We start from the raw sequence: 267,107 nt of genomic DNA on the forward strand, positions 1-267,107 counted from the left end.
GTGTCAGTTGAAGGCACTAAGCGTGTAGTCATTTATTTTGCAGCAATCGGAAAATAATACAGTATCCAATTGGAGATAGTGAACAAGCAATTGGATGTTTGGATCTGGACCACAAGACCGAGGTTAAGCCTGGAGATACACATTTGGCAATTATTAACGTATAGATAGTAGCCAAAGCCATGGGAGAGTGTGCAGTAACAAGGAGAAAGTCCAGGACAGAAACTTGAGGATCCACCAACACAGATGATAAGTAGATGAGCAGGGGTCTCAAAGGGTTCTGAGAAAGGGTGCTCAGCACGGCAGGAGAAAACTAAGAATACGGCCGTATGAATCACAGCTAACATTTATTAAGAACTTACCACGTGCCAGGTACTGTTCTAAGTGGATAGCAAGTATTAATCTATTTAACTCTTACAACCCTCTATGAGGCATTATCACGTTAGTTTAGTACCCTTATATTACAGATGAGGCAACTGAGGTACAGACAGAAGAAGGAGCTTGCCCAAGGTCACACTGCAGAACAAGGGTTCTAACTCAGGGGGCTGCCCCCAGAGACCATGTTCTCTGTCCACCCTCTTACGCCAAATTGACTCTTCCTGTTCTGAGGAACAGAAACTGAATGCAAACTGACTTAACCATGGGATTTACCAGTTCACTGTAACTAAAAAGATGAGGGGGTAGAACATGGGACATATTTCACGCACACCTGAGGGGACAGAGGCAATGTCATCACTCCTCTCTCCCTCTCTCTCTCTCTCTCTCTCTCCCCTCCCTTCCACCCCTTCCTTTCTCTGTCTCTCAGCGCAGCTTCCCTTGTGTTGGCTTTATTCTCAGACACGCTCTATTGACTCCATGTCAAAGAGAGCTCCAGGCAGATCCTGGCTGATGTTAATCTCCACAGAAGAGTTTTTCTGCCATCACTTGCCAACCCTGAACCAATTACAGGGTCCAGGGCGATGAGTTCCCCCTCCAAATTTAGAATCAATTGAGAGATGAATGCAAGAGCCAGACAAGTAGAACCCACACGTCAGATTTAAAGCTGGGGAGCTGGGGGGACAGCGGCATGGGGAGGAGAGAGACATGACTTAGGCGTTCGGCAAAAATGGGCTTTCTAATGTGGCACCTGAGAAAAAAGTTACCACCAGGCATAGGCAAAACTGGACCAGTGGGAGATGTCCCAGCAGGGGCAGAGCCTGGGACCACAGCCTGCGCAGCCAGGCCGGCCACGTGCATCATCGTGCACCTTCTCTCGGGCATAGGAGAGAAGGGAGCTGAATCTCGCAGGCCCTCTCCCAAGCTCACCTGTCAGATGATTCACCTCTCCACCCACCTGCCCATCTCTCCGTCCCGCAGGGAATAATGGAAAAGGAAAAAAAAAATTCAAGCACAGACCTATCAGAATGGCTAAAATTTAGAAACCTGACAAAACCAAGTGCTGATGAGGACATGGAGCAACTGGAAGAATCGTCCATTACTGATGAGAGTGCAAAATAGTACAGCCACATTGGAAGACAGTTTCTTATGCAGCTAAATGAACTTTTAGCATATGACCCAGCAATCCCACTCCCAAATATTTAGCCAAGAGAAAGGAAAATGTACGTCCACATGAAGATCTGTACATGAATGTTTATAGAAGTTTTATTCATAGTCACCAGAAGCTTGAGACCATCCAAATGTCCCATCAACTGGTGAATGACTGCATAAACTCTAGTATCTGCACAATGGATACTATTCAGCAATTAAAAAGACCATGCCGCTGATAACACACAACAAGGTGGAAAAATCTCAAAGGCATTGCACTAAGTGAAAGAAGCTAGTAGTATTTCATCTACGTGATATTCTGAAAATGGCAAAATTATAGGAACAAAAATAAGATCACTTGTTGCCAGGTGCAGGGGGTGGAGGGAGGGATTAAATACAAAGGGGGATAAGGGAACTTTTTGGGGTGATGGAAGTATTCAATACCTTATTAATGATAGAGATTACATGACTATATACGTTTTTTTTTTTAATTCCTCGAACTGTGTGTGTAAAAAGAGTGACTACTACTGCATGTAAATTAAACTCCAACAAACCTAAAACAGAACAAGAACAAACAACAAAAAACAGGGGTGTTATGCTAGTTCTCAAATTTTAACGAGTGTCAGAATCGTTTGGAGAGCTTGTAAAACACAGATTGCCGAGTCCCACCCAGAGTTTCTGATCCAGTGACTCTGGGGTGGGGAATGAGAACCTGCATTCTTAACACGTTCCCAAGGGATGCTGATACCCCTGGTCCAGGGACCACACTTTGGGAACCGCTATTTGTGAAAATCCCTCCATGTGGAAACAAGGAGCAGGAGACAAGGCTTCTTTCCTAACCAGCTATTTGAGCAGCTCGGGGCAGGCGGTGGGGTCGCTGAGGGAGACCAGCCTTTTCATAGACAGCCCCACGGTAAGACAGGGGATCTTCCAAGAGGAAAAGAGGGGGTTGTTTTTCCAAAGGTGGAGGATCAGAAGGTAAGTAGCCCGAAACAAAGTCTACTTTGGAGATGTACCAGAGAAGCCAAAGGAAGCATTTCTACAAGAAAGGAGTGGGAAGCACCGTCAGATGCCCAGATGGGTCAAGGAGGTAAGGACTAGGGGATCGTGCCAGAGTTAGCAGCACGGAGGCCACCGTGACCTTGGACAGACCTCCTCCAAACGGGTGCTGATGGTGGAGCCGGAATGCAGAGGGATGCTGAGGCCAGGTGGGACAATCACTGCAGGAACTGACACAACCATCCGGTGAGTGGGGAGCCATGGGGACCTGTGGGGTGGGGAGGGGAGGCAGCAAGGGGCCAGGGCGTCACATTTCTTTCTTCCCACGGGAGATACTTAAGTGAGGAAAGGAGTCCGTGAATGACAAGAGGCTGAAAGTAAAGGTGGAAGAGAATGGTCATGGAGTGAAGTCCTTAAGGAGGCAGGCCAGGGAGGGACCCCGAGCGCAGAGGGGACAAGTGGCTGCGGAGAGGTCCAAGCAGACAGGCACCGGCAAGGAAGACGGTGCAGATGTAGGGATGCTTGTGAGTTCAGTGGAGGGAAACTCAGCGTCTTCCCATCTGATGGCTTCGATTTGCTCTGAGGAGGAGATAACGTCAGTCAAGGGAGGCCCTAAAGCACTGGGTTGAGAATTCAGTCTCCAAAGTCAGAGTTCAAACCTGCTGCATAACATTGGGCGGAGGACTCCAGGGCTTAACCAACATCTATAAAACGGGGATAGCGGTGGGACCTTCCTCAAGGTAAAGGTGCCTAGAACTGGGCCCGAAACGTAGCAAATGCTCAGCGAGCGTTTGCTTCGTTTGAGTGAAGGTCTTGAGGAATGAAGCAGAGACTTAACCGTAGGACTGCTAAGAGGTCACAGCTATTAAAGTTTAACTTCTACCAAAGAAGTAAAACCCTGGTGAAGCCAGTGGGCTGCGGGTCCAGGCGATCTGCAGATCGTCATCCGTGACCCTGCTCAACCTCTAACAGACGTTCAACCTTGTTTGGAAAACTCTGAGAGCCAGTGTGCACACGGGAGAGTGATTCAGAAGTCCTGGATTCTGCTGCCACCTCAGCCACCCCCAGCTGTGGGAACATGAGCGTTTCGGAGGCAAGGCCACTGTTAAGGTCATCTCTGAAGTTCCATCAAGACCCAACAAGTTGGTGTTTCAGAGGCTCAGAATTGAGTCACTCGCCTACAGTTGGCACCTTCAGATGGATCCATTGTGTAAGAAACCCAGGGGGAGGGGGGGAAGGGAGCTGGACCTGGTTAACCTGTGGAGTCCAAGGTGACTCTTCTCCCCGCTCAGACCACCAGCCACTAGCCGCAGCCATAGGTCAAGGACACTGCTTCCATCTCATACAACAGAAAAACGGAGAGCATTTTTCCCCCAGAGCATTCCTTCTCCCACTCTATGTGCCAGAGCTGAGCCTGCATTTCCAACGACGTTTTTTCTCCTTGAATTCCTTGAGCATGATCCAGGTGTGAGTCCCAAATTAATCACAGGAAAAGCAGAACTACTCCAGTTCCTTTGTTCCTTTTCCAAAAGGTGAGGTTTTTCTGAGCTTCTGGTTTGTGTTTTTTCTTCCTTTTTTTCCTTTATGACCTTTTGCTTAGGGACTCGCCGAAAGGCGGTTACCGTATTTCATCAGTCCTATGATGCACATTTTCCTTACATTCAACATCTGGGAAATGGAGATGCATTTTACAGTCCATGGCACCTTAGCTTTGTGTAGTAGTTAAATTGCCCATCTGACAATCAGTGTCTTTGTTTGGATGAACTATGGAAATTGTTCTTCATTGAGTGCCTCAGCGCTGGGACTTTACGTAAATGTTTTCCATGGGTCTAACCACAGCCCTGTACGCTCGATGTGATGCCCCATATTATGATGGAACTCGAGGAGTAGCCAGATTCAGTGACCTGCTTGAAGCCACCCGGTGCATAAACAGCAGAGTGGGATGATGCCAAGTCACCCTGCTTCCTGGAATATTCGAGCTGGATCCGAATCATCAACCAACCACAGCCATGAACAGTGCAGAGATGAACAAGGTTCACAGGAAGATTTCAACTTACACTATACTGTAATGTGTGGACATATCAAGAGAGCCAGGTACACAGAAATTTAGAACCAGCCATGGGAAGAAGCAACCAGAGGACTATTATCTTCCCTGGGTCTCTCAGTCTTGTAAACATGGTCACAGTGACGACAACATCTACCACTCATCAAGGAGCTGCCCATCACTGGATATATGCCAAGCATTTTACCACGTTGTCTTATTTATTTTCTCACAACAGCCCCAAGAAGTAGGTAGCATTTTCCTCATTAGAAACTGTTGCTTAGAGTGTTTAAGTTAGTCACCCAACATTACAGATCTAGCAAGTATCAGAACTGGAATTCAACTCTGCCTGGTTGGCCCTGGGGAGCACAGAACCCCTGGGCCCTTCAGCCCCATGGTCAAAGGAAGTAGACAGGATGACCTCTGAGGTCCTGTCCCTAAGAGGCAGTGGTCCTGCTTTTACAAATAAGTACACAATGGCACTATGCTTAGTGATTTGGGGTTGACGGTTCCTCGGGAAGTTAAACATAGAATGACCATATCATCCAGCAAATCCACTGCCAAGTATATACCCAAAAGAACTGAAAGAAGGGACTCAGACGTTTGTACACTAATGTTAGCAGCATTATTCACAATAGCCAGAAAGACGGAGGCAAGCCAAATACCCACCAACAGAGAAATGCTTAAACAAAATGTGATATATGTGTAGATATATATATATATATATATATATATATATATATATATATATATATATATAAAGGAATATTTTTCAGCCTTAAAAAGGAATGTCGTTTGAATATATGCTACAACATGAATGAATCTTGGACACTCTGCTAAGTGAAGTAAGCCAGACAAATACTGTATGATTCCATGTATATGAGGTACCTAGAATAGGCACGTTCACAAATCCAGAAAATAGAATCGAGATTAGCTCGGGCTGGAGGGAAGGGAGGGTGGGGAGTGACTGTTTAACAGGCACAGACCTTCTGTTTGGGATGACGGGGAAGCCCTGGTGATGGGCTGTGTGGCAGGCTGCCCGACACTGTGAATGTACCTGATGCCCCTGAACTGTGCTCTTGGAAATGGTTAAAATGGTAGGTTTTATGTGGTGTAAACTCTATCACCATTTTTTTAAATCACCAAAAAAATGTATTGGTGACTAATCATGCTACTCCAAATCCAGAACAGGAAAACTTTTGAGACCTGTGCTCAGAGAGAAGTGACGAACCTCGTCCCCACACTGTGTCAGGGGGAGCAGCGAGGGCGAGAGGGGAAAGGGGCACGTCTGGGAGGGGAAGATGCACAGGCAGAGGATGTGGGTTCTGCCAGGCAACCCCGGGCACACACACACCCAGAGCATCTCAGAGCAGATGGCAAGTGCTGCCACGCCAGCAAGGAACAGCGAGGGATCTCATGTCATTGAGAAATAAACCATCCTCCTCAGGTCTCTGGGGAATCACCTTAAAAACAACACACGCCCGCCTTCTCACAGATCAGACAATACTGTATCCTTCCTGGAACCTGTAAATAACATCCGTGCATCCTAATTTTCACTGCAATAAGGAAGCAGTCGACTTATGAAGTCGCGTCTCGGCCTTCAGGGGACGTTGGCGGGATCTAAAGTGTTTCCTCACGTCAGATCCCCAGTGTCTCGATTACAGAGTGCTGCGCAGCCCCTGATAAATGTGCTCTGACGCGTGCTTCCTGCCAGGGGGTCGGCGGACAGGCTTTCCCGGGGGGCTCCGAGAAGCTCTGTCCCCCGCAGCTAGGCTGAGGCCCCGCTCCCGGTCTCTCTGGACGCGCGCCTGCCTCCTGTTGAAACAAGCGGCACCCCGATGGGATGCTTGCACGCTGTTTTTACAGAGAAAGGAATCAAGTCCCCCGTTGAAAAGAATCTGGAAGGACTCTAGGGCTCACCCGTCTTGGCTCCTGTTTGCGTGGGTGTCGTGGGCGGAGACGAGAAGGCCATTGAGACCCGGCCTGTCTCATCTGGGGAGCGCGGGGGCCGAGGAAGAGCCGGCAGTGGTTTCAAGATTTATCAGAAACACAAACAAAGGAAAGTATTCTCTGAAAACGTAGCAAAAGTCCCAACTCAGGATCAGAGGCTCATTTAATACCTCCATTCCACTTCCGTGGGCCTGCGGAAATCTAAGAACCGCCCAGCTACCTCGGTGCAAAGTTTTACCTGCGCGCCGGCCTGGGGACCGTGCGCGCTGGGAAGTTGGCAGCGGCTCCCCCTGTGTGCCCAGGCTTCCTTGCTCCAAACAGAAGACATGGACACAGGTGCTTTCCAAGGGTGATATATGTGCCATGTCGCCACTCATTTTGCATTTATAATTTTTAATGAGAAAGGTAATATATAACAATAAAATTTATGAAATGGAGACAAAGTTAATTACCTCTAATCCTATTGTCCTAACAAAGGTCGCTTAGTTTTATAGTTAAGTGTTTTAAATCTTGCAGCATAACTGGTTCTGGAAAACACTAAAATGTTTCAGCTGTTTTTTCAGAACAAAAAATCTTACCAGTACATTTGATTTTTTTTTTCATGGTTAAGCCCTTATACTTTCTAAACTCCAAGGCCCTGTTCTGTGTCATGATGAATCTTGTGTCCTCCATAATTCATATGCTGAAGTACTAATTCCCAATACCTCAGAAAACTGAGTATATTTGAGGAAGAGTTTTTAAAAGAGGTAATTATGGGTTTTTTTAAATTACTTTATATTGGAGTATAGTTGCTTTACAATATTGCGTTAGTTTCTGCTGTACAGCAAAGTGAATCAGCTATACCCATACATATATCCCCTCTTTTTTGGATTTCCTTCCCATTTAGGTCACCACAGAGCACTGAGCAGAGTTCCCTGTGCTCTACAGTAGGTTCTCATTAGTTATCTATCTTATACACAGTAGTGTATATATGTCAATCCCAAAGAGGTAATTAAGTTTTAAATGAGGTCATTAGGTTGGGATCTAATGGTGGGTGACTTTATATAAGAAGAGGCGATTTGGACACACATGCACAGAGGGAAGACCGGAGGAGGACACAGAGAGAAGACGGCCATCTGCAGACAAAGGAGGGAGCCCTCAGAAGGAACCAACCCTGCGGACATCTTGATCTCAAACTTCCAGCCTCCAGAACTGTGAGAAAATAAACGTCTGTTGTTTAAGCCCCCGAGTCTGTGGTGTTTGTTCTAGCAGCCCTAACAAAGTAATACAATGAGATATGACTCTTGGTAAACTACTGATCACACTAAATGGTCTTTGACCACAAGGTCCACATAATAATACCCAGGAAAACACACACACAATTTTAATAGCTACAGGTCTGTTACATTGTAACATGAGTGTGTTTTGCAACAATTTTTTTTGTTTTGATCCTGGAGCAGAACAGGGTCTTGCAAAGTAACCACATCCTCTCCCCCAGCTGCTTCTCCCTTCCTGCCAGCCAGCTCCACTCACATAGGTGCTTTGAGAGTGAGCCCAGCACAAGGGGTTGGGTGGGAGATCTCCCTCCATCCTGGCCTGCCTCTCCAGTCCTTTCTGAGAAGGTCTGGTGAACAGTCTACTCATTCTGCCAAAAGGGAGACAAGAGACAGCCCCCAAACCCCGCGTGCCCGCAGTGCCTTCAGAGTGGCTGTGAGCGAGAAGCCTTCTCCGGGGCTCAGACCCCCCGATCAAGCCTCCAGTGACTCGCCAGCAGCAGGAAGAGCAGCTCCCTTGGCCTGTGGGACCGGCTTCCCAGCGGCACTACTGTTTGCTTTGGGGTGGAAAGCTTCGGCTTCTCCTGTCCAGACCTGATTGTGGGGACGGCAGCCACACAGAGACCCGTTTATGTTGTCACCAGTACCGCTATAAACAACAATAACAAAGAGAACAGAGAGGGTTGGGCTGTTTTTCTTCAGGGGAGCAGGCCGCTTGGCCCTGCAATTTTGAGTCGGTATAACTGGGAACCGCCAAGAGTTGAATCGGTAAACAATCTACCCTTTCCTCATTCCTGCAACATTCTAAAGAGACAGTGAAGGTCAAAAGGGACACAGTTATCTCTGCACCAAACTGCATGAGTTTCTGAAAACAGCTGCAGCCCAGCACCTGGATGACCTCAAGGGGTAGGAAGAGTGAATAAACGTTAGACATCGAGGTGCAGAAAAGCACCTATTATGCACAGAAGAGGATGGGGCCTGCACATCCCTGAGAATGTCTCGTCTATCAAACAACCAGGCACAGCACCAGGAAATTGCTAAAAGGCGCAGCAGCCTGAAGGAGCATCAGCACCGACGCTGCAGTTACAACCTAGTTTCAGCTTTTGCCTCAACCAGACGGTTCCTCTTCTTTCTCATGGGGAACTCTCCCATGACTACTGTCACCTCCTCTCATTAAAGATCAGCCTCTGCATTATCACTTCCTTTGCGTTGTCACCGAGGCCACGAAAACTAAGGGAGAGAGTGACACCCATGTGGCCCTGCCCTTGGGTGCTTCCTCCAGCCTCCCCAGGGATGTCATTTTTTTGCAGGGAGTTGATGGAGGGACTAGCCAGGCTTCCCACAGAGGCGCCCCTCTGGACCAGCGCTGCCCTAAGGAAGCAGGTAACAGGGGAGGCGGTCACCAAAGCCATCAAAGGGGCTCTAACCTTGGACCTGTTCAGAGTAGGTTTTAAGGACCGCAATTTTAGGAGAAGGCATTGACCGGACAAAGGCAAGGGCTCTGTCTCTGTGGGCAACGCGTTCCACACACATCACCCCACCTACTCCTCACAAGTCTGTAAAATATTCATACCCCCATTCTGCAGATGACCCGCCTTCCTTCAGGCCTTGGTTGATGCCAGTTTCTCAGTGAAGCCTTTCCTGGCCACGCTCCCTGAAATATCAACACCAGCCCCTCCTGGAACATTTCTGATTACTCTTCCTGCTTCGCTTTTTCACCGTAGGACTTTATCACTCTCTAACATGCATCAAAGTATATATTTGAGTCTCCCCGACTCAAATTATATATTTGAGTCTCCCCGACTCAAATTATATATTTGAGTCTCCCCGCCTCAAATATATAATTTCTATATAATCATACATTATAAAAGCGCCATGAAGGCAGGACCACGTCTGTTGTGTTCACGGCTGTATCCCCAGCACCCAGCACAGCACTCAGCACACAGTGCAGGCTCATTCATGTCTATTGAATGAATGAATGAATGAATAAGGCAACTGAAGTTCCGAAGTTGAACCCAGCAATACAAGCTATTAAAAGGCAGAACCAGTACTGGATCTCAAATCTTGCCCCAGCACCAGGCCTCCCTTCCTGGGAGAACGGCTAAAACTGCTACATCAGCTGCGGCCTGGGAGATGGACGACCAGACAAAAACGAGGCACAATAGGACCCAAAGGGGAGCAAACACATGCTGTTCGCATTTTCTTTGAGAAAGGCTAGAAAAGCAAAGGCAAGTTGAAGGACCCGGGAGACAACAGAAAAGTGACAGCTGATTCCAGGCGGGCAAAAGAAGAAAAACATAGGAAGATAAGGTAAAATGAAAACAGATACAGAGCTTGGGGTAGAGAAGCCTCCTCCATCCCTGGGGCTTTCTTTAGCAGCAGATGGAGAAAGGAAAAATTCATACAGCTTCCTGGAGAGTCAGGAGAAGAGAAAAAGAAAGAACCACCAACATGTAAGAGAGTGAACTTTGCGAACAGCTTAAGGAAGCTCTCAGGGCTGGGGTCGGGTAGGACTGCCAGGCGTTGGGGTGAGAAAGTCGTGGTGGGGGAGGAGGAATCCTAAATTGGGGGGTTCTCTTGGAGTGGCCTAGAGGGGGTCGAGAAGCTTCACACTGAGAAAGAGCCAAGCGGAACATAAGAGGGAGCTCAGCACCTCTGAACAAAATCAAGCTGCACAGCCCGACTGCACAGGCCCCACCAATGAAGGGAGGTTAAACTGGGCTTCAGTGATGGGCATTTCCAGAAACTGCAGGCTAGAATCTCCCCCTGTCCAACACCAGTGATTATAAGAAGCGGCAGACATAGCAGCTTCCCTTGGGGGATGAGCCCAGGATTCTTAAAGGAGGAGGCAACGGATTCAAAATATCATCGTGGGTGGGCCTGCACTGTTATGGGTACCACCTCAACCCCGGGGGTTCAGAGCTTGGTCCTGGGGGAAGGTGCCTTGTTAGGAAAACACCTAACAAGGGTAAATGATGGTCACGGGAGTACATGAGGACAGACGGGATAATGACCCGAAACTGAGAGCTGGGGACCAGGTGACAGCCCAGACCAGGCCAGCTTGCTGGAAAAATCCAGCAGCGTTCCAGGGACCTGACAAGTTTTGCTGGCAAGGAACTCCTGAAGGGTGGTCTCAGAACCAAGATGCAGGCGTGGGTTTTACAGAGAGAGGCTCTAGACTAGGCCCCAGGGCGAAATGACCAGAAGGGAGGTTGAACTTCCTGGAATCACGTAAAGGCTTTTCCAAGTACCTCTCAAGAGTGTTTACTACTCTTGGCTGGAGTAACTACTGAATTAAAAATCATCCATATGGGTGAAATGACATGATGTCTGGGATTTGCTTTAAAAAGTCTCCAGGGGACTTCCCTAGCGGTCCTGTGGTTAAGACTCCGCACTCCCAATGCAGGGGACACGGGTTCGATCCCTGGTTGGGGAACTGAGATCCCGCATGCCACACGGCACAGCCAAAAATAAATGAAATGAAATAAAATAATAAAATAAAATAAAAGTCTCCAGCCACCTGAAAGATGGGGGAGGGAATGGAAGAAACGTGATGGACAAAATGTTATACAGTTTACATATTGAAGCTGGGTGAGGGTTACAAGGGAGTTTACTATACCAGTGGCTCTCATAGCGCCCTTTCGAGACCAGCAGCAGAATCACCTGGAAACTTGCAAATTCTCAGGCGGCTGCAGGAGACCCCAGATCTACTAAATAAAAACCTCTGGGGGTGGGCCCAGCAATCTGGAGTTTTCACCAAACCTCCCAAGGCCGCTTCTCCTGTGATTCTGATGCTTGCTCAAATTTGAGACCCGCTGCATTATACTATTTTCTCTCCCTCAGTGTTTGTGCAATTATTTCCATAATAAAGGCTTAAAAAAAAAAAAACCAACCCTATGGGCATTTTTGTTGTTTATTTCTTACATCACTTGTCTTCAATTGCCATTTAACTATTGTTTTGATCTTTTCCTGGAGCCAGAACTAAAAGCCAGGAAGCAGATGCGACTACCCCTCTCTCCCTCTCCTCCCTCCGCAGTTTGCAAATGTAAACTTCCTGTAAGAGACGCCCAGGCTGGGTACACAGCACTCACACCTGAAGAACTGGGTCTCCGAAGGGGCCCAGGAACAGCCCTCCCCCAGCCCCGCGCAGCGGGGCGAGATGCGGGGCGAGGAGACAAGGCGCCTTCCAGGGGTCACCCTGCAGGAGTCCGGGGCCCGGAGGAACTGCCACCCGTTGATCCTGGGGGTCAGCCGGGGCTCCCAAGAAACGTTCCCCTGGCCTGCCTCTCAAAACTGCAGCCCCTTGATCTCCGTTCTCCCTTTAGGAAGTTCTTTAGAAAGAAGACCGAGAAGGGAGTGGCGGGAGCCGGGGCCGGGTCACGGGGCCGCCCCCTCCAGCATCGTCCTCTCCTCCCTCCTGTTTCTGCTCCTGGGAGCACGGGCGAGGATGGGGAGGCCTGAGTGGCCGCGGGAGGGAAAGGGTTAACAGGCCGGGGCCACCTTCCCCTCCCGGCCAGCCGGCCCCCCTCCCCCCCCCACGTGCTGTAAAACAATCCCAGGGTTTCCTCTTTAAGCTGTTAGCCTCAGGGGCCATTATGGGAAAGAAAGGTAGCCGGGCTCTTTTATCTGCAAGAATCCATTAAGCTTGGCCTCGGTGCCGCGGGCCGCTGTTTACGGGCAGCTTCACTAGGGCACCCTAGGGGGACCTCTCCCCAGCCAGGACGCAGGCGCACCTGTACCCCATCTCACCACCCCCCTCTCCCCCGCCAGGAACTGGAACTCGGGGGGGGGGGGGAGTGGAGAGCAAGAAGCCCCCAAACCAAACCAGAGTTCCGAGCAGTGGAGCTCCCGGTTCACACCTTCCTGCACGCCGGGGGAGGGGGCACATGTGCGACGGCGAGATGCGAACTGAGCCCCTCGCGGTCTTCGACTCTCCACGCAAGTCTGCGCGCCGCCCCTCGGGTGCTGAACGCGGGCGGGAAGGCGGGCGCGGCAAGATGCGCACGTGTGCCCGTCGGTCCGCGTGTCGGTCGGTCGCCACGAGCCGCGGAGCGTGTGCGCCTGGCACCATCCCCCAGCCCGGGCGCTCAGACGGCCACCGCTCCCCCCACACCCGCGCCACCGCCCGCGGTGGAAGGTGGCGCTTCGGGCTGCGAAAGTGTTTCCACTGCGGGCCTAGCAGTCAGCCCTTTACCTCTCTCAAGGAAGCTGTGGCGCAAAACGCCGGCTGGAGAGCCCTGGAGAGGACACTAGAGGTTTCCGGTGTCTCATCAGAGCGCAGTCTAACACCGATTAATTATTTATATCTTCCCCCGAGAATCATTTGCCCAAATGCCCACTTTGTGCCGGCCTCCCAATCAAAACGAGGGAAGAAACTCCGACAGGCCCGAGGCATAGGACCAGAGAAAGTTGGCTTTGAATTCTGGTCTTGGGGGAGGGGAGGCAGGGGTTGGGGAGGCGGGGAGAGCAGGGCCCTGGGAAGGTCCAGTGCGATACTTTCTTGGAGCTTCGGGGGCGAGGGATATTCCCTTTTTCAAATTGCCAACAATGCAGATTGTTAAGAGGAGCAAAGGTGGCAGGGAAAGCAACAAAACAAAACAAAACTCTTTCTTTCAATTCTCTGTTGTGTCCAGCCAGAGACAGAATATCAAGTCTGTGCGTCTCCTGCTTGAAATCTCTGTGCAGTGACCTTCTTTGGATCTTCTCCTGCTCTTTCCCCATGAATATAAATATTTTCTCCACTTGCCATATGTTACCCACGCACTTCCACAGACCCCACTGCCACTGCCCCGCTGGGCTCCTTGCAAAAAGAGTCTGCCTGCCGCTCAACCGGGAGGGCTGGGGGGGAGGAGGGGGCAGTGTTGTTCCAGGGACAATGTCACTTTCCAAGATTCTTTGTCAATTGCTGGGGAAATAATTGACCTCAAGCTACTTCAGTCACAACCAATAGAAAAATGGAATGGTGATGTGTCCAGCTGTTAAGGGGAGGCACGCATGCAGGCTGGGAAACAAAGGTGGCTGGGAACAGAGCTGACATGAAAAATATGTAAAGCTTCATGTTGGAATTCCTGGGAAACAGTGGAATTTCACTTAAAAAAAAAAACACCCTAGTATTCTGTTCATTTGCCACATCTTCTAGTTTGTGGTCCTTAATTTATGCCTTTGGATAGCTTAAAAGAATCCCAACCCAGAACAGCCCTTTAATACAGCTGCCATCTTTTAAGTTCTCTGACCCTTTCCTTAACTTGCACAATGGTACTTTTTTCCAACACCCTCCACTCCATCAGCAGCCAGAATGACACAGTTCTGTCGGATTGAGGGGCCCAGGGAATGATTTGAGAGTTCAGTGAGTATTGTTTGGGGGTTTTTGTTTGCAGGCAGTGGGAGAAAGAGGCAAGAGAATACTAGGCAGGGCACACTAGGAGTGAGACGAGCCCCCAGAGAGGCCACCAAGAAGAAATTCGTAACTTGCCTTTGCTTCGTTCCCTGGGACAGATGATGGTTAAAGAGTGGTTTGTTAAAACAAATCTCCTATTTCAAACCACAAGATGTCCCACCTACGAAGCCAATCCTGTTCCAGGTTGGACCAATCGGGAACAAACCAGTAAGGACATCTGATGCCAGCGATGCGGTAACAAGCAAGCACAATATCAAACAGCAGCTCAACTAGGCCTCCAACACAAGCTCTGAGCCCAAACTGTGTGGTTGGCTTGCAAAGAGGAGAAAAGAAGCCTCTGGAGGAAAAAAATCCAGATGCTACCAAAGCAGCCCAAGAGCTTCGGTGGTTGAAATTTTCTGCTCTCCTGTGTGACTCAACCCACGTGGCAGACGTCTGAGTGTTGACGAACAGCCATCACACAGAAGAACTAAGGTCCCTGCCCTCTCCAGGCTTACAACTGAAACACGAAGGGTGGGGTGTCATATCAACATGGCGCAAACTCCTGTCACCAGGGGGGAAGAGGCCACCAGAGCCCACGCATGAATTTCTCGACAGCCTGCTTCTTCTCCATGGAGTTGCAGGGAGTGCAGGTATGTGTACAAGTCATCTTGAAAAGAAAGCACATGCAGTGAACAGAAAGTGCATCATGGTAGAGGTAAGGCTGGTAAAACTCCACGCAGACGTTCAGTGACATATATTTAGCGTCACTGTAGAACATTCCCCAATTGCATGATGCAGCATTCTCAAATGGAATTTTTGAAATTTGTGTGTCTGCTCTAAAATGACCTCAGGTAAACAGGTTAATGGGCATATTTTCAAATTTCTCCAACCAGTAACTACACTTTACTTTTCTCAGAATTACTAACTCTAACCAGTGGGGTGGTATTAAAGAAAAAGAACCTGCTGAAGGAATTCTCTGGTTTCCATCATTGTTTGAAGCTGCTGACCGCCATTTCATTTGAAACTAGAGAGATTTTTTTCACGTACCATCCTTGAAAAGAGATGGATCTGGACTGGTTTTATTCTAGCTGGATCTGGAACTTTCATTCTAGAATCCAACAATTGTCCAACATGAAATATTCTAATTGTGCCTATTAAGCATTACCCCCCGCCAAGTTCACCTAATGGTTCAAAAAAGAATCCTTTAGGTTGGCTGTCTAGTAATGGATTTGCATTGAACTTTCCGTGGTTCTCTTTCAATCTCCCTGGTTGACCCCTGCCATTCATTTGCAAGGTGGGAAACCAAGAGGGGGGTGAAATTTGTGGCCAGAGTAGTTAGTAAGGCTAATTGACTCTTGTGAGGATGAAACCTCTGGTGTGGCCTCATTAGCCCTGCATTAAATCTAACATCTCAGAGTACAGTTGAATGGACATAGCTCTTGCCTGGAATATATTTGTAATTTGGTAGAAATAAATATGGTTCTAACTAAACACTGCCCCATCTGTGAGATGTTCTGGACCAAACAGAAGAAATTACAGTGAGATGCCAATCAGGATTCTAGATTTATGAAAAGTAAACAGTTTTAAAGTATATGTTTTTCATTCTGCATATAATTTATGTTTAAACATCTTAAAACACTGCATTTTATTGTGCATAAGTTGTGATTCCATGTGTGTAACAAAGATGCCTAGGAGAAAAGCTGAGAAGAAATAAGTCAAGTAGTTTATGTGTTTTTATTTAGATGGCAGGATTACGGGTAAATGATTTTTTTCTGGTTCAATTTTCCAAAATGTTATTGAGTGGTTACAACTACTTTTTTTTTTAAAGATTGATTGATTGCTATGTTGGGTCTTTGTTTCTGTGCTAGGGCTTTCTCTAGTTGCGGCAAGTGGGGGCCACTCTTACAACTACTTTTTAATGGAGTAAAATATATGATCATTCTATAAACATTTGTTCATACTCATGCAGAGAAATCACTACAAAAAAGTGACGTAAGTACTGTTCCTGTTTTCTGGGAAAAAAAGGTGATTTGAACAAGCATAAAGGTGGGAAGGACAGCCACTGAGTGCTTTCCTCCCACTGCCAACCGTCCACGGCGTCACCTCATTTCAGTCCCTCTCTTGGGCAGCACATGGGGTGGCTGATTTTACAGAGCAGGAACTAAGTCTGTAGGAGGATACACGCCGCCCAAGACCGCGCTGGGATAGGAGGCGTTCAGACTCAGTCTGTCTGGCCAGGCTCTTTCCTTCTGCTGCACAGGACACAGAGGACACGCAGGATCAACATTCGATGGCTTAGACAAGCAAATAAATAACGTACCAACATCTCTCCAACCTAAAGTCCCCTACTTGACGGGACAGCTGGCCTGCCCACTCCCCTCACACAAAATCATCCCTACACGTACACATATACACACACAGACACACACACACACACACGCATATACATACAGACACATACATACACACATATACACGCATATATGTACATACACAGAGATGCATACGTATACACACATGCATATACAGAGACACATACATACATATACACGCATGCATGTACATACAGACACATACATATATACACACATGCATATACACAGACATAGGCATACACACATGCACACATATATACACACAGACATACACACGCACGTTGCTGTCACTGCCTGCACCAAGGATGATCACCTGACCCAAAGCCACCATGCCATTAACTTCTGAGTGCCAATCAGATCCTCTCTTCTCAAGAATCTGAATAAAAGAGACGTATAAATTACGGTAAAGTGTAACGATAATGAGCTTTTCAGCTCAGATGCTGGTCTGTGGGGCAAGAGCAGGCGTCAGCTCCATAGAGAGCACGGATGTGGAGGACGGAGGCCTCTCAGATGAGCGGAGAAGGCTGGTCCACCGGTGGGAAGCGAGGCAGCAACGAAGGCACCAGTGGCCACGCTGCCCTGTGCTGCCCAGCAGAGCTATGCCCACCCTCACAGCTGCCCCGTGAGCCACGCGCCCCAGGAAGCTCGTTGTATGCTAACACTTCCACGTTTTATTTGAGCTAGCTTGACTAAATTTCTTCCCTTACAACCAAAAGGTCTCAGACTACAACAGAAATAAACACACAAATTATCCAAATGATTGTCTCAATTTGCTAACGATGACCAGTGTCCCCAGGCTCAGGTCCCTGTGGATGTCTCTCAGGAATCTCAAACCCAGCATGCACACAAGCAAACACATCCACTTTCCGCCTGCATTTCCCCACGTGTTCCCAGACTCAGCGTCACTAATACCCTCCCAGTTGTTCAAGTAGAAACCTAGGCGTTACCTCGACCTTCCCCTCTCCTTCGCCTCCCGTATTCACCCTACTACAAGTCCTCTCAAGTATCGCTCAGATCCACCCATTTCTCTGCCCCTCCACTGCCCTGCCCTAGTCCAGGCTCCATCGCCTGCTGGTGGTATCTGCAGCAACCTCCTATACCCGTACTTCTAATGCTGAAGTCTGATTGTTGCGCGCGCACGCACGCGCGGGCACACACACACACACACACACACACACGAGCATTTTAAACACTCTCGTGGCTTTCCTTTCCCTTGTAGGGTAAAATCAAAACTCCCGAGCTCAGCCTACGAGGCCCTGGCCGTGCACCCTCTCCTGTCCTGCCTCTCAGCATCCCGCCCACGCTCTGCCCGGGCTGAATCTCTTTCAGTTCCTCAAAAATGCTGTGCTTCTCTGCCCGAGGGACTTTCGTGCACCCGTTCCCCTTCGCACGGAACTCCTCCTCTACCTGGCTGACTCCGAGTCTCCTGTGGCGTCTCGGCTTAGACCCCGTGTCCTCCACAGAGCCTCATGTGACTCTAAACTCAAGGCGGAGGAACCCCAATATGTGGTCAGCTTAGACCCCGTGTCCTCCACAGAGCCTCATGTGACTCTAAACTCAAGGCGGAGGAACCCCAATATGTGGTCAGCTTAGACCCCGTGTCCTCCACAGAGCCTCATGTGACTCTAAACTCAAGGCGGAGGAACCCCAATATGTGGTCAGCTTAGACCCCGTGTCCTCCACAGAGCCTCATGTGACTCTAAACTCAAGGCGAAGGAACCCCAACATGTGCTCCTGAGACCTTCTGACCACTCAGACCGCGTACCAGCCTTCTTGGTCGTTCCTCATTTGTATTATCTGTCTCCCCTGCTTGACTGTAAGCTCCATGAGGGCGTATCCCCAGTGCTGAACCCACAGCGCATGCTCAGGAAGGGCTGGAGGAATGAAACGGATTAGGTTCATAACAACATATTGTTGGATATTTTAGGGAACCAGCTCTTCCACTCAGTTTTGTTGTAGCTTACACCTTTTAAAGATCTGATACAAGTCCTGAAAGGGAAGGTGCAAGATGAGGCCAGAGAACAACATGAATAATAATGATTACTGTTACTAGTATTAACTCACCTGAAATTTCTCCTCCCTTTTTGCACTAGGCTGTAGCTTATAGTCTCATTCCTCTGATTACACTTTGACTCTCTTTGCCCTTATGGTGAGTCCTTACCCAGGACCATCTTGGATCTTCATGCAAATCAACCTCACAGCCCTTTCCAGAAGTCTCTCCTAACATCAAACTTACGGTGGACATAAACCAAAACATCTCCACTACACATGTGCAGGAGCATATCATTTGGATGAGGAAACTGAGTCCTCGCACAGAGACGGCTGATGTAACAGATCAGACTGTTCTTTCTCTCCCACAGGCTGCCTTGGGGACCAAACAGTCTATGGAAGGATGGATCAGACAGGAGAGCTTGGAGGCTGGGGGCAGGGAAGTAGTGACCAGAACATCACAGACACAAAGGGCTCAGGAGCTAGATATGTGTGGTGGTCTTGGAAAGGAAATAAGAGAGATTATCAGCCGGAGTCACTGTGGATGAAGATGCCTCAGACCCAGAGCCTCAGAGAAGCAGACAGCAGCCGGGAGGAAGGGTGTTCCAGGAGAAGGTGGAACCAGAATGGTTCCAAGGGTGGAGTCATACATTCTGGGGCAGGGAGAGGATTTCTGTTGGAGAGGGAAGATGATCACTTGGGTGTTAGGCAGTCTGGGTTTGTGATGCCACAAGCAGTCCAAGTGGAACTTGGAGTCACAGGAAGTCATCTGCAGAGAGGGCTGGGGATGCCAATTCGGAGGTGACCAGTGTAGAGTCGGTAGTTGCAGGATGGATGCGGGAGATTCAACAGTGTGAGACAAATACAGGGCCAGCAGGTACTGCCCAAGTGACATCAAGACGACCAGGGAAGACTGGGAGAAGAACTTCAAGGAGCCAGAGCAGGCCGAGATCAGAGGCATCCAGAACGTAGTGTGAGGTGACAAAGCCAAGGGAGGAGAGACTTTAAGCAGGAGTTGGTTTGCGACCTTCCGCGCTTATCATGTATCTGAGCCCTGGCCACGGGCTAGGCATGTTCCAAGGAGATCTTCACCGATGGGCTCATTTAATTCTTGCAGCAACTCTCTGGGAGGGGTGCCATCATTATCCTCATTTTACAAGTGAGCTGAGACGCCGAGCAATCGTACAATTCATCAAGGTCAGGTGGACAGAAAAAGGCAGAGGTAAGATTCAAACCCGTCATCGTGGGACCCAGAGCTGGATCTTGAAAGAGGAAGGGAAATATGGAACAGAGGATATGCCAGTGTTCTGTGATGCTAAGTCACTTGACAGAACAAAACAGAAGTTTCTATTCTGCATGAGCATTGAAATTGAAAGAGACAGAAATCTAGACACTCTTCTGATTAAGTGAGGCGAGGACAGGGAGGGAATCAGAGAGGTCTGAGAAGGGCCACAGCCCTGCTGGGCTGCCTGCTGCCTCTGCCTGGGGGCTTCTCTGCAGCCCCCTTCCCTCCCCCTCCCCTACCGGAAACGCAGCCCCAGGGCTGCCATGAGGGGTGCTTTCCAGTGGCCGCGGAGCCAGTGAGGGCCGAGACGGGGAGCAACTCATCCACTTGCCAGAGCCCTGGGGGCAAAAGGCCCTGCAACCCAGGAGCGAGGCGGAGGCCCTGGGAGGGACTTGCCTGAGGCCAGCAGCTGGGGGTGGGGGAGGGAGGTGACCATAGAAAAAGAAAAAGTCAATTGTAGGAGCGTCTGCGTTTGCTTACAAGTGAACTGAGAGCCCTAGGGGTAAGGCAAAGGGGCTGTCCCACCTCGTCCCTCAGCTCCGTGCTTGCTGCTGCCTCACTTAATATTCTTTTATCTCTTCCTCTCCTCCACATTCCACCCAAGAACTGGAAAAGCCTTGCCCACCATTCAAAAATCTAAATTTAGGAATGAGAAAAGCAGGAAAGGAAGGAAAGAGATGGGCCCTTTTTCCAGGGAACTCAGAGGTGACTTGATGCTTTTATGGGAGAAAAGAACCAAATCTGCCCTTGGCTGCTGGGACAGACCGGAGAGTGAGGAGGGACACCCCAGGCCTCCTGGAGGAAACGGGAAGCAGACCTGGGGGGCTGGATGGCAGGCGCCTGAGAGGAGGCCCACACCCAGGTCTGAGGGGACTGCTTCTGGGGGCACAAATCTCTCCCGAGGGGAAATACTGGTCCTGGGTCACGGGTCACGGGTCTCTCCCCTCAGAACTGCGTGACCCAAGCCTGTCCCCACCAGTTGGCCAACTCCTCAAGATGTACCCTCTACACCTTCCGCCCGCACTGCATACAATGGATTTTTGCTCTGCAATAGCCGTGTCTTCTGCTTTCAATCAATATTGCTGGCTTTCAAGGCAAGGCAAGGAAGATTCACAGGTAAAGAGGGCAGCGTCTGAGCTCTCAGCCGGCCTGCTGGTTTGCGTGTGGAAGTGAATCAGGGCAGACGCCGGTTGCAGGCAGGCTGCAGGTCAGGACAGCGCCCCCTGGAGTTGTGCATGCGGCCATTGAAGGAACTCTGGGCCTCCCCTCCGCCCCGCTTCTCCCCAGCCCTGTGACCTGTGCCTTCCCTGTCTCTGCAGCTGAAGCAGCGCCTCCCAGCCTTCCTGCATCTCTCTGCCTGGACTGTTTCTCCCAAGTGGCACCATGGCTGCCTCCCTTTTGTTTCTTGATCTTAGCTCAAATGTCAGCTCCTCAGAGAGGCCGTTTCTCTGTCCGGTGGTATTATTTTCAAAGCTCTCATCCCTATCCAAAAGTCATTTAAAAATTTACCTGTTAGCTCTCTCTCCCCCATAGGATGTAAGTTCCGTGAGAGCACGGCCTCGGCCTGCCTTGCCCTTCCTTGCCTTTCCTAGGTGTCCTGGGCACCTAGGAAAGCACCTGGCTGGGATCAAGGCTGCTCAGTAAAAGGATATCAAACTGAATTCATTTGAACTGAAGCTTCCACCCACAACAAGAGGCCAAATGTTACAAATGATTTGTTTCTAAGCAATTACAATTTAGCTACAAATAATTATTTTTGCCCATCCCTCAAAAGGATGGTCCATCTTCTCCCTCCTCCTTTGCCTCTTTCATCTCACCAGATACTACATTCGGAATGTCGGGAACATCTGTAAACTCCCCTTGGTTAAAGGGAACCTATGACTTTAAAAAGACAGTCATCACTGAAGTTGGTATAAAACACACGGTAAAAGGAAAATCTCCCAAGGAGATAAAGGGCATCAGGAGTGGGGCGGCACCTTTTTATGAAGAGTTCCTAGGTGGTGCCTGGCTGGCTGCTCCACCCCGTAAAATAGGGCAGCAGGGAAACCTGCCTGTGGCCTGGTTTAACCCTTCCCTGGCCCTCAGCTCACTAAGATGCTGGGGAAGATCAAAAGAATTCGAGCACTCCTCGCTGACTGGAAGAAAACAGCAAACGAAAAAAAAAAAGACTGATTCCAGTATTGCTCCCCAGCCCCAAGCTTTCTTCTCCCAAAGAGCCTTCTGTTCAGAGAAATTAAAGGACTCTGATAGCAGATCACAAATTCAGGACAGAAAAGCTTCACTATGCAGCCAGAGACTGTATTGTGGGTAACCAGACATCGGACACTGTTTTTTGCTTATGAACTTTTGGAGACCATTCGAATAAAAGACTGTTTGTTCCTGGACAAACACTCACCAAGCCTTTAGGAGGAGGGGGAATTTTTGTTTTGCATTTTCCCTTTGTAAAAAAAAGAGAGAGAGAGAGAGGAGAGACTGAGACAGAGAGACACTTGCTCTATTTACTTTTCAGATGGAAGAACCTAGACTAATTTGTTTACTGTTGCTGGGGATTTGTGTTTACAAGTTCCTATGCCGTTGTTGCAGTAAAAAGAAATGCTATTTTTAAAAAGCAAAACCCCACACAAGCCTCCATATGCAGGGCTTTTCTTCCTCTTCCTGTCTCCCCACCTTCATCTGACAGGTGGTCAGGAACCTATAAGGCAAGTCAGCACTCAGGAGCTAACTCGGAGGCACTTTTCTCTCCCTGCCTCCCTTTACAGAAGGCCATACCTGACCTGGAAAGCACTCTCTCGTCAAAGTTCAGTGAAATTCTACTTGCCCTAAAAGTCACACCCCAGATCTGCTGCTTTTCAGAAAACCCAACTCCTGGCCTGTAGGAGGAACCTACACCCTAGGTTTCAATTCCCCATCCCTTGCAGTCTTCATCCTCCTTGTATCCATGGACCGTGTCTGCGATCAAGCTAGCAAGATGTGGACTGATGTCCTTTTAAAAGAGGGTGTGCCGTAACTGGGTCACTCACTGTGTGACTAATCGTGGTTGCCTGGAACCACAGTGACTGTGGCTTCAACCTGACTTGGTTGTTTGTAAACCACAAAATGACCCAGCCATCTGCAGGCTCTGGAGCTTGCAGCTCTTCCTAGGCCCGTTCCTCCCTCAGCCGCGGAAGGGATGGGAGCAGCCCTGGGCTTGGGGCCTCTGGGCATGTGCAGCAATCCAGACGGGTGGTTCTGACCTCCTCAGACTTGCTCTCACTCAAGTCTTTGCAGGCTCCAGCCTCAGCAAAAGCACTGGCAACAGCTGCTCTCTGGTCCCCAGTCCACTTAGCCGCACTGAGTCCAAATGAGAAAAAGAAGGGGCCCAGAATAAATTTCTTTTCAAGAAAAAAAAAAAGAAAGAAAAAAGACTTCCCCCAACTTACTGTGGGGTCCTTTGTTGTCCCTATCTTTTACTCATTTGTTGCACTTAAAATGTGATAAAATCCATACATCTTTCCCCAATCACTACAGCAATTTAAGGAATTTTCAGGACAGAAGCATCCTTTGCCAAAGGGTCCCCCAATGCATCCTAAGTTAGGAGCACCCGAGGTTGCTTTGCTGTAATGCTGGCCCCCGGCAGTGTCAGGGATCAGTCTGGTCCGGGTGCAGGGGGGAGCAATTAACCCCTTCCCTTCCTGCCACCCGACATCATTTTTTGCAGGCCTGCAGTGCTTAAAAAAAAAAAAAAAAAAAAAATCACTCAGGGCCAAAAGGTATAGTTATAAATGAGGAGAACGATTGGTGGTAGGGAAGGGGAAGGATCTGTCCTCACTGCCTCTCGGCACAAACGCCTCACCCCACCTCGCTGGAAACAGGGTGTTTTCCTACATAGTTGGGGTAAAAGTAGTCGAAGGTCAGCAGTGGACTCAGCCGCTCCTGCGGCCCCGCCCCCTTACCTGCGTTCCTCTCACCCCCTCTGAGCAATCCCTCAGGGAGACACTCACTTTTTGCTTTCTTATCACATTAAGTCTGTAAGGTAACTACCGTCTTGGGGAGGGGAGGGGGGAGGCGTTTTCTCCAAAAGGACGGACGGAAGCAACAACTGGGAAAGAAAACAGGCAACGCCTGTGAAACCCCAAACCGGATTGGTAAGAGCAACGTCATAAATTGTGGATCCCTCGAGCCGCCTCCGGCCTGTCACCGCGCGGTCCGTCTCCAGGGACTCGCCGGGCGCGGGCGACACCGTGGTCCGGGCGCGCGGGTCGCCGGGGCCTGCGATGCCCCGCGGGGCCCTGGGGGCAAGGCGCCCCCGAGCCGGCCGAGGCCAGGCTCGCCTTTGTTCGCCGGGACCCCCGGAGCGCGGGCCGGGCCGGGGGACCGCAGGGGCGCACGGGGCAAGTGCGGGGCCGGGACTGCGGCGTCACGCGCGGGACGCCCATCTGGCCCGGCCTTCCTCCAGCGCCCGCGGCGGGGCGGGGGGAGAAGTCAAGGTCAGCGGCGGCGGCGGCGGCGGCGGGGCCTCGGTGGGCGCAGAGCCCCGGCCCCTGGGCCCGCGCCGCGCCCCGCCGCCAGGCCGCGTGCGCCCCTGCTCGCCCTTCGTCCTTCCTGCGGGGCAGCTGTGCCGTGACCCCGGGAGCCTCCGGGCTGGCAGGATTAAAGGAGCCTCCGCCCTGCGTAGGAACTGCAAGCCGGGTCCCCCGACTCTCACCAACCCCACCTATTGTTTTGTTTTTGTTTTGTTTTTTGGCAGCATTTCAACCACTCTTCATAAGGTGGGCAAGCCCCCCCCCCCACGGTTCACATTTAAATTTGTTTGTGTGCCAAATCGGCCTGCTGTTACAGCCTTTCAGCCCTGCCACCCGCACCGCAGACACAGGGAACTGGGAGATTAAAGTCACCGAAAAACGACTCCTCCTGCAGATGTTGCCTGCGGAAGGCTGCTCTATTGACGAATGTGTAAAGGGGCTTTGTGTGTGTGTGTGTGTGTGAGAGAGAGAGAGAAGGAGGGAGAGAGAGAAGCCTCACATTTGTTCTTCGGTAATTTGTCTTCAGTATGCTTTTTTTTTTTTTTTTTTTTTTTTGATGATGATGATGAAAGGTCAACTAGGAGACTCAAAAATAAGCAACCTTCTCTAGCAAGCCCCTACTCCCAGAAATGAATGGCAGAGTTGGGGGTTCTCCTGGGGCAGAAAAAAGGGAACTCCAAATCAAACTGAGTCGGGTGTGAGTTAGGCCCTGGAGAAAATTGTGCGGAGAGGAAACGTGGGGGGCGGCTTCCTGGATTTCTGCTGCAGGAAGAAACCACCAGTGGGAGGGAGGGCAGCGAGGGGAAGGGCGAAAGAGGGGCGGGGGAGGGGAGAGGGCTGGGAGGAGGGACCGGGCCTCCTTAAGGCCGAGGGAGGAGGGCGGGGTGGACGGGGGAAGGTCGGGCTGCCTTTGTTTGGCTCGGGCCGGCAGGGGCTGGGCCCCGGGCACTCGCCTGAGAGCGCCCAGGCGGTCAGCTGCCCGACGAGGTACCAGCTGGCACCTGTGCCTGAGAATGCCACGTGCATTAGCAGCATCATTATTGAGCATTAGAGCACTGCAAAGATAATTACTGCCAGTTAGAAAAAAGGAGGACGGGGGACTCGAAACCCCAGACCCCTTGGCTTATGAAACTCCCGGTTTACACGTGTAATTTCCAGCAGGGCTGGGAGGCCACCACCTCTAGCAAAGCTGCCAGTCTGTGACTCTAGATTCGACAGCTGGAACCAGTTCCCCAGGGGCTTCTTTCCAGCTCTCCTCCTAGCTCAAAGGTCAAATTAGGGTCAGAGATAAAATGTCAAAGGTCATCACTCTAAAATATTCTGATAACCAAAGCAGTTCTACCTGGAATACCAGAACTATCCTTTTTATCTGGAATTACATAGGTCAAATAAGGGGGAGTGGGTACTTTGGTCTTCAAATAACAATAATCACCTCGACAGCTAATTGCTGAGCTCTTTTCATGTGTCAGACACTCTGGAAGCACTTACCACCACCATTTGACAGATGAGAAAACTGAGGCTTAGAGAAGCCCTGGGGGGTACACGGAGTTACTCAGCGCCCAGCAGTCCTGTCCCACTGCCTGGAAGATGAGGAGATGGCAGTAGGAGCTAAAAGCCCACCAGAGAGCAAGCAGAATGAGAACGTATATTCTGATTTTCTGTAGCCAGCAAAGACCCTTTCTCAAAGCTTGAGATCTGGCACAGAAATGCTCGTTCTCCAAAGACACATCCTCTCCACACATGTCCTGGTTCGGGTCAGAAGTAAACCTCACAGAAGTTAATGTTAGGGTTTCTGGAAAACCAACTGTTTTCACGAAGTGCCTTCTTTTTATAGGTTGGTATAGTAATTTAATTAGTGAAAAATGTTTCACAAACTTTCTTCTTAAAAAGTTTGCCTTCAACACATGCAGCTCATTATATGGGCAATAATAAACTGTTTAGGGATCAAAATGGGCTTTACGTTCGAGACCCAGCTAGGCTAGTAAACTCACCGCCCAACTCCTGACCTAATTTTTTTGACGTTGTAGTGACTGAAATTAGAGAAGACGTTTAATTTCAGGTGTACATATGTTGAATTTATAGCATCAGATTATGATGCCAAACTGAAGCATTATTGCTATTAATACTGATAATAATGACTAACAGCAATCACGTAAACTGGGCAGTTATTATGTGTCAAGTATTGCACCAACTGCTAAGCATTCATTATCTCATTTAATCCTTACAAAGAAAACCCTGACTTCCACTCCTTCCCCAGTCTCCACTCCACACAGCAGTAGCCAGAAAGCTCTTTTTAAAATGTAAATGAGGTCAAGTGCTGCTCTCGAGTGAAGTCCTCCAATGGCCTCCCAAAGTGCTCAGGAACTGAGCTCCAACTGCTTCCCTTGGCCCACAAGCCGGCACCACCTGGACCCGCCTGTTGCCTATTTCCCCTCGCAGCCCCACAGCACTGTTCTCCAACCAAGAGTCCAGTGTTCTCTTTCTTCAGCCTTCAAAGACATTTGCACCTCAGGGCCTTTGCACATGCTTCTCCCTCTGCCTGAAATATCCAGCCTTTGCCTGGCTAATTTTGTTCATTCTTCAATTTAAACGTCTCCACCTCATAGAGACCTTCCTTCAAACCAATCAAATCACCCTATTTTCCTTCATAACACTTAACATCATGTAAAATTGCTTATTTTTTGTTTGCTTACTTGTTCATTTCCCTCCCTGAGCAACAAAAGCCAGAAGGACAGGGACACACATTCAGTGTTGCTCTCCGACGTATCCTCCACACCTGGTGTTTTGGGGACACGCAGTGGTATTTGTTAAATTAATCAACAGAGATGCACTCTCACAGGAGGATACTATTATTACCCTCACTTTATAAATGAAGAAACTGAGGCGCAGGGGTGTTGAATAACTTGCCAGAAGTCCTACAGCTGAAATGGGGCAATGACTGTTTCAGGTCGCTAGCTTTGACTGAGGCCAAAAACAAAATGACAAACACACGTGATCGTGAAGAAATGTTAAGACCAAACTGGATAGAAAAGGGACTCTGAACAATTTGAATTTACAGAAGGGCGCTATTTCCAAATACATCAGAGATGAATACATCATCTTGCACACTTATTCCAGCCATACAGGTTAACATTAAGTATTCTGTGGCTTCAGATGCAATGTTTCCTACTAGTTCTGACTTTTTTTTAAGGTTTCAAAGTACTTGAGGATTCAGACAAGGTCTCTTCAAATAGCATGGGCTGACGGGCGTTCCATCCAGTCATTTCTGCTCTTACCTAAGGAAACCAGCAGAACATGGTTTTATTTCACAATAGTAGGAGCCAGATGTAGCCACAAACCCAGTGACCTATTCTTCTAGTACAGTCGGCCCTCCCTATGTACGGGTTCTGCATCCTCAGAGTCAACCAACCTCAAATCAAAAATATTTGGGGAAAAAAAGAATTCCAGAAAGTCCCCAAAAGCAAAACTTGAATTTGTTCCATGCAGGAAACTATTTACATAGCATTTACACTGTATTAGGTATTATAACTAATCTAGAGATGATTTAAAGTTTAAAGGAGGATGTGCATGTGTGTGTGCCATTTTATATAAAGGACTTGAAGATCTGCAGATACCCTGGGATCAATCCCCCTTGGATACCGAGGGACAACTGTACTTCTGAATCTTTGAATAAATCATAAGAAGCCCTCACCCAAGAGAAAGGCAAAATTCAAAAAGAGGAGGGGCTGATTTATCCCTAAATTGCTGGAGTGCCTTTAAAATTAAGGATTTGCTGTTTCTCCAGACAGTAAGCAAATGGCTTTTTTGTAAGGAGGAAAATGTCCTTAGTCTTCTCTTTCTGTTGCTTTCACAGCTGAGATAAACCTGCAAGTCCTACTGAGGAAGTGCGGCCGGGTTCCAGCAAAGCCCTGTAGCTGCACATGCGGTAGCTTCCCTTCCGAGAACTGAAGTTTTCTGTTTCCTTCCGGCAGGAACCATAGATGATCCACAGGAAAATACAGGAATTCGATTCACATGGAACAAAACACAACAAGCCCAGGGGGAGGGAGAGATTTTCCTGAAATATATGAATTTCCCTGGTTTCACATGACACTGTGTATGGTTTATAATTCACGTACCACAGGAGGCTGAAAATTGTCATTTCCTGGCCCCTCCAATGGTGGTTTTCCAGTGAGGGGAGCGTTTTGACTAACCAGAGCTGTTTTTTTTACTTTGAGCCTTCATGTTTGTGAAAGAGAGCCGACCTGTACTTGCAGGGGGAGGGGATGAGAAGGTGGGCTGCAGAGGAACAACCTAGAGTTGGTCTTATTATCAATCATCTCTGCCTGTTGTCGGAGTTTAAACAAGAAAAACCTACCCACACAGACCGGCACTGATATGCATTTCAGCATGTTACTTAGAGCATAAGTGAGACATCATCTAACTTTCTATCAGATGGGTTTTTTAAATATAAATATCCAGACCAAATTGAGATTTTCAGGAGAATTTTGTAACATCCAAACTTGATCGTGAAAACATAGGCGAGAGAGGTTATATGCACTCTCAGTGTTTTTTAGTACACAATTTTGGTTTCACTGGTTCACTCTGTGTGTGTGTCTGTGTGTGTGTGTGTGTGTGTGTGTGTGTTGAGGGGGGAGTTTTCGAATCTTGAGCTTCTGTGTAACGTGCATTTGCTGTTATACTTCAATGACGCTGAAGTTCAGCAGAGGCAGGCAAAGTGAACCTTCAGTTTGCTCTGGTTTCATCAGTGATTTCTCTTGTGTGGTGGATGTGAAAATTGTCTTTTCATGAAAGCAACATCGGGGCTCATTCAGCCCTTCAGGAAGGCCTTCTGTGACATGGGGAAACTTGGTGTATGAGGTATGATCAGCTGTCTGTAGAAATGACAGGCTCTCGGGGGGAGCCAGTGAATGTGCGGCTTGCAGAAAATTAAGAAGCCTGGTCCCGCGGAGGGACGAACCCACATTCTCAGGAAGGTAACATCAAGTCACCAAAGAAGACCTCGGGCCCATCACAGTGAGGGAACGAAGGGACCCAATCTCAACTTGAAATGTTCAGCACGGGGATCTTTAGATCCAGAAATTGTCACTCTCTCCCCAGGGTTGTCGGGGGGAAGGGGGAAGAGGACGACTTGACCAATGTGTAATATTATGCTCTCTGGGACAGACTCCCGACCCCAGAGATGGAGGCAAGAAGGACAGACATCGGCGGCCTCGTGTTGTAGGTATTCTTGACCATGTGGTTGGTATATTTTGCATTACATATGAATTAGCTGGACTTAGGGTTGACATGTCAGTTTCGTGTTGGTTTTGGTTAAGCAAGAAGCAGTTCTAAGCCAACCACTCCAGTGACCTAACTAATCATTTCTTGCCCTGAGAAGCCTGGGACCAGACTGGGGATTTCGCCAGGCAGTGCCCCCTGGGAACCCAGCCTCCCAGCCAGCTAGCCCCCTGGTAACGCATCCAGCAACTCTCTGTGGCAAAACCCCAGGGCCTGGAGAAACCCTGAGAGGGAAAGTGCCCATCTCTTCACAACACCTCAGCCCACAGCTGCAATCCCGACATTTGATACTTTTCACATGATTCACAACTATTAATCAAAAAGCAGTTATTTTTCAACAATCTTGAAAATAGACACCACAAAGTCAGAGTTTCTAGGGATTTTCCCTCCGGGAATAAAGGTATGAAGAAGAATCTTCCTGAATGGACATAACTATTTCTAGTGGGGCAAGAAGGCTGGAATAATTTCCTAGAAAATGAAAAGAAATCATGCTTACAATTATGAGGTATGCTCAACTCAGAAAGTAAGGCCTCTTAGGAAGTAGAAGAGTGAATGAATGAATGAATAAGTGAATGAATACGGTGCCACTCAGTGAGAAAATGAGGGGTAATGCAGTCTCACTGTCTTCTGGGGGAAACACTTGTTCACAGGACTTTTTTTTTTTTTTACTGCTGGAGGAAAGCCACACGTGATGCATTCTGTGGAGCAGCCTAGAGACAATTAAGCCAGGTTTCCAGAGAACATCCTGGCCCCGAATGTAGGTGGGTCCGTGCTGGCCTCAAAGCCTTCCTCATCAGCCTCAGGTTACTCAGGTGGTCCTTCAATTTACTTGAAGGCATTAGAGGAATAATGTAAAAATCTAGAAGAATTGAGCTCATAACGTGATAAGTAACACAATTCTGCGAGCCTATTAGAGGGGAAAATTGAAAAGGTTGCAGCCAATTATTAATAAGACAGGTGAACATGAGCTGTCTGGAGATGTGCTCAGACCACAGGAAACAGATGACCGGTGTGAACGTGCTTGGAGTGGATCACCTGGCAGCCCTGGGGATGGATCCAGCCAGGAGAGGAGGTGTTTTGATAGTCCACAGGGATTTAAAAAAAAAAAGGGAGCCAACATAAAATCAAGACTCTTTTCTACATGTAGTAGAATCTGCATTTTTACCTTCTCTATCTCACACACTTACAAACAAAATTCTTCATTTTGTAGTTTGGGGGCACTAACCCGTATCAGAAAGAGCAGGATAAAGTGACTGATCTCATCTAAACCACCAAAAAAATTCGCTTTTAGGAAAATGAAACCACCATACTTCCTTGAAGAGGGCCGGGACTCTTATAAGACAGGCAGGAGCCCAGGGCACAAAATTTAAGGAGGCACTTACTGTCAGGCCAGCGCAGGCAAGTGCAGGGCTGGCACCTGAGAGGCAGACGGAGGGCCTCCTTAAACTGGGGGCTTGTGCCTCCCTCTGGTTCTGGCCCACTAGGAATTACAGTGGGGTGGAAGGAAGAGAGAACGGTAGAAAGCATGAAGGCTCTTTCACTAAAATAAAATCAGAGAAGTATTGGGCTTCCCATTTCTATTATATTTTAGAACTCAAACTATAAAACTCTAAATTATAATCCCCCTGACTCCATCACCTCATCAAAGAACACGCTTTTAGAAGCTTTTCTCAGGACTGCACTCTGGTTTAATAAGGTTGTTTCTTGCTGCTATTGAGACCCATCCACGAAGCTCTGCGCTCCCTGTACATATGGAATAGCTGAGCAATGTCTTTTTTAACCTTTATTTTCCTAAAAACATCACCTTTTAGCCCCTCTCAACCCCTTTTACCTTTTCTTATCAAACCCATTTTCCTTTAGTCATTGAGATGGTAGGTTTCCAGTTTCCATTTCGTCACATATACTCTAGTGGTATCACCTAGGGTTTCAAAAAAAAAAAAAAAAAAAAAACCACTCTCTACAAAGATCTTTCTTTCAGCCAGTGTTGTTTTAGGTTTGTACAGCGTACACTAGAAATAATGGTGGGGGAAAATACTGAATGTAATCTTTAGGCCACAAAGATTGCTGATTGCTGTGCCGAGCAAAAAAGCCAGACTGGAGCTTCTCCATAGGTCCCTTGATCTATAACACAGCACAGCTCTATCATCCTGGCTGACTATTCCAGGGAAAGGGGTCTGACCTGAAGGAAACGAGCTGTAGGCTGGTTGGTGGCTATGAGGTGTCCTGACATGACCACACTGCTTCGTACAGATGCTCTGGACCAGACGCTAACAAACCCAAGCAGGTAACTTTCAGGGAACTGCAGTGTGAGTTGTTAAAAGAGACACAGCTACAGTGGAGTGAGAAGGGATGGAAAGAGAGTCAGAGAAGAACGTAAGCAGGAGGCATGAAGGTGTGGAAGTTGGAAGGCAGCAAGGCCCTGGGTTACGAGAGTCCGGGAGGCAGGGGGGAGGGGGAGGGGGCAGGGAGGCCGGCGGTAGTGGCAGGAGGGGGGGACCAGGAGGCGCTGGCCTGGGCTGTGCTTGCGGTGAGCACCCCTGGTCCTTCCTTCAGCGGCAGGGGCGTGACCATCCCTGGGGCACCTCCCCAACCCCCATTCCGGGGCTTTGTTTTCAGGGCGTGGACGCACCCCAGCTCCAGCTCCAGGACTGGCCAGTCAGAGCACCCCATTCACCTGGCTGCAGGGACTGGTGTGAGGATGGGCCTGTGACCCAGACCAGGTGAGCGAAGCCAATGCAACTGGCTTCCAGAAGTGTTACTGAAGCTGCAGAGAGAAGCTCTTTTTGCTGCGGTTGTGAAGCTAACCTTGCCCCGAGCCACCATATGGAGAAAGTCGGCCCCAGGGTGAAGTCAGCCCAGAGACAGGCAGAGCCAAGGGGTCGAGGGGGGAAGCCTGGGCCATGAAGGTGAGGCCCACCTCTCTCTGACACAGAAGGAGGCACCGTGATGGGGCCAGGCGCTTGCTTCAGGGGGCAGTGGCATAGCTGGGCCAGCTTGGAAGGACCGGCCCTCATTCTCTCTAGTATGTACCATATAAACCTAACACCATACTTGCTGGAAGAAAGAAGCTCAGAACACAATGGCTTCTTAGCCGGTGACAGTTATCGTTACCAGGACACGACACACCCTTATCAGCCGGTGGGGTCCCATCTCTTGACTCTCAGGGCAAAGTCACAAATTTTCAAAAGGACCCTTGAAAGTCCCTTAGGAAGCTGCCACATTGGAGAGAATTTCTCCAAGGTCCAATACGTCCAGATTCTCCTCACTTCTGGACAGATCATTGCTTCCTCGGTGTTTACGTGTGAGCACTTGTGGAGAATCCATCTCTTTAAATGCCAGAGTGACAGAGAGCAGGCCACAAAGGCGTGTGGCAGCTGAGGCCCCCTAGGAGAAGGACAGACTTCTGATGCCCATCTCAGCCTGCGAGGGGTGTAGCTCATTGAGTGGACAGACAACATTGCCTGCACTGTCATACTGTTATTCTGCACTCCCCACACCACCTTTTTTTTTTCTTTTGGACCTTTATTGCCAAATTCACTAAGGCAAATATGCATGTGGCAATTATGCTCTAATATTACGGTCTGTTCCCGGCTAAGTTATCACCATCAAATCACATACTATGTGGATCAGCACCCAGATATCAACTGCCAGGTCAGTCTATCTGGAAAATACTTTGACATTTAGATTATCTTTTCCCCAGCATATGCCTAGAGCTGAAGAGGGCATTTTTGGAAAGTAAACTTTGTGGTAATTCTGAAATAGTCCTTGGAAAACAGTATGGAGATTCCTCAAAAACTTAAAAACAGAACTATCATATGATCCAGTAATTTCACTCCTGGGTATTTATCCAAAGAAAAAGAAAACACTAATTGGAAAAGATATCTGCAACCCTATTTTCATTGCAGCATTATTTACAATAGCCAAGATATGGATACAACCTAAGTGCCCATCAATAGATGATGTGGTATACATATATGTATGTATATGTGTATATATATACACATATATAAAATGGAATATTACTCAGCCTTACTCAGCCATAAAAAAGAATGAAATCTTGCCATTTGTGCACAACATGGATGGACCTAGAGGGTATTATGCTAAGTGAAATAAGTCAGACAGAAAGACAAATACTATATGATTTCACTTATATGTGGAATCTAAAAAAAAAAAAAGCAAATGAAAAGAAAACATAGCTAAACAGAAACAGAGTCATAGATACAGACAACAAACAGGTGATTGCCAGGGGCGGGAGGCGGGGAGGTGAGTGTAGGAGAGAAGAAAGTAAGGGATATTAAGAGGTACAAACTTTCAGTTACAAAATAAATGAGTATTGGTATGAAATGTACAGTATGGGGAATTAGTCAGTAATTATATCTTTGTATGGTGACATAACAGCTAGACTTATCATGGGGTTCATTTTGAAATGCAGAGAAATATTGAATCACTATGTTGTGCACCAGGAAGTAACGTGGTGTTGCAGGTCAAGTACACTTCAAAAACAAAGAAACAAACTCATAGGAAAAGAGATGAGATTTGTGGTTACCAGAGGTGGGGGAGGGAACACTGGATGAAGGCCATCAAAAGGTACAGACTCCCAGTCGTAAGATAAGTTCTAGCGATGGAAGGCACAACATGATGAAGATAACAAGCACGGCTGTAGGTTACAGATGAAAGTTGCTAAGACAGTCAATCCCAAGAGATCTCATCACAAGGGAGAAAAACATGTTTTTTTCCTACTTCTTCCATGTTGTATCAATCTGCGATGACGGATGTTCCCTACTGTGGTCATCCCTTCATGATGTGTGTAAGGTAAATCATTATGTTGTACACCTTAAACTTACACAGGGCTGCATGTCAATTATCTCGATAAAACTGGAAGAAAACTAAAACAAAATCGTTCTTGGGTACTTCCCAGCGTCCGAGGTTAGCAACGCAAAGGTTTGGCCTTCCCAAGAAAGCTGTAATCATGGATGCTCAGAGCAGCCCAAGCCCCATTTCCTCCCTGACACTGACCTCACAGAGCGGGCGCTTCTGTGGGAGCCCTGCCCGGGGGAAAACAGTGCAGCCACAATGCCCACCACCAAGACACGCGAGGGGAAGTAAAGTTCTCCTGTCCTCAGAGGGCTACAGTAACCTTAAAGGAGGAAACCTGATTCACTTAGCACTCACTTTATACACTGGACCGAGATGGAACGGAGACTTGATGCGATTTGCGAGGATGCAGAAGGACCTAGAAACACTGAGACCAGAGAGTAGGGGCAGGGGATGGGGGTGGAAGGAAGGAGCGTGGACTAAGCAGTGAGAGTCATGGAAGGCAAATATTCCCATCAACTCTCCACCACCACCCCTGCCACCTGGGAGATTAGGGGGTGCGGTGGTGAGTGGAGCCAAGATCAGAAACAATCTGTCACAAGGCAGGGGACCCCATTAACTCTCGGTTCTGGGTCTCTCTCTACTCCTCTTTCCTTCAAAAGAGAGCAGACTAATAGAAGGGTTAAGAGTTCAGGGTCTGAGCCAGATAAATCTATTGATAGATTCATACGTTGACCATCACCTGGTTGCTTTCTGCCCTGGAGCAAGTCACTTCTTTTTGCCTCAATTCCCTCATCAATGAAGATGATAATAAAACTATCTATCGCAAAGGGCTGTAAGAGATAATGGTTGAAAAGTGCCCGGCACATAGAAAACGTTCGGTAAATATTAGTTGCTGCTATAATATCTTCTCCCCCATCCTTAACTATTTATGCAGTGCCTGTGACAACTGATGTGTGTATAGATCATTGACAAAGCGCCATCCTCCTCTGGGCATCCCGAGGCTGGAGAGAACGCTAGGGATGTCACTTTGATCTCGTGTGTGTTTACAGTCAGCAGAAATTAATCCACGCACTAGATTTGTCAGTTGCCATAGGCTTCAGGTCCCACTTAGGAAAGACCTTGAACAAAAGAAAGAAACATTCAATGTCAGTAAGTGAATTTGGAACTTCACCAAAGTGGGCTCTTACTCAAATGAAGTCGCATAAAACGTGAAAGTTCTCAGAATGGTCTCCCTTGATAACCAGGTGGAAGCTTCAGTCTTTACATTCCAAAAGCAAAGCTGTAAGAAATGGGCCTTTCAAAAACCCCAAATTCACACCAGAAAAAAAAAAACATCTGGAATATCTCTATACCAGGCTCCGTCACACACAAACTTGTTGAGAAGACTGTACTGATCTTTGCAATTTCATGTTTCCACTTGAGGGTGGTTTTCCCAATGTTTGCCCCAACAGGGGACTTAAACTGTGTTGGTCATTTTAGGACAAAGAGACATCCTTGACAATGAGACTCTCACATACATTTTCTGCATTTTCTGCTGAATTACCCAATTTATTGTGGTTTGCCATCTTCTGCCCTTTCGTAAGGCTTGAGATTCAAGAAATCCTCTACTCATCTTTGGAAAGTAAACTGGTTATGAAAGTAGCTCTGGTAATATTCATTACAGTTTTAAATGACTCTTTTTTTTTTTTTCCATCTCATCATAGTCAAAATTAATTTCGTGGCTCAGGTACACGAAGAGATTTAAAGCGATGTTTATAAAATGAATTAGGCTCTCCCTCATCTTATTTAGAGTTCTCTATTCTATAGATATTCAAATTGTAATGGAGAGGCAATTTATGAGAGAGCTCTCTGGTGTCCTTGATTCTGGATCCTCTGGAGGATTTATTAGTTAGTTCTCCTCCTCCCTGGGGGCCAGAAGACAGACCATGTGGCTGAAAGACAGTGGCTTTGACACTTTTTGTAACAATAAATTGTTCTTCAAACATCCCATTTGGGATATTTTGATGAGGTTCAACAGTAGGGGCTGGGGTGGGGCAAGGTGGGAAGGGAGGAGTGGAGTGGAGTGGGGCACCCACTGGCATGGATGCAGCTTTAGCGTGAATGAGGTGGCAAATGTCATCTTTAGTTCTAGGTGTGTGAGGCCGCCTGCGAGCGTGCACAGCCCCAGAACGGGTCTGGGGGGACCTGGTTCTGATCCTGCCTTTGCCCTTATCTCACCCTTGAGCCTAGAAAAATCATATAGATCCCTGTGGTCTCCACCTTTGTCAGCAGTTAAGATGAGGCTGTTGGAACAGACAAGCTCTAAGGTCTCTTCTAGCTATGAAATTCCATGATTTAGCAATTTACCAATTGTAAAACTGTTCATTCGGCTAGTTCTTATTTCAGTATGTCTTCAGGGTTCTGGTAGTTGATTACACACATACATACACATCTTTAAAATTATATCTCTTTGCCTATATTGAGCCATATCATGATCAACTGAAAAAAAAAGACTTAAGCTAGTTCGTTACTAGAGCTGCCCCATCCAACACGGGAGCCGTTAGTCGCCATGGCTGTCTACCTGGAAACGAGTTCCTCCATTACATGAGCCACATTTCAAGTGCTCCATGGCCACACATGGCTAGTGGCAACAGTATAGGACAGCACAGATACGGAACATTTCCACCATCACTGAAATTTCTATTGGACCAGAGCTGTCATTAGAAGGAAAATTGTTTCTAAATAAGAGACTAGGGACTTCCCTGGTAGCCCAGTGGTTAAGAATCCGCCTGCTCATGCAGGAGACACGGGTTCGAGCCCTGGTCCAGGAAGATCCCACATGCCGCGGAGCAACTAAGCCCGTGCGCCACAACTACTGAGCCCGCGTGCCACAACTACTGAAGCCTGCGCACCTAGAGCCTGTGCTCCGCAACAAGGGAAGCCACTGCAATGAGAAGCCCGCGCACCGCAATGAAGAGTAGCCCCCGCTCGCCACAACTAGAGAAAGTCCGTGTGCAGCAACGAAGACCCAGTGCAGCCAAAAACAAATAAATTAATAAATTTATTAAAAAAAAATAAGACACTAGCTTGGGTGCCCAAGACTGGTTACTATTTTCCAAGGAGTATTCTTCCTCCTAATCCCAGATTGATAAATCATGACCTCCAAAGCCAGTCCCATAAACCAATAGTCATTTTTTGGCAGAATTTAAGGCATCTCAAATGTCTGCTTAAAAATACCTTCCCCACGAGTTTGTCATGGGGTTTCCCCACCCACTCTTGCCCACTTCTCCCTCCTGCCCACCCCTGCCAACCTCCTCCTCTCTCTGCTTATCCCTGGTGTCTAGTCACCCTGATGTAATAACTCAGGGAAACAGCAGCTAAAGAGGAGAAAATAGAGCATTTTCCCTCCATTCAAACATGCCATTGATTACAGGGCATAATATTGTTTGTTTTTTGGTTTTAACTTTTGACGTTGAGATGATTTTAGACGGCCTACAGGTGAGTTGCCAAAATAATAGAGAGTTCCTGTATGCACCTCATACAGCTTCCTCATGTTAACACCTTACATAATCATAACACAATGATCAAATCTGAGAAACCAATGTCAGTATAATTCTACTAGCTAAGTTGCAGATTTTATTTGGATTTCACCAGTTTTTTCACTGATGTCCTTTTTCTGTTAGGCGACCCAGTCCAGCATCCCATGCTGCATTTATTTGTCACATCTCCTTATCTCCTCCGATTGGTGGCAGTTCCTCAGTCTTTTCTTGTCTTCCATGACCTTGACACTTCTGAAGAGTGCTGGTCAGTTATTTTGTAGAATGGTCCTCAATTTGGCTCTGCCTGATGTTTCCTCATGACTAGACTGAGGTCCCGCATCACTGGGAAGGAATCTTCAGAGGTAACGTATCCTCCGTGGTGCCTCATATCAGGAGGCACAGACTGCTCTCTGGCACAGGGATCATTGTAGCGAGTGAAGTTCCTGAGAAAGCAGATCCAGCAGTGCTGACTCTTATGTCTCATGACTGTGCCCAGTGGTGTCAGGGGTGGCAGCCATGACAGATGGTACTAGGAGATGAGAACCACAGGGTCTTCATTTGATAGATCCTGTGATGTAATCTGCTGGTGTTATTCCTTCTCTCACCCCGCTAGATTCTCTGGGATTCCCAATATCTTTTTTAATGAGTTTCTTTTCTGCTTAAATCAAACCCAGTAAGTTTCTGCTGCTTACCTCTAAGAATGCTCAAGGATGGAGAAATTGGAACCAGAGGTGGTTATAGGAAACAGACTTCGAGGTAATGAGGGAAATCCGGGATTGGTTATCAGACCGAGTTGCGGCAGATAGCAGAAAAAAAGTTCAGGTAAGACTCTGATTCTGGGACTCCCCTGGCGGCGCAGTGGTTAACAATCCGCCTGCCAATGCAGGGGACAGGAGTTCGAGCCCTGGTCCGGGAAGATCCCACATGCCGCGGAGCAACTAAGCCCGTGTGCCACAACTACTGAGCCTGTGCTCTAAAGCCCGCGAGCCACAACTACTGAGCCCGTGTACCCCAACTACTGAAGCCCGCATGCTTAGAGCCCATGCTCCGCAACAAGATAAGCCACCACAGTAAGAAGCCCGCGCACCACAACTGGAGGAAGCCCTCACCCAGCAACGAAAACCCACCGCAGGCAAAAGTAAATAAATAAATAAATAAATAAATTTATTTAAAAAAAAAGAATCTGATTCTGTCAGGTCCAATGCATGGTGGCAAAATGGTTATTCGTGACCTGTGGTCCTCTGAATTAAGTGCCCATTCAGGGCAGGCTTCAGGGGGACAGGTGACTCCTGCCAAACAATGGTACAAAGGCCACAAGGAACTAAAGATCTAAGGGTGGAGCTCAAATATGTAAACTCTTGGCGCAAAGCAGAGTCAGAAAAACATGGGACTTGTATGACAGTTAAGATAATCTCACTTTTTGCAGATAAGCCTGAGGGAGACAACAGCCAGACTCACAGTTGGATCCTGAAGTCCGAAGAACTCCGTTGCCAATTGAATTCACAGCCTTAGTAGGTATTTTATGCAAAATTTAGGGCATTGATCAGGAAAGAGTAAAAGCCTGGGAGTTGAAATGGGGATCTGGGGAGGATCCACTAGAATCCTCTGGCTCCCCGTGAACCTTCCACAAAGATCCACACCAAGGAGATAAGTACATATTTGTAGATCAAACTGAATTTAGTTGATATAGGAGAGTCTGGGTTCACTGAGTTAGCTCAGGCGGCTGGGAACAGTTTCACTTATTTATTTGTTTAGTCAACTGAAGTCTGACTCATCGAGAGTCCCTGCTGAATGAGACAGCGATACCCAAAATTAGTTGATGTAGTTGAAAAAATCAATCCAAAGACTTCAAGTTTGGAGGGACAGGACTGTTACAAGCAGATTTATCATAAGTGAATAAGTGAAATATATTCCCCCAAATGTACCATGTCTCCAAAGAAGGCCCCAAGAAAACACTCCCTTCGTCAAAGCACTGAGAAGTGCATGGGTTAAGTGAAGGCCAGTGTATTTGTATGGTGCTAGGGTTGCCATTTTCTATAGGCTGGGCTGCTGGTGGTCTTAGAAAACACCCACTTCTGGAGACCCGGAACACCACTCTAGTCCTCTAGTCAGAGAGGGAGATTTGGGAGAGTGAGGTAAGAAATAGTGTTTTGACCTTTGACCAAAGTCCTCTCCCGGGAGATTCAGTAAAATCTTATCTTATCCCCCTGCTCCCCGCCCCTGTCCCCCTCCCCCACCCCACCCTTTACTAAGTGTGTCATCTCAACAATTCATAGAATCCTCACTTTGGCTCTCTCTTAGAAAAGGAGCAAAGGCTACTATGGTCAATGAATTGGATGGAAATCCCTGAAGCATACTGACTGCCCCTGGCAAACAGTAAATCCAAAACTATGCTTTATCTCTGGGAGAATTGCAGAGATAAGTTCTTTCACCAAAGATGTAGGGGGTTGTAAAGTACGTACATCAGCCAGAGTCAGTTTCTGTTGCTTCTGACTGAGGATGATCATGGGTAAAGGAAATGGAACCAGAAGTGGTTACAGACCTCAGGGCAATGCTGAGGATAGACAGGTTTTGGAGAATGAATGACAGCGGATTATCATAAGGTTAATAAAGTGGTTGTTCTAATTGCCACTACTCTTCCAGAAGTGGTCTCTCTCTACTGAAATAAGTCAACAGAGCCTCTGGTACTTTCTATGTGGGTAATAATCTAAAAACAAAAAAACCAAAACAAAAAAACAATGCTTTTTTCTCTACTTCAATAAGTAGAGAACATCAGAAGTTTGGTTTTTGCCTGGTCGGCCAGCAATACACTTTATCACCTTGCTCCAAGGCTCTATGCCAAAGGGCCACTGATCCTCTCTCTTTCCCAAAAGGCATCACACTGGTCTACTCCATTGAGAACACCATAGTAACAGAACTTGGAGAGCAGTAAACAGCAGGTGCCAAGATATCTTCGTAAGTTATATAGAAGCCAAAGATATCAGATACACCTCATGACAATAAAGGCCATATCAGCACAGTTTCTGTGGGAGGCATGAAGGGATATCTTCTCAAAGTGAAGAACTAACTGTTGCACCTTGCAGTCCCGAAGAAAGAAGCACAATGCCTCGTGAACTTCTTTGGTGTTTGGAGGCAACCTCTACAACATTTGGTGGTCCTGTTCCCCTCAGGTACCAGGTAACGTGAGACGCGACCAGCTTTAAGTCGGGGTCAACCATTCTCCACCAGCATGAGCGTGCGGCAGACACTGCCCTTCCGCGTGAGCCTTATGACGGCAGATCCAACGGTTCCAGTGCGTCTGTAGCAGAGGAGGACACCGTATGAAACCTCTGCCAGGCTCCACCTTGTCTCATGGCAGAGGTCTCCAGGTTTGAGAAGCAGAGCCACAATCGTTCGGCAGGAATGATTTTTCTTCTGAGAAATAGGCATTGCTACTGGACTCTGATGGGTGTTGAAAAATCTCAGCCTAGAACACCAGGTAAACCTGAAAGGCATATCACGAAGTGGGTTTTATCTCATCCTCCTGGCCAGAAATTCAGGCATTCCCAGACGCACCCATCATTCAGGCTGAACAGATCCCGAAGGCACAAGGAAATTGTATGTGCAGACGGCTCACGCTCCTGGTCTGAATCCTCCTCCTATATTATGACCCTTCCCTCAACCTACAACTGGGCCTCCTGGAGAATTCGCCTCACTATATGCTGGTGTCAGCCAGAGATAGAGGGCTGAAGAGTTACACCTGACTCAGGGGTGGCTTTGAAGGATGGCTAAGAAATCTTCCCAGTCACTATAACTTTGACTTTTTTTCATCCTCTATCTCACCTGGAAGGCGACTGGAGCTGATCAGTCTATATAGGCAGTGGTTAATTGTTTAGCCATATGGTAAGGAAATGAGAAAGAGTAAAATTTAAGAGCTGGTGACCAGATTAGGGAAAGAATATGGACTGGCTTCTAAGAACAGGCACAGAGAGTGCCATGTAAATACTCACCAAAAGTCCCTTGTGATGGAGGAGGCTTTCTTTACTAAGGTGGATGTGATGACCTATTTTCTGAATATCAGTCAACAGCTGGGCTCACTCAATAGGTTCATGAAGTAAGTGGCCATGAAGGGTGCCAGCGAAGCTAAGCATGGGCTCAAAACCATGGGCATGTCCTCACCTGGCTGAGTATCCAGCTTGTCAGCAGCAGCGACTAACCCTAAGTGTCAATACGGTGCCATCCCCAGGAGGAGCAGCCAGCCTCCTGGTGGCTGGTTAATTACACTGGATCTTTTCCATAATTCAAGAGGTAGCGATTCATCCTTACTGGGATAAACACTTATTCTGGATCTGGAGTACATGTGCCTTTCTTCCTACCATGGCTCTTCCTCCATGACCTGCACAGTCTTATGGATGTCTTATTAGTGATGGTATCTTATTAATGATTAATGATGGTATCTCACATTCACACACAATTACGTCTCGCCAAAGCACTTACTTCTGAGGGAAAGAAGACAGTCAATGGGCTGGTGTCCATGAGACTCACTGATTTTACCCTGTGGCCCATTTTGCAGAAGCAGATGCCCTGATAGAACAGCAGAATAACCTATGGAAGACTTAGTTCTAGTGACAGGAACAGTAGAAAAAAGAAATCTTGCCCTTAAATTGAACCAAATGATCTTGCCATTACACAACCATTTTTGACCTACAAAAATGGTGCGTTTAGGCCATTCAACCTACTTATTTAGGGTATACAGAATGTGTTGAGCCAGCAATCAACACGTGGTGCCTCCACCGGTGAATAGGGTGGATGTGGGAATGGTATGACCTCATGATCACTTGGAACCATTCTGTTTTCTGATCCCACAGCACTGGGCTTTGTTTAGAAGTCTTAATAAACAAGGAGAGAATGCTTCCTCCAGGTGGGGTGGCACTGGTTCCACTGTACTTGAAGCTGAGACTCACACCTGGACATTTTATGACCCTCCTCCATTGGATGAAGAAACAAACAAACAAAAAAGTGTGTGTGTGTGTGTGTGTGTGTGTGTGTGTGTGTGTGTGTGGTGATGGGGGTGTTAGGGATTGGGGCTGAAGTAATTAATCTGCTTATAAAGAGGAAATGGAGTTACTGCTCCACAGTGGGACAGAGGGGACAATGGACAGGCTCCAGGAAGCTCCCTGGAGAGCCTCTGGATGCAGTGTTCTTGGAACCTGGAGTCATGAGTTTTGATAAGTTTTCTCTTCCTACTTAAATGAGCCAAAATCGGTTGCTGTAAGTTGTAACTAAGAACTCTGCCACACTGGGCTGGACCTCAGGTCCATAGCTGTAAAATGGAGGTAAGAAAATTGCCCACTGTAGGGTAATGGTTAAGCACACAGACTTATGATTCCTTAATTCAAGTCCTTGCTCTGCCACTTTCCAGTTGTGGCATCTTCGGCAAGTTACTTGACGTTACTGTCCTGTTTTCTCATCTATAAAATAGAAATGACAATTAAAGCACCCGTATCTTAGGGCTTTTGTAGGGATTAAATGAGATAATCTGCATAAAATGCATATAGCAAGGATTCATGATGTTAAATATCATTATCTGTGTCTATTATTGATGTGAATCTTAAAGAAAATTACCTAAAATTATAGAGTGTTAGTTATTATTTAGGATATATCTGCCCTTTCCTTCTCCCTCTGTGTCGTCCTCGGTAACCACTTGTTTAAGGTATAAGGCAGACCATTTTGGGTGCTGCTGGAAGGAGTTCTGGGGTGAGAGTTAGTGCACCTGAGTGTTGATACCCGCCTCTCGCTGTGTGGGCTGGAGACAGTTTCCTCATCTGTAACTTGAGAGGCTTGGGCTTGACTTCCTCCAGTTGGATCCAGCTCCGACAAGCTCAGGATGTTAGGGGAAGGGCCACAGGCTGCACTTCTCCTGGAACTCCTGTCTCTGGGGTATGTCTCGCAATGGAGTGTTGGATAGGTGTTGCATAAAAGAGAAATTCATTCACATTCCAATTTTTCCCAGCACCGGACCTAATGACAAGTTCCGCTCAAATATTTCAGTCAAAGGAATCAGAACTTTCAAATGAGTTAAGACATAGCAAATACTTAGAACAACTTTGGGACAACCATGCAAGTATAAACCACGATACCACACACCTCCTAGATGTGTGGACTGCGAAATAATGTTCCAAGTTATTTGCTCCCTATAAAAAATAGAATGTGAAATTGACTTGGAAAAAATGACCCAACCTTTATAGAACAGGTTAGATTTGAGTAGTTTACTGACTATATTAAACAAAAAACTTGAAAAGCAAGGAAAAGATTTAGTAATCCCCAGAATGTTGAAAGAGGGATAATTAATGGGGATGTGATGTCATTACTGTAAGTGTTTCATCTTTAGTTCTGAAAGTTTTCTGAATTTTAGTCTTCTCATTATATTTCTTAACTAAATTTTAAAGTGTTGACTAAACAAAGAATCCTAAAGAGAAAGGCCAGCAGGCAGTGTATATTTAATAATGTTGAGTAATTACATCTTTGTAAATTACAACTCTTCCATTCTTGTCTTGCTCACAGGTATACTGAAATGACAGTAAGAGAGTGGTCGTTAAGTATACTTCAAATGTTATTATACTAAGTAAGAAAAGGAGAGATGTCCTGCATGAGGACTCCCTAATTTAGGCAAGGAAGCTTTCATAGGATTCTGGAGGGAAATGTTTTCTGAAGTGATAAATTAGCATTGTTTGCAGATAACAGAATCACCCACCTGGGGCGGAAGTGCTGAACGAATCAACAACCAACCCTTAGAACTAACCAAGAGTTTTGCCAGGTTTAGTCAGTGTGATCAACCTACTAAAGAGCAGAAACCAACCAACTAGAAATTTTAATGAAAAATAAAATAAAATCCTTCATTCATAATAGCAACAAAATCTATGAAGCGTCTAAGAATCCTGAAGTCTTTTGTGGAGAAAACTAAATTTGAGGAGGAACATAGAAGATGACCTGAAAATCAACAGGGAAAACAGTCCACGCTCTTGGATGATTTAATAGTTTGTGTCAATGTCTCTAAAATTAACCCGTGATTGCAATGCAGTCATAATCATGATTAGAAATTGAATTTTTGAGGAACTTAAACTTATATTAACATGTATATGGAAGAATAAAACATCTAAATCCATCTTGAAAATAAAAGAGAGAGGATTTTCCACACTAGATAATAAAGTATATTATAAAGCCACAGGGGAAAAAAACGTGATATTGGTACAAGAACAAAGAGGCTAATGGAATATTACACACACACATACACATGAAGTTAACATATGATCATGGTGGCACTATAAACCAATGGAGAGAGTACGGAATTTTTAGTAGCTGGTAATGGGGAAACTGGTTCACTCTAAGGAGAAAAATACCACTGCACCCTTACATAATAGCACGTACAAAGATGACATCCGGATAGATAAAATTCTCAATGTGAAAAGTAAAACTACCAAGTCAAGAAAGCCTAGGATAAGATCTTTCTGATATAGGTTTGGAGACTGACTTTCTAAGTAAAATTAAATTCACCAGAAAATAAAGCAATCCCAATAGAAAAATAGGCAAAGAAGCTAAACAGGCAATTTACAAAATGAAACCAAAAACGCTGATAAACATGAAGGGATGCTCAAACTCATTGGTAAATAGAGAAATGAAAATAAAACCATAGGACATAAATTTACAGCTGGCCACAGTTAGAAAGATAGACAATGGCACAGGCTGGGGCGGATGTGGAGATAGGGCAACACTGGTTCTGGGGTGGCGGAGGGTAGACGGGCGCAGCACTTCTGCGGAGCAGCCCGTCACTGCTCAGGCACAGTGACACGGATGTAGGCACGCATCGGTGACCCTGCAACCTCATTTCTGAGTGCACATCGTAAGGAAGTTTGCATGGAAGTCCATAAGAAGACATGAATGCAGATGCTCTTTGCAGCATTCTCTGTAGTGATGGAGAGTAGGGGCCAACCTGGTGTCCATCACTGGGAAAGTGTGTACCTAAAATGCGGTGGATGCATGTGGCACGGGGTAGGCTGGATAATGCCTCCCAAAGATGTCCCTGTCCTAATCCCTGGAACCTGTGACTATTACTTTGCAGATGTGATAAAGTTAAGGATCTTGAGGTGAGGAGATTATTCTGGATTATCTGGGTGGGCCTGATGTGATCACAACATCCTTATAAGAGGAAGGCAGGAGGGTCAGAATGAGAGAAAGAGATGTGAGGACAAAGCAGAGGCGGGAGTGATGCACTCTGAAGACAGAGGAAGGGCCACAGCCGAAGGATACAAGCAGCCATTAGAATCTGAAAAAAAGGCGGCAAAATAGGTTCTCCCTCAGAGCTTCCAGAAGGGACCAGTCTGGCCAACACCTTGACTTTAGCCCAGTGAAACTGACTTCAGACTTCTGACCTCCAGAACTGTAAGAGAATACTTTCGTGATGTTATAAGCCTTTAGGTGTGTGTAACTTGTTACAGCTGTAATAGGAAACTAATACTCTTGCTGAAATTAAGCAAGAGTTAGAAGCAATGCAGTAAATATACACATAGGAATATAAATTAAGCTTAAATTTTTCAATGTTAAGAGAAAAGGGTTTTTAAAAAATATCATGTACATGGATTGGAAAATTCAATACTGTTAAGATGTCTTTCTGCTCAAATTGGTAGGTAGACTCAATGCAACCCTAATCAAATTCCCAGCAGGCTTTTTTTTTTTTTCCTAAAAATTGACAAGTGAATACTAAAATTTATATGGAAATACAAGGGAACTAGAATAGCTAAAACAACTTTGAAAAAGAAGAATTAAGTTGGAGGACTTAGATTACTTGACTTCAAGACTTATTATAGAGCTACAGTAATCAAGACAGTGTGGTTTTGGCATCAAGATAGACAAACAGATTAATGGGACAGAATAGAGTCCATATACAACCCCAAAAGTATGATCCAGAAGAAAAACAAATTGATACACTGAACTTCGTCCAGACTAAAAATTTCTGCTCTTCCAAAGGCTCTATTAAGAGAATGAAAAAAAGCCACAAATTCACAAATTATACAGTGTATGATAAGGCACTTGTATCCAGATTATAAAAATAACTTTCAAAACTCTATAATAAGAAAACAAACAACCTCCTCCACAAATGGGCAGAAGATGTGAACAGACACCACACCAAAGGAGATACACAGATGGCAAATAAGCACATAAATGGTCCTTAACTTCGTTAGTCACTAGGGAAATGCAAATTAAAACCATAATGATACACCACTATGCACCTATTAAAATGTCTAAAATTCAGAGGACTGTCTACACCAAGTGTTGGCAAGCGTGTGGAGGAACTGGAACACTTCTGGCAGGAAAATGAAACACTGCAACTGCTTTGGAAAGAAGTTTGGCAGTTATAAAAAGTTAAACTTATACCTACCACGTAATCCAGGTGTTCCATTTCTATGCATTTAACCAAAAGTAACAGAAGTGTCTCTCTATTAAAAAACGCATAGCAGCTTTACTTGTAACAGCCAGAAATTGGAAAAAACCAAAATGTCCATCAGCAGGTGACTAGGTACATAAATTGATATATCCATATAATGGAATACTACTTACGCTACCACAGAAAGGAATGAACTATTGATACACACAACATGAATGAATCTCAAAAACAGTTATGCTTTGCAAAAGAGGGCAGACCAAAAAAAAAAAAAAAAAAGAGTACATACCATAGAACCCCATTTATGGAAAATTCTAGAAAATGCAAGCTAATCTATAGTGATAGAAAGCAGATCAGTGGTTGCCTGGAGATGATGGGTGGGAAGGGGCAGGAATAGAGGGGTTACAAAGAAACAAGAGGAAACCTGAGGGATGATGGACCTGTCGTTATCTTGATTTTGGTGATGGTTTCACAGGTGTCCAAACTTATCTAAACATGTTCAGTATAACGTTTGCCAATGATACCTCAATAAAGCTGTTAAAAATAAGATAAACTCACATGATTAAAAAGTAGAATGAGATACACAAACTACCCTTTACATAATTAAATATATGTGTGCACGCAAAACAACACACATTTTGAAAAAAATATAAGCAAAACTAAAGCATATATCTGTGATAAACACATTAGAAAGTGTCTCCTAGGTGAGTGGGAGCTGAGAGACCAGAACTGGGGTAAAAGAGAATAAAAAAAGAAGTGAAAGAAGAGAGAGACTTTTATAGACCAATGATGATTAATGAGGAACACAATGAACTCAACCCTCTGCGGAAAAAAATTTTTTCTCATTATTTATTATAAAAAAAAAGTTTCCTAGGATAAGATAAATTTTTGTCTCAATTCAAAATGGGAATATTTTCGAGATTTTTAGGAAACTGATGCAATAATTTTGTCTCCAAAGGGAGACAAGTCACATCTTAGTGCTTCTGGATATGGACTTGTGGCTGGTATGTGTCACATCTCTGAAAATCCTGCTAGAAATCCTGCCAGCAGCAAAATGCTGCCATTCCAAAGGGCAAAATTACCTTGATGTTTACAAAACTCCATCATACCCTTTACGTGGGCCCATTGCACAGATGTTTAAGTACCTTCAAGCTGTGTTTTCATATGTACAGCTAATAACTCCTAGCGGTCGTTTCCCTTTAAATAAGGCCAACAGTAACCAGAAGATACACTTGGCAGAAAGGGTTCCCTATGTAAAACATCATTTATTTTTAGTTTATTGCAGAGAAATGAGGTAGGGGGAGGGTGGTTAGAAAATAATTAAAAGTGTGTGCTTCCTTATAACATGCTATCTCCACTAACTGAACTTCTAACCTGACATAAATACATTGCATACTGTAACCTGTTTCTCCTTATTATTAACCTTGAGCGTGGCAACCTATAAATCATCCCCGAAACAGCTGGCGCTCAGCATTGCCCCAAAGGTACATGATTACGATCATTTTATATACGTCTTGGTAGGCAGACATGAAAAATTCATTGAAGAGGTTGGTATTGTAAGACTCATTGTAATGAATTTTCTCAAAAACATAGATCATGCTTAAAATAGGTGTCTGCTTATTATAATGCAGCCATTTATATCTTCTTGAATTACTTTGCCCATAGCTCAGCCATTTTCTTAAAGTCAAACACGATGATACCTAAACAGATTTACTGCAGTCACTTTGCACTGCTTAAAAGTAGAAGTTTTTTTTTTTCCCCTCCTTTCTGTGTTAATGCGTACAGAATCCAAGGGTACAGATTTTTTTTAAGGGAATCATTTGGAAGGTCATTCCTTAAAGGCACCCCATTTACTTGGGTTTCTCAACCATGAACACATATAGAAACCCCCAAAATTGTTATGCTTCTCACAACTCGCTAAGCTTTTTCACTGCTCCTGCAGAATGGTTCATATCAACATTTATTAGAATAATAAAACGTTAGTGCTGAAAGAGTCCTCAAGTGCCACCAGGCCTTCACTGTGTAGATGAAGTGTCCCTAGGGGGTGGTGACCTCCTCAAGGCCACACATCTGGGAAGGAGGAGGTTCCAGACTTGGAGCCAGGCGTCAGGTTTGTAATAGTAACAAAATAATCACTCAGATAGTACTTCTAGGTACAGGTTCAGGGCTAGGTGCTGGACACATGGTAAACTGCTGAATCCTTCCGGCAGGCTTGTGAAGTGGGCGCTACCACCATCATCACTACCATCATTATCATCATCATCACCATCGCATTTAAGCAAACAGCCCCAGCGAGGTAGAGCAGCTTGCCCTGGGCATGGACTTGTAACTGGCTGAGTAAGATTCAAGCAGACTCACTCCAGCCCAAGTCGGTATGCCTCACCACTGCTTTTTACTTCTCTGTGATGGTTTCTTATTTTTTCCTTTTCTCATGTGGCTGGCCAGACTTGTAAACTGTTACTATATGAATTCATAAAGCACACAGGGTGTTAGTCTGCTGGGGCCGCTGTAACAAAGTACCACGGATGGGGTGGCCGAAACAACAAATTTATTGTCTCACTGTTCTAGAAGCCATAAGACCAAGATCAAGATGTCCGCAGCGTTGGTTCCTTCTGAGGCCTCTTTCCTTGGCTCGTGGATGGTCGTCTTCTCTCCGTGTCTTCACATGGTCTTCCCTTGGTCTGTGTCCTGATCTCCCCTTTCTATAAGGACACCAGCCACACTGGATTAGGGCCAACTGATAGGACCTTATTTTATCTTAATTACCCTTGAAAGACCCTGTCTCCAAATATAGTCACATTCTGAAGCACTGGCGGGGGAGGGGGGGCGTCAGGGCTTCAACGTATCAACTGGATGGGGTTGGGGGGGAACTCAAGTCAGCCTATAGCACAGCATGCCTTTTCCCAGTGGAAAACACCTGATTTAAAACAAATAGGCCTAGGGCTTCCCTGGTGGTGCAGTGGTTCAGAGTCCGCCTGCCAATGCAGGGGACACGGGTTCGAGCCCTGGTCCAGGAAGATCCCACATGCCACGGAGCAACTAAGCCCGTGCACTCTAGAGCCCACGTGCCACAACTACTGAAGCCTGCACGCCTAGAGCCCGTGCTCCGCAACAAGAGAAGCCACTGCAATGAGAAGCCCGCCCACCACAACAGAGTAGCCCCCACTCGCCGCAACTAGAGAAGGCCCGCGTGCAGCAACAAAGACCCAGTGCAGCCAAAAATAAATAAATTTATAAAAAAATAAATAAATAAAACAAATAGGCCTGATTCTTGTAGGTATGTCCATCTTCATTCGTTCCCAGGTATGAGCTGTTAAAACCAGCGAAAGCTTTGGTCTCTGTGTCCTTCGAAGCCAAGCTCCAGAAAGAAGAGCTGGTTCTGGCAGAGGACTTGTTTGCTTGCATCTCAGCCCCTCCTGGGAGCAGCACCCGACCTCACGGTCCATCTGTGTCCAGCGCAGCCTGAGCTGCCGCACTGCCTACTGCTGTGTCCAGCAGAGCCACTGCTGTGTGGAGCCAGGCGTCATGACTGAGCAGCGTGACAGCAGACAGTGTGGAGGGCTTCGCAGATAAAAAGGCAGAAGTCCAGCCTCCCCCAAAGGCAAGCAACGCACACACAGACGCATCTTCCTTCTCAACTCACATTCTTCTTCACAAGGATGGAAAGTGGAGGGCAACTCTCTCGGGCCTATTTTGTTTTCTTCTGATTTGATTTTTATACCGAAGGGTGAGTAGGGCCCGAGTGCAGGTCCTGGGCGTTGTCTGCCAGCTGGCAAGCAAGGCACATGGGCGCCCAGGAACCTGGGGTAGCCTGGCCGGCATGCCATTCAGGCCCCGGGGCCGGCTTCCAGAAGCCAGAGAGGGAGGAAAGGACTCGTTTCTATCCTCTAGCTTTGTATGAGGACCGTGCGGAGAGGCCCAGACGTATATTTGATTGCCCTGAATTTCTAACTATCAGCCTCGATCCTAATGAATGAGGGAAATCATTCATTCTACTAAAAACAACACACACACTCATACAAGAACGGAGCGGATACAATGGGGACAACCTTCCCTGTGGTACCACCATCACGCAGGGTCCGTGTGCACAATAGTCGACATTGTGAGTGTGTTTATCTTCTGCCCGTTCTGCTCATTGTTCTATATGCATTATCTCATCCAGTCTTCAAAACAGGCCTATATGGTGGGTGCTCTTTCCATCCCGACTTGGTGCAGGAGAAAAGTGGGGCAGTCATGACCGCTGGCCGTGACACAACGGAGAGAGGCGTCCTCTATCCGGGAGACGTGCGGAGGACCCTCAGTGTAACTGTGAACTGGGTTCTCCTCTTCAGGGACTGCTCTTTCATCAGTTCTCCATTTCTAAGTGGCATTAAAGGCAATTCCCAATCAATGCAAACTTAATTTTCTGGTTCTCTTTCTCACTACCCTCTCAAAGAGGGAGTCAGATGCTTTGAGGACTAGATGAGACTCAGGGACCCTCTTTCCAGAAAAACGCATACACACACAATTGTGCATCCAACTCCAGGAAATCTGAGGCCACCTTCACCTCCCTCCCACAAAGCCCATCCACAGGCCCAAGTTAAAAGTCCTTGTCTTAAAGCACAATTTTCCAAAAAGCAGGTAATTATAGATTTCAATTTATTGAAACAATTGAAATTTCAATTCATTCAAATAATTTTCCAATAACCATCCATTATTGAATCCTGAAATCAACTTAGAGGGGCGTGAACATTTATTTTTTTAATGGAATAGGACACAACAGAGAAGAGCGCATTAGAGGAAGTAAGGATATGTTGTACTGCGTGAAGTTTTGAAGAAGATTCATATGCAAATGTGAACATGTACCAGGTCCCAGTGCCACTCGCATTTCTCTGTGGCGCTTGAGAGCCAGCGCCCCGGAAGCCTCGCCGCCACCCGGACTCCCTCCCCCAGGCTCTGCGCTGCTCTTGCCCGCCAGCATTCAGGACGAGCATCAGCCTCCTTTCTGTGGGACCTTCCTTGCAGACCCGTCACCCCAGCCCCTCCCTCAGTGCTTTCGACTGCACCTCCTACGCCGCCTGGCTAACTCGACAGATGAGGATGGTTTCATTTAATTTTGTTAAGACTTTTTCTTATTGGAGTATAACCGCTTTACAGTGCTCTGTTAGTTTCAGGATGGTTTTAAAGTCATCCTTTACTGCGTGTCAATTCAGTGCCAGGCGGTAAGGACTTTGCACAGTCACAATTTCTAATCTTCCCACAACACTACAAGGAAGGCATGCTCGGTGTTATTATTATTTTTATTCCAAGTTTACAAATGAGGGCGGTGAGGCTCAGAGGAGAGCCGAACTCTGGCGGTGCAGGGCTGCTCCGCTGTGCACAGTGGAGTCGCCCGCTGGCTGTCGTAACGTCGTAGAAAGATCTCTGGGTTTACAGTCCAAACACCTGCCTGCAAGACCCAACTAGGCCCCTTGCTACTCTGGGATGGCTGAGCCTTAATATCTTCCATCTCTAAACTCACAACTAACTTGCGGTTTCAAAGTTCTATCAGCTGAGATAATGCCTGCATTCGTGCTTTGAAATCTCGAAATCGCAGGCAGGTATATATTATTTACACGCACTACGTCAGCAACACGCGAAGGGCCCAGAGAGCAAGGACCCTGACTACACCCTTTGTCCCGCGTCCCCACCCCTTGGCACACCCTCTAGCTGCACATTAAATATTTGCCAACTGATGGCTGCTTAAGAACAAGAATGATGCCTATTATTCCCTTTCCCTAGTGAGCTTTAAAAAAAGTGTTCTTCATACACAAAAAGACTCCATGACATTTGTCCTTGAGAGAGAAGAGGCTTCTTGTAGGAAGCCCCGAGCACAGAATGGCTGCCTGAATCCACCAAGCAAGGGTGTCCAGGTCCAGGAGGAAACTGGCCGTGGGCACGGGCCGTGGGGATGCCGTCCTCGGCCCTGCTGCCGTCATTTTCAGATCACCGCTGGTGCACCAACAAGAAAAGAGGCATCACGACCACGTTCACGCAGGAGGGGCTGATGTGTGAGCCGTGCAACTGATGTTTCTAAACTTTTTTTGGGGGGGAGTGGCAATGATTCAGAAGCCTAGATGGCCTCGCCTTTGAGTTAATCGAGATCAGTTCAAGCTGTTGGTGCTCTGGAAATGAGGCTGTCAGGTGCAGGGAGCCAAAATTACCTGGAGCCGAGGACAACCCATCGTGTCATCCCCCTCCTCCAGGATCTGTGGGCTCAGGCCCTCCTTAAGTATTCAATACATTTAGACACAGCTGACAATCAACTGGCCAGGATATTGTGTACCTGGAACGGCTATTAAAACTGTAAGTCTGCCTAAACCCTCCAGTTACGGTGGATTTCCGTGTTTCCTTGAGGGCAGGGAGAGGCACCAGACTCCCGTCACCCATGAGGATACACGTGCCACGTCAGCAGCATTTTAGACAGTGGGAGCGCTGCGATCAGTTCTCCCTTTTCCCTGTGCCTTAATGCTATACCACGTGCAAAGTAAAATCGTGCGCTGTCCGACGCACACGAACGTACACAGAGAAGTAAGTTCAAGCGTGTTGCGAACATGTGGACTGGAGATGAGTTTTTGGCCATTTAGTCATTTGAGATCCAAATACAAGGAGGAACACCAGAGGATTCGCAAAACTGCTCTTCTTCCTGCGTCTATTTTCCACCTTGGTCGCTCAGTCCCCTCTCCCCTTTCACAGGTCAGAGCTGCTCCCAAACCACATTGAAAACAACAACAACAACAACATAAACACAAAAGCTTTTGTTTCTCTGACATTACAAACGGCGTTTGGGTTTTCGCAGTGACTGTCCCCCACGGGAGGATTTTAATGGTAATAAACATTTGATACCCGAGCATCTCCTAGCAAGGGACAGCTTTCTGGTTGAAACGTAAAGGGACACTTTCAGCTTTAATTGCATCCTGCCCTCCCCCCGCAGGTTGTCCTGATGGCCAATGGTGTTTTTTTCCTCAAGAGCCGTCTGGAGGCTGAGGGGCAGAGCTGAGCCCCTTGTCCTTGAGTTGCCATTGCTGTGTTACTCTCTCTGTTTTCTCTCGGAACACACAGGCTCTGCACAAGAGGAGGCTCGAAAGAAAAGGGGGTTTGGGGTTTGTTTGTAACTTTACGTTTTGGAGAGCGAGGGGGAAAGGGAGAATTTTAAACGGTTTCATGTAACTCTTTAGGCCACTGAGTCAGTCCAGCGGCTCCTCAGAGCGGGCCAGGCTGAGGCAGCAGAAACCCAGGGGCTGAGAAGCAGGCCAGCTTCGTCCAGCAAGAACAATGCCTCCGCAGTCAGACACAGTGGCTGCTCTCATTTTCCAGGGACACTTACAATCAGATGGAAAGGATCCCAGAGGCGCCTCGCAGGGCTTCCAGCCTCGTGAGAGAACGGGAGCTCTGCAGCTACAGATATGCAAATCCGTCCTGAGAGCCGCAACTGCCCAGAAAAGCCCTGGAGGGGTGGAGGCTGCCAAGGCCGTGTCCCATCCCTGCAGGGACTTCAAGTCCCAGACTTAGCTGGGGCCGCCTGCTAGGGCCATTCAGATACGCGATTCACTATCCCAAAATTCTAAGGAATAAGCTTCAAGAATGTGCAAAGATATTTAGACTATCGGTTGCGCAGCTTCTATCATAAAATCAGCATGGATGTAAATAAAGCAAGCTCGTAATTGTATACACTTTTTTTTTTTTTTTTAACTTGAACATCTTTCAGTCATCCTGTCCTGGGGTACTTTGGTCTTGCAGCATGAGAGACTGCAACCTTCTGGCTTGTTCTTCAGATCACAACATCAGTTGTTATTAAAAGAGTGTGTAGCTTATTCTATTTTAGGTTGGGAGTTTTTGTTTAAGCTCACGGACTTGAATTAACAAGAATGGCAGGTTTATACTTCACACAGACAGCCCACTGCTGGACACGGCTTACACTGGAGAAGTCTAAATACTAGTTCTCGCCACCACACCTGTCTCAGCACTCAGACTCGGGCAAGAGATCCTGCCTCACCAGGTAAACGGCTAGTGGCAAGAACTCCGAGCTAACTCGCCAGGCTGTGCTGTGGGTTAACTCACAAGTGCCTATTACCAAACAAAAATGCTGAATTCTAAAATGTTAAGAGCTTCCTGACTCCCAAGGAAACATGGTGAAACATGTTGAACAGGATGAATTTTCCGTTCCAAAACGTGACGTGTGCTCCCCAAACTACTGAATTTACAGCCCGCTTAGGTTTCAGTCACCCAGCCTACATCCAAGTTGAAGTTGCTTTAGCTGCAGCTGACAATTAGGAGATGGTTTTGGGTTGCAAAGGATGTGAAGCTACTGCAGTACCTGGTTTAAGTCACGGAAAAGAATCAGGTTCCTCTCATTTGTAATTTTGAAATCAATCAAAATTCCTGTAATTTTCAGATCAAAATGCAGAGGCGGGCAAGGGACGATGGAGGAAACCACCAAGAGTAGAGTATTAAGTGATTCCTAAACAATATTTTGACTTAGTGTTTCTCTTTATTATACCTTAGAAATAAATCTATTATGCTGTCCTTCAGCTGTAACTCAGATTCACCATGACAGATTTATCTTGCAGCCCAGTAAAGACCTCGCGAGTGAGAAAGGTTCACAGGAAGAAACCTACTGGGAGACACCACTACACTTAAATACCATGTCTGTATTGCGTTGGAGATGGGTTCTGCCACCTTTGTTCACTTGATGAAAATTTCAACTAGTTTAGGAGCTACACATATGATAAGAGTCAATCGTTCTGGAGCTAGGAGCTAAAGATGTCAGATGAAAGAATATTTGAAATTTTAATTGTCATTACCCTATTCTTCAATTTCATTTAAATTACATGGTAAACATTCAACAAGGAGATGCAAATTAAAAATCAACTCTACATTGGTAGATCCAAAATAAGATCTACAGACCAACAGGCCCATTAGGACAGTGGACCTACATTGCCAACACATACATACAGGGAGTTTTTTAGTTTTGGTTTAGAGCATTAGGAAAGTTCAGCAAAAACCTTAGACATAGAAATGATTTATATAGCTCAAAATACTTTGAAAATCACCATTCTAACTCCTACAAGAAAAAAAATCTCCAAATTAGGTGACTCTCCCAACAAAAAATTCAATGATGAAATACTTTCACTGAAGGAGTCTTACGTTAGATTAAATATTCCGGGTGGTAATTTATACATCTATTTTGCCAAATATAGTTTACTTTACTATAAAGTGTCTATAAAACGGTGGTAAATCTTACCTGTGCTAAGAAAACACATAAAATTGCTCATTAGAGAGCCAAGTTGAATGAATACGGTATATTCTAACTTTTAAGTGCTTGCTAGTAGAGGTCATTTACATTGTTTTGCTTCCTAATTTAAATTTCTTGATGGCTCTGGAGGCGCACTGATGTTCACTGCACACACATCATTTCAACGATGCACACACCTTCTTACCTCCGCTATCTATTAGAAATAATTGCTAAAAACTCTTCCCAAAGATAATTAACAAATAATTTTCTTTGAACTTAAAAGATAACTTTGTAACAGGACATGGACAGAAAGATTTCTGTTCCTAGCGTCTTTTCTATTAACACTAATCATGGAATTAAAAGAAAAAAACAGTGTATGTTCTTCATCTGTTGGTTTTACCTTTGGGTATATTTCAGTAGGAGTAATCCTGAAAAGTTAATTCAAATTATTCACTTAATGTAAACTGGAGGCTCTACTTCTTTAAAACATATCCCAAATCCATTTACTGCTTTCCGTCTCCACTGCTACTTACTGCCTTGATCCAAGGCTGCTACAACAGTCTCCCAAATGGGGTTCCTGATTCCTCTTTACAAGCCATTTTTTTCACATTGCAGCCATAGGGATTATTTTTTTAGAAAGATGAATATGATATCACTTCTCTGCATAAAACCTTCCAAGAAACTTTCTATGGCACTTAGAAAAGAAATCCAAATCCACCAGGACCAGTTTGGTCCCTACCCCCCAAATCTTCTAGGCAAACAGGCTCCCTGCCCCTGCTTCTTCTTCCAAGCTCACTGTCAACACAGGACCTTTGCATTGGCTCTTCCATTTGCCTGGAACATTCTCCAACCAGCTTTGTCTGGCCACTGCTTCTCATCACTCAGGTGTAAGCAGAGTTGGCCCCTCCACAGAGAGCTCCTCCCTGACCACCCCATCACCATATTTAATAGTATTCCTCCATCTACAAAAATTGTATTTGTATCTGTGTATCACCTATCTCTTCCTATCAGCATATAAGCCCAATGACAGCAGGGCCCTAGCCTATTTTTGGTTTTCGCTATATTCTTGCCACTAAAACAGTACCTAGCACATAGCACCCAGTAAATGTTTGTTGATGAATGTTCATCACCCCAGCACAGTGGTTAAGTGCCTAGGGTTGAAATACCCCAGAAGTTAGATCAATCTGAGTTGAAATACCAGGTTTGCAATTTGCTAGCTCTGAGGCTTAAATTAATCTTTTCCAAAGACTTGACTTCTTCATAAAATAGAAACATTCATGGAGCAAGATAAATCCAAATTTAAATGAGGTAACTGAGACTCAAGTTTCCCTAGTCAGAGCTCACACTCTTCCAGGTTCTGCCTCGTATAGACAGCCCCTTAATTCCCAACCTGAGATTTAAGGTCCGTTATGGAGGGGTAAGGGGGGGGAAACGTAAAAATACAAAAGCCCTAGACACTTCAAATCATCACTAAATAACTATTTTACTTCAGAGACCAGAGTGCAGTATTTCAGGAACCTATAAGGAAGCTCCAATGTTAGACTGCCTGCGTTCAGGTCCAGCTCCTGTACTTACTGCTGGCCAGTTACTTAAAGTCTCCAAGTCTCTCTGTTTCCTCCTGGAAAACAGCACTTTCCTCACAGAAGAGAAGTGACGGTGAAATAGCAACGCCATGGAAAGCACTGAGCACCTCAGTGCTGAATTTATACAAGCACGCGACGAACACCGGTTATGAAGGATCAGACTGAATTTAAAATATTTCTTACTTAGGCAAATTCGAGATCTCACGTCAAGAATTAATTCCATTAGAAAAAAAAAAAAAAAACCCGCATTTTTTGCGTTTGGAAACTTGCATGACTTTAAGGCCACCTTCACAGGTAAATCCCAGATGACTCAGGGCCAGCTGCTGACCTACCTATCATGTCAGGGTTCCTTCTGGCCACAAGCAAGTGATGCCTCTGCTTTGAAGATCGTCATTGTTCTCAGCGTCTTCCTTTAACAGGGACAGTCACATCGTGTGCTCTATTTACAGAAGGTCGTAGGAAAACTTCCAACGCTATAAAGAATTTCAGAAGAAGCCCCTTTAAGACTCACTTTATGAAACATATTCTCCCTAAGGTCCCATTTTAATGCTTAAAAAGCCTTTCAGTTATTTAAATATTTACTTTGTGGAAGTCTAGTCTTATTCTCCACGTTTGAAGAATTCTGTTCCAGAAGCTATTTTTAAAAAAAAATTTTTTTTAAATTTATTATTGTTTTTATTGAAGTATAGTTGATTTACAAAAGGCACTTTGCTGCCCGCGCACTACCCAGGCCCTCCCTTTCAGGAGAGAAGAGTCACGGTGACGTGACCGGTGAAGCCACCACGGGGCGTCTAAGGTGGAGGCTTCACGGAGCTCCTTTTCCAGAATCATCACGGGTATATTTTCATCTTGCGAGGCGAATTCACGGAACCTCATTATCTAAAAGGAACCCGGACTGCCTGTCTCGTGCCACGTCGGGCGGGGGACGGGTTGGGCGCGTCCCGGGGGCGGTGTGGAGGGAGCCACCGCAGGTCACCCTCACCCTCTCTTCCCCTCCTTTTTAACTGCAGGGACATGGGGCTTTGTGTTTGGTCAGGTGACATTACAAGCTGAGAACAGAGCATCTCAAATTCTAGTTTACCTCAAACATCAGCGGTCAGAAAGAAGGGCACGAACCAGCGGCTCCCATCCCGTGCGTGCGCGTACCTGCACGTGCGCGTGTGCGTGCCTGCCTGTGCGCGTGTGCGTGCGCATGCGCATGCTCGCGCTCGCCTGCGCATGCTCGCGCTCGCCTGCGCTTGCTGCGGCGGGTCCCTGCTCGTTCCACGTGGGGTTCCGTGGCGCTGGCACCGAGCCCGGGTCCTCAGGACACCAGAGTGCCTTTGCGTCCCTTGCTGACACCACGGCATTGTGTTTTTCTACCCATTAACCGAGGATAAATGACCCAGATATTGTGCCTATTAAAGCCTCATTTTTCTTTTGACCTTTTGTTCCTCGGTGTACCACATTATCAGACGCTGCACACGTTTTTTTAAGTAGTCTCAGCCTCGGATGCCCTTTTGAGCGAGTAATGGGAGGTTTCTGCGTGTGGTTCTGTCGAGATATCTGGAGTGGAATTATGTCAAGGTAATGTGAGGTTTTTCTTCCAGTCTAGTCGGAAGACAATCAGTTTAGCATATTACCAACAGCTAATCTGGTATAGGAGGATATATCAAGAAACTGTACAAAGGCCAGAATGCTGTATTTGCATCTATTGCGAATACAAAAAATAGAGTGAAACCAGTTCCCCTACCCTACTACATTCTATAATTACATCTCTGCATATCATGGGTCACTTTTATTAAAAGCATCATTACTACAGTTGGCAGCAATTTACATTTTATCTTACATGATAGCAGTTTTCAAAGGAAAAAAAATAAAAGGACATCACAACAAAGAAAAACAATACATTTACAAAGTCATGTCTGTAAACTTCAAGGCTAGTTTAGAGCTGAGGTAATGCTGTTTTAGCTTGTGGCTAAAGTAACAAAGTCCTTTAATTTAAAAAAGGTACCTGATTCTCTCTTCTCTCACTCTTTATTTATTCATCTATTTATTTTGTTTATACCAGTGCATTACAAGACCACGAGACAATGGAACTGCAGTTCTGTCTGGCAAGAACCCTCCCAGTAGGTTAATTTCCAAAGGGACCCTTCACATTCAACAGCTGCCTTATTATTGCTGCGCCTCGGGACAGAGACGTTCACACTAAGGTGGAGATTGTCAGAGTGTATGGATGTGTGTGATGCGCAAGTGTGGGAACCCCCGTGTAGTCAAAAAGGGAAACAAATGAGCAAGGATGATATGTATGGTAAATTTCATCTTGACCTTCACAGCAAAAAAATTAAAATTAAAAAATTAAATATATAACTTCATACTTCCTTTGAGCAGCACTTCCTTCCATTCGTGCCACTTGGTTACAAATTGCTCTTTATTATAATACCAATGGTACCAAAAGAAAAGGAAAGGGAAAAAAAAAAAAAAAAAAAAAAGCAGAGCATTATGTAAGTTTCCTTAAAAAGACATGATCATCTCTCAAATTTCATCTCTCCTAGGGATAATAAATAATGCACTGCACAATACTTAATGACCAAGATACCTTTTGACACACCTGTATAACATGACTTGGACTTTTTTTTTTTTTCTTTTGCTACACTATGTTACAGAACAGCTTATAAAACTAGGTATGAACATTAACTGTGAGTGTAAACAGTAGGACTACCACTTGTCAAAAGTTTTAAACACTTTAACTGGAACTGGTACTGGTTATCCATCATTTTCATTGTTTTCTATTTCGTCCCCCCCGTCGAGTGAGTCTAGCTCTTCGCCCTGTGCTATCTCGTCTTCTAAGACTGAGGACTCCGCCGTCTTGTCCAGGCTCTCCTCGGCGTCGCTGCCCTCGAGGGTCTCCTCTTCCGGAAAGGCGCCCCCCTCGGCCTTGTCGGGAGCCTTGTCGTCGCCGGAGCCCACGGCGTTCTGCAGCCCCGCCAAGGCGGGGAAGCCCGGCAGCGTCAATCCCCCCAGTCCCGGAGGTAGAAACATGGACGGGTAGAAGAGGCCCGGGGCCATGGTGGACAGCAGGAAGGGGTTGAAGGCGAGCGGGCTGGAGGGCAGGCCGGCCGGGGCAGTAGCAGCACCAACAGAGCCATTCGCGGAGTCCGGGCCCGGAGCGGCGTCTGTGCTTTTCTCCGAGTCCTTGTTCTCGTCCTCGTCCTCGTTGCCCTTCTCCTCCGCTTTGCACGCGCCGTCTTCCGGCTCCGCGGGGCCGGCCGCGGCCGCGGTGTTGCCGGCGGCGGCGGCGGCGGCGGCGGCGGCGGCGGCGGCGGCCGACAGCGGGGTGTTGAGCAGCCCGCCCAGCCCGAACATGCTGGGCAGGCCGGCCACGCCCGGCAGCACCAGGGGCAGCACGGCGGCCGGGTTCTTGGCGTCGCCTCCGGCGGCGGCGGCGGCGGCGGCCGTGGCCGTGGCCGTGGCCAGTCCCGGAGGGAAGCCCATGAGGCCGGCCAGCTGCAGAGACTGGAGGTTCTGGAGGCTCTGCAGGCTCGTCAGGTCCATCCCAGCGAACAGGCTGTTCACCAACAGGGGGTTGATGCCCGACGTGGAGGCCACGGCCGCGGCCGCGGCCGCGGCGCGAGCGATTTCACTTTTGGGCCTCCGTCCCCGCCGGCTCGCCCCCTCTCCCCGCACCACGGGTCCAGTGAGAAGACGGTCAAACATCGACTCAGGAACGAAACCCTGAAAGGAAAGAAGGGGCAAACAGGGGCTATCAAAGCTGCGGAAGAAAACCTCATTTCCACGCGGGCCTTTGTGATGGACTGAACACTGACACTCGGAATGGAAGTACACAAGCAATTATTTCCATTCTAAAAGCTCAAGGATCAGACCTCAGAAAGCAAAACTTCTCGTTTTTAGCATTACATAGCTCACGGAATTATGCTGAATTGCAGAAAAAAAATGTTAAAGGCTGCTCTATCGGTGACGTAAATGTCAAGATATCTGCATCCATAGCTAACTCGAGAAATAGCACACCAGAAGGAAGTCGAAAACTATGGAACATTTAATTAAAGTTATATTTTAGGATCTACCCTGGAGAAACAAAAACTCATGTTCACACAAAAACCTGTACATGAATGTTTATAGCAGTTCTACTCATAATTGTCAAAGTCTGAAAACAGCCCAGGTGTCCTTCCATGGGTGATGCGTAACCACACCCAGGGGTACATCCACACACAGAAGCCAGATCGGCAGCGAAACTTGTGACACATGGAACCACTTGGGTGAATCTCAATCTGAGCGAAGAAAGCCGTCTCAAAAAGGGTACGTAATTTATGCTTCTGTTTAGGCGACATCCTCAAAAAGACAAAGCTCTAGGGATGGAGAACAGATCAGTGAGCGGTTGCCCTGGGCTAGGGGTGGGGACAGAGAATAATACAAAGGAATTTGGGCGAGTCACAGAACTGTCTGTATTCTGATTATGGTGGCCGTTCAAGAAACCATCCATGTGTGAAGACTGATAGAACTGTGTACCAAAAGAAAAATAAGCACTTTTACTGTATACTTTAAACAGACAAACAATAAGAAATCAAGACTTTTAAACAAATTAATTTTAAAAAGAAATAGTGAAATTAATGCTTAGGCAGAATTGCTGTATTTTTTCGTTTATTTTAAAATCAGAAATCACAGTTAATCTTAAGGATCTCAACCACCATAAATTCCATTCCACAGATGCTGTTAACCAGGTTTACCTGGGGCATTCCTCCCTGGAGCAAGTCTGCCTCTAAGACTGTGAATGCATATTTCTATACAATCCCTTTAAATCAGAGCTGTCAAATTAATCCACTTTGGTGGATTAATGACATATTGATACAAGGAATGATGATGTATTAATGATGTATGAAAATGATGCATTATGTCAACTCTTTTAAGCCAAGAATAAGTTATCATTGAATAATTAATGGCCCACAGAAAATAAAGAAAAATTCAGGAAAACAGTTTTGTACAGATACCTTTCTGGACAGAAAGGCAGAGTCTGTACTTACAGACTGCTTGACTATATCGGTCCAGTCTGGGGCAACTGCAAACTCGGGGTTTTCTTCCAGCCACCGGGGTAGATCCTTCATCGGAGGCGCCATAGCTCCACCCATCTAGGGAGAGGCATTCGGAAAATGATTTAGAAACAGACAAATTCTTCCCTCTCCCCCTCCCATCTGTATATCTACACATATACATACACAGATCATATAAATATACATGTATTCTGGAAGAAACATGATTCTTTTCCCCTATAAAAGATGTCAGAATAAAACACTTCTTTCTGGGAAAAGAAATCACATAGAGATCAATTCCCTTTCCCAATGTTTACCTTCTTCCCATTTCGTTTATTGACAACAGGCACCCTTTCTTCTCCTGTCAAAGTGTTTATATCCAATTTATTAGGGTTTCGACATCTGTGTCGTTTCTGTTTCGGTTTCTGAAATGAGGAAAACAGCACATCTGCATTCTTCTGCAAAAAAACAAAAACAAACAACATACTTAGTAAAATTGTACTTAGTACTTATTCTTTCCTATATAAATGACAAACAGAACAGTCAAGCCATTTTCAATTACTATGGAAGTTTCAAGAATCATTTTAATTACTAGAAACCATAGTTTCCTTTGAAAGGAAAGACTATTCTCTTTTTCCTTTACTTAAGGAACAAACTTAGAAGCGGAGAATACGGTTTTCCTTTTATCTCTCAATAACTTGCTTAAAATCTTTTCTTCAAATGTTTAACCAAGTCATGGTATTTGAAAAGGAAACTATGTCTGGTACCTCTGCTAATCTCTACTCAGAGACTTGAGTGGATACAGAGGTGATCTCACATCTACGACATGCGACTGTACATGAGAAGAAACAACCCAAGGGATAAAAGAGCCTTTGCAGGAGGGTGCATTCTGAGTGGCAGGAACTCAACAAGATAAAATGTAAACACTTAAGTTTTTAAAATTCAATCACATAAGTTATAGGACGTAAAACATGTGCACAACTAGCTAGCAAGCAGTTTAAGGGACAAATCATCTGGAGATCCTGTCTCATGTTTAATAAATGGCATTGAGTGTTAGTTGTTTAAGAAAGAAGCTAATAAAGTTTTGGGCTGTGTTAGGGGCTCAGATCTCTGCAGTAACAGCTTCCTAATAGTCTGTGCTGGGCAGACCCAATCCAGAGACCAATTAGAGCACGTTGGGGAGTGTTTTCCCAATAACGAGACCCCCCTGGAAACCACACCATGTGAAGAGTAACAGAAAAAAAATCACATCTATTTGGTGGGAGAAGGAAAAAGCAAGGAAATGCATACTAGGCGTCTTCAAATAACTACAAGGCTGCCCCCTTCACGTAGGACAGACCTGAAGCTAGTTTCTCTAACATAGAATATACAGTGACAAAAACTGGGAAACGTCCGAGATGACGAGACAGTCAAGCGAAAGGCAGAGGGACCAGGGATTTCTCCGTCGCGTGGGAGAAGGAAATGGACTGACTGAGCAAGAACCCTCCCAACTCTACACTCCGTGATACTCACTGGTACGTAACTTGGCATATCAACAGTGTAAGCGGGATGCAGCTTCAGCCATTCAACTAAGTCCTTATTTTTAGGGGCTTCTTCCCCCACCAGCCTAGTCCCATCTTCGAGATTTATAACAGGGATCCGCGTGTCTGGGTCCAGCTGTCCAGGAGAAGGAATGTTTCTTGTAGGTGGGGTCTCTATATCTTCTTCAAAAGCTTTGGTCACCTCAGCATCCTCCTGCAGAAAGTTGACAGTGGTCGGAATTCTCACGTGAAGAGAGAGATCCTGACAACATCCTAGCCCGAGGAGACGCTAGCCTAGCATAATGGATCTCTGCTCATAAAGGGGAAGAAAGTTACTTGAAACAATGGCAGTTTGGGAACAGCTATTCAATGAGAAGATGGAACGCGTATCATTCTTCACATTGTAGAATTAGTGATGGGGTAGAAAATTGACAGTCCATCACCGCTCCACGTTTGAGATCTTAGGCAAGCCACTAGGGGCATGACACAGGCAGTGGAGTCTGAGCCCGATATGCATGAAAGGTAGCCTCTCAATCTCTTTTGGGGATCCCTGGATAGCATCATTCAAGAAATTATAATTAGAGGAATGTTCCAAAAGCCAGTTTATACCTAGCTTTTTGGCACTCTGTGATCAGTACACTTTTGTCGGTAGTACAATAGTTCATATTAGGCGTGTGTGGCAACACTGGGAAGATCAACTCTAACTGAAGTTGAGTTGGAGTTGAGACTCTACCATCGCCCAGCCACTGGTCCTCAAACTCTGTTATTTCAACCTGCAGACATCTTCAGTGAGGCCCATCTGTCCTTCCCTACTGTTCCCGCTTTGGCTCAGGTCTCCGTCACTGACCACCCGTATCACTGCATTACTCCTAAACGGTCTACCTGATTCTAGTCCCACCCTTCTTTAATGCAACCTCCACTCTGCTCAAAAGTCATGTTACACCACTCCCCTGTTTAAGCTATTTTGATAGCTGAATCTGCATCACTTTCAGGATAAAATCCAAGTTCTTTAGCATAGCAATCACAGCCCTCTGTGATGTGCATCCTACCTTGTCGCCAAGGTCATCTCTGCTGAAGCTGCCTCCTCACCAAATTCCCTGGCCAGTAACTTTCAGTTCACCAGACATGATAGGCTCTCTCTGGCCTCAGTCCCTTTGCACATGCTCTCCCCACCCCCTCTTTTCAAATGACTTACCCCCATACAACCTTCAAAATTTCACCGAGGTATGACCAACTCCAGGGAAACTTCCCCATATGTTTCTCCCCATATCCTCCTCCTCCAGTCCCATGCTTCCTTTGGGTTTTCAAAGTACCCCAGGGACTTCTCAAAACAGTGATATGTTGTTATTTGTCACCCATCTTCTACACTGAGTTCTCTGGTGCAAGCACCCGTTGGGCCTTTATTCTTCGCATCCCCGTGCCTGGCACAGGGCGGGGTTGGCTCTCACAACTTACTTACTTTTCACGGCTGCACAGTGGTCTCCAGTTTGAATGCTAACACAACACAAGATTTTGGGATCTGTCTTGTTCCACACAAGTAACCTTGCCGACCTCTATACCTCTTCACTACTCAGTTTATTTACAGACCAATCAGCATTCTCCTTGTATTTTATGTGCACGCACATAACCCTCTATAATACCAAATGAGGAATTCCCAAATTCCAACAGATAGGAATTAAAAAAAAATTAAAAAAATAAAGATAAAAATACATTTTCTTAACATCTGTTAGGAGTTTTGAGCCAGGTTGCTAAATATGACTTTAGGGGAAAAAACAATAAATTCCTAGGGACAGCTTAAAATATGTGAATGAATAAAGTCAGCCATAAGTTTAATACAGGGTGTATAACTACAATAGGAAACAGCACTTGGTCGCACTGACTGTTAACCCCTGACGCTGGGTCCACAGACAAACGTGAGATTCAAATTGAAAGACAGTAAATGAACCCGTGTGTGAGCTGCAGAAACTCCCAATTTGTTGATGTTTGTTCAGTGAACAAAACCTATCAAAGCATCATGGTGGTTCCCAGCAGGAAGCTAATGGCTGGCGATGCCACTTTGGGGACCACACACCTAGAAATGGCGTTTTAACTTAGGGAAAAAACAATCACAGCTGATCCACTGTGAGGTGTATTTTTCAAGATTCTAGAAGCAGTCAGATGATCAACAAAAATGACCATTACTACCACTGGTACATTCGTAATGAGTTTTGAAAATTACCTTTTAACCACCCGGATGCTTCTGGTTTAATCAGACCCCACTAGGGGGCAAGTTTCAGTGAAGGCTATTTTGCCACTTCGAGACTCTAACTTGACCACGCCTTCCCTACTCTTTTATTAAGTTTCCTCTAAATTCAAGAAGTAAAAAATGGGGAAATAATAATAGGAATGAAGTAAGGAAAAACATATTGAAACAAACGTCTCCCCTCGGTGTTTCCCAAACTGTGTCCCGCCGCCCAGGGGATGGGCCTGCCGCGGGCATCCCATCTCCTTGGGCATGAGCTCCAGCACCTCTGTGCTGATTCGGGTTTCACATCCAAAGGCTTACAGTATCTTGTACCAATTTTAGTGCTTTAAAAAGACTTCGTGTAATCAGGTTCTCTGGGGTAAAACCTCATCGTTAGTTGGGCGGCACTTTTTTAGGTGAGTGGTTGAAGCGGATTAAGGAAGAGAGTTATTTTGATTACACTGCACTCATTTCCTTTGAATTGAAGAAGAAAATGACAAAATCCACTGACACACATATTTCTTGCAAACCTAAACTAGCACAGACCTCAATTCAGTTGAGATTTTTTAAATATCTGCTTCCGGAGGCAAGAGGATTTGCAATCGCTAGCTTTGCATGCGAACACAAATCTTAAGTCTGAAACTGAACAAATCTAATAAACGCCAGGCCCCAAACAGATGGATACTTTTAAGAGCAGAAGCTTTTTCCACCTCGAGGGTTCAGAGGTAACGATCACAGGCTCAGAAGAACATGTTTTTGTTTTTGGGCTAGTCTTCCGAGAGTGATCAATATATTAGGATCTTGGGAAGAGTAAATCCTCAAGCTACCCATGGTTCAGGCCGAGTGATCTGCGTCAACGCTCAACACAGTTTACCGGCTCAGAACCACGACTCTGTCCGTCGCGACTCCTTCTTTAGCGGAAGGGGCCGGCTTTCGCGCCCCGGAGTGGGCAGCAGAGCCGGGACCCGGGCCGCCAGCGCGGGCACGCGGGGGGAGCCAGCCCTGGACTTACTGCACTCAATGACGTCCGTTTGTGGCTCATGAACAGCAGGTCGAGGCCCTCCACGTTTTTCCTCCTTCCCCGCCTCCTCTTCACGGGAGGCTCTCCGTCCGCGAGGGAGCCGTTGAGCAGATGCCGGGCGGGCGTGCGGGACAGGCCCGCCTGGAGCAGCTCCATCTGGGTCTTAAAGGCATCAGACATGGGCGCCGAGACATTAGGCAAGATAAACTTTGAAGTCAGAGATGAAAAACTTGAGGTAGAGCTTGCTGCCTCTCTCGAGGCCTTTGATAAATCGACAACTTTCTCTTGTCCGTTTTCCGAGACCACCTGATTCTCCCGCAGCTGGGCAACCATCTCCATGAGGTTTCGCCGCTTGGCAGCTCTTTCGGCCTCGATTTCGATCTTTCTCCTCCTCCTCCTCCGCTGGCGCGGGACAGAGAGGTTGAGGGCGTCTTCCTGTTGAGAAATCCCAACACAAGAGTGAGCCAAAACCGCACCTGCTGCACGGGCTGGCTCGCGGAAAGCAGGCACGAGAAGCTTAAGGAATTAAACATCCGAGGCTGCTGAACGGAGCTGAGGAGACAGCAGCCTTCTCATTGCTCAGTAGGACCAGTGAACACGAGCTTCCACACTGAGTCAAGGGAGCTCATCTTTAAGCGGCACCAGCAAAGCGCCCTAACTGACCTTGGACAACTGAGGGGAAGTGGTGAGGTCCTCGCTGCCACTGACGCTCGCCTGACCCACCATGGAGAGCTCGGCCAGGCTCCTCTTCTGCAGGGGACTGTCGGCGGTGGGGGGCGTGTAGCCGGGGATGAGGCCCTGGAAATCAAACATCTGGCGCCTATTTACCGGCCATTTGCCTTTCAACACTGCTTCACAGATGTTGTCTAATCGGTTTATCATTACTCGATCCTGGAGGGAGAAGAAAAGTCACACGAAACTGTAACAAAGACCTGGTGAAAATTACGAGATAAATACATCCACTGAGACGCTGAAGAGCAGAAAAGGCTTAAAAGCAGACGGGGCGGGCGAAAAGCAAAAGTAAACAAAAAGCAAACAAGCATGGAAATAAACCAAACCCACCAGAACCACTTTACTCTGGTGTGAGGTCTGAAGGTGGCCGCAACACATAAGACTCAGCATTTTTCAATTATGAACAATGAATCACATAAACGAGAGAACGTTACATAACCACCACCTCTAAGATGTCCCCATGTTTTACAAGTAACTGTTGTGTAGGCTAAAGATTGTTGGTGCACGTCAGCAGGTGACAATGGAAGCCTGCAGTCAGCTTCTCGACGCTCTGCTGCTTCAGTCCCCAGGCTGGACCGCAGCCTGTCCCAGGAAGTGGGACATCATTAGCGTCACTATTAATAAAGTTCAGCATTACGAATGGGCACCAACCTAGGAACACCTAATGAGTGTCAATTTGCATCTCCCACCTATTATCACTTCGAGTTTCATTGAAGCGTGTACTTTAAAAATTTCTAATTATAGCTCTTAGACCCAGTTTCCATAGATTAAAAGCCTGCTACTATAGGCCTTTCGGCTTACCTGGGAAGCTGCCTTCTCAACTCAATAAGGGAGACTAGCAAAACGGGGGAAATACGGGAGCATACAGAGGAAAAAAAAATGTCTCCGATGGTACACTCTTCAGTTAAAAATTTCACATTGTTTCTTTCACAATTAACACTATGGGAGAGCAGCCTGGGGATGAGTCGACGGAAGCCTTTTTTGTGTTGTTTGTTTTAAACCAGACAGCGCTGTTAGGGTGATTAGGATGATTATCTCCCCACCCTGAGAAACAGACCCAAATTACATAGGAATTCATTATAAAATTATGCCAGTTAGCCAAAAAAGTAATTTCTACTTTGCTTTTGGTTATAGATAACTACATTTGGAATTATCTCATAATGTATTCGAGCAAATGGGTCAACGCCCACCCTCTCCCCAGTTCAGAAGATTACAGGGTTCCAAATGTATAAAGTTGTCTTAAATCTGAAAGTTCTGCTTCAGGATTTTAAAAAAAACCAAAACACACAGTTTTAAAGACCACACAGGTTCCCTCGGGCATTGTTGTCGGGATTACAAAATGGGACAATGGCTATGGAAAACAGTACAGATGTTCCCCCCAAAATTAAAAATAGAACCATCACATGATCCAGCAATACTACTTATGGGTATGTTTCCAAAAGAAATGAAAGCAGGGTCTCAAAGAGATATTAGTACATTCACATTTACAGTAGCACCATAATAAGCCAAGAGGAGGAAGGTACCCAAATGTCCCAATGATGGATGAATGGATAAAGAAAATGTGGTATATACACACGATAGAATATTATTCAGCCTTAAAGCAGAAGGAAATCCTGTTACATGCTTTGACACAGAGGGACCTTGAGGACATTATACTAAGTGAAATAAGCCAGTCACAAAAGAACTAGTACTGTATGATTCCACTTATATGAGATATCTAAGCTAAAGTAGTCAAGTTCACAGAAACAGAAAGTAGAATAGTAGTTGTCTAGAGGCAGTGGGGCAGGGGAGTTGATCTACAGGGAAGGAGTTTCAGTCTTGCAAGATAAAAAAGTCCTGGGGGTCTCTTTTACAACAACCTGAAAATATTTAACTCTACCCAACTACACACTTAAAAACAGTCAAGATTGTAAATTTCATGGTATGTGTTTTTGACCACAACAAAAAATTCTTTTTAAAAAAGATACACACATTTTATTTTGTCAGATGGGTGAGTCTTTTGAAACAATAATCCATAGACTGTACTAGACAAATAATCTAAAAAACCGCGAGGAACCAAAGATCCTTATAAACAGTTCTTTTTTCTTATTAGCTTTGCTTCCTGGCACCTTTCCTATCCTATTTAAAAAGTATTCCACAGAATTTTTTCTTTGGGCTTCCCCAGATCATTCTTTTAAAAATACAAGAAAAATCTACAATCTTCATACACTGTGTCAGAGTTTACCTTAAAATTAGTTGAAAAATCAAAGCTAGAATGATTTCCTCCACCCTAATCTTTTTTGGTCACCAAAACAACAACAACAACAAAACCCCACCAACCTTAGGCCAAAATGAGAAGGCAAACGTTCTTTCATGAAGGAGCTGAGCTACGGACGGATCTCCATCCTCCATGTAGAATCCGTCTCGGGTCTCATCCCTAGCAGTGCTCATGGAAGCATTGCTCTCTTCATCAAAATTCTTCCCTCTCGAGACAGTTCCTGCTGAGAAATGAGTTAATGTGCATCACTCACAACCAGCATATCGCTGAAAAGGGAGTGTAGAAAAGACATGATTTAATATCTGAATGCTGATGAGCTCCATTTTATCGAGTACCTACTACGGCTACAGTGGTATTAGGCATGTTACAAATCTTGTCGCTTAAAGCTTGCAAGGGCCCTTTCACATAGATGGTGTTATTCCTGTTTTACAGATGAGGAAGTAGAGGCTTAGGGACGTTACGTCACTAGTCGTCAGGCATCCTGCGAACAAGTCTCGCAGGAGGCTGAATGACAGCCAAGCCTCTGAGCCGGCAGGACCTCTGTTCCTCCACCAGGAAAAGGTCTAATGCGTTGGCCACAGTTCCGAGCCGCAGCTCCGGCAGAAAAGTACAACGCGGCACTGCATTTCTCCTTCGTGGCAGGTACGGCAACCTACCTGGGACTCAGGAAGAGAACTGGTTCTTCCCAGATTCTACTCCCACCCTTTACTTCGGAATGAAAAATAAAGCATCATTTGTTTTAAAATTGTTAGTGTCTGTAAAACCCTCCTGGGAAGTTAAGTCGTTCGAAATAGCATACTTACACATTGTATCAGAGCAAAACGTACATCTAGGCATAACCTGACACTATTCCTTCACAGAAGGAAATGTACACTCATCACCTTTAAAACGACCCCCCCCAAAAAAAGAGCACTGGTCACATGACAGGAAGACCAGGAAGACACCTGCGGGGATGGGGTCAGGAGAGGCCGGAAGGGCCAGGAGTTACCTTCGGGCTGGGAAGACTCTTCCGACTTGTCATCGTCCTCCAGCTTTTCCTCTTCGTCCTCCTCGGAACCCTTTTCTGAAATGGACTTGGGCCCCGTGTCCGCACCGACCTCCACCCCTCTCGGCTCGCTCTTCCCGGCGCCGGGCTCGGCCTCGCGGTCCTGCTTCCGGTCCTTCCCGCCGCCCTCGGCCTCCTCCTCCTCCTCCTTCACCTCGGCCTCCCCCGCCTCCCCGGCCTTGGCCTCGGCCCCTCCCGCCTTCTCCTCCTGGCCCGGGGCGGCGGCGGGGGCAGCGGCGGCGGCGGCGGGCGTCTGGCCAAAGCCCAGGGCCAGCGCGCTCAGGGCCGGGGCGCCGGCCGCCCCTCGAGTCTGGGCGAAGGTTTTGTGCGCGTCCAGGAAGGAGAGCTCGGGGTCGTTGAGGATGTGGTAGTCCGTGCGGCTGACCCCGTGCTTGGCGGCGCCCACCAGCAGGTCCCGGTCGTGCCTGCCGCACTCCCACCACTCGGGCAGGTCCAGGCTGGGCTGGCAGAGCCGGAGCCGCTCGGCCAGCTGCGGGTGGCGCAGCACCTGCTCGCGGATCTTCCGCAGCAGCTCGATGCGGTACAGGGTGCGTGAGGCCCGCTCCTCCGTGATGGGCTCGATCGCCGAGGGCAGGTCGGGCGGCTCTGCGGCAGGGGGAGCGCGTGTCACCCGAGGGCGCCCGCCCCGCCCCCGCCCCGCTGTTCCGTGCCCGGCGAACCTACCGCCATCTGGCTTGGCGGGCACGCGACACACCCGCCGGCACATGGCCACGAAGCAGCTGAAGTACTTCTCCAGACTCTCATCGGACTTCTTGTCAAGCCTGGCAAAGGCTCGGAATTGGTTCCAGTCGAACTGCTGTTTCGCCGGGTCAAAAATAACCCCAAACGTGGACACCACGCGGTAAAAGTCCGCCTCTTCCCGTCTCGTCCACCTGTCAGAAAGGAGACGTTAGCCGGACTCGGGCTGCGTAAAAAGGCTTCACGTTTATTACTGCTTTTTCTCGTTTGCCCTGAACTTAATTCACAGGGCTTGTCTCTTTCTGGGGGGGCCGCTTTGACGGCGGTTATCTTGCCTGCGATGCCTGCCTCCCGCGGGTGGAGAAGAGCGGAGGAGAGGGCAGGGTACCAGGCGATGGTAAACCCTCGGAAACTCACTTCTGCCGTTTCTCCGATATGATAGCCTCCCTTTCAGCTTCCAGGGCCCGCACTTCCTCCCGGGGCCGCCGTCTCCGCCGGTCGGTCTTCATCAGGGCCTCCTGCCTCATCTGCTGCCTTTTATAGCTGCGCTGATAGGCGGTAATGAGCCTGCGCAGACGGGTGGTCAGGGTCGAGGTATTGGGCCAGTAGAGCTGGCCTAACTCAGCGCTGCCCTCGCTGTGCTTGCCTGGGGAATCGAAGAGAAGGTGTCTGAACGTGTAGCCATAACCTCGCCATACACGGGGTTTCCCAGCAAAACGAGATGACTCGCTAACGTTCAAATGGCAGCGTGGGAAAGGGCATCGTAGTGCTCTCGTTTTTAAAATATAAATAAGGAGTGATGTTAGTGTGGAACTTGTAAACCATTTCTTTCTCAGCTCCTTAGGGGGAAAAAACCCAAGGTCATACGTCAGTCCTACATAAAGAAACATACTTTGTGCCGCAAACTACAGGATAAGGGTGCTCTCCTGTAATGTGATAATCTTGAACGTAAAAAACAATCACATAATTGTTAGCTAACGATCTTACATTAGGAAAAAAGGGTAGTAGTGTCTCAATAAACTGCCAATATTTCAGATACTTAACAAATGCCCTGTTTTTAAGAGCTGTATTTCTAAAGATGCTTAAAAGTTTTTACTACCTGATTTGAAACATAAATATGTCAATTATCTTAATCCAAAAAATAGTTATTTTATCAAAGAAATCCAACAGAATGAAAAACCGAGAATAAACAGGCATTAGAATCCTTCACAAAAGAGATGAGTCAGCACAGATGAAGCGGCACTTGAAGACACCGCCGTGGTGAAGCGGCAGCAGGTCCAGCCGCAAGGCAAGGCCTGCACCCCACTCTTCAGCCCTGCTCCCCCCGGCTTTCAGGGAGTCATACCTGGGCCGCGTATTTCCATGGGTTCTTCCTTATCTTCTGGAGGAGAATTTGCAAATTCCTCAAAAGCAAAGCGAGAAAGAGAAATTATTTTAATTTGGGGTTTTATTTTGCTTTTATCTTTTAAAGGAAAGGCCATTATCTATAAAGTTTAACAAGTCTTATATGAGCATATAATATTTTACTGGTGCCGTAAAAGTCCATGTACTCAAGTTCTTACATCTATTTCATCCTTGAACGGCGTTCTGGTTGGTTTATATTCTGGGTCTTCATCTTCTCTATCAAATTCTCCCCTATATAAAATTTTAAAAAATGTTTAAATCACACTGATTAGCAAGAGACTGAAGGAAAGAGTAACAACCCGCCTGATGCTACTTTGAATTCTGAGTCTGACATCCAAAGCGACTCTGTCGGTATTCAAAGCGTGCAGCCATGAGGGGCAGGGTGTGTGTGTGTGTGTGCGTGCGCGTGTGTGCGCGCGTATGTGTGTGTGTGTGCGTGTGTTGGGGGGCGGGGGGTTGTCATCATTTGGAAAAGACAGACAAGTTGCAGATTATCTAGATCATATATTGTGTTTAAATAGTCATTATGATATATAAACAGACTACACTGGTAAACATCACTTAAGTCCAAATCAGATGCAATGTAATGCACAGTGCCGTGTAAGAACTGAACCCTGCCAGTAGATGTGACACTGACATAAAGTTTATTAAAATTTTAAAATGTCCTTCTTACCCGTCACCGCCATCTGCTAGCATGTCTGTTCCTCTCTGCTCGGCAGCGATGGCCTTGGCATCGGGCATACCAACTCGTTCCAGGAAGCACAGCGCGGGGTCAGCTCGCATGGAATTGTACTTCTCGTACCCTGTGCCGTCCCACCGGCCCACAGAGGACACACAAGGAAACAACGAAGGCCCATCACTCACAGAATCACGAGCACGGCCGCCTCACCCGTGGCTCTCGAGTGAGATGACATTTTATGTTGTATTTAAACGAACCGGGCTGTATGTAGTAGCCTATTCTATGGAACACTTATCCCGGGGCAGATTTGGAGGGGGAGGAGGGGGCCAGGTTACATCAGGGATGTTATCAGAATGACTGCAAATGCTAACGGAAAAACAGGTTCAGAATAACTGCAAGATGCCTGGGAAGATGTCTGACCCTATTGTCCCCAAGATCTAATTTTGCTTGGCATTAAAAGGCTTCGTAATGTTCTTCTGTGACCTCTGCAGTGGTCCACCCCACCCTCCCTGGGAACAGCTTCAGTCCTGCAGGAACATGCACCGCCGGCTGAAACACCCCTGTCTACGTCAGGCCAGCGAACCTGTCTTATTAGGTTTAGGATGATGCGTGTCAGTAAGATGGCACTGTTCCCTCTATGGTTTTCAGACTGCAGCTTGCTTTCTGACTGCCCAAGCTGACTAGATGGAAGGTGGCAGATCCCAACAATGCACTGCGGGAAGATGACTTTTAGGCTGAGCTCACAGAACACGGCTGTGGTACGGAGGCAGAACAGCACAATTCAATTAGGATGTGTACTACCACACCCCGCTCCTAACTGCTGTAGAGCCGCAAGCCAAACTGTAATCATGAAAGGTTTTATAAGCCATCATTCTCCCCTTTAGTCAGGCTGGGCTGCTGAGGATAGCTCCACGACCTCCAGAGACTCGGGATTATAATCAGGAGTCGTTCACCGTATACATCATGCCCGTTCTGCATCCCCAGCCTTTCAAAGTTAACAAGGCCGCATCCCACCCAGGGGAGCCACGAGTTCTCGGCACTGACATTTGTGAAATATTGCTTGGAACAAAGCCCAGGAGGCACTTGTACAGATTAATAGCAGAGGTTAAGCCCACCGTCCACTTTGACACGGGCTGGCAGAGCTCGCAAGGGGAGCCACGCTGGAAGCAAAGTTTAGGGAGAGCTATAGGACAACTTGGCTATTATTAAAACAAATATGGCTTGGGTTTTATTTACAGCCAAGAAAGAAATGTTTTCTTCTCAAATACTCAACAAACATTCAAAAACAGCATCTGATATTTACAGTTCATATTAGATTTTTAGTACAGGAAATGGGAGACGCCAAGAGTCCTTTGGAACTATCCTCATTAATATTATGACTTTGGAAAGAGAATGCAAAGAGCTCTAAATAAAGACAAAGCCACACGGTCAAGATGTGGTCCAACAGAGACGCCCCTTACCGTGCTTGAACACTCCAATCAGGAGGGACTTATCAGCTTCCTTATCCCACCAATCTGTGGGGACTTCCGCGTGGAAAGGCTCAGGTATCCACACATCAGCTTCACTACAAAGACAACCGTTTACGTGATACTTAAAACAAATCCCAGTATTAAAAAAGAATGCCAAGGGACGAACACAGCCCGCGCCCCCTTCCCACAAGCACCTGAGCACCGTGGGGTGGGGTGGGGTGGGGCTGGGGGCAGCATGAGCAAAGGTTAAAAGAAAGGGCAGAAGTCGGCCGCGTCCTACCAGGACCAGAGGTGAACTTTACCACGCAGGGCCCCATTCTAAAGGTCAGCTCAGAACACCGGTCATTTAGTTCACACCTTTTCGTACGTCCACACATACATACGAACAGGCTTTTCCCGATTCTCATCACGTCCCCAGGCTGGTAGGGCAAACAACTGCTCTCGAGACGCAAAACGGGAGAGGAGCCACCGATGGTTGACGGAGGTTCGAGGCGCGCTCCGACCGCCCGGATCATCGCCGAGGGGAACGGGGTGAACGTGGGCTCATACCAACCTTGAGTCGGCGCCCTCTAGGATCTTCTCCGCCTGGTCTCCTATCACTTCTTGTCTCAGGTAGTACAGCATGCGGACACGCAGCAGGACCCTGGAGAGGAAGACAGAGGGGGGGAGAAGTTCTTAACTTCAGGACTGTTTGCCAACAGTGGCTTCTGGCAGCTGCGGCTGTTCATCCATCATCCTGCCAAGGCTGATTAGCCATGCTGTATGGTAGGCTTGAAGCGTGACAGATGGTGGCACATAATCACCTCTGTGTGGTGCTTTCTGCTAGCTTCCAGCAGGCCTGCCTGGCAACCACCGCCCCCTGCACAGAGAGGGCCGGAGCTCAGCTCAGCCCGGCCCGGGCACACTTCATGGGGTCTACCTAGTGCAGCTTGGGAAGTTTAGACACGTCGCCCACCACTGCCTCTGAAGTATCGAAGCGAGTTTGTAAACAACAGAGCAGATGGCTTTCAGTAACTGTTCTGCTTCATTATCTCATAAAATTTCCTCAGCTGCTGCCTTCATGCCATTTTTGGAAGCACATCAGAAGTTGTAGGAATAAACGAGATATAAAATCTGGTTTTACTACCTTACGATAAACCCTCAATATGGAATGTCAGGTTTTTCAGATTATACAACTTTGCTTCCGAGAAAGGAAGATGGTGGTGGCAGTGGATCCTTACGTTTCCCCCTTAAGGAACAGCAACCGTTTTTTATTCCTTCTAGCTTATATTACCTGGAAGCCTAAGTTGTAGCTTAACAAATAATAATAAAACATCACAAAGGAGATTAAAATGTGTCCAATTCACTGGAGTTCCTAGTCATTTTCAAGGAATCAGTTTTTAAAAAGTCATGGAATTCTAGGAACCAGAGTTTTGATCTCACGTGGATTTCCTCAATGGCGTAAACCTAATTCTTTCAATAATGCCCACCTGGTAAATCCCCAAGGGCCTGTCTACTCCAAGTCTAGCATCTCCTGCTGGACAGCCCCCAGTGTGCATCCAGGACTCACATTTGAAGACTACCTCCTTGGCCATGAGTAGATAACACCAAGGGCTATTCCCCTAGCTGGATAATCCCATCATACACTTGCAGAACACTTTACAACCCACGTATCACATTGACTAACACGAGCTCATTTGATCTTTACAATAACTCTATGACAAAGTGGAGCGAGTTACAATTTCCATTTTCACAAACGTGAAAACTGAGGCCAACAGAAGACAAGTGACATATCCAAGGTCACAGGGTCACCTTGAGCATGGACCACTCAGAATTAGGCCTTCTGACTCCATCACTTCATAATGCCTCTAGGGACGTGGCACTTGTCGTTGCAAATATCAAAATGACAGCTAGGGGCGGCTTCACCACGACAGACCACTCCTGATCATACAGATACCCCGTGACCCGCCTTCCTCTCCACCAACAGGCTGCTCCTGGCCCACCTGGGTTCTTAGCGGGCAAAGCGTGAGGCTGTAAATACCTGAATGCACTCCAAAGTAAGCGATCTTTCTGGATAATTCTTTTTTTTTTTTTAAGATTTCTTTCTTTTGATAAGATTAAATATTGGCTGTGCCACACTGAACCAGCAGAAGAAAAGCGACAGTGCGGGCCCCCATGGCTGGCACAAGAAGAGCCTGCAGACCAGATCTCCTTACAGAGGATGCTTGGCAAGGGGATGCACCCCACCTTTAGCTGGATCCTCCTTTATTCACCAAAACTCGGTGCAGCAGCAGTGATCCTAACGGTTTCTCTCCCTTCGGTAGAAGACAAAGTTTTCCACCTCATGAGGAATTTTAGTTTTGTGGAGACTTTTACGAACTAACTGTGAATGTCACCTTTCTTCTAGAGGAAAAAATTCAAACCAATGCACTGGCAAGCTGAGTGGCCTGGCAGGATAACGGGGTGATGGGAGGTGGCCTCTGACCCCTAAGGAGCTTGCACGTGGTGAGTCAGACAGACAGGACTCCTAACAAGTCCCCAGACCTCATTCTCATTTCAGCGGCTACCCCACTGGTGCCCGTTTTCTGGACCAGCATCCGGGCCGGGAGCACGTGCGCACTGAACTGTCCTACCCCTTTCGTCTCCTTCAACTCGAGACAGTTCCTGTCTTTGTCTCTTGAAACTTTTGAAGAGGACTGGCCAGCTATTTTCCAGGAGGTCCCTCAATTTGGGTCTCATTTTCTCTCTGACTGCTCACCCCAGAGAGGAGATGGAAGAGGCACTGCCGGTTCTTCTCCTGAGACCCAGGGGAAGATGTGAAGAACACTAGTTACATCTCACGTACTAATTGGGCCGCGTACCCTACAGAAGTCTGTTACTGACATCAGAGTGGGAAATTAAAAACCGCCACCATCACACTGGGGTCCGGGAACAGGAGCCGTTGTTCCCACACTAAACCCCTTCACTTACAGTTTGTCTGAATCCAGAATTCGGAAGGTTATGGACCCCAAGTTCACATAAGCCACAAAGAAACAGAAGTTTTCTAATAGCTGTAAGCGGGACAGGACTTTAGGGAGAACCGTTATGCTACGGTAGTAACAGCAGTTTCTGAGGTGCCAAAAGGGTTTGAGGTAATGGTTTTGAAGACTCAGAAAGGAAAAATTTTGTCAGTCAAAATCCAGCAATGATGATCAAAGGTAGTCCCTGAAAGCACCACTGCATTTAAAAAGGGACGAGAACCACGAGTCAGTGCAACCCAGGAGTAGCAGATGTTCTCCAGGAATTATTTCACTGAGGTTTTCGACAACCCTGAGGGGAGGCAGGCTTCCGAGATGGGCAGGGCTGCTCGAAAGCAAGGGCGCTCGCTGCCCCTTAACTAGCTGAGGGACCTTAAGCACCCGAGACTTGGTCTCCCTGCCAGGTAAATGGGGATGAAAGAGCACAACTTATCTTAGACAACTCAAAACACATAATCCATAGGAAGCGCTTGGCGTGCTGCCAGTATTAGGTGCTCAGACTTTTGTTGCTATGATTTAAAAGACAGATAGACATTTATTTAAGCTCTGTTTGACGAATACAGAAAGTGGGTCTTTGAGAGGTCAAGGAGCTTGCCCCAGGTCGCCCAAAGCCAGGAAGGGGAGAGCTGTGCAGTGGTAGTGCTGCCTGAGCCCGGATACCGAACACGCACGCTCAGAGGACGGAAGGAATCAACACATGTGGATGCTGGTGTAATGTGTCGGCAGCTCACAGAGCTCCAAGCGATGAAATGAATTCAGATCTAGTATCCTTCAATTATATACAATCAGGTTCTGGAAATAAAGATAAGGAACATGATTCTAAGCTCAGACGTAAGAAGAAAGGACCCAGTAACTGAGGCATTATGAAGCAAAAAATACCATGTGAACTCCGCAGTCCCTCGACTGAAAGCAGTCAGTTGAAGGCGGGATCATATAAAGTTAACCATAATTCTCTAATACACATTGGTTAAAACTTAGTTATCCACAACGTCTATAGCAGCATCATTCACAACAGTCAAAAGGTATCAGCCAACCCAAGTGCCCACTGATGGACGGACGGATGGATAAACAAATGTGGTCTATACATACAATGGAACATGGCTCAGCCATAGAAAGGAACAAAAATCTGGCACAAGCTACAACACGGATGAATCTTGAAAACATTAGGCTAAGTAAAATAAACCAGATACAGCAAGGCAAATATTATATGATTCCACTTATGAGGTACCTAGAATAGGCAAATTCACAGAGACAGAAGGTAGAATGGTGGTTGTCAGGGGCTCCAGGGGGAGAAATCATTTAATAGGTACAGAGTTCATATTAAGGTCAACAAAAAGATTTTGGGTACAGACAGTGGTGATGAGGCCGCAGCAATCTGAGTATAATCATTCCCAGTGAGTTGTTCACTTACAAATGGTTAAAATAGTAAAACTGTATCATGCATCTTTTACCACCCAAAAAAAAAAAAAAAAAATCAGTTGCTTTTTAAAGGCAGGCTGCCACGTGACTTGGCATCATGTTTCAAGAAAAACAGTAAAGTTGTACCAACACAGTAAATACGGTATAATAGTCTTACTGATATTTATCTAGTATATACATATAGTTAAATACATGCACGTTTAAGAGAAGAAGGGTCGCCAGCTCCCCACGGCCGCCCTCCCTGACGTACTTGTTGCAGTGGTGCTTCAGGTGCTTCTTGTAGCTGTCCTCCTGGAACAGGGCATCTGGGTTGCAGCCGGCCAGCCAGTCGGCGTCCTGCACCACCGGGTGCGAGCTCTGGGCTTTCACCTTTTTGCCTTTCCGCCCCCTGGGCACCGGGGCTGATAAACCTACAAGCAGAGTAGTCATGATAACCATAACAATAGAAGCTCTCCACGACCCCGGTTATGGCGTCAGGGTCAGGAATCTCCGCGCAAGGCAGGGACATATGGGGTCTGGGACACGTCCCGAGCGTCCCCAGCAGCTCCCTGGGACCCCGCCGCACGAGGCGCGACGCTGACCCACCGGAATGGTTGACCAGGGCTCGCGTCTGGCCATCGGCCGTGGGCGTGATCAGATCCCAGATGAAGCTCTTGATGTTCTCGTCCCCCCTGTAGTGGTTGAGGCAGTACACGAGGATGGTCCTGCAGATGGTTTCCACGTCTTGCTCGCTGAGCGGACGCTTGTAGCGGCCATGGGAGAGGATGTCTGTCCAGCGCCCCCAGCTGCAAAGCAAACATTCACATGTAGATGGTGCCTCTGGGTTTAGACGTGCGGCTTTGGTTTCATGGTCAGGTGGCGGTGTTAGGAGAGCCTGGGTCGAAACCAGCGACATCTGACATCAGGTTATAGTGAGGCAATCCAGGGCGCACCGTTACCACCCGGCCGCGTGTTCACTGAGCCGCAGGGCAGGGGATGGCACCGGCCTTCCCAGCTGAGACCTGGAAACCCCCTGCTCCACTTCACGTGGGCATGGTTCGTACTTTCCGATGCTGACCCACCTTTGAGATGGAAGGTGACAAGAGTGACTACCCCCAAATCAGGCGTGCACGCGGCTGAAGGGGCAGCTGCATCTATTCGCCTCCAAGCGACGCCCTGATAATTAATGAGAGGCCATGAAAGTTCTCCCTTTGAAACAGGGGTGCTAGGTGCCAAGTACAAGAGCGCTCCCAGGTCCTTGTGTGAAACGGGGGGGAGAGAGGACCACGGACAGACCTACGCGTGCAGCGCACAGGCAGACGCTGCGTGAGCGTGCCCTCCCCGGGTTCCAGGCGCTCAGGGCAGGAACCAGCCTCCACGCGAGGGGCACAGTTCGCCCCGCGGCCCCGCCTCTGCCCCGCCTGGTCCTCCCGGCTTCAGAGAAGTTCCCCCAGTTCCTCAGATCGCCTTCGGACACACCGCTCTTTCTGCTGGGAACTCTCTCCTCCTCCGTGCCCGACGTCCCACCCTCCCTCTTACCCCAGCTAATTCGTGATGTCCATTCACGTGCCTTCCTTCACTCCCCACCCCCAGCAGTGGGCAGACAGCCCCGAGCTGCATCCTGAAGGAGAGAGGACGTGCCTCTGCCCCACTGGCACATGAGCACCTGTGCGGCTTTACCAGTTTACTGCCCTTTCTGCTGGTTCACCTGCCTGCCCACCTGCCCCCGGGGGTGGGGGTGGGGGGCGCCGTGACCACCTGCTCACGGCCGTGTCCTAGCACAGCGCCCCGCAGGTGGCAGGTGTCCAACACACCTGATGCCTGTGGGAGGAGGGAAGGGCGTTACTGAAAGACAGATGTCCTAAGTATACTGCTTGGCTTCAGCAGTTATTAATGTTCCGTTTCTAAAGTTAGCAGCAACGTTCTCAACTTTGATCATTAGGGTGAAACATGGAAGCAGGGGAAGCAGCAAAGGGCTCAGTGGCTAGGGGTGGCCAGGAAAGAATGCCCGGCTTGCAGAGATGATGAGGAGAGGTGACACAGCTGCCGAGACACGGGACCGGCCGCAGTGGACCCTCCTTTACTGCATACGCAGCCACTGACCCAGCACTCACCGTGCCTAGCGGCCCCGCGCTCTGCCCCGAGGACACGAAGAGGGAGCCCTTCACCAGGGCTCCAGCAGGAGAGGCTATCACCTGACATGCCGCGGGTGACAGCGAGTGCAGGGAGACCCTCTGGGGCAGGTGCTGAGGTGATGCCTGCTCAGAGGTCAAGGGCAGGAGGTGGTGGGCGGATCAAGTCAGTGCTGGGGGTGGGTGGGCAGGGCTGCATGCGGAAACAGAGATGAGACGGAGCAGGGCACACGGCAGGAGGAGAAGCGTCTGTCCCAACAGCAGCCCGGGGTGCCCGCGGAAAGGACCCACGAGACAGACAAGGGCCAGGTAGGAGCCCTGTCTGCCACGTTAGCAGAACGTTTGTGTTTCTTCTGAAACTGATGATGATCCATCGGAAGAAAAAAAAATCACAGAGCAGATGTCATCAGATCTATAGAAGTATTGTTTTGGCGGCAGTTTTTTCATTTGAGCGGCATTCGCCTACAGTCCCACCATGTGCCAGAGCACGCGTATTTACGAATTCAGACGCTCACCGAGCACCTGCCTTTCAGAGCCTGTGTGGGTGCCGGAGGTTCAGATATGGGTCAGATGTGGATCTTGCGGTCCAGTAGGGGAAACACGGCCCATTCAGAGAGTTAAAATGACCACCATTTATGTTTCAGATGAGTTGGAAGAGCTATACAAGTGAGACGATTGCCTTTAACAAATTTTTATAATGGAAAAATAATGAAAGATTACCATAGTGGTAATTTTATGTGAAGGTACACTAGGAAAAGATGTTGTTATTCTGAGACTTCATTCTGAGTTATTAATGATTAGCAAGTAAATTTGGATCTGACATAATTCCTTAAGGGGCAAACCCCCTTCGAATCCGTGAGGATCTGCACAGCTTTGAGCTCTTCAACCAAGAGGCCCCAGGCCTGCCCGGGTTGTGTCAAAGGCATTTGCTATGGGGAGTCACAGAAATCCAAACACAAATAGGGCTTTTCTCCGCCACTTGGAATTCTAACTATTTTTTGAATAAAATTCCGTCTCTCACATGAGCCTGACTCACCCATAGACAAGCAGGTTCTTCTCGACTCTGAAGCACTCGCTCCTGGCATAGCCCTGGGACCTGTCCTGCGGCCGCCGTGGCTTCGTGCAGGGCTTCTCTTCAGAATCGCTCTCCAAGTCTGAAAACTCCATCAGCTCGTCCTCCTTCACTGCACTGTACAGCCTGGTTTGCTTCCTCACTCTTGGAGTGTCAATAACCAGGTTGTTCTAAAAGGCAGCACATACAGTTGAAACTTCTGAAAAAGCAACCCCTGGGGGAGATCAGGCAGACTTTGAAGGTGACCTCTCACTCACCCTCCCATTTAAGGCATCAATATCCAATTCCGCCTTCTTAGCCCACTTTTGCCAGAAATTTGGATCATCCAAGGAAATATCTGTCCTGTTTCCAGATGCAACAAAACTGGCCTAAAAGGGAAAAAAACCATGCATTACTTTGAGATGCTTTTCTCAGTGGCAAAATGCAAAGCAGCTTTCACGTATTCATTCACTCGAACATGGACACATCCTTCTACTGTGAGCCAGATGCTGTGGTCCGTGGGACTGGGATGAAGGACTGTCCCTCAGGCAGCTGAGGTTGATAAAAGATGATAAAATAAAAGATGACAGCACAGCATAATAAATGACAGGCAACAAAGGTACGTACAGGTGTAGCCGATATGCAGAGAGGAGCCCTAACCAGGCTCAGGTTGGGTGCGGGTACAGGGAGGGCACTGCTGGGAAGAGAGAACAGGCCCTCCAGAAGACGGTGCCTGGACCAGAGTGTTAAAAGCCCACAGAACAGGAAAGCATGTGGAAACGTTCAGGGCGGGGCATGTGCAAAGGCACAGAGAAGAAAGGTGATCACGTCGTACGGCCGGGGATTTGGGTGGTCAGGGGAGTGTAGCCCAAGGTCAAGCTGGTGAGGAGGGCAGAAGCCGGGTCAAGCAGGGCCTTGCATGTCCTGTTAACAGAGTCTGAACTCCATCCTGAGGTAGTGGGGAACTCTTTGAAAATGGGAATAATCTCAAGAGGTATGCGACCATATCCAAAGTCACCTGTCAGAGGGACCACAGCGGTGTCCTGGAGCAGGGAGGGCAGAAACAAAGTAGGACAGGCTGCGGCCATAGTTTAGGGAGGAACAGTGAAGACCGGCAGAAATGAAGAAAAGGATACAGTCTAGAAGGTAGTCTTTAAGAGGTAAAATTAAAGGAGTTGGAATCTGAGTGGATGTGAAGCCTGAAGGACGAGGAAGCCAGGAAAACCTCAGCATCCAACTCTGGCATCTGAAAGGTGTGGCTCAGGTGAAAAAACAGGGGCGTGTGTGTGTGTGTGTGTACATGCACATGTGTGCAAACAGAGGGTGGAGGGACAGGGATGATTAATCTGCTTTGGTACCTACTGAATCTGAGGTGCCTGTGAGGATGGAGGAAACAACCTGAAAAGAGGCTGAAAGACATGAGGGAGAAGGTGTTGGGTCACAGAGCCCAGAGGAGAAGAGCCTTTCAAGACTGGAGTAGCTGGGACAAGTGGAGTAGCTGGGACAAGTGGAGTAGCTGGGACAAGAGGAGTAGCTGGGACAAGTGGAGTAGCTGGGACAAGAGAAGTAGCTGGGACAAGTGGAGTAGCTGAAGTAACTGGATACCTACATGCAAAAGGAGGGAGCTGGACCTCTGTCTCACATCACACACAAATATTCACTCAACAGGGATCAGAGACATAAAGTTAAGAGTGAAAACTATAAAACTCTCAGAAGAAAACACAGGAGCAAATCTCTGTGACCTAAGGTTAAACAATGAACCAAAAGCACAAACGATAAAAGAGAATATGGGTGGGCTTCTTAAAATTAAACACCATTAGGAAAAGACTAGGAGAAATATTTGCAAATTGTATTATGTGATGAGAAACTTTTATCCGGAATTCTTAAAATTCAATAAAAAAGACAACTCACTCAAAAGAGTTCAGAGTTGTTCAAAAGATTTGAATAGACATTTCTCCAAAGATTATATATATATATATATATATATATAGCCAATAAGAACATGAATAGATGCTAAACAGCAGCAGAGAAACGCAGATCAGACCAGAGTGGGCTACCACTTCACACTCAGTAATAGGACGATAATCAAACAGTCAGGCAACGAAAAGCGTTGGTGAGGATGCGGAGAGATTAGAACCCTAAACACTGCTAGTAGGAAGGGAAAATGGCACAGTCACTTTAGAGAACAGTCTTGGCAGTTCCTCAAAGGATTAAACACAGAGTTAACATACGACCCAGTAATTCCATTCCCGGTATATATGCAAGAGAAATGAAAACATATGTCCACAAAAAACTTGTTCACAAATGTAACAACAGTATTCATAATAAACAAAAAATGGAAACAATCCAAATTTCATTATCAGCTAGTGAATGGAATGCCCATTATCAAGTGGTAAATGAGGTATAACCATAGAATGGGATATTGTTCAGCAATAAAGAGTAAGGAATTACTGATGCACGCTACAACATGGATGAACCTCAAAAACGTGCTGAGTGAGCGAGGCCAGGCACAGAAGACCACACGTTGTATGATTCCACTTATATGAAATGTCCAGAGTAGGCAAACCTCGAGAGGCAGAAAGCAGTTGAAGGGTTGCCAGGACTTAGAGGGGGAGGGGATGGGAGGCGGGGTGGCGGGATTGTTACTGGGGTGATGGAGATGTTCTAAACTTAGATGTGGGGATACTTGTACAAGTCTGTGAATATGGGAAAGGCACTGAACGGTACACTTAAAGTAGGGGAATTTTACGGTACGGAAATTACATTTCAATAGAGCTGTTAAAAATGAAAGCGTGGCACTGGGCCTGGGTATGGATGGGGGAAGCCTCAGAAGGGGCTCCAGGCGGAGGGGATGGAGTGGAGAGGTGAGGGAGGGGTGGAAGCTGGCAGGTGGGAAATTAGCAGAAAGGGAGGCAGGGGAGACAGCAGCGTAGATAACGCTTGCGTGGATCTTCGCTGCGAAAGAAGAGTTGCGGGCTTGTAGCCAGAGCGGAAAACAGATGGGGGGCTTCTTCAGATAGGGGTGAGCTGACTGGTCTGAAGGCTCTGTCAGGAGTCAGGATCACAGGAAAGGGGGAAGAGGGTGACGGAGCAGAGGCTCAAGAAGCAGAGAGGGCGGGGCCGGAACACAGGTAAAGGAAGAGGCCTGGCGAGGCGGGAAGCGTGGCCGGGACAAGGTGAGGGCGACCCCGAGGCCCGGTACAGAGAAGAGAACCCAAAACACAACGAGTGTTCCGTGCACTGGGGGCTCCGTCGAGCGGGAGTTAACCACTAATCTCTTAACGTGCACTACAAAGCAGACATTACGTGTGCTTCCCGTGAGCGCGTGACACAAGCTCTGTTCCGCTGCCACAGAACACCCGCCGCTTGGGATCGATCCGCACCTTAGCAAACGTGGAACCCTTTCCCTCAGACTCGATGGTGATGGTGTGGGTTCGCCGGAGGAGAATCTGGTCGATATCTTCTTCGCAGAATTTAGACCCCTCGTCCTCCTCATCCATGAGTGCACCGTAGGCCCCTTTCCGGAGAAGATCCTCTATTTCTTTCTTGGAAAGCTGCTGTACCTGTTTTAGAGAAATATTTTTAGAACTGTCTGTAGACTGAACAAATGATTCATCTTTCTCAAAGAGGGTAAACCTTAATGATAACAAAGGAAAATGTGACAAAATATGCTTAAAACAGCGAGGCCAACAGATAATCAGATGCTGGAAAATTTCTCAGTACAGCTAAATAACGGAGCGAGAGTGAATGAACCGTGTGGGCAGCATGCTTTACCCCGTTGGGAGCGTTTTCTCTTCCGCTCATGGACTGCAGGACAGCTTTATCCAGACCGAGCTTCAAGCTAGCTTTGTCGAACATTTCCCTTTCGTAAGAATTCCTTGTAATCAGCCTGTAGATTTTCACAGATTTGCTCTGTCCTATTCTATGACATCTAGCCTGAGCCTGGAAGAAAAAGGAAATGAATGGCTACCAAAGAAAGAAAAGACCCGACCGTCAGGTATAAGAGCATCTGTTCCAATAAATAGGGGTGCAGTTTAACAGAAGAGGGTTAACACACTAAGAAATTACTTTCACATTATTAATAAATTGATTACTAGTTGGTTCATTTGCCCCAATCACGGGACACTGCCTGAGCGACTACAGGATTTTAATTTATTGGTCTGACATAGCAGAACGACTTCCAAAAGTGGGAGAGGGAGGCATCGGGGAGATTTTCTTGCGTGTTTACCTGGAGATCATTTTGGGGATTCCAGTCGGAATCAAAGATGATGCAGGTATCAGCAGCAGTAAGATTAATGCCTAAACCTCCTGCCCTTGTACACAGGAGGAAAACAAACCTATCAGAGTCAGGTTTGGAGAACCTGTCGATAGCTGCTTGGCGGAGGTTCCCTCTGACGCGGCCGTCGATCCTTTCGTACGGGTACCTAGAAAATGTCAGTGTGAATTAACAAGGAGGCCTGACGAACGGCCAAAATACACTTGTTCCTTTTTTGGTGTTTTAAAGAAAGTATTATAATATGGGATATATATTAACAGGATGGTATTATTTATCAGAAATAATTTCAGAGCAAATAGGTGTTGTTGTAGTTTTTCATACAATTGGTCGAATGCCCCAAAGATTAAAGTTCCTTCTACTTCCTCTCCAGGGAAATATCTAAGCTCTGAAAAGGGCTGAGTCCTCCAACAGTGAAACAACAAACAATTTCAATTTTCGGTAAGAACTGTTCTCCCCTAGCCAAAGGAAAGAACTGGAAAGCAGAACTGCCCACAAAAGCACGTGTCGCATGGAATAGCCGTCATGCCCACCTATAGCTTTTAAAAAGAGGTGTGACACATGTCCCCCACTCCGTCCCCTTTACTATAAACGCCACTTCAAGGGACTTCCCGGGCGGTCCAGTGGGTAAGACTCCGCGCTTCCACTGCAGGGGGCAGGGGTTCGATCCCTGGTCGGGGAGCTAAGATCCCGCACGCCGTGCCGTGCAGCCGAAAAAATTAAAACGAAAAAAAAAAACAACAAAAAAACCCCCCACGCCACTTGGAGGTGAAGCGCGTGGAGCCCCGTCTTCTGACCCCAGCTCCCCACCCCGGTGTGTGGTCCTCACCGTCTCTGAATGAGGTAGTCTTCCAGGATGTCCAGGCAGCGCACCATCTGGGAGAAGATGAGCACCCTGTGGCCGCCGGCCTTCAGCTTCGGCAGCAGCTTGTCAATCAGCACGAGCTTCCCAGCAGCCTGGATCATCGCCTGGAGCTGAAAATCTGGAGAGTCGGCATTGTGTGTTTCTTTAAACTCTTCCAGAATTTTCTCTTCAGCACCTGCAGAGATTGGATAGCATGACGGGAATACCGTAATATCCTGTTACAGTATGGAATACTGTGTTTAGTAGTAAAAACAGGGAACCTGCTTTCAAAACCCGCTGCAAACTGTAAGGACCAGGAGGCCTCACTCGTGTTTATCAACACACGTCCATCCGCTGGCTCAAAGGAGGGTCCACACAAAACCGTGGAAGTACAAAAGGGATCAAAGTTTTAAGCGCAGCACATTTAGGCGTTTGTGGGGGGGCGGAAACCCCACATTTTCCAACAAACAAATGTTTGCTGTCTGTAGAAACTGAATTTCAACAACAGACTGTCAAGCCAGAAGTGGCAGAAACAAGCCAAGGGCCAGATACCTACAGAAAATTTGGAACCTAAAATGCTAAAGAAAGGGAGAACTGTTTACTAGTTGAATATAAACACAAGTAGCAGAATCTGTTCTGAAACTAAGAGACAAGGGAACAGGGTTCTAACAGTTACGGTGCAAGGGCAGGCGTCTGTGTATCCAACTGTGCATCAGTACAGCCAAAAGGACTGCGACGACAGGGAGGGAGCCCATTTTCCAGGGTACTTTTAGGCATTTCTCAGGGCGCCTGAGCACATCGCTACTGCGGTCTCTGCAGCTCCCTCCACGTTCATTCTCACCTGATGATTTCCTAAGGTACAAAAACTCTACCCTAAATTATCCAAAGCTTTAAAAAAACAAAAACCGACCTCTGTTTCATGAAAGACTTCTATACCTAACCCTCTTTTTCTCATCGCCCCACAAGAGACCTCTGCTTGCTCCAAGACCTGGGTGCATCAGAGAGAAGCCTGGAGAGAGAGGCACCTTCCCAGGGATGGAAGCCCTTCCACCTCCTCCCCTGACCCCAGACGTGCTTGCTCAGGGCGCAGCAGGCTGAGCTTCCTGCAGCCGCTTAGGCGGCTTAACTAGAATTAGGCAGCAGGGGTTCGGCCGCTCTGGCCGGGGTGGGGGCCATCAGGGCCCGGCAGCTGTGCTCAGCCAGCCCCTCTCCCCTGGGGACAGAGGGGTGGTCACCTATCCTTTGGAAAATACAAACAAATCCATCTAATGGGATTTGTCCTCAGCCTTAAACCGTACCAGGGACTTTAAACTACTCTTCTTACCACTGGTTTTAAACGTGAACAAACTATGCACAGGATATGGGACCCTCACAGGGTGTAAAGGTCACGCGAGTTGGGCCACCAGAGCCGTGAGGACAGAACGGTGGCACACAGCAGTGGGTGGGACAGAAGTGCCCTCTATTCCCGTTTTCAGGGCACTTGAGCAAGTTAAGTCATGACACGGTCACACACTGAAACACAGCTTGTTCATTATTAATCAACAAAGGATCTTACTGAGACCAGATTAAAGTCACTAATGCCTGGACCGGGCACTGAGGTCCGCGCAAAGTGCATCGCTACTTCTCAGGAAGGGCCTGGCAGAAAATGCTGGCTGGGTCCGAACTGCTGTCTCTCACTCCCCCTTCCACATGAATAAAACGCTAATGTTCAGGATGTTAATCTAAGTGAAACAAATGGCAAAGGTTTTACTAGGAAAAGGTAAAAACCAAAATGCTGTTTAAGAGAATCGGCAGGAATATTCTTGAATAAAGAATATTCTTGAATAAATACTCTTGCATAAAGTTGAATAATGTTTTTCAAGACAAGAAATTTAGAAATCTAGGTTCTGGATTCATGACAAGAAGGCCCTCAGGAGACAGGAAAAACAGATTTACATCTATATGTTACATTAGGTCTTTTCAAAAAGTTTGTTCTTGTTGGATAATATACTACAAGCTCTTTGCAAGTCAGAAATAGATTTTATTCATAACATCTGGGTAGTTATTTTTTGTTCATATTAGGATTACAATCCATAATCAAAATAAAACATAGCATTTTAGCTTAAGTTAATGGTCAGTGAATAGCTTTTAAAAATGAAATAATCAGGCTTCCCTGGTGGCGCAGTGGTTGAGAATGTGCCTGCCAGTGCAGGGGACACGGGTTCGAGCCCTGGTCTGGGAAGATCCCACATGCCGCGGAGCAACTGGGCCCGTGAGCCACAACTACTGAGCCTGCGCGTCTGGAGCCTGTGCTCCACAACAAGAGAGGCCGCGATAGTGAGGGGCCCGCACACTGCGATGAAGAGTGGCCCCCGCTCGCCGCAACTAGAGAAAGCCCTCGCACAGAAACAAAGACCCAACACAGCCATAAATAAATAAATAAATTAATTAATTAAAAAAAAAAAAAATGAAATAATCATTTTGACAAAATAAACATGTTTGAGTTATTTTAGTAAAAAATTTGAAAATATAAGTTCAGTCTAATTAGTAGAGAAATTTAATTTTTTCATTTTAAATTTATCTATATGACAAAAATAACTTTCCTGCTTTTTCAATACTACCAATGATTTCTCACGTCATCAAAAATAGCCAGCATTAAAATACATTTTTTCTTATCTGACAAAAGTTCCTGCTGAATTAATCAGTTCAGCTCTTTGCTGTGAATTTAGGTTCTTAAAGTGGCAGCCAGTTGACACTAGTAACACTTCATTTAAAAATATCAGCAAACATATTTCCTATATGGTTCCTTTAGCACTATATTATGCCCAGAAGAGCTGAAGACAAGAGGGCAGGGAAGGAGTTGGGGAGGAAAGCAACACCTACCTTCTAAGTCATTACAAGGCCGAATTTTCAAGTTTACCAGTTAAAGATTTACCTCGATGCTAGATTTGTAAATATCAATCAGAAAGTTAACTGGAAATAGGATATGGTAAGCCCAAATACACCGTTGGCACTGCCCTAAAGTCCTGCGTTTACATTTAAAAGTGTGTGTGTGTGTGTGTGTGTGTGTCAGAGACAACTTGAAGAAGTGTGGACATCTGTTCCCTTAAATAGATGGTCACTGTGAGGGCAGGAGCTGCAGTGTTATCTAGCTATATTAGCAGCAAACAAACAAGAAATTATTTTCTTTTTTAATTTTACTTATTTATTTATTTAATTTATTTATTTATGGGTCTTCTTTGCTGCGCACGGGCTTTCTCTAGTTGCGGTGAGCAGGGGCTACTCTCGTTGCGGTGCGCAGGCTTCTCATTGCGGTGGCTTCTCTTGTTGCGGAGCATGGGCTCTAGAGCGCAGGCTCAGTAGTTGTGATGCACAGGCTTAGCTGCTCCGCGGCATGTGGGATCTTCCCGGAACAGGGCTCGAACCCGTGTCCACTGCATTGGCAGACGGATTCTTAACCACTGCAACACCAGGGAAGCCCAAGAAATTATTTTCTTTTGCAGATTACCATTTTCTCTCTGAAATTCATTCCATCACGCGAGCTCAGTCTTGTCTTCTTTCTGCCCACGGTTCTCCACCGCCCTCCCCCCACCACCAACAGAGGATGTGTAAGTCGCCCTGAACCATCGGGGCCCCTACCAAGTCTTCAACATCATTTTCACTCTCACATACAGTAACATACACTTACCTGCTCAACTTTTAGCAAGAAAAACAACAACTAGCAACACTTACCAAGCGTTTATGGTCGCCTAACACTGTTCGATGCTCTTAAGTAAAAGTCTCAGTACATATTAGAAACATTTCTCATTTATGTACAGTTTGTGTTCTACAATCACTTCTAATTTTTTTTCCGCTTTGCTGATGTTACCGCTCTCAACCTACACAAATAGCTGCTTCTCTTGTCCACGATCACAGAAATGTTGTGCTTTGTTGAACTGAACTTTCATTTGACTGGGGCTGCTTTGCTCTGTCACAACCAACTCAAACATCAGTTTAATTTTCAAAACTGAAAGCCTCCTGTAACTGCTCGATAAATGAGTGTGGAGCTGGCGTTGGGTCAGTACTTCTGTCCTTCCTTCTCCAGGTTGTGGATGAGAACAGACAGTCCTGGCCCTGGGGCAACCTCTGAAATACAACCTTTATATAGGTCCTCTGGGCAGCTGTAACACCCAGAGCGTCCATGTGTGTATTTTTTTTTTACTATAATTTCCCAACGTGAAGGCATGTAAGGATGCCTGCTTAACAGACACCTTGTAACTTGCTGTCAGGACAGAAAAGCTGACCTCGAGGTGTGACCAATCAGAATGGCCATGGATCCACTCCTGGGAAGTCCTCAGAACCTCTGCCAACAGCGAATTACACAGGATGACCCTGGAGAGCCATCAGCCAGGGAGGAGACCCCCGGGCAGTAGTTTGGGGTGGGCTCCCCCCTTCACAATGCTCAAGGCACGTGATTAACACGTAAACTGACAAGGTAAACTGATGGGACTAGGGCGGATTTCTACCAACCACTGCGGAGACATTCCTTTCCCACACTTCCTGCTGCAGCATTTCAGCTTTTGTCTGTGCCTTTTCTTTCCCCTTGGAAGCTACCGTGCCTCATTTTTTTTACAGACATTAAATGAAAACGTGTGTGTGTGTCTCTCTCACGTGTGTGTGTCCATGCACCAGAGTTTTACTCATACCATCAACAACCATCAGCCCCAACTCCATCTCCCCAGCTCAGGACCAGGCTGGTGACACTCACCACAGTGGCCTCACAGGCTCTTAAACACATGGCGATCAGCAGGCTGGCAGCATTAAACAGGCAGTGATCACACATGATACTCTCTTTAAAGACCAAGCTACAAGCGCAAAGTCTGAACAAGACATCCACTGATGTCACACCACAGCCACGACCTCGTGTGCCGTGTTGAGACAGTTCCAGGTCGGGACTACTCTGTCGTTTAGTAACTGCACCTTCTGGAGGCGAGGTGGTCGGTGGGTGTGTGGTTACGCAACGGGGAGAGATTAGGAACTCTTTAATTCAGCTGCACTTGAACCTCACAGAGTGTGACGATGACAAACCTGGCTTTGCTCCTTCCCCCCCGGAAAGGAGCCTAACTGAACCGCTGGCCAGTTATAAGTGAACACAAGCACCCTGATTCAGCTGGCTGTCACTTTTCTTTAACCCACATTAACTCCGGCCTGGACTACAGCAGTCGCCTCCTAGCGGGGCTTTCCGCTTGTATGTCTTTCCCTACTCCCGTCTGTTTTATACGACGTTGCCAGATCAATCATCCTGAATCACATTTCTAATCATTTCCAAGCTTCACCGAAACTCCACGAGCTAGCACCTGGGCTTCCCACAAGGTCCCACTGTGTCTAAGGTTCACTGTCCCACTGTTTCTTACGCGTCCTTCACACCTTGGGCAGGTTCCCCCTTTGTTCTCTTGCCTCCTTCCCTTTGTTCATGTGATTACATCAGTCTAAATGCCCTTTCTTTTTCTAACCCTGACTGACAAAATCCTTGTCTCAATGCCATCGCTTTCTAACAGCTTTCCTAATCTCAATCCCTCACAGACTGAAGGTTCTTGTATTCCCCAGAGTATCTTACACAACATAGGCATGAAAGCTTTATTCCTCTAATGATTTTTGGAAGGGTATGATACAGGTTTTTACTCATATCAGTTCATAACACTATCAATTTAGTTAAGAAAACAAGAAGACCACGAAGCATCCGTCAGCACCAGGAACCAACTATTATCAACGCTCGATAACCTCTCAACTCTTAGAGAATGGATGCTAGAGGCCTCCAGACTGCAAGAACTTTTCTCTCATCAAAGTCTTGAAAAAAAAAAAAAAAAAAAAAAAAAGTCTTGAGACAGCTGACAGCTGCCTCTCACCCCAAAGGTGCTCTTTAACTTCTCTGACCTAAACACACACACATACAGAGCAAGGAACCCTCAATCAGGGGCTAATTTCTCTTTAACTGTTACCATGTTTGATGACTTCTAGCCACCGAGCACCAACACCTCCCTTCAAGGGGTGAGATGCAGACACAGGAAAGGTGAGCGGAGGTCCTGCTTCAGGGGTCGGTGGGGACAACGGTCCTGGCACCCTCAGCTACAGAGAAGGAGGCTTTGTGAAGAATAGGAAGATGATGAAACCCACACTGGGATGACTATGAACCATAAAATCATCAGTCTGGAGGGAGAAAAGGATTTCTGGGGTTTTGACAATTACTGAAACAAGGTGCCAGGCGGGCAGCTTACCGTTAATAAGGTAGGGATGATTGCAGCACTTCCGTAATTCCATCATAGTGTTTAAAAGGTTGGGTACGTTAGCTTGACCACCACCTTTGGAAAGAAACGTAAAATTCTTCTCAAGGATGGCTCGGTAATATTTCTTCTGAATGTTTGTTAGCTCGACTTCGATGATCGTTTCTTCTTTGGGGGCCAAGTTCTTTTCCACGTCCTCTTTGAGACGTCTCAACATCATTGGCTTTAGAATAGCCTGGAGTTTTTGCACCTAAAAAAGGACCTCAAGTAAATACCGGTATCATGACTTGCTTGCATGGTAAAACATATACTAACATGAAAAACCACGATTCTCTTATTTATTTACCCTTCATTTCCATTTGTCAAAGCCCAGGAAGGGTATGAAGGCACTGATCTTACATTACAGATCTCATAACAGAAGTGCATGAAGGTTGTGTGGCCAATTTCCGATGGGCTACTTCGCTTGCCCAGGAGTCCTGAACAGCCAGGAGGCTTGAACGGTACAACACAGCAGAAAAGAACCCCGCTTATTCTGTTAGTTTTCCCTTCTGTCTGTCTTAAGCCTTTGCGATGATGAGGAAGGAAGAGACAATGTCATGGGAGTGCCACACTTCAATTCTCTTCCTTTCTAGAAAGAGCTGATAGAAAGTGTGAGGAAGCCAAGGAGCTATCCGGTCGCTGCACCAGTGAGCGTGCTGGGACGTCCCTCTCTGTTCTCTCTTCTGTTGACCGGCAATAGGGTACCGCACACCTGACAGCTCTTATTTTAAGAAAAGCAAAACAAGACAAAACAGACTCCACTTTGAACTAAGCTAAGAGGTTTCAGACAGTAAGTCAGGGGAGGGGGCATATGGAGACCAAGATTTCAAGCGTATCTCCATGTTTATCTCAAATACAGCCTGATAACCTACACCAATATAACTCTTACGATGTATGAAATAACCGACCACTTTTCATAGGCAATACCATATTTATTTCTCACAGAAATCCTGCAGGGTAGTTAGGACCCATGTTTCTAAATGAAAATATGTAGACTCAAGAAAAGTAAGCAATGTGACCAAGTAAGAAATAAGACTAGAACCTCAGAACCCCAGGAGGGAAACGGCTCGACAAATTTCAGCAGTTTCTGACACGACACCCAAAAGCATACATGGCAAAACCACCAAACTCAATAGCACAGCGGCTGAAAAGTACATGAACAGGTATGGAACCTCTCTATGAATCTCAACAGCCCTTCCGGAGGGCAAAGGGACAAACAAACCAATCAGAACACCACCTTAACGAAGACTCAGAATGTCCAAGGAAAGGGGGTGTAAAGCTCACCTGTCTACTGAGGTTGGGGGCAGGGGGGAATGGATATAATTTACATTTTTAAATGGTTAAATCTTAACGCTCTGCCCTTTCGGGGGTTAATCTTCAATTACGTGACTGAAATACAAAGGAGGCTTGGTAGGTACCTGTTCTTCGGTTTTCAGATCACCAAATTCTTGCATAAAGGTGGTTTCCGAAGGGAATCGACCTGGTTCCAAGAAGTGAAGCAAGCTGAAGAGCTCTTCCACGGTGTTCTGGAGCGGGGTCCCCGTCAGCAGCACTTTGTGTTCCTACAGGGGTGCGAGGAGAGCGACTGAGCAAATCATAACAAAGCGCATCTCTTAACACCAAAGCCTCTCTCGATACAGGCATCTTCCGACTTCCACTCACGAACGCTGAAATTCAGCACCCACCCTGCATAAAATACAGGAATTAGATCCGAAGGTGGAGATGCGAGAGATGTGGTCTCTGCTTCAGATAGACTCCCGGACCCCGTAAACGTGTCTTGCCGTTTTGTTTTTTCCTGGGATTTTTTAGGTCCCAGGAAACATTTTGGTGCCGTGGCTTCGCAGGTCCCCTACATCTTGAGGCTTCTTTCCCCACCAAAGTTTAAGGTTTTTCCTCAAATCCCTAGGCTCAGACAAAGCTCGCGTGCTTCTTTCTGCTTTCCACACCAACAGGGCTCCCTCCCTCCCCATCTACTTCCTGCATGACTCACTTCAGAGACAAAAGAAGGTCTTCCACAGGCAACAGCACATGAAAAACTATTTTCTTCTACAAACATTTCAAACTAGCAAAGAGGTCAGCTTGGTTTTGAATACCACAATCACTTTTTTTTTTTTTAAATAGATGCTATTTCTAACTTTGTCTCCTTGAACCGAGGCACGTATTTCTTTAAAGCAATTCTTCCTGTTTACGAGCTCTTTCTCCAGCTTTCCTTATGCATTTGTACCCTTGTCCTCATACTTCCACGTATCCGACATGGTGACCAGTCTTAACGACGGTGGATTTATTAATCTGAAGGGCCTTATTATTTTCTACTTTGGCCATCTGGTACACAGTCCAGTTACTAAAGCTGTTTCAAAAAGTGGCTACACCTTCTAGGAGGTTCAAAAGCAATATTCTGACTCAACTGGAAGTCCGATAAGGCTTGGCTGCTGAGCGGAGAATATGTGCTCAGTAAACACTGGATGGCGATACACCTAAGGGCATGCTCTTTTTCTCAGTACCTACCGTGTCTTATCTGTCAATGGAGTACTTTGAAAGCGAGGTGAAGCAGTTCAATTTGCTTTTTATTCTTCCTTTGCTCCCTTTTGAATAAGAGGTCTCTGATTCAGGAAGATACACAGACCATCATCATCTTCCAACTCATTAAATTCATAAAGAGTAAGAAGCTTGCAAATCAATTCAGGATTTTCTAACGTATAACCATACTGGTGAGTAACCTGGGCCACGGTCCCTGACATATTCAAGTCCAAAATTACTTTATCCAAGAATTGTTTAAAATATTGCCATAGATTCAGGAAAAGAGTTACTGCTGTGGGAGAGTTGTGTTGGTACTAAAGATTGTCTCCTAGTTTTTTTATATCCTTTGTGACCAAGTGAAATGCTGAGCCGCTAACCAAATATCAGTACTTCAGAAAAAGCCTTTTAAGTTATTAATTTCAAAATTAACTTATTTGGAGGAAAAAAAAAAGAACTTCTTTTTTATGCTGCTTCCCCTCAAGGTCTGTTTAAAACCAGTTACACTAAATGATTACATATATGACCCTTTGGTAAGCTTGCATGGGTAGCAAAACAAAACCAGGTTTCCCTTTGAAAGTAACTATTATGTAACATACAATTAATATACAGGTGTCACAAAACGTCAGGTAAGAGACGGGCTATCAAGCTTATCACCTCCAAGCTCAACTATGTCAGCAGCTAGGCTTTCGGCTTGAAAATGTTACCATTCTTTTTAGCTCTGATGGAGTGGCGTCCATTTAATTTCATTTCAGCAGAGTCTTTAATTTGTGTGAGGCCTCCTGACAATGAAAGATGAGATAACAGCATCCATGAAGAACTACTGCCACCTCCAGAGAGTCCCCTCCTTGTCAAGAAGGGACAAGGAGATGGCCCTGCTTCCAGGGCTCCCGTGGAGGACAGTGGGGACCGTAAATGTCCCTCATCCCAGCATCTTCACAAGAATTTCCTTTGTGATGGGAGAGTTGAAGACATTCACTGGTCCTCCCTTTCTCAGAACGCACTTAAAGATAACGCGAATCACTTCCATCGTAACTGCGTCTAGTTCCCTGTGACCTGCTCCATAGCTGGATATAGTTATTATTTGCTATTTTCACCGTGACTTACTCTAGAAAAGATGAACAAAAAGTGGCCAGTGTATAAGTTCTCATGATGGATATTTTAAGTAAGGACTTAAAGACCAGGCAATGAGCTGCTCAGAACTGGACAAATATAATTATATTCTAACTCTGAACAATAGTAATGTGTTCCATCTAGAAAACAACTCTTGTGAAAGTGAAGATTCTTGATCATCACAAAAAGAATTATTTTGTTCATTTGTTAATCAGAGCTTCCCATGGTGAGACATGAATGAGTTACAGGTATGCCAAGTCCTTGGGGCAGCCGGCATGGCTGTGACAGTCAGGATCCCAGGGCCGGTCACCTGCAGTAGTGGCCAGCCTTCTCAGCTTACCCCAGTATGATATACAAATATCACTTTCTATATGTGCCATTATGTGAAAATGGTTAGGGAACACTGCAATATGTAACAGAAAAGTTATCTGGGTAGCAAATTCTAATCCATCAATGAAGTGTTACTATAAACAACAGAAAATCCTTTGAAATCTCCCAGCGACAATTAGGTTGTTTGATGTTGACAGTTAAACGAACTGTGCTCACCAATGAAGGGCTGTTTTGCCGTAAGAATCCACTACCTGGGAGCACAGACACTAATAAGAGAAAACAACTGAAATAAACTCAGATGACAATCTAAGCCTTCAGGAAATGGTGCCATAACTGTGTCTTATATGGACCACTGTGAAGGTGGGTCCCTACTCAGAAGACGTCGTTAGATATTTCATGAGAATTAATGTTCACCTAAACATTAATAGGTTTACTTCAATGTAAGACTAAAATATCACCTAGAGAGACCAAATACAGCCACAGAGTTTCCCTTTTCCATATGCTTATTCATGTCTTCAAGACTGTTCACCATTTACAAGTGTTCTAATTTGTTTTGTGGACTGAACACCAAATAATACAAAACTGCTCTGAGAAAGGTCTTAAGGATGGGGAATCCCATCCTAAATAGGATAATTCAGTCAGACTTTTTCCTTTAAACAAAACTTGATTTTTGTTTGTTTTTAATTAAAAGAATAGCTGGCTGATCCAATCCCCTTAATTTAGGAATAAAAGAAGCTGCTTCAAAGAACCAGCTGCAACAGAAAAGCTTTTAACTGTTCTTTTCGGTGGTACCAGTCTTCAGTAAGAAATTTACAGCCGTGAACATATAGCATATTCCTTCCCATCTCAAACTCTCGATTAACGAGAGATCAAATTAATCTATAGAAGTCAACATTAAAGGGATATTTAAAATCTTTTTGTATTTTTAAAAAGCTCAGCAAAACATCCAAGACATGCTAAATAACAATATCTTCGCTTCTTAAATGTACATTAAAAATAAAAACAAGTGATCAAAACCCACCTTGTAAACTATAGAGTGAAAAGAAACCTGAGGATGACTGAGTCATGTAGTAATTTCTGCTAGAAAATCATACAGCAGTGTGGAAAGGAAAATCAATCAAATTCTACCACTTCTACAATATGTTTTCCTATGATACTCCTACTGAAAAAAAATCTAGAAAAATCTAATCAGGAAGCCCTGACTATCCCTTAGGAAGCTGGAAGAGTATGGGATAGACATGTCTAAAATTCCAGATCAAACTCAAGGTCTTGCAATGCCCCAGACTTCTAAGTGATTGCATGAACTGAACCAATTCCAGATATCCGTTCAACTTACTGAGAACCTGCACCTACAAGTCCTCCTGGCCCCTGGACGCCAAAACCTATGAGCCCTGGAATATAACTGGATTATCATCACGGAGTTAACATTTGGCCCAACAGCTTATGAAACGGCAGTATTTACCCACAAAAGGGAAAAGCAAATACTGGAAACTCATTTCAGTGAAAATACCATGACTATCCTCTGCTGTGATACAACTGTGCAAAGACACCAGCCAACAGCGTGAGAATCAGGAAGACAGCAGCAACTTCTAAGTCACTGAAAGCGCAGGAGCATACATCACAGTATTTGACAGGCTTTGCAAACACCCTTCAAAGGTATCAGTCAGATTCAGAGCAGCAGGAGTACCGAGTCAGTGACAATTCTACTCGGGGTCAAGGGAAGCGCCAACATGACCACTGACCAAGTCCATCAGCTTGAGTCCCTCCAACAGCTTGCAGTTCCGATTCTTCAGCCTGTGGGCTTCATCAATGACCACGCAGCGCCAGGGAATATTCCGCAGCTCAGGACAATCGGTCAGAATCATCTCAAACGTAGTGATGATGGCATGAAACTTATAGGACCCCTTTATCACTCGACCCTACAAGAACAACTCTGGTTTATTACTTAGCATTAAAGATTACATTAATAACTTTAAGGATGAATAAATAGCATAAAATATATGTATTGATCCCCTTGGGGACATCTTTTTTCTAGGTAACACTTATACTTTGTTTTCAAGGTGTTTTGGAGGTTTTAAGCTCTTATGGTACAACAAGAGTTTTAAAACCTTACCTTTTTCAAGGAAGTCTGAAAATTGTTAGTAAAATTTCCAACCCAATTTCCTTACAGATCACATGCAGTAAAGAGTCACTAAGTGTGCCCATTCTAGTTACATCCTAGAGACTCCAGGAGGCGAAAGGCCAAAGAGATTATGTACTAAGACAACTTTTTAAAACCGTTTTTACTTTTTAAAACTTTTTATTTATTTATCTAAACTTTTGTAACTTGCTTTTTACTTTTAACGTGCTAACACGAAAAGAACATTCAACTCAGGACAGAACTTACAACAATTCCCCAAGTCTAAAGATCAACACCAAAATAGATTTTAGTTTGTTTCTCCTTTAAGTATTTAATTGTAGGTCAGATTTTACACTCAAGGTAAACAAACATAGAAAACAAAATTCTGTCCTATTCCCAGCTATAGGACTTCCATTTACCACCTACTGCTTAAAACTATTTTAGCATATACTATTTATTCTTCTTTCTTTGTCATTTATAATGCTTCACTGTCAATATCATAGGATAATTGCAGACAGGTAACTAAAATGAGTTAAAAATCACAGCAGTTGCTACTAAGAGCCAAAGTATAAATTCTCCCCTTTGGGTATATTTCATTCAATGTACCAGTTAATACTACATACCTAATGTTTTTCACTTCTAGTAACAATAAATAACACAATATTCTTTCCATTCACATTTAAAAACTCCATTTTTTGTTTCGCTTTCTTCTAGGGCTTGCAAAATAAACCTAATTAGCATATCAACACATTAAATGATTTTTAGCAGTCATCCAAGGTAAAACAAAATTTCATTCATTCTAATAATTAGAATGACCAAGGCTATAAAAATAAAGAGCTGCAAACAAAAGATGTGGAATTATAATACAAACACAAATTGGGTAAGAAATCTAAAGCAAATTTCTCTATCTGCAAAGTCTAGACCTCCCCTGCCAAAGGCCTGAGACCATTTTAACATTCGACGCCTTAAAATGTCTATAAGCATAAGGACCGCCCGCCTGTGATGCTTTACCTGGGGATCTTTGAAGTACATTTCATACAACTGAATGGTCCGACGACTAGCTTGACTCCCATGATACACAACCACGTTCAACTCTGTCCAGGTCCGGAATTCCCTTTCCCAGTTGGGGATTGTGGACAATGGGGCAATTACTAAAAAAGGGCCATGGATTCCTTTCAAATATATCTCATAGAGAAATGTAATGGACTGGATAGTTTTTCCCAAACCCATTTCATCTGCTAAAATGCAGTTTCGCCTTTGGGAGGGAAATAAAACAAGGAAACTTTAGTAAGTATACATACAAGACAGTGCTTTCATACTCATAAATGCATGCCTTAGATGTTCCCTTAGATACAATAAAATAGAGTTTCAAACAAAATGCTCTAAGACATAAAAATTATTTCTACACACTTCTAGCAATCTCTATATTAATATGTGTTAAGTAAACAAATATTAAGCATACTTCCAGTGTTTGCTTTTTTTTCTTAATAATTTCTATTAGCGAGTTAAAATGTTAAGCTATATTTGATCAATACTTTACATACGACAAAGGAGCTACTATAGGCTTTTTTTTTAAAGTGAAAAAAAACCACGTTTTACGTACATGTTGTACCAATTGAAAAGTAGCCAGTTTACTCCCTCCAACTGGTATTCCCTGAGTTTGTTATTGTTTTTATACTCCCTGGAACTCTCCGATTTCTTCCAGTCATCAGCAGGAGGTCGCTCCTGTTTCAAATATAGTAAAAGTCCCATTAGTGGTTTCTCAGAGACCGCATACGTTAAAGCCACCGCCACTCTCCCTCCTTACCACGCGCTCTGTTTCCGGCTCCCGGGACAGCAGCTTCTCAAACTCTTCGATCTTGGCTTGGTCTATGTCCTGCCTCAGCTCCCACGTGCTGTCTTCATAAGGCAGTGAGCACCACTTCACCAGGTAGTGAGTCACAGGCTGGGCCGGGTTTAAACACAGCACAGTTGGGTTCATGCTCTACCGCACTTACCGACAGACACTACCCCAGACACAGTGAGACGGAGCTGGGAGAAGTTTTAGAACTATGACCACTGAATGAGGAGTCCTTAGTTACAGAGTCTCAAGTCTAAACTGGAAATAACATTATTGAATATTATCAGAACAAACTGATTTTTATCTAAGCCACTGGTAAGTCATGTTCAAAAGCCAAAAAAGTATACAGACATAGCTAGCAAATAACAAAGCTGAATTTGAGCCTTATTCTTATCTGTGCAAATCATTGGGTGTCTGATTCAGACTTATACGGTAACCCATCTTGGTGTGTTTACATATTTGCCTAACTGGCTACTTTCTTAAAGAATGAGAAACAGACTTTAATTTATTAGGATTTCTGCCTTCTTCTTAAAGAGATACTATTTGCATGCTATCACTTTAAAATAATGTGTTTGAGCTCTAGAAAGACTGCAGAGCAAAATATTTTGGATAACGCAGATCAATAGGACTTCCTTTGTCTTTCTTCTTGAAAATATTTTGGTTTGTTGATCTTCATCTCAGGACCAAGGTACACTGACCTGGTTGTGATGTTACAAACATTTGCTGTACTAGGTAAATATATGATGGGGAAAAAAATTTTTTTTTAAAGTACAACTTAGCAAAACTAGAAAGGTAAACATCATGTTACAGACACGATCTTTGAAACATCATGGACCTCATGATACAGAGTTTGGAGTAAAACGGGAGTTCACTGCAGACTCACTAGACAAGCAAGATCCAAACACTTTATAAAGTTTAGTTTACAAGAAGAAGCTAAGAATGACATACCTCATGGTGGGTGGGCATATACTTACTAAGACACAATGCTCAGAAGTCACTAGACTTGTCTTTACGCTTATGCCCTACCGACTGTCCTTAACAACCTCCTGGGGTTCTGCAAAGCAACCTGGGCATGCCTAGACTGGGATCTCATAAAGAGAAAGATTTTATAGTATCTTCTGTGCGCCACATTAAATGAGGTCCATCAGCTTCACTAAGGACGTCCAATGTTAATTATCTTTGAACTGCATTCTGCTATAAGAGCACTCTTAATTTATAAGGGAAATTCATGCTATGTAATAGATTTGTACCAAAATATATTGAATCCTTTATTGATCATATCTGGAACTGTGCAAAAAATCTATTTGCTTCACACTGAAAACTGATTTCTTTTAAAAAGCTCTCAGACTAAATAAAAAACACATTTACAGTGATTATTAAGTCCTAAAACTAGTAGTAAGTCAATAAATTTCAGTTAAGTTTAGAGCAAGTGTGTCATAACCCAAGGCCCTGACCAGAACCAGATCTAGGAGTCCACAATCATTCTCCATAAACACACATGAGCTCTCTGAGTCACTGGCTCCTAATACAAATGATCTTCTGTTACCTCTCCCCGGTCATCTGTGCTACGTGCAAAGTCCATGATCCGGTCAACCTCCACGTAATCTGGATTAAAAAGCTCATCTTCAATCTACACCAAAGGAAAAAAAGTTAAAATGTTTATTTAACTCCTGAGAGTAGACACTATTTCACTTTTCATCAGGCAATAATATCTTGGGTCACAGCAATACAAAATTTATATTTGGCAAGTTCTATTATATTAATTGAAATGCTACAATTTAGCAAAATCACTCCCCATGAGGAAATCAGACTTCTCAGACTTTGTTAACTGGGTCTTTTAATTACTGTGTGAAACCTTTTTACTGTGAGAAAATGTTTAAGAATATTTTAAATGAAGTGTGAAATTATAATTCACTAATGAGCAATCCAAAAGGCTTATGGCACGCAATGCATTTAACATTCTTGAAACCACGGCTTGCAATGAAGACTCAGAGCCATGCACAGTAAGTGCTGTTGGAGTCTCGTAACTATTGGAGCTGTCTGATGCCTTATAGCATCATTTGCAGAATGTTATTCAAAAGCTAAAAACGCTGAGACCAGTGAATTCCATATTTTAGTGTGAACAGAGCTTATGATGTTTGGTTGTCTTTGCCAATCAGTATTAGTACCTCATTTGAACACAGTCTTGGCGTTCATCTAAGTGTTCTAATGATTTATTTGTACTGAACATAGAGCATTTGGCTAAAACTCTTAAGGATAAAGAAATGAGGCTTAAAAAATTGGGTTCTTTAGCCAATAGATTAACCATCTTTACAAAACTAAAGCAATGCTGCATGCCTGCAAAGTTATCTCATGTAAAAGAATAGAATGCGGCTCAAAAGGAAGTTACAGACTAAGCCATACTTTAAAGAAGTCAGAGTCAGACAAGTTAGAAAAGAAAAGACACATTATTATGTGTTTCTAGAGATTCATTTATCAGTAATATAACTTCATTCAAATGCTTTGCAAAGACGTATTACAAGCCACTTAGATACTGTTTGTGTCCCCTGAGTTGCAGGTTGAAGGGCCGTTTGGTCACAGTCGGCTTGAGGATAACAAACATTCCCTGGGCCCCTGGGCCCACTTATAGCACCCAGTCTGGATGCTTTGAACTGTGAATTATAAAACAAAAGCCAGAAATACCAGAGTGTGTTTCAACTGCCTCAGGCTTTACACAGAGTTCATGACTAAGGCAAAAAAAAACCTTTGAAATGTTCCGTTAATTTAAAATGTTAATATATTAAATGCATTGGCTTTGTCAAAGCTTCTAGACTTAGGTACACAATATCTATGTATTATTCATGTAAAGCATAAACAGTAGAACTTTCCATAAACTAGGCTCTTCTGATAAAAGCTCTAAGACAACTTGTTCTTAAACAGAATCTTTCATTACTGAAATAAAATCCTTAACTTTACTCCTAAACACCTTTATCCTTCAAGCGAGTAATCTATGCCACCATGCGTGTGACGTAATTTCCAGTTTTGATCATCTTTTTGAGTAGAGATTTTAGTTGCAGTGACTTAAAAGGAAGCCTAAGGTGAAACAGAGAATGCAAAAGTGGTCATAACTAAAAATCCCAAAGCAGCAGACCATGGGGTACCTGAAGCCAGGACCATCTATGGGACATGACAAACAGTGTGTGTGGTGAGCGGGGGTGGGGGGTGTGTGTGGGTGCGTGTGTGTATATAAGAAAGAAAGAGGGGAAGAGAATTGGTATCCTCCCCTGTTAACCTTCAGATCACCTTTTCAGACTCAAGTTTATGCTACTTCCATTCAGGACAAAACTTGAGATCTCTAGCTGCCAAGTTACCAGCAAGATAATGTATTTCAGCCTTGGTACAGGTGATTCCCAGAGATAGACTCATAAAGGTAGACTACACACCTCGGGCCGGGCCCACGTCCCTGAAGTGCATCTGACTCTAAGAAGCACAGATAAATTTAATGAGCAGAGCCATGACTGAAGGACCAGGGTGGGGGTAACCACTGTACTCTTTCCTTTTCCTGCTACAGATGCACAGAAACATCAGCAGAACGTACAGTGTCTCTTCCTAGGAGGAAGCTGAGGATTTCAACTTGCCCAATATCACAAACATTTAACTCCAGTTTCATTAAGGGGCATGAAAAACAGAACTTCCTAGTATTTTCTCAGAACCTGTCCTTTCAAAGAAAGAATCACCTACATATTCCCCAGGACATGAGGAGTGAGTCCCATCCAAGCACCTCCACCCCTTGGCGCTGACCACTGCAGGCAAGGAGGCTGGTGCTCGGTGACACGGACACATCTGTCTAGTGGAAGCCCCTCCACCTGCTCTCCCATCCAGTGCAGATTTTACAATATGCCTTTCGGGGCATGGAAATCAGATTCCAGGAGAACCCAGACTTGTCACCTGAGAGTATAAGGATTGACTCTATGACATAAAAGTACGGAACTTTCTTCTGTCCCCCGTTCCCCCATCTCAAGGGGATGTGTGTGAAGGGGTCGAACAAGGGGCCGGTGTGTGTGAAGTTGGTCGTGAAGCAGGTATTATTTTCCATCAAATTGCACACTTCTTTACAGTTTGCATTCTGTTAACTCCCTTATGGAGAGGAAAACTAATAAGTCAGCCAATTTAGTCTTTCAATGTGAAGGTTTCTCTTTTATCTGCTTGAGGCTGTAAGTGAAAGCAAATTGGTGATCACAAGCCCAGGGACCCCAGGAAGCATTCTGTGAGAGCATTTTGTCAATGTAACTGACTACACTGGAGGGGAACCTGGCACTTCTTAAAATATGCAGGACTTCTTCCCTGCCCTAGGTATGGGTACCTTCTCATCATAATTGATAACCTAGGATAAAGGGGGGGCAGGCAAAGGTATTAGAATATTATACCAACTCCTGTACCATAATACGTAATCTGTGAAAAGGAGTTCAGTGAAAACTCTCTGTAATTAGGCACTGACTTGAACAGAAGAAATTTGTCACACACCTCCCCCAACAGAAAGAAACTTTTATATCCTAGAACTTATACTTAATACTCACTGTAGCGTTTTTACCCTGCTAAAATCTTAATAGGACTTTTGCCTACTTATTTTTTTCACTGTCTACTAACTGTATTTTCATTACAAGATTTAATCATACCATCATATTTCCACATAGTATCATAAGGATCAGTATCTTCTAGAACTAAGCAACAGGAAGAATGAGAAATTTCCTGTTTACAAATTATTTTAGCAATAACCAGTTACCAATATGCAAGTAACAGCACCAAATGAGGCAAACTAGTTTTTCTTAATAATATACTGACCTAAAATTCAAAATTCAGAACATTTTAAAAATGTAAATGCTTTAGAAAATTAACCAGGTTTTCCATACCTCTGAAAGGAATTTGTTCTGGCCCTGCTTTGCCTTAAATCGTTTAATCTTTTGCTGAATTCTCTTATCTTTTTCCAGATCTTGTACAGATGCCCATTGACAATGAAGATAAGAGCTAAAAGAACAAAATAATATACTTGAAACAGGTAGAAAATAATTAATCTTTTATTATACATGTTCATCATCATTCCCCCCCAAATCAACTAAACAGATAATTAACATAATAACCTGTTTAATTACTCACAGAGGTTGCCAAGCCACGTTCAATGTAACTACTAATGTTTGAGAATAAGAAAAGAAAATCAATAATAATGCCTAAAATTTGCCTTCTGTCCTGGGCCTGCAGTTCTCTTACCCACCTCCCATTAAAAAAAAAAAAAAGAAAAGAAAAGGACCTAGTAACAAGCTGTTTTCATAAGTGAATGGATTACACTTCAATACAAAACAATTAGCACTACAGGGTGGCCTTAATTATGAATTCGTTTTGAGCCTTTTATCATTAATTGAGAAATAAAAGGTTTTTGTCAAGGTAAAAGAATTCAAATTTAAAAGAGCGAAGGTAAACCTAACTTCCTCCTTCTACAACTGCTGGGCAGCAAAGGGCCACCACCAGCTCTGGAACACCCTTGTCCCCAACCAGCTCCTGGTCAGTTCCCGTCTCCCAGCTCGGAGAGGACTGATGCCCCTTGAGGTCCCCTGTGAATTTTTCACTCCCTACCGTCTACCCTCTCCTTGCACTGTTTAGTCTCCTCCCGTTCACACGTGCCACAGGCCTGCGCTGAGCACTTGCTGTGTCTTCTCTAACCTGAACTTGAATACTCCCCACCCTTCCTTGTCCATCCCCAAGACTCACTGGTATACAGTCACTGTTTTATGGTACCTCTGACATTCTTCCGTTTGGTATTTCAATATTCTTCTGTACTACCATCCTCTCTCTGCCACCCCCCACCCACCTCCATGGCCTCGACTGTCTCTTGTTTATATTTCTGGCCATGACATTAAAAAGAAATGAGGTACTTTCACAATCAAGGTACCACTACTCTTAGAAATTATGCAGCCACTATAAAATCTCTCAAAAAATAATTAATGATATGGAAAAGGCTTCTGACATTAAATAGCACATCATTTGTATTTATGTAACGTCTAATATGCATTTTCATAGGTAGGATTGATTTAGTCCTTCTACAATTGACCAAGGGAGATAAGGACGTTAAATACAGATGCCTTGTACAGATGTGAATTGATAGAAACCCTGCGCACAGAGGGAGAGAGAGAGAGAAAACAGACTAGATGAAAATGCATCAAAATGTTAGTAATGATCATTCTGGGTGGTAAGATTGCAAGTATTCTATTTTCTACTTTCAACTTGTAATTTCCAAATTTTCAATAAATAATTTGCAATACTGCTACAACCGAAACCAAATATTATAAAAATCACCTAGTCCAGTCTCCGAATTATTGGACAGAAAAAGGTATGTGTGCAGTCAGCACCCTTGCCTTGGCTGAGGTGAACATGCCATAAAGCACTGCCAGGGTGACCACAAGGGAGATACAGGCACTTGAGCAGCTGGGTCCAGCCCTGCTCTCCCTCTTGTAAACTGGGCTGAAACTTTCAGGCAGTGACTCTGCTTTAACTAAATGGAGAAGAACCACAGGCTTTTGCTCTAGGATCAGAAACAAGGCAAGGGCGCCCATATCTCCACTGCTATTCAATATCATATTCCAGGCATTAGCCAATGCTGTTACATGAGAGAAAACAACAAGAGGAGTGATAATTGGAAAATAAGAAGTAAAACTATCTTTATTTGCAGATGCCATGACTGCATAACTGGAAAACCCTAGAGAATCAATTAGGAAACTAATTCAAATAATAAAATAAAATAATTCCGTTATGCAGCAGGATATAAAATTAACAGACAGAAGTCAAATGTCTCCATTCACACAAATAATAGCCAGTTAGAGGAAATAGCATTAGGGAAAACCTCTTTTACAGTATCAACAAAGATAAAATACTTGGTAATATATTTAATAAGAAGTGTGTGAAACTTGCACAAGGAAGTATTTAAAACCCTCCTAAAAGATACGAAAATCAAGTTGAACCAACTGGAAAGACATCCTTGTTTTTAGATAGCATGACTCAACATCATAAATCATAAATTTGTAATTTAACACAATGTAAATAAAAATATAAACAACCATTTTAATGGAGTTAGACAAGTGAATGCTAGATTTATATATAAAAATAAACATGCAAAACATCTAGGAAAACACTAAAGAGGAAACATCTTAGGAGAAACTAGATAAATCAGATATTAAAATACACTATAAATCCTCTATAAGTAAAATAGTGTGCTACTGACTCGTGAAGAGATAGAGCAAAGGATTAGAATAAAGAACAGATATGGATACAATAAATATGTATCTTTAGTTCATGATAAAGACTGCATCTCAAATCACCGGGGCAAAGATGTGCTTTTTAATAATGGTGCTGGAACAACAATATTTGGAAAAGAATAAAAAATTAGAGTCATGCTTTGCCCCATATACAAGAGTTAACACCAAGTGGATCAAGCACCTAAACAGAGAAAATGAAACCATTCAAGTACTAGAGGAAAACATGGCAAATTCCTCTTTAACCAGGGTGTAGGAAAAAGCTTTCTAACTATGATTCAAAAGTCAGATCCTATAAAAGGAAAGATTAATAAATCTAAATATGCAAAACACTTTTAAAAACTTACAATGCTATAACCAACAATAAATAAAGCCAAATGACAACGGAAACTGGGAAAAGATAGCTACAACATATAACACAGATTAAGGACTAATATCCCACATATATAAAGAACTGTTAAAAATTGAGGGAAGCACAATAGAAAAATGGGCAAGAGATAGGAACACATAATTGACAGAACAAGATACAAAACTGCTCATTAAATTTATGAAAAGATGTTCTAAATCACTCACAATAAAAGAAAATACTAATTAAAACCACACTGAAATACAAATTTCCACAGAAAGTAAAAAAAACAAAAAACAAAACAACAAAAAAAAACCCACCACACTACACTGGAAAGGTTGTGGGGAAATAGGTGCTCTCCTACATTGTTGGTAGGAATGCAAACTGACACAACACTTCTGGAAGGGAATTTTGCAATGTCTAACAGAACTACATTTATGTATGCCTTTTGATCTAGCAATCCCAATTCTAAAAATTCACCCTGAAGCTATGCCTCCAAGAATTCAAAAATACATAGGCATGAGAATATATATTGCAGCATTATCTGTAACTATAAAATATCAGAAGCCATTTACATGCCGGCATACCCAGGAGATTGGTTGGATAAGTTATGACACAGACATGCAAAGGAGTACTAGGCAGTTGTAACAAAGAATGAGGAAGACTCTATGAACTGATGTTGAATAACTTAGTATACACAGTACTGTGAAAAAAGCAAAGTGCAAATGTGTACTGATGCTATTCTTTTGTGTTTAAGGAAGAAGGGGAAATAATATATAAAATCGACCTATGTATCTACCTATCTGCACATTCATGCCAAAACTTACAGGAAGGATAAATCTGGGATTAATGAAAAGGTAAGTAGGAATGAGGTGGAAAGGAAGGGAGGATGGCACTTCTTCTTTGGGTATCATTTTGTGTACAGTTCTGACTATTGAACCGTGTTAATATTTCATGAACTTGGAAAAAAGCAAAAAAAAGAAAAAAGAAAAAGAAAAGAAAATCAACAAGGATGGGGTGAGGCCTAAAATGGAATACAAATACAAACAGAAGCTAATGAACCAAACTGAGTAGCAAATAACATTGCACTAAAGGGGGGCTGGGAGGAGAAGAACTAACTTGAGGAAATACTGGAAAAAGCATTTAGCCTCTACAGCATCAGGCTAAAGACAAAAGAACTCTACACAAATACTGAATGAACGCTAGTTAGCAGGCGTCTTTTTCACAGAAATATGGTCTAGTAATTCTGAAAGCACTTCCTATATATCCTAGGATTAATAAATAAGAAAATATATTATGGAAAATAGGAGCCAGGTTTCTCATAGTCGAAAAATGGAGTTATTAATATTGGAAGGGGAAAGAATAGAATGAACCCTGTGGTACTGAAATAAAATTGGAAGTATCACTATAAAGGCATTGGTTTTCCTTGTTGGTAGGTAGGTAGGTAGACAGACGTGCGTGTGTGTATATATAATAAACATATATGTGTGTGGAACGTTTCTTAAGCTGTTCTGACAGCTCCCCAAAGCCTCTCTTTAACCCTAGAATTTATTAATATGGTACTTGAGTTCCTTGCCTCAAAAAGCTTAAAGTACATTTAAAAAGTTTAAAGTACATTTAACTTTTATGTTATCAATAAATATGTTTGTCCTTGGTCTGTGATTGTTACTTGTCGTCCTCAGCAGAATGACTACTGATGTTTCCAACGAGGCTGCCTCGTCAGAGTGTGCTTGGTCCTAGTATCCAGCTTCCATCTACAATCAGAACAACTCACGGTGGTTTTTCATGCAGTTTTCTTAAAAGTTATGCAATTCAAATTCACTAGACAAAACTCAGAAATGAAAACAGAGCAACAAAATCATAGCTCACTGCATTTCAAAACATGAGTGATATCACGATTTCCTAGAGCCTCTGCCTGAGAGCTGAGTTCTCATCTCGGGTGCCAAGCATCCCAGTGAAGGATGAAGGCAGGGAGCCCCACAGAGCAAAATTCATTCTCAGAGTCAGGCAGGTATTATAATACTTTCCTCACTTTTCTGTTATTGTATGAGTTTTCATCCCCTCTAAAAAGAACTTCTTGGTTATACACAGAAGTTAGTCAGCCTGTACACCAATTACACATTTTGCAGAAAAATAAAGCTCATAAACTATCAGAGATAGAAAAGTTAGTAGGCAATGGCCTAAATGGCACTGAATAAACCACACCAAAATTTCCCCGTTGCCAATTTTTTTAAAAAAAATTTCCTGATTACCTTTTAAAATTTGGTACATTGAAAATATATTCCTCCATGGAAAAAAAAAATCACAATCTACTTACAAGTTTTTGTATTTCACGTAGAACTCCTCAACTTCTACCTCTTCTCCAGATTCCTTCTGCAACAGAGGAAAATTTCAGGCATGTACTTGAAACCATCTACTAGAATGTTCCAAAGTAATGATTTACTCCCGTGTGGCCACAAACAGGCATCGAGGAAGCGGCATAGGGTGCTCCTGGAAGGGTGAGCACGTGGTGAGCTGGTGGGAGGCCAGAGGGGTGAGGGCGGACCACGCGCGCTACCCGATGGGCTCCGGCTTCTCAGACGTGCACGACTTTAACTCGTCCCTAACCACATGCAGCTTCATTCACAACAGCCTGACCCCAAATGTGGCTTTCTGCCAAACCCACAGTGCTAAGTAGACGCCAAGTGTACCATTTTCTCAGGCAGCAGCCAATTAGCCACTGCTCTCCTGAATGCCATATGGATTATTTTTGGCCGCCTCATGGCAACTTTACATGGTGGGTTTTGTAATGTTTTAAAATATTTAAAAGACATTTATTCCTCCATATAGTTAACAACGCTAAACAAGAAACCATATAAAACTAAACTTTGTTCCGAGGCTGTAATTTCAGTGCATCACTATTCAGTTTCAGTTTGACTCAATGGTACAATTAAAATCTCTCAGACAAGATGTCACATACACATAGCAGCCAAATAAAATTAACACTCCAAATACTACACCGAGGTGAGGTTAAAATCGTGACCCATCAGCCAAATCAAGGGTGCAGTGGCGAGACTATCTCGAACATCTCCCCTGATCCTGCCTATTATAATGTCTGCAGAAGACACCGCACATATGATATTTTAAGCATCCCTTTCAATATTTTTTTTCCCCTTGGTTGTAGGCTGTTAAACAAGTCGTAATATGTAATTTTCTTCTGGAACATTTGATCAGATAAATCAGGGATGTAAAAAATAAACACCACTTACAGATGTTTAGAGATTGCTTTTACACTCTTACAAGAGTACCTGCCTTGAGGGTTACATTTGGCTACTAAACTGCCTCAGAGGTGCCGCAAAGAAAATTAAGGCAAGTCAGAACACGGCACAGGGCAAACAAAGGAGCAGAGACTTCTTACTGGGTGACAGACTGGCACCAGATCTGTTCAAAGAGACTAGGATCACCCTCAATCCCCAATCTTCGAACTACTGTCAAAGACTGTGAACTTAAAACTTTTCTTCAAAACTCTCACACGTTATCAGTTAAACCTAAATTTTAAGCAGTTTTCCCATCTGCCTAGAGATCACCAATAAGAAGACAGGATATTCAGGAGTGGGGTCGAAACCCATTAATATCTGGTCCTGCCCTAATGGATCTATAAATGGTCATCACCCTAAAGCAGCTTCTTAAATCAACGTGTTCAGAAAACCATCTGTATCCCCAGATTCTCTTTTTTTAAATTATTTTTTAAATTATTTTTTATTGGAGTATAGTTGATTTACAGTGTTGTGGCATGTCGCAGACTTTCAGGTGTCCAAAATGAAAAGAAATGTTTGCTGGGTGCCCTCAAGAGCCAGGGACATAAACATGCAATTACTGTATAGGTAAATTCTGGTCGATTCAAGTAACAATCCATCCCGAACCCACCTTACATTTTTCTAGCCCTTAACATTACCTCGTTCCACTCCCACATTTCAGCAACCATTTCAAGACACATTATCTTTGTATAGAACTGGAGATCACAGTAGAAAGGCAAAGATAAGACTGTGGTCAGCCAAGGAGAATGGGGAACCAGGGTGAGCCTAGATCTTGTGATGCTTCTCATAGCGTATCATGAAATTCAAACCTCGAGTGGAATTCAAACGTCTGGTCTACTGTTTTTACTTTTTTGATGTTAACTATATTTCTTTCAGTTCTGAAAGAGTTTTTCAAAATTACTTATCTTTGAGGTAGTAAAAAGACACGCTTTATCCTTTCTATGTTCTGTTATCTCCTGATTTCCTTCTTCCGGATCTTTCCTCCTGTACTGTCCCCTTTCCATCTCCTTCTAAGTGGCCTCACTGTCTGTAACTTCTAAGTGGGCCTCAAAGCACACAGATCAACTCTTGAACAAAGGGGCAGTTTTCATTCTGTCTCGATTCTGCTCCAGAAAGTTCCGACTCTTAACGCCATCAACTGTCTGTCCCTGACTCTCGTGAACACCCATTTTTCTCATCACGATCAGCTATGCCTCTGGGGGCGTGCTGTGGAGATCTCAACAAGAGGGTCTCAGGCTGTCTGGGAGAAGGTGATCAGGTTCCGAGACCTCATTTAGTAGCACCCGGAGCTCGTGCAGAATCGTCCCAGGACCTATTTCTCTTGGATGTCCCAAATTACAACCCTGTGCTTTAACTGACCACACATACTGGATCATCTTCTTGCTCCCAGAGCTGTAAGTAGAGAGCTGTAATAGAGCTGTTTTGCCCTTCATTTCATATAAATATGATCACGCTGGCCTCTTCTGCTTTACTTAGAGCAAAACAATTAACAAAAGTGTGTGAATTCATAAGCTCTCAGGAGCATCATTTTAATTACGCACTAAACGGCAGTCGGTTTGACCAGACTCTCTTGACAGTTGAAAGCAGCCCCAGCCTCTACCTCCCATGCCCCAGTGTTCAGAAGCCTTTCCATAATGGGCATATCCAGTGCATAACTGAGTCAAGGCACTATTTCTGCAGGTGCGCGCACGCGCGCACACACACACACACACACACCCCACTCAAATTTATTTCTAGGACAGTTACCGTTAAATTTGAGAGTCCTCTAAAGTAATTTTATGTGCTCGATAGACTAGTTTTGAGAAATGTGTGTATCTTTTCATTCATTAGACTCCTAAAGCAGTCTGTCAAAATCCTTACTATTCACGTGAAATTGAAAGTTCCAAACATACTGAGCCATACTTGTTCCACTGTTCACACGGAACAGAAACCTTGACCAGGCACTAAATCAACTCTTCTGGTCACCTGGGTTCTAAAACAGCCGTTCAGCAAATGATAATCCTGTTGGCCTGAAAGAACGAATGACCTTTCCTAAGCATCCTATTACTAAATTAAGCAGTCACACTGGGGAAACAAAGCTAAACTGTAGTGTGAAAAGGCAGAAATTTTGTTAAATAATGCACAAAAGAATGAGAAAGCGCCTTGATAAAGGTAACAATAAAGCAAAGGTATGAATCCATTCCTACTTCTGGCCAACCTGCTGTATATTCTACCAGACATACCAAATCATAGTTCATTTAGGAAGAAAATAGGACATAATAATACAGAATCCACTTTCAAAACTATTTTTGACCTTCTGGTGCAAAAAGGATTTGAACTGTTTTCCCCCAAAGACAGATGGTTCAAAGCAGAAGGGACTACATGATGACTAAATGTGGAAAAGAAGAAAATTAACCTTATACAATCCAAAAGTCCATTCTTAAACCTACCTCGAAATTCAAATACAAGTACCACCTATGTCCCTTGCACTGGGTCCCACGCACATTAATTTGGGTTTAGAACAACGTAAGTGCCTGAGCCATCCCTATATGACACGAGGTGCTGAGTTACGGATGAGTACTGTGAGTTTGCACGACTCCATCATAATGGCTGATGCTTCTCGGGCTACAGTGATGAGGTCAGCTGATTGCAAAAACCATGAACTGTCCCCACTATGTGTCAGCAGTATGCTGGGGAGGCTCTGAGCCCTTAACCAGTTTCCATAGCGCTGCCAGGGGGAGACAAAGGCACCTTCTCACAGCCATGTCTTCCATTATTCATGGTAATAGGAAACAGACCAGCAGGCATAGCTAGAATCCAGGGGAAAATCTCAAATTTCCTTTTGCTTCTATCTGCTACACTTTCCTCCAATATTACTAAAGCTGATAACTAAAGTAACTATTTGGAGAACATTCGCAGTTTAAAAAGTTAGTACCTGCTAATGTTTACAATCTTCTAATGGGTTTTTATGGCCCTTTATGAAATGCCACTAATCTACAAGCAATTCAATGGGCTCCATACCTCTTTCTTATTTTAAATCATATCTCAAGGCATATCTCTCCTTCCAGAGGAAATTTCCCATTCATTTTCTCCATCCTAAAATTCACCTACTCAACAAATACTCTACCCTCATGTACAATTACAGTGATTTTTAATCTCCTGTGTTAAGATAAGCGTGGTCATCTGTAAATGGCAGCAATACCTACTCCTAAACTGTGGGTACCTATCTTTAAAGGATTGGCAAGAAAAAACAAAAAATGCCCTATGGTGGGCAAAACAGAAGGAAAAAGTGATGCCCTACATCATGCATAGTCTAAGCAGCTCTGAATAATAGAGCTAATTATAATTTGCAACCCCCAAACCTGCTGGGTATGCCTGCTGAAGCACTATCGGTTGAATGAAAATTATTATATCCCATCCAAACCACGTGCTATTTATTCAAACAAGCCACTTCAATTCGCTGAAGGGGATTATTCTTTAAAGTACATCAAGCATTCAAATTTTGCCATATATCTACAATTCACAAGTTAACAGTTCTAGAGTCATTAGAAGGACAAAACTGCAACCTTTCCAATTAGTTAAATAGTGCTCATTTCTGCTTGAACGGGTGGGAAATTTGGTTGAGATTTTATGTTCATCAGAGAGGAAATCCTCATGTTCAAAGAGTTACCAGATAGACACCCCATACACTCCCACTCTCTACACTCATTATGAAAATATCTTGACATGTTGTTCTTGATTATTTTTGTTTGAACCAGAGTTTTATCTTCTGATAAAAATCTATACTTTGAATAACACAATACAAAAGCAGAGAGTATTGGAGGAAAGGTAAAGAGAAGTTTACGGCTGGTGCAATACCATTTTCAAGGATCTCTAGATAGTATTTGAATAGTAAATGTTTCCTATTTGATAAACCCAGAAGCTCACTTTAAATCCCATAATTCCTCCATTCCTCATCTCTCTCCCTGGAGATTACACTGTGTACACACTTCACATCTTTTTAAAAAAAGCTTATTTTACATGTCAAAACAATGAGGTTGTCTTCCACACACCTTGAAAGCAATAAAAAGAAACAACTCTGCCTTTGACAATGATTCAAGCTAGAAGTCAGACACCTATGTCTAAAGGAGACCATTTTCTAGAGACACCAAACATGGCTTGCTGGAATATGTAAATGCATCTCGATGCCTATGTACGTCTTCAAACTAAAGTGTTTTCTCAAACTGGGCAAGAAGGGAAATGGGTGGGATGAAATGGGGAGTCTCCATCAGTAAAAAGAAGATGCAGTGTTCCTGGAATTCGTTGTCACAGAGTGTATGTGTCCCTCAGGGACATGGGCACCAGGCTAGTGACAGGTACTTAGGGCTCACCTTTGCGGATCAACATGAATTCCGAATAATCTGGAAGGATAAGTCATATTATCTTCAAAAATTACACTGAAAGTAGTTCTGTATTTCACTTCTGCACTAACAAAAGAATACTAATATTTCAATTGCATATGAAAAGTATGAGAAAACACCTACTTGCTAACATGATAAAGAGATCTTCCGGGGGGTGGGGGGCTGGGGTAGGGACCTTCCTAAGAGAGATGAGAGATAGATTCACGGTCATGATTTTTCGTAAATAATATTTATGAAAAAGGCAGCCTACAACTCTAGGAGTCCTAAGACATTTCTTCTGAGACGTTTGAGTTCTTGCCTACTCTAAATAGGGTAATAAAGCACTGACTGTTTGCTACATTTTAATTTCATTTTGGGTTGAACATCCCAAAGATTGATATTGGACTAATAAATCAGACAGGATTAGAAACATCACCAGAAGTTTCATTTTTCAACAGTGAAATTTTTAAAGGAAATTATAAAGCAAAAAATAATTTAAGAGTCACACACACACCACAGGTTTTGATAACTCCACATGATGCTTACCTGTTTTTTTACTGAACGACTACTCATAATTTTTTCTACCACTGGACCGTCTGCATCAACAGATTCCTAAAACATAAAGTGGACTGAATGAATCCAACCAGAAAGCATTTCATTCTAAGCTGTAAAAGCAAGACATCATTTCCTTTTGCACCTCCCTCCATACCCTTTAAATCACTGGGTACGATCACCAGTGGGGAATATGACTGAAAAGAACAAAAATCTCCCTTGCGGAAAGGCAAAGGGAAGAGCTGTGTTTATTACTTCATGATTATGTGGTTTAATTGTGTGGGCTAGCATGGGTCCCTAAAGCCAAGGAGCGTTCAGAAATTCCAGCTGCCAAGAGAAAATGATCTCTGCGTGATGGCAAAAACATAACTTTTCCTCGTCTGGACCCATGGGGTTAATGTACTCATCATTCTGTTATCGTAGGCAGCTTTTTATCTATGGAGGTCCCATAAAACGCTATATAACAACAGAGCGCAAATTACCAAATAAAATACAAAACTGTATTTAATATATTTTTCAATGGGTTACCAGTTTGTTAACTAAAGCACAGTAACGGTAAGAAGAAGGCTTTGGGGAAAAAAAAAAAAAAAGATCTTCACAATAATCAATCCTCCATTACTACCGATATTTTATACAAACTCTTTTATCCATCACTTACATGGCACAGAGAATAAAGTAGGCCCTGCTGGGTACTACAAGGCAGTAATTTCATAAAGGGGCTCTTACAGTGCCAAGCAGCAGGAGACAAGCTTGAGTGGTTTATTAAAGTCCCAGAAGCTACGGCACTGAACTCTCAGAGGTAAATTCAGCCTCCTTGCATCCTAGCTCTGCCTCATCCTCAACAAAGACCCAATAATTCTCCAAAATTGTGTCAAATTACATATCACAGGCTTGGACAAAAATAAATCTCAGTGAACGGGGCTTTTTAAAAGACACCCCTAAACGACTAATTTCCCATAGCGTGTTCGCCAACACGAGATGAATGTGCCCAGCTCGAAGTCCGACGCTTCTACTGAACTTCTCAGATTCCGGCTATAAAATTTCCAGCCCATCTTTTGAAACGCACGCGAGAACTGCGCACGCCGCTCACCTGCGGCTCCGACTGCGAGGTGGTGGAGGGGGAGTCTCTCCCGGCAGCGTCTGCGTCCTCGGCCTCCTCGTCAGAGATCTTGAACTCCAAGTCCTCGGTGTACCGCTTTCTCTTCACCTGCCTGCTGGACCGTCTCTTCTAAAACGAAAAGCCGACAGGCTGGGTTTAGAAAGCTGCTGCTCTCCCACTTCTCAGAAGGGCACGGTACATTTATCAAATAATAATAATCGTAAAGAAAAGCTGGTGACTTTAACCCTGCAAATCACAGAAGATGTCACAGTGGCAACACACACAATGGAAATGGGGGAAATCTGAAGCCAGGCGCCTCGGACAGCGATGGCCCCGCCACTCCCAGGTGCCTGGCCTTTAACTGGGAAATGGAAGTAACAACACATTTTCCTCCTCATTCGGCCGGTGAGTTGCTCAAACGTGAAGGCAATACTGAAGCTGGGTGATGGATATGTAGGGGTTCATTATACTATTCTATTTTTGTAGGTTTTAAAAATTTTCCCCACAAGAAAAAGTCAAAAAAAGTGAAGGCATGAGAAGAAAATTTGTGAATGATAAAGTTCTAGATAACTATTGTTACATTAGTATCCAAGGTTCCACAACTATCTCAGAGACCCATTTAAATAGAAAGTTTATGTTTTCATCCTGGTCCTAAAAGAAATAGTCTGAACATTTTTAAAGAGCTGAAGGATTGAACGGCAGAATTTATAATGAGTGACTATGAAAAGGAATTTAAAAAAATTTTTTTTACTGCACTGATGAAAATGTGAAGGACTGTTAATAGCTAGTATTAATAGGATTATTGGCAAAATGGGCCCTCTCCCACCCAGTGGTCGAAACAGAACGCAGTACACCTTTGCAGGACAGCGTGGTCAAAACGTAAAACACGCCCACCCCCCTTCCCAGCAAGCATACGTCTAGTAAGCTACATGACGCATCTGGGTAACATCTAGCAGATAAATGGTTAAGTAAAAAGAAAAGCAAGTCAAGTAACAATAGCTAGCTTATAATTCTAAGATTACAAAAAAACCTTGTGTTTCTATTTGTATGTGTGGGCGATCAATATATAAACTCCTCCAGAGAAACATACTGTAAATCCTGTTTACTTCCCTATACTCAGTGAATATTTGCTAAAAAATGAATGTATACGGGTATGTTTTCAATAACAAAAAAATCTGAAAAGACACAACAAACTGTTAACAGCTATTAATTCTGGAGAGTGAAATGAATGGAGCAGAAAAAAGGATTTTGTACTTTTTGTTCAAAACAATTCTAGATGGCTTGACCTTTCTGATATAGAAATAGTTTTGTCAGTTAATTAAAAACAGAGAAATAACCTTCTCATTAATATGTGTATGTGATAACGTCTCAGATAACTCTAAAATGACACGTGTAAATTTTAAATCCCTGTGCAATTACAACTCATGGGTGAGGTGGCAAAGCACATGGAAGAAATAAAAAGAATACTGAGAAAAGTAACACTGATACAAACTGTTCTCTAAGAATTATGAAATAAACCCCTCTGAAGAGCCTTTCGAATTTTAAAGTTGGGACAGTAGGGCAGAGAGAGGCTAATTACCCTGCCGTGCAGACCTCAGGAGGGACGGGCATGGAACCTATGGGGCACAAGTCAGGACCAACAAGCCCCCGTGCCATGTCTCAAAGAAGGGGACCCACTCAATTTTACTGTATTAAGTTTGTGCGCCCCCTGCTCTCAAAGGGGATGTGAGACAGCTCACATTATGACTGTGTATAACAGGACCATCAGATGGGTCATTCGAGGCTGTGAACTCAGCCCTACAGCCAGGGCTGCAGAGGCACGATGTACCCTTCTGCCGGGAGGTATCTGGGGCAGGGACATCTTATTAACAGACTTCCTAGCGGCTCAGACGAGAGGGAGCGGTGACGTGGGCCAAAGGCTCCACCTCTGACCCTTCTCTCCTCTCCAGCCCCACACAGAATAACCAGTTCCATGTGGAGGTGACACCCAGGCCAGCGGGGGTCCTGCCACCGTCCATCCTGCCCCGCGTCACCAGGGGCAGTTTGACCTCGGGCGTCCAGGAGCTGAGTGCCCACGTTAGAATGAGGCCAGGCTCTCCCTGCGTGACCCTGGACGAGTTCCTTTAGGGACCTCAGTTTCCTGGTCTGTAGACTAGGGGTAATGATAGTAGCTGCCTCATCAGTATACTGTGAAGATCTCCTAAGAGAATTCATTGAAAGCGCTTAAAACAGCGCACTTAAAGGGACATGTTAATGCCAAATGCAATTAGTAAGATTACAGTCATCAGTAACCAGCTCCACCTTTCCAAGGGAAAATCAGAAAGCAATGAGGCTCCGAAGCCGGGCTACGTCATACGGCTTCCCTCCTCTTTTCCCAAAGCTGATCTGGAATAGCTCCGCCTCTTTTGCTTACTTTAGCATCGCCCGCTTCTGGCTGTCAGTTTCTTTAAGATATAAAAGCCTATTATCAGGAACAACATTTTAATTTGGTGAAATTTAGTATAGTATCTGTATTTCTTTTGATATATCAATTTAGCTAAATGGAAATGGGTGAATCTACAGTTTCATCCTTCTGTCATTACTGTAAGGAGAATGTGCTACTAACGACACATCTGTGATGTTTTATCAGGTTTCCATGGTTGGGACCACACTGCCCTAGTCTTCTTCCAGCACAAGTAACTAAACATCCTTGGACAGAGTCTAAGACAAATCCACTTTACGCTAAATCCCACTCTGATATTAAAGAAATGTTCCAGTACAATAAAACAGAGACTTCTGTTTATTTTTCTAATAGAAATGTACGTATTGGTGAATATAATGTTTATAACCAAAGTTTCTCCTCATATCAACTTTGTGTTATAAATCTATGCAACAGTGATAGGGTTAGTAATAGTGGATACAAGGTCACTTCATAAGAGTAAAAGAAATCCCAAAATACAATTAGAACTCAACTTTCTGAAATTTTTAAATGTTATATGGCTTCTCTGCCTTCTAAATAATAATTGATCTTAAGTTCATTTATTTTGGATATCAAGGTTCCTTTTCCAATTTCCCAACATAAAATTATTTATCACATAATAGGCTTCTTTATGGTCTGTTAAACTATTGTTATTTGAAATTTTGGGGGGAATCAAAATAAAATATAAGAACTGCATTTAAACCAATTGCATTTAAAGCTCAAAACTTTTGAATTAACACTACAATAACAGGTCAACTTGTTAAACTTGGATTATTTTAGAAAAGTTTCATATAGTTAAAACAGGTATGCTGAAGAGCAAATTTAAATGTGTTGCCACAATCTCACTGTTGTAGTACTTTGTGACACAATTTTCAGTTTGTTAAAAGAAAAAAAAAAAAGACATGGCATTTACTAAAGTTTAAACAAATTGATCATAAAACTCAAGAACTTCAAGCCCTTTACGCGTGTGCTACAGGAAGAAACACAACAAACAAGCAGTCAGCGTCACTTCCTGTGTTGCTGTGACACAGAAGAGACACTGAGAAACATGGACCCGTGTGTTTACTGATATTAGCTGTCTGACCCGTGACAGTTCAGCACCAGCCAATTAGAAAGGACGCACGGATGTTCATTTGCATTGATTAGCATTTCTCTATAACTGAAATGCAGAAGGAAAAAAAAACACCACTAGTATTTCATAAAGTCCATCTCAGTCTGTGTTAATGCAAACAGACTTGTAAAAAACAGCAGTGTTTGTGAAAGAACAACAGAATTTTCTTGACTTGTGTGACAGTCTTCTTAACATTGTCCAAATCTACTGCACAAAGGTCTTAGTTTAAGCAAAAGCAATTCAGGGGAAAAAAAAAAAAACACCTGTGGGCATAAGAATTAAATTCAAAATCATTAAAAATACTTTAGTTTAAAACTCCCTAAACAATTTTTAAAAAGATAGCTACTTACCTTCCCAATATCTTTTCACTGATATGGAAAGTTAGAGGAAATTACAAAATTAACTCAAACTGCCAGAGGTTATCACTATGTTAGTTATAGAACCAAACCAAACCGAAACACATTCATTTACACACACACACACACACACACACACACTCTCTCTCTCTCTCTCTGTCTCTCTCTCTCCCTGCCCTTTCAGGTCCTCTAAGGTTAGGTCGTTCTGTGAAGTTATAGATATCAGGGAGGTCTAGTTAAAGACACACACACACACACACACACACACACACAAACAAACAAAATCTATCTGAAATTCTTTAGCACAGAGCTGTATATTGCAAGTACTTTGTTTCTAACTTTTAAGCAAATCAGTAGGTACAGGGAGAAGTACTGAGAGTGCACCAAACCATTAGAAAAGGTCAAACCCGCTTCCAGGGGCTGCTTGCTTTTGTAGCAGGATCCTCAGTAACTGCTCCTTGATAACTTAGATGTCATTCACAGAAGCCACATTCCCAGCCATCCCAGAGGACCAAGCTGGCAAGCTTCCAGGGAACGTAACAAGGAAATAATGTTTAACGGTCACGTGTAGGGGTCCCTTACTTACTGTCCAATCAGCGAAGGCAGTGTGCTTTACGCACAAGAACCTAAATTCCTGATGTTTATTTCAGGGCCAGTTTTTTTGACTGATTCCTATAAAAGTCTCCGAAAGTCAGGAGACTCTAACACTGGAAAATTGTGCGGTGCTGCCGTCCAGAAAGTCACTAACTTGTTCATAGAAACTTTAGTATTACACAAATACATCTCGACTCTGACCGTCAGATGTCAGAAACCTGAAAACGAGCTACAGATTACACTGTGATTTTTTGTTCTGCAAAATAAAAGAACTGACAAGGAACCAAACTTAGCAGAAAATTAGAAATGTGGATGAAGCTTTAAATGAACCAACATATTAAGACTATGTTAACACTAACATATATATAAACATCAAAAGATACATGTACAGAAATAAATGAAGAGTCTCAGTTTTATTTATCATAGAGTCAAAGATGGCAAAACCAAGAAGTCAGGAGTTTAATTCTGGGTTGGCCCCCCAGCTCTCATCACTATGGATATAATGTTCCAGACGACAATAAAGCCATCTCTACAGCAGCTCTATAACAAAGACAGGGAGGTCCAGTGCACTCGATATGCAGCTAAAGTTACCCTTGCTAAACAACCACAGCTCGGGACCAGAATAATCGTATTACCTGAACACCTGGGTCCTCGTCTTCTTCAGGAGGAGGAGATGATGGGGGTGTTTTGTCTAAGTCTGAATTCTCAGAACCTTCTGTTTTTCCCTTGTTGGCCTTTTTCTTCAAAGCACTTGCTTCTGAATCAGGTTTCTTATTACTAGAATTCAAAGTGGATCACTTAGTGTTCACTTTTTAACAAGGTTTTTCGTACGCCCCATGCCTTATATTTCCCACATCAATATCCCTAAAGTATCGATAACAACTGATAAATCAATGCATGTGGGCCATCGAGAGTTAAATAGTACTCTCAATTAAGTTTTTACAGCAAAACCCCATATTGATGACCTTCAGCAAATATCTGACCTAATGAAAAAGAAACTGCATGCAAAAACTCCTAATACCACACAGAATACATTTGTTCATCTAGACAATGCATGATCCCTGCCGATACACCAAGCCATAATGAAAAACTGGATTAAGAAATCATTTTGCTATCAACTTTTTAAGGTACCAGAAGATGGTTTTTAAAACTGTCAAGGAAAACTAGAACATAATGATCATTTCTTCTGTGTCTCTTGCAGATAGTTTTAAATACTCCTGTTTAAGTCCTTTTCTTGACCAGTACTACTAGGGGTCCTCTTTTATAACATTCAGATACATTTTTATCCAATTTATAATCTTTTAAAACATAACAAGATATGTAGCAATTCCTCTTCTACATAAATTTATTCAACGCTGTATTCTTAAGTAAAAATCAGCTTTATTTTGGTGCTAGACATTTTTTTCTTTTTTTTGAGGTAGTCACGATAGCCTTTTCTTCAAAAGCTGGGTCTCCAAAATACAAAAATATAGCAAAGTGACCCCAACAATTCAAGTGTGTGTTCCATAGTATGTTTCCATCAAATGTTAATAGGATTTGAATGTTACATAAGTCAAAAGACAAGAATGAACTGTAAGAAAAAAATTTTTTAAATTTAAGTTTACTATCACCTTTAGAACCTTTATTTGCCATTCTTTTAGAATGCACACTTGGTGCTGCCTTCCATACCAATTTCCAAAACCCAGCCCCAAGATTTTCTAATATTGATTATTACCATTTACTGTCCAACATTTCAAATAATCCAACCTCAGTAACAATTATTTTTACTATTTCAAGAAAGCCTAAAATTCTAATAAATTTGGAAAACAAAAGATACATTTCAAAAAGCTTTGAAAAGTTTATTTAAGTTTGTAAATTCCTAGGAAAGTATGCCATCAGAATGCATTAAACAGCATTTTTTTTCAATCCCAACAACTACAAAAGGAAAAGAGGCCAAGATACCAATATGCTTTTATTTAAGTAAAGCACGTCATGTAAAATGTTTCAAAAGTATATTTAATATAATCACACACCTAAAAGGCATTTTTGTAGTGAATAAATACAATATTTGATAATCATGAACTAGTCATTTTCAAACACTCAGAGCTTGTTTTTATTTTGTTCTGTTAATATTTGAGCCTACTAAATGGCCACATAAGGAAAAAACTTACGACAATTCAGATTATAGCAAGCAGCAGTTAGGTTTAAAGAGTTCTTTTTAATATACAAAAAAAAAAAAAAAAAAAAAGGAGTGTCCTAAAAACTTTAAGCCCCCAAAAATCCACGGAAAACATAATATTTTTTAAATTAAAAAGAAAAAAATCCATACAACAGTCCCTCATCCAACTGTCCTAGTGTTTACGCTACACATGGACAGAAGTCTCCCCTACTATGAGGCTCCATTTCCAGCATTTATTTCCGCTCTAACTGCCACAAATTATACAATACTACAGCTGAACGCTGGGCCCCTTTCCTTTCATCTGCACGCCAAGAGCAATCAGATTACCCTGGTAACCAGCGGTCACATGACCAGCACCTGCTCTTTTGGCTGGATGCCACTGACTAAAGCCATCTGCTTCCCTCAATCAGCTTTCAAACATTCTCAACACCTGCGCTGCAGTGTTTTGTGGTTTCTTTTATCAAATCAGTGCAAAACTGCTTCCAAAACTTTACATATTTCTCAAATTTGTTTAAATCAGAGGTAGGCCTGTCACGGAGTTGAACCACTGCCAGGTAAAGAAAGCTGGCAGCAGGTCCTTCCCCAGTGCCCTCTCCACACCACAGTGAAGGACACAATGTGATTTAGTGGGGTTCCTGCACCAGGGGTAAACTGTCCTACGGGAGAAAAAGGCTTACTGCCTCGGAGCCCGCCAGAGCCCAGGTCTGAGGAGACGTCAATCTGCTGGAGGAGAGAAATGCTAATGATGTTCCATCTGCCCTTCCCAAGGATGCGCTCTGCGGAACCTCCAAGACCGTGCAAAGTCGGACAGGACCTCTCCAAATGCTCGGACAAAATGCCTGTAGCCAAGGGAAGCAGCCACCCCAGCTCTGATGACTGGAGGATTTCTAAACTCAGTGGACCTTGAGCTATTCATGCTGCTCCGAGACATCTAAGCATTTCCTTGCTAACATCTTCTCATGACATCAATGTACAAGTCAAAAACACACCAAGTAGTCAAAAAAGCTAGAGTCTTCAATGTTCACCCCAAGACATTACAATCAAAGACAACATCAAGTTATTTACATCAGATTGCCTTTGCCACTATTTTGCAATAAGCTCATTTGGATTTTCAACTGTTATATTAAAACTGCTTTGCCCCAAAAGAGCTAAAGCCAGAATTTTTTTTTTTTTTTTTTAGCCAATGAGGAGCACTGATTTCAGACAGCCCTCAGTTCAAGTTCCAACTCTGTCATTTATAACCTGTCTGTCTGTGACTCTGTATACATCATTTCATCTCCCTGAGTCTCAGTTTTCTCATCCATAAAATGAGGTTAGTAATTACATTTTGCTCCAAGATTCGACCTTTCCAAGCACCTGGCACACTCGACTGGGAGCTGTTCTCTGACTGCGGCTCAGACCCACAGGCGGAATCAACTGCGGAGACTTAGGGACAGGACCCTCTGCATCGTGACCACGTCACCCAGGCCACGTGAAGAGAAGGAACATCCTTTATCAACAGTCTCAACACCAGCTCAGAGGACAAACGAGCGGACCAGCCCAGAGGCCACTCGCCTCTATACCCCTGGCCACTGCTTTAGTTCAGATGCGTATCATGTCCCTCCCCGACCGTCACAACGGCCTCCCCGCCTCATCCCCGTCACCAGCCAGGGGCAGGGCCACCCGCCATCAGACTGCTGGCGAAAGGACACGTATCCCACGGCCACAGCCGCGACTCAAATCTGTAAGGTTCAAGGCTGGTCTTTCGTAATGTCAGAGCTAAAACACGGCCGTACACACATTCCTCTTCCAAGCTATAAGCTGGGAAGCCTGAACGCACGAAGAGGGCAGCCCTTCCGGTTGGGGAGAAGGAAGCGGTACTTATTCACAAGGACCACCCCTCAACCCGACACTACAAGGTCCAGGACGAGGCCACGGGCTGCCTGGCGCGAATCCAGAACCTCAAGGCGCCTCCAACAGCTGCAGGGCTGGCCGCGGCCCGACGCCCCGCCAGCGAGGACGGCCAGAAGAGCCAGCTGTGCGGGGTCCAGCCCTGACTGGCCTTGGCCCGGAGAAGCCCCGGCTGCCTCCACGCCTCCCCTGGACCGGCCCTGCCTGCCGCGTTCCCGAGCTCTGTGGCTCAGCCCTGCCGCCCGAACGTGCCCTGCGAACCCAGCTCCAGGCACCAGCAGAGCGGCCGGCTCACACGCAGACCCGACCGAATCATTCTGCCCAAAGCCCCAGCCCCACGTGTACTGACGTCTGAGATTCTCAGTGCGCAGTTTTTATAATCGGCAACATGAACTTTATTTTTCTCCTTTTCCCACACCCCAAACTCTCCACCCTCCACCCTGCAGATACACAGGACCGCTCCCAAAAGCGTACGCACATCTCTCCTCCCTCCACTGCCCCTCGCGTACTCGTCTGCAAGGCTCAGCGGGACATCACTCAGTCAGAGAACCATTTTCTGGCCACCAAAGTCTGGATTAGTAAGACCTCACACTCTCTACAGGCCACGTGATGTACTCCACACAAGGGATGTTTAAAATACACAGTACTGGGTGGTAACATTACTGCAATGCAGTAAAACCAAAGCACCGGGTGTGTGTGTGTATATGTCTTTCTCCAACTATCCTGTTAGCTTAAGAAGGAAATGTCTCTTATTTATCTCTGTATTCCTTGTACCTGGCCAGGTGCGCTACTTATAAACTTTAGCTGACCAATTAAACAGTACAAGTAACAGTGAAATCAACAAACACGTACACAGCCCTGACTATGTGCAGCTAAAGCGCTCTTCTCATTAACTCATTTACGAAAACCCCACGTAGATTCTATCTTTATGAAGCTCAGTAAAATGGGGCTAAACTACTACCAAAGTAGAGTGAAACCTAGCAAGTTTTCAAACCCCGTACATCTGTATACCTCCCCTCCGGACTGACAGAGTTCTTTCATTTCCTGACCCTTATCGCCCACCATGACTGGTGAGGCCAAGATGCGGGGCCACCCCCTCGTGAAGCTAGGCAGGCCCTTGTGCTCTTGGAAAGGGTTATATCTTTCTGGGGATGCTGCTGGCAGTTTGTAGGGCCACTGTCCCTCCACCAGCTTTACTTACATGTCACATTTCACCAAGAGAGGGAGGTCCCAGTGGTGGGCAGCGGGACATTCTCAGGGTCCATGGCTAAGTGACACTTAGGTCATCCTGCCAGACCGAGCTCTAAAGTTCTGTGGTTGCCTCCCCCAACCCCATGTGATCAAAACCTACACCACCCTGATGAGAACTCCAAGAAACAAGCGCTGGGTTCAGAGAGGAGGGATCCACATGGAGGGAATCATCCCTATGGAAGGACATATTCAGTGTATGGCTGTAAGAGTCCACAACGATGGGCCCAGTGGGGCTGGACACATAAATCCAAGCTAAGATAGAGCATGTAAATAATGAAGTCTTTTCGGTGAGAAACGAGTACAGGTTTTTTAAACACGACTTTATGCAAAGGGCTAGAACTTACTGGAAAGCCAGCTAGCTGCCCTGATTTATTACAGAGTGCAGTGAAACATGGATAAGCCTCGGCCTAAGGATCTGAGTCCTCAAAGGAAAGACAGTTTGAAAAGGAACCGTATCGTGGAACCAAACATGACGAGAGGAAGAGAGTCAGCTGGTGAAGCTGTCTGGACAGTGGCGGGCTGGGCAGAGCGGGGGAGCGAGGGGCTCTCCACCACACGGACCCTCAAGACAGGACACGTCAGTGATCAGCCTCATCACACTGGGGAAAATCAACCTTGAGGCTCGTGAGATTAAACAGGTCCGTGTTCAGGAAATCAAGCCACAGTGTCACACTACCATCTTTCAGGAGAGCAGAGAGTATTGAAACATATCCTTATATTTTACATACATAAAGACCTTTTAATAAAAAACGGAATGTCATGGATGAGAAGTGAGTGATGTTTGTGGCACAGGAAGTGTATGACTTGTCGTGATTCAGAAAGATCAAGTATGATAAAATACATGAGCCGCTAGGGTCGAGGTCTCAAGGCTGGTAGGAGAAAAGCGTCTGGCCTCTCAACTTCAGATTTTCCTCTAAGTTTTTAAACAATGAAAAAGAAAACTAAAAGATAAAGAGGCAAACTAAAAAAGCGACAAGATAAAGTACTAAAAGTTTAAAAAGATCAATGAAGGCAATATAAAATGTGATACATCATGAAGTTAAAACAACCCAACAAAATAAAATAAAAATGTTAAAGTCCTAAGACTAAAATTTTATTTAACAGCTAAACTGGGATGGGATAAAATGCAGGTGACAGAATAAACTAATGAAATAAGAGTCAAGACAAATTCCGCACGACAGACAAGAAACGCAGAAGTCAACACCTTCACACGAAGGCCCTTGGAGCTCCCTAGGCCAAGGGCCCAGCAGCGGTCAGCAGACGGTCCGAATGCTTGAGACTCCCTACAAGGCAACGCGGGGCAGAGAGCATCTGGGCAGGATCGGGGGACAGGAGCCCCCCTCTGCCCAGGCAGTCAGCCCTCGGGTGCTGAGCCGCCCCCCGACTCCTAAATGCCACCCACAAATTCTTCACCCTACGCTTCTGCTTGAGAAAGAGAAACAAGGAGAGCTGAGAAGTGGAAGAGAGAGGGGGTTAGGGGAGGGGGTTCTATTTTACTTCTGAACAACAAATTGCAAAGACAAGTTATCAATAGAGTTTTTAAGTTCTCTGCCTCAAAGACAAATAATTTAAATTGTTACCTTAAGTAGCTCTTACACGATCAAGTACTCCTTAAGTACATTAATTATGCTAAATTTCTAGGAAGGGAATAGCAAAGAAAGTTAGGAAAGATACAGAAACCTAACTTGCTTTCATTTAAAATGTGTATTTCAAACTCAACAGGCCTCGCCTTCACATCTTACAACCAAACTGTGCAAGGATAAGGAAACAGGGTCAAAGAGGTTACACGCTCAGCCCAGGAAGCAGCCGTCCCAGGACTGGGCCAGAACCTGCCCGGCTCCAGAGCCCCTGTCTCTGTCCTGGGACCGGCCTGAAGGTCTCACCTCCTCGTGGAGACGTACTGTGAGTCCAGCACTGGCCTGGCCTTTTGGGGGACCCTCCAGGCCTCGGAAACCTTCCCTGATGAACGTCTCTGTTACTCCGGCTTATCGCTGGGTAGCCTTCCAATAACATCAGAACCCTGGCCTGAGGAAAGCTCCAGTTGACCATTTTATAAAGAAGAATGTTTTTAAAAAATGAAAGAGGGCTTCCCTGGTGGCGCAGTGGTTGAGAATCTGCCTGCCGATGCATGGGACACGGGTTCGAGCCCTGGTCTGGGAAGATCCCACATGCCGTGGAGCAACTAGGCCTGTGTGCCACAATTACTGAGCCTGCGCGTCTGGAGCCCGTGCTCCGCAACAAGAGAGGCCGCGACAGTGAAAGGCCCGCGCACCGCAATGAAGAGTGGCCCCCGCTTGCCACAACTAGAGAAAGCCCTCGCACAGAAACGAAGACCCAACACAGCTAAAAATAAATAAATAAATAAATAAATAATTTAAAAAAAAAAAAAAAATGAAAGAGACAGTAGAAAGTTCTCCTGAAAGAGCTAAACCCATTTTTACTGTAGACTATATTGTAGATGGAAAAAAAAAAAAAAAAATCACAAAGTCACGAATTATCATTGAAAATCTAAAGGTTATTGAGTTTTATGGACTGAATTAAGATCCGCCAGAAGTAAGATGGAAGCAAAGTCTGGTGAGCTGATGTCTTATCCGATCCCAGAAGCTCAACAAACATCAGCATTAGCCCCCCAGCTCTGCAGCACCGCCTGGCACTGCAACACGGCAGAAAGGATCGGGCAAATCAGACATCACACGACCTGTGCAGAAAGCACGCCTTTCAGTGCCCTTTTACTATGGGATACGCTTCCAAGGGCCAAACAGCAGGGCCAATGCTTGGCTGTCTGTGCCAAGTCCTAAGATGCTAGCCTCATCCACGCCCAGCGTTCCCATGACCCAGGACGGGGACAGTGAGGGCAGCGTTAGCAGCCAGAACCCCACTCCCTGGATTCATAAGTATCTTCTCTGACCCACCAAGGTGGCCATGACCACCGGTGAGACGTGCAGCCGACCCTCGGTTCAATCAGGTGAGGTATGAGGTATGTAGGTGGAGAATCAGGCAGAGCAAATGGCAAGGCCTAAGAGGAGAAAACCTCAGCACCTACCCCAACAGAAGAAGCATGAAGTTACATTGTTTCTACAGGAATCAGGCTACACATAAAATTAGTAATCTAATGGAAGTTCAAGGGTGTTGCCTTTCTAAAATTAAGAGAGAGAGAGAGAACAGTGTCTTTTTTCTTTTTTTCGCCACAGCACTCGGCTCGTGGGATCTTAGTTCCCCGACTAGGGATCGAACCCGCGCCCCCTGCAGTGGAAGCGCGGAGTCTTAACCGCTGGACCGCCAGCGAAGTCCCACAGTGTCTTTTTTCTTAATTCGAACTCTCCAGCTCCCTGTTTAACATTCTAGAGCTCAGTCACACGGACGTCCACGGAAAGGTGGCTGAAGCAGAGGCCGGCCTCTCACATGACTGACGCTCTCGCGGTGGCTTTGCATCCAACACCCCACGGTGGGGGGGGGGGCTCTGCCTGGGCAGAAGACAACTAGCCAAAAGATCTTCCTGTACCCCGTGACAAGTTCTGCATCTGCACAGAACTTCATACTTTTCAAAAGCATATTCATATCCATAGACATTTTTAATGATAATTTAAAACATCAGCCTGTGACTCCTCCTGCTTTTTATCTTCTAACTCTGACATTCCCAACACATGTCCGACAGCAACACATGCTACACCCTAAAATTCCACTTAAGAAAGACTTCAAAGGAAGGCGTCTCCAGAAAAACGCCCCTGTAACATCCTCCTGCTGCCCAGGGCCTCCTCACCTCTCACCTGTCCTCTGATGGCTGCAGTAGGACCTACCTCACCTCTCCCGCGCAACCACAAGGCCAGCAGGCCGCCGCTCTGAAGTCCACTGCAGCTCACTGGACGCGCAGGAACACATTCCCAGCAGGCCCACTGTGGCCCATTCCTGCATCCGGCACAGAGCGCGAGTCAGCAGAACTTGCTGTTAAGGGTCAGTCATGTTCGGCATCCGTCCCCCACAAGTGAGTGTAAAGGGAATCACGGGCTATCAGGGACGGCAGAGTCTGAACTAAAAGCGGCTGACAGCTCCCTCCCTGCTCATCCTGATTTAAGACAAATCAGAGAGAGGAAGGGTCATAAGGTGGCCTGTCACTGGCCTTTTACATGTACAAGGAAGGCTCTGAGGTGGTTATCCTTCCTTTCTCGAAGGAAAGGAATCCCCACGGGGATTAAGAAGACCTCACGGCCCGGCGCCTTTGTCAGAGAGAAGGCAATCTTTGAAAGGGGAAGGGGGCGGCCCCTGGAAAGGGGGCCCCTGGTTGCACCCTTGGCCCGGAGCTTGGACGTAATGACCAGGAGTGGACAGGGCAGGCCAGTGGGCAGACGCGGGATGCTCACGGACACTTCTTCCTTGTTCCTCGCCAACACCTAAAGGGCTCAAAAGTCCTGTGTAACCGCATGCCAGAGAAACCTACACTCTCTTCTGCAGGTACAGTATCCAAAATACCTAATTCAGTCTGTTCAACTATCCAATGTCTTGCGTCAAAGCTAAGTCACGGCATGTGAATAAAAGAAAGAACAAGAAAATAGAAGAAGAAAAGCTGCTGGTTTAATTTACTTTATTACCTGATGGGGAGATATCTGACTATCTAGGTTTTCTGTACTTATTAGCAAAACAAGTTTAGCGGTTTGCTTTTGTGTCTGAGAAATTTTACATATATAAGAGCACATTATAAAATATGTATTAGTTACTCAAAATACACCACTGTTGGGCTTGCTGGCTGAATAAAAATATTTCTCAGGTAAATGCTGCTACTCTTTTAGATCATAATTGAGAAAACAATATCTGAAAAGTTAACTAAATTCCTCAGAAGAAAGTAGCAACATAAATATTAATGACAGTGTGGTATGCAAAAAATACACTTTACGTGTTTTGGGTACTTTATATGTCTTTTAAAGTAAGAGTGGTATGTTTACTTTTCACAGTTTTAAAAAAAATATCTTCACTCTTAATTGAAAAGTAGCATTTTAGCTTCCTATTAACTTTAATACTGGGGGGTGGAGAGGGGGGCAAGAACCAGATGAGTTCCTAGAAACTGCATTAGAAGCAAATCTCCATGGCTTCATTTAAATGAAGCTTCAGTAGTCAAGTCACAACCTTTGGCCAAGTTCCCTTCTTTATGTACATTCAAAGAATCTTTATATAGCTAAATGGACCACTAAATCCTCCAAGAGTCATTCAAAGGAAGCACTTCCTCCAAATTCTCTCTCATTTCACAAGGCCCAAGCATACACAAACAGAAAACGCATTGAAGAGAAGACCACAAATCCTCATATTTCAGCTCCGTGAATCCTTCCATATGCAAAATGGCATCCTCTCCAGGCCACAACTGTCTCAGCCTTTATTTTCAATATTAACCGTCAGTATTTAAAAGCTATAAAGACACCTGGGGAAAGCACTAGACAGGTAGAAAAATGTATATTTAATGTAAAATGGGAAGAGGGGACAAAGATATGGTCCTAATCAGAAAAGAGGCATGTGGTCCATTTTTTTCACCAAGATTTTAAATGTCTCTTTTTGGGGACTTCCCTGGTGGTGCAGTGGTTAAGAATTCGCCTGCCAATGCAGGGGACACAGGTTCGAGCCCTGGTCCAGGAAGATCCCACATGCCGCGGAGCAGCTAAACCCGTGCGCTACAACTACTGAGCCTGTGCTCTAGAGCCTGCGAGCCACAACTACTGAGCCTGCACTCTAGAGCCCGCAAGCCACAGCTACTGAAGCCCATGAGCCACAACTACTGAGCCCATGCACCACAACTACTGAAGCCCGTGAGCCTAGAGCCCGTGCTCCGCAACAAGAGAAGCCACCACAATGAGAAGCCTGCGCGCCGCCACGAAGAGTAGCCCCTGCTCGCCATAACTAGAGAAAGCCCGCGCGCAGCAACGAAGACCCAAGGCAGCCAAAAATAAGAAACAAACAAACAAATAAATAAATAAATGTCTCTTTCTGAAATGCTGACACCTTTTTCTGTTTCACTACCATTCTATATAACAGCTTCTGGGAAGATTCTTTAGGTTCTCCTGTATAGGCAAGACAGACCCAATTATATCTTGCTTGCCAAAAGGGCCAGTTTGCTGGGAATGGCCACAAATTCAAGCCTCAGTGGCTTTCAGGGATGGCAGGTAGTGAGAAGGACACCGTGAAGGCACACAAAGAAAATCAGCCCCACCAATGACAGCCACCTTTCTCATGTCATTTATGACTGTGAGTATGTGAATGACACAAAACCAGCTCTCTCCTGTGTGGACATAATGCAGACCCCCAGTGGGTCACTGCCGTCACCAGCCGCTCAAAGGGCAGCACGTTTGTTAGGAGAATCTCACCAGTGATATGGCATAGAGGGCCAAACAAGAAAGATGTGAGTAGTTCTACAGTAAATGTTTCCTTCCATTTCTGTTTATCCCCTCTGTTTCAGCCCTCTGTAGGAGAATTATTTTCTGTATAAACAAATTCATCAAGTTAACTTATTCAAGGATGGAAATAACTGGTATCACGTAACGTTTTGCAAAACAAAATTGCCACTGCAGTATTCCAGCGCCTAAAGCAACCTGCTCTGGCAATTCAGCCCCAGCACTGACATAACTCAAACCTCCTATTACCTTCATCACTGCATATTCAATTTACATAATTATTCTGCTATGCTATTCAGAATTTACACGTAGCTGTGTGCAATCTACTTATCCTTGCTTCAGGGATGCTTTTTCCTTCCTAGACTTAGAGGAACAACGAGACCACAACTTGAGATACTCCATTCCCCTGACCACCTGAAACACTGTAGCTCAACAAAATAATGGGTTGGCTGGTTAATTCAATGACAATCTCTACTCAGTTACCATATTCTTGGACAGCCATCCCCATCTGAACACCAACGACAGGAAAACCTCTCAGGCATTGTCCTCACCACACTTCATCCTAAATCAGCAAGTGGCCCTCCAAGGTCAAGTCGCCCTCCAAGGTCAAGTCGCCAGGGCCAGCAGAGGTGCCGCAAATGCTCTCAGTGGCCCTCCTGGATGCACCCCCTTCCCACTTGCACTTCTCCATACTCTAAAGAAGGGTTCCCCTCAATTACTTTCACACCACTCGGGGAAAAACAACTGTCACCTACAGCAGCCATCAACTGAGACTACTAGTCAAAAGCAAAAAAAAAAGAGAAAAATAGCACTAGACTTCCTCCTTAGGAGAAGATAATCACACGCCTTCCTCCTGCCAAAAGCGTGTGACTCCAGCGCAAAGCCATCACTCAGACTCAGCCTCACCGGCTGCTCACCCTGCGCAGAGACTCACACCTCAGGCCGGGCAGCTGAGGGCACAGATGGGCCTGCACTGAAGGGTCTCTTACCGGGTAAAGGCACAGTCTGCACCTGCACCAAGGAGGTGGGGGGCCCAGGAACGACTGGATGTGATGTCCCAAGTTCCTAACACCTGTTTATGGTCATTAGGGAAATTTCAGTAAGTTTCATTGTTAAGCAGAGCAATTTAATATCTGCCCCAACATATCCTACAGGATGTAAGGGTGTGCTAAAGTACGTTTTTAAAGATAGGGTCAGGGCTTCCCTCGTGGCGCAGTGGTTGGGAATCCACCTGCCAACGCAGGGGACACGGGTTCGAGCCCCGGTCCGGGAAGATCCCACATGCCGCGGAGCAACTAAGCCCGTGCGCCACAACTACTGAGCCTGTGCTCCAGAGCCCATGAGCCACAACTACTGAAGCCCGCGTGCCTAGAGCCCGTGCTCCGCAGCAAGAGAAGCCACCGCAATGAGAAGCCTGCGCACCGCAACGAAGAGTAGCCCCCGCTCGCTGCAACTAGAGAAAAGCCCACGCGCAGCAACGAAGACCCAACGCAGCCAAAAATAAAAAAATAAATAAATTTATAAAAAAAGAAAAGAAAAGAAAAAAATAAAGATAGGGTCAGTCTGAGGTAGACTGAGAGCTTGAAAGAAGATATTTGGAAATTTATGACAAGTATCCAAGATACAGTGGGGTTTTTTAAATCAATTTTTACCACTTGGTAATAAATTCAAAAAATTAAGATAAAAACTTAAGACAGATGTATTTTGAGGCTACAGTTAGTTTTGGTGATGTATGTTCTGAGTTCCAGAAAACTTCTTTAGAACACACACTCTTACATTATATAAGTTTTAAAAAAAAAATACATTCTTTTAAGATTTTGCTTTGATTTCTTTCTCCTTAGGAGAAATAAAGCACATGCTTCCTCCTATCAAAAGCACAATACTCAGACTTAAGCAACTATGTATTTTTTAAAACCCCCTCATAAATCAGACTGAAAGTCTAACTGTCCTCTGGGCTCACATCCCTAAGACTTAACACAGTATCTACAAACATTAAGTCCTCAATAAAATATTGCTTAAGTAAATGAAAATAGAATTTATAATAAATTCTGAGGTTAGAAGAGTGTTCATAAGGAGAGAAACATAATGGCTTTCAATTAAGAGACCACATACTGAGGCATCAAAGAACACTATAAGTAAATGCAAAAATTAAGTTACCTATAAGACTGAGTTATTGAATATACGGTGGTCCCTCAGTATCTGCAAGGAATTGGTTCTAGGACCCCGGCAAACACCCAAATCTGCGGATGCTCAAGTCCTTTGTGGAGGGCCAAATGTAATTCAGTAATTTGGGCACCATAAAAAGTACTGGCGACAAAAGTTTTTTTAATGACTATGATTCAAACTTTCAAAACACTACAGAATAATGTATTGGGTTGTTTAGATACTTTTAGCGGGAAGTTGAAAATCCAAGCTTGTTCTCTCACTTTGCGGCATCTTTCTAGTTACAGAAACCACCCCTCTTTGTGTTACCTGCTCCTGACACACAAGAAAGCCCACAAGCCCAGGGCTGCCAGGCCAGCGAGCTCGCAAAGCCCGCGTGGAGCACGTCAGTCTCGGGGTGGAATGCCACGCGCCCTGCACAAGCGGGCATTCGCACGTGGCGGGAAGAGGAGAAGCGTGTTTTCTCCTGCGTCCGCAAACAGGTTCAGAGTAACCAAGTATGACCATACTTCCATCTGGAAACTATATTTTCTAACATGAGCCACATTCTGAAAAATAGATTCAGATGTTTGGAACTGGTTCAGAACGGTTGTAAGAAATGTTCGGTACAAATGAAAAAAATTAGTCTTCAATGTCTTCTCCTCTCAGCTTTTCTTACTGAATAAATATGCCTCCTGGGGGGTCAGAGAGTTGGTGGGGAAGTACGGAGGGGAAGTATGATGTGGCGGCGGCTATTTCCTAGGACCTAAAATTCATGCTATTCTCCAGTGCATATCTAACGCGTAACTGCTATTTGATTTCTCCCATGTTGCCCACTAGGATTTCAACGCTGCCCCTGGAAGGCTTACTCCGCCTGCCAAGTGGAGAGAATTCATTCTCCCGTTTCAACTTCTGGGAAGCAGGACTGAAAAGCCCAGTGAAATATATAGTGGCTCGCCTTGCTTCTATAATCCTTCTTACCCAGTTTGGCACTGTCGCTGAAAATAAGGTTGGTGGTCTAAGCTCACAAATGATTATGCTGGTAACTTGGTTCTATTTGTTAAATGACAGACTTTCACAAAAATACAAGAAAGTGATTTTAAAATAATAAACAATTTTTATCCAGTTACGTTTCTAAAAAATCTACCAACCAAATCAACAGTTCATAATAATTGAGTCCTAAATCTTAGAATGCATAAACACCTTAACTTTTCAGTTTGGGTATGAGAAAAAGCAGCTGAGCAATGAGGACAAATGTCAGAGTGTCCCACGCCCACCCCGTGTCCCCGCCCCATTCCACAGGCTGTAACTGTTGTGCTTGTGTCTCTACTGTGTTTGGTGGTGGTTGTTTCTGCCCACAGCCTACCTTGACTTTTTGCTGGATTTGGGTTTTGGCGTGGCAGTTTTTGCTTTCTTTTCCTTTGGCTCTTTGGGAATCTTAGGGGCTTTCGGGGTCTTGGGTTCCTTGGGCTCTTTTTTCTCCTTGGGTTCTTTCGGTTCCTTGGGATCTTTTTTTGCCTTCGGCCTTTTCTTTTTCTTTTTCTCTTCTTGGGACCCATCTAGTGAGTTCCTGTTTAGTTCTTGGTTATCAACCCCACCGGGGAAGTCATCTTTACCAAAACTTTTACTGGGATCCTCTGCAACAATGTGGTTGTTTTTCTTTTTCTTCTTCTTTTGCTGAGGCTGCTGTTCTACTGACAGCAGGTAATCATCACTGTTCACTAGCTGAGCGTTCGGTCCACTAACCTGAGTCATATCCGGCACTGGTTTCTCTAGAAAGGGCTCCGATGGAGAATGCTAAGAGACACAAATAGGAATTGAAGTTAGTTTATCATTCTTCGTAGTGAAGAAAGGAACTGAAAGTTAGTGGCTGATACTTCTGAAACTTACACTACACTCAAGGTAGCAAACTTAACCAACTATGCATTTGTGAAACCTATCATTTTCTCTCATCCAGAAAAAAAATAGGTTTCTTCAACAGGAAAGCTTTTAAATAAATAAAGAGGGCAACTTAGTAATACAGTAAAAACTTCTGTTCAGGTGGAAGAAAATTTCTCATTCAGCTGAAGACACTTTCCATATTCTTAGCACCTATGTAGGAAATGGTGAAGGACAAAACAGCAGCAAAAGCTAAGACACAAAGATGGAATTCAAGTGGAATTTTCCCCATGCAGGAACAGGAACTCCAATTAATGATATATAATCAAGTCACTTTTAAAAAGAACAAGTCTACTGAGCATTGTAAGAATCAGATAGCATGAAAGTTTGAAATCCAAGTGTAAACACATAAATCTTATACAGTACAGGTCATTTCTGATTTAAATGACATTCAAATGTCAAATTAAAAGCACATATACAAGCTTAATGACTTTGGGTTGGTTAGATTTCTCAGACTGATAGAAAATGCAGACAGTGTTTTTCTTAAGTTATTAAAGCTTTACATTTCCAAATCTCACTGAGAGAGAGAGAGGAAAGAGAGAGAGAGAGAGAGAGAGAGAGAGAGAGAAAGCGCCCCCAAATAGTCAATTTGACATGCCTTGCAGGAGATTTTCAGCATCCACTAAGACCATACCCAGAAATGGTCTTAAATATGGTGGAGAATACCAACACCTGGGATGGGAGGTTGAGTGGTCATGATACACATCAGGGCAGGGGTAGGGGACCATCTGTCTCCATTGTAAACTATGACATCTAATGAGCCTTTACATTTCAACGCAATACTTGAAAATGTTATATCTGCAAATGTCACTCATTCTCTGCCTTTTTCCTATGCTTCTCCAGACACTAAATAGTAACTGTAATATAAACAGCAACAGCAATAACAGCCACAAGCGTGTACTAAACAGTCTTACCATGTGCTGGGCATGTGCTAAGTAAGCACTTTACGCCCGGACACCATTCGATCCCCATGCCAGCCCAGAAAGCTCCATGTAGACACAGGCTTGCTAAGATGAAGAACGCACCCAAGGAGTTACAGATGCAAGTGACAGAAGTGAGATCTGCACCCCTCACACATGACCCCCAAAAGAGGAGCCACAGGAAAGCCCAGGTCCAGGTCTGCCGAGGAGCCCAGGAGCTGCTACTCGCCACCCACAAAGGGCTACAAATCAGATTCCAATACAACTCACATCTACTGAGCATCTATTTCATGTTATACACTAAGCAAGGTGCTTTCAGGAGTTTGTGCACCTGAACCTAACACCAAAATGTGATAATTTACCCCCATTTTTCAGAAAAGAAGTAAAATTTGAGGAGGCCATGTGGCTACCCAAGGCCACACCGTAGGGGACAGAGTTGACATCTGAATCCAGGTTTCCTAAATCCAGTGCTCTTCTGACTCTGTCCGGCTCCTAAAACCTCACACACAGGCATCCTCCTAGGAAAGGTGCCGCAGGCTTCACTTTATTTCCAAAGTGTTCAGTGACCCAAAGAAACATTTAAAAAAAGAAATCACTGCCAGAATAGAAACTGGTTTTCCTGTTCCCAATAAAACCTACTATGGTTACTGAAGAAACCTACATTCAGTTCTCCATCTGCACTAGTGTAAAAGAATGAGCCCAGAACCGTGAGGTGAGAGAGAAAATTCTAGTCCGGGCCCTGCCGTGAGCTTTATAATCTGGGGAGAATCATTTCACTTCTTCTCCATCTGCAAAATGAAGCGTTTGGTTTAGATGATTTCCAAAGTCTCTTCCAAAATGCTACGGTATGAGAAAATCTTAAAATACACATTGCCCTTTCTTGGTCAGAGCTGAGAGAGAAAGGCGCTGAAGGAGAGTAAGGACAGACAGGAGGACAGAGAAGCCAGGGCAGAAGAGTGAGAATGAACGCACAGATGCAGTGTCCTTCCGGAGACGACACAACCGACCAGACCCCGAGAAAAGCCACGCACCTGCCCCCGGTTCTTCCCTCACGAACACGCTCAACAAACATCAGCCAAGGAGCTCTCCAAATGATCATTTGCTGAGAATTAATGGGATCTGATTTAACGGTTTTACTATACCTAAGTTGCTGAAGTAGAATTAATTGTTACATATTATTTCCTAATGTAAGTAAAAAGGAAAAAGCCAAATCTTTTCATAAGAGACACAGAGATCAAACTTATTTGGGACAAGCTATTTCTCAGGAAATGGAAGAAAAAACATTTCCTAGAAAGGGAAGGGAAGAGGAAAGTCTACCAGTGAACAGTGCTTACAGCTCAGAACGGTGAATTAATTCCAGGTATGTGTACCTTTCCTTTTTTTTTTTATTTTTTTGAATTTTATTTTATTTATTTTTTTATACAGCAGGTTCTTATTAGTTGTCTGTTTTATACATATCAGCGTATACATGTCAATCCCAATCTCCCAATTCATCCCACCACCACCGCCCCCCTACTTTCCCCCCTTGGTGTCCATACGTTTGTTCTCTACATCTGCGTCTCTATTTCTGCCCTGCAAACCGGTTCATCTGTACCATTTTTCTGTATGTGTACCTTTCTTTAATCTGCATGGCATTAACTCCGGTAACCAAATGCCAGCTTCTGATGAGAGATACCTGGTCCACGTTTGTGAATCAGAAAAAGCGTGTAACACATGATACCAGACGACTGAAAATTTATCTGCACTTGAGCATACAAATCATTTTGGATGCTCCTTTCAGTAATACATGAAGCCATAAATTAGTATCCCTTAAAAATTTAATCTTCCATAAGAAGGAAAAAAATGTAAAGACCAAATACAAAAAAGATATTAGTCCTGTTTGATATGCGGCAGAATTATGTTTTGGTACTGTTTGAAATAGGGTGGAAAGGTGCTCGGAAATATTATAGTGTTTACCAGGCCCACATCTCCTTAAATCTTTTAGAGAAAAGCTGTTTTTGTAAACATTTAACAAAGAACAGATGGCCTGCCTTAATCATGTGGGGAAAAAACCTGGAGCTCACAGTAATACCCTGACAAAGTCTCCCAGGCCCGCCGTTCCCCTCCCAACCCCCCGCGCATGGTACAGTCTTCTCTAATGCTATTTAATTTTACAGCGGACATTTTCCCATCAATTCCCACTGCCTGACAGGTAATCAATGCCATTAACATCTGATATCACCATATAGGGCATTCCTCAAACCTCTCATTTACGAGGGCAAAGGCAGAGAATGTTAGATACCAAAGGTATTTTTAAATACACCCTTTAGGACTTCCTGCTTGAAATATTTGCTATCATAATTCCATATGCCTTTTGGAGCATTATGGAATATATAAGGACTGTGCGTGGACTTTTGAAACTGAAACAGAATGACGGATAGTTGAACAATAAATTAAAACGATCCAAGGTGTGTGTTGTCCAAAAGATTACCATAAACTAAATAGAGTCGTTTTTAGCCTTAACTTCACTTTTTGTAACATATAAATTAGACAAACACATAAACAAGTTGCCTCATATAAAACAGCAGAGTAGACAGGATGTAAATTTAACCAAAGGAGAGGGGCCGGGGAGGCGAAGCCAACCCCTCCATTACCTTTAAGCAAACATGACCCAAAACGCTCAGGAGCCTTCGTCAGAACAACATAAAAACAATGTGTAAGAAGACACTTTTCACCCATCTCCACTGTGTTTTCCCTCCAACATTAACCAGCATTTTCTGACTTTAAAGGCTATCTTATTTAACCATATTTTGTCTTAATTATAGTCTTGAAGCCTCAACCTGCTTTCAAGGTCAAGCACCATGAATGAGCAAATAGTGTGCCATGTCTCCAGTATGGACAATCCTGCAAAACAACACCATTCTGTAATATGGGACGTCTCTGGGCAAACACTCTACTTACTGGGTGACACGAACACATCTAAAATCAAAGCACTACTTTATAATAAGGAAAAGATACTACCAACTGGATGAGAGTAACATGGCACTTCCAGGAGACATGCCCCGCCCCACAAATCAGGCTGAAGGGAGACAGGCACTTGCGAGCTCAGAGAAACGCAGACTCTGGGGGAGAAGCGGCAGGCCAACTAAGACCCACGAGACAACAAGTACAAGCTTAAAACGCTATACTAGGATTTAAGTGGCTTGTAAAAATACAAATATTAAGTAGTCATTTAAGACTGAAAAGTACAATTCAGTTTTTGGGGGGTTTTTAAAAATCACTTTGGAGACACATTCCTTCTACCGGCCTTCTTCACTTCTATTTACTTTTCCGATATCCCACAGGTTCTCAATCCCTCTGCACTGTTCTCAAAAGGCATTCCAATATGAACCCTGAAGCTCAATCTCCAGCCAAAGGAGTGTACCGGGGTTCAAAAGAGCATTTAGCAAATGTTCAGTAAGTCCCACTGAGATTTTCACATCTTCTTCTTGTCAATGACACTGATAAAAAGAAGAGCACTCAGTAATACTTGGTGTCCAATTCATTTATTCATCCAACAAACAGTTGAGGACGTAACAGTAAACCAAGCAGCCCTGGTACCTGCCAGGGGAGAACAGAGCACCTAACCCAGGCTGCTGCCAAGGAGGGTTCTTGGAAAGAAGGCAGCCAGGCTGGGACTGAAGGGGAGACACATGCTGGCCAGGGGCTCCTTCCTCAATGGACCAGCCCAAGCAACAAACCACGTCCAGGATGGGGTGACAGAAGGCACAAAAATGCGTCACAATCAGCTTTTAAAACCTTCTTTGTGGGGAGGAGATCAAGATGAACAGATATTAGTTTGAATGGTCAACTGAAATAATTTTTAACCTTGATTCTTTGATACAAAATAATACGTACAGAAATAATCTTAAGAATCAAGGATTAGAATATTTTCTGCTTGACTAAATTTGGTATCAGAGTCAGGGCCTCAAGTTCAAGCCTTTCATATATCAGTTAAGTTTTATTCAGCTCATTTTTAAAGACAATTTCCCGGAAAAAAAATATTGAGTGAATACCTTTATGGACACAAACACAAAGATGAACAACATCACGCTTGTTGGTCATATGACTTGAGAAGGCAGAAAGTACAGAACAACATTTTCTAAGTTTAGGATTTTAAGAGGTGTTCCAAGAAAAGAAGACTCAGGTCATGGGAGTTTTGAGAATTCTGGGTTAAACAAAGTTAAGCATTTTTCTTTACTGTAAAACTCTCCAAGCCCTTACTACACTCTGAGGGGGAAGAGGACACAGTGTGCCATACAGGAAAAAGATATTCTTTTCCCAAGAATATCTTGAATAAAAATGCCCTTCAAAATACACTCTGGATTATACTGATACAGTTAATCCATCACCTCTGTGGCAGGGATGTGAGAGTGTGAGCGAGAACAAGAGAGACAGCACGCGCCAGTCTCAAAGCAGTGCTTATCAAATGTTTCAAAAGATACTATATGACTCTACGAATAAATACAATTTTATATAAATGCACTGAAACAGCTTACTCAATTATGCTCAGATGTAGGAATAAAACAGGAATATTAGGATAATCATATAATCTTCTGACTTGTACAATTTCCATTATAATATATATGCAGTGAAGATAATTACTAAGTTAAATAAAATGAATTTTGAAATATAATAACTTATCTTAGTGTTTCCCTCAGAAGAATCATTACATTTTAGAATTGAAAAAAAAATTTTTAATTACTGTGAAGTATCTCATCTAAAAATCATCTGAAGGCATTTTTGAACCTTTGGTTTTCTGCTTACATTCTGTCCTTAGAATACATCCGCCATATGCACAGAATCTTTAACAGCTACAAATTAACGTGAGCCACTGTGACAGCATCTACACTATAAATGCATTTTGAATCACTAGAGTCCAAAATAACGAGAATACTGAACCAACTGGTCGTGTTAAATTTAATGTTAAATAGCTTCCCATCACATATTGAATATTGACCACCATCCAGTCTTCAGGGTGGAACTACGCCACAGGAAGGGTCCCATGGCCTCTGCAACGTGTGACACACTATGCTGTGGTGTTTCTAAGGTCAGCTGGACCAGAACAGCGCAGCGGCGATGCTCCAGCAATGCAAACCTCCTTCCTAAGCGTCCGAGAAGCTCTAAGCGGCGCGGACTCCCTCTCAGTGGAGGAGAAGAGGGCTTCTGGCCACCGTTCCTCACGCTCGCCGCCGCCCACTGTGTCTGTACCACCAGGCTCAGGAGGTGCTGGCCCAAGGGTGCGGCTCTGTGGCCACCATGCCAGTTGGGTAACAGGTCAATTCTACTTCTCAGAAAAAGCACCAGGCCAAGTAACAGGCTTGCATTTAAAAACCATGCAGTGAAATAACGTTTGTCTGACACACACACACACACACACACACACACACACACACACACACCAAGGGCATAGAATTGAAGTGACATTAAAGTTCTTAAGTTTGTTTTTTGTTTTCTTGATGTTTCTCCACAAGGGCCTGGGAAAACTAGCTTAATTGTTTGGACAAGAGTTGAATGTTGTTTTAACATGTGTTAGTTTTCCAAAAAGTGTATGCGGGTCATCAGACCACGCCCCTGATCTTGAGAATCTCCCATCCCACAGTACTTTTAATAGGAGGAAGGCAAACCGCAGAGGGGCCGAGAAGAGCATCACTCCTCTGGGCAGTGGAGAAACAAACCAGCACAAACTCGACACAATTCAAAGCCACTCGCTGGAACGCTGAGTAACTTCCTAGGCCTCCTGGACCACACACAGGGGAGCAGGCCCTGCAGGCAGCAGGACCACCCACCCATAAAGATGACACCCATTCTCCTCCAACAGCAGCCCCCCAAGAAGAAACAGGGTCTGCAACTGTGGCATCATGGTGCCTCTGGCTTACACTAAGCAAACCAAACTCTGAGCCCACTAGGGGAATCTGAGACACAGCCATACTTTCACCCTCTTGCTCTGAATGTCTTGGTTCCTAAAGGCGGTAAATCATCAAGTGGTGTCTTTTACCAGACACTGCCTGCTAGAAGTAAAAACAGAAGAGATAATGTATGTGCTCAGGGTCCTTAGCAAAGTCCACTGTATTGTCCCTTCCGTCTCTCATTTTTTCTTCCTTCACCATGGTGCATATGGTGCCCTACCCGTAATAGGCTCCACTCCACAAACAGCAGGGAATGAGGGTCTAGAGAAACAATCCCAGTTCGCGGGCATTTCTCTTCCTTATTTCAAGTTATCTCTAAGGTCCATACTGTTCTCAAAGGAGTGTCTGGAGGCTGGACTTTGGCAGCAGATACCCAGAGGTGAAGCCACCCAGCTTACCAGGGATAAAACTCCGCAAAACACAAGACAGCAGGGCTTCTGGGCTGGTCGACATGTTTTACATAAATAGATCCTATTCAAGGCACTAAGGACAAAGACCAAATTTACATACTAAAAATCATTTAGTTCAATTCAATCTTTTTTTTTTTTTTTTTAACCGTACACTTCCATTGTTTTTAGCTATCACTGGTGTACCTAAATTGTAAGTTTGATCCTCAAGTCAGAAAGGTGAACTGTATGGGGTTTGGCTCTGGAGAAGCAATTTATTCCAAGTTTGCACTGGTCTAAAAAAGGTCAATGTTAAAGGTAACTTATTATAAAGCAGAAACTAACACACCATTGTAAAGCAATTACACTCCAATAAAGATGTTAAAATAAATAAATAAATAAAAATAAAGGTAACTTACGATGCTATTCCTATGAATTTAAAAAGTCAAACCTCAATAGACTGAAAGGAAAATGTGCCTTTTTACCTAACATTGAACAATCCCAAGGGTCTGTGTAGAAATGGGAATAGAACAATCTTTCAGGGGAAAAGAAAATCCATTTATAAAGAGCTTGGCGATAAAGCTAATTTACACTCGGCAAGTTCTCCAGGATTCAGAACCTTTGAGTATAGCAAATCTAGTTGGCAATAAATGCTTAATGATGGACTACTTTGGTCCTATAAAAAAAAACTCATTCACATCTTGTAGGAGGCCGAATTCTAAGGTGACCCCATGACCTCCGCATCCTGGCCGTGGAGGCACCTGTGCTGCAAGCCAGTGGAACGTGGCAAAGCTGAGAGGGTCTCGCAGGTGTGATTAAAGGGCCCAAGTCAGTTGGTTCTGAGTTACTCAAAGGGGAGATTACCGTGGGTGGGCGTGACTTAATCAGGGGGCTTGTGAAGAGGGTGTGGGCCCCCCTTGAGGGCCAGACACTCCCTGTTGCCTGCTAAGAGGAAGCCCCCATGGTCAGGAGCCAAGGGCAGCCTCCAGGGGTCAAGGGCAGCCCCAGGCAACAGCCAGCGCAAGCTGAGGCCCCGAGTCTCACAGCCGCCGGGGATGAATTCTGCCCACAACCTCAGTGGACCCGGAAGCCGATCGTTGCCCAGCCAAGGCTCCAGATGTGAATGCAGTCCCAACACCTGCCTGTAGCCTGGAGAGACCCCAGGCAGGAGGATCCAGCTCAGCTGCGCTCAAATCCTGACTCCGGGATGTGAGGGATAAGAAGGCAATATTGTTTTAAGCCACGAAATCTGTGGCAATTCGTTATGCAGCAATAAACAATGCATACCTTAAAATCCTCTGCCACTCAAAAAGGGATTTTTTTCAGTCTTTTTTTTCCATCCAGGATCCCCCTTCCATGCTAGACATGTCTCTGTCCGCAGGAGGACGGACAGCACAGCAGGACTTCCTTATCCCTTTGCCATGCTGCTCTGCTGAGGGCCACACTGAGCCCTTCTGTGCCAGGCACTGTTCCAGGCTCACAAAGAGGTTACGCATTTGTCCGACGTCACAGAAAGCTGGTTGTAAGAGTCAGGATTCAACCCAGGCCACCTGTCTGCAGAGCCCACGTCTTAGCTGTTACACGGCTCACCCATTCCTGCCGCAGTGTCTTCAAACAGGAGGAAGACATGATGACACCGAGAGCTGGGTGCAAGGTAACAGCTGGACAGAGGTGGGACCCTCTCCGACAGGAAGAACCCGGATGACATAAAGGGTGTAGCTGTTACAGGCAGGCTGGAGCCTGACACTGTGAGACAGTTAACTAGCATTGAAACCATCACAGGCAGAAGATTTTAAAAGAAAATCGCTTCCTTCCAGTAAAAAAGAAAGAAAGGAAGGAAGGAAGGAAGGGAGGAAGGAAGGAAGGGACGAAGAAGAAAAGGAAAAGAAACTGCACTACAAACAACATCAAAGGCCCCTGATGTGTATTTTAACAGAAAATTTATTGCACCTTAGAAACAGTCAGTTTAACACTTAAAGGGGATTGTGTCCCCATGACTCCTTCCAGCTGGAATTACACATGAAACAGAAGATACCAAAGCAATTAAGTATTTTATAAACACTGCTGAGGGGTCAAAAAGAGGGAGGTTCATTCACTGACTAATAACGCAGCAATAAACAAACAGCAATGTTACGCAACTGAGAAAATTATTATAATTGAATCTACACAGCTGGGCAAGAATAGAAGCCTGGTTATGTATATCAGCTCACAAATGCTTTGTGTGGGTAGGTTTTAGTTTTAGAACTGGTTCAGATTTGAGACCCTTTAACAGTCAGATTTCTTTTCTCTCAACCGAATACAATTCCACAATTACAACTGCAGAAGAGAACACTTAATGAACTGCCCCCCTCCCGCAATTACTTGCTATTATTTGTACTACGGAGAAAAAAGTGTGTACAGAGCGGTGAGGAGGTGAAACTTCCTTGCGATGCACTCATTTCAGATCTCTTCCGGAGACATTTTATCGTGTTTGTGCACGGTGATATGAATAATGAATGACAATGACTGGGGCACATACTGGAGGAAAAGCCCAGAACAAAGTTGCTTTTCACATTTTAACATTCAGCTCCCACTGTGTTCTTGGAGTTTCCTTCCCACCTTGATATTTTCCCCTTTGCAGTAGATAGGCAGAGAAACACTGCCAATTACCACATTTAAGTTTACACAGATGTGCCTAACAGGGACGAAAGAGTGACTCGTATATTTCCCTTGAATTGCTGAAGTTGCAGCATTAGAATCAGAGAAACATCCTTATTCTCTGGGGTTCAAGAACGAGCTTGGTAAAAATCCACCGTCCTTCCATCAATTAAATGTAGTTAAAATACAAACCAAAACAAGTTTCTTTTCAGACGATATTCTAGCTGGATATTACCCTTATTACTCCATGAATTCTTTTCTTAATTAAGTGACTAAATCCGAACAAATTTGTGATCTATGTCAAGTTCCCCTCTGCCTAAAACCTAACTTCAAACACGAAAGGATGATTAGCTAACCATCAGGGCAGAAGTACCAATGTATCTTCGACAGGCACACATTTTACATCAATGATATCTATTTTTATGAGATAAAAGTACTAAAGCTTTAATGGTGGCAATTAAAACAGCCAAGAGTTTGAGTAGCTCGATGGCTGAGTCACAGACCTTTTACCTATAATGGGATCCATTATATCCCTGAGCTCAGTTTGAGGGAGTAAAAGAGGAACAGATTTTTAAATATGGTGATAAAACAGCAGTGCCCTCTGAACTAAGCTGTTTTAGTTTAAACCGCTGCGTGACTTACCCCGCGCCTAATGTCAGCGTCCGTTCAAGCAGCCTTCTTCATAGTCCTCAGATACCTGTGTCTATCTGAAACTACTTGAACAATTTGAAGACGCTGTTATGTAATGATGTATGTTTTGAGTAATCTGTTTCTATTTTAACTTATTTATATTTAAAAATTCATCACTTTTTTGAGAATGTGTAACTTCAGATGACTTCTGACAAAATATCACTTATGCCTAAAATAATAAATATTTGTATTTTGATATTCCCTTTTCAAATGTAATTTAGGGGGATGAATAAGAATGTATTTATTCACAATGAGATGGTGTGTTTGAGCAATATTTACGTATGAACATCAGCAAACAAAGGAGTGGAGGTTTTTCATGGCAGTTTAACATTGTTGTTCAAAAGTATTAGGATGATAAACTCTCTAGTTGCAAAATTTAATAATCATCTAACATCCACTCCAACATTAAACACTTCTCTAATTCAGGAACCCTAAAGGTTTTCTCCTTTGCTTCTATTACAGCAAATCAGAAATAGAAATAGAAATTATCTTGGGAACAATCTCACAACTGTTTCTATCTGTTACCATCCTGATCCCCAGGAAGAGCTGGCAAACAGGAAACAAGATGCAGAAAGGATTTACCTCCGACCAGGAAGGACCCAGCTAACAGGGATGAGGCCAGCCACGGAGCGTCCTTGGCCCAGGGGGCCTGAAGGCAGTCGAGGTCTCTCGGGGCTGCAGTGGGTCTGCACCCACAGCAAGCACGCCAGCACGTTCCTCACCTGGGCATGTTCCTCTTTGTGCCAGCAGCTCTTTTGAGATAAGTCAGCTGAAGGAAGAACAGGGGGATGGCCTAGAGGATTCGCTATTAGGTTTGGCTTTGGGGATTTTCTCTGGGGGGCTTTAGCCATCAAGTGTGAAGACAATCTTCTCAGGATGCCTCAACTTCCTGTCTGAAAGATGAAGAAGTGGATGAGCTGATCTGTAAAGGCTTCTAAGACGCTATAGTTGGATACTCTCTACTGTTAAGATCTGGCTTCAGCCCTGCTTAAATAACTGGCCCACGCGTCTAAAAAGAAATGAGCATTTGTAAAGTGAAATGGGAAGTGAAGATAATTTCAGAGGGAACTATTAAGGAAGTTTCTTAAACACAAAAAAATAAATAAAACTGATTTGAAAATCTACAATAGAAAGCCCAAATTAAATGAGATACACCAGAATTAGAAATATAAATGAAATCTTAAAATATACAATTTACTTTTCCCCTTTATAAAAAGGAGAACTTTTATAACTGCATTGCAATAATTCATAATCTCATTTCATACCTAACCTCTACAAGATTTTCTCCCAGTAAGTTTAGCCTCTGCTCAATATAACGTGTCACAATATTTATTAAACATCGCAGTACGCGCCAAATACTACTACTTAGGTATAAAAATTCATTCATGTTTGTGAAGCCCTGAAGTCATGGATCCACACCACACGAACCACGGGGAGGTGACAGGGAAGGGGAAGGACAAAGGTGGGGCAGGAGGGACAGGAGGCAGCGTCGTTCACAGGAGCCCCGGGACCCCGAGAAGGCGCACACGAGGGCCACTGCGCAGGGACCGCCTCCCAGCCCTGAAAGGTGTGCTGAGACTTCTGGAGGGAGGCACGGTTGACTTCAGGCAGGCAGGCAGGCACGGGGAGTTCTCGGGGACCCCAAATTCCTCACGACACAGCTCAGTGTGGGCCGCAGCAGCACAGATGCCCATCACCCGGGGGCCAGGAAGCACCAGCGAGGCAGCCCTGCGCGGGCTGCCAACGGGACAGCCTGGGAGCATCACGCTTGAAGAAGGGTCATTTACAGAACTCGGCCTCGGGAAAGATTTAAATGGCGACAGCCTCCAAACGCACCTCACTTCTCTCCACCTCCGACCCCCTCCACCCCTCGCTCAGATTCTCAGCGACCAACGGAGCCCTTCCGGAGCCCACGTCCTCCCCCAGCTCGTCACCCTTCTCTGCTCCCCTTTAGAACAGAATCCTCCAGAGGGTGAGCGTTTGCTGCCTTCCTCCCGGTAGACAGGGTTCACACTCAACACTCCACCTGAGCGGCCGGCCCTCCTCCTCGCGGACCCCCAGGCCCCTCCCTCCCTCGCTGCTCCTGGCCCGTCCGCAGGAGCTGACACGAACCTCCCCGCTCCCACGTCACACGCTCTTCCTGGGCCGGCTTCCCGACAACCTCTCCGCTACATCTCCTGAGGTGCTCCGGGCCTTCACGTTCGGATCTCAGATCTACGCTTCCTCGCTCCGGGGGTGCCACTGCTCTAAATACCGCCCACCCACGGCTGCCGGCTCCCAAGGTCCCTCCTGGAGCCCAGACCCCTCCCCTGAGCGCCACGCTTCCCTGTGCGACTGTCTACCTGACACGGCAACCCGCACGCCCCAACAGGCATCTCACACTGAGTGAATTCCAAACCAAACTCTTGGTTTCTCTACCAAACCCCAGCCCCATAAACTGTCACTCCGCCAGCAGCAGAAGCCAAGTACGCGGAGTCACCCCGACTCTCCACTTTGTCTCACCTAACACTTTCAATCCACTGTGTGAGTCCTCTTGGCTCCGCCTTCAACAGACAGGAAATGGCCTCTGATGCCCTCTCCACGCACCAGGATACCTGCCTGGACCGCTGCCACAGCCTCGATAACTGACCCCTGATTCCCAGGTCTGCCCTCCGCCCCAGTCCTTGTGCTACACAGGCCGAGTGATCCTTTAAACATGTAAATCAGACCATGTCACATCTCCATTCAAAACCTCTAGTACCTTCTCATTTCATTCACGGTAAAATCAAAAGTCCTCAGCATGGCCTACAAGGCCTCAAATGACAGGGACTCTGGCCACCTCCCTAATCTCATCTCCTACAATCCTCCCCCAGCCCCACCCTGGCCTCAAACTACAGATGTGCATGTAAAATTGCATAAATGCACTGTCTTCCTTCTCCCTGAATATATTTTTAATAAACAGCACTATCCTACCAAAAAAAAAAAAAAAAATGAGGGCTTGCACTCCAACCGTTTTGACCACTTGCTTATTGTCAAACGACAAAGGCCAAAAGCCCTTCCACCTCAGGACCTTTGCACAGGCTGTCTCTGTCCTCAGAGCTCTTCACCCAAGTTTCTCCATGGCTACCTCCCTTGCTTCCATCAAAAGGGCTGAGGCAGCAACGGATTAACGCAAATATAACAAAATGTTAACTGGTGATTTCAGGTAAACGATAAACAAGTATTCATTACATTAATCCTTGAAGTTTTCTGTAGATTCAAAAATTTTCAAAACTCAAACTTGGAGGGGGAAAACCTCCTTGCTTCCACATAATTACTCCCTCTTGTACCTTGTTTCTGACCATTCTTCCCTCATCTGCCCTTTCCTGACCCTCTTCCTCCCTCTGTGGTTTCCCCCAGGTCTGGGCGTCCCCAGGACTCCAGTCTCCACGTGACACAGTCCAGCAGGCCCGGATGCTCAGGGTCACCACAGGGCGAGCCGAAAACCAGAATCACCCTCCTCCGCCAACAGCCTTGCTCTCCCATCTTGGTTAAAGTCGCCGTGATTCCCGGTCACCCACCCTTGTTTCCCCCTCACCCTCACTGACCACAGCCCACCGGTGGTTAAGACCTGCCTCTCCTCCGGCCACATTCTCCTCTCCGTGCCCATCCTTCTCCCACTGGGCTCGCCTTCTTCACTGGACTACCTGCATCGTAGTGGAGACCATTCTAAAACGCAAAGCGCCTCTGCCGCTTTTCTTTGTACCATTTGTCAGCGATTCCCCATCAATTACATCTGAAACGGAGCCGCTGGGGATGGCTGGTCAGGGTCCTCCCCCCGCCCCCTCCCAGCCCTGGGTCCACCTCTCCCCACCACACACACCACCCCCCCCCCCCACCAGGCCAACAGCTGCGGTCACACCCATGTACTCTGCTTTTTCCCAACTTCATGCCAGTGGACAAGTCACTCCCCGGCCTGGAATGCCGGTTGCTACTCTCTCCTCCCAGCTAAATCCTACTCCATCCTCAAAACTCAACCCAAACGTAACCTCTTCCTGAGGCCTTCCCTGATCCCTCCAGGTAGAGTCAAATAGTCTCACCAGGCTAGTAAGACCACATCACTTGGCTATTTACCATTAGATCCTTCTAGCCCCCGGGACTATGAGCCTCTGAAAGACTGTTTTCGTATGTACAGGTGACCCTTGAACAGCACAGATTTGAACTGCGCGGGTCCACTTACACAAGGATTTTTTTCCAACAGCAAATGTTATGGTACCACACAGTCGAGGCTGGTTGAACCTGCAGATACAGGACTGTGGATACAGAGGAACCATGGACGTATGGAGGACCACCTATAACTCATGCTCAGATTTTCGACTGTACAGAAGGTCGGCGCCCCAAACCCCCGAGTTGTTCAAGGCTCAACTGTATACAGGAGCATACAGACACAAGAATATGTGTCTGTCTCTCTCTCCAACACCTAAAGCAGGAGCTGATATATACCGTAGGCCTAGTATTTACTGATTGAACATCAAACCCTCCCCAAGCCTCCTTCAAACGTTAAAACAGATGTCACACCTCCAGCCTCTGTCCTGATCACGTGCACGCCCTTTGGGACCTCCTTGCAGCCTTGCAGCAGCTGTACCCCCAGGGTGCCCAGGAGGGTGCCTTAAGCCGTTGTGGAACTAATAAACGCATACGTAAGTGGGCACACATTTTACTGACCGGTCCAAGGCAATGTTGAAACATTTGCTGTCCATGGAAAGAACCATATTCTGCCTTTTGTCTGCACAAACCTCTTCATTACTCCTCTTTCCCTGACTCACGTATCACCTTTCTTCCTGGCCCTGCAAATAGCTAAGTTGCGTATCTACCCCCATACAAGTCTGCACTTCTCTCTTTTCATTGCAGTTACATCACTGTTTAACTGGAATTTTTTAAAGGGGAGAATAGCTTCTTTTATATATCTCCACGACCTCACATAGCGACTGGCATGTTATAAATGCTCAAAACTGCCGACTGATGATTAAATGGAGAATGAACGGGTGGGTGGACAGATGGGTGAGGTTCCCACCTCATCTTTAAATATCCTTAAATAAGGCCTGACAGGCACCAAACGTTGTCCCTCTGCTATGAACTGACTACCATCCCTTACCTCATTCCCAACAAAAGCGCCCCTGGGGAAGAGATCTAGAAAGAGTTCTCAGAATTTGACCTCCAAAAATAAAAAGGTACGGACATTTTCCTGCAATTGCTGAACTACAGTGATCCTATATTTTTATCTAAGATGGTTTTTAATTTTCCTGTATGTAAATTTTTAAAATTCGAATGACTTTGAACTGAGAAATATTTCAGCTGCTTTAGGTGGAAGGTTAAGGCATGTTTGCAAATTCTGCCACATGCTTGCTTCTCTTTTTTGCTCTGACCACAGCCCATCTCGCGAGAGGGTGCGGGGAAGATCATCTGTCGTCTGCTGAAGCCCAAGAAGAGAGGCCTGGAGCCTGCTGGAGGGATGGATGGCCCAGGGGTCTGCGCTGGGTTTAAGGAGCTCTAGTCCCAGTTCCCAGGCCCCAAGGTCATAAAGACCCTAGACCAGGCTCCGTCACCGTGAAGCCCGATGACCTACGTGGACCTCAAACTCCAGAACCTCCCTCACCATCTTACCTGCTGCCCCTCTACTGCCGAAACAAACACACCCAAACATCCTGTGCTCTTTTTGCTGATGTCTTCCACCTACCTGTGAGGTCACCACTCACCTGCTTAAGCAAGCGAGCAACGTGGTGGCCCGATTCTCCCTCCCTGACCCCTACACACACTGCCGCTGTCTTCGTTCCAGACCCGATACCTCCCGCCCACCTTTTCCCAAGGCCTGTGACATCCGAGGCGGCGGCCACCAGACACGCGTGGCCTCAGAGCACTGGAAATGTGGCAGGCCTGACCTGAGAGGGGCTCCGAGTGTAAATCACACCAGAGCTCAGAAACTTAGGGGAAAACGTGTGAATTATCCCGTTAATATTTTTGTATTAGATATTGTTTGTTGAAAGGATATTCAATTATTATATGCTGAAACCACACTTTGGATATAGTACATTAAATTAAATATATCTAAATGAACTCCACTGCTTCGTTTTGCTTTTTTAATGTGACAACGAGGCGATTTTACTCCACACCTGGGGCTCACATCCGGTTCCCAGGGGACAGCGCTGCCCAGGGCGGCCCTCAGTTTCTTTGCCGGCCTCCCCCTGTCGTCTGGCTTCCCCGCCCACCCTCCCCAGAGTCCTCCTCCCGGCGGCTGGCCCGTGACCCTCGGATCTGGCTGCCTTCCCCCAGCAGGGGCAACTCAGCCCAGAAGGCACCTCCTCCAGCAGGGGGGGTCCCTCAATACCATTCTCCCCACACCCCCTTCCCCCCTACAGGGCCTCCTCTCTCCCAGGCTCTGCTGCGGGGTGTCGCACACTGGACGTGCCCTGCACTGGGAATATGACACAGAAGGTGACAGACAGGAACCCTCACCTAACTTAGAACACAGCGGGGGCGACAGAGAAAACACCCTGTCAGATACTCTAGCAAAAATAGAGTCACAGGAGTAGTTCTAACGTAATGATGCGGCATTAACAGCAGTAGTCACTTACAGACAGCAGACCATGCGCCAGGCACAATTCTAAGCACACCACGCGTATGATCTCAATTAATCCTCCTAACGACAGTATCGGACAGGTACTAGTATGATTCCTACTGTAGAGATGAGAAAACTGAGGCCCAGAGAAGCTATGCAGTTCACCCGAGGTCACACAGCTCGTAAGTGACGGAACCAGGACTCCGAGGTGACCGCTCTTCCACGCTGCGCCCGCTCCCAAGGTGAGTGATCACACAGCTGCGGTGGGCACAGAGGGGCAGCAGCCCAGACCCTGCAATAGGTGGGGTCAGAAAAGACATTACAGAGCAAGTGATCTCTACACTACAGGTGAATGCTCTGGACCAGAAGTTCTGGGTGACGAGGTCTGGAAGAACTAGAATCAGTTCACTGTGTCTGGGGAGGAGAGAAAGGGCAGCAGGTAGAGGGAGACAGGGCTTTGCTCATCTGTGGTTGCAGAAGGAGCTTTTCTAAAGGACCTGCAGGGTCTGTGAAGACATGAGACAGGCCGACCCAGAAGCCCGGCGAAGGACAAACCAAAAACCGGGGAGATGGGCCCCTCGCATGGCTCCCTGATGTAAGAGGAGGGGGCCCTGCAGCGCTCACTCCTTGTCCGATGCGCCAGCCAGAACCTCCCGCCTTGACCAATGGGAGACCCAGTCCTCGGGAGGAATTCTAGCGGCCCCGCCTAAGGGCTTCTGAAGATGGTACTAATTTTATCCAACGGAGACATACACCTAGACGTTAAGGAAATTACTGATTACAAGGTCATGGAGTAGAAATGTTACAAAACCACCAGCTTAAGCATTTCCCCAAAGCAGCCAACAGGGATTCAAAGTAACCCCAAAAGCACATCTTCCTTAAGCATCAGAATTTTTGCTTAAGGGTCTGGGGTGAAGGGGGAGCTAAATGATCAAATAGCTAAGCAAACATGACACATCTGAGTGGACTGCAAACTTCACTTTCACTGTAAAGATGAAACGTGAGATTTAGAAGAAATGCTTATCTTGTCAATCAATTCGAGCAACACCACAGGACACCCCCTACCCCCCAACACACACACACATACACACGGGTTCATTCTTTTTTTTTTATTTTAGTGACAGCACATGGTAGGAAAGTGGGACAAGCAATACGCAAAGATTTCTACTGGTACCTGGGAAGTACAGTGATTTTGTTTCTCAAGTGGACACCCTCCCGTAAATATCTTCATAAACTTTAAGACTGGTTATTTTTTACAGTGTAAAGATGGCACCGGCTGGAGGAAGGTGAGTAGAGACTGAATGTCAGGTGAGCCTTGGTTCTGATGCTGCTCTCAGCACCACCTGCCTGCAAGTCATCTATCATTAGCTCCTCTGCGGCGCTCCATCGATCTCCGCATATTTATCATGGCAAGCGCTGAACTAAAATTTTTACATACCTTCTCTCTTAAGATTACAAGTCTGGGAAGTTTACAAGGGCCTCTCTTTATTCACCTTTGTACCTCAGGAGCCAACGCAACCTGGTACATGGTAGCTGCCAAGTGTTGTTATAACCATCTCCAGGTGAACTGCTACCTCAAATTCAGAATTCTGCTAAAAGTTAACAGCTTAAAAAAAAGAGTGATGTTGGCGAGAAGCATATACGGATATGAAAAGGGCTGACCTTTAAGACTGAAAACTGGTTAAGATTCAGTCCTCGTCTCACTGGATCTCACAGTGAAGAGCATTTGACACCATGCATGGCTCCTTCCTGGCAACACTCTCCCCGCCTGGAATCCAGGACGTGCACCTGGCGCTGGTCTCTCCTTCTCACTGTACTTTCCCGGATCCTCTGCTCTAGTCTAGAGTATAAACAATGGGCTGCACAAGAGCCCTAGCCTCACTTTTCTCCTCTCACCATCTGCTCTAAATGACCTCGTCGAGGCCTATGGCAGCATATACCACCTATACAATGGTAACTCTTAAACTCCTCCCCAAATTCCCATATCCAACTACCTATCTGAAACCTCCACTGGAGTCTAGAAGCATCTCCAAATTAACATGTCCAAACCAAACTTGAGTTTTCTGCCCTAAGCTGCATCTCCAGGTCTCCCGACTGCTCGAGTCAAAACCTCGAGGGCTCTCTCTCCCTCAAACCCCATTTCCAATCCGGCAGCAAAACTGTCACTTCCTACTACCAGCCCCTAGTCCAGGCCACCACTGCATCCTGCCTGATCAACAGTCCCCTTGTGGGACCAAATATGCCCTCATCTAGTCCTCATAGAGCAGAGTGAGCTTGCTAAAATACACAACACATGGCACCACTCTCATGCTCAAAACCCTGCCATAGCTTTCCATCTCACTCACAGTAAAATTCAAACTCCTTACCATAGCCCACAATACCCTACCTGATCTGACCCCCCTTTCACTCTTCTAACCGAAGCGCCTATCACTCCCTCACTCTCTCCCTCCCTCCACTCCAAACACACTGGCCTCTTTGTGCCCCTCAAACATCCCCAGCACATTCTTGCCTCAGGGCCTTTGCACAGGCTATACCCTCTTCCGCCAGATGTTGACAAGACTTGCTCCCTTTACTTTATTCAGGTTTTCTGCTCAGTGTCAGCTCCCAAGGAGGGGTCTCCTCAGCAGCGAAGAGTTTAAGTAAGAAATACCAAAAGGGGGCAGTGCCAGAGGGCAAATGCCTGTTCAGTGGTGGCGGTCATGCAGACCGACACAACTTGACGTATTTGTTTGAACTGAAAAATGAAATTAGAATTTTTAAAGTTTTTTTGTTTCAAAATTCTTTTAGGGGACCAAAAAACGTTGACTACCTCTGCTCTATCGATTATGACTCTAGAATTGTGTTGTTGGATACAGTAGTCACCAGCCAAATGTGGCATTTAAATTGCTTAAAATTAAATAAAATTTAAAATTTAGTTGCTCAGTCTCACCAGCCACAGTTCAAATGTTCATAACCACACGTGGCTACAGGCTACCGTAATGGACAGTGCAGAAGACACTTCCATCCTCCAGAAAATTCACGAGGCAGAGCTGCTCTGGGGTCTTGATCAACTGCTTAATAAAGGACTGACTTTGTTTCTAGAGGAAATCCTGGATTTTACCCACAAGCATTTTTACGGCCCCAAATGCCAACAGCAGGTGAGAGATTTCCATCCAGGTGACAATGCCTACTGGGAACCCAACTTTCAAAACGGAATGTTCACCTGGTACCCCGATCATCTAGTTTCCAAAGAACAGGGCTCTGGCTCTCCACCAGTAATATACAGAATTAGTATTTTAGACTCTGTTTTTTTTTTTTAATTGAGTTGAGATTCACAGATATAAAATTAACTATTTTAAAGTGAATAATTCAGTGGCATTAAATATATTCACAATCATTTAGACTCTTGATGACCTGAAGAACTGTCAAATTATCTTCTGTCAAGAGCCTATCCATGACCTGATTAATAGACCAGAAGTCTCGGGGAGACTGCCTCAGACGTGCAGCCCGTCACCTCGGACATCCTCAGCCCACAGACTTCACCGGGCAGGCTCTCTGGGATACATCACCTGGGCCAGGTCAAGGCAGCCCTCACAGGACAGCTTTCGCACCTTGTAGCCCTCAGTGCTACTCCCTCGGACAGTATCATCCAGGGTCAAGGAAGGAACTAGCAGATGAAAACCAAACAAAAAACCCAAAACTATTTCTACACGTGTTGTAAAACTACTCTTGTCAAGAAAAGTATTTGTGATGCCTGCCGACACCTCCTACATATAAAATACACCGAGCAGAATTTCTCTTAGGATTTCATGCGAGGAAAAAAAACATATCTCTGAGGGGGGGGGGGAAACAAGTTTCCTTCTTTCTGATGAAGAGAACGATACACCCTCCCTGCTTCCCTCTGCACACTCACCAGGGCACTCAGCCCAGCAGCCAGGGCCGCAATTAGCATATTTCCTTGCTCTCCATTTCAGAACCTGATTTCCTGTTTCTATTTCACACACACACACACACACACACACACACGTACACACACACTTTTGTCAAAATGTCTCAAATCCTTTCTGGAAAAATATCGGCTAAGGACTATGACCTAAATTTCTGTTAATTCCGTTTACCCTCTGCCACTGATCATACGTTAGAAAATCTGGGAACAACAATATCAATCTTAATATAGGACTAATTCACCCTAAAATAACATCGTATAACAACTAAAGTTTCTCTGCTTGTCTTTAATGCCAAATAAAGGCCAAGCACCTTCTCATCGAGAGATCCACACAGGCACCCACGCCGACCTGGAGGCGTGCAAAGTACAGCCTGGGAGGCCAATGGGCACGGCTGGCGCCCACTGGAGAAAGCGATTTGAAATTTTTTCTTCGAGGAATGAGGAGGCTGAATTTAATATCAAATTGTGAAAAGTCTTTTCCGAGGAGAAAAAAAATCGATTTTGTCACCTGTAATAACAGCTTTTCAACTTACGAAACCAAGTACTATCAAACGTTTTATATGAAGTATTTGTGACCGGGATGACTTTGGGAGAGAAATTTAAACAAAGACTTTCTGAAAGATCACTTATATTTTAAAACAAGACACTCTCTTCACATTACTAAAGAGAGTACGCTGTGTTAAGCAACAATTGGCTGGTACACAGCGAAGATTTACTCCAAAAATAATGAGGCGAACTGTGTCGGCGTTACCACGTGTGGATCATTCACTATATCCTCTCACTATCTAGCAGGGCCCACGTGGTTAAGAGGTGAGAGAATAACAGGAGAAATACAAAGCTTACACTGGCTACGCACTCAACAAAACACTGTCTTCTCTAGGTCTACTCGTTACATCTTATTTTCCTGTGATTTAAATAATTTGTCTTGTTTGGTTATACACACTGAGCTGTCCAACATGTATGTCACTAGCCACATATGGCTATTTAAACTTAAACTAACTAAAATCAAATTAAATTAAAATTTCAATTCCTCCGTCTCACTCGCCTCATTTCAGACACTCAGGAGCCCCATGTGGCTGGTGGCTTCTGTACCAGACGGAGCAAACAAGGACCATTCTCACCATCACAGCAAGTTCACAGACAGCACTAGGCTATACATTTTCTACAAGCACATTAGTGTGTGACATCCAAAAACATGGCAAACTTTCTTTAAAAAAATAATTTGGAAAACACTAGATACTTTCCGATGAACTTCAGTACACAGCTAAGTATATTTAGAGGAGTTATTTTCCCCCGAACATTGAATTAAATGAAAGTATATGACAGGCCTGGATTGCAGCCACTCTCTAGAATTTCCATAATGTGAAGGAAGTGCTTCATTTTACACACAGATTGTAGACTGCGGTTCAAAAAAGTAGTATGTACAAAGCCCACACATGATATTTGAGAAACACATTATATCTGGACATTAGACAATAAATAAGACGTTTTCCACTTACTTTTTTTTCCGATCTCGCTTTTCAACCAATATTTTTATAAAATGCAAAAAACCACGGTACATAAAGTTTGAAGATGATAAGCCAAAGGGCCCCTCCCCTCATCTGCAAACAGGAGCAAAGATGCAACTGTCATCTTTCCTACAGAACAATACTCGGGCTCCAGCCTCCGCCAGCTCTAAAGTGCCAGAGCTCCAAGCAGCAAACTTCAAAGAAGGGCAACAGCGTTATGAGTTGCATAAAAATCGTTTCCAAAGCTGTAGACCTCACATACTCAAAAATGTGAATCACCTTTTCTTTGGCAATGGTTTTAAAATTTAGCTACTAAATCAAACTACAACAAACTATTTTCTTTTTTGACTGTCTCACTTTAAAACATGAAGTCACTTTTTAAAGAAAAAAAAAAAAAGATCCGGAAAGGAAACAATAAAGTGGTACGACCCTCACAAACCAAGTGAGTTCAGAACTGTGGGCAGTGCTACTTCCCCAGGAACCCGCTCACCAAACAAATCCAACACTGCAGTTTCAGCTCAAGGTGTGTGAGAACCCACGGTGAAGATACAGCAAGATGCCAGCCAGGACGACCGGATGAAGTGGATGGCTGCATTTGTGGTTAACAGCTGTAACTTTAGATTTATATTTAACCAAGTCAAGACTGACTATATATAGGTGTAAACAGAGTTCGCGGGTTAACCTCTTGGATGCTGGAGGGAACGCCAGCCAACTTCCCTCGCAATACAAAACAGGATGCTGGCTTCACCCCTGCAGCCTCAAGTTGCTAAACGCTGAAGAGATGGTTTTTCGCCTTGGTTAAAATTGGGAAGAAATTAAACACTGAGAAAGAAGTTAGTATTTTATCTATAGCACCCCATTTCCTAGAGATTCAATTAAAAAGAAACACAGTAGCGTGATAGCAATTTTTGCCCCCCCCCCTTTAAAACTATTATGAATTTGTGTTTGCCCAACGGAGAATCTGATACATCGGTTTTTAGGGCACTGAAATAAAGATGTTCTATTTTACACAACAAGGGAACATTTTTCTACTTTATGGTGAAGAGTAGAAAAGGGGAGAAAAATTCCAAGAGCTCATTTCAACAACCGCATTTACAAAAGTTATAATAAAACAGTTAACACTCCCTGAGGACTTACTGCGTGTCCTGCACTGTGCTAAAACTTCACAGCCAAACTTCACCTCCTTTAATCCTCGTAAGAACCTTGTGCAATTGGTACAAGTATTATCCTCAGCAAACTAAGGTTTAGGGACGTATCCAATTTTTTTAGCAAGTCAAAATTTTTGCCAAGCAAAACACTGGAAGAGTGAGACTCCAATGCAGCTCCTGTGCCCTAAAACCCACGGTCTCCATGGCTCTGCACGCGCCCGTGTCCCCTCAGCTACCTCCCGCCAGCAGGGACGCACAGAGCCCAGTGAGGCCACCGGACCCAAGAGCAGGCGTGAGGCGTCTAAACAATGAGGAGAGAAACTCTAAATGAAACAAGTAAACGGACACCTCTTCCCATTAACTTATTCTTGGAACTATATTTATATTTAATATGAATTATTATGCTAGCATCTAACGCGGCACAGCATTGAAAGGATTTCCACTCAAGTCTGCAACGAGGGAAACGTTAAAACCGATCTTATAATTTGGCTCATTTTTACTCCATAAATGACTTGTTTCTTCCTTTTTTTTTTTCTTTCACCAATGACACCCTAGCTTAGAGACCTTACTTATATGAAAATATTGATTTTTTAACTTCCTTGCAAAAACTAAAGCTGTGAGCTTTAAGCTCTGCTCTAAGGACTAGATCTTTTCCAAAATCAGACCCTGGAATATTTCCTGCCTTAAGCTAAGTCTTCTACCATCGTTTCAAAGTACGAGGGACGCCTGGCTGAGTCAGAAGTTGAGTGATTGAAGACACAGAGCACACGAGCCACTGCGGCCTCTGACCCCAGCGGGAAGGACGGGGACGCTCCCTTAACATCCCCAGAGGTTGGGGGACGACAGTTAAAGCGAAAAGGGTATCAGATATTCAGAGAACTGTAAAAATAAAACACTACCTAACTTTTCACCAAATCATCCAACTATTTCCCTGAAGAACTCTCACTTATCTCCGTTAATCCATGGTGTGCCTCCATGTGTTTCATCAGCTTTCCTTTGTGAAAATGTCCTTGCAGTGTCAGAGCCGCCAGAAGCGGAGTTAGCTTAGTCGTGAGTGGGCCGAGTCAAAGCCAACGCTAGCGCATCACGCTAGGTCATTGCCCCAGTGCCACGGCGTCCCATGGCTACTCACAGACCACCTGGAGATTTACAGCTGCAACTCCAGAGAAGGGAGAGTAACAGCCAAATGTCAAGGTTAAGGTAAATTCTCCGTAAGTCCCCACTGTCTATTTCTAGCCACCTCCATGGTGGTATTAAAGTTTGACCGTCGGTTCATGCTGACATTTTGAGGTGTTTTCAACATTAACAGTGAAAACAAACACATCACAACTCTGAATGATCCCACAATTGTATACGATGTTTCTCTAAGTTACAGAGAATGTTCACACTGTAAGAGTCTATCTAGAGGCGTGATCTAAAAATTGAACTTTAATTTCAAGTATTACCAAATTCAGTAAGAACTCTAAGTCTAGGACTTCCCTGGTGGCACAGTGGCTAAGACTCCACACTCCCAATGCAGGGGGCCCGGGTCCAATCTCTGGTCAGGGAACTAGATCCCACATGCCGCAACTAAGAGTTCACATGCCACAACTAAGGAGCCCGCCTGCTGCAATTAAGATCCGTTGCAACCAAATAAATAAATAAAATAAAATAAATATTTTAAAAAAGAGAACTTTAAGTCTATATACTGCCCCTTCATTATTTTTATTTTATTTTTATTTATTTTTTTATACAGCAGGTTCTTATTAGTCATCTACTTTATACATATTAGTATATATATGTCAATCCCAATCTCCCAATTCATCCCACCACCAGCCCCCCCCCACCATTTTCCCCCCTTGGTGTCCATATGTTTGTTCTCTACATCTGTGTCTCTATTTCTGCCCTGCAAACCGATTCATCTGTACCATTTTTCTAGATTCCACATATACGCGTTAATATACGATATTTGTTTTTCTCTTTCTGACTTACTTCACTCTGTATGACGGTCTCTAGATCCATCCACATCTCTACAAATGACCCAACTGCGTTCCTTTTAATGGCTGAGTAATATTCCATCGTATATATGTACCACATCTTCTCTATCCATTCGTCTGTTGATGGGCATTTAGGTTGCTTCCATGACCTGGCTATTGTAAATAGTGCTGCAATGAACACTGGGGCACATGTCTCTTTTTGAATTATGGTTTTCTCTGGGTATATGCCCAGTAGTGGGAATGCTGGGTCATAAGGTAATTCTGTTTTTAGTTTTTTAAGGAGCCTCCATACTGTTCTCCATAGTGGCTGTATCAATTTACATTCCCACCAACAGTGCAAGAGGGTTCCCTTGCCCCTTCATTTAATAAAAGTACATCCAGAAATATAACTTTATTAAAGTTTTGGAAAAAGGATGATCTGAAAGTCCTTGCCTGTTCGCTAGCATCTCAGGGAGATCCACCCTGAGATGCTCCTGACCCCCTACGATAAGCAAGAGGCAGGGGCTTCACAGCCCACCAAAGGGCGAGGGCGGGATTCTTCCGCTAAGGCTGCGCACCTGTCCAGCCAGCCCATGACAAGGCAGGAAAGCACAAGCTAACATCACTGGAGAAACTCTTAACAAGGCTTTTCCAACATCACCACTTGCACTGCCTTCAATATTCTCCAACTCTTCATGCCCACAGCCAAAGCAAACAAACACAACAAAAATGCTCTTGAGATTAATACCTCTTACTTACAACTTAAAACAACTGTTTTTGCTTTCACCCAGTTAGCGTTCAAGTCTGAGAATTCTCCTGAAATCTGTGGTACAGAATTATCTAGAGTTAAACTAAACACAGAAGGCAGCAGAGAACAGACCAAAAACGCTATAAAGCAGATGAGAAACATCATGCTCTTCATGAATGGGCATCAAAATGGCGTGTTTCCTTCAAATAACTTCCTGGGTGCTGATTTTGATTCAATCATTGAAAGAAGAATTAAGGAAATCCCGCCCAGTCTTCCCAGACCATCTCTCTCATCATTCAATCCAGACCAGGACACAAGCAAGCAGAATCACAAGCGCCTCTGTATCTATGTTGACTTTTGACTTTTTAAGATGGTGCCAATTTCTTGGCCTTTTGCCAACTTCATTTAAGTTCTCCACTAGTACCTTGACCCAGTGCCGTGGCCCAGCCCCTAGAAGGTCTATGTTTTTTACACTAAGTGAAGAAAAATTGAAACCTCACTTGTGGTGATGCATCATCACCTACTAAGGTTTTGCAAGGCAAAAGCACAAGCACAAGTTTGCTACTGACTTCCTTCTCTGATAAAGAGCTGTACTCAGTAACAAAGGAAGAATGAAGGCCATCTCCCCGTGGTTACTCAGAGATTATCTACAGACTGACAGCTGTAACTACAGAGAATGGAGACTAATATTAGATAGCAAGATTAAGATAAATTCTCCAAGTTAGGCCCAGCGATGCTTTTCCCTTAACTGTCCCCCTGAGCCTTCTCCCAATTCTCCTCCCCCGGCCAATTATCGCTCTGCAGTGCCAGAGACTGCCTTTCTGAACGACTGATAAAACGAAGAAGAAAAAACAGCAGAGAATAAACAGGTGAAAGGAAAAAGAGTGGAGGGGGCCGGCAGGGGCACGTGGCAGTGCATGTGTAAGAGTGAAAATGAAGGCTTTCTCCCTCATCCTTGGAGGATCCATCTCATAAAGAAACAAGCATCAGAGACAGAGGGGCAAAGAAAGGTTGAGCTGGGCGGGGTGGCGAGGGGGTAAATAACTACTAAAAGTATCCAAACACCACTTGAAACTAAAATCTTGAAAATGGCTGTAATCCACCTTTCTGAGAAAAATGTTATTTTTCTCCCCACAAGAAAATAGAAAGACAGCCTTCTTTGGAATCTAAACAAATGAAATTTCACTTTGATAATCTATCTTTTCAGGAACTGATACTGATACTACACACGCACACACCCCTCCAACAATACACGTATTGTTCATATATTAAAAAATGCTACTGATTTCCCAACCTTACAATGAGGGTGCTAACACCTGTGGTGGAGGTCGACCGTTGTCATTAGACGAAACAATTTTAAATTTATTTATATGTGCATTAGTCTTGCTTACACTCCGACTTGTTTTCCAAAAGAATTGGAAGCAACGGCTACGGAAAGAGTGTAGCTCTGCACTGTCCAATACGGCAGCCACCAGCCACATGGGGCTACTGGCTTGCCTTATGCAGATACAAATGCAGATGGGCTCTGCCTGTGAGTACACACCGGATCTCAAGCAGCTGTGTAAAATGTCTTTTTATTCTGATTGTGTGTTGGAATATCCTGGATATAGTTGGTTAATTAAATATACGATGCTAATGTGTAGTTTCCTTTTTTTTTAATGTGGCTACTAGAAAATTTACAATAACACACGTGCGTTGCATTCACTGCTCCCACTATATTTCAGTTGGACAGCACTGGTCTGCAACATAGTAGGTACACAAAGAAATGAGGGCCAGGTCATACCTAAATAACAAAATTCCCTGTCCGTCTCAGTGACGGCCTTGACCTCCTCCCCACCTTCCATCACACCGCCAATCTCTGTCCTTAACACAGTGCATGGCACATAACAGGCACTCGATAAATGTTTCTTTCATGGAGCTGAAGGAAGGCAACCAAGTTACAAGATTAAAAAGCAGTATCTAAAAGTGGCTTCTTAAAAGTTAAGAAAACCCACTGGCTACTTGGGACACCTAGCAGATGGTTAATATGCAGGCTTTGAAAGCAAATTTAAAAACGAACTTCTTACTACCTACAACATTTTTTGACAGTCACAGGAAACAATACCCTTTTACAAAATAAAAGCCACTCAGACGCAAGGCTAGCATTTAGTATTCGGCTCATTTCATGCTTTCAGACTGTGGGGTGAAAGGACAGATGGAGTAGACTGCTTTCCTTTGCTCTAAGTCCACACTTGGCATTTTCCATTTTAACCCACCGAAACGCTGCCCTCTGGATAAACCAGCCATGCTCGAGGGAAATGCAGGGCGGTGCTCACTGAGCGGTAATATACATGAACAGAGGTGGTCAGAAGAGACATCTTCAGTCTTCGTGAAAAACAGGAGGCTCTGGGAGCGCCTCATGGACCAGGGAAGGCGAGAGCAATCGGGGAGGGACAGGCGGCCGTAACCCACGATGCCCTGAAGACTGGCACGTGGGGGAGCAGGGAAGCTGCTCCCACCAGGTCTAACCGTGGGTGCCTGTCCCTGAACGTGGGCACACTCGCCACAGCCCCTGGGAGCCGCTTAGGTCCACACTGGGTTTTCTTCAGAGATGATCCGTTTCCCCATCTCCACCAGACGTCTTGAGGGGTGTGAAAGTATAAGTCTGTCCCAAGCAGTATTCAGAGAGAGACATCTACTCTCGATTCAAAAGGCCCTTTTCTCTACTTCTGAGCACGGTTTGCATAAGTGAGGCGTAAGATGCGTGCCTATTTTTTCCATAAAAATGTATTCAGTAGTTGCCAGTTACTCTGCTCGTGTCTGCAATTCTGTATTTACCGGGTGAACCGAGAGGACTTCTCTACTTGAGATTTACCAGGAAAAGGTTTTCCCAGAAAGGCTATTTTTTCACGATATTCATAACACATCACAGAAAGACAGAGGACTGGAAAAGTTGCACCACTGATTCTTCTGGATCTGTTTTATTTTAATCTCCCAGGGGAAAATTAGGACACAGAAATTACTACCCACCACCTCAATCTTAGTGGCCCTTCGTAAACGCTTTCTGCTTCTGTCCTGCTTCACCATGACTGTATTTCAGGACCAAATTAATGAGAGGAGCACAAATACACCCCAAATACACTTAATCCAAGGACACAATACTGCAGATCCTAAAAATCCCACCAGGATCTGCCCATCTGAGAGCGTAATCCATGAATCTACCTACACCTGTGTAGACTTGAGCAGGATGAGTTATTCAGCAACTCAGAAATTCCCCTGTAACCTCGAAGGACAACCCACGTAACCAGTCTTTCTTAGACAAGCTCTTCAAACAAACAAAACGACGTGTTGAGCTCTCCTTCCAGGTGGTCCTCGCTGGCGTCCACCTGTCTCCGTTCTCTGCTCTCTTCCTGCTCCTGAGGATGGTGCCTCGTCCCTCCACGTCCTTGCAGGAGCGTCTTGCAGAGGGGCCCCCCAGGCCCCAGCCCCCCATGCCAGTGACGCTGAGGGACACGCAGGGACACAGGCACACTCTCTTCACCCTCATGGTTGCCAAGCCTTAAACTCTCTCCTCCCCCACCTTTGTGCATTCTCCTCTCAACTCAACTGACGCTTCCCAGCTCAGCAGAGCTATATCGCCTGCCCCCGCCTCGCCCTCCTAAGGCTGGACCAGACACTGCCCCCAAGCACACGAGCTCACCTCCGTGTTGCCCCTTCCAGGGGCTGCCTGCACCACCTCCGCCCCGACCGGCCCTTCCTCTCTCCCAGGGAGCAGGACGCGGAGCCCCAATGTCTGCTAACTGCTCCCAGAAGCCAAGGGAAGGAAGTGCAACAACTCTGCCCGTACTTAACACTGGAACAAGTGCTTGAGATTATTTCCTAAACTCTGCGACAAGCAACTGTAAACATCTGCCCGATGATAATGGATCATTTTTGAGTGCCCACCGCGTGTCTGACACCATGTTAAATTCTGAGAGACGTTATTGCTAATCTCTCTATGCCTCTAACCAGGAAGGTGTATCGCCCCTCATTTTGGAGAGAATGCAGCCAGGGCCCTGAGGTTAAGGAACCTGCCCGAGGTCGTGGGGTGAGAAATCAGCTGCTGGTTCTCCGGCTCAGGAACTGCAGGCTCCGAGACCTACGCTCCTGCCTCCACACCGGTGGCTCTCAGAGTGCGGGGCCTGCGAGGTCAGAACCGTTTTTCATAAGGACCCTGAGATGTTCTCCGCCTCTCACTCTCCTTCTCTCCAGGCGTGCACGGGCTTGGCCAGAGGCTCCTGCAGACTGCACGCAGAAGCGGCTATTAGAATCCAACATTTCGGAAAATGCAAAACAACGCCGTTAATGTTTTGTTGTCTTAGAAAACAGCTGCTTTTCAGTTAAAAATGTGATGTATGTTAATGCATAATGGTTTATTATTTTTACTGATTTTAAAAATGAGTAACAAATATTTCAAACTGTCCTCAGTTTAAACTTCTAAGACAACAGATACCAACACATAAAGTCCACATGAACAAAGGATCTTTGGAGCCACCAGTAATTTTTAGGAGCATAAAAGGGTCTGAGATGCAGAGAAAGACAAATACTGTATGACTCCACTTACATGTGGGATCTAGAAAAGTAAGACAAGTGAACAAACATAACTAAACAGAAACAGGGTCACAGATACAGAGAACAAACAGGTGTTTGCTGGAGGGGAGGGGGTTGAGGGGAAGAGAAACAGGTGAGGGAGGTTAAGAGGTACAAACTTTCAGTTACAAGACAAATGAGTCACAGGTGTGAAATGTACAGTCTGGGGAATGGAGTCCACAATTATGTAATATCTTTGTATGGTGACATATCGTAACTAGACTCACTGTGGTGACCAGTTTGAAAGGTATAGAAATATCAAAGCGCTGTGTTGTGTAACAGGAACTAACACAGTGTTGTAGGTCAATTATACTTCAAATACAAACAAAAAAATTCACAGAAAAAGAGATGAGATCTGTGATTACCAGAGGCAGGGGCTGGCGGAGAGCGAACTGGAGGAAGGTGGTCAAAAGGTACAGACTTCCAGTTGTAAGATAAGTAAGTACCAGGGATGGAGCATGCAGCATAGTAAGTATAACGAACACTGCTGTATGTTACATACAAAAGCTGTTAAGAGAGGAGATCCTAAGAGTTCTCATCACAAGAAATGTTTTTTTCTGTTTCTTTCATTTTGTGCTTAGATGATGGGTGTTCACTAAACTTACTGTGACAATCACTTCATGATGTATGTAAATCAAATCATTATGCTGTAGCCCTTATACACTTTATACAGGGCTGTAGGTTGACTATATCTCAGTAAAACTGGAAGAAAAAATTAAAATATAAATAAATTATTTAATGATGGATGGATGGATGGATGGATGGATGGATGGATGGATAGATAGAAAAACAGGTCTGAGAATGAAAAGGGAAACCACTATCCTAATCAGCTGCGGAAATAGAAGCTAGGTTTTCTCTTTCCCTGTAAATTTTTATCAAATCATCAGGCTAGTCTGGAGCTTCCATTAAAGACTGTGTCCCGACAATGAACATATGGCCTGATGAACTCTGGCCTTGGTTCTAATATTTTCCTTTGCTGACTCTTTAATATAAAGTTAAACTTATCTTCAAAGATACTTTAACATGCGATAGAATTTAGAAAATATCTGTTCACTACCCATGAAACATCTAAAAAGCATAACTTCTACTTTTTTAAAAGTAAAAAACTCAAGATAAAAAAGTCAATAAGCCTCTCTGAATGTGATAATTCAGCAAATTACATCAATATTTCAACTTAATCTGGTAATTTCCCTGCTACACAGCATGGTTTCAAACCACCATCCGGTCATACATGAAATGCAAAATAATTTTAGTAGTTCTAAAGCAAAACAATAATAATAATAGATTATCTGCTACAGTAGAATGTGAGTCAGTCCCAGGGAAAGCGAGGTGTTTAGGATTCTGTGACAGCATGTTGAACCTACCTCATTATTCTCACCACACCCAGCAACACGGGCAAAAAGGCAGGTAATATTTCCACAAGTCAAATTTAATGTGTCATAACTAAGGCTATATTTCATAATATGTAACCTGTTCCTTAAAAATAAAAGTAATTTTACATTGTATTTAGTACATCTGAAATGACATGAATTATAAAGTAAGGTTCGCATTGCAGGAGATCAGAAACTAAAACCTAGAGGAGAATTCACACTTAAGTATGCACCACAGGCTAGAGATCACACTCACTTGACGTGAGTATATTACCCTAATTAATCTCAACACCTTTTGAGATGGGTTCTATTTTTCCTGTTGTACTGATGACAAATCTGAGGTTCAGAGAGGTCAAGCTGCCTGAAGCCACCAAGCTAGTAAGTAGCAGACCTGGAATTCAAACACTTTGCTGATTTCAAAGTCTGTGCTCTTCTCAAGACTTTATGCCTCCCTAGTATGATGTGCAGAACTGAGGGCTTCAAAAGCTGAAGCGGATGCAAAGTTGAGCAGAAATAAGAAAGCAAATACCGTGCGAAATGTTTAAAACACGCAACTGAACTTATATAATAAAGATACCTCAAGTGTACTTGTTTGCACCCCTTAAACCGTTCCAAGCGTGTCTATGATGGCACACTCGAGAAGAAGGAGCTGGAGAAAAAGGGAAATGCACTTGGTGTCTCCCAGCGCTCAGGGACCCAGGGTCCACCTACTCATACGTGTCCTCTGAAACACCCGTTGAGAAATCTGTGCTCTTAAAACTGAGAAACGCTGGAGGAGACCAGCGATTCCCAACCAGGGATGGGATTATAGTCACAGGGGATCGCCTTCAAACTGTGCTTGCCCTCCAGGGAGGAGAGAAGATGCTGGGACCGTAAGTCTGAGGACCACTGCTCTGAACAGATCCCATGTTTAGGAAGAAACTTTCAAGGAGCAAGAAAAGAATAACCCCTGGAAACTAAGTCATGTGCATTTCTGCCCTAGGAGCCATCCAGGTGGGCCGAGGCCCCAGCAGCTGGTAGACGCCCTTTCTCACCCCCCTCCACGCTGTCCACGGTCTCGGGAGCCCGCTCCCATCACTGCAGGTGAGGCTCCCCAGGAGGGAAGCGGCTCTCTCCCGGGCAGCGCAGGCCCGGTGGCTGAGGCCCACGTGGTCCCCGCTGACCTCGGGGCTCCTCCTGAGAATCTCCAAGTGTGCCGGACCTGTGAGGGCAGCCTTCCCGAAACCCCAACGAGTCCTGTGTCCTGAGGTCCCCAGGAGACCTTCCTGGCCTCCACTTCCCCAGTCCCACCAAGGCTGAAGCTTCTGAGTCTCCAATCTAAATGCCTCTCCACCCGGGATGCCCCAGAGGGCTTTGTTTCCTGACCCGACCCTTTTACTTGCACGTAGCTTCATTCCCTTCTGTTCCCATTCCCCAGTCCCTGGTCCCTGGACCAAACTGTCCTCACAGGCCTGGACCACAGGCTCAGAGCTCATCTTCTGGTTCCCCGGCTATCCCCGCGCACTGTCTAGTTTGATATCACTGGCTCCCCAGTGAAGTCCAAATTCTTTACAACAGAAGATCAGACCTCTACCACCCGGCCCTGCCCTGCAGAGAATTCAGCGTCCCGTGCCCCCTCTAAGGAGCCATCCGCCAACCTGAAATGCCATCCTCGGTTCACATCCCTGGCTACGTCCTAGCCAAATTCCAAGCACCCTGATCCACAGGTACTGCCTCTCTCTCTGAACACTTGTCACATAATCATGCATGGTCTTTTACTACACTTTATACTTCCACGTATTGGTCATGTTTCCCCAAATTGATTACAAGTTCATTAAGAACAAGCACTGTGCCTTACAGCTCTAAAGATCACACTGTGCCATCCATGTTCAGGGCTGCAATCGTAGTGGAAGATCAATGCCTATTTCTGAATAGCACTCTGAATAATCTAGACATACAGACGTTATTTTTCCTAGAGCTAGAGCACAAACGCCAACATTTATAATGGAAAGATGTGTATGGGAATACTAGAGCTTCAAACCTTAATCTGTCTGCTTATAAATTCTGTAGGATAAAAATCCCAGCATACGAAAAGGAAGACTTCTGCTTTTAGTACTAGGTACCCAAATCTCTTCGAGACCGCTTTTGGTGGATTATCATTTACTGTGACTTTCTACAGTGTGCAAGTTAAGTTCACACTAACATTCAACAACTGGTCCAATAAGTATTACAGAGGAACATATTTTGTAGCTTCCCAAGGGAAAAATAATAATTTTCTAAAAGAGGTGGGAGGGACTATCACAAAAATATAAGACGTTGCTGGAAACCAACTTTCGGTGTATTTCTAAATCAGAGAGAGAGAAAGAGAGAGAAGGAGGGAGGGAGAGAGAGAAAGCACGGCATAGAAGAATAAAGGGAAGGAAAAAACCGTTTAGGTCCAATGCCCGTCTCACCGCTGGCAGTGAGGGCAGAGCTCCTTGCAGGCAGGACCCAGGCTTAGTTTTCTACGCACCCTCAGCTCCAGCACAACCCCTGGGACGGGAGGAGTCACGACTTTTTGAAAAAGTGAATAAATGCACAAGCCAACAGTTAGAGAGTAAAAAAAAAAAAAAAAGAGAGAGAGAGTAACAAAACAAGCGAGATGCTGGAGCAGCTTACAAGGCAGAACTCAAGGACCTCGGGACGAAGCAGCGTCTGGCGAGGCTGAGACGGAGGCAAGCTCCGCGCGCCCGCGCCCCACGCGGCAGGGCGGGCAGGGCCACGCCCCCTTACCTGCGGCACAGGCACTTTCTGCGGGGCGCTCTGGGGCGAGGGGTGGAGCTGTGCCCAAGGCTGGTGGTGCGAGGGCGGGGGCGAAGCCTGGTGGTGCAGGCCCGGGTGGGGCTGCAGCGGAGGGCAGGTTGGCAGCTGCTGGAAGGCCGGCGGCTGCCCGGGGTGCTGCTGGCCGGGGAGCAGCCGGTCCTGGATCGCCTGCGGGTCTGTGAGGCCGACGCCGGGACAACCGTTGGGTCTCAGGTGCCCGGCCAGCTCCCTCGGCGCCGGGGACATGCCCATAAACGGACGGGACGGTTGCATGTTCCTGGGGCCCATGTTCCTCTGTCCGATCCCCATGGCGCCAGGGGGCTGGTGAGACGGCTGCGGGTGAGGCATATTTGGGTAACTGCCGACTTCCATCGGGATGCCGGCACTTCCGGGCCGGACTTGCGGAGGAGGAGTGCCCGCCGGGTTACTCATTGCTTTCATGGGTGACATGGGAGGCGGAGAGGCGTAAGTTCCCTGAGGCTGCGAAGGATGCATAGTTTGCGTGTTCATTTGGTTAAGTGAGCCGCTGGGGTGGATGGGCTGCTGGTGCATGAGTCCTTGACCACTGTTCGACGGGAACCCTACAGCGTTGGGGTATCTTGGGACGGACTGGTTCATTGGAGTATTATTTGTAAGGCCTAGATTCTGATTCATCCCTGTATTGTTAACTAATCCCTGATTTAGGTTACTGTAAGGATAGCGAGAATACTGCCCTGAGTTGTTTATAGTAGGTGACGGGACCGTCTGGCTCCGAGAGCTAAAGGTAAGGGTCTGCGGCCTCACGGCCCCTTGCGGGGGAGGGTTGGGGGAGAACCGGGGGCTGTGGGCGACGGGCTCCCCGTGGAGAGCGGCGGGGGGGTGGTGGTGGAAGGGCTGCACCGCGTGGCGCAGGCTCGGCGCCACCCCGGGGCTCTGCGGGGGCACGTGCGACAGGTGGCCGGGGCCGGCGATGAAGGGGCCTCCCTGACCGAGGCCCTCCTGGCCCGGGGGGAACTGGCCCATCCTCGGCTGCGGCTGCCCGTGCTGCTGCATGGAGAAGTCCCCGCGCGCCATGTAGCCGCCCAGCTGCTGCAGGTGCGGGGGGTGACCCTGCGCGGGGGGGCCCGACGGGGCCGCCTGGGGCTGCGGCGGCGGCGGCGGCTGGTAGGGGGCTCGGATCTGGTCCGGCACCTGCACGGCCCGGGGGGCCCACATGGAGCCGCCGTCCACGAAAGACTGCCCCCCGTGCCGCTCGTTCGGCAGGCCGGGGTAGACACCCATCTGGCCGCCGCCGCCCCCGCCGCCGCCCCCGCCGCCGGCCCCGTGGGGGACCTGGGGGACGGGCGGGGTGTGGTACTGCGAGTGGGGAGACGCCAGTCCGTTCCCAGGGGCACTGCTCATCATTCTGTTCGGCTGGTCCATCAGATGCATCTTTTGCTGCTCGTACTGATTATAGTGATCGAAGTGGGTCAACTTGGTTTGATTCTGATTCGTGGAGGGATGGTGGAGGGATGGCTGTAAGGAGGCAAAGCCTTGGTCTATCGGCATCTGCTGGCCCATGGGATTCACGGGATTTTCAGGGTAACCACATTCTCCCAGGCTCTCGAGGCCTTCGCTGAAAATATTCCCATCCTCGCCGAAAAGACTCATCATTCCTGGGTCCGCCATCTTCTCCCAACACGCGGCTCCTCCCGACCAGAGCTCAGGAGCTGGTCTGTGCTTCACTTCACTGAGGGTTCGTCCTCAGAGCCTATAATCCTTGACTAATCTTCTTCATGTCACTCCATATTTCTTTAATTCTCTTGGACCCTGCAGTGTCAGGCAAATCTGGATAGAGGTCCTAGAAGGGGAGTGGGAGGTGGGGAGGAGGGAGGAAGAAAACAAAGAATTAGGAACAAATGATAAAAACTGCCGGCATTGTACGCATTCGAATTTGGTCTCCATCGACAATACTGATCTAGCCCCCTCACTGAGCTGTATTTTATAAATCTAGTTCACTTTAAGAGAAACTCATTAGCTTCTACCAGAAGCATTATTATGATCGGTTACTTAGAAAGCAAGCAAAACACTAACCTTAACCTTAAATTAATCCATTCACTCCACTTCCTCGCGTTCCATTCTTGGATGGAACAGAACAAAAGAACACAACATGAAGCGGCAGCAGCTGCCACAGCAGGCCAGCAGATGTATGACTGTCGCCAAGCAGCCCATCTGCTGCAGGAAAGCCCTGGAAATGCTCTGGTTACCAACAGCCCGCCCTTAACCTTATTCCCCTGAGCGGTGTAATCAGATGAGCAGCCACAGCACCGAGGGCTGTGAAAAGCTCAACTTAGTTAAATTGACTAGAGGATTATACAAATACCAAAATCAGTCATTTCGTACAAATTGGATATTTACGGCCCACATACAACCAACTACAGGACCGCAACAGAGGCGTCGAAGGAGAAAGCGGCGGAGGCGAGGACGCTGGCAGGCACGCTGGCGAGCGGAGCGGCAACGCATCATTTCCTTACGTCCGTCTGACGGCAGGAACATGCCAGGCTTTCGTTCTCCAGCAACACACGCCCGCCCCTTCCTCCCCCCTGCCAGAGGAAGTCCCATCACGGGTCCATCATCCACCCGAGGGCCCCGGGCTCTGGGGATGGACCAGGAGCCATGCGACCACTCGGACAAACTCTAGCTGGACGGACAGTTTCTAGACGATGACCATTCTTCATCAGCAGAGACAGAAACCTTTCCCCCAAACTGGTCAAAACTGAAACTTTTAACAGAATGAAGTTCAAAATGTCCATGCAGCCCTCACCCTCGCCTTGACCCCTTCTGGGACAAGGCAGGCCGGAGCAGGTAGGTGGAAAGGGGGGCAGGCCTGCCCTTAAGCATCCCCTGTTTACAGCACACGGTGTAGACTAACTACTGCTCTGCGCTTTACGCAAACAGTTGCTAACCGATTCTGTGTCAGATGAAAATAACCAACTTAAAGAATGTTTCCACAATCAAAACAGGAAAGTGTTTTTGTTGAATGCTAATTAAATCAACGACCTAATAAAGAACTAATTCACATAGGAAAAATGTCCAAAATCTTAAACATCTCTGGAATTTAACTCATTTTTTTTCCTCTTTCATAAGCACATGAAGCATTGTGTGATACTGCCCAACTTGAAAAAAACAGTATCTTGTTGAAGAATTTCAAAAGGGATATTACAAACAGGCCCCGCCATAAATCCTACGGACACACGTCCACAGGAGCACGGGAATGGGGACGGCTGGGGCGGGACTGGGGACGGCTGGGGCGGGACTGGGGACGGCTGGGGTAGGGGTGGGGTGGAGGCAACCAGCCCCACCAAGAACCCACGCCCCCAGCAAGGGGAGAACTTCGCCGCCTCCGGGAAATGTATGTAAACAACATTCCTGCTTGCTGTCAGAACCCCAGACAGAACACCTGAGAGGGTCTCCAGGTCGGCAGTGCTCAGGCGACAGCTGTCAGCCGGAGCCAAAGGTCTCCTCACTCTGCGGCTAACTGCCATGAATTTTCTGATCTACTTTCTCCAGAAAGAGAGGTCAGGCGGGTGGAAGTAAGGTGAGCATGAAAGCCATTTTATTTACAGACATGCTGCTTTAAAACCCAAACCAAAGAGAAGTCGAAATCTCCAGTGCCAAATGAAACAGATATTTATAAATTGAATTTACTCCTAAAAAGCCTACGTGGTCAGTCTTCATTTATTCAAGGCTCGTTCTAGCTCTCAAGGAAATAAATACGGGAATGGACTTGATAAGAACTTAAACCAGCCGTGCAGACGTTAACCACTTACCAAAATAACCTTTCCAATGAGCTGAAGGAAGGTAACGTCTAGTTGCCTGTCCTGGGTGGCCTTGCTCTATAGGATAATGGTGGCTTCGTCCTCCAGGGCCCAGCATGTGTCACGGGAGGAACTGCTATGGACTGGATGTGTTCCCAGCCAGCTCCAGAGGGAAAGGAGCCCAGAGGGGAGGCGACGGCTCGGCCTACTGCCTGGAGGGGCAGCATGGAGTTGGCACTCACTTTATAAGGCTGAGCAGAAAGGGAAAAAGAACTTGACTACAGGCCCAGGGGAGGGACGAAACAGAGCACTCACTGCGAGTAATCCTACCCGACACTCGGGTCTCCAGTTCCCGGCTCCTTCCACCAAGAGGCCATTTCCCAGCAGCAGGGAAAATGGCAGCATTACCTGGTACAGTAAACGTGTCACCCACCACAGCTGCGACCACAGTCACGTGAAGTCCGGGCAGAGAAGTCCCAAAACTATGGCTTTAGTGTGTCGCCGGTCACCACTTACGCTTGCGGGGGCAGCCATCACCGCCTTCCTGCCCCTTTTCTGACCTCAAGACTCTGGCTGGCCACTATGCTCGGAATCCATCTGGTAGCTGGATTTCATATTTCTGATCTGAGCTAATCTAATTAATTTATTTTTGTCTTTTTTAATTTGATCAAGACCATTTGAATGCCCACTTTCCCAAGTCACAGCTGCAACATTTAATTTTGTTCCTATCAAAGATATTCATTTAAAATTCCTTTTTGGAGTTTGCCCCCTTGTCTACATTCACTGTCTACATTTTCTGTGTCTAAATCAGCACTGTCCAATGAGCCATCAAATCAAAGCTGTATATGTCTAAAATTTTCTAGTAGCCACGTTTAAAAAGTAGCCCCAAAAAGAGTGAAATTAATTTTAATCATTTTTATTTAACCAATAAAACCAATTTATTTATTGGTTTTATTTTTTTAAATAAAACCAATATATGCAAGTAATTACATATTACTTCAACATGTAATCGATAGAGATGAGACAGTTTACATTTTTTAGTACTGAGTCTTTGAAACCCAGTAGTTCACACTCACAGTATATCAATTCCTACTGGCCACATTTCAAGTCAAAAAGGTGCACATGGGCGCAATGGCTACTATACTGGACGGCACAGGTATAGATTATTAAAAAGAAGAGACAGAAATGCAAGTCATCAGTGTTACCAAATAATTCTCATCATTATCACTTGGGAAATAAATATTCAAGTTGTATTTACATTTGATTTGGCTTTAAATGAAAATCAAGTTAAATCTCAAATAGCATTTATGTATTCAAAATATATTTACTGGGCTTCCCTGGTGGCGCAGTGGTTGAGAATCTGCCTGCTAATGCAGGGGACGCGGGTTTGAGCCCTGGTCTGGGAAGATCCCACATGCCGCGGAGCAACTGGGCCCGTGAGCCACAACTACTGAGCCTGCGTGTCTGGAGCCTGTGCTCCGCAACAAGAGAGGCCGCGATAGTGAGAGGCCCCCACTCGCCGTAGCTAGAGAAGGCCCTCGCACAGAAACGAAGACCCAACACAGCCAAAAATAAATAAATAAATACATAAAAATTAAAAAAACAAAACAAAACATCAAAATATATTTACTGAGCCTCTACTATGAGCCAGGCACTGATCACAGCTGCCAGAGATATATCGGTGAATAAAAACAAAGTTCCCTTTTTTCCTCATGGAGGTTACAGTCATCTGTAAATGATGAAACTTTTAAGTAAAAATTAAGATTCAGGGGGCTTCCCTGGTGGCGCAGTGGTTGAGAATCTGCCTGCCAATGCAGGGGACACGGGTTCGAGCCCTGGTCTGGGAAGATCCCACATGTTGTGGAGCAACTGGGCCCATGAGCCACAATTGCTGAGCCTGCGCCTCTGGAGCCTGTGCTCCGCAACAGGAGAGGCCGCGATGGTGAGAGGCCCGCGCACTGCGATGAAGAGTGGCCCCCGCTTGCCGCAGCTGGAGAAAGCCCTCGCACAGAGACGAAGACCCAACACAGCCATAAATAAATCAATCAATAAATAAATAAAATTTAAAAAAAAAGAATTATGAAATACCCAGAAAAGAGGGGAAAAAAATATTAAAAAAAAAAAAAAAAAATTAAGATTCATGGGTTATGGTATAAAAATTTAGGATACCATTTTACGAACTATTTCTTGGTAATTCATGATGACAAGTGCTCTGTGTGTGATATTATACATTGAACAGTATAGACACCTATAACGGAGACATAATACATGCCTCTGCTCAGCACCCTACTGGCAAGTCTCTTCTGAGTTCAGAAGGTGCTTGGGGGTGTGTTTAGCGGTGAAGAGAGGCACCATGAGACACCCCAGCTCACAGCATCGTGGACCCCGTGGAGACTCACTGTGAAACCAATGATGAAAATTTAGAGCCGGCCAACACTTTGGAGACCTCCTAATCCAAGCCCCTCTTCACTGTACAGATGAAGAAACCCTTTCATATACTGAGAGCAGTAAACATCTCCAACAAAATATTTTAATGACGAACAACTTCCAGAGACGAAAGAGAAATGTATAGATGAAATGGCAACTCACCAGTGAAGCCTAGACGGGGTCCTATTTATTCAGAGATCAGTCACTAGAACAATTGCTGAAACCACCAACAGAAGAGAGTTTCCTTTTAAGAAAATTTTTACTTATACTATCGATAACGTTAAGGAAGCACGCACATATTAGCACCACATTGAGGCTACTGGTTAATGTTTTGGGAAATAAGCAGGATGCAAAGTAGGCAGCCCCAAAAAGTAAACAGCACCCAGAAAACTGGAGACAAAAGCAGGGGGTGTACAACAAACCAAGGTGAAAGAAATAAGTTGTGCAAAAATACATATTAAAGATTTTGAAGAGAAGTTCTGACTTCCCAAAGGTTACATAAACAATGCTTAACTACTGTGCTCTGCTTAATTAAAGTAGGACGGCATTTGTGTAGCCCAGTTTTAATTTGGTATCACAGTGACCTGAAAAGCTAGAAAGGAGATGGGTGAACACAGAACACCTTTCATTTCGTGGGCAAAATACTTCCTACAGCTCAACCACTTTGTATTCGGTTGTGGAAGTAGAATGCCATCCAGGTGCTGTCCATTTTTTCATACGTATCCAACACACGGGGCAAGCAAAAGGGAGCTGCCCTGTAGATGCTAAGACCACCTTAGTGTTCCGTAGCTCGATCTGCATTGTTCTCTTTACTTGTCTCTCCTCCACCTCCCAAGAGCCTCAGGTTTGCGACATTACTTGATCAGGGTTCTCGGGACCCGGTGGAGCCCGTGCCAGCATTTCCAAGGGGGTGTGGAGCAGCGGGAAAGCACACCTCCCACCCTCAGCGCAGCCCGGGAGATGCCTCTAGACCCTCAAGGCTACAAATCACATCGCGAGGGGGAAGGACCCACGGCTGAGAGGGGAATGGACAGAAGAGAAAGGGCTCCGCCTGGCTGGGCTTCTCCTCACCCTGAGAGTCCTTCCAGCTCGACCACGAGGCCTACGGACGGCACTCCCCACCCATGGCCCCTAGCAGCCGCCGAAGGGGGCGGGGGGTCTGCCCAGGCATTGATCCCACGGACAGCGACCCAGAGAGAGAGAGGCAGGAAGCACCTCCAAGTTACCAGCATCAGTTCATCACCAGTCAGTTCCAGGTCTGCCACATGGACCAAATGATGCCCCTCCCGGACACCCCCAGCCCGGGCTAGACCACATTTTCTTCCTCGCTCATGTGTCCGGGCTATGGCTGTGCTGTCCCACACGGCAGCCTCTGGCCACGTGCTGCTGTTTAATTAAAATTAAATAAAACTTTAACTTCGGTTGCTCAGTCGAACAAGCTGCATTCCAAGTGCTCCACACACCCGTGTAGCTGGCGGCTGTGATGCGCGTGTGGACAGTGCCCCCGTGGAACCCTTCCATCAGGGCAGAAAATCCTAGGGACGGCACTGCTACGGGTTTCTTCCTAGAGGTAACATTCCTAGGTGAAGACCATATTAAATAGTAGCAATTCTCTTTGATGAAATTTTTTTTCTCCTGCTCAGGGATTAGTGTTCTTTCAAAGGTCCATACCTACCCCTTGTGATGAAATTTATAGTATTCTTTCCATATACCGTATTTTATGTTAATTAACTATATTTTCAACCTATACAATTTCTCCTTTCTGTAATGTCTCCCGGCATATATTTCTATTTCTTTTTGTTTGTTTGTTTCGTTTTGTTTTGTTTTCTGGGATCAAGCCATTTTATTGAGAGGCTTCGGGGGAGGGTCAAAAGGCTGGGAGGACAATGAGATTCGACGTCCTTCTCCCGGCTGGGACCTCCCCAGCTTCACAGTTGCTGAAAAGGCTCTATTTCTTAATAAATAATTTTTATTATGTTAGGAATGATTCTCAACTACACAAAATTCAGACACTTAGGAATAATTAATTTCAAATTCCTTTTCACTTATAGTCGCCATATTACCATTGCTCTTTAATGAAGTATTTGCAAGCTTAATTTTAGCAACAAAAAAATCTACATAGCAATAGTGAGGCCATTACTTTTTTTAGTGGCTTTGTGCATTATTTTCATTCTCTATTTTACTGGAAGAAAAGGATGCAGGAAGAACAAAAAAGGATGTGAAATCCTTCAGAAGGTCTATGTTGGTCCCAAGCACCACATGAAAAATAAAACCAAAAAAGGAAATAAGAGTTGCATTTATAGTTAGCTTCCATTTATATCACTAGGTAGCCTCCAGTTTTGCTGATGTTAGTCGAAGAGATCTATCTTCCGTTGTGTAAAGCAATGCTGTGCTTTCCGCCAGCATTCCCCATGGCAGTTAAGCGCCCTCCACCCACCCCTTCCACCCCGCCAGATGATGGAAAACCACCCTCAATCCTTCTCAGCATTCATTCACTTAAAAAATATTTAATGAGGGCCAACTCTGCATAAAGCATTTAATAGACACTGCGTATACAGAGTTGAACGAACAGACGTGGCCCCTGTGCCATGCAGCTTGCTGTTCTAGTAAAGCCGTGAGGATATCCTGCATTTTCAGTCCACTGAGCAACCTGTGGATTCTCCTCCCAAATATCTCACAAGTCTTCCTCCTCCTCCAGTTCATAGTCTCTGATGTAATCAGGCGTCATGGTTTCGTGAAGGACGCAACTTTAAAGGCTGACTGGTTCTCCTGAATCTGGTCTCAACACGCTCGCACAGCTGATTGAATGATCTTGTAAGACACAAAATGTGTCCTCTCTCCACCCTGATTAAAATCCTTAAAGCAGTTCCCTAGCTCCCAGGATGGAGGCCAAAAGCTCCAGCGGGTCGCAAGGCACTTTGTATTCAGAGACCCGTCAGCCTCTCCATGCTCTATGCCCCAATTCCCTTCCCTCTGCCCCTGAAACCTTCACCAGCACCCAGGCTGGGTCCGTCAAAGCACTGGAAGTTTACTGCACGTCACCCACTCACCTCCTCACACCCTCCTTACCTCCACACCTGCCTCCTCACCCCCACGCCGTGCTGTGCTGTGCGGTCTGACCTCCCCGCTCGTGGGCTCAGTTCCTTTGTTACCACTCATCCCGGGAAGCAGCCTGACCCTCAGCCTTCCCCACCCCAGGCTGATTTTGAAGCCCTCCCTAGTATTCCCACCACACTGGGGGCAGGAGCTACACAAGCACCAAGCACACCTTGTTCTTGTTTCTCTCCCTGCCTCTCTCCCTGCAGACCGCAGCCTTGCCATTTGAAGGAGGGTCCTGGAAGCACTGGCACCCCCCGGGAGCTGGTGAGAGATGCAGGGTCCTGGGCCCAACCCAACCTCCCGCCCCGGAGTCTGCGTGTTATTAACAAGGCGCCCCGTGACGCCCGCACACGTGGAAGTTTAGCAAGTCCTGCTCGCAGACTGAGCTCCTCCTGAGCTACAGCTGCGATTCTCCTCAATTAACGTGAGAAGGAATAATCAACAACAGGTCCCAAAGAATTACAAAGCAAGGAAAACAAGGTATGTCATCTTACATTTGAGGAAAGGGAGTCTTGGCATTCGTGACCCACAAAGAAACAATACTGACCTCATCCAAAGAATTAGGAATAACCCTTAGTGACAAGTTTTAATTTGTCAAAGAGAGGACATCTGAAAGTGGTTTAATTTCAAAGATACATCTGTCCCTCTGCTTGACAATCATTTTTGCAAGACAAAAAAAATGCAGTTAATATTAATATCTAATGCTATGTTACATAACACCCTATTTCACAGGTCTCTTGCAGAAATACTTCAGTTATTTCTACACAACTTTGAGGAGTCTGGATATTCTGAGCTGCCTTTCAGATAAAGATGGGTATTTTTTCCTACGTAAGAGTCCTGGGGCTCATATGTTTTCTTTCAAGGCAACTAATGAAATGGGACTCAGCTAACAGTTTATACTAAGCGCACTGCCTCCGCACTTTTTTTTTTTTCCTAAATTGGTCAAAAGGCATATACTGTCCTATATGTAAGTTGTGCCGCTAAAGCACCAGGATCAATGTCCTTCAGAGAACAACCTTTACACCCTGCAATTCAACACTGAAATATCACTCCTTGAAATTAACTCCTAAGACTAAGCCCACTGAGAAGACAGCTGACCTGCTCATCCCACCACAGACACCAGGAGAAGAGATCCAGGGCAATCCTCCTTCCATATGCAGCTCAGCGTGACCCAGCAGGAGACCAGTACACATTCCAGGAACACTTAAAATAAGCAACAGTATATGGCAGAAGAGGGATGAGGACAATCATCTATATTCAGAGCCACGCCTACCATATCCATGTAAGTAAACATCTATGTAAAATATGTGGATCTCTCCCTCATCTTTTTAATGCTACCTTAATTAATTTTATTGTAGGTGAAGAGGAAAGCAAATGAAGAGAGACAGGTCCAGAAATAAGAAAATGGAAATTCTGTGTGTAATTTATTTGGGACTGGGAAAAATGCAACTTTGGAAATGTACTTCAACCCACTTGACAAGGAGGTGTATAGTGCAGACTAAGGAGAGAGTAATACAAATTTTACACAATGTGGTGACCACTAGAGTATCTTGCTTAACATTGTAAAACATCCTGGGATAGTTTAGACAAAACGTGGCTGGTCTATAAAGGTGAATGACACCACACGTTTACTAACCCACTAAAAAAAAAAAAAAAAAAAAGTCATTTGAAAATATATTTTCCCACTCACTCTAGATCTGTTTCAAGCTACTGACTTGACACATCCATGCATGCACACACAAGCAGGCACACACATCTGGGTGAGGCCAAGCCTACAAGGAGTGAGCGTAGGACAGGAGGAGGGACGGAAGGAGCAGCCCGGGGCCACCCCCATCCTGAGATGCCCTGGGTGATCCCGGACTCCTATGAAGCGACCCTGCATCACTGGAGGACGCCAAGGGCAGCACGCTGAGGGGAAGAAAACGCGGTGAACAGCCAACTGCTCCTGTAAGAACCAAGCTTTCTGTGCACTTACTATGGCTGTCACTGATTAACTAACTGATCTGGCAATTTCCTACATTCTTTTGCATTTTAAAAGGTTCTGGAAAGCTGAAAGGGGGATCTGGCCTCATAGTCCGGGGAGAGTTTAAAACTGTACCCCAATTCTGCTTGCTTGAAATGAAGGGAGAGAGAGTGTGGTTAAACAGTCTCTTCTGATACACACCCCCAATGTTCTCTTCCTTCAAGGGGGGGGGGGGGGAACCCCTTCGGCAACACCACAGCTGAAAATAATTTATCTATGTTCCCTGTGAGAGCAGAGCGCATGTGATGACAAGGGAGCCTTATCCATCACGAATAAACCCGAGCTCAGAGCCAGGCCAGTGTCACAGGACACCGAGGGCAGAGGTCACACGGCAACCTAGAGGGTGCTCTAAGATGCCATATTTCATGCAAAAGAGAAATACACAGGAATTATATAAATCCAAACTTCCATCAGGGAAGTGAGCAATACAGAAGTGAAACAGGGGACTTCCCCGGCGGTCCAGTGGTTAGGGCTCCGTGCTTCCAATGCAGGGGACGCAGGTTCCATCCCTGGTGGGGGAACTAAGATCTGCACGGCACGGCCAAAAAAAAAAGGGGGGGAAACAGAACTGTTAAGGAGGGTCGAGGAGGCCTTTGGAAGAGTATTAGAGAAACTATTTTGGAAAACTGACCAGGGTCTCAAAAAGCTCAATCTATAGACAAAAAAATGGAAGAAAACAAATTTCAATTACTCTGTGACTACAGTATTAAATTACTCTTTAAAGAAATAATATTTGGGCTTCCCTGGTGGCGCAGTGGTTGAGAATCTGCCTGCTAATGCAGGGGACACGGGTTCGAGCCCTGGTCTGGGAAGATCCCACATGCCGCGGAGCAACTGGGCCCGTGAGCCACAACTACTGAGCCTGCGCGTCTGGAGCCTGTGCCCCGCAACGGGAGGGGCCGCGATAGTGAGAGGCCCGCGCATCGCGATGAAGAGCGGTCCCCGCACCGCGATGAAGAATGGCCCCCACTTGCCGCAACTGGAGAAAGCCCTCGCATGAACCGAAGACCCAGCACAGCCAAAAATAAATAAATAAATAAAAATAAAAGTAGCTATAAAAAAAAAAAATTTAAAAAAAAAAAGAAATAATATTTGACAAAGGAAATGGAATTAAGGCTGGAATATACAGTAAACAGTTTGCATTCATTATTTCATAATCACTCTGACATATAACAAAGTTGGAAACTTTTTTCCATACGTACACTTATGAATGCAAGTGGGTTCTACAACGCCACCATAATTAAAACTATTTAACAATCAAAACCATTATCAAAAACTATTACAATAAAATAACTATTAAAACTATCCATTTCATGCAACTAAATAAGCCTGATATCTCTCTTAGCCAAATTAAATGTCTTCATTCATATTTACATATAATAAAAGATTTACCCATAAACTCTGTATGTGTATATTTTTCTGCATCCATAGCAAAGGCTCAACCCTAACCTGGCCCCTTTCCTCGTTGCCCGGAAATCTTCTGAGCCTTTCCCCCAATGCGCTGTGTGCCGTGGGGAAAACTAACTTTATGAAATATCTTTTATATTTTTCTACGGAAACTAATTCACAACCTAAATCTGTTTCCAAAAAAGCTACAGTACGGTCTGTAACACATTCTTTTATGTAACATACGTACATATATGTAACACATATCTGACTGCATCACCAAACTCTTCTGCATCACTGAAAGCCTCCTGTAATGACCTGCCTCACATACTTCTCCTAAAAATTACTCGACTAGCCATCTTCCATCTCTCCACGGCTGCTGTGCTATTTTTAAATTTTTATTTATTTATTTATTTATGGCTGCTTTGGGTCTTCCCCGCTACGTGCGGGCTTTCCCTAGTTGAGGCGAGCGGGGGCTACTCTTCTTTGTGGTGCGCGGGCTTCTCACCACCGTGGCCTCTCTCGTTGCGGAGCACGGGCTCCAGGTGCACGGGCTTAGTTGCTCCGTGGCATGTGGGATCTTCTGGGACCAGGGCTCGAACCCATGTCCCCCTGCACCGGCAGGTGGATTCTTAACCACTGCACCATTAGGGAAGTCCTGCTGTGCCATTTAAAAGGAGAACTGGGGCTTCCCTGGTGGCACAGTGGTTAAGAACTCGCCTGCCAATGCAGGGGATATGGCTTTGAGCCCTGGTCCGGGAAGATCCCACATGCCGCAGAGCAACTAAGCCTGCAAGCCACAACTACTGAAGCCTGCACGCCTGGAGCCCGTGCTCCACAACAAGAGAAGCCACCGCAATGAGAAGCTCGTGCACCGCAACAAAGACCCAACAGCCAAAAATAAATAATAAATTAATTAAAAAAAAAAAAAAAAAAAAGGAGAACTGCATGCTGGTGACAATCTTCTAGCTTTACAACTCCTTGTTTGTGTAATGACCTGCTCCAGCCTTCAGACTAAACCTTCCAGAGCAACGTGACCTGGTGCGTTTCCCATCAACAGGGTCCAAAGGACCCGGCAATCTCTTCTCCCCACTTTATGTTCTACCTATACTCTGGTGTACCCAAGAAAGGAATGCATTAAATGCTATTTATTGCTTATTACAGTTGTACACCTTTCCTCCGAAAAGTCCAAAGTTCCCTACACACTGCTTTCTCACCTATTTTAAGTTCCATCAATATTTGCTAACCATCCAATTTCAAGTACCATTAAAAACTATAATGTTATCTGGCACTCAAAAAGAAAATGTTTGAAATAAATTTTGATTATTAATTTCACCTTTGGTGAAATTTCACCTTTGGCGCCTTTGGTCCGCAGCTTCTATTTAAAAATTTCAGATGTAAATCTAGTATTTAAAAAGTAACCACGTGGGGCTTCCCTGGTGGCACAGTGGTTAAGAACCTGCCTACCAATGCAGGGGACATGGGTTTGATCCCTGGTCCAGGAAGATCCCACATGCCGCGGAGCAACTAAGCCCGTGCGCCACAACTACTGAGCCCGCGAGCCACAACTACTGAAGCCCACGCACCTAGAGCCTGTGCTTCACAACAAGAGAAGCCACTGCAATGAGAAGCCCGCGCACTGCAACGAAGAGGAGTCCCCGCTCACCGCAACCAGAGAAAGCCCACACACAGCAATGAAGACCCAATGCAGCCAGAAATAATAAATAAATAATAATAATAAATTTTTTTAAAGTAACCACGTGAACATGCTGAAAATCCTGCTTCTTGATAAATCATTTTTAGTAAAATCATTTTTCTGCATTATAAAATTGGTTGCGTGTTCATACAAATGCTTCGAGTTCTTGAGTTTGTTTTCTGTGATTGATTGATTGATTTGATTGATTTACTTGCTTACTTATTTATTTATTTATTTTTGGCTGTGTTGGGTCTTCGTTTCTGTGCGAGGGCTTTCTCTAGTTCTGGCAAGCGGGAGCCACTCTTCATCGCGGTGCGCGGGCCTCTCACTATTGCGGCCTCTCTTGTTGCGGAGCACAGGCTCCAGACGCGCAGGCTCAGTAGTTGTGGCTCACGGGCCCAGTTGCTCCGCAGCATGTGGGATCTTCCCAGACCAGGGCTCGAACCTGTGTCCCCTGCATTGGCAGGCAGATTCTCAACCACTGCGCCACCAGGGAAGCCCTGTTTTCTGTGAATTTTTTCTGACCCCTCCAATACTATCAGCTATTGTGTTGCCCTTGGGGAAGTGTTTTGGTGGAGATAAGCATGGCAAGCGGCACACAGGCGCCCCTCCCAACAGTCCCTGTGTTGTCCAGTACAGGATCCAGGAGCCCCATGTGGCTATTTAAATTTAAATTAACTACAACTACAAAAAATTTAAAATCCAGTTCCTCTGTCACACCAGCCACGTTCAAGTGCTCAACAGCCACTCGGGTAGCTACGGAACGGGACACAGCAAACAGAGCTCAGCTGACTTGTCATCATGACAAGAAATTCACAGGCAGTGCTGGTCTAGAAGACTCTGTCTAAGCTGAGACCTCAAGGGCAAATAGGAGATTGGCAAGTAGAGGATCTGGGCAAGAGGGAGGCAGAGAGGCCTGAAAAGTCCATTTCCGAGGTGTAGGGATCTTAAGCGGAGGCCAGATCGTGAAGGGCCTCATAATTCATTCTGAATTCACGGAGAAGTCAGTCTAAAGTTCTTTAGCGATGCTGTTTAGAAAGATGTACATCTTATTTTTTAAACTGAAGTATGATTTATAATATTGTGTTAGCTTCAGATGTACAGCAAAGTGATTCAGTTACATGAATATACATATATTCTTTTTCAGATTCTTTTCCCTTATAGGTTATTACAAGACATTGAATATAGTTCCCTGTGTTATACAGTAGGCCCTTGTTGTTTACCTATTTTACATATAGTAGTGTGTATCTATTAATCTCATACTCCTAACTTATCCCTCCCCCACCCCCTTTCCCCTTTGGTAACCATAAGTTTGTTTCCTATGTCTGTGAGTCTGTTTCTGTTTTTTAAATAGATTCATTTCTATTATTTTTTAGATTCCACATATAAATGATATCATATTAACATCTGTCTTTCTCTGTCTGACTTACTTCACTTAGCATGATAATCTCTAGGTCCACCCATGTTGCTGCAAATGGCATTCTTTCATTCTTTTTTATGGTTGAGTAATTTTCCATTGGGGTGTGTGTGTGTGTGTACGCACACCACATCTTCTTTATCCATTCAGAAAGATGTACATTTTAGACAAAATCCCCCTTACTAAAATATGGATCACAGATTGGGAGAGGGGGGAATATTACAAGACTAGGGCCAGGAAGACCAGTTTGAAGGCTCTTACAGGAATTCAGGTAAGAGATGATGGTGCAGAAAAGAAGGGGATGGAGATATTGGAGACAGGACACCAGCCATCTGACTCGGTTTCTGATTGGATGCTGGAGGGTGAAGAAGCGTCTAGGAGGACAGGACTCTGGCTTGGGTAACTGAGCAGGTGGCAGTACCGTGCACTGAAGCACAGGGAACACAAGAGGAGGGGAATCTACATGGGGGGACGGGGGACGTGTAGAGAAAGTCCACAAGGAGCTACCCAGTTGGCAGCACAATATAAGAGTGAGGAGCACTCCAGGGAGAAAGCAGAGCTGAAGATACGACTGTTCACGTCACTACAAACAGAAGGAGGGCAACGTCTAGGAGCAGATGAGATCACCCAGAGAGTATGGTGAGACATAATCTAAAGTGACAAGAGAAAAAAACAAGGACAGAATCCTGCAGAACACCAACACTTACAGAGCAAACAGAAGAGTCAGTCAGTAAGACAGAAACAAACACCACAAAGAAGCTCTGAGGAAGACGTGATCAAAAAGTTCAAATGGGGCTTCCCTCATGGCGCAGTGGTTGAGAATCTGCCTGCCAATGCAGGGGACACGGGTTCGAGCCCTGGTCTGGGAAGATCCCACATGTTGTGGAGCAACTGGGCCCGTGAGCCACAATTACTGAGCCTGCGCTTCTGGAGCCTGTGCTCCGCAACAAGAGAGGCCGCGATAGTGAGCGCCCCGCGCACCGCGATGAAGAGTGGCCCCCGCTTGCCGCAACTGGAGAAAGCCCTCGCACAGAAACGAAGACCCAACACAGCCATAAATAAATAAAAAATTAAAAATTAAAAAAAAGTTCAAATGCTATAGAGAAAGAAATGTCCATCAGACTCCACCAATAGGAGATTAGTAACTGTTACAAGGGGCTTCTATAAAGTAGTGGTGGCAGAAGCTGAAGTGCTCAGTTATGGTGATGATGGGCGGGGAGAAACAGTACAGAAGGCTCCTGGCTGCGGACTGAGAAGGGGAAGAGCAAGCCGGGAGTCGCGGGCGTGGACAGATCAAGCACTAGTATTGTTCTCCCCAGCGTGGGAGAAACTGGGTTGTGTTCCAGCACAGGCCAGGTAACCCTGGGCAGCTTCCTTAGGCTCTGTGCACCTCAATATAATATGGGGATAGTAAGAGTATGTATTTCATGGGGTTATTAGAATTAAGTGCGTTAATATTTGTAAAGCACTTAGAACAGTGCCTGCCACTTAGTAAAACATACAAACACTAACAGAAGGAGAGCACGGAGAGCAAGAGGTCTGTGAAGGAGCACACAGAAGGAGAAGAACCAGGGCACGCATCTCTGAAGAGGGGAGATGAGCAAGATCCACAGCACAGGAGACGAGACCCGCCTCTTCCACTGGGACAGTCAGGGGGGGCGGGTGCAGAGGCAAAGAAGTAATCAAGAGAACGTGGTCTCATCCCCATGGCTTCAACTGGCTTGAATTCTGAGGGAGGCGGTGGTTGTGAGGTGTGAATTTTAAAGGAAGAAATGGAAGAAGACACAAATAAATGGGAAGATATTCCATGCTCATGGATTGGAAGAATTAATATTCTTAAAATGTCCATCCTACCCAAAGCAATCTACAAATCTACAATCCTTATCAAAATGCCAATGGCATTTTTCAAAGAAACAAACAATCCTAAAATTTGTATGGAACCACAAAAGACTCCAAGAAGTCGACTGAACCAAGTGGCAGAGTCAAAGGGCACTATGAACCCAAGGTCTGAGACCAACTGTGAATGACATCCCGTTCTAGAACTTACTTTTCTCATCTGTAAAGTACAGATAATACCACCAACCTCTAATTTGTGAAGACAAGAGTGTATACATAAAGCGCCTGACACAGCACTTGGGACACACTTAGTACACAACGCAGATGATCACTTTCTCCTTTAACATGAGAAATTTAGATACACAAAATATGTCCACCAGGCTGTGTGGCCTTGACCCAGTCACTTAGCCTCTCAGTTCCTGGTTTCTCACCTGTAGGGTGCGGAGCTGGAAAGGTGGCTGAACAAAATGCAAACATTCCTCCACTAGAAGACACTAACCTAAGTAGCTGTGCAATTAGACGTACGCAAAGTATAGCTGTCATCTTCTGAAACTCACACTTTTAACGGTAGAAAAATAATCAAAATTTCAAGAAGCACAGATAATTGATGAAAAGTGATTATAAAGATAAATCAAACACACATATACGTATCATGTAAATAATTCAGTGAAGCTTCAGTTTTAAATGTAAAATTGCCCGGACCCACTAGTATTTCTAAAGCAACTGTTGCTCCCTACACGTAAATGAGCACCTGGTTTACAGAGGAAGACTATGAAGCCATCATTTCTCAGAACACGTTCACTTGTCATAGGAAATCCCTCGGCCTCAGCCCACCTGGAGAAAGAGAGGTCAGGGCCACGGGGCACCTGCTGGCACCACCTCAAGGACAAAGGCCTCGGACATCTCCCAGGTCCTTTCCTGAACGTCTGGAGCCCAGGCAGCCCCCGAAGCGAATTTCCCGGAAGAGGGAAGCCTCACGCTTCCTTTCCTCAGCAGAACTGGCAGCACACTCTCCCCACCGAGCGCCAACATGGGACGCTTCCGGCCACACAACTGCGACTCCTCCATTAAATTAACAACATTAGGGTCCAGAACACAGCTATGTACAAGGCACCCTAGAAAGCTCTGAAGTAAGAGCTGGGTGCTGGATACATTGTCTCCATTTCCCGTTTATTTGCTGAACAAACTTAAGTGCGAAGTAACTTCTTTAACTTCCTTTTCCACTAACAAAGCAGGTGACTGTCAACTGTCACCTTCAGGGATGCTGTGAGGATGACTTAACTACTTCAAATTCCTACCGAAAACATGCTTAGTAATACAGAAAATATATAAAAACGTTTATTCTCCACTACGATTAGTCTCGAAGGTCTAGGTTGGGACGCTTCTTCCCTGAGATGCCCTGACAACACACATGGAAAGCCTCTCTCATCAAGAAGCCACAAGAGATTTCACCTTCAAACCATCCTTGACCTCGGCTTCCACTATTTCTTTAGAACATCTTCTTCCCTAACAACCCACGACCGGGGTGTTTCCCCGCGTCTGGAGTCCAAAGCAGGGCACCTCTGCCAGACGGGTCCCTGCCTGGACCCCTCACCCCGAGGAGCTGGGGGACCCCGGCCACGGGCCCCAGGCTCTCGTCCTCGTGCACATCTCACTGTGGCCAGGATGAGTAGGTACACAGACGTGCTGGTGGAAAGAGTAAGAAAATTAAGAGCTCTTCTCAACAAATAATCCACAAAAATTGGACTTTCTAGTTCTTGATACGGGAAGGCAAACTGGAAACACCCAAATGTTCTATTTGCGGATCGGGCCACCTGTTTCTGGACTCACCCCCAGGCTTACCTGCCCTTGGTTTTCTGTGTCTAACCACCCTGGGCAGACCCCAGTTCAACACAAGCTTAAGGGTTCAGATCAGCATTTTCTTTTTCTCATCCTTTAACTTTTAGTGGCCGCTGTCAAACATTAAGTTTAGAAATGTTAAAAGTTTATAAAATCACCGCCTCTCATCAAAGATGAATGATGCCCAATCGTGACATCTCTTCAACACTTTAGAAAAGCCTGTAACCGTCTTGGAGACAGAAATGAAGAAGAAACATCAGGGCCGGGGAGGGAAGCAGAAGAGGAGCACTGAGAAATTTGGGGAAAACCAGCTCGATCTGGCTCTGACACTCTCTCTACCTCAGGCAAATTAAAGCAGGTCTCCGGACCTCTCAGCTTCCTCATCCACGAAAATATGAAAGTAAGTGTTCCATCACCTCCCTCAAAGGGATACTTAGACATGATCTCATTTCACTGTCACAAGAGGCTATTCACAAACCACACCCGGCAGGCAGACAGTAACACTAGCTGCCCTCCCCACATCTGCACCGACCTTAACCTGCCACCTTTTGAGGCAGACGCAGGGCTGGCAGGAAGGGACAGGACGGCTGCCGACAAGTCCCCTGCAGGACACCCTCCCAGATTACAGATTACTCCTACTTTCATGCCTCGGGAACCTGGGAGCCCCGGAACGGGAGCACTAGAAGACCGAAGCCCTAATCCGATCACTTCACCTTACACAGAAGCGCTGAGGAAGCACGTGCTTTGTTCAAGGTCACCCAGCTAGTCAGGGACAGAGCCAAGACTCACGCTCAGTCCCCAAGACTGGGGCCAGTGCTACTGTAATAAACATCCTACACTGCGGAAGAGCGTGCCCCCTGTTCTCAGACTAGACAACTGTATTTATACATCATCGGGAAAATGTTAACAGACAGTGGAGGCAATACGGTTTTAAAACAGGACATCCAAACACGATCTATGGAGTGAGCTCTAGTCATAACTTGAAGCCGTTCCAAATAAGGCGGCATTCTAAAACGTCCTAACGTGGTATTCTGTCTCCAAGGTCACTACGCTGAAGGAAACAACATTCATTTGCATAATGTCTGGTGTATTAAGTCAACTGTGTTATGAGGAATTTTTTCTTTTAACCAGCAGACTATACTTGCTTCCCCAAAATGTCTCTGAGTAGCCTTTATACACACAGACATCTGCTCTCTACACCACCATTCCTGTACCCCTGCATCCTTCTAGATGGTGGTGCATGTCAGAAACCATCCAATTCAAGGCAGATACAGAAATAGGTTGTACGACTGAGTTGCAACCTTTATTCAAAGAGCACCACTTTGACTTGGGGGGAAGAAAACTGAAAAACTATAGTTATTCAGACATGAGCACTTGGCAGGCATTTTCCTCAAAAGTGAACAAAATAAGTCTGTCACTTCAAGGAAAACAATTGACAGTTTTGTTGCCAATGACAGAATTTGAGTTTTCAAAGCAAAAATCAGAATTTTGGAAAATCTCTATCCATCATCACGAACTTGACAGCTTCCCAATACCTAAAGACTTTTCTGATTAGATGGGTGGTGATATTAACAAATGTGATATTTTTTTAATATTGTATAATGAAATGTGTCAACATTTAAACATTTCTGTAATTCACTGAAGCAATATTTTCCAAATTACCAACACATGATGTTACAAAACCATGGACAGATAAAAGACCCATTCAAAGTGCAAAACACACCAATGAATTTTAATGAAACCAAATACAAAAATTTCACTCACAGGATTTCAGAGTCCACATTGCAACTAACCTTTAGGAAACTACTCCTTATGGTTTTAGTGTAATACCAAATCATCTGAAAAGGCTCTTCAAATATTCCTCCCTTTTCAATTACAAATCTGCATGCCAGATTTTCTTCATGTTCTTCAACCAAAACAACATATTACAACAGATGGAATGTACAGCAGCTATCAGAATCTGTCTTCTCTTGAACCAGACATTGAAGGGGTTTACAAAAATATAAAGTAATGGGGGAGGGGCAATATACGGGTAGGGGATTAAGAGGTACAAACTATTAGGTATAAAATAAGCCACAAGGATATATTGTACACTTAGTCATAAAAAATAATGAAATCATGCCACTTGCAGAAACATGGATGGACCTAGAGATTATCACACTAAGTGAAGTAAGCCAGACAGAGAAAGATAAATATCACATGGTATTGCTTATAAGTGGAATCGAAAAAAAAAAAAAAACCCAGAAAACAGAGAAACAAACTTATGGTTACCAAGGGGCAAAAGGGGGTGGGGGAAGGGATAAATTAGGAGGTTGCAATTAACATATACACAGTATTACATATAAAATAAACAACAAGGACCTACTGTACAGCACAGGAACTATACTCAATATTTTGTAATAACCTATAAAGGAAGAGAATCTGAAGAAGTATATATATATATATATATATATATATATATATATATATATATATATACACACACACACACACATACACATAATAGCACAGGAACTATACTCAATATTTTGTAATAACCTATAAAGGAAGAGAATCTGAAGTATATATATATATATATATATATATAAAACTGAATCACCATGCTGTACACCTGAAACTAACATACTAACACAATATTGTAAATCAACTACACTTCAATTAAAAATAAATAAAATAAAGGATATTTTTTATAAAAGGATATATTATACAACATGGGGAATATAGCCAATATTTTATAATAACTGTAAATGGAATATAACCTTTAAAAATTGTGAATCACTATATTATACACCTGTAACATACAGTATCGTACAGCAACTATACTGCAATTAAAAAAATTTTTAAATAAATATAAACTAACATCCTTCATTCTCACTAAACTTTTGTTTGGGAAAATAATTATTTTTCATAAAAATTATGTTGTTTATATTAATATGTAATGGACTTAATGTTATTTGAAATTAACTAAATAAAAGGTTTAAACAGTTTACATTTCAAATACAGTAAATATCAATAGATATAACCCACATCGGCAACAGCTCTTTGGGGTTCTCCGTAAGAGTATAAAGTGGCCATGAGACCCCAAAATTTGAGAACCACAGCTCCAAATGATAAGAGCCTCATCACTGCTCAACAACATTGCTGAAAATGCAATATACCTACCGTTAATTATACACACACTTAAAACGTGTATACCATAAAACATTTTAAGCATGGCAAAACAAAAAACGAAACCAAAAAGAAGACCTTTCAAACACAATACCTGGCCATGAAAAGCGAGTCTTACCCATGGAGAACTAGAAACCCGGTAATTTCCGACGCCACCATCACCAAAAGAGCCACAGACACCGTTGACAGGGGAGAACTTGACACTCACCAGGCCGCCTGGCTAAGATGCCTGGCTTTCAAGAGAAGCTGGGCGAGGGATGCAGAGAAGAGAAGAAGGTAAAGAGAATGTCCCCGCAGCCAGCAAATCACATAACCGGGAAGTGTCCAGGGCGGAAAAGGAACGGAGCGTGTTCCCTTTGCTTTGAGTTCACTGGTAAAACTCTCTGGCCTCCATCCCTTCGTTCTTCTCTTCTTCAAGGACGGGACATATCCGCTCCCGCCACTTCGTCTGAAGAGGAGGAGGACCCAAAGCTTGTATTTTATGTATGTATCGTAGCTCCCGTAACCCTATGAGACGAACAGTATAAATATTATCCCCATGTCACAAATGATGGAACCGGGTTTACAAAGGCTCCCAAAGTTGGGTGGGAGCACCAACATCCCGACCCCAAGTCTCCGGGGCGCTTGTCTGAAGCTCTTCCACACACGACCTAGTGGGTCTCAAGTGTGGTCCTGCACCAGAAGCATCAACGCCACTGGGCACTTGTTAGCAACTTGACTTCTCAGACCAAGCCAAGCCTATTAAATTCCAAATTCTTGGGGTGAGCCCAGCAATCTGCGTTTCACAAGCCCTCCAGGTGGTTATGATGTCTGGACCGATGGCCTAGAAACAATGATACCCTAGGCAGACACTCATCAGTCAGGACAACTATCTCAGTTGCTGGAGCTGCCACAGGCTGGGGGGCTTAAACTACAGGACTTCGTGTCTCACAGCTCTGGAGGCTAGAAGTCCAAGCTCAAGGAACTGGCAAGGTAGGTTTCAGCCTGAGGCCTCTGCCCTTGGTCTGTACGTGGCGTCACTGCATTGTGTCTCACATGACCTCTCTGTGCCAAAGAGGGGAGAGAATTATTTCTCTTCTTCTGATAAGGCCATCGATCCTACTCAGTGAAGGCCCCACCCATGTGATCTCATCTAACCTTAACTACCTCCATAAAGGCCAATCTCCAAATAGTCACGTTGGAATTGGGACTTCAACGTATGAATCTGGGGGGACACAGTCCAGTCCGTAACCAACTTCAGAAGGAACGCGTGGGCCCCACACCAAGGCTGGCGCTGCTGGTCCGGGCGCTCACCTGCAGAGCCCGAGAGATGCCGGGGCAAGGAGAAAGGGGTTCACTTGGAAGAGCAGCACCTGTCAAGGGAATTCTGGCCCTGACAAGGACCAAGAGCAGCTAAGCAACTCAGGGGCTCCCACAGGAGGGGAGGAGGGAGGGAAAGTCGCCTCCCACACTGGTGCCTGATGCTGACGGTGGCATTCACTCAGGTGCCAGGCTCCAGATGCCCTCACTCGTGTAATCCTTGCCACCCCTGTTACAGGGATGGAAACGGAGGGTTTAAAGGTTAAGCAACCTGCCAACGAGCCGCCGCTGGAAGCACCAGCAGTGAGAGGAATCCCAAGACTGCTCTCAGAGCCAGCGGCCCTAACCTCTACTCTCTCCTAGAAGGGAGAAAAGGGCACAGGCTCACGTGTGATCTTCAACCAGAGAGCGAGTCCAGGTGCCAGAGGCCACACAGCACGTGGTGCAGAGGACGGAAGCTAAGGAAACACAGAAGACCATAACACACATGGAAAAAACCCGACTTCACGGACAATGAAGGAAGTGCACCTACCAAATTAGCAAAGGACAATAACGTCCCAAGTTGGCAAGTGCAGAAAAAATGGGCAACCCCATACCACGGAAAGGACGGTGAACTCAGAGGACAGGCACCCTACAAGATGGACACAGCCTGGGACCCCAGGACACCCCTTCCTAGGGACGTGCTCTAAAGGTGCATGGAGATGGACAAGAAGGGCGAATCTTCACAGCAGCACTGATCTCAACAGGGAAACACGGGAAATGACCTAAATGCCCGTTAAAGGAGGATGGGCAAATGAAGTGACACGGCATAGGATGTCGCTGTCTGAGCTATTTGAAAAGATGAAGTACAGCGCCATGTATGGATATGAAAAAATCAGCCACAGTTTTGTGAAAAAAGGGAGCTGCAATATGTACAGTATGTTTGCACTGTGACAACCTTTCTCCCGCTAAAAACCTAGAGGAATAATTTGTGTCCCAGAGTTTATTTGGGTGCGGGCTTTCACCTTCTACTTTATACATGTTTCATGGGGTGAATCTTTAGGAATGAGCACCCTTACAGTCAGGCAGATGTTAGAAAAATAATTTATTACAATTTATGTTTTCCTGTGTCATGTTGATCAAGCTTCCATCCAAGTTCCGCTAACTGGTAACCCTGGCTGGGTTATTAAATCTCACAAAGTCCCGGCTTCCTCACCAGTCAGCAGGAACAGTTGTGGGGACAGGGGGCGCCTGTGGTCTGCTCTCAATGTACCCCCTACTTCCCTTCACTGCGCTCACACCTTGGGTGTGGTGGTGAGGGTCTGTGGGCTGGGAGCCCCCTGAGGGTGGGCCTGTGTGCCCTGTGCACCTCTGCTATTCCAGGGCCCCCTGAGTGCCTAGTACAAAAAGTTGATCAAGTGATAATTCGTGAACAAGATGACCTAGAGCTAGCATATTGAATCAATGCTAACAATATAAGAATGTGTCAGTCCAAGGCTGAAATACATTTCACTTTCAAGGGAATCTTGGAAAAAAAGGTTTATGAATCTTTGAAATGCCACACACACTCCAAACATTCTAAAGGTATAAAACTGATTCACCTATCTAAATGTCTTAACAATTGTGGAAGTTCAAAATGAAAGATGTCCAAATTTTTCCACATTCCTGTTGGAAGCTTAAAAAATATTTTCAGGGTACTCATCTGAAATCATAACTCAGATGTATTTGAATCAAAAAGGAAGTCTGTCATCTCCAAAGCTTCTTACCCCTTGGGTGACGAATTCTTTCCCAAATACAAAGAGTGCATTTCTCAAGTGATGGTCCAGAACGTGAGACGTTATTCCTGAACCTATGATCAGACTTACATCAGTCAACACTTACAGCTAGTTAGTTTACACTGTTCAAGTCCTCCCATCCACCCACCCCCTGCACAGCTAAGGTTTAACTGTGTAACCAGTCGAGTGGCAGCGTGACCAGGAGCAAAGCGCCAGTGCAGACGCTGCGGCCACTTACTGTACGACTACCAAGGCCTCGTCCATGTCAAGACCTCAGTCACTCTCTCTCTAGGTAAACAAAACATACAGTGAAATAACAAATGCAAAATTATTTTGAGCTCTTGGAGAAGAAGTTCTACACAAAGGCTTCAACTGCCAAGTCCAGTAACTAACCAAAGTGTTTCTATTATAACCAACAAGTGATAACTAAATGAAAACACCACAGTGACCCACTTTCCTTCATTTTCCAGCAGACAAATCACTGTAATTCTAATTGGCAATAAATTAAGGTTATGCATGGAATTCTAATAACCTCCTTTTCGAGACAGAATATATCCCCTTCACCAAATGATCAAACCAAACGTCAGCAGTAAATGGAACGGAGAGACATCATGACCCCTGACGCAATGCCCTGAAGACAGACACACCATCGCCCGTGTGCTACTGACCAAAAAAAGGCTTAACCTAAGTCTAAACAGGAGGGGGAAAGTCTAATTTGCTAATTAGGTTGCTAGGTGGACCGCTGCAAGGAGAAGAGATGCCTAAGTTGTGAAAGCCACCACAGTATGATAGTTGCTATCTTCCATGAAGTTCCACCTGCTGTACAGGCCAAAAACATGTACCACAGAGAAGCACACTGACAACCTCTTTCCCTCCGGTGACGAACTTCTGTGGACTCTTACGCAGAACTGTTTCCACAGCACCTGCCACAGGCCGAAGGCTGCTCCAGGCACTGGGGAGGCGGCAGTAAACGTCACAGGCAGCAACTCCCTCCTTCGTGGAGCTCAACTGCCGTCTAGTGAGGACAGAGTCAGAGTCAGGACGTAAAATATCAGTAGAATAAGTAAAAGGTAAAATGAGAGAAAAACCGCAGCACGGAAGGAAGACAGGCAATTTGGAGGGAGGGGTAAGATTTTAAAGTGGGAGGTGGGGAAGCTTCTCAGGAAGAGGACTCTGAAGGTCTGGAACCAAGGGTCTGGGGGGCGCTGGGCAGAGGGCGCAGGGACCGAGGAAACAGTCTGAAGGCGGCGGGCGGGTGGGGGGACCAGTCAGGGAGCCGCTGCAGGAACTCCAGCAGGAAAAACGGCCACGTGGGCGGATGGCACAAGTAGAGACAGAAGGTGTCGGACTCTGCCCATAGTCTGAAGGTGGAGCCAACAGGCTCCGAGGACGAATATGATGCAGCGTTGAGTTGGTGGGGGGCGGTTGTCAAAGAGCACCCCCAGCTTCCACGTCAGACGGCATCGTGATGGAGGCTCCGGAGGCCAGGCGGATGTCGGCAAGCACCGCATCCTAGAGCATCCCATCTCACGCCGCAGCACACACAGTCCCGGGAAGCAGGCTGTGAAGGTGGGGTTCCCACCCTTTACAAATGCAGGGAAGCAGCCTGAACCAGCAAGTGTTTTGTCTGTCTACGGTAGTGCTGGAAACAAAACAAAACAGGAGCCTGGATCTCCTTCCCAAGTGTAGGGTTTTTTCCACTATCTCATGTGGTTTTTTTTGGTTTTCCGTTTATTTTTTCAAGGCAGAGTATTACAGAAAATGGAGAGGCCTTGTTTTAAGGTGTTTCCAAAGCTGGCTTCGACCCAGGAGCTGCCTCACCTGAACTCACCTGCAGCCGGAGGTCGGGAAGCTCCCTTTAGCAAGCAGAAGCCCGCTACACGCAGGCCATCTGTATGCTGCAGAGTCCCTCACTCGGGAGCCTGAGCGATTCTACAAGGGGTCCGCCCAGCTAGAAGGAGAGCAACGGCCCACCCGGCCCCAGAACTCCAGAGCGGAGCCTCGGGCTGTCCGCTGCTCTCCCTGATCTCCCTTAAGAGGCAGATCGTGTCCATGTTGCTGTTTCTTAACATCACCTGTAAAACCCTCACGTCCTTCCCCAGTCACGTTTCTCACTGATCCCAGGAGACATGCGTTCAGCTATCCTGTAAACTCAAAAAACAAATGTTTTAGACAGAATATTTCTCTTTCTGCCTCTCTTGTGGCTGCCAGAAGAATGTCCTTCCTCTTCCCTGTGTCACCTGCACCCTCGACACCCCACCACTGACTGCCCTTGCCGGCCGGTCCAGTCCCGCTGTCCATGCGCTCGCCCACTCGGTGAGCACATCTCTGATGAGAATTAAGGCGCTCTAGGCCCTGGTAGTTCCATCTCCCCGCAGGTAATTACAGCGGGATGGAGGCTAGGAAAGCAGAATAGGCTACTGAGGCGGGGAAAAGGGGCCCTAAGCAGGGCTACAGCCGGGGAGGGTCTCCGTGAGCGATGACCATGACCGGAAGTGAAGGAGGGGCAGAACCGGCAGGCGAGGGAGGACGGGTGGGCGGGGCCCCCGCAGAGGGCGTGGCCTGCACGGCACCTGAGGCAGATGGAGGCCAGAACCCCTGGCCTGTGTGAAGGCAGAGAGAAGCCAACAGAGGGTATTAAGCAGAGAAGCGACAGGATCGGGCTTTTCGGGGGAAAGGTCACTTTGAGCGCAGCGTGAGGCTTCCTCCTGATTTCTTCTCCGAGAATCTCTGCTGGTTGACCCCATACAGCAACCGCTCCAGAAAAGGTCCTCACCAGCTGTGCCCACCTCCCCCAAGGCCTCTGGCTTCCAAACGGTCTTGACAGCCACACCCCACAGAGAACGTCACCTTTGTAAATAAAACAATGTTTTGATCCTGTCGCTCTCACTTCAGAATTGTGATCACTCCTGAAATCAAACGAAACCTACTGATCCTAACGGTGCCACAAATGCCCGTCACCCACTACATTCTAGCAAAAGAAAAAAAAAAAGTGCTGGCAAACTGCTCCTCAAATGAAGCACTGCCTTTAAATTAAAATGGGAAAGACTTCCTTAAAATGTTCACACAAGCATCTACAGCAATTTAATTCAGAAAGAAGTCTTTCCTTTCAGTGACACATATTGAGAAATATTTTAAAATAAAATAAATATGCTGCCTGCTATCTGCTTCTAAATAATACAGAGCACAGGGGAAGCTGGTGAGTGTGAATGAAATAAGACTGGCCGTGAGTTAATGAACCTGGTAAAAGGTCCGTGACGACCGACGCTGGTCTTCTGTCTACTTTCTTATGCTAGAAAGATTTTACTCTTTGGGTACCTGAGGCATCTCAAAGTACTCAGACTTCATAAAAATTCCTCTTCTTTTGTTCTTTTACTTTTCCCTATAAAAGATAAGGCTGCTTAGACTGACATTGAACACAACCCTCAGAGGTTAAGCTGTAGTGATACAGCAACAAACGTTTCAAAAAAGAAAACTGTGATTTTAGAGCAAGTTGCTCAATGATGCATTTCAAATTACTTTCTAAAAACAGTCCTGCCTAAACATCTTCCTTCCACCAAAACTAGATTAGTCAAACAATTCTACCTAGCACTGACAGACTAGTAAAGCTGGAGTCGATACGTATTAACAGGTATTTCTGCATCTCCAAACAACCTCCTTACATTCACAATATATCTTCTACTTCATTTGTTAACTCGCAACTCCATATATGAAACACGTTCAGTAAATGTGACGCGCCGACTTACAGAATGGTTGACTTTGAAGGTTGCAAAGGACACTGAGGGTCCTCTAATCAGCCAGCCATTTGATGTTTTTGTCTCCAGAGTAACGTGCATATGTAACCTGTTAGGATTTAGCAGGTAATCTGATGTTGTGTGCTACGTTGCACTACATACAGTAGGAAATGGGAAGGCCCTTCCTAATATCACCCTAAATAACTGTCATTTTAGGAAATAACACTAATATCTCCATGTCGTGTCGGAGCGTCTATCGTAGACAATCACAGGCTGCAACGAAATTTTATATGTGACACCTTCCGAAAAGCAAACTTCACCGTTTTGCGTTCAGTCGCCGGCGCTTAGATTTAAAGTCAAAGTCATCAAATAACGAAAGATTTCATTACCACCCTGTACTGACAGAGACCAATATTAATTATTATTTGAATTAACCTCTGAGCCATGGTTTTCATCAGTACTCAGAAAAGACAGGGACAATTTCTAATTACATGCCACCCTCATTATAAGTCACCAGGCCGCAAAGCTGTATCTGATGAGGCTGCCACACTTTGCCTTGAAACTGCTTTGGACTCCATTATTACCTTCTCATCTCAAAGTGGAATTCAGCAACCCTCAGAGATGCTTTCCCCAGGGGTTACGATTTTTCTCCTTTAGGACTGGGATGTGGGACTGCACGCAAGTCTATGAGTAAAAGTCCTAAATGCAAGGAAACAGCATTCGCTTTTACACTTTTCCATAAAGCTGGGCAGCGGTGCCTTCTCACAGCTCCACGTGGAAAAGACTTTGGGGTCTAGTAAACGGAGCAGAACTGAAGAGAACACTGCGACATCACACTGATCGTCTCCCCCAGATGTTAACCGGCTCTACTTGATTTTGTGAAAATAACCTGATACAACAAGGAAAAGAATCCAACAAGAGAGAAGAATGAAAATTGAAAAATGAGTTTTATTTCTCTCTCCCACTGCCGACCCTGATCTCATTCTCCAAAGATAATCATCTTAACGGTTTCTTATGTATCTTTCCTGCCTATGTGAGAGCATGGAGATGTGTCTGCACACACCACGTATTTTTCCAACCTTTTCTTAGGCAGGAATCTAGGAGGTAAACATCCGAGCCATTGTCAACATCCCAGCTGCAGCCACTCCTGAGTGAAGCTCTGGTGCCGCCCCTTCCAACCAGGCTGCTCTTTAGGTACACATTTCATTCTAGTCTTAGAAAAATGCACCGTTTTTAAATCCTAAAAGTGTCAGGTTAATGATCCATGACACAAATATTCACATCTAAAATACCTGAAGATTAAGGACTCAGGTATGGCATTATATGATTCCTAAAACAATGTCAAGAGGAGGAGAGGGCAGATAAAAACGTATCTGTGTTCTCAACCAAAGAAGACACCGAGTTTCTGAATCTTGGTTAGAACTCGATTTTAAATTTGACGAAGTCGACTGTACGTTAGAATGGTAATTTACCAACGTTAGCACAGTCGGTCCAGTGAAGAAAGACAAGATGTCATCTCTCACAAGGCAGAGAGAAAGCTGAACGGCGCGTACCCAGTGCCAGGGACTCACCCCTGGGCCATCCACACGGCAGTCGTGGCATCTGTTCTCCATCGGGGCACTGCTTCCAGGGTGAGTATTGTTTTGTTACTGAAAAGAATACTGCTGCTGGGAGTAACATCATCAGTGAGATAAAGACAAAATTTTTAAAACTAAAAAGCCTGCACAAGAATCATAATGAATTAAGAACCTACGTATTTTGATATCTAAAATTTCTTTCATATTTTGAAAGACCATAAGAGAACCTTTCAGGGACTTCCCTGGCAGTCCAGTGGTTACGACTCCGCACTTCCAATGCAAGGGGCGCGGGTTCGATCCCTGGTTGGGGAACTAAGATCCCACATGCCGCGCAGCATGGCCGAAAAAAAAAAAATAATAATAATAATAATAATAGAACCTTTCATGTAAACAAGATGTAAAGAAGAAACTGGTATTTGGAGAATTATTTCCCCAAAACTAAGAGTGAATTTTTGTAATCAAGAACAACTTGCATGAACAACATTACTAAGGGAATTAAAAGCTGCAATTTTAAAAGAATCTCCAAAACTATTCCTACCAACCTACCTATGTGTGAATCTCCAGTCTTAAATACCCCACTGCTAATAACAAGTTTAAAGTATTTGAATTTATACAAATTATTACTACAAGACACTTTTAAACTCCTCTGTAAGAGAATCCCTGTCTTTAAATGTCAATTTCTATTATCATTGTTATTAGAGATAAGAATTGTAACTAAAGTTTCCTTTCACCCTTAAATAGAGTTTCAATTTCCATTTAGAAACGTAACCATGTATGGGTGTGAGAGACACCGAGGTCCTGGGAATAAAAAGTAAACAAGAAATTCCTGAGGAACCCTAACAGGATGCAATGTGATCTGGAACTCTAAGAACTTAGTTACAAAATAACTTTTACCGAAGAGTTTTTATTTATTTTTCAATTAAATTCAAAACCTGTAAACCTACTCCTGTAGGCTGATTGCTGGCTGCTATGCGGATACAAAAATAAGATGAATGAGTGCCCGAGATTTTTACACTGTATTTACCTTCCTCACCTTTCTCTAACTTCACGCTGAATTCTAGTCAAGCAGACACAGGATTCCGCCGCACCCACCCACCCAAGGGAATCCACCATTTCATCAAGTTCAACAAAATATTGCAAGCTATACAAAAGCACCTTGGTTACCTCTTAGGGAATATACAACGTAACTACCTATTTTAGAAATCAGATCTAACCCTTAAATAGGCACAATCAGGAAAATACTAATAAAAAAATATTAAAATAGCCCCAGACTGCCTTCAAAGAACTTATCATGTAAAAGAAGAAAACAGGAATGTAGATACTTCAGGGCAATGTCATCTTAGAAATTCTGCAAAAGCAGTGTACTGCAGGCAGAGCCCAGCACCAAGGAGAAGCGGTGATCCTCCCAGGGAAGGACCAGGCAGCGAGGACTCCACAGGGACCATGGGGACAGGCGAGCGACAGAAGGACGAGATGGTGCCGCATCTCACCTGTGTGCTTACCGACTGAATGTCTACAAGGCGACATGTGCGCCACACAACTGAAAACGGTATAAGGTAAGGAAGTTGTATTCCGCTGCTGAGAATCAGAAATGGCTGTACAGAAGATGCAGCATTTGAAACAGAATCTGAAGACAAATAGGATTTTGACAGGCGAGGGTGGGTCTGAATGGACGCAGGGCAAGCAAGAGCAGAGGCACGGAGAGCAGGAACTGCTGTGTGCTCAGGGACCATGAGTGATCCAGTTAAGCCTGATTACGGGAGATGTTTAAAGAAGAGTAGATACTATGGCTACAAAGTTAGGCTGGCATTAAGAATCAAAGACCTGAGTGCCAGGAGGAGGCGGTCAGTTTGGTTTTCAAGGGGAAAACACAAAGAAGGGGGTGCAGAAGTGTGAGATGAGGAGGCAAGGGCATTCTAGAGACTTCTGGAACATGCACAAGCATAGAATTCACGCAAGAAGTCTCTGCAATAGCCCAGCACACACGGAAATGTGGGCAGGACCTGAGAGGCTATGTCGGGGAGGTACCATCTACAAAAGTACCAACTCTGACGATGCCCTGAGTGGGGAGGGTTACAAGGAGAGAGGACGTGTGAGTAGAAGAGCATGAGGTGGAGACTGCATTCCCGGGGGACGGAGAGAAGGGCTGGGGGGTGGCGCGGAGGCTGCATGTGACTTGGAACACCTAATGCCCCAAGCACAGCTCTGATGTCTCCATCCTCCTGTGGAAGCCTTCGAGGGCCTCCCCGCCCCCAACTATGAAATAAACCCGGGCTCATCCAAAAAGCCCCCCTGAAGCTAACCTTCATACCTCCTCTAACTCACCCACACCACGTTCTTCCTATTTCCTAAATACAAAGCTTTGTTTTGCCTGCCCCCCTCCCCTCGGCCACTCTTCAAATCCTGCACGAAAGCTAATGCCTCCGGGGACTCTCCCTGACACCTTAACTGGCCAAATACTGCAGCCGTTTAAGATTTTAATGGTAAACAATGTCAAAAAGAACTTCCCTCTTCTTCATGTATGAAAATTAACTTTCAGCATGTTCACTTCTTTTAATGACAAAGTATCTTAACTGACAGGTTTAAGACATCTTAAAATCAGCAAATCATAGCTAAATTACTATACTTTTGTCTTCATAATTTGAAGATAAATGTGTTACTCTCTAATTTATCTTTTTATATGTTACAACTCTAATTCTTCCTTTTTATTATGGTTCTTCAACAATTAGAGCAAGATCCTCCATTAACAAGGCCAGTAACGTGTGATTACATAACAAGTGGTCCAGGATCACCCTTTGTTCTTTCATCACTTACACTGCTCAGACAAGGTTTCAGCATATTGTTTAAATTATTTCTATTTAACTATATGCGAAATTCTAGTCAAGTACAAAAATATTCCCTGGTCTCATAAAATTCACTATTTTATCAAGTGTTTAAAAATATTACGTACTATAAATAAGTGCCATACTAAATTATTCCCAACTACCTCATTAATGTCACCAACTTAAGCAATTCATAAGGGCTCAACTACCTAATCCAAATTCAAATTTTAATCATTTTAAATAATTCTGCACAGACGTAATTAGAAAACAAATAAAATATTAATCAGAAAACTTGCTACATCACCCAACAGCAATCAGATTGAAGGAGCATAATCACCACAGTGTAAAGAAGTCTGTGGGTTTGTATTAGATACTCCTGTGCTGTTTGGAACTGCAGAGCTGGGGTCCACTAAAAAAAATGTAATACATCCTTTCAGAATGCCCATGGTGGTGAGGCACTTGACTGTTTTGGAGCCATGAGGACTGGAATCAAGTATGTCTCATCCACCTACTGTATGTGTGGCTTTGGGTAAATCCTAAGTTTCTTCATCTATAAAATGTCACATGGATTACAGTGCCAATGTGTGTTAAGGTGCCCAGTAAGCAATAAAACACGGTGCAAATGTAATTCACTTCATTACATAATGTTGATCAATGCACAGGGGTTGATGTAAAGAACCACATAGCTTTTCTCCATCTGTTTTCTCCTCTACATATGTCACCATTATCTTTGTACGTCATATCTAAATCTCAAAGAGTGGGTGGGGTATATTTCTCTAAAGCCCATGGATCAAACCATTAGCAAGAATCCTGCCATTTTCACTCCATGAAGTTTATTTACAGATACCTCAGCATAAATTAAGTTGGTAACACTCAGGAACTAGTTAGGAATAATGCAGTATGGCTCATGTTGACAGCATTTAATATTTTTGCAAACTTGATAAAATAGTGAGTTGTCTTTCATGTATAATTTCATGCATAAGCCCAAGTAACAAGTTTAAAGTTTCAATGAGTCCTATTTTTCAATGAAGCCCAACAACTCAGTAACTATCTATCTAGTGCTATGAAAGAAACAAATAAACATGTTTATACATAAATACCTCTTTGTCCCCAATGAATTCTTGCTCTGGTTGGATGGGCAAGGCGTAAATAGGTGACCTCACTTCCTACTTTGCAGGGAGAACAGGCATCTCCTCACACCCGCCCCCTCCATCCACTGCTCCTGCCCTCCTGTCCTCACAGCACAACTGCGCCCACCCGAGGTCAGGCTGGTCCTCCAGCTCTGGGCTGAGTCCCTTTCCCCAGCTCTCAGGAATCTTACTCCATCAATGGCCATTTGCTCTCCCATATAGTCCTATATCGTCCATTTCTCAATTGGATCTTTCCTACCTGTTAGTCTCTGCCATTTGATTAAAAAAAAAGAGAGAAAGAGAGACAAACCTCACCTGGTTTAGAGGGGAGGGGAGGGGAGGGGAGGGGAAGGGAGGGGAGGAAAAGCTGGGGAGCCTGCATCTGGGTGTCTGGCAGCGCCTGCTACAGTCAGGTGTGTGACGGTCCGACATTTCACTACCCGAGGGCTGCGGGAAGCGAGCGGGTGTGAAGATCCAGCCGGGACTCCACCAGCCCTGCCTCGTGCCCTAGAGAAAGTGCATCTCGTTAGCCTCACAGGCAGCCTGTGTGCCTGGGTGGCCCCATGGACATCAGTTACCCAGCTGGCCATGCAGGCGAACCAGAAGCCCAGGAGTCACCCAGGACACCTTCCCGTGATGGCTCCCACAGCTGATCTACCATCAAACCGTACCTGTGAAACCCTCCTCAGCCCCGTCCACCTTCTGTCCACACCCACGTCCACCACACTAGGTGGAATCACCACTTCCTCTCGCTGACTAGGCAGTGCTCTCCCCACCACCTCCAGCCCCCTCCAGCTATGCACACAACACAGTTAACTGTTCCCCTTGTTCTTGGGGTTCAGACCGAGCTCTCCTGAGCGCAGCCACTCGGCCTTCAGGCAGGAGGACCCCAGCTCAAGCTTACCTTCTTCAGGTACGCCAGTCTTTCTGCATCTGAGTCAGATGCCTGCCACCCACTCCACAACACCACATGCTGCTCCTTTTTTTTTTTCTTTTCTTTAACAATTGTTACAGTTGCACTTTTACATGTTTGTGTGACTGCTTAATATCCATCCATCCCACTGGCTGCGAGCACCTGGTACAGTTTTGCCCACCTCTGCATCCCCAACACTCAGCACAGAGCCCAACCCACAAACAGCGTAACTACTCTTCTGGATCAGTAAATAAAAGGTGAAACAACTAATTCTATGGCCAATACCTTAGGGAGGGTGAGATAAGATATATGATCAAGTACATGAACACTGAGGAAACTCAACCAAGGGAGAAACTTTCCTGTGAGTGGTTTAATAAGTGTTAAAAAGCAGCGGGGACCTATACTGCTGGTGGGAATGTAAAGTGGTGCAGCCACTGTGGAAAACAGTATGGAGGCTCCTCAGAAAACTAAAAATAGAATTACCACGTGATCCAGCAATCCCACTCCTGGGCATATATCTAGACAAAACTCTAATTCAAAAAGACACATGCACCCCTATGTTCATAGCAGCACTATTCACAACAGCCAAGACATGGAAACAACTTAAATGTCCACTGACAGATGAACAGATAAAGAAGATGTGGTACATATATACAATGGAATATTACTCAGTCACAAAAAAGAAATAATGCCATTTGCAGCAACATGGATGCAACTAGAGATTATCATACTAAGTGAGGTAAGTCATAAAGACAAATACCATATGATATCACTTGTATGTGGAATCTAAAATATGACACAAATAAACCTATCTATGAAACATAAACAATCACAGATACAGAGAATAGACTTGTGGTTGCCAAGGGGGAGAGGGGTGGGGGAGGGATGGCGTGGGAGTTTGGGATTAGCAGATGCAAACTATTATATACAGAATGGGTAAACAACAAAGTCCTACTATATAGTACAGGGAACTATATTCAATATCCTGTGATAAAACCATAATGGAAAAGAATATGAAAAATAATATATATATATAGATATATATAACTGAGTCACTTTGCTGTACAGCAGAAAGTAACACAATATTGTAAATCAACTATACTTCAATTAAAAAAAAAAAGTGTGGGGGGGAGCACCAGGAAGAAAGGGGCCTAAGACTGGGCACCAATCAGAGATGGGCAGGAGATCAGTGGTGGTGGTGGTGGAGGTGGGCCCGTGGGAGAGGGGAGGGGAGGGGAAGAGAAGGGGGAGGGGAGGGGAGGGGGGAGGTGAAGGGGAGGGAAGGGGTGGGGGAGGGGGGAGGTGAAGGGGAGGGAAGGGGTGGGGGAGGGGGGAGGTGAAGGGGAGGGAAGGGGTGGGGGAGGGGGGAGGGGAAGGGGAGGGAAGGGGTGGGGGAGGGGAGGGGAAGGGGAGGGAAGGGGTGGGGGAGGGGAGGGGAAGGGGAGGGCGGGAGGGGAGGGAGGAGAGGGGAGGGAGGAGAGGGGAGGGGAGGGGAGGGAGGAGAGGGGAGGGGAGGGGAGGGGAGGGGAAGGGAGGGGGAGTAGAAGGGGGAGGGGAGGGGAGGGGAGGGGAGAGGGGGGGAGAGGGGGGGAGGGGAGGGGAGGGGGAGAAGGGAGGGGAGAGGAGGGGAGGGGGAGGGGGAGGGGGAGGGGAGGGGGAGGGGAGGGGGAGGGGAGGGGAAGCTAGGCCATGGGGAGGGGGAGCGGGGGGAGGGGGTCTTCAAAGAGTAAGTGGAAATTTTACACTGTTGACCCAGGAGCTGAGACAGGCTGAAATCAAGAGGAATTTGGCAGAATGAAGTCAGATGCAGCAAGAGGCAGGGGTCACGTGCTGTTTCACAGATGAGGCAGAACAGCAGCCCAGGATGGACAACTGGCCGAATGCAGGGCAGGAGGGCAGTCTGGAGCCTGGCACTGAAGACGTGGTCCAAGGCGGCACACGGTGGTGGGGCTGTGGGTGGGACGGCCCCTCCAGGAAGGGTGGAGCAGTGCGGGTTTCAGCACACTGAACACAGGAATGAGTGTTAATTTTATGATGCAGCTAAACAACATGAGAGCCGAGGCTGTGCTTCCATCACCGGAGCATCACGCGTCTGTCTTTGTGCTGGGGCGAGGCCAACGGGGTAGAGACTGTCATTTCAATGGACAGAGTTTTAACCAAATAGGATTTCAAGAACTTATCCTAAAACGGTTACTATAATGGAGGAAATGAAAGCACAAATTCCATTCTTGTTTTCTTGTCTTCTTTTGTTTCCTACCCGGTAAGCCCACCTTGACCAATGGGAAAGGAAGGGCAAGCGTCCTTGCATTTCAGCACCATCACCAGTCGACTGGCCAAAGGCATTTCACAGAAGAATCAGGGGACGGCACATCCTCTGCAGAAGCTGCAGGACGGCCCTGTCTCTCCGGCCTCCCCCGAGCATCCCGCCCCGCCGCCTGGCCAGGTGAGCAGGCTACGCAGCCTCACCCTGAGGCTCCAGGTCCAGCCGCCTAAGAGCACCCGCTGACCCCGTCACTTCCAGGTCCCCGTCTCCAGCAACGGCAAAGCTGTGACAGAGGAAGGGTCGGGGTGAGAGATTTCGTGTTTAAGTTTACAACTGAAACCACAGTCTCCTCCTCCCCACACACTTGTCGCTGGGAGGTCTTAACATAAAAAGCTTTATTTAGTTAGTGCACTAAATAGATTCCCGTTGTCCTAGTAAGTTGGAAGGGACAGTTCCCTTCCAACTTGCTAGAACAACCAAAGAAGAAGAAGAAACCAAAATTAGAGCTAGAAGAGGCAAGGTGTGATATGGATACAGCAACCTACATAGAAATCAGGAGGGATACCTAATCTAAAGTGTAATATTTGGAAAAAGAAAATCCTGTATTTTCCAGATTATATACCCACCACGTATGGAAAATTAACAGTAAAACGGGCTGGGGGTAGTAACTGACATTTTAGTAAGTGCTCACTGTGGACCGAGCCCTGGGCTCGGTGCTTTACACACACACACACACACACACACACAATCCCCACAACTACCCCCTGAAGTAGTACCTGCCCATATCTTGTAGATGAGGAAAATGGTATTAAAGCAATCAAGTAACTCTCCAAACCACAAAACTGGTAAGTGGAGGAGCTGATTTTTTCTTTATTTTGTCCAGCCTCCAAAACCCAACATTGCAAGGGAGAAAGCACAAGTCTCCTGGCCCACCGACCCTGCACAGAGCCCGACACCAGGGGCTGAAGGATTTGCACAAGAGGCAGAAACAGCTCTGCAGCAGGGTAAACGTCCTCTACAGAGAAATCAAACAAGCCACAGTGGTGATGGGTGCCCCACCCCCGAAAAGAGTGGCGGAGAAGCATGTAAAAATCCCCAGGAAGGCTAAAAATGTCTTCTAAGTTCACATACAGCTGTTACCTAACAAAATACCTTTCAAATGTGCAGAGTTTGGTTTTTTTCCCTCACCAAACCCACCTCTCCTAATAAAATTCTCTCTTTAAAAACTGTAATTACTTGGGACTTCCCTGGTGGCAGAGTGGTTAAGAATCCGCCTGGCCAATGCAGGGGACACGGGTTCGAGCCCTGGTCCGGGAAGATCCCACATGCCGCGGAGCAACTAAGTCTGTGGGCCACAACTACTGAGCCTGCCCTCTAGAGCCTGCGAGCCACAACTACTGAGTTCGCGTGCCACAACTACTGAAGCCCACGCACCTAGAGCCCGTGCTCCGCTACAAGAGAAGCCAGCGCAATGAAGAGTAGCCCCCACTCGCCGCAACTAGAGAGAGCCCGCGCACAGCAACAAAGACCCAACGCAGACAAAAAAAAAAAAAAATTGTAACTACCTGATAAAAAGTTGTTCCAAGAGAGCGTCATATTAAGAAACACTCCCATTATATAGTATAGACATCTATGCAAGAAAGAACCATGATACAATCGGACCGTCCTAGCTATGTGGAGAAGCCACAATATCACCTTTGGGTAAGAAACACCCTCTCCTTTACAACTAGTAAACCCCATCCACTCCCAGACACACGGCCAAGTTCACATAGAAATGGAGGGGAAGGAAAAAGAACCTACTTCACCTTAAGGGACTTACACTTCTTTGGGGAAATAAAGATGCTGAGAATGGAATGTAAGACTTTCTGCAGATGAAACCCATGACTGAAAGGCCGGGTCTGTGGCCGTGATCTTGTCCATCACGATGACCCTTTACTAGCACTTTATCACAGAGCACTCAGGACCAGACGTTTTACAAGGGCTGTCTCACAACAAGATGGGGACTCTCCACTGCTGCTGCTGCTTATAAACACGTATGCACCACGACTCTGCATCTGGCCCGAGGTCTGCTGACCTGGCCGAGCTGCAGCCGCCTTCCTGTCCCATCACGTGGGACACCCTGAACCACTTCGGGGTGACGTCTGCGTGCGTGCGTGTGCTCTTCCCATCCGATTATTTTCCGGCCCAAAGAGACGTTATTCACAAACCTCACCCAGCTCAAAATTCACATGGACACACTGTTCCAACCTGTGAGCTCAGCCCACGGCTTCTGGAAGGTCCTGCCTCCCAGGAGGCACTGACAGGCCCGCCGCCCCGGGCCCTGCTTGGCGCTGGGTGCTGGCCCCCTGGGGACCCGAGCTTGCAGAGGTCAAGGCACCTTCCCAGGGCCACGTGGCACGGCGAGGCCTCTACATGAGAACCAGGTTCTGACCCACGCTCCTGACTGAGATGACGCCACCTGCGATGGTCACCAGCAGCAGGGCTGGCGGCTGCACCGCCCCGTCTGTAGACCATTAGGTTGCATTAAGCAGGGCCTCGTCACTAGCCCCGGAGCCGGCATGTGTTTAAGTCTCTACAACTATTCCCGCCACCCGATGTGGCATCATCTCATCATGTTAGGTCACGCACAGTAACCTCCTAACTCTGTGGTCCTGATTCCCTTGGGTTTCATCTTGTCTTCGTCCAGTATGGGCTGAGATACACATGATCCTTGGTTTCTGTCGGGTCAGTACCCTGTCTCAGGGGAGCATCCAAAGAAAAGGTCCATGTACCTCCTACAGCATGGCCAGTGGCTGTAGTAATTGCCGCAAGGTGGTAAGCTTCTAGAAACGTCCTAGACACAATTTGTGAAGGTGAAAGCTCCAGTATGGTTGGAAAGAGCCTAAGGCCAGCAATCACCAAATATCAATTCAGTCTTTAGTTTTACTCCTAATGATATTTTGAACTTGGCTGTTTGGAATCTAAAATATTTCCATAGAAACAAGCTCTGGCTATGAAACAATAACAACAATAAACAGGAGGGGGGAAAAAAAAACCCAAAACACCAGTTCATCTAACCCATGACGCAGCTGAGAGCAGAATATGAGGGACGACCCTAGAAGCCGGTGGCACGTGGGGTTGAAGAGGACGTGAAAAGTTAATTCAACTATAAGCTCCTTCAAGTCCTGCCCTCTTGCTTATTCTAGCTTTCTATGCCCCCCTGCCTCCACCCCATCCAACAGTAGAGGGAGGGCGCTCAGCAAGGAAGCAGAGGAGCTGGGCCATACTTCACAGCAATGGGGGACATGCAGGGCTGGCTCCGGCAGAACAGGTTATCTTAGGCTTTAAACAAAAAAAAAAGAAAGAAAAAGATAACATGTGATAAAACATAAAACAGGACCTATCACATAGCCCTGGCTCACTCTGGGTGACTAGCAACAGAACAGTTAAAATATCAACATTTGGCCATTTTGAAATCATCTCAGTTCTTCTTGGTCATATAATTCTTCGGTGACATTAAAATATCAGTTCATATCACCTAAGATAGAAGAATCTATGGGATAAGTCAGAGACGCCCCTGTCCTGTTGCACAAAGCAGAGCTCCCACACTTCATGAAAACCCAAGTGCACACTGCCACATTAAAACCACTCCTTATTCAACCACAAGACACGGGGGAAATCCAGAAAACCCTAACCAAGGTATCATAGCAAAATGCTCTACAGGGAGTCACCACAATCACACTCTCAGTCTTTTCTTAATAACTAATTGCTCTCAAGGTGCCTGATGCTCACTGCAGTGCCAAGAAAGGCGTTATCTACCATCTTCATCTGAAACCTCTACAGTCACACTAATAGACACCAAGGCTCTCCAATCTTTACATCTCTCACTTTCACATTCTCTTTACTGAGAAACAAAGCAAGCCATGACACCGTGAATAACTGCTAATTCTAATGAATGGCTGGTATATGACAGACACTGAAGAAGGTACTATTATTAACCCCACTTCGTAAATGAGGAAACTGAGGCTGGGGATTAATTAACTTGCCCAAGGTGCCAAAGGTAGTTAAGTGTTGGAACCAAGCTTTAAACCCAGGCCGTCTGACTCCAGAGCTATTTGTTGGCTTTAACCTTTCCACCATGCTACCTATCTGATCTCCAAGTAGACATATAAAGAATCTTTACATTGCTATCATTTCATCGGAAATTTTTCTTCGTTATGGCTGGTGGAGGAGGAAATCTCTGACATCGTTACATTAGGTCCACATTTGGGTCTGTATTTTCATCCTGGCTTCACACTATCTGCTGCAAAATCCTCTCAAACTATCCTAGATACAAAAAAAAAAAAAAAAAGAAAGAAAGAAAGAAAGAAAAGGGCCCTTTCCTTGCTTTGTATCACTGAATAATTAGATTCTTAAACTTATAAACAAAAAACATTCATTCTGCATTTGTACAACGTGGGCACTAGCCTAGCACTAAGCTCAGAATCTATACCCAAATACTTGATTGTTTGTCAAGTCAGGCTTTTAATGGTTAGCAGTACATTTCTTGTTTTATTGTGAGTTTTAATAGATTTTGGCATCACCCTTGTGGAATAGTCTCGGTGATACTGTTTTATGGTACCCAGTGTGTTGACAGCAGTCTGGCAGATTAACGCTATAGAAAGTGGCCCACTGTCTGCTTACATTAGGTCCAGTAGCCAAGCAGGTTCATGCTGAAATGGCCGATTCATAAGCCCATCCAGGCTGTGCTCTACGTGCCGTTCACAATGGATGCAGCAAGGTGTGCACGGGGTGGCACCAGGTGTGATTAAAGTGACAGGCAGCTGTGAAATCTTTTTGCTAAAGATTAGAGGCTTAAGTTCCAATTTCAGATGCAGTCAGGTGATTTTCCTTTTTGTTCAGTAAACGAAATTGAAAAACACGAGTGACTGCAAACTGAAGGTTTTCTAATTTTTTACTCGTTACTGTATTTCATTGAATCTAAGACATACTTTTTTTTTCACATTCCCATAGGTCAGAAATAGGATCTATCTTACAACTGACACCATCTTAGATGTGTATGAAATACAATAATAAAATGAAGTTGCATGTATTCTGGATTCTATGGTTTAAGTTTTATATCACCATCAACCCATGTATTCATAATTAATTTAGGAGACGATGTTAAAATTTGTCTCTATTTTTCCTTTTCTTATCCTCCTCTGTTTGCCATAGAAGATACAATAAAGGATGTTTGAGATAAATGAAAGGTCACATAACTTCAAGGAGACAAAAGCTTTGAAGCTATTTTATTGTAAGTGCAAAGCTGTTACCCTCCTACGAAGAAAATAGAGCCTGAAAGCTTCTCCAGGCTGCATGCGACCCAAATGGTTTCTTCTGTGAGAAAGACACAATTCCAAGGTGGAAGGGTTCCAGATGCTCAAGTCTTCCCACCAGCGTAAATCGACTCACTCCAAGACACAATAAGCCTTTAAACTCAAGCTCAAAACTCTCAAGGGGTTGGTTTCTCCTCCACCTCCCCAATATCAAAATCGTGCTCCCATATTTAAACAATTAGGTGAGATGTACAGATGCTAGCACTGAAATCTGAGTGCTAAATGTTTAGTAAATACTAACCAAATTCAGATCTCATCTACAGAAGTTTTTAAAAGATGATTCTTGTTTTCTTTGATTTTAGAAAACTTAAAAAAAAAGAAAAAAAAAGAAGGCAGGGGTCTCCTAAATTCCACTTACTGCAGAACAAAATTTCTTTGAGATAGAAAAAATAAGCCAAATACTGCTCAGTGATCTAGAAAAAGGGAAAACCCTAAGAGGCAAACATTGGGGTATTCATTTCAGAAATATAACTAGTTGAGATTACTTTATAAAGATTTCCCTGTCTATACCACAAAACACTGAAAAACTGTCAGGAGTTCTTTTTTCCGTATCTGGTATAAGATAGCTTCTTGGCGTGGTGATGGTTGTTTTTCTTGATTATAAAAGTACCTTTCAGTATAAAATTTAGAAAATACTTAAGGATGTAAAGATTAAAATAAAAATAACCCACAATCCAAATAACTAACATTTATGGAGGGCTAACAATGCAGAGAGCACCGTGTGAGGTATTCCAGAAGCATCGCTGCATTAATCCCAACAGGCCTAGGAGCTAAGCACTGTTACCAACCCCCTGCCACAGGTGAAGAAACTGAGTCTCACATAAGTTTAAAAATTTGCCTGTGGGACTTCCCTGGTGGTGCAGTGGCTGTGAGTCCGCCTGCCAATGCAGGGGACACAGGTTCAATCCCTGTTCCAGGAAGATCCCACATGCCGCAGAGCAGCTAAGCCTGTGCGCCACAACTGCTGAGTCTGCGCTCTGGAGCCCGCGAGCCACAACTACTGAGTCCGCGAGCCACAACTACTGAGCCTATGTGCCACAACTACTGAGCCCGCGCACCTAGAGCCCATGCTCCGCAACAAGAGAAGACACCGCAACGAGAAGCCCGCTCGCCGCAACTAGAAAAAGCCCACGCGCAGCAACGAAGACCCAACGCAGCCAAAAATAAATTAAAAAAAAAAAAAACTTGCCTGTGGTCATAGAGCTACTAAGTCAGTTGTCCAAAGTCACACAGCCAATAAGTAGTTGGGCAGGGATTCAAACCAGACCTGTGTAATTCCGGAATCAGAGCTTTTAACTAAGTGAAATTGTCAATCTCTGAAACTACTCATTTTTAAAATTGATGTCTTTTCCCTAGTCTTTTCCTAGGCTTGTGATTTAATTTGTATAAAATTGGGACCACAGTTAATATATTCTTTTGTGCTCTACTCGCTGAGGCTTTATGTTGTTCAAAAACGTGATGTGTAACGCCTGCATCACACTCTTAACATATGAACACAGCACACATTCAACCATTCTCAGTTTCTCACTGTCAGAAAAAACTGCTGTGACCTCTTATTCATAACAGCTGATTGGATTTCAGATTTTTCCTTAGGATGGATGACTGATATGATTGGAATGGCCATTCATAAAGGTCTGGATACATATAATCTCCAATTACTTTCCAAAATGTTTGTACTTGCTGAACCTCAGTCTGAACCTCAGACAGCAGTGATCGTGCAAGTCTCACCATATTCCGTCAGTATCAAAACTGTTTTTTAAATCTTTGCTAATGTGATAAGGAGGAAAAGTATCTCGTTTTAATTTGCATTTTTTTATTACTCCATAATTTGGAAATTTTCATGTTTTTGGCATTAAATTTTCTTCCTATGAATTACCTGCTTATATCCTTTACTGCTTTTCTACTGGGCTGCAGCTGTTTCTCTACTGTATTTGTTGATGTGTCTTTTTAATAGATCCACACGCACACATCAGAGCAGGTGAAGCATAAAAGGCGAGACGGTTCGTCCTAACGTCAGAACACACGCTCGAAAGGAAGCTCAACTACGGTGAACGGATTAACTTCCGTGTGTAATAACTGCGTAGCCTCTTACAAACTCCCAAACTACCATCGTGCTGTTTTGATTCTGAAAGAGCAATATGAACAATCCTGCAGAATTCTTTCGTGTTATTCTATGCCCATGTTGTAAGGACATTTAAAAAAATAAAGTCAAACTACATGTGAAAACAGTTCCAAAATCATTTTTATAAGACACTGACTTTACTTAAAAAAAAAAAAAAAAAAGGATTTACTATTTCGCTATTTTTTGGCTTGCAAGTCTCACAGCTTCGTGAGTGATGTAGCTTTATTCTGGAAGCTTTCTAAAGTGACCTTTTATCTTTTCATACATCTCACCCTCCTCAGATGTTTCCTATTTGGGGATCTAATCTAAGTTCAAATCATCAAAACTTGGTTCTCCTGAAAAGAGGCTTCGAAACCATTCTCAGCTCCGTGCCGGCCCCTGGAAGCACCGGTACTCACCCCGCTCCCCGTCTCTCCCCGGATCTCTCCCTCTTCCCAGGTCTCCCCGGCTCCTCAGTTCCCCCCGCCCTGGTGCAGCTCCACGGCGGCTGCCTGCGCTATTTCAACAGCCTCTGACTTTTCGCCTCTAGTCCCTCTTCAAGCGCAATCCCTCATGCGTTGCCAGACTAACCTTTCAACTCCATTTCCATCACTTAATGCAAGTCAGGATCTCACCGGGTCTGAACTTCCAACTTCGCCACGGCCTATCCCCAACCCTGTCTGTCCAGCCCCTGCCCCTCTGCCCCCAGCCACCTCGGACCCTCCCGGGCCCAGGAACGGGGCTCCCTGCGGTCCCTGGAGGAGGGCAGGTGTATGGCAGGGCGCCCCTCTCCCTGGGGCCACGGGCCCCGCCCCTGCGGCTTGCCCTGGGGACCCTGGCCTCGCAGTATCTCTGTGCTTTCTGCTCATGTCATTTCTCAGTCCCTCCAACCTATCCAAGGGCACAGGTCACACCTGCTGATTCCCTCCTCCACTACCAAGCCCCTGCCCACCGCGCCACCCCTTTTCAGCGCCTGACTACATGCCGCGCTGTCCGGTTCCACCTCGTCACGGGTGTGCTACCCTGCAGTTCCCGGCCACGGTGAGCATGTTTAGTGTCTCGCACAGAACTCAAGCACCCCTTCACAGACGTTAAAGTCACAAGAACGTTCTTAAGATCTGCACACTCATAATTCTTATCTATCTCCGAAAAGAGTTAATACGAGAACAGCTTTCACCAGACACATCCATGGTTCCAAAACCCAAAAAGACTTCATGGTAAACCTCACACAGAAATCACCATTGACCCTTTAGAGGTGGAAATCCGAAAACACTGTTGAATTTTCCCTGCTCATTACTGGCCACGCCTTTGCATTCAGGAAGTCCTTCCTACAGCCGACGTGGGTACGCCCTTACGTAAAAGCTCACTCTGACGTGACCTTGGAGGCCCGTTTCGGAGGCCCCCTCTTGAACAGCCACCGTGGAAGGCAGGCGTCTGCCCTGATGCCACCGCCGCCACATGGCTCCCTGGTGCAAAGGGCACCCGCTCTGGCACAGCCCCTCAGGCCACGCTCGCCGCAGCAAGCGACTCCCCGCAAAAGGACTTCAGCTGCTAGTTTAACAGCTTTCCCTCCGACACCAGATTATTACACGGACATTACTGTGCTAACCTGCATACCCCTGGACCGACCCGCAGGGCATCTTAAGTACCTAATCAGGACACCTCGACCAGGAATAAAGAAAGGCCTTCCGACCGGACGCAGGGGACGCGGGCTGAGGCCTGAGGAGGAACTCTCACCTCCTGTCCCCACCCACATTCTGAACCAGCTGGGGGACAGGCAGGCGGGGCTGGAGCCTGTCACTGGGGAGGCCAGGGAGGGGACAGGCCGCAGGCACAGGGCAACCCCGCCCCGCCTGCGACGGAGCCTCCACTTAAACCCGTCAGCCCAGCTACACCCGGAGGCGTGGAGCAGGACGCCTCTGCGGGAGCCTGGGTGCTTCCAGACCCGCAGCCGGGAGCGCGGCGGGAGGGCGGGGGTCTCCTCCATCCGGCGCAGGCGACGGTGACGCCAGCCAGGGCTCAGCAGGCCGGGGACTGTGCTCTAACGGGCGGGCGGGGGTCTCAAGGGTGCCGCGCGGTGGAAGGTGCCCCCCTGAACTCAGAGGAGCCTGCAGGGGGCCAGCAAAGGCCGGGATGCGGGGCGGCACGGAGCACAGGCTCGGGCGCAGATGCTCAGATGAGGGGCGGGGCTTCAGGCAGGAAAAGGGGGGCCGGGGGGTGTTGAAAAGACTTCCGTTTCAGGCAGGTGGGGAACATTAAGAACAGACGTCTGGGGGCGATACTGGAAATAAAAATACAGTCTTAGGAGTTAATCACCTGGAAACAGGAGCTGGAGCTGTGAGTCTGAACTGGGCCCTAGAGAAGCCGAGACGGGCACTCCGGGTGCGGCACGCAGGCTGTATTCGGGGAACGGGAGAGGAAGGAGCAGCCGGGGCAGCACCGGGGCAGGCCCAGGGCGCGGACGGCGCCTCCCAGCCACGGTCCGCGGAGGCCATGGGGCACGAGGCCGGGGCGGTCAGCGAGGAACGAATCGGAAAGGAAGGGAGAAGGAGGCCGCTTCCCATCACCTTCCGCAGAACACCTGGCGCTCACAGAGAAGGACGCCAAGTCCACCCACCAAATTACCTGCCACTCTCGCTTTACATGTCTGACCTGCCCTCGGGAACAACACCGGCTTGGAATGGGTGCCTCTAAACAGTTACTGCTGCCTATTAAATCCACTAACACTTCTTTTTTATTGTTATTATTTTTATTTTTTTAATTTAATTTTTTTTTTGGCCACGTCACGCGGCATCTGGGAGTCTTAGTTCCCTGACCAGGAATCGAACCCGCATGCCCTGCACTGGAAGCCTGCAGTCTTCACCACTGGACCGCCAGGGAAGTCCCCTAAATCCACTCACTTTTCATACCACGTAGACTAGAACCACACATAAGACAACTTTTTTTTTTTAAGACAACTTTTTAATCATCCTGTGGCAGAAATGAAAATAAAATTTAACAAATAAATACAACACATGCTGCCCTCTGTCCTGTTTAACACCCCCTTTAAAGAGGACTATGCTTCCAAGCTCAACCATGTGTCCATCTTTACCTTTTATACAACTGGTATCTCAAATAGCAACTGCATTTCACTCATTTACGTGTAAGAGAATAACATTACTTGCAAAATTCCAAAAAATATTGTAAAAATATATGAGTTACCATTTTTCTGAACTGTTTTGTATTTCCATGGTACGCTCACTGTATAACTAACATATTGGTCTAAACGTGTGGCCTTTTAGAATGTAGCAGAAACACCTAGATAAAAATTCAGACTCTAGATGGCCCACAGAGATTTTTTTTTTGAATTTTTGAATTTATTCTATTTATTTTTTATACAGCAGGTTCTTATCACAGAGATTTTAATTCAGGGAAAAAAACTGGTGTAGGGTTAAAGAATCTGCATTTGTTTGTTTGGCCGTGCTGCGAGGCTTGTGGGATCTTGGTTCCCCCGACCAGGGATTGAAGCTGGCCTTGGCAGTGAAAGCGCCAAGTTCTCATCACTGGACCGCCAGGGAAATCCCAGAATATGCATTTTTAACAAGCACCCCAGGTGACTGTGTTCATTCTAAGGCCCCAGTAAATATCTATTTTATTAGTTATTCCAATTTAACCAGATGGACTTTTTAAATAATTATATAAGATCCTCAAAATCATGTAAACAGACCCGCTTTACAGGTCCCTTGGAGAAAACACATGAAAAAGCTACATCATCCAGCTCACCACCATTCTACTCTTCCGTAAAGACCAATGGATGCATTATTTCTGCAAAACCACCTTGTTACCTGTGAATCCTGGTTGGGCGGAAGGGCGGGGAGCGGAGACAATTGCTGAGAAGCTACAGGACAGAGACAGAGGGCAGGCTCACAGCAGCTGCTGCCTCTTCCCCCAGGAACCACTACGTACTGTTAGCTCTTCTGCCCGGGAATGAAGGACCGGCATTTTCTACGCAACTGTCTCAAAACAGTGAGAAAAGGGAAGGCTGGGGTTCCTTTCACAAAATAGAATATTGGAAGTAAGAGATAAACACAAGAAAATTTCATAAGGATACAAATTAACGCTGTAATGCTTTGAATAAAAAGACCCGTTTTCTTACCTCTAGCCTGGAGCTGGCAGGTAAAGCTAATCAGACCACTTACTAACTTCAACAGCTCAAGCAGTCTTTTTTGGAAGAGGTACAGGTAGTCGAGTCATTTTCCGGTTTGCCAAGTGAAGATATTATTATTCTGAATGTTGTTGTTATGGTGGCAGTGACCCATAAAGGATAATGCTGACGATGTGCGCATTTCTTTTTTTTTTTAATTTATTTATTTATTTATTTTTGGCTGCACTGGGCCTTCGTTGCTGTGCGCAGGCTTTCTCTAGTTGTGGCGAGCAGGGGCTACTCTTCTTTGCGGTGCACGGGTTTCTCATTGCGGTGGCTTCTCTTGTTGCGGAGCACGGCTCTAGGCGCGTGGGCTTCAGTAGTTGTGGCACGTGGGCTCAGTAGTTGTGGCTCACGGGCTCTAGAGCGCAGGCTCAGTAGTCGTGGGCGCACGGGCTTAGCTCCTCCGCGGCATGTGGGATCTTCCAGGACCAGGGTTCGAACCTGTGTCCCCTGCACTGGCAGGCGGATTCTTAACCACTGAGCCACCAGGAAGTCCCTATGTGGGCATTTCTTCAAGTTCTGAAGAGCCTGAGCTACAGCAAGTGACTGACAGTCGGTCCCCTATGGCACCAATCCACCAGCAAAAGCTGGGCTTCTGTGCAGATCCTCGGGCAGTACATCACCTTTCGTTCACACCAAGACAAACAGCACGTTTCCCAGGTAGTCCACGGCGACACCGCCTGCCTGCCCGCAATTCAGGCACAGCCGTGTCACCACCCATGGGCTGAACCATGTGGGAAATTACCTGATTGCGTCATTTTATTGCATCCCTACTAAGTAGCTGACAGCACAGGAGACAGGGTTCTCTTTATCTTGCTCGACCCCAGCAGCTAAACGCAAGGGCTCTCAACAGCCCAAAGCAGCCACGAAGTTCCCTATAAACTTGAACTTTGCTTCAAACACCAGCCCGGATTTTTATTCTTTGTTTTTTAATGAGAGGGGGAAATGGAAAACTTAAAATGCTAATTCTGGTGATAAACCTAGCTCTCTGAAACTTAACACAATCAAAAAAAGTTAAAATTTCAAGCGCACCAAAAATAGCAAAACTTCAAGTTTTAACGAGAGATTTACTGTACTCAAGCTGGACAACTGTTTGTTCAGTTGTGAAGGAATAAAACCCATAAACATATACAGAATCTAGATATGTCACCATAGAATAGTTCTAAGAAGCAAAGGAGTATTAGGATTTGGGATACTGTCGTTTGTTTTGTTTTTTTAATCCCCTGGAAAAGGAACACACATCCACCGCATAACATATAAGCCTACCTACTGCCTCATACATCTGAGTCTGAGACCTACGGACACCACCACGCAGCGTGCAGCTGCAGGGCACGGCCGTCGTGCCGCGTGCGAGCAGCAGCAGCGTGCAAGTGCTTCCTGGAGGCTGCCTGTTGACTAGGTTAAGTATTTACCAAGAGTGAGTGCTACGGCTGGGAGCTTAGGGAACATCCTGTCTTACTTCCTGAGCAACTCAAGTCCTCTGCAGTGAGAAAAAGATGCTACATGAATTAATACATCTTGGATAAACACTGGAAAGAAACTTTGAGGACAGCCAATTCTGTAGCAAGCTGAATGCTCTGATGTTGGCCACGTCTTGGACTGATAAACAAAAAACAGGGTAGAACACTAGTAAGTCTTACAATAAGTGAGGGTCTTTTAGGTGGAAAGCGTTCGCAATTGATAAGGTATGACTTGGGAGGAAAAGAAGCCTCCCTGACTCTCATGCATTGATGGGCAGCTCTGGGCCCTTCGGTGTCACTCCCAGAGGTGGGCCTTGAAAGCACAGGTGTGTAAGTCTTGACAGACGCTGCTGCTGGCCTTCTAAGGCCAAGGTCATTCTGATGGGACCCTCCAAAGCAATTTCTGCAGAGAGGTTAATACTACATGGTCTTAAATAAGCCTGTCCTGATTTGAGTCCCAACTCCACCATTAACAGCCGTATTCTTGGGCAAATTTATTAAACAATCTCTAAAACTCCATTTCCTCACCTACAAAATGGCAATTATTGCTACCTCAGCATTTTGATTAATCCTACTTTGGTAGTCAGTGACCAACAAGTTCATGTAAGTAAATAGGTTAGCAAAATGCAAACTCAAATAAAGCCCACACTCCACACATGGTAGCTACTGAGATCAAGCCCTTAGAGTCAATGTTATTCAAGAAATGGGTTCGAGCCCTGTTCCGGGAAGATCCCACATGCCGCGGAGCAACTAAGCCCGCAAGCCACAACTACTGAGCCCGCGCACCACAACAACAAATAGCCCCCACTCACCGCAACTAGAGAAAGCCCGCGCAGCAACGAAGACCCAACGCAGCCAAAAGTAAAATTAAATAAATAAATTTATTTTTTAAAAAAAGCAGCAGCAGCTTCTCCAGTTTTTCAACCTTGCAGTAAGGACGGAAGAATACGGGGAACCTCCACAGGATCATGTCTGTCAACTGTTTCTACTCTGCCGCATTTCATTTTCCCTTTAGAGTCTCTTTTCAGTGAAAATAAAATAGGATAAAACAAAACAAAAGCTGTCTACGTTCCATCTCTCCCATTGTCATGCCAATCTGGAGAGCAGCGAGATTCCAAGGAAGCTGCCCCAGAGCCTCACCTTTCCAGAGGCAGGGAACCTTCTCGCTTTCTCCTTGCTACTCCTATGCCAGACCCCATCCCAAATCTACCCATTTTAGATCGCTTCTTGTCTGTTCCTTAAGCAAGACACAGAATTTGGAGGAAAAGGACTGGCCCCCAATGTTCAGAGACTTGAGGACCTAGAGTTACAGATTTTGAGAACACCGTGTACCTCTCCAGTCTATACTGGAAGGTTCTAATGCTCCAGAACGGATGGATTATGCCCACCACTGTTTATCCAGGCTAACATCTCCCAGCGACTTTGGAGAACTGCAGGTTTGGGGAAAAGAAGGACTGACGGGATCTCTGGTGAGAGCGCCGCAGCTCAGCAAGCAGACGAGTAGCTCTGTAGCCAGAGAGCGACTGCTCCTTCAAATGTGCCATTTCTAGTGTCTGGGGTACCCGAGCCACCTCTGCGTAGCCAATGAGAGGACCAGGTGAATAACATCTAGTTCTGTGCCTGGATGCAGGCACACACCCGTGTTAATTCTGATGTCGACTTCCGAGGAAAGGTGAAAACCGTGCAGCCAGGACCCACTGCAGGCCTCTCGTGCCCGGCCGGTCACGATTTAGGGTCCGGGGACTTTGTAAATTAAAACCAGGACGCATGGTTAGATAAGTTCAGTGACTGCCAGTGAGCTAATGATACTAGATACTAGTAACTACTCAATAAATATGCCCTACGCTATACCAAGTGCTGTAGATGGAATACCTCATGCAGTCTTCCGCCGTTAGTAACCCTGGCTGGTTGAGAGTATTATTGCTCCTATTTTTTTGATTCACTAGCTGATCCTTCTGACGCCACAACTCAAGTTCTCATCTACCACGGAATAAAACCTCCACAAGAACAACTGCTCTCCTCATCTCCGTGGGAGAGGAAGGGCATTAGGGTGAAAGGCATGGAACCCGATTGTCTTAGGGGTCAAGATATCCCAAGATGTATGCCCGCCCATGAGTACAGTAGGCACAAAAAGAGAAAGTGTGGACAGAAAACCCTGGGCTGACAGGATATAGCAAGCGGGCATGACATAGGATTACAGGGCATTGCTGGTATTTTTAATGGACCTTTACCTATTAAGACAGCAGTGATATAAGCCTTGGGGTTGGTTCACGTGACAGTGGACCACGGTCACGCATGCAGATTCTGGAGACTGGTCACGCATGCAGATTTGAATCCAACCTGGATTCAAAATCCTCCGGCACTTGCTAGAGTTGTGTGGCCCTGGGCAATTTTACCTCTCAGCCCAAGTTTCCAAATCTGTAAAATGGGGATAAAAATTCTACCTATTTCCTAAAGTTGTTCTGATGAGTACATGAAACGATCATTAAAACACTTAGCATAATGCCTACCTGGCTGGAAATGCTCAATAACTAAGTGCTAGCTAGTTGTTATGGTTGTTACTGTTATCTTTAATGTTACTGTGTTATTTCTGCACTGTTTTAGTTGAACACATACCTTACAGAGAAAATAAACAATTTCCTAATGTAATCAAGATTTTTACATTCTCAAGATGAGTCTGCATGATTTTTCTGACAAGATCAATACAGCTGCAATTGGCCAAAGCAAAATTTCAAGCACAAACAAGGTCAAGTATACAAGAACATAAAACACTGTGATAAAGATGTTTAAAAAAAAAAAAAAGTTCACCTTGAAGATGCAGGCTTAACAGTTACATTATTAGTCCCACCCATAAATAAAGTAATTTCTAGACCCATTCACTTTAAAATACATCACCAAGTAAGGCATATGTTTGATTAGACACCTGTGCTCAAATTGATTTTATTATTCACCTAGTGCCGTGACAGACCCTGCCTTGGAAACCAAAAGCAGGCTTATAATTCTACAAGGGGCTTCTTGCTATTTGCTGGCTTAGTACCACGGTAAAGATCATCTTTTTTTTTTTTTTATGTGTGTTAAAATAATACGTACATTTGCTAATTATGTTTTAAATATCAACAGAACCGACTCTAAAAGTGTTCATGGTTTCTTTCAGAAGGACAAAAAGAGAACAAAGTGGACTCTTTAATCATTTAAAGCAGTCTCTAACTTGCCGCAGAACTAGGGGCAAATTAATTACTGAGGTACCATGTACCCTTTTATTAGATAAACCACAAATACGGTGTAGAAATCTCTGACCTGTAAGTGGAGGATACCAAGGACAGTCCGCGACATGTCAAAACTACACTCATGTCTACCTCCCTGCCTTTCCCTGCACAGAGGCTTGGTGTGGCAGGCCAGGCCCCGTGCGCCCCCTGCTCTGTGACAGTGGCTGTCTGCCCACCCCCATGATGAGGAGATACAGGCAGTGGGGAGGGATAAACATCCTCTTTATCCTGCCACTAGAACCCACAACATAGGAACCTGCATGCAGCATTCAGTATAGTGTCTACACCCCTAAGAAGGCAACGATTTCTTAAACCATAGAATACGCTGTTGATGGGACCAAACAAGAGAATTTTTAAAGGCTACTGAAAAATTTTAAACTAACCAGTTGAAGAAATCGTGTTAGAAATAAAAAACTGCCACAGAGCAGCTGACACGAGTCCACCTGAACTCAGCACACCCAGCTTTTCTACTATGTCACCACATGCGAACATTACTACCCCTAAATTTTAAACGTATCCAAATAATCCCTCAAAACCACTAGAAGTGAGAGTAAAACTTTCAGATGTAGCATGCCCCTACAGCTAATGTAAGCTCCTGAAAAATCTGCAAAGCCACACAATCGTGCCCACCCTGAGGAAGTCAGGGAGGGCCCTGGTGGACTTGATCAAGTCACAATGGCACCAAAAAGGCCTATGAGGACCAATGTCAAACAGAGCACCTTTGAAATAGAAACCCAACCAAAGACAGCGAGTCCCACGAAGGATCTCCCTGCACACGATGATCAATGTCTGACCTATAATAAAAATAAACGGGTAGGGCTTCCCTGGTGGCGCAGTGATTAAGAATCTGCCTGCCAATGCAGGGGACACGGGTTCGGGCCCTGGTCTGGGAAGATCCCACAGGCTGCGGAGCAACTAAGCCCACGCGCCACAACTACTGAGCCTGTGCTCTAGAGCCCGCGAGCCACAACTACTGAGCCTGCACTCCAGAGCCCATGTTCTACAACAAGAGAAGCCACCGCAATGAGAAGCCCGTGCACCGCAACGAAGAGTAGCCCCCCACTCGCCGCAGCTAGAGAAAAGCCCGCGTGCAGCAACGAAGACCCAACACAGCCAAAAATAGATAAAATAAATAAAATTTTTTAAAAGATTTAAAAATAAATGAACTGGTAACATCGTTACTATACAAACTGGGGAAACAAAAATACAAAAAACAAAACAAACAAACAAAAAAACTGTTTCAAGATAAATGTTCAGCAGTTGATGGCTTTTTCTCACAATGGTCTGCGGATGCCACTGTGGGCAGTGCCGATAATGCCAATGGCTCGGCTGATGCCAGGAGGAGCAGAGAGCCCTGCCAGGGGTGGCTGTGCCTCTTGAGCGCAGGCTTGCTGCAAAGTTGTATGGCTGGACTGGGACCCTCACCGCCCCTCCCCTAGTCACCCTGGCCTCGTTTCCTTACAGCTTCGTTTCTCCCTCTCCCCCCCAGTTTGCCTACCTAGGGCGCCTGGCTCATGAGGTTGGCTGGAAGTACCAGGCGGTAACGGCTACACTGGAGGAGAAGAGAAAGGAGAAGGCCAAGATCCACTACCGGAAAAAGAAGCAGCTCATGAGGCTACGGAAGCAGGCCGAAAAGAACACAGAGAAGAAAATGGACAAATTCACAGAGGTTCTCAAGACCCATGGATTCTTAGTCTGAGCCCAATAAAATTGACTGTTTATTCTTAAAAAAAAAAAAAAAAAGATAAATATTCAGGGTTTTCATACTTTTTCTCAAATTATATTAAAGTCAGCAACTTGGAAGCTTTTCTGGATTTATCAATTAGCATCTCTCATTTGCAACCAATCACGCTCTATCATCCACTTTTTATAATAATTGAACAAAGTTACTTTTAAGATATATTAAGCTAGTTTATACATACTTCCCCCCCCAAAAACAGGTAAGTGTTCTGACCAAGGACGGTATTTCCCTCCACAATTATCTATGTATTCATTTCTACCACACCCATGTTTGGCCACAACCGGCTCCTAAAATGTGACCAGTTTCCTCCATGAGGAGCACAGTGGGACCCACCAGCTGTCTTCTGGGAGTCCAAGGACCTTGTCCCAATACATAACTAGCAACAGAAAGCGGCCTCCAGAATGTGGAGGTACACAAGAACAAAATGTGGCAAAGTCTGCTTACCGGAGGGTCCTCTTCTTTGTATGGGCAAGCAAACTCCTATTAAGCAAGTAAGAAACAAAGTGCCACATATCAAGGTAGATAACAAAGTTTCCCTCTTCTCTCCCCTTCCATTGACACCACCAGCAATCCTTGGTGGGCTCACCATCCACCGACATCTTTGGGAGGAAGCTAGCAGACTATTTTGGAAAGTTTTAGAATGCCGCTAGCAATGGAAAGAAGGCTGAAGCAACAGTTTCACGGTCCATTGTCGGCCACCTCAGTCACATGCTTCAGGAACTCATGAACTGCCTCCTCAGACCTGGTCCTCATCAGGTGCTCCCTGCCTCAGTGAACAGCATCACCAGCCAGCCGGCCATGCAGGGAATACACTGGAACCTACATTCCCCTGACACCTTCCTCTCCCTGAGAACAAATCTATCTTCAAGTACAGTTCATTGAGCCTCCTAAATATTTCTCCAACCGGCCCACTTCTCCATCTCCACGGCCACCAGTCTAGCCCAAACCATTGGTCCTTCCCCACCCCATGGACCACAGCAATAGCAGGCAGGACGCGGTGCCCGGCCTATTCTCTCTCCTCTGCCCCACCCACCAATTCAGTCTTCAAAACGCAAGCCTGCTCATGTCAAGCCCTGCTTAACACTCACCAGTGGCTCTGCTGCTTTTTTTTTAAATCCCAAATTCCATATCCTGTAAGAAGCCCCGCCCAAGCTGGCCTGTGCCCGCCTCTTGCGTGTCATCTCGCTGCTCTCGGTGGACCTCAGACACGCTGCCTCCCTCCAGGTGGGCTAGCACTGCCCCCTTCTCCTACCATCACTTGGATGGCAGTGCTGAAGCCACTCCTAACAAGTGACTCTCCCTCCTCCCAGACCACCGCACAGCACCTGTGACGTCGCGGTAGCTCTATGTTTCGCGTGGGTCTTTTATGTCTTCTCCTGGCACCACTGTATTCCTAACTCAGGCAGAGCGCAGCGCCTTTTAGGGAGCAGGTACCCAACAGACACGTGAGCCGATGAACAAGAAAACAGGTGAAACAGGAAAACTGATCACAGCCCCGTCACCCGCCACTAGAGCCAAGCCTGGCACCTACAGCAGTGGCATCAGGTCAAAAGGACCACTGAAGAAAGTGTCTTTGATGCCACATGGCCACAAACAAAAACAAGCTCAGGGACCAATCAGCCTCTTACCACCAAGTAATGCTTCTTCATGACTATTCTACATTATTTTTATTTTTAAAAAGATAGTTTTTACTTTTCAAAATAAAAACAAAACAAAAACCTCCAAAAATATTTCACTGAGAAAACAATCATGTTTGCAGTCACCTAACATTAGTTAAAGGTACTGGAACCTAGTTATGGTAATGAATACATGCTTCTATAATGAAAACAATAATCAAATCTCGGGATAATTTTCTCTGCATTTCTCTAGATGGATAATCATACCTCCCCGCTCCCCACTCCCAAAAAAAAAACCTCCAAACCACCACACAGAGGCAACTACAATACTGTTGGCTTAAGAACACCCTTAAGAGCTATGTTAGCACAGGCTATAGGATGCTTAAGCCAAAAGGTACTTTTGAGTCAGAATATACGAGGGAGAGCTAGTCTCTTCCATGAGCAGCTCAGTCATCCGACAAAGACCAGCCCGGCACTCCCCTGCATGAGCACCCAACTAGGCACCAGGAAGACAACCATGACCAAGACAGCTCTGCAATAACTGGGTGGCCAGCCAGAGACAGCGCCTTTAATTAATCTAATTAATCTCTCTGGGCTTTAGTTTCTTAATCGGTAAAATGAGAAAGTTCAACTAGCTCTCCAAGGTCCTCATGCTCTAAATATCCAAAGATTTACTAATGACTGTAAGATGAATTTCTACTTGACAATATCATTATGATTTCCTGTTTCTATTTATTACTTTTATCACACAGGTGTGGTTTCATTTAAGAATTTTGATATATTGATAAAAGTAAAATATAAAAGAATGGTACTAACGTTTTTAATTACCATCCCAGCTCTTAACTACCACCATAATCAGCTATGGGCTTTTGCCATAACTGCAACTGAGTAATACCCAAATTAAAATAAATCATTACATCTTCATATTTTTTGTAGAAAAATAGAAAAGTGATAGAAATAGAAAAGTGATCATTTACTCCCAATTTCTTTCATATTTTAACATCATCCATCATCTTTGAATGTCAAAGTTTTCTTTAAAAAAAAAAAAAACTAGGACAGAATAATGAAGATCTCCAGAGAAAAAGGAAAATTTTATCTCCCAAACCGATAAAGCTATAATGGCTTTAGAAACCTGATAAGATATAACAATACAAAATTCTGAATTTCTAAAAGGGCATAAAAAGAATACTCTTTTAAAGATATACAAAAGTGTCCGTGTGAATGAACAAGACAATTAAAGAGTCACACAGGGCCATCATGTTCCCGACATCATCTCACCATCATCAGCCCAGATGTTCCTTCCCCATCTACCTTAGTGAATTTAGCTACGTGACGGACATCTATCTAAGGGCTGGTTTGTTTACATGTAGAAAGCATCTGAATACTGGAAGCAAATCACTTGATTACAAAGCTGAAATTTTAAGGGTCATTTTTTTGCAGCCACACACTTTGCTCAGCCCTGACTAAGCATTTTTATTCTTGCAATGCCTTATTTATAGTAGATGTCTGTAAGACGGCCATGGTGACTACTATCAAACCTGAAAGGCCACACACGGATAATAAAAGATGGGCAACAACTACCACCTCCAAAGCTAATCTTAGAAGTTAAAATATGAGCACTTGGTTACCTACGGAACGCGCTCTCCTAGTAGATGGTAAACTCTGTGAGGGAAAGCACCGCCTCTTATTTGTCGTTTTACACACCGAAAGCTTGCCAGTGACTGCTGAATCAAAAGTAACCAAATGGATGGTGACACTTCTTAAGCACAGGGAATAAAATGCTCTTCGGCTAGGTTTGAAATAACTACTCTAAACTTGGCACTGAAATTGCTCTTACGGGTTACATGGCATGTACGTAGAAGCACTCTGACTGTATTTTCTCATAGACGAAAATATTCTTTTACTTTTGACCTTACTGCTTAAAAACTATACAATAGGTAATACATTACTGACTGCACCTATATGAAGAAAAAGTTGTAACATTTCTTTGATACAGTTTTATAAAGGTACTCCCCATGGTATTCATTTTAACTCAATAAAAGTAAGATGCTCATGAAAAAAAGTTTTGGAAATAGTCCTGTAAGTCAAACTGATTAACAACTAAACCAAGTACAGGAGAATCTATGAAAGTACTGCTTCAAAATTAAGTTACTAGACCTGCTATTTTAAACTCAACTTAGGTATTCTCAACTTGGGAAAAAAATAGTGCTGGTTTTTTTCCTCAAAAGAGGAAAATAATGTTTGAGTTTTTAACCATCACCGTCACCTATAAATGACCTATATTTCTCTATCCTGACTTTCAAAATTAAGATATAGAAAAGGAAGCCATTTTTTTAATTGACTTAAAAATAATTTCATTGATTAAACCAATATAATTAGAGTTTGGAATTCACATACCAGTCCCTTTATTATAATTATTCATTTCTTATCAAGAAACTCATTTGAATCCTGAAAAACCTAGAACAAAATTCATCAGGCTTCAATTTACAGGCTTGCACAGAGAGAGGAAAAAAACAGAAAATATCAACAGACAATAAATAATAAAATCCATAGTGCTAGAAAACAATTCTTGAGTGTTATGGTGATGAAATTCACCTGTTACAAGCCTCACAAAAATCCATCACGTCCCTTTATCTGGTTACCGAAAGGGTGGGTGTGGGGGGGGAAATGTCATAATTTCACTATTTGGCAAAACAAGAAAACTTAGTTTCTAAAATTTGCTGCAAGTCGCTTTCCCCTTCCAAATTCTGTTTACCTTGTAACTTTTTTCCACAGAACAGATTTTTCAGGGAAAACAAACTTTTCGTGAGCAAATCTGGAAGACATAAAATGTCTCCCACTTACCATCACCTAGAAAGGCAAACCCAGTCCTGCTCCGCGCCCCAAGCATCTAGCTTTCAGCCTCTTTATTATCACTGTCAATGAATGGGCCCCAGTCAAATGAAAGCTGCCATTTTAGGGTAAAGACTGGAGGGCTTCTGTTGTGCAACAGCAAGACAAAAACACTCCGCGACACATGTACTCTGGGGGCTGGGAGGCGGATTCAACTTCGCAGAATCACTGCTCAAGTTATTTCTGAAATAAGAAATTACCTACTACTTACACATTGCTACAATCTAAACGGAATTACAACTGGGATAAATCAGGTTCCCATGCTGCTAAGATCACAGGCACTACGATTTTTTTTTCTTTTTCTTTTTCTTTTTTTTTTGCCATCGTTAGACTAGATCTGTGAGGAAATAAGGATAAGTTTTGTGGGGTTTTTTGTTTTTTTCTATTTGATTATTACCTTTAGTGAGTACTCCCCCCTCCCCTTATCGGGAGAGAATTGGGGGAAAACACACTCAACCTCTTTGAAAGGTACTGCCCACTGCAAAGACGGCTTAAATGAGAATTTTCAGAAAATAAAAATCAGGGCCTTCACATAATCCTTTAGAAACAAGTTAAAATATTTAATACAGCCCAGAAATCAAGCCCAGAGGATGGACATATTTCAAGATAAGTTATTTAAATCGATGGCCAGATAATATACAATGGGAAACTAAAAAGTATACTTAGCAAGTGGAGAGCTTCGTAGTGTATCTAATTCTAGCAATTCAAAAGGAAACTCTCCATGTGGGTTGCTACTTTTCTTTTGTCCATTGTCTGTTCGGAAGAGGGGGAGAAAAACTAGTTTAAAATCGAGGCGTGAACAGTGCCTAAAAGTGACCTCCAGGAAAACCGGCCGCCGGGTAGCAGGAGCACTCCCCGCGCGTCCGCTCGACGGGGGCGCTCACAAAGCCGGCGGGCGGGCGGGCGGCCGCGAGTTCGGGGTGCGCTCCCACGGCGCGGGGCTCCTCGAGGCACAGCCATCCGGAGAAAGGCGGCTCGGTAATGATGGCTGCTCGGGGCCGGCGGCTCCTTCCCCGGAGCCTCCCGACCCCCCGCCCCCCCGCGCCCGGGATCCGCCGCCCTCCCCCCGCCCCCCGGCCGCGCTCGCCCCGCGCCGACGCGGCCGCCCCGCACCGCAGCCCACCGGGTGCCCGCGCCCCCGCACCCCCGGTGCCAACCAAACAAACAACGCGTCCCCCACCGCCCTCCTTCCTCTGCCCGCTGACCGCCTGGCCTCCAGCCACCTCGGCCGTTCACGCCCCGAACGGCGGATCTCGGCGGGGGCAGAGCGCACCCGGGCCACCTCGGGGGCCACCTGGTGACACCCCCCCCGGCGTTGACCCCCGGAGGGCTCGGGGATGGGGGAGCTGAGTTGCCTCCGGGGGCTTAAAGTCGCTATTATGCAGCCGCCGCCGCCGTTGGCCCGGCCAGCTCGGCAAGGTGGGGTCCCCTCCGCGCCGCGCCTCCCCGCGCTCGCCCCGGCCCCGCTCCCTTTCTTCTCCTCCTCGCGCACTTGGGAGCCGCCGGGGAGCCCCGGGAGCCCCCGGCTCCGGGCTCGCAACTCCGCGCCCGCGGCCGGCACAGGCAGGGCTCGGGACGCCCCCCGCGCCGCGTGTTCGCGCCGCCCCCGCCCCACGCGGCGCCCCGCGCACTTTCCTCGCCGCCGACCCACCTCGCCCGGTGGCCGTCCCCGCGCGGGCCGGCGCCGCCGCGCCAGGAGGAACGCACTTTGTTCGCGCCGGTGCGGCCGCCGCTCCCGGCGAGCGCGGCGTGGTCGGTCCGGGGCGGGGGGCGGGGGCTGGAGGCGGGGGTCGCCGCCGTCCCCGAGCCGCCGCCTCCGCTGCTCAGCCGCCCCGCGCCCGCGCGCCCATCGCCCACTCGCACTGGAGTTGCAGCCCAACTTTTCCTCCTTCCTTTTTCTTTCGAATGGAGCCGGCAACTCGTGCTCGGCGCCGGCGGGAGGAAACGCGCTCGCGCTCCCCCGCGCGCAGACACGCTCCCTCCTGTCCCCCGTCCCCCCCCACGCCGGCAGCACAACAAAAAGCCATTTACATGCGAGGAAGTGACCCTCGGCCGGACCGCGCGCCGCCGCCGCCGCCGGCCCCGCGGACGCAGGCAAAAGTTGGGTCGCCGGGCGGCGCTCCGGGCGCGGGTTCGGGCCCCGCGGGCGGCGACGCCGGCGACACGGCCCGGGCGGCGCTGCGCTCCAGCGCCGGCCCCGGCCCCCGCCCGCCCTCGCCCCTCGCCCCGCACACGCCCAACTCCTCGCTCCCAACTCCTCGCGCGGCCCCGGCCCCGGCCCGGAGCGATTTCCTGCCGCCGCCGCCCCTCCCGGGGGCGCCCGGCGAACTCTCGCGCTTACCGGGTCGGGCGGGCGGGCGGGCTCCTCCGCTGCCCTGTGCCGAGGGGGAAACAAAACGCAGAGCGGGCTCCGGAGTTGGCTCGGCGGCCGCGGCCAGGGGGCTGAGTCCTCGGGCGCGGAGTTGGCCGGGGGCGAACGCGGCTCTGACGAGTTTCAGGGTCTCCGGGTCCCCGGGCCGCCTCCTCAGCGGCGCTCCTTTGTGTAATTGCACTCGATTCAAGTTTAATCCGATAGTTCCCGAGCACGAGCGCGTCCGCACTACCACGGCTCAACCCCCGCGCCGCCGCCGCCGCCGCCGCCGTCGCCGCCGCCGTCGCCGCCGCCGCCGCCGCCGCCGCCGCCGCGGCCCCAGCACGCCAGCGCCTGCGCGCGCCCGGCACGCCTGCGCGCGCCCGAGGCCGCGGGGCCGCGCGCGCCCGCCGCCGGCTCCCTCCTCGCCGCGCCCGCGCCCGCGCGCCGCCACCTGACGTCAGGCGCGCCTGGCATAATTTATGCAAGAATTCGGCCGGGGTGTGGAGGCCGAGGGAGAGGCCGAGAGAAAGGGGGCGGCGCGGGGCTGCGGGGCCGCGGGCCGCGAGGGCGGGCGGGGCGCCACTTCCCGTCCCCGGGCGGGCGCCGGCGCTGCGGGCGGCTCTCCCCGCAGGCCGGTGCGCGGCCACCGCGCCGCCTTCCCGGCCCGGCTCGCTGGAGCGCTCGGCTGCCGCGCGGCAGCGCCCGGGACGCGGGCTGGAGACGGTGCCACGTTTCCCCGAGCGGCACCTTCCCGGGGTCCGGGTGCGCCGCCCGCGGGCAGGAAGCGGCGGCCCGGCCGGCGGCGGTCCTCCCGGCCGCGGCGAGGGGCTTCCGAGGCTGCGCGGACGGACGGCCCCGGCTCGAGGGTTTGGGACGTCCTTTCTGCAATTGTCCGTCAACTTGGAACGATTTTCCCACCTGAAATTTAGAATGGGCACGTTCCATTTCAGATAGATTTCTCCTGCCTCTCCACGTTGCTTGTCTTAGCCTCCTCGTTGACGGGACCGCCGGACCCACCACTAAATCAAAAAGTTTAACTAGATGGCGTTGATTTTGTTGAATTTGTTGCCATGCCAAAAAAGGGAGAGGGAGCGCGATCGTTATGAAACAAAGAAATAGGTTGTGTGCCCATTTTAAAACATGTCAGGACTAGAGTGTTTTAATCATTCTTTGGCCAAAATGGCACTTTTGTATGATCTCCTAGCCTCAATTACCCAAGCCTCTTATTCTATTTCCCTTCCCGGTACAAAATTAATATGAAACCTAGAGAAATTTTTCTTTTACCAATTTTCCTTTTAGGAACTAGATGTAACAAACATTTGTCAAGCACCTTTTATGTGCAGATACCAAGCAGTTATAATTCTTTTAAACCGTCAACTGTTTACACTTTAAGGTGATTTTATTAGGTAAAAGATTACGTTTATTTTTAAATCAAGGAAGGAACGTAGATCAACCAAACATAGACCTATAATAGATACAGAGGAAAGCGAATTGCTCTTATTGGACTCCAAAATAAACTCAGAAAATTGCAAAACTATGCAAAATATAATTTCTCCTCATTCAGCGCCTGTAGTGCTAAGACTATCACGATACTTCTACTTGAACCAAAGATTAATCAAAACTATTTTGTTATATTACTACTACAACTCTTCAATAGCTAAGTTTGATTATCCTAGACTTAATCACTAAAACATTTATTTCCTAACATGAGCAATGATATTCTAAATATTTGTTACATTTTACTGTCATTGATTGAAATGCCGTGGTTTGGGCTTTCTTTCATCATACATTTGAATGGTCTTTTGAAAGAGGTAAATGTTTCATTCAAGGGATTTACAAATAAACAGCAGAAAGAAGGTTGACACTACAGAAAATTCTGACGTTAAAAAAACAGGAAACACTAAAATCAACTTCTACCTTTTTTATAGTCCATTTCATAAACCAAGAATCAGAATTCCGAGGTTAGGTTTACATTTCCATTAAGTTTATGTCTCTCAGTGAAAGCATGTTGGGGGTGCTTTGGGGTGTGCTGGGTGGATGGGGGTTAAAGACAGGACACACGTCTACAAAGAAATCACTAGCAACAGATCATATTAGAGCCCATAAAAGTGGCATAAAAGGGATTATCTCTATCCTTTACAATATACCCTGCTCATTGTCAGATGTGCATATATTTCAAGTCAATTTACGAGCTTAAAAAAAAAATGACATCTACATAAAGTGAAAATATATTAGTTAACCTCTAATTAACAAATAGTATTGACTCTGAGGAGGTCCCCCTGTGCCCTTGTATGTTTAACTAGAAAGTGAGAACACCTCCCTTTGAAACATATGAGAAATGGTAAAATAGCACAGCCAAAGCTCAAGGTGGAAACCAACAGCCCTGCAGCCCCTCCCTGGTTTAATCTCCCTCCTCATCCCACCACGGGTCCGACAGGATGGAGGAGTCTCTAAGCTTTCAGAAGTGGTAACGGTGCAGAGCTAGAGGGGCCTTGGAAAGCGGAAGGCCTCAGGGGCAAACTCCTAGGCGGATCTGGCCTGCTTGAGTCGTAACTCCCCCTCCCCGCCCCCCCCTCCCCCCTCCCTACCCTTTAGCCTCCAATGTTTTCTCTCCATTTGCTTCACTATTGAAGTTTTCCCATTGAGAATAATTTGAATTCACAAGCTTTCCCTTTGAGTATGCAAATTCCTTAGGGAGAGATAAGGGACTCCTGGTCATTCACAGATGAGTGTAAATTAGTTCAATGGGTTGTTTTCCTCCCAACACATAGCTGGGACTAACAAATTTAGAGATTTATTCATTCATTCAACACTGAGTGTCTAAGAAGTTCCAGGCCTTGTTCTAGGTGCTGGAGATACAGTAATGAACAAAACAGAACAATGTTTCTGCCCTCTTGGAGTGTACAGCCTAATCGGTTGGTAGTTTTGATTTAGTGCTGAGAGAAAATGGTAACTTTGGAGTCTGAGCCCTTGGGGAATAGGACAGACTTGAGTTCATTGTAGCCAGAGGGCAGTGGAAAGGTACAAGGGGCCTGGAGGTGGGCCTAGAAGTGGGTGCCCCCAGAAAGCTGTTGAGAAAAATTCCAGAGACAACTTGGCCTGTTACAAAAAAGGTTTTCTAGGCCCCATGAAATGAATGAAAACAGTCTCTTCCAAGAACTCAGACTAACAGGCTAACTGACCTATAATTTGGCTGCATTACTGCTTAGACAAATAAATATTTGTCTCTGTTTGGAAACATAATGTATCAACCTCTAATACCCAAACTTTAGAACACCCTCAGTTTCAAACTATCTGCTTTTCCCTATCTGTTCTTCCAAATCATTAAAATCAGCTACACTAATCAATTACACTAATTCCAGTGTTGAGGACTTACTTGATGCATTTTTGGAACTCATCTTTTGAAACTGTGTTCAGAACCAATTTGCAAGTCATAGAAAATAACTCTCTTTAGTGCCCAATTTCTTTTTTTCCACTAAAAACTATATTATTCTAATTTATCATTTACCAAATTTGTGTCCAAATGATTTTGGCAAGCTCCAGACAGTATATTTTGCCTTTAAATGATGAAGATGGACTGTCATTGAAAATATATAGAATTCAAATAGTATACATGATAGCTATTCACAAAGTTTTAAAAATTTGACTTGTAATAAATTCTGAGTAAAGTATTTTTAATCCATAAAATTAAGAAAAAGAAAGAAAAGATAGAGAAAATTAAAACTATAGCTATTCAGAGGGCTATAAATGCTGAAGAAAGCACCAAAAAGAGAAGTCTGAAAAGCATTTCCTGCATCACTGGAAGGACAGCATAACCTTCCTGGGTGATATTTTCATGGGGGAAAATATCACCGGCTGGATATGGAAGTTCAGCCTCCATATTCCACTGGTAATGGACCCGGTTGCTACTGCCTTTGCAGGCAACTGTCCAGACTGGAAAGGTGAAGATATCAGGTGAAAAGAAAGCCACTAGGGCTACAATCAGGCCACTGCTGGCTCCCAAAGACAGCATGGTTAGCTAAGTTTTAGCAAACATTGATTGAATGCCTACTATGTGGCTGACTGTCTCTTAGCATTGGAGGACACAGTTAGCCCCCTGTTCACATGGAGCTCGTGGTCGGTGGCAGCATAAAGAAGGGAGTGATTCTTGCTGCCGGGACAGCAGAGCAGCCTTCCTAGAAGAAGGGAGGCTTGAGGATTTCCTCAGAGCAAAGAGAGCAGGCCAGATGACCACGAGGTCCAGTTGTTTCAAAGCCTAGCGAGCACGGGTCACTGCAAGTGGTTCCATACTGAGTGCAACATGGAGGGCAGCTCCTCCTCAGTCTTCTCTGAGTGACCCCCCAGGGTGGGTTGGCTGTCCTCTTGTTCACCCATCTCCATCAATACTGGTTTACATTAAATTATAATTCATTCCTGGGACTTCCCTGCCAGTGGTTACAACTCCTTGCTTCAAATGCAGGGGGCATGGGTTTGATCCCTGGTTGGGGAACTAGGATCCCCCATGCTGCGCAGCACGGCCTAAATAAATAAATAAATCATTCATTCATTCATTCATTCCTGTCTTATCTTCTCACTGGGTTGTGAGCTACTTGGGGGCAATGGCTGTACCTTGTCCTTTGGCATCCCCAGGTGGCCCAGAGCCCTCGCACAAATGGCAGGGTGGGGAGGTAGTAGATTAGACTGGAGAAGTAGATAGGGCCAAGGAGAGGTCTTGACTGCACCCCAAAGGCGCTGGGGGTTCATTGAAGAGTTCAGCAAGAGAGTCACAAGTCAGATCCTTACTTTGAAAGATCTCTGTGATGGGGCAGACTGTGGGAAACGAGAAGCAGGGAGAAAAGAGAGGAGACCCTCATGCGGCAAGAGAAGGGGAGAAATAAAAGAAATTACCCACATCTTGTATTCTTATTATTGTTCGGACTCAAGACGTTCCAGACAAAGCAGCGCTGCACGACCACTTCGCCCTGTGGTGGAGGAAGGGGGCGCTCTGTCTGGAAGGAGCAGTGTTGGGGGCCATGGGGGTAGTGGTTCCAACACGACCCTGTCGCCCACCTGGAAGGAAGCATTTGCTTCTTCTCCCCTCAGCTACCGGCTCCAACTTCCGTGACTTATCACCAGACTTATCCTAAGCCATGTCAAGCAACACCTAAACTCTCTCATCTCTATTTCTAGACTAATAAATGGAAATTCATGGTGCTAACTTAGACAATTTTAAGATACTTTTACAAAACATTAAAAGTGGGAAAATACAGTGTCTTATTCATTCAATAGTTATTGAGCACTTGCTGTGCATCACACACTGTGCTGGGTGCTATGAAAATAAAAATAAAGCCACCCCTGCCCTGGAGGAGCTCTCTGAATCTATTAGGGGTGACAGACATTTAAGCCTGTCACTACAATTAAAATGTGTACAATCGTGGTACTATTGGGTACCTGACTGCTCAGAAGAAGAGACGCCTCATTTTGCTTCTGCCCAGAGAGGCAGGGGAGGCTTCACAGAGGATATGACATTTAATCTGAGTCTTCAAGGACTCTGCAGATGGCAGGGGTGGGGAGGTACACCAGGCAGGAAAACTGTCTGAGACATCCATGGGGCAGATGGCTACTGTCGGCACTGCAAGTAATTTGGCTCAGAGCACAGCATACACAGGGAAAGGGCGGAAAATGAGAAAGGAAATAAAAGTAGGGCCAGGTCAGAAAGGGTTTAGTAGCATATTAAGAAATCTTTACCTTATTCCATAGGTGATCGTCAGCAGGAAAATGATCAGGACAGATATGGATGTCCCGGCCAAACCTCAGAGCAGGGAGGCAATGAGTAGACGTTGGTGATAGTCAAAGTACAACATGATGAGGCCCTTGACCAGGGCAGCATTCAAGGTGATGGAGATAAAGGAATAAATGTGAGAGACATTTAGGTGACATACTTGATAAGATTTGGTGAATGACTGATTGTCGATAAGTGGATGAAAGGGAAGAGATGAAGATTCACTTCTAAGTTCCCTCCTTGAGTGACTGGTAAGTAGATGCATCATTATCCAAGATAAGAAATAAGCGGAACGAAGTTTGTGGAAGAACAACACAGTGCTTTGGTGTGCGAATTCGAGGTGCTCTGTGGAATATTTTAATGGGGATGTCCATTAAGTAAGAGATGGGAACTTAGAAGATTGATCTGGTTTAGAAATGTAGGTGTAAGAATTATGAGGTATGAATGGTACTTAAATCCATTGGAATGGATGTTTGTTTGGAAAAATATGCAACATTGGAGGAAAGCAGGATGACAACAGGAATCTTTAAAATACCAGGTTTTCTCAGTTGTTTATCATTGTATATCAAACCACCCCAGACCTTAGTGGCTTAAAACAAAAAGGTATTATTTATGTGATGGGTTATCTGGAGTTGGGCTCGGCTGGAAAAACCCGGGGTAGTTGACATTCTCCCTCTCTCTCTCTCTCTCTCTCTCTCTCTCTCTCTCCCTCTCTTTCTCTTCACTTGGTCTTTCATCTTAGTCACCCAGAAAACAAGGAAGTTTCTGAGGAGTGTCCCAAGACGGCAAACCCCAAGACACAAGCCTTATCGAGCCTCTGCTGACTTCATGTTTGCTGATGTTCCACTGGCCGAAGCAAGTCACATGGTGCAGCCCAGGCTCAACGCCAGGGGAGCCCAGAGGAGTGATTCACTGGGACCATTACTTATCCATGTAAAACACATAGTACAAGATTGGCAGAAAAAATATTTAAGGGAGACATCAAAAGAGAAGCCATTGGAGAAAACGTATGAAGATTTGTCTGAAAGAAAGAGTAAGACATCAAGGAAGCAGAGTTTCTAGAAGGGAAGGGGCAATAGCGCCAAGTGTCACAGAGAGAACAGGTAGGGAAGGAATAAAATGTGTTCACGGGACGTGGTCTTTGTTAACCTTTCCAGTTTCAAGCGTTGAGGGTAAAAACTGAATCGCAGAGGGGAGAGAAAGTGAATGGGCGTTGAGGAAGTGTAGGCAGAAGAGGTAGATTCCAGACTCTTTTCTCAGAAGGTTGGTTATGAAATGAAGAAAGATGAGGTAGTATCTAGAGGAGAACTCACATTAAAGAGAAAGTAATCGTTTTTTTGTTTTGTTTTGTTTTTTGTTTTTTTTTTAAAGATCAGGGTGATGTGCATTACTTTAGAGTAAGAGACAGGAGCTGGGATAGGACACTAAGGCCTGCGGGGAAGAACAGGCGTCCAGCTGACGGCTGATGGGAAGAGCAACACCTGTTTTTTTTTAATCAAAGAAAGGCTGGTGAAAATGGCAATAAGTTTATAGGTTGGGGTAGAGAGAGATGACAGAAAGTTAAGCAAATGCATTTATAATAGCTTCTGTTTTTCTTCTTAATTCAGTAGTTAATCATCTACTGAAATTGAAATGCTCATGAATGGTCAAGAGATTTGAGGCAAGGGTTTAACTTTTGGGACAGTCTCCACGGGGAAGAAAGAAGCTGTGAAAAGAAAGTAAAAGGACCCTCACTGAGTCCTGAGAGTCCTTGAGTCCTGAGCTGAGACTGTAGAGGCACCAGCTTGTTATGCAACTTTCTTAAGTGATGTTCCACCCTGGGGAAAAGGAGTATGACTGGAGAATTTCGAGGTTCACTAGTCGTTGTGGAGACCCAGACCCGGGCCACGTAACGAGCAGGGTTCCCAGGGACCAGGTAAGATCAGCTTGCATTATTCCCTGGAGTCATGAAGTAGCCACAGTCATGGGTCCTTTGTTTAAATGTGGGACATGAGCTGTATATGATTATATTATAATATGATATGCAGAGATTTCTGGCCATCACAAATCCTCTTTGGGGAAATAAATATGTTAACAAAAACAAAGAAATAAGTAAGTATGTCTCTTCTTCCCTTTATTCCCTTAAGTCCCTGGGTGGCTGGTTGGCTCATTTGGTTGGATTCCAGTGTTAACCAGGCCAAGGCCTTGGGTGCTGTTTCTGTTATGGTGATCTCAGCAGTGTCAGTGTCATACAGGGGGACATAATATTATCATAGCAAGTTCTTGGACAATTCTAGGCTGAACTATGTCAAACTCAGAGTTGTGCTTTGATATGTAAAATGAGAACAGGTCATAATTTAAGGTTACCTAATTCCATAACCCATGTGTCAGACCTCATGATACTCCTACATTTAACTCTGGTTTAGGTATTTGCCAAAAACTATTGCTAGCATGTGGTACTCCAGCCCTTTTCCTCCTTGGTCAAAATATTCACAGTAGAAAAAATATTAGATTTGGGTCTTGCAGATCATGCACATATAACCCTCTTTTACAGATGAGGAATCTGCGGCTTGAGAGGTTGCCCTGCTGTGAATGACAAAGGTGGGATCCAAATCTAGGTCTTCTCAACCCCAAAGAGAAATCCAACAACTGTGAAAAGATGCCTTGCCTTTGTCACGATCTGCTGTGAACTGAACTCCTTTACATCCAATTGTGTACACTCTCCTCTGCTCTAAAGGGAGAAAAGTCACATTTGACAGACAAGTCTGCACCCTGATTTTTACAAGATCTTCTTTAGGCTGCAGCTCTGGATAAGACGGACTTGAGGATGATGCAACCAATTATGACGAATGCCTTCTCCTGGGTGGAAACACAAACTACTCTCTGCTCACTGCTCCACAGTGAAATACGGTAGTCATGCGAACCCGCCCATCCAGTACAGCCCTCAGATTTGTGAGAGGTTGGTTCAGGACCAGCACCTAGTACAGTGCCTGACATAGAGGAGGCACGTGACCAATGTTTACGGAATGAGTGCTGCATTTAAGGTGCTAGGATGGCTGGATATAGAAAGGCAGGAATCATTAAAAAAAAAAAAAATTGTGTACTTGAATCTGAAAGGAGAAACATTCTTAATTTTATCTTAATTTGTAATTTAACAGAGTTAAATTCCTCCAAAGTAATTACTCGTTAATATGTTTCTAATGTGTTTCTATGTGACGGAGCTGCTATACTGGGGCTTTTCATTTAGAAAGCTAGCAAGACTCTGTATGAACCGTCTCCTAAGTGCTCCTCTCAGCAGTTTCTCTGGATGTCATTCCACATGCTGACTTCAGTTCCCAGGCAGAGCTTCCTGGGATCGAAATGGCAGGGGCTGAGCGGACTCGGGGCCGCACACCACCCGCCTGGTCCCTGTCCCTGTTGTCCCAGGGCTGTTGTAGGGCCCTCACAAGCCACTGCCCTTGAGTCACTCCTAAGTCACCTGGGTTGCAAGTCACAGAAGTATGGCTACATGTGTTTCACCAACAGCCTACTTCTCTATTGCCTCTCTCAGGAAAAGAAAATGTAATATTATCAGACCTCTCCCACCAAGGGTCAGATGGTCCATGTGAGCTCAGAGCGGGTACAAATCAAGGCAGCAGAACAAAAATGACTACGTTGGGGAAACAATACCACGTTCTACAATAATATACATTTCCCTTGCCTCATACCTTTTATAAATAGTGGTAAAATATATATAATATCATTTGAGCCAGTTTTAAGTGTGCAAGCCAGGGGCATTAAGTACATTCACAATGTTATGCAATTATCAGCTCCATCCATCTCTAGAACATTTTCATCATCCCAATCAGAAACTCTGTCCCCACTAAACATTAACTCCCCATTCTCCCCTTCCTGGGAACCTCCATTCTACTCTCTGTCCCTATCAATTGGCCAAGTCCAGGTACCTCATATAAGTGGACTCATATTTGCCCTTTTGCATCTGGCTTATTTCACCTAGCACAATGTTTTCAAAGTTCATCCATGTTGTAGCTTGTGTTAGAATTTCCTTGCTTTTTAAGACTGAAAAATATTCCATTGTATATATAGACACACCTTTTTTTAAATTTAATTTATTTTTTTATACAACAGGTTCTTATTAGTTATCTATTTTATACATATTAGTGTATACATGTCAATCCCAATCTCCCAATTCATCCCACCACCAGCCCCCCTGCCGCCATTTTCCCCCCTTGGTGTCCATATGTTTGTTCTCTACATCTGTGTCTCTATTTCTGCCCTGCAAACTGGTTCATCTGTACCATCTTTCTAGGTTCCACATATATGCGTTAGTATACGATATTTGTTTTTCTCTTTCTGACTTACTTCACTCTGTATGACAGTCTCTAGATCCATCCACGTCTCTACAAATGACCCAACTGCGTTCCTTTTTATGGCTGAGTAATATTCCATTGTATATATGTACCACATCTTCTTTATCCACTCATCTGTCGATGGACATTTAGGTTGCTTCCATGACCTGGCTATTGTAAACAGTGCTGCAGTGAACATTGGGGTGCATGTTAGACACACTTTCTTTATCCATTCCTCTGTCAATGGAAACTTGGACTGTTTCCACCTTGTAGCTGTATGCATAACACATCTATGAAGATGGGTGTAGCCTCATTTTTTTTAAGACTAAGACCCCTCCAGCGGAGGTCCTGGCACTTTGTAAGTCCTCCTTGCCTGAGAGCACTTCAAGCCAGTTCCTTCGCCCACTGCCTGGTGAAGGCCTCACCCCCCATGAGCAGAACAGAGACTGGCTCCCAGGTGCACCGCCGCGCTCTCTCCTTGGGGTGCTTCTCTCGGTCCTGCAGATTCCCTGCTCCTGACTCTGGACGTGGGGCCTTGGCAGGATCCAGTGCCTCCCTGGAAGCCCCGCCACAGGCTCAGGCCCCCTCAGCCCCATCTTCATCAGCTGAGACCTAGTATATCTCAAAGTCAAGCCTAAACCATGGCAAGTGCCAGTGAAAGATGGACGTGGTTGACTGGCTAGTGCTATAAGACTTTCCCAAGTTACTCCTAAAACATTTGTGTAAAGTAGAATTACTTTCTGCTTGACTATTTACTGATAAAAGTTGACAATCAGTTATTCATTAAGTTTTTCCTGCGTGGAAGGTACCATACTCTGGATCTGTGGAGGACTATACTAAATGTGGATATGTTCCTTCCATTGCCCTCACAAAGAGCACATTTAATCAGAGAGACATGGGCCGTGATGGCGTAACTAATCAAATAAATTCCGGTTTATCTTTACTATAGAAGCTGCACAGGTATTAGAAAGAATGAGGTAGATATTTATGTACTGATGTGCTATAATCTCCAAGCTATACTGTTGTATGAAAAAAAAAAAGTCTAGGGACCTCCCTGGCGGTCCAGTGGTTAAGACTCTGCACTTCCACTGCAGGGGCCGAGGGTTCGATCCCTGGTCAGGGAACTAAGATCCCGCAAGCCATGGGGCACCACCAGAAAAAGAGTCTAGATGCAGAAGAATGTATATGGTATGTTCATAGCTGTGGAAAAAAGGACAGAAGGATTTATAAGTACACACACATATACATATATGTACCTATATGTGTGCATATATGTACATTCATGTGTGTGTTTATAAATTCATAGGTGTGTCTGGAATGATACACAAAGGACTAGCAATAGTCGTCTCTGAGGCAATTGTGGATGACAAATACCTTTTTCCTGTGCAACTGTCTTGTACTGTTTGAATTTTCTACTGTGTGCACAAGTTACCTTCAAATTTTAAAAAAATGTTTATAAAACTAACAATAAAAGAGAGTGCATGGGAAGTAGTAAATGAGTAGTGTACAAACAACATGAAAGGCTCTCAGAGGAAGGAAAGCTTGTTCTAGGCTGCAGCAGTCAGGACGGTTCATGGGGGAGGAGAGGACATTTGAACTGAGGTATCTGGGGTGGGTGGGCTTTGGGGAGAGGGGGGTGCTGGTGGGACAGTAGGATGGGGCAGCATTCCAATCAGAAGGCACAGAATAAGCAAACTTGGAGTCGTATGAGGTAAATCAATTGACCTTTGCCTGGGTGGAGAAATGTAGTAGCATTTTATTTACTTAAGGTATACACTGGCTCATTCCAAAATGCATTTTAAGAAGCTTATAAGATAATTAACAGCACAAAATTATTAAAGTAGAAATAGAATCTGAACTCAGGACCTCGGAGAAAATATAAAATTCCTAACCAAAAACATTAACCGGTTATTGAGCTTTGCAAATATCTGAGCCTCCTGATGGCCAGGGTAAAAAGTGAAAGTATAAATCCATAGCTTTTCCTATGGATAGAAGGATGTCATAGCAGCTCTTTGAAAACCAGTTCTTTCTGTCGAATTTTACAAGAAAGTGTCACATGGGAATTCTCATGGAAGGTGGTAAGTTGTGTCCCCTAGCAGGAGCCGTGTCAGCAGGGTCATGTTCAAGAGCGTCTTGGTTGAAAGTCATCCAGGATGCAGAAGGTCACTGATCTTACCTTAACAAAGTTCTTGGAAGAGTGGATAGATACCATGTCTCCTAGAGAATTTTCCCTGAATGTCCCCTCTCTCTCCACTGGGAGTTCTTTGTGTTGTTGGGTGTCTGTGTGTTTGGCTTGTAATTAGAGCCAGAGGGAGGGTTTACATGAGGGCAGAGCCTAAGTGGCTGGCAATCTGTATTACTGGTTGAAGGCCAGGCACATGTTTTGGGAACAGACAAACACAAGTGTGAACACCCTACCAGGAAAGCCGAGAAAGCTAGCAAGCAGGGTTTTGCCAGGGTGACAGGCAATTTTGCCTTCCCCCGAGGGCCATAGGTGTCCCTTGAGACAAATCCAGGATTATCCTCAGAAAGAAGCTTTGCCTTATTCCACTGCTTGAGTAAGTGTTTGTTTGACTCTCCAATATTCAACACTAAAAGAAGATGTCAGGTATGACCTTGGTCCAGTGTCAGTTTACGAAGTGGAACTGAGGAAAGAGAGACCAGTGGGGGGAGGGTATTGTAATATTTTTTAAGCCTTTATGAGGGCAATGGGTGTCAGAATCAAGGGGCAAGGATGCTAACACCCTATAGAGAGAGAACTGGAGGGTCTTTGTGACTGAATATGGGAGCCAAGGGAAAGTGGAGGGCGGCCCTGAGACTAGGAGCCCAAGCCATTTAAAAGGACAATAGAAATGGCCAAAACAGAGACCGCGTCAAGAGGGAAAGCTTGTGTGGGGGAAGACAAATTTGTTTTTAGATGTGCTGATTTTGAGATGATGGCCAAATATCTGTTAGCTGAAGATAAAGGGATGAAGCTGGACACAGACTTGGAAGCCATCTAAATAAATGAGATTCCTGATGGAGGTACAGCATTTCAACTTTGAAATCATCTTGCCAAAAAAATGGACTTGAATCAGCTCACACCTCTAGATTTGACTATAGTTTACTGGAAATTTGGGTGGGTGGAGGGACCAACGTGTTAAACAACCCCATGGGGATGAGATCAGCAAAATCCAGAATGTGGATTTTGAGCACCGAGGTGGTGCAGGGGAATAAAAAAGGGGAATCAAATGATTAAGGGTGATTTAAAGAGTACAATGTGTGGACCTTGTTTGGATCCTGATCTGAACAAAGCAACTCTTTAAAAAATTTATGAGACAACTGAGGAAATATGACCTGATTGGATATTTGCTGATATTAAGGGATCCTTTTTCATTTTTAGACATATCTATGTTTTTGTGGTTAAGGCTTTTTTTTTTTTTTTTTTTTTTTTTTAAAGAAGATACTGGCTAAGTCTTTTTTTTTTTTTTATAAATTTATTTATTTATTTATTTATTTTTGGCTGTGTTGGGTCTTCGTTTCTGTGCGAGGGCTTTCTCCAGCTGTGGCGAGCGGGGGCCACTCTTCATCGCGGTGCGCGGGCCTCTCACTGTCGCGGCCTCTCCCGTTGCGGAGCACAGGCTCCAGACGCGCAGGCTCAGTAGTTGTGGCTCACGGGCTTAGTTGCTCCGCGGCATGTGGGATCTTCCCAGACCAGGGATCGAACCCGTGTCCCCTGCATTGGCAGGCAGATTCTTAACCACTGCGCCACCAGGGAAGCCCCGAGGCTTTTTTTTAAGGGTCCTTATATTTTAAATAATATACTGGAATATTTACAGATGAACTGATATGATTTCTGAGATTTGCTTCAAAATAATCCAGTGGTGGGGTATGAGGAATGGCGGGGTACAGATTAAACAGGTACGGCTATACATGGATGACTGTTGGACTTGGGTGATGGTGCCTGGGGGCAGGGGAGGGGTCACTACACAATTCTCTCTCTCTCTCTCTCTGTGTGTTTAAATGTTCCATAATAAAGAGGTTAAGAATAAATGAATAAAAGAGAGTGTTCACTCCATGAAAGAACACTGCTTTGTAAAAGTAAATGTCTATAGACAGGGAGCAGGTAGTCCAGAACAGAAAGTCCTAGGAAAGTCTCATATTTAAGGTGAAATTGGGAAATGAGGAACAACAGGTGGAGTAGAAGCAGTATGCCGTCCTGGTTTGGAATTCAGCAAACGTGTGTTTGTGTTTAGCTCTAACTCTTACTAGCTTTGTCATCATGAGCACATTGTTGACCTCTGTACACCGACAAGCCTCGGTTTCCTTATCTGTAAAGTGGGGATAATAACTGCATCTCCCTCACAGAGTCAGTACTCTGTGGGTTAAAGGAAATGATGTATATAAGGCACCTTACCTTCTGCCTGACACAAAATAAGTGCTCATTAAACACTAGCTGTTAGCATTGATGTTTCATTGCTTATCAGAGTGGTCATAAAAGGTAAGAAAAGAACCAGAGTATGTAGTGTGATGGAAGGCAAGAGCAAATTTTGATGGAAAGACAATGACCTTAATGTCGTGTTCTAATCCAGGAATCTGGTGCCTTCATCGGGTGAGGTCGTTTGGAGGTCACTGATGACCAGAAAGATGTGGCGCGTGCCACCCGACGACAAGGAATCGAGTTAGGGGCGGTGAGGAAACACTGGGAGCACTGGATGCTCTGTATTTCCTTATCGGCGACGAAAGAAAGGAAAGGGATAGAGCGGCAAAGACAAGAGCACCCTTCCTCAAGGTATGGGAGCTCTCGCAAGTCTGCAGGAGGAGAGGAAGAAGCCTGCGGGGAGGGAGGATGGAGGATGGAGGATGCTGAGCCCGGAGCGGTGTCCTCAGCTGCAGGGGAGAGAAGGAGGGCCAGCCCTGCCATGACTAGAGATTCAGGGGAGGTGATTTACAGTGCGTTCGGCTTGGAGGATAAACACAGGACAAAGCCGTGAGAGCAATCAGGGTTTCCGAGGACGCTGGAAGGGACTGGCAGGGAGGAAAAATAAGGGAAGGAAAAAAGATCAGATGGAGGAGGGAGAAGGTTGGAATGAGAGCGAAAGAGAGACTAGGTGAGTGAAGGGCTTGCCATGTGGGCTGGTGTCTGAGGCTACACGGCTGGTTACAAGGAAGAGCAGGTTTGTAGTGCAGACTGGGGTCCCCTGCAAGCAGCATCTGCAGCCTGTCCAGTGGCAGAGACTGTGGCCTCTGATGACACCACCTCTTGGGTGATTGGAGAAGGGCGTCCACAGTGGCCCGTGGAGGAGCAGAGACCTCCAGCTTCCCGGGGTGGAACTGCAGGTGCTCCAGGATGGGAAGGGCCAGGAACATGCCCCAGAGAGCCAGCCGAGCCAGGGAGAAACAGGACAAAGCCCAGCTGGCCCGTGAGACTCAGGGGCTAGACAAGATGTGTTAAAACATGACATCCTGCCTTTGTTCCTACTGAGCCCTTTCTCTGCTGACACCCCTCACCTCCACCCCCTCTCCCCCACCTCTGAGCCTCATCCTAAGGACACAGTGATAGCACTTGTTTCTTTCATTGCCTGGTAATAGGAGAAAACCTGGAAATTTAGGGATTTGCTTAACGTGAAAACTCCTGAGTCTAAATGTCATGACTGTGGACTTCCCTGGCGGTCCAGTGGTTAAGAATCCACCTTCCAATGTAGGGGAGACAGGTTCGATCTCTGGTTGAGGAACTAAGATCCCACATGCCGCGGGGCAACTAAGTCCGTGCGCCACAACTACAGAGCCCGCACACCGCAACAAAAGATCCCATGTGTCGCAACAGAGACCCGACGCAGCCTAAATAAATAAATGACAAAAATAATAAATGTCATGACTTTTCAACAAAGGAGATTAGGAGCTGGGAAGAATACATCTGAAAGCTAGATTCATCTGAATTATGGTACTGACATATTTATATCTTTTTTAAACTCAGGCATGGCCTACCCTTCATTTTGTCCTCCAATATTCATTGCCTCTCTTCTTCCATACCAATGGGATTTTTAGCTGGGTACACAACTGCTCAAAACAAAGACCGTGTGTCTCAGCCTCCCTTGCAGCTACGTGTGACTGAGCCAGCCCAAAAGTATATAAGCAAGAATGTTGGATGTGAGCGTCTGAGGAGCTTCCAGAAAGACAGTTGGTGTGCACCCTACACCCTTTCTTGATTCCTTCCTGGAATTCCAGCCTAGCCTCTGTCTTGGAGCACAAAGACAGTGGCACAGCCTCTGGATGGCCAAGTGAAGCTGAAAGAGAATTGATCCCTGAAGATTTGGAGTGAGATGCATATCAGCCCAACTCTATCTGTACTTGAACTTGTGCAGAATTGGGATCAAACTTCTATTTTGTTTATGCTAATGCTTATCTGAGGATTTTCTGTTATGTGCAGCCAAACCTAATTCTTTTTCTTTTAATATTTATTTATTTTATTTATTATTTTGGCTGTGTTGGGTCTTAGTTGCGGCACGTGGGATCTTCGTTGAGGCATGTGGGATCTTTTGTTGCGGTGTGTGGGCTTCTCTCTAGTTGTGACGTTCGGGTTTTCTCTCTCTAGTTGTGGAGCACGGGCTCCAGAGCACATGGGCTCTGTAGTTGTGGCACGTGGGTTCCAGGGCACGTGGGCTCTGTAGTTTGTGGCTCATGGGCTCTCTCGTTGAGGTGCACGAGCTCAGTAGTTGTGGCACGCAGGCTTAGTTGCCCCACGGCACGTGGGATCTAAGTTCCCTGACCAGGGATCGAACCCACGCCCCCTGCATTGGAAGGCGGATTCTTTACCACTGGACTACCAGGGAAGTCCCTGGCCAAACCTAATTCTAATTGGTATACCAAGTATTAAGATTAACTAGTCTTTGGTTAAAAAAAAAAAAAAGATAACATAAAAGGTAATGACGGGCTTCCCTGGTGGCGCAGTGGTTAAGAATCCGCCTGCCAATGCAGGGGACAAGGGTTCGAGCCCTGGTCCGGGAAGATCCCACATGCCGCGGAGCAACTAAGCCCGTGTGCCACGACTACTGAGCCTGCGCTCTAGAGCCCACAAGCCACAACTACGGAGCCCGTGTGCCACAACTACTGAAGCCCGCACGCCTAGAGCCTATGCTCTGCAACAATAGAAGCCACCGCAATGAGAAGCCCGCGCACCACAGCAAAGAGTAGCCCCCGCTCACCACAACTAGAGAAAGCCCACGTGCAGCAACAAAGACCCAACGCAGCCAAAAATAAAAATTAAAAAAATTTAAATTAAAAAAAAAAGAGACCCATCTCACATAAACATAACTTTAAAAAAAAAAAAGGTAATGACAATATTTATAAGAAGAGAATAAAATTATAGAAATAAAATTATAAGCCAAATTATCATCAGTTAGACCAAACCTATAACAATGTGTTCTTAAAAGTATATTCAGCGACTTATTCAACAACTGTATTGTGTTGGGCCCTGTATCAGACTGGGAGGATGCCATTATGAAGATGTCACGGTCCCTGCCCTCGTGAATCTCACATCTGGGGAAGTTGTAATACGAGTATGATGGGAGGAAGAAGCAGAGAGGGCTGTGGGCACACATGCTTCTCCTGCAGCACGAGGGAGGGGCCTGCACCTGCTTTCTCAGAGATGAGGTCCCAGCTGAGCCCTGAGGAATGCGTAGGAGTCTGTTAGACAAAGAAGACGGCAGGAACAGCATGCCAGGCGGCGGGATCTGCTGGTGCGGAAACCTGGAGCAGAGAGAGCATAGCACTTTTGGAGCGCTGCAAAAAGAGCAGTTAAAAACGAGGTTTGTTCATGCAGAACTAGGCTGGGACATGAGAAAACAGGGCCCCGTACCATGCATTAGCAGGGGCCTCGAGTGAAATGGAATGAGACTTAAAGAGAGGGCAGTTTTACAGAGTGTAAGAGGAAGTCACCAACAGACTTGCAGGAAAGTCCTGATGGACTTCACTTTGGGCTCGATTGGGGTTGCAGACCATCAGCCGACGTGCACGGGTCCCAGTGCACACAAGTGTGGACACCCCCCAAGAGGCGGAGTGGGTGCTTGGGGAGAGAGAGGCTGACGGGTGGGGTCTCCATGAGGTCACGGGAAAGGATGGAGGCTGTGGATACAGGCTACACATGGAAGCACTTGAGAGGCAGGGTGGTTCCAAGCAACGTCCTCAGTGGACGCGGGAGAGCCACACTCAAGTCTGGAGTGACGGCTCCACAGGGTGGCGGAGGCCACAGCTCAGGGTTCTGCTTGGGAAGAGCTGTGGCAATGCCGATACCAGGTCAGGTCCAGGAGAGACCTGTACGTTGAGGGAGAGTGAGCAGCTTTCCCTGGAGAGGGATACCGAGGGGGTCTTGCCATGCGGGCAAAGACTGAGGCTGGGTCAAAACTCAAACAGCCACACAGAAAAGTCAGGTGCAAGGCACCAGGCAGACCAAACAAACAGGTCCTCAGCCATTTTCCCACTGCACACATCCAGATTTGTTTGTTTAAAATTTTTTTGTGGTAAAATATACACAAGACAAAATGTACGATTCTAACCATTTTTAAGTGTACAGTTCAGTGACATTAATTATATTCACAGTGCTGTGCAACTATCACCACTGTCCATCTCCAGAACTTTTTCATCATCTTGAACTAAAACTCCGTACCCATTAAGCAGTAACTCCCCAAACCCTCTCCCTCTCCACCCCTGGTAATCTCTGTTCTACTTTCTGCCTCTAGGAATTTGACTGGGTATTTCATGAAAGTGGGATCATACAGTATTTGTTCTTTAGTGCCTGGCTTATTTCTCTCAGCATAACGTCTTCAAGTTTCATCCATGTTGTAGCATGGCTCAGAATTTCCTTCCGTTTTAAGGCTGAATAATATTCCATTGTATGTATAGACCACATTTTGTTCATCCATTCATCCATGGACATTTGGGTTGTTTCCACCTTTTGGGAGCTGCCATGTTTTTCTACCACCAGTGATAGAAGCTTAATTATAGTAAAAAGAGTTGGGAGAGAAGTTAGCAGGGAGAGAGAGAAACCCAGAGCAGAATAGGAATGTAATCTACTCTCTCCTTTTTACAAATGTGGAAATTGAAGTCTGTAGCAGGTCTGAATGGCTCAAAGTCACAAAGAACTCAGGTCTTCTGACCTTCAGGCTGCTTTTTCTTCTAGTGTCATGTTTACCATGAAGCTAGTGTGAATCTAGCTGAATCCCACGACAGTCAAGGACGATGGGTAGCACCAGATGCAGAGATCTGGAAGCCGGAGAACAGAGGCTGGAACCCCAAGGCACCATGTCACACCTGCACAGAAACGGAGCTGGAGGGACGGCCCCGGGCAAAACTATCAACGTGCTTTTGGGTCCCCTCTCTATGGGTCATCCATCCTTCCTTTCCACCTTGGCTGTTCACGTGCTCTCATGTGTCCATCTCGTTCCCTTTCTTGGTCTCAGCAGGATAAGAACCATCTCTGCTGAGCAGGTAACAGATTATTTAGGCGTTAGCTTCTAGTGCCAGCTACACCCCTCCCAGGGAGATTTCTATTTTAACGGGCAACTTTAGAAAATGGACAATGTTAGGACGCAAGAGAATGCGGGTAGAAGGGCAGAGGCTGAGAGTGTTGTATTCAGGCAGGAGTCACCTCCTCTGCTTGCTGGTGGGGTTGGTTAGAGGCAGCGGGAAGTTGCCCATCCAGCCTCCCTCCCGGGCAAAGAGTGTAAGCTCACTTACAAATGTCTAGGTCTTTGTTTCTTTTCTTTCTCAGAATTCTTCCCTGAGAGAAAATGCATTTTGTATTTATTTTACCCTCCACATTGTGTACACTCTAGCTTTCTGCACGTAAGTTCTCAGTCAAACCTGGGGAGGATGATTAACCGCTGGCCAAATATTTCAAACTTGGGTGAAGGAGTCAAGGATAATGGAAGTGCTTCTTTTGCCACTTTGCTACTTTATCCTCCAGATTTATCATGGGTCAATAATAACAAACAAATACTGTCATCAAAGAATATCTTCCTTTTTTAGTCATTGACAGTGAGCACTGAATAAGATATACTTCATTAAATATTTGCCTTATTTTTCTTTATCCATTCTTATCAGTTTCACACACACACATATCACCTTGCTTGCATTCTACACAGAGCAAAACGAAATCTAGACTGTACCAGAATGCTCTGTACCCTTACTACAATCATTATTTTTTATATACAGTGCCCCAATTGTCTCTAATACCAGCTATTATCCATGAACAAATGCCAAGTATATATGAACCCTCCTTAGGGAGTCAGAGTTTATGAAAAAGTAATTTATTTCCTTCTTAGATTTATATATATATACATAATACACAATTTTACGATTTCCATGACAAGTAAATGTCTCCAATTCCAAAGCAGGATGTGTAGGACAGTACCGGTAACTACGACTTATCCAGTGTTTCAAGGCTGGCAGGATGCATTACCCTCACCTGACCCTCACATACACAGTAGTCAAGATGATAAATAGTTGCCCAATCTATAAATGTGGAAAGTAGGTCTCAGACATAACTTGCAGAAGGTATAAAGCTATCTGACTTAGACCTGAGTCTTTTAATTCCAAATCCCACCCTCTTTCCACTCTGCTGGTCATCACTATCTGCATATCTCGACTAGCCGATGGTTTATTTTCAATGCCCAATTAACTTGAAATCTCTGCTAAAACCAACAGATGTAGCAATTGGCAATCTTAGATCTCATCTTCAACGTGTGTTTCTCTCAAGTGGTCACCTAATCAGGTTTGACATGCTTAAATAAGGCCGAAATGTATGTCATTGTAGATATGCTCTTTTTATTTATTTATTTTTTACTTTTTTTTAGGCTGCGCAGCCTGTGGGATCCTAGTTCCCCGACCAGGGATTGAACCTGTGCCCTCTGCAATGAAAGCACGGAGTCCTAACCACTGGGCTGCCAGGGAATTCCTGATATGTTCTTAAATGTAGCTATTTTTAAACAAAAATAGAGCTACCACATGACCCTGCAATCCCCCTCCAGAGATCCGGAGAACAACATGGTCTGAAAGGATACATGCACCCCAGTGCATGTATTACAGCACTGTTTACAATAGCCAAGATGTGGAAGCAACCTAAATGTCCATCGACAGAGGAGTGGATAAAGAAGATGTGGTACATAGGTTCTGAAGAAACTAGGGGCAGTACAGGAAAGACGCAGACGTAGAGAATGGACTTGAGGACACAGGGAGGGGGAAGGGTAAGCTGGGACGAAGTGAGAGAGTGGCATGGACATATATACACTACCAAATGTAAAATAGATAGCTAGTAGGAAGCAGCCGCATAGCACAGGGAGATCAGCTCGGTGCTTTGTGACCACCTAGAGGGGTGGGGTAGGGAGGGTGGGAGGGAGACGCAAGAGGGAGGGGATATGGGGATGTATGTATACGTATAGCTGATTCACTATGTTATAAAGCAGAAACTAACACACCATTGTAAAGCAATTGTACTCCAATAAAGATGTTAAAAAAAATGTGGTACATATATACAATGGAATATTATTCAGCCATAAAAAATAATGAAATAATGCTATTTGCAGCAACATGGATGGACCTAGAGATTGTCATACTGAACGAAGTAAGTCAGGCAGACAGAGAGGGATATCGTATGATATTGCTTGAATCTAAAAAGAAATGACACAAATGAACGTATTTATAGGGCAGAAATGGACTCACATACTTGGAGAATGATCTTGTGGTTGTAGGGTGGAGGAAGGGTGGAGGGAAGGGATAGTTGGGGAGTTTGGGATTGACATGTACATACAGCTGTATTTAGAAAGGATGACCAATGGGGACCTACTGTATAGCACAGGGAACTCTGCTCAATGTTATGTGGCAGCCTGGATGGGAAGGGAGTCTGGGGGAGAATGGATACATGTATATGTATGGCTGAGTCACTTTGTTGTACACCTGAAACTATCACAACATTGTTAATAGGCTATACTCCAATGTAAAAAGTCTTTTTAAAAAGTAGCTATTTAAAAAAAAATGTTTCACTATAAACAGTTTTTTAAAAATCCTTTACCACTCTATGGTTTGGAAATAAGATTTTTTAAAAGGTTTAAAAACTAAAAAAAAACACAATTAGCTAAAATGTAGGTAAAACGTACTTATAGGATTTTTACCAAATCACAGTATCTAAAATGTTTTCTGAACTCAAAATTATCCAAACCTACATACACAAGAGAGAGGCCATTTCTCCCGCATTTATTTTTTCCTTATCATTTGTTTATAATAATCACTTGGCGTGTCCTGTAAACAGACATGGTACATGCTGAGAGAATACTTCTCTGTAGAAATAGTAAATAATTATAATGAATATCTTTCTGCTTTAAATACTTTAAATACATTACTTACTTTTACTTTTATATAATTTCAGTTTTTTGCTTATTTCACTAAAGAAACAAACTTACCTTCTCTTTTTAAAAAAAAATTTTTATTTCTTACTAAATTCCACTCCCTTCCACCAAAGTGTAAAAAAAGTCAACAGACTAGCTGTACAGTAATGAGAAAACCAACAAGGATCTCCTTCAGAGTAAGGCTGAAGGGAAACAATTTGTAGTAGTTAAGATTTATTCCCCCATCCTCCCTCCAAATATTACATCTCTCAACAAAGAATTCTTGTTTAACTTTATTGGAAAATGTGTAGCAGGGTGGTGTTTAGAAATACTACAGATCTAAATGGGCATATGTTAGCATTGTGAGCTCCAAGTGAATGAACACAAGGAAAATGAGAATTTCAATTTGTTACACAGACATCTCATGTAAGCAAAAGAAAAATATTAAGTGTATCAGGAGTTGTTTGTTAAAGTCAGTTTCAGAGCAATTTCTTAACATACGGATAATGCTATCCTAAAAATTAATAATAATAATAAACAAGGAACCAGAACTCTCAGCTACTCTTTCCTCCCACGCCTTCCCTCAGTCATTATTGGGGCATTACTTTCAGCTCAGTTTTAAAGATTCAGAGTCTGACCTTAAAAGGAACCCATTTAACCCACTTCTGCCCATTTGCATTGAACAGCAGCTACTGGTCCAGAGTTTCATTTCACAAACCACACACACTATTTCTGCTACAAGAGATTTATAGTTAATTGTGACAAAAACATCACACTGGTTTAAGTAAAATTTATTGTTTTTTAAAAATGTTTCTCTTATAGAGAAACCTGTAACTAAGAAGAGGAATTCAAAACTGAAAAATACAGCAATATAAAATGAATCTATCAGCAGACACCTAAGGCTACCGGTTTCCTGTGCCCATCACTGTGTATTCTAAAAGGGCTCTGGACCAGTGTAGCCTAGGAGCTGGGAACAATGTTGAGCAGGACGCAGCCCCTGCTTTGAAGGGCAGGACAAGTGACTGCACTTCACGGCTATGGTTTGCTGCAGAGGCAGGCGTGCGATGGGCGCCCCTAATTCTCACTTTGGGGAAGGAGGTGAGGGAAAGGAAGGAAGCCACCTCTCAGGAAAGCAGGAGGGCGGGGAGGGCTGCGGAAGCTGGAGAGGACTGGGCATGTTGAGAGAACGGAAAGCAGTTCAGGTAGGCTGGAACTGGGGACGGGTGGGAGGAGTGGCCGGTGGTCAAAGATCCAGCAGGGGACAGGATTAGGAGGGCCTTATAAAGAGAATTTAAGGAGATAGGACTTCATCCCGAGGGCGACAGACATCCCCTAAAAGAGTGTAAACGCGGGTAACACGATCCGATTTACTTTGCAGTGAAGTGTCTCTCTGGCTGCAATGTCGAGACGGGGGTAGGGCAAAACCCGAGACCGAGACGAGTGAGCAGGTAACTAACGGTAATCCAGGTGGGAGACGCCGGTGCTGCACGGAAGAAGCCAGAGCATGGCAGGGGCGACCAACAGGCGACCAGAAGCACGGAAGTAAGACGGGTCCTGGGGCTTAATGACTGGAGGACGGGGTGAGGGGCTGAGGACCAAGCTATCGTGATGCAGTTGCCGAGATGGGAAACACGGGAAGTTTGGAGGGGAGGTGCGGAGCTCCATTTAGGACACACAGATGATGAGATTTCCGTGGCACTCAAGTTAACTATGCCTGGACCTCAGGATGGGGTCGGCTGGAAGCAGGACGACGCTCTGCGAGTGGACGAGACCATCCAGAGGAGAAGGTGGCCCAGAACGCCTGCCCGGGGAATCCCTCCCGTGCGACCGGACAATGCTTATGTTGTCTTTTTCCTCAAATATACATCGAATCACAAAACACGCTGCGCGATTAGTCAGAGGAGTTCATGGCTTTCATTTTGCAGGTGAGGAAAATGAGACTTCGGAGTACGGGTTTGTTCACGTTCACATACACCCCCTACTCTACCCTAAAAATTAACTCAGTGTATCCGATGGCTGAAACATATATTCTTCCCCAAATGTTCGGTAGAAGAGATCACAGAAATGAGTTTTAAAATGCCTTTTGTTCCTTTTTTCCCCCCAACTCCCACGATGAAATATTGTGATCAACTTTCGGTTTTAACAAATACTACCAGACATTAAAAATATGTAACCACTTTTCTTTAGAAAAACTCGGACAGAGGAGAATCTTAGAGCCTATCTCACCAGTAAGTACACAACTTCTTTTAGTTCTCTGTGCTGCATAAATAAGCCTTGACAGATCCTGGCTTTATGCTCATTAACCCGGCACGTCCATCCCCGGTTTTCCAATCTCCGGGACGTGCCCACTCGCCCCCTCCCCTCCCCTCCCCCCTCCGGCCTCACCACCTGCTCCCGGCGCCGCCCCCCTCCTCCAGCTCGCCCGCTCCGGTTCTCACGCGCGGCCTGCGCCCCTCCCCGCCGCTCCCGCCCTTTCACTTCCGCGGAGCTTCTGAGTCGGAGCCGGTGGCCTCCGCGCCCGGCTTCCCAGCCGCTCCGCACTCCCGCTTCCCCCGCCCGCCTCCCGGCGCCGCGCCCCCCACGAAGTTCTGCCTCCCGCGCCGCCCCCCGCGAGGACTTCAGAGGCGGTCCTGGGCCGGCCGACGCTGATTGGTGGCCTCCCGGGCGCCCCGCCCCCCGTGCACGCGCAGGAGGTGGGGCGGGCCCAACGTGGGCACGCGCGCGGCGCGGCCCCGAGAGCGAAGCGTCCGTGACCCGCGTGCCGGGCCCAGGCGTCCGGGGCCAGGCGACAGCGAGGTGGGGGCGGGCGGCGGCAGGGCGCTCCGGGGCTGGGGTGCTCACGTGGCGCCGAAGGCCCCCGCACGCCCCGGCGGCGCCCCCCAGCCGCGGCCAGCCGGGCGTCCCGCAGGGGCTGGGAGCTGCCCAAGGGGCCGTCGTCGTCGCCAGCCCGGTAGCCCGGATGTCGCTGCCCCCCGCGGCGGGGCCGCCGACGCGTTTCTCGGCCCGGGAGGAGGCTCGTCTTAAAGGGACAGCGCCGCGTTCGAGCCAGAGGGGGCGGTGCGTCCTGCCCTCCGTGCGCGACCCCTGCCCCGGGGGGCGCCGCGGCGCCCGCCGCCCCGGGCCCCCTGCTCCGGACGGAGCGCAGGCGGAGCGCGGCGCCCCGCCCCGGGATGGCCGCAGAAGGCCGCCCGGAGGCCAGGTTTTCCTCCGGCCCGAGCGTGGCCGGTGGCGCCGCGCGGGGCCGGAAGGCGCCGGCCTGTGATTGGCCGAGGCCCCTGTGAATGCAGGACATTGTCTGGTCGCGGCCGTCTCTGTCTCTGCCCGCCGCCCTTCCACCGAGCAAGATGGGTGCGCAGCGAGGTCCCGGGGCGGCCCGGTCCCTCCGGCCCGCAGTCCCTGCGGCGGTGGGAACCCGGAGTGGGAAAACCTAACTTTCACGAGATCATGGCATCCGAGAATGGAACCGAGGTGCTGTTTCAAAATACAAAACCATCTCCACTAGGAAATAAAATCATTTGTGTTTGACATAAAGGTTTCCTTTAAGATAAAAAATGCTAAGGTAATTGAAAAGCGCCAAGTTATAAAAACGGCTGTTTTGTCTTCAAGATTTCTTTAATTAGGATCTATGATAATTCCTCTGAATATCCTTTATAAAAATTTAAGCAATATGTATATCATATATACATACATGTATATAGGAAACAACCTTGTTCTAGAAGTGCAGCTTCTCTAGGTCTTAGTGTCCTTACGCTGGACTGGTCGCTTTCCAAGTTTGCTTCCATTGTAAAAATAACTCTGATTCTGATTCTAGGCGTAAAGTTCTGATACATCCTATGTACTGGATCATATCTCAAGGCCTTGGAATAGATGAGACCTTTTAAAGAACCCTTGAGGAGATTACAGTTCTCCTAAGATTGTCTTTGAAAATATGTGGGAGTTATTTAAGTGAAGTTGTAATCTTTTAGTAATTTTGGCATAAAGGAAAATGAGCAGTAGAGAAATGTACGGAGGTCAATCAGTTATTAGTCAATGTGAAAAGCAAGGTTTTCTTTCATCCTAAAGAAGTTTTCTAGGTAACAGAATATTATAATAAGGAATAACCATCTTTCCTATTTTGTTCCCAGTATCAAAGGCGTAGGAAGGTGGCAAAGGAGAGAAGACACACATGAAATAAGAGATACAGAAATGGAAAATGTTTGGAGAGTTTTGAATAAAATTAAGTCGGTATTTGCTTTTTTAAAAAAACTGAATAGGAAAAATTGTAGAGTTAAAAGCACACGCGTTGATATAGATAATATTTTGTAGGTACAGTTTTGTGCCCTCTTCAAAATTTAAAAAAAAAAAATCAGTGCTTTCATTTAATTGAGCAATCAACAAGAATTAGAGATTTGGAAATGACAAACAAATGAAGGAAGGAAAGTATCCAGAAAAGAAGATAAATTTAATGGACATGATTCATTGCAAGAGACATGACCTCATTCCTTAATAGAGGGATTTCCACTAACCCAGATTTGATGTTACAGAAATTTGTTTTACAGACTTTCCTCAAAATTATACTAATTTGATATTGCCCCCCCCCCCTTATTTGTTACGGAAAGGGAAGAAATACAAGGAAAAAATTTAAACATTGTTGCAGCTTCCTCAAATGACAATTGTTGCAGGCTCCTTCACCCTTACCCATCTTAATAAAGGAATGAAAAAGCAGAAATCATCAGCATAAAGATTCTAGCTGTCTCCAGAAATGAAACATGAATAGTTGTGTGATGTCTGTGAGTGAAGCAAATTTAGTTTTGATTATTTAAGCTTCTAGTATTTAAATTGTTGATTTTCCTAATTAAACAGATTTTTACTTAAGTTATTAAAATTTAGAGGTTAAGCTGAGTGAAATAAAAATAAATTGTTTACAATAAACACAAGCAGCAGGTAATATGATACAGTCTACAAGGCATGCAGTGTCTTACCAAGTAAGTTTAAGACTTTTCCAGAAAGTTTTTTCCTTAAGATTTTTGCTTTGGTATTTGATGTATAACTATAGGTTAGTCTGTATAGAGTGATAGTATTTATGGAACTCTTGGTATATGCCAAACCCTGTTCTAAGTGTCTTCTTTGATCTTCACAAAAATGTTGGGAGCAGGTACAAGCATCCCCATTTTAAAGATTTGGAAACTGAAGCTCTAGAGGTCAGGTAGCTTGCCCAAGGTCAGACAGCTTGCCCAAGGTCAGACAGTTGGTGGGTGTAGAGCTGGGACTCGGGCCTAAAATCCTGTCTGAATCTGCTCAAAGCAGCTGGCTCTGTGTTTTCAGTCACTCACTAGGCAGACTTAGTTACTTCTATGGATATGATTATTCATTTTTTATCAGTTCTTTTTGACAGTTACGCATTTAAATATTTTTGCATTAGCCCTGTCATTCATTTATGTTTCAGGTGACCATGTAGATACAAGATTGCCACCTGTATTTATTTTGCTACAGAAAGTGAAGCATCCCTATCATTTTTAAAGAGAAACACCCCCTCAGATTTGCATCTCCTGTTCTCTTTTAAACAGACATGTACATGGACAGTAGCCCATGAGCAAGTCCCCTCACCCTCTGCTTTTCTGTCTTTTGTCTTTTTCTTCTTTCTGGCGTATTGCTTCTCAGGACCCCCATAATACCTACTGGCCGTGGTAGCTGCATCTAATTGGTGTCAGTCCCAGAGCAGGCGCTGGCGTCATTCAGTTAGTGTCTGAATGCGTACAAATCAGCCAGTCCTTCACAAGACCGAGAAGGGAGGAGCAATCAGGAATGCAAGACAGGGACTTCCCTGGTGGCGCAGTGGTTGAGAATCCACCTCCCAATGCAGGGGACACGGGTTCAATCCCCGGTCTGGGAAGATCCCACATGCCACGGAGCAACTAAGCCGGTGAGCCACGACTACTGAAGCCCTCGAGCCTAGAGCCCGTGCTCCGCAACAAGAGAAGCCACCGCAGTGAGAAGCCCGCGCACAGCAACAAAGACCCAACGCAGCCAAAAATAAAATAAAACTAAA

At 45.5% G+C, this 267,107-nt stretch overlaps 2 protein-coding genes, 1 long non-coding RNA gene and 1 other non-coding gene across 8 annotated transcripts; 2 read left to right on the forward strand and 2 right to left on the reverse strand.

Annotated features, from left to right (window-relative positions):
• Positions 1-59,887: 59,887 nt before the first annotated feature.
• On the reverse strand, positions 59,888-238,913 carry CHD7 (chromodomain helicase DNA binding protein 7). Of its 4 annotated transcripts, none has more exons than XM_059902343.1 (38): positions 238,620-238,913; positions 175,474-177,322; positions 139,755-140,185; positions 125,212-125,353; positions 120,049-120,186; positions 118,953-119,018; positions 113,070-113,125; positions 108,016-108,130; positions 104,673-104,756; positions 103,094-103,231; positions 102,890-103,011; positions 102,298-102,541; positions 100,910-101,086; positions 96,629-96,772; positions 95,166-95,421; positions 88,918-89,128; positions 88,044-88,239; positions 87,590-87,757; positions 87,199-87,378; positions 84,094-84,204; positions 83,801-84,006; positions 81,239-81,438; positions 80,904-81,063; positions 76,792-76,881; positions 76,230-76,333; positions 74,764-74,893; positions 74,249-74,321; positions 74,032-74,089; positions 73,104-73,332; positions 72,672-72,880; positions 71,931-72,593; positions 71,005-71,162; positions 68,617-68,844; positions 67,945-68,388; positions 64,701-64,922; positions 63,506-63,646; positions 63,183-63,287; positions 59,888-61,878 (listed from the first exon to the last, which is right to left on the reverse strand). In XM_059902343.1, exons 2-38 carry the CDS (start codon positions 177,148-177,150, stop codon positions 60,910-60,912), a joined length of 9,045 nt encoding a protein of 3,014 aa, XP_059758326.1. In that variant the 5' UTR covers positions 177,151-177,322; positions 238,620-238,913; the 3' UTR covers positions 59,888-60,909. The 4 variants fall into 4 exon arrangements, with proteins under 4 accessions (XP_059758326.1, XP_059758325.1, XP_059758322.1 ...); XM_059902342.1 differs by having other exon boundaries at positions 71,005-71,165; XM_059902339.1 differs by having other exon boundaries at positions 71,005-71,165; positions 71,931-72,880.
• LOC132352156 (small nucleolar RNA SNORD35) lies at positions 231,285-231,371 on the forward strand. The gene has a single exon (XR_009498619.1). It is a non-coding gene; the product is annotated as a small nucleolar RNA SNORD35 (small nucleolar RNA).
• LOC132351754 (collagen alpha-1(I) chain-like) lies at positions 237,159-243,005 on the reverse strand. Its single transcript, XM_059901730.1, has 4 exons — positions 242,905-243,005; positions 238,975-239,549; positions 238,310-238,814; positions 237,159-238,176 (listed from the first exon to the last, which is right to left on the reverse strand). Exons 1-4 carry the CDS (start codon positions 243,003-243,005, stop codon positions 237,159-237,161), a joined length of 2,199 nt encoding a protein of 732 aa, XP_059757713.1.
• Positions 243,006-251,153: 8,148 nt separating this feature from the next.
• On the forward strand, positions 251,154-260,038 carry LOC132351906 (uncharacterized). 2 transcript variants are annotated; one of them, XR_009498514.1, is made up of 3 exons: positions 251,154-251,278; positions 257,878-258,185; positions 259,553-260,038. It is a non-coding gene; the product is annotated as an uncharacterized LOC132351906 (long non-coding RNA). The 2 variants fall into 2 exon arrangements; XR_009498515.1 differs by lacking the exon at positions 251,154-251,278 and adding an exon at positions 256,272-256,507.
• Positions 260,039-267,107: the final 7,069 nt, after the last annotated feature.

This window comes from Balaenoptera ricei, chromosome 17 (genome assembly GCF_028023285.1).
Source record: "Balaenoptera ricei isolate mBalRic1 chromosome 17, mBalRic1.hap2, whole genome shotgun sequence".
Taxonomy (NCBI): domain Eukaryota; kingdom Metazoa; phylum Chordata; class Mammalia; order Artiodactyla; family Balaenopteridae; genus Balaenoptera; species Balaenoptera ricei.

Coding starts and splice junctions, on each gene's coding strand:
- LOC132351754 (XM_059901730.1), bottom strand. CDS start 243,005: ATGGGTGAACAAGAGGACAGCCAACCCACCCTGGGGGGTCACTCAGAG. Junction 238,815..238,974: donor GGGCGCGCGCAGGCGCTGGC/GTGCTGGGGCCG, acceptor AATTACACAAAG/GAGCGCCGCTGAGGAGGCGG. Junction 238,177..238,309: donor CGAGGGTCACTTCCTCGCAT/GTAAATGGCTTT, acceptor TCCATTCGAAAG/AAAAAGGAAGGAGGAAAAGT.
- CHD7 (XM_059902339.1), bottom strand. CDS start 177,150: ATGGCGGACCCAGGAATGATGAGTCTTTTCGGCGAGGATGGGAATATT. Junction 84,205..87,198: donor AGGGTTCCACGTTTGCTAAG/GTGCGGATCGAT, acceptor TTTCCCTTTTAG/GCCAGTTTTGTTGCATCTGG. Junction 63,288..63,505: donor ATAAACGAAATGGGAAGAAG/GTAAACATTGGG, acceptor GCCTCTCCCTAG/ATGGGTGGAGCTATGGCGCC.